The 234,281-nt window shown below is 41.0% G+C and overlaps 4 protein-coding genes and 1 pseudogene across 12 annotated transcripts; 3 read left to right on the forward strand and 2 right to left on the reverse strand.

Moving 5' to 3' along the window:
• Positions 1-14,488: 14,488 nt before the first annotated feature.
• On the reverse strand, positions 14,489-29,230 carry casp8ap2 (caspase 8 associated protein 2). 3 transcript variants are annotated; one of them, XM_030722284.1, is made up of 10 exons: positions 28,924-29,230; positions 27,999-28,072; positions 26,444-26,518; positions 26,241-26,341; positions 24,748-24,822; positions 24,124-24,239; positions 20,191-22,544; positions 16,655-19,379; positions 15,614-15,713; positions 14,489-15,529 (listed from the first exon to the last, which is right to left on the reverse strand). In XM_030722284.1, exons 2-10 carry the CDS (start codon positions 28,030-28,032, stop codon positions 15,476-15,478), a joined length of 5,634 nt encoding a protein of 1,877 aa, XP_030578144.1. In that variant the 5' UTR covers positions 28,033-28,072; positions 28,924-29,230; the 3' UTR covers positions 14,489-15,475. The 3 variants fall into 3 exon arrangements, with proteins under 3 accessions (XP_030578144.1, XP_030578146.1, XP_030578145.1); XM_030722286.1 differs by lacking the exon at positions 28,924-29,230 and adding an exon at positions 28,519-28,541; XM_030722285.1 differs by lacking the exon at positions 28,924-29,230 and adding an exon at positions 28,482-28,519.
• Positions 29,231-29,348: 118 nt separating this feature from the next.
• Positions 29,349-120,243, forward strand: mdn1 (midasin AAA ATPase 1). Its single transcript, XM_030722277.1, has 103 exons — positions 29,349-29,604; positions 29,803-30,029; positions 30,269-30,493; positions 31,814-31,921; positions 33,174-33,366; positions 33,444-33,653; positions 33,827-33,958; positions 34,376-34,479; positions 34,632-34,746; positions 37,570-37,742; positions 40,673-40,754; positions 41,389-41,484; positions 41,622-41,734; positions 43,597-43,745; positions 43,948-44,008; positions 47,815-48,026; positions 48,137-48,240; positions 48,316-48,460; positions 48,615-48,711; positions 49,850-49,963; positions 50,211-50,358; positions 50,590-50,697; positions 51,478-51,629; positions 52,787-52,965; positions 53,649-53,857; positions 55,732-55,878; positions 55,968-56,109; positions 56,198-56,332; positions 57,313-57,451; positions 57,565-57,697; positions 59,451-59,581; positions 60,200-60,338; positions 60,798-60,912; positions 61,086-61,145; positions 61,562-61,822; positions 61,905-62,102; positions 62,539-62,747; positions 62,826-62,948; positions 63,045-63,242; positions 63,913-64,020; positions 69,014-69,202; positions 70,088-70,177; positions 70,299-70,562; positions 70,646-70,910; positions 70,996-71,155; positions 71,325-71,441; positions 71,529-71,737; positions 71,819-71,967; positions 75,021-75,220; positions 75,326-75,549; positions 75,726-75,839; positions 79,093-79,222; positions 79,375-79,481; positions 79,625-79,758; positions 82,164-82,330; positions 82,504-82,624; positions 82,751-82,964; positions 83,496-83,736; positions 83,840-83,963; positions 84,455-84,619; positions 84,710-84,924; positions 85,003-85,390; positions 85,732-85,844; positions 86,296-86,968; positions 87,123-87,284; positions 87,480-87,765; positions 87,846-88,084; positions 88,295-88,390; positions 88,626-88,720; positions 88,866-88,987; positions 89,381-89,533; positions 89,796-89,905; positions 90,016-90,089; positions 91,813-91,996; positions 92,094-92,235; positions 93,847-93,993; positions 94,078-94,204; positions 98,299-98,404; positions 98,534-98,649; positions 99,962-100,369; positions 100,448-100,674; positions 100,775-100,912; positions 103,590-103,780; positions 104,037-104,198; positions 104,294-104,428; positions 104,888-105,023; positions 105,165-105,334; positions 107,089-107,220; positions 108,644-108,785; positions 111,279-111,571; positions 111,656-111,808; positions 112,523-112,624; positions 112,713-112,911; positions 113,026-113,196; positions 113,324-113,481; positions 114,222-114,311; positions 115,333-115,448; positions 115,576-115,750; positions 115,988-116,061; positions 116,228-116,342; positions 117,256-117,322; positions 118,991-119,133; positions 119,219-120,243. Exons 1-103 carry the CDS (start codon positions 29,509-29,511, stop codon positions 119,402-119,404), a joined length of 16,605 nt encoding a protein of 5,534 aa, XP_030578137.1. The 5' UTR covers positions 29,349-29,508; the 3' UTR covers positions 119,405-120,243.
• A 598-nt stretch (positions 120,244-120,841) lies between these two features.
• lyrm2 (LYR motif containing 2) lies at positions 120,842-123,328 on the forward strand. Of its 2 annotated transcripts, XR_004019218.1 has the most exons (4): positions 120,842-120,974; positions 121,530-121,670; positions 121,807-121,967; positions 123,190-123,328. XR_004019218.1 is itself a non-coding variant. In XM_030722363.1 (3 exons), the coding sequence occupies exons 1-3, from the start codon at positions 120,930-120,932 to the stop codon at positions 121,885-121,887; spliced, it is 267 nt and encodes an 88-aa protein (XP_030578223.1). In that variant the 5' UTR covers positions 120,842-120,929; the 3' UTR covers positions 121,888-122,133. The 2 variants fall into 2 exon arrangements, 1 of the variants encoding a protein (XP_030578223.1); XM_030722363.1 differs by lacking the exon at positions 123,190-123,328 and having other exon boundaries at positions 121,807-122,133.
• On the reverse strand, positions 122,129-222,088 carry ankrd6b (ankyrin repeat domain 6b). Of its 6 annotated transcripts, none has more exons than XM_030722302.1 (17): positions 221,930-222,088; positions 187,264-187,312; positions 184,918-185,258; positions 158,455-158,553; positions 156,687-156,785; positions 150,920-151,018; positions 150,498-150,596; positions 149,282-149,380; positions 142,715-142,813; positions 138,798-138,875; positions 138,228-138,332; positions 137,542-137,655; positions 137,285-137,455; positions 135,697-135,849; positions 134,250-134,363; positions 126,462-126,756; positions 122,129-123,794 (listed from the first exon to the last, which is right to left on the reverse strand). In XM_030722302.1, the coding sequence occupies exons 3-17, from the start codon at positions 185,041-185,043 to the stop codon at positions 123,208-123,210; spliced, it is 2,337 nt and encodes a 778-aa protein (XP_030578162.1). In that variant the 5' UTR covers positions 185,044-185,258; positions 187,264-187,312; positions 221,930-222,088; the 3' UTR covers positions 122,129-123,207. The 6 variants fall into 6 exon arrangements, with proteins under 6 accessions (XP_030578162.1, XP_030578161.1, XP_030578160.1 ...); XM_030722301.1 differs by having other exon boundaries at positions 184,918-185,261; XM_030722300.1 differs by lacking the exon at positions 187,264-187,312 and adding an exon at positions 221,614-221,651 and having other exon boundaries at positions 184,918-185,261.
• LOC115774568 (fatty acid-binding protein, adipocyte pseudogene) lies at positions 128,466-131,195 on the forward strand (annotated as a pseudogene).
• Positions 222,089-234,281: the final 12,193 nt, after the last annotated feature.

Here is a 234,281-nt window from a genome sequence, read left to right on the forward strand (position 1 = left end):
TGTGTTTGTTGCTAGGATGTCTCTTTTCTTGTGATGTATGATTGCCAAGCACTTTTTTTTAATATTAGATCATCCCAAAGAACTTTCATAAAGTATAATCTGGTGACCAGACCTCAAGCCTTGGACTCTATTGTTCTCTCTCATTTCACACCCATTTCTAAGTTCCCTTTTCTGTCAAAGGTTTTAGAGAAGGTAGTTTATACCCAACTACAGTTTTAACAGTTTCAGTCTGGTTTTAAGTCACAACATAGCACAGAAACAGTCCTTCTAAGACTATTTTATGACCTGCTTTTAACTCTTGATGCAGGCAATTCAGCTGTCATCTTGGAATTGACTGTGGCTTTTGACACTGTAGAGCATTCTGTCAGTTTGACTCATGCATTGGTACAGTATTAACACTAGAACTCTCAAGGTGGTCATTTTGACCATTTTCAAATTTTGCAGTGCATGTCTTTTTTGCTATTAACCCCGTGTATCTGTAGGACCGTGACTTTTCCTAAATATGTGTATGTTTTATTCTAACATTGTAATTTTTTAAAAATTACAAAACACAAGAGGGTTATGAGTGTTTCTACCTAGAACTCCCATAGGTGGTCATTTTGACCACAATACATTATTTACATAAAATTATGATAAATAAATATGATATGTATAAATATAATTTGTAATCAATAAAAGATCAAAGAATACATGGATCTGTAGTGTTACCAAGCAAATAAAGATGGTCATGGCCATGGTCATAGCTGTCATATTGACCACATGCATATACAGCATAATTTGGTGAAATTGGATGCTTTTTGACTCCTACCACCTGCTGCTAATTTGAAACTTGAAAATAGGTGACTGGACTTTATTTAAACCCTAGTAGGGGGTGTACCCTTTGGTACATTACCACAAAGGGTTTCCTGTGAAACTGCTGTGGCACCTTTGAGACCTGGTCACTTCAGGTGGCCTCAATAGGTAACTTGAAGTAAGGTGTGAGTGGGATTTGAGGCACCTAGAAGGGGTCTCTAGATTGTATTGTAGGAAGCTGACAGCTGGTATCATAAACCACCACCTCTGTTCAATGATGGTCATTCACAGTGGACATAGATGGCCTCTTTCACTTCTCTTTCAAGCCATCTTTGTTCTAGGTCCAAAATATGAACAGTGTCATCCTCAAAAGACATGTGGTTATCCCAACTGGGCCTTCATCAAATCAGTGAAGATGAACAGGAAAGAAAGTCAGACACCAGCTAGAAAGAAAGAGCAAACCTGCAACATTATCTCTAATGTAGCAGGTTTGTCAGCAAAATGCAGGAGAATTTTCTCCAAGCATGACATGCCAGCCACACTCTAGGACAAAAAATGGTCCCAAGGACAAAACTCCCAAACACAACTCCATCCTAATGTACTGCGCAGTGCAGCAAAGAGTGCTCAGACTTCTACGTTGGAAAAACTGAGCAGCCACTCCACTAACATGGAAGGGCCACCTCAGCATGACAAGACTCAGCTGTACTTCTGCACCTAAAGATTGAAGGACACTCTTCCAGCTGTTGACAGTTTGGACTTGGAAGGCGGGATTGTTTGAAAGAGGAGTAAAGGAAGCCATCAATGTCAACTGTAAACGACCATCACTGAGATGGTGGCTTGAAACATCAGCTGTCAGCTACCTACAGTGTAGTCTTGTGATCTTGGGTACCTTAACCCAACTCACACCTTTTTTCCAGGGTTTTTGGGTGTCACACAGTGGTTCCACCCAAAAACCCTGGTGGTAATGACCCATACTTTTTTTTACACCTTAGCTTGTGTGCTACAGCACATGAATAATAGTGGGTCAATGACCACCTCCAAAGGGGACAACTCCATTAAGGTTTAAATACCTTGGGTGCTCCAACTTTTGGTGGAAAAGCCTGAAGAAGCTTCTTGGATAAGAGCAGAACCAACTTCAAAAAAATTTAAAGAAGTCCACTCAACTTTTTTTGAGCTATTGAGAAAGCCATGACCTGGATGACTGAGAATCTACACGCACATATGTTCCGGTTACTGATGTTCCTTACCACAACCATCTTTAGTTGATTGGTAACATTACAGATCCATTTATTATTTGATGTTTTTATTGATTATAAATTATATTTGTACATATGATATTGATTTATTATAAATGTAAGCAAATAATGTATGGTGGTCAAAATGACCACCTATGGGAGTTCTAGTAGCTCTAAAATTCTGGGAGTTCTAGTGTTAAAGGTACAGCCCTCAAATGGTCCTAGTCATATCTGTCGGATAGGAGTTTCTCTGCTCATTTAGTACAGTATTTATCGTCTGTGTCCTCACTTAGTTGTGGGGTACCTCAGGGTTCTTTTTCGGGTCCCATTATCTTTGTACATGCTTCTCTTGGGGTCCATTTTTAAAACACACATCTCCTTTCATTGTTTTACAGATGACCTACAGATGTATTTGTCCCTACAAGCCAAGAACCTACGTGTGCATAATGTGATGTTTAACTGAGTGGGAGGAGGGGAAGGGTCAGGATAAATATGACCGGGAGGCAGAGGACTACCCCCCCGGAGGAAGACAGCCAGCTAGCTACTGGTTCACTAGGCACCCCAGTTCCCTACCCCCCCACCCCCACAGCCCAGGGAAGGCGGGTCCAGGGCCTGAAGTGACTGCACCCCCAGGACACCACCGCGCTCCAGGCCGGCACCCACTGCCCCCGCTGCGAACACGACACAACACACACCCACACGCATACAAAAGACAACAAATACACACAGACACACATACAGTGGTCCTGAGTCAGAACCAACCGGCCCCATGTGGGTAACGGCTGCTACCCCAGAATCCCGGAAGACACAAAGACACCGCGACGCGGCCCAACCCACCCCACACAGCAGTGCACCCAAGGGGGCACAGACCCCTCCAGTGCAGGAAGGGGCCCAACCGGGAAACAGGCAACCCCGGGCACCAGGGCCCCAGACCCCGCACCCCACAGAGGAAGCCGGCCACCCGGACGGGGCCAGCACCCACCACCACGGGACCCCCAGCCCCACACCCCAAGACCATAAGAGCATCCATCCAAGCCCCTACCACCAACAACCAGGGCCTGGACACAGAAACCACAAAATGGTAGCCACCGTCTCCAGGCCAAGAGCCATCAGACACCCGAGTCCCCCCGGCCCACCCCCAGCCACCTACCGGGTACGCCACGAGACAAGACTACAGTCGGTCACCCCCATCATGCAATGGAGCTGATCAGTGGGGACCAGAGGGATTCAAATTTTGCCAGTTGGTTTTTAGAGGTGGCAGACATTCTTTCCAGACTAATGTGGTCTAAAAGTAGATTCTTATAGTGAGTAATGCATAAATCATTTTTTGATTTCCAATTCATGAGGATAGTTTTCTTAGCGATGCATAAGGCAGTAAGAACTATGTGTGATATATTTGTTTCCATGTTTAATTCACTTAAATCACCTAGAATGCATACCTTTGGTGATGCTGGGATATCGCAATTAAAACATGTGGATAAGTGTTCACATATCCTCTGCCAGAACCTCTGAACAGGTGTACAAGACCAAATAGCATGCATATAGTTTTCAGTATGGTTGCCTGAGCAGTGGGTGCATATATTTGTGTCTCTGAGGCCCATTTGAAACATCCTGTGTCCTGTATAGTGTATTCTATGGAGAGTTTTGTATTGTATAAGTTGTAAATTTGGATTTTTAGTCATTTTGAAAGTGTTTAAACATATTTGTGTCCAGAAGTTTTCCTCTGGATTGATGGAAAGATCTCGCTCCCATTTTGTAGTTGGGAGGGAGATTGAATCATTAATTTTTAATAATAACTTATATATTTTTGATAATAATTTAGGGGTATAAAGATTTAGAAATTCTGTTACCAATACAGGGGTTTCTAATTTTAGATTATTTAAATTAAACCTTGCCTGTATGATGGACCTTAACTGCTGGTATTCAAGAAATTTGCTATTGCTAATTTCAGATTTTGAAATAGGTTCTTCAAATGAAATAAAGGTCCCATTATGAATAACATGTTCTAAATTCTTCATTCCTTTCTCTTGCCATGCTGAAAAATTCAGTACTGTCTTTTTCTGACATATATCTGGATTGTTCCAAATGGGTGTCAGTTTACATGGGATAAGTGAAGACTTAGTATCTTTAAAAATTCCCACCAGGCTGTCAGAGAGGTGTTAATGTTAAGACTTTTAAAGCAGTTATGATGTTTAATACTGACGCTAATGAAAGGTAAGTCAGAGAGTTTCACTTTTCCACAGAGTGTTTGTTCTAGATCCAGCCATGGATTGTCTAAAGGGCTTGATTTGATCCACCTTGAAATATACTGTAATCTACTGGCTAAGAAATAGTGATAAAATTTGGAAGTTCTAGACCACCACTGCATTTTAGCTTTTGTAAAGTCTTTAAACTTATTCTTGAGGTTTTATTTTTCCATAAAAATTTTGAATTGTTTGAGTCCAGAGATTTAAACCAGGTAACAGGAGGTTTATTAGGGATCAGTGAAAATAGATAATTGATTTTAGGCAAAATCAACATTTTTATTGTGGCAACTCTCCCCATGATAGATATAGGTAGAGAGTTCCAGCATGTGAGATCATCCTCTATTGTTTTTAATAGAGGAATGTGATTCAACCATACCAGGTCTGACAGCCTGGGGGAAAAATTAACACCTAAATATCTAATGTTGCCAGATTGTAGTGAGGTGGTCGTGGTGTTCTGAAAATTACAATTCAGAGGTAAAACTGTTGATTTACTCCAATTGATGGAGTAGTCTGATATAGATGAGAACTTATCTATAAGTGTGATTGTTTTCAGAAGAGAGGTTTGTGGGTTCCCAAGGAAAAGTAATACATCATCAGTGTAAAGGCTTATGATCTGTGTTTTCTGTTTGAATTCCTTTAATATCTACATTTTGTCGGATTGTTGCTGCTAGTGGCTCAATGAAAATGACAAAGAGTGAAGGAGAAAGTGGGCAGCCCTGTCTGGTGCCTCTCTGCAGACTGAAGCTTTGGGAAATAAGATCATTTGTCCTAACACGTGCATTTGGAGAGCTGTATAGTGTTCGGATCCAGTTTATGAACGATGAACCAAATCCAAATTTGTGTAGAACTGCTAACAGAAATTTCCAGTTTACCCGATCAAATGCCTTCTCTGCATCTAAAGAGACAACTGTGGTTTCTAATTTATTAATAGAACAGTAATCTATTACATTTATTAGTCTGCGTGTATTATTGGCTGAGTGCCGACCCTTGATAAAACCTGTTTGGTCTGGATGTTTAATAGATGAAGTGATTTTTTCTAACCTTCTGGCAAGGACTTTGCAAATTATTTTAAGGTCTACATTAATCAGAGAGATTGGCCTGTAGCTGGATGGGAGTGTGGGGTCTTTGCCTGGTTTAAGAAGTAGACTAATGTTAGCAGAGTTTATGTTTGGAGAGACCGTGTGACTGCTCTGAATTTGAGCCACCATTCTGAGAAAAGAGGGTTTTAGCACAGACCAAAATTCTTTATAAATCTCTGCTGGAAAACCATCTGGGCCTGGGGCTTTATTATTTGGGAGATGCTGTATTGCTTCATAAAATTCAGATGAATCAGGTGAATCAAGAGTCGCAGACTGTTCATTAATTGTTATATACAGACCTGTAGACCGGCCGCGGGATAAGTTTACCTCTTATCTAACCAATTACATGCTTTAGATTAACATGAAGTTGCTCCTAATAAAGCCATGGAGTAACCTCCCGATCCCTGTACAGCTGACCATTAACATAAAGCTTATCTACAGCCACCGTAGCTCTGACGCCCTCAGTGATGTATTTCTTCCTTTTTGGAAATAATACTCGCTTCCAATCGAGAATCTCTTTTGGAAATTGGTCATTAACACTGTAGTGTGTTTCACGCAGTGTGTTGGCTTCCTGCCTCACCTCCTCCTTCACGTCGCTCCACCAGCGCACGAGTCCCTCCAGATCACTGCAGCAGCGGACAAGTCTATCCATGTTGCTGCACCAAGGAAGCTTGCTGCCTCTGAAACCAGACTCTGCAATTGTGGGTTGAAGAACAGCCTGCCATTGCCTCACTCTCTGCTCCCACTTCAAGGAGGAAGCAGAGCTCCCATTGTCAGTGCTCCCTGCCACTTTCAGTGACTGCTTTTCTGCCTGCATCTGCTGATGCCAGGCCACCACCAGTGTGTTTCTCTGCCCGCATTTGCAGACAACAGGTCTCTAGGTCAACTATGCTCACTCTGAGCCAGAATCAAATCAGTCAAAACTTGTTCCCAGTCTTGGGAATCCAAAGACTGTTATGTGTATAAACAGACTGAATCAAAGACTGTGTTTTTGATCCTTGAGTTTTGATTTTGAGGCTGACCAAAATAATATGTTATGTTGTGCTCCTGAGCTGGCCAATACTAAAGAGGTGTATTTTGTTTCTGAGCCAGTAAATAACAAAGAAGCTAAGTTTCATGTCTCTGAAACAGAATCTGGCATCTCTGAGACTGCCAATAATAGATTTCATATTGTTCTGTTTCCAAACCAGCCTCTGTTTCTAAGCTGGGTTCTGATTGTTTTGTTCACCAGCCAAAGACACTTATAATATTGCTGATTTGACTGTCAAGAAAGTTTGTACTACTCAGCTTATTCTGAGACTGTTTGTTGTGCTGCTGAGCAGCCAGAGACTGTTGGTTGATTCAGAGACTACTTACTTAGGCCCATTTAAACGAGAACAAGCCAGAAGATCTATTTTCATTTTCAAATTTTAAAGCATTTTAATTGGAACATTTTAAAAATGATTGCCGGTCGCACAGAACCACAAGAAACACTGGCTTACTTGTGGTTCAGAGGATACTTAAGAGTAGAATGGGAGGCAGAGCCTTCAGCTTTCAGGCCCCTCTTCTGTGGAACCAGCTCCCAATTTGGATTAGGGAGACAGACACCCTCTCTATTTTTAAGATTAGGCTTAAAACTTTTCTTTTTGATCAAGCTCTGTTTATACCCCACTCTGCATTTATTCACTATTGTTATCATTATTATTAATCTCTGGCTGTCTTCCACAGCATGTCTTTCGTCCTGTCTCTCTCCCCTCAACCCCAACCAGTCGCACAGATGACTGCCCCTCCCTGAGCCTGGTTCTGTTGGAGGTTTCTTCCTGTTAAAAGGGAGTTTTTCCTTCCCACTGTCACCAAGTGCTTGCTCATAGAGGGTCATTTTGACTGTTGGGTTTTCTCTGCAATTATTGTAGGGTGACTGTTTGTTGTGATTTGGCACTATATAAATTAAATTAAATTATATTGGGTTTGAATCCGGGCCTTTCTGTGTGGAGTCTGCATGCTCTCCTTGTATCTGTGTGGGTTTTCTCCAGGTACTCCGGTTTCCTTCCACAGTCCAAAGACATGCAGTTAGTGGGGTTAGGTTCATTGGTGACTCTAAATTGCCCATAGGTGTGAATTGTTGTTTGTCTATCTGTGTTAACCCTGCAACAGGCTGGCGACCTGTATATCCTGTGTACCCTGTCTCTCGACCCTATAATGGATGGATGAATTGAATTGTTGCTCCACCCAGAGCCTCACCCGGAGACTGAGTACCCTGCACCTTTCCTTGCTTCTAGGGTGAGGGTGGCCAGGGTTCAGCCAGTTTCTGTTCCCAGGATGAGGACAACCAGGCCCCAGCCCCAGCTTGAGCCTCTGTAATCACCTGTGAGCCCTGCACAGCCCGAGCATCCTGTGAATCCTAAGCCTGAGCTGGAGCTGCAAGAACCCCAGTTATCAGAGAGGACTGCATGCCTTGCTGAGCAGCCCCATGCTCTGTATCCTGAGTTTTCCAGGAATCTTGGGTATCATGTCACCTGGGCCAGAGGCAGTGGGTCCCATGTCTTCAGTGGGTCCTGCCTCCAGGCTCCTGTCAAGCCACTCATCACTGTCGCCAGCTCCCCGCCAGGCTACCAGCATTTTTTTTCACCTTTGGTGCCCTGTCCGGCATCCAGAGGGTCTCCTCTTTTGACACCGCTGCTGGTGTCCATATCAGGCCTCCTGATGGATCCTGTCTTTGCCACTGCTGGCATCCTGTCAGGTATCCTGATAAGCTCCATCTACTCTTCCACGACACCAGCTCCCTGCCAAGCCGCTAGTGGTGTTCCACCACCTCCAACAATGTCAACCTTATTCTGTTTGGCCTCCTCAGAGTCTCCGCGTTTGCTGGATTCCAGAGGACTGTCTCTGTTGTCGGCCTCCAGAGCAGTCCCGCCGCCTCTGCCAACAGTGATCTCCAGAGAGTCTCCTTTGTTGCCGGCCTCCAGCTGAACCACTGGAGATTTTCTGTCACCCTTGCCTTAGGGTTATGGCTAGATTTTGGCAGCTGTGTCTTGAACCCAGGGTTTTTTAATTTTCCGAGTTTGTGATTTTGCATTTGAGTAATGATTTAGTATTAGATATAGAACTAGAACAGTTCTATATATTGTCCTTTGAGTATAACTTTATTTCCTAGTCCTAGTGAGTTTATCTTGGTTCTTTGTTTTATGATGTTAGTTCCGTTCATGTCCTCTCTGTCCTAGTCTCGCTTCTGTATTCTATCCTTTTCATCGCCTGTGTGAAGCCATATTTATTAATAACTGCTGGCATCATGTTACTAAATATTATTTATTAATACTCTTAATAATATATTCAAAGTGTTTTATTGTGAATGCAACACTACATTTAATCAGGGCTACTTGACAGATAGTTGATTAGCTTTGGAACCGTCTTTCTCCTCTGACACACCTTCAGCCTCTAACGGTTAGAGTCTAACCTACAGCAGCTGTGTGTAGAAAGGGCTGTCAAACTAATTTTTAGTTCATTGGTCACCTGCATACCAGTTTGATCTCAGGTGGGCCACACCAATAGAACCATAACCTATGAAAAACACACAAAATATTTCCCTTTAGTGTAAAGAGACACATGTATATACTGTTACGTCCGGCGGGCCTAGGGGACAAGGGAGCAACATACGCTTTAAAAAGAGGAAACCAGAAAAACCAGATTCGTTTATAAAATAAAGTTTATTTAAGCGAAATAAACCGAAAACCGCTACAACACAAAACAATCTCCAAACGAGAGACGCCACAAACTTGTTAGGGGACCAGAAAAAAAACAGGAACGCGTGGAGCACACTGGCCCCTGGCCGCCAAAGCAACCACCCTAACACCTCCAGAATCCCGGAGTACGCCTGCAGTCAGCCCACAGACACACAACTCTACAGCTGCTCAAACCACCAACTCCACAGACTGCTTCGCCACCACACTCCTCTCTCTCTGTGCCGCCTCCTACATCGCCTCCCTTTATCCTGCAGCCCTGATTAGGAGGAGACGCCCCTGCAGGAGAGAGAGAGAGAGAGAGAGGAGGAGAGAGAGAGAGAGAGAGAGGAGAGAGATGAGAGAGAGAGAGAGAGAGGAAGAGAGACGAAGAGAGAAGAGAGAGAGGAGAGAGAAGAGGAAGAGAGAGAGAGAAGAGAGAGAGAAGAGAGAGAGAGAGAGAGAGAGAGAAAGAGGAGAAGAGGAGAGAGGAGAGAGAAGGAGAGAGAGAGAGAGACGAGGAAAGAGAGAGAGAGAGGATAGAGGAGAGAGAGAGAGAGAGAGAGAGAAGAGGAGACGAGAGAAGAGAGAAAGAGAGAGACGAGAGGAGGAGAGAGGAGAGAGAGGGAAGAGAGAGAGAGAGAGAGAGAGATGAGAGAAGAGAGAGAGAGAGAGAGAGAGAAGAGAGCAGAGAGAGAGAAGGAGAGAGAGAGAGAGAAGAGAGAGAGAGGAGAGAAATAGAAGAGGAGAGAGAGAGAGAGAGAGAAGAGAGAGAGAGAGAGAGAGAGAGAAGAGAGAGAAAGAGAGAGAAAGAGAGAGAGAGAGGAGAGTAGAGAGAAGAGAGAGAGAGAGAGAGAAGAGAGAAAAGAGATAGCGAGAGAGAAGAGAGAGAGCGAGAAGGGAGAGAGCGAGGGAGAGAGAGAGAGAGATGAAGAGCGCTGGGACCATGAGCGCGAGCCCCAGAGAGGCTCGAGAGAGCGATGCGCGCTCGAGAATCGCGCGCGCGGGCTCCGCCGAGTGAGAGAGAGGTGATGAGAGAGGAAGATAGAGGATAGAGAGGAGGAGAGAGAGAGAGAGAGAGAGAGAGAGAGAGAGAGACAAACAAAACGGCAGGCAGCCGTAACAATACTGAAAAAAATTTGTAAACCAGCCATCCTGTTGTAGTTATCAGTAGTGATATTAAGACATAAGCCTGAAGTGCAACATTGTCTTTAATTACTATACATGCCATTACATTTGTGAGGACTTGTGTGCTTACAATCCTTGAGTGTTCTGTTTGTTATTTTAAAGTGATGCTTCAGATATATTAAGGAAAAAATTATGGTTATTTTTTGGCCAGAGCGGCTTTTTATTGACAGTGTAGATATGACAGGAAAGTGGGAGAAGAGATGGGGGAAGACATACAGGAAAACGCAACAGACCGGGACTCAAACCTGTGCTGCCTGCTTTCAGCCTCGTGGCAAACATGCCACCCCGGCACCAAATGAGCATGATTTATTGATACAGAAATAAATTAAGTTTGGTGATTAGACTCTGATGGTTCTTATCTGATGCTTTTATTTTCTATTTGAGCACTCATAGTGCTTCATACTTCTACAATCGCACACTTTTTTTCTACATCCAAGTATCTAACATTCACATGCACACTGATGAATGCATCAGGAGTAACTCAGGATTCAGTATCTGGCCCGAGTATATTTTGACTTACAGGCCTGAACAGCCAGGGATCAAACCGCCAAAGTTTAGTAGATGACCTGCTGTACCTCCCGAGCCACAGCCACCCCATGACCCATCACAGCAGAAAGAATGCCAGCAGTGACAGGAATTAGGGCAGTCTAGAGGAAGTGATGTAAAGAATAAACTAGTAGCCAAATAGCCAGACAGCAAGCAGATGAGTTATACAGCTTCTTTGTTGAACTTATGACAAGCTTCATTTTCATTTTCTATCTATAATTTCAGTGTTTGTATTAAAACTGGAATGTCTACAGAAACTTCCCTGGCTGATCAAGAGTAATGAGTCTCTGAGTCCAGAATTGACATAAGCGCATACTACAAATGGGATAAAGACATTGATGTGATATTCATGAAACTTGAACTTAAACCATGTTCTGCTTGAGAACCCCCATGTTAATCATCAGGTGTTCACTGTGGACTGGCATGATCCTTTCTGCAGCCAGAAAACAAACACAAAAGTTAGCTTGATGTATTGCCCAAGTAAGACGCCTACACAGATACACAGTCATGTGAAAACTGTTCAAGTCTAAGGTTTTACATATCAGGACATAATAAAAAAAAATCACCTGGTCCTTTTCAGGCTGTAACGTTATTTAAATCAAAGAGAAAAAAAAAGAAAGAAATATACTTAGTGTTCCATTATATGGATTTGGAGTATGAAATGAAAATTAAAAACAAAAATATCCGTTTTGAAAACGAAAAATGAATGACCAAAAAGTACACAGACCATTACACAATAATATCTTGATTACCACCATATGCTGTTATTGTTATTGTATTGCTGCGATAGTTCTAACTCCGTTAAACAAATCTTTGACATAATCATTTCCTTTAGAACACACACACGCCCTTAATATATAGTATATAGAAGTCTGTCCTTGTGTATATATATTAAGTTTCTTTAATGCAAAGGTCACCAAAGGTCTCCTAGAAAAAGAAGTCTGTATTAAAATTTATTTCCAAAGCCAAAATGCAACTGTTCAGTAAAACTGCAACAAATAATGCTGAAAACTTCAGTAATGTTGACATGTGATGCTGCTCAGCAAGAACACAGAGACTGTTAGAGGAGGTTTTGATGTTCAAAGGGTAGGTAATGACTAACCTTTATGAGTTAGGAGACACATAATTACATAAAATTACTGATGTGAACATTTTTTTATATCTGACAAATACTTAAAACAAAAAAACCCAAAACATTGAAAAACCAACCACCAACAAAAGGAAATCAAAGAAAAACAAATAATGGCCTGTATCTGATAACACTGATTGTGGGTCAGAGTGCTGGACATCCCACATCCCTGTGGGGCTGACAGCATTGCATTCTCCAACTATATGGTGCCAAGGAGAAGGATAAATTAATTTGTTGTGTTAAAAAAATTATATGGATAGGCAGTAGAGAAATCACTGATATAAATGTTTATTTTAAAAATAAAGCAGTAAAAAGAACAGAACACCACCACCACAGCCTGTGGAGCTGTAGTGAAAAAGCTGCACCAGGTGGCAGTAATCCATTGTTCTGAGCTAAGTCTCCATTAAGGAATAAAATATTTATATTCTGGTAGGTGATCGAAAATCTTTCAAATACTGAAAAAGGCCCAAGACAGCTGGACAAAAAGACCTGAAGGACTGACACTGGCAGGAAGTAAATCACAGTAAGATCACAGGGTTCTAGCCTGTGGCTGATCATCCGGCACTGTGCTGGCTTGAGAATTTCTGCTTTTAGCTACTAAAATAAAGTGGCTAACCACTTTAGCCTGCATTAAACTGTACTAAACATGTAACCTTTGACTAACAATCATTATACTTTAGCTCAAAGCCACACTGGTCCAAAAACGCGCTAACCTCTGGGTGAATTGAACCGATGTGAAGCTGCTGATTGGACACTGTTCGTCTCCACATATTTCTCTCTGTCCCATTTTGAGCAAGTTACACTGCAATAAGCAGAATATTTCAAACTATCATTTGAAATAATTGCTGATTAAATTTGTCACTCAGGGAATTGATTAATGCGCTATCTGCTAGAGTTGTAATATATGTTATTAAACAAACATAAACCAAATGTTTCTGTAGAAATTAAGGTATGAGATTTCTGAATGGTCAAAAGTTTTATACCTTAATTTCTACTGCTGTTGACTGGAGAGAATATGGCCCATGATGCAGCCTCAGACAGCAAGGTGACCACATTAAGGTTCTCTATGGACTGAGCTGAAATAATTGTGTAAAATCTTGGTACACAGAGGTTACGAAATGGTCCATTTTACCTGGTAGGGCCAGCCTTGCCAGCATGAGTGTGGAATGTTGGTTTGGGTGGAGATGATATGCCACCAACTGCTCCACCACCAGGGATGAGGCAAGCCCCAAAACTTCACTGTTGGAAACCTCCAGGCCAGCATAACTCTTTGATGGGTACTCTGTGGCGATCCCTCTCCTTCCCACTTGTCATCCTGTGGTGTAGGCCGGGGAATGGACAGCCTGGCTGCTGCACGCTTTCATATCTTATGAAGACTGAGCTCATAGGGAGATGGAAAGGGCTGAGTTTCCCCATCGAGCCAACAACGTCTGTGTGTTTGACTCCCAGACAGGCAATCCAGAGAGGATGGTGGTCTTTCCCCAAGATGGTCAACCCATGAGCAGCTGGCCAAGGGCCGCCATTAGTGATCCCCTGAGAGGATCCAGTGGAAACCATAATCACTAATGCTCCTTTCCAACAGCTAGCAAATACCTACACAAAACACAAACTTACTAGATGGGCTAGCTTGATAATGTGCAGGTCTGTACCAGAAAATTTTACTCTCGTGAGAAAGATATTGCAGCACAATAACAATTAATCCTGAAAATAGAAAAGAACACATTCAGGGACTTCCTCGAGGCAGCAAACACATAAATGGATAACCTTGGTCCAGGACTGCTGAGGCACTCTGGGGTTAAAGTGGGATTGATAGATTGGGGAACTATAAGTTTTGGTGTAGCAGTGAAGCGGGGAAAATGACTTGCTTAGAAATAAGTTGTACCATAATTTCTGTTGGGAGCTTTACACACAATATCCAGTCAGTCCTTAAAGGTTTGAGGTCTATGCCCACAATAAGGTTTTAAATAATTTTCCACTGGAAGTTATATTTCTATCACCTTTGCTGCTACAATATAAGCTTTGTATAAGCGCTTTGAGTGCTCATACTGAGTAGAAAAGCGCTATATAAGAACTAGTCCATTTACCATTTACCATTTACCATTTACAAAACACACGACAGGGATGAGGTGGGAAACAAAAATGTGCAGTGTGGCGGCAAGACCTGGGTTCACATTGATTTCTCCATGGCATCAGCTGGAGTGAACTTGCCTGATAGTATTTTGATGAGTGATTAAACTGGATAATTGAAGGTGCCAGACCACAGTTCTGGCTCACATTAACCCCTGCATGTAATCATCGTACACAAAACCAACAATCTTATTTTTGTAAATATACAAAAATAAACTAGTTAAACGGGGTAGCTATTCTCGTCTGCATATCGAAGCATCCGTGAACAAGATACTAAACCCCGAGTTGTCCCTGATGCATCTTGAGTGTGTATTAAAGACAAAGCACTTAACCATATAAAAAAGGCACCTGTATGAATATGTGTATGAGTAGGTGAATGAAGCTTGCCGTAGAAAGAGAAAGTACTGAGTGCTCAATTAGTGTAGAAGACTGCTATACAAGCAACAGTCCATTAAATAAATAAAACTTTATTTTCAGTAAAGAATTATTTTCAATATGTCATTACATAGTTTTCATTAGGAATAACAAACTACATGCCAAAGGCTCACAGATAAAAGGGTTCATCATATTTTATATCACACACACACACAAACACGCAAACAGGGATCTGTAATGTACTGATGTATTGTCCTGTACTTGGAGCAGACATGTAAACTTATAACCTTCAAAATGTATGAAGACCTTCCTGCACACAAACATCCATTAAAACAATATCCAAAATTTAACACAGACTCCAAGTAAAAAAGCCAAAACTGTGAGCCCTATAACTCCAGGTTTAATGACAAATTGAGTCAAATTGTAACCAAAAAAATCTCACTCGATATACAAAATAAAGTGAGAATACTTGTTTTGGAACCAGAAATTTTCTTAGTTTAAGGTTAGTTTTCCTCAAATCTTTAGAGAAAAACATAAATTCAGGAACAGGCATGAAATTAACATAACTTTTGAGATATGCAATATCTGCAAAAGCCACAACAGGAAGGTAAAAGGAGATGGTGCACCGTGTCCCAATTCATGTCCTTGTGTGGCATCAGCAAATATGCAGAGCTGGTGCCTGTAGCAGTGAACACCAAAACAAGGACCATATTTATATAAACTGGATGTTCCACCCTTCAATCTATCTTTTGAGTTCCTTTTCAAAAGTATGTGCGGGTATAGTTCTGTATATATAACATAATACATTACAGTGGATTTCCAGCCTTATAATAAACTTGAGTTTTAGTCAAGCTTCTAATCAAACGAGTGAGTGCTCAATAGAAGCTTGACTTTTGTCAATACTGCTCATAGTTGATGGTTAATACATGGCTCCAGATCTTGACAGATCTGTATGGTGATAAAACCATCAGCATGTGTTCCTGAATCATATCATCTTAAAAGTACCAGTGCATGTGTGGAAATGCTCCAATACAAGAACCGTTTGCTCACACACTCAGAGACATCAGGCATCCATCTTCTTAAAAAGCTTCATGAGCTGGTAAAACCTGTGAGCAATCTGAGAAGAAACAGTCAGCAGTTAATGGGTGTTTATATTAAACAAAGAGACAAAAGCGAGAGAGACAAAAAGAGATTCATCTACCTGGCCCGATGGCTTGTTCAGTTTCTCTGACAGAGCAGAGAAAGTCTCACGTGACGCACCTTTTGTCTTCATGTCCATGAGAATAGCTCTATCTTCATCTCTGAATGAAGAAGCAGATCAAAGACACTGAGTAGTCTATACAACTGTTTTAACTTCTTACACAGTAATAATCAAAATAATCTCTGGTTGCAGCCTTGTTGCCTGTTTGGACTGAACACACGACTTGTAATGCAGAATGACAGATAAGTTAAAAACTATCCAGGGAGACGATTCTCAATAAATTGCCACATCAGAATCTCCTCTTTGATTTAAAATGTCAGTCTCCAATTAATTTTGAGTTGCTGAAAATGTGGGACTGTATACACATGCTTTTAATTCCTAAAAAAGCTAATGGAACATATCTGATAAAGTCCTTGTATAAAAGACTGTGGTGGTAGACAGAGGCAAAATTACAAAAACTGTGTTAACTGTGTTATTGTCCAGTGACATGAAGACAAATGGTGACTGGACCAGTACTTATATGGAGTTTTTCTAATCTAACGGCACGCTCACAGCACTTTTTTTTAAACATTCTTTACTGCTGCACACCAGATAAACAAACTGATGGCCACTTGCAATTAGCAGCAGCAAAGCTATTACTAAATACTAAAATACCATACTAGCGCTTTAGCCTCAGGGCTGATTAGTCAATTAATTGGTTGATATGCTCATACAAGAATGAATATCAGAATTAGCTTATTTTAATATGTACCATATCATAATTAGTTAATAACAACAGGCCAATGCGGCCATGGCTTAGACACCTTCAGTGTCTGGAGTAACGGTGTTAAGTTCATCAGTGAGCAGGCTGGCAGGTGTATCCTTCAGCTTTGGACATTAACGCTAACACCACAACATTCACACTTAGTACAGATCTATTTCAATTTGACTGCTGAAAGGCTGTGATCTTGTTCAGGCCTCACAATCAATTCTGGGTGTAAGTAACTAGTATTCATTCTTCTATTCAGACATTCTGTGGAGAGAGAGTGATCCACTACTGACCTGGTCCATGCCATCACCACCTCACCCTTCCTCCTAATGACATTCTTGGCAGACAAACTGCTGGGGGACAGACATGCCATGGAAAAAGATTTGGAATCTTCATCAGCTTCCTTGGAAGGACACACAACCTCCTCTGTACTTTCCTTTGTTTCCTTCCTGATCCTCTTAGCTTTTGACTTCTCTTGGTGCTTCTTTCGTTTCCGACCTTTGTTAGAATCCCTCTGCTCTTTTTCTGGTGAGCTGCTTGTGGCCTCTGCTATGGTGAGGCTCTTGTCTGACTCAGAAATGTCCACATCATTGCTCTCTGAGTCTGAAACAAGTGAAAACAGTTCTTGGCTCTTTTGATTTGTGAGAGAGCTTTCTGATGGTCGACTGTTATTTGACAAAGCACATCTAGAGGGAATGATTTTGTTCTGCGACTTGCATAAGAGAGTTTTTGAAGGGATTTCTTGGGTTATGTTTTCTTCTCTGAAATGTGTCTGGCCAGCGCTCTCATTATTTGAGCTGTTATCTGAAGGAGAACTTTCAGGCAGATTTTTCAGACTCTCCTTGGAAAAAGTGTCTTTTGAGGTATTTTGTTGAGTTGACATATTTTCTAACTGATCCTTTAATAGTGTTAAGTTCTTAACTTGAGTGAGACAGTTGCTGGATTCAGTGTCAGCTGAACAGGAAGCAGAGCCTTCAGCGAGGTTAAAGAGACTGCGCTCTGAAGGTACAGCGTTCTGCAACTTGTCTGAAACATCAGCTCCACTATCCTGAGCTGCACTGTCATGTTCTGCGTGCTGCTCATCTATTAGTGTTTCACTTAAACTCTCATCAGCAGTCAGAGTGCTATCTGCTCCTGGGTTTGCCTGCCGGATCTTCACAATGAAATGATCGTTGGACTTTTCCGTCACCAGTGCCTGCATGGTCATATCAGGTTTCAACACAAAAGATGTGGCAGGTGTTTGTGAGGCCGAGCTGCTGCTGGAGCCACAGCTGGAGTTGTCAGTGTCAAGAGCCAAGTGAATGTCGTGCTCCGTGGCATCCTCCCCATCCAGCAGGGCATCCTCGCATATGTGGGCGCTGATGACGTTCTCGGGAGTGGACACGGTGCGCATGCTCGGGCTGGTTGGCTGTAAAAAGCTGAGGTGGCTGTCAGATTTCAGAGGTGAGGGAATGGTGAGGGACACAGCCAAGTCTTCAGCTAAAAGTGAATATGACTTCTGTGAGGCCAAGCTGGTCAGTGCTCTGTTTTCTGATGGAACTTCTAACAGACAATTTTCATCAAGTAAAGCCGGGTTCAGTGTGGCCTGATCTTTCGGGTGGGGGGAGGACATTTTGCGAGGTGAAATGCTAGCCCAGGTAGCAATAAGTTTAGAAGGGGTATCAAATTTGTTTGGGGAAAGCAGCTTAGATGGAGATTTTGATGGTGTGTGGATACTGATGAATCTCTCTCCATCCTTCCTCGGAGTACTGAGGGACCAGGCACTATTTTCTCCAGCGATACCACTGTTTTCTAACAAGTCAGATCCTTGCAGAAGACACTTGAATATTTCTCCCATTTGAGAGTCTCTTACCAGATTGAATGTTAAACTAGAGGCTTGCTGTTCTGTGAGTAGCTCAAAGTCAGTTTTGTCAAAAGAGCCATTCTGAGCAACCACCAAAGAAGACAGGTTATTTTTTTCAGGAGTTGAAGGCGGATTTTTAGGAGGAAGAAACTCATCAATAGGTTGTGTACGTGGGGGGTTCAGTGGATGGGACGCAGCAGTCCTGTCTTTCTCCAAGTGTGTGATTCTGATATCCTTGCCTCTACTTCCAAGGCCTGTTTTATAAGGAACCACAGCACAAGACTTGGTCTGATTCAGGATGGTGGAAGCTGGCTGTACTTGGTCCGACTCACGCGATGGCGTCCTTGCAGGAAGCTGCTGAGATACTTTTTCACCTTCACTGGACCGCTTGTCCTCAGGCTGAGTTCTTGAGGCTTTGCAAAGGCCCTTCAGGGTTGTGTGAATGTCCACAAACAAGTAGTCAACTTGGACGTTCACAAAATCCCACAGCTTTTGCTTCAGATCCACTGCTTGTTGTTCAAAAATTCGCTTTACAATACCGTTATTTGACACTTTGCCAAACACAGACTCAATTAGTTTCTTCAGCTTGGACTTAAGCTCCCCTGGTTGATCACATATCTGACCAAAATGAGCACCATCCACAAACTCTAAAAAAGACCTTTGGAAATTTTCCATCATTCCATAGAAGCTCTTTTTGGGAAAGGTTTTATGAAGCTTCATATACTTTTTTCGGATCTCAGTGCGAACTAGCTGGAATGTCTCCATTATTTCCTCTATGGTGCAAAAAGCAGCTTTGCTTGCTGCAGGACAAACTGTTTTAAAACGACTTTTTGGACTTTGTGTTGTTACACCTGATATGTCATGACTTTCTTTAGAAGCAACCCGCCTTTCTGCAAATTTCTTATTTAAAGCAGACTTAGGACTTGATTTATTTGTGACTGGCTGTACCAGCTTTGCCCTCCTTGTTGCAGCAGCAGGTGAACTTGCAGACACCTCATCACTTTCACTTAAAATTTCTCCTTCCTCTAGATCTGTGTCAGAACGAGCTGAAGGCAGGTCAGACACCTTATCCACCAAGTTAAGTGCATCTCGTTTTGCAGGAGAACCGGGATATTTGTTCTCTTTGTTTACATCCAACTTCTTTGAACTGGCATCAACGGGTGTACTGGAAAAATCTGCATAGCAAAGAAATAACAAATAGTCAGGAAAAGAATTATAACAGTGTCACAGACATATACGACCAAACTGAACATTTAAAATCATTTTGATATTTTTTCTAGGAAGTCCCAGAGCTCATTTAAAACCCGGAACATCAAGATAATCTCCACTGTAGTTGTTACGAACGACCAGAAACACCTTTAATTCATTAAGTATTTGGACAGCTTAACTTACAGTCCACTTCTGAAGACCGTATGTTTGTGCTTGAGATAAAGTAAAGCCGTGATTAAAATAAGAAAAAAAAAGTAGCAACCATAGTCAGCCTATCCTATTCTGCAAAATGGTGTAAATTTCTGTGTGGACTACTGCAAATCAATCCTTTATAATTTGGGCAACACCTGCTGTGTTCGCCCTCCTGCTCTCTGAGGCTACAAACTCCGTGTTTCAGGAAATCCTGCTTGCATACAACAAAAAAGAAACCCACCCAGTAAATATGCCAAAAGCACTATCGCAACAGGTAAAAGCTAAAGAGTCCAAAAATGCGTTTTATCTGTGTGTGACTCCAACGTATAAAGGTGAAAAGAGGTGCTCAATTTCTAAAATACATGCTGCTGAATTTCTGATGCAGATGTGACAGAGGACAGGAAAAGAACATGAAGACAAGAGAAAAGAAAGCCATGAAGACCGAGCAGAAATCAGCAGTACCCTCCCGCACATTTCAAGGTTGAACTAGCACAACGTAAAATCTGCAGTGAAGCTTGCAAGCAGTAGTAGTATACCCCCCAGTTCTGGAAAATAAATTTCAAGCCTTGGAATTAGGACAAGTACCTTTTTGAAGGCACTTTACATGACCAGGTTTGCCATGCACATGGAGAAGACTTCTCTTGATTACCCGTACTGGACTCCTCAAAGGACTGATGGCATCAGGGATTTTCTTCAGACTGCTCAATGTGCGCATCATAGAGTCCTCATCATGTAGTAATGGCACCGAGCTCGAACACTTGAACTTATTTTCCTGTCCCTTTTTAGGACTGAAGTGCTTGTTCGGTGTGACAGTAACGTCAGTGTAACTCTCTGGTTGGGTCTTCTCCTGTGTTGTACTGCTAACTTTGGACACTCCAATACAGCCGGTCGAAGAGCTGGGCTCAGTTGTGCTGGTACTACTGTCTCTGGAGTCTTCATCAGTCTGTGTTAAAACGTAAATAGCCTCTGTTAAACTCAACCCTTCTTGTGGAAGGGATTCCAGGCTGATTGTACTGGAGACAGCATCTGTGTCTTTACGACAGTCCTCCGTTTGACAATTATCCTTCATATGAATGGAATTAGAAGAAGCAGGAGAACCTTGTTGACCAACCTGAGACTTGACAGTGAGGGGGCTGTGATGACTTTCAGGACTGGCTTTGTCAGCCATGGCTTCGGCTTTGGGAGTATTTGTTTTCTTTGGGTGCGATGAATCAGCACCTGTATCTGAATCCTGAGCGATGCTCTGCTGTGCTGTAGTTTCAAGAGTCTCTACACTTGAATCAACCACAGTAGATTTTGTACCAGAAGCACATAAATCAGCATTATTTTCACAGTAAACTTTTTGTAGGTCATAGCTTGCGCTCTGTTCAGAAATGCTTTCAGACTTGTCAATGGGATCTATACCATCTGTGGCTTTCACCATTTGACATTCAGCTGCCTTGCTGTCAGAGATTGGCTCAATATTTTCTTGATGACTTTTTGACATATCTGGTTTTAGGTAATCATTCTCTGGTGATTTTGCTGTGGGATGTGTAGGCGTCTGCTTCTCTGCAGTATCCAAGGGCTGGCTGTGAGCTGAGACAGTCTGGACTGAAATGTCAGCTGTGAGAGTTTCACTACAGCCTTTGTCTTTTTCCTGGATAACTACCACATCTGATGCCTCAAGAGTCTTCTCAAAACTTAAAGCTTTGTGGTTATTCAAAGATTGCTCTGCAATCTCTCTCAACTCCCCTCCTAATTCACTGTTTTCTATGTCATCAATGACACACATGTCTTCAATGTTAGGCTGCAAATTGTCCTCATCTGATCCATTTTCAACATCCCTGTCCATTGGTACAGGGTCTTTCTGGCTCCCATCGGTGGATAACATTGGCTTCTTAATCGGTGAAAGGGTTAAATTCAGTGTTTCCATAAAGCAGAGTTTCCTGTTTGGACTACTTTCCTCAAAAGAGTTTTTCTTGCTCATGTTGTCTTTTTCAAATGATCTTTTAAAGGCCTTGCTAGTCTTTTCCCGTCTGTCCTTGTCACAGATATCTATTTTACCTTTACTTGATTCCTTGGTTCTGAGTTTCTCACGTTCTGTGCGTGTTTGTGACTGACTGTTCTTCGTATCATTTTTGCTGATTTTGCCTTTATGTTGTCTCTCCCCTTTCCATTGATAATCTCTCTGTCTAGCCCCTTCCCTCTCTTTGGAAGAATCTCTACAGTGTACGGCATGTTGACTTACAGAAGACTTTTTCCAGTCCTTTGAATTGTAACTTCTGGAAGATCCACCAGTAATCTTGATTTTCTGAAGTGCTCGACTGTAGTGCCCTTTTGAGTCGAGACATGTACCATGTTTAGGGTCTGAGGCAGTCAGTTTACCTTTATCTTGTCTCCTGCCATCTTTTTTGTTATCAGATGAAGGTGCACTTTGCAAAATCTCTGGTGAGGATTTAGCCCTATCTGATCTGTGGCGCTCCTCACATGGGTAGCTTTTTCTTCTACATGACCTTGAATCATACCGTTGTCCCATGTCTTTGTCTGCTCTATGAGACCTGTTTTGCTCATGAGGATGATAGTCACTATTAGGATCTGAAACACTTTTATGTCTCCTATTCACTGACTCGGATTTGTGACTTTGAGGTTTGTGTTCTCCGCGACTGGATTTTTGTTTATCTGACTCCGTCTGTTTGTCAGTTACTTCAGAGTCTTTTTTTGAATGGCTATGACAAGATGCTTTTGATGCCCTGGGTAAACTATCACTTTCTTTCCTTATGGATTGAGGTCCATCCCTTGGAGGCTGGTTCACTCTGGAAGGTGATTTAGGTAGAGGTGGAAAATGAGGATTGGATGGCGGTGGAGGAGAAGCCACCCTACTTGTAGAGCTGTGACTGGAAGAATTTGGATCCGGCAAATTTTTTATGTGAGATGGATAATGATGGCGCACTCTCTCAGACCTGCAGAAACCAACATTAGGACAACAGATCCATTATTTAACACAGATACCATGAGTAGATGCTTTTTCAGAGGACAGCTCTAGGTTCTAAGCAGGAGCAGGTGATCTGGCCAAAAGGTCTTACAACAATCACTATAGTCACAATCCACTAACTGAATATGATCACATAATTAGGTATATATACACTTTAGGTCCACAATTAACTGTTTAGGAATTCCTCATTATATATTATTCCAATTATTTTTTTATGTATTTCCTTTCATGAAGGTATCTCTTCAGTGTAGCCTTTGACACAGTGATACACTTGCCTCCTTAAAAATGACCTGTTAGATGCTGTGAAGTTGTTTTTCTTAACCATGGAAATAATTCTGTTATCATACACTTTAGGGCCCAGTTTCCCGTACAGGGATTATGTCTAATCCTGGACTAAATACTTTTTCCTATTGTGGTCTTCCTTGACTTTTTCCTTTTAGTTTAGAACCATTCTTAATCCATGACTGGGAAACCGGCTGTAGTTGTTTACTGCGGTCTTTCAGGCCTGTCTGAGTTGCTGAGCTGGTCAGTGCATTCATTTTCAACAATATTCCAGGTTGTTGGTTTGGCTACTTCTAAAGTTTTTGCTGTCTCTCTCTGACAGCCTGAAAAACCCAATTAAACCTAATGATCTTCCTTCACTTGCACTCACATCTCTTTTACCATAATATAAAATTACAGTGAAAAGCTATAAAATACAAATTCAACACTTTGAATCAACTCCAGATATTGTGCTTGCTTCATTATCATGTGATAACAAGGGAGAAGGCCTCACCTGGCCATGAAACTGCTTGTCAGTAATTGGTACATTCATTTTTAACATCTGAAAATGGGGGACTGTGTATAAAAATGGTTGTAATTCTTAAAGCGTTCATGAAATTTATTTTTTTTGCAAAAACCCTTGAATTAAAGCTGAAAATCTGCACTTCAATCACAGTGATTAATTGATTCACTGTCCAGTGTGGTGGTTTACAGAGACAAAACTACATAAATTCTGTCTTTGTCCAACAAATTGTAGCCTGCCAATTCAACTTGAAGCAAAGAGAAAACTCTGATCTAAAATTCTGACAAAATTTGGCTATATGTATTTTTTTTGTTTTTTTTTGACAGTAGCAATGAAGACGGGACAGGACAGGAGAGCAGGGAAAGACAGGGAAAGACCACAAAGGGCCATATTTTTCAGCTGTCTATCCACCACGTCTCATGTTCTAGAGTAATACTTTAGCTTCTCCATTTTGGAGTTTTGATCTATGTAGAAATGGAAGAAATGTAGATACATTTCTTACTTGGAATTACTGGAGTAACTCAATATGAAACATTTTGTTCAGCTAATGTCTAGCATGACCCAAGGCTGAACTGGATTGCCAACAGCAGCTACAAATGCTGCCTCCAAATGACTTCCATGGATGCTAATTAGGAAGTACTGCTTTAAAACTGCCAATGATTAATGTCACCCATTGCAACCTATATTTATATACTGTCTGCATAAATTACATTAACCTTCAGAATAACATAAGACAAGGACAGAAAACAAAGGTCCAACATACCACTGACTCAGCCTCTGAATCTCTGCATCTTTTCGCGTCACTTCCTTTCTAGCTGTTTGTAAAAGCGCAGAGATGTTTTTTTTGAGACAGCTGTTCTCTGTTCTCAAACCTGTATTCTATATTCAAACAGAAAGGACAAAAAAAGTGTTAATACTGAAACACCAGGAAGAATCCCTCATCTGACATTATCTCACATAAACAAACACTGCAGTCCAATAATATGGAGATAACTTTCGATTTTTGAATTTCCTTATGAGCCAAACCATTTTTTTCCATTCCCAGAGAACACAAGTTTCATGAAAACAACAAAAAATGTTTGTGAAGAAAAGACTGTTTCCATACACACTGCTGTTAAAAAGATGAAGTCCAACCTAAACCTCGGCTGCTTATCCCAACAGTAACAGAAGGTTTTAATAATTCGAGTTAAAACATTTAATTCTTCAAATTAACCACATCTTAGCCTCCTTTTCTAAAATATCAACGTGATGGAAGCTAATAATTCTTAAGAGGATGTTTTTCAAACAATATAAAAAGAATAAATAAAAGACGGTCAAGTAAAATATATTCTCAGGGAAGCTTATTAATAATGCAACAACCTCTTAACTACTGAAAAGCAAAACAAACCTGTAACTCCAACTGCTCCAGTCTCCTGTGTAATTCTTTAATGTGGTTTTGGGCTGCTTGGAATCTGGACTTCAACTGCAGACACACAAAAATGAAAGGACTATGAGAGAGTCGGTATGATGATTTCTGGCAAACTTTATTCTCCTTTTACACACAAATGGAATGTATGATGCCAAATAGCACCTTTTTACTCTAATTGAGCACTCAAAGCATTTTATACAACATGTCTTCATTCACACAAACACTTTTTTCACTAAGCAGTCTTTCTATAACATTTGTACATACAGTCACTCCAATGAACACATCAGGACCAACTTGGGTTCAGTATATTGACTGAATCACCAACCTTCTGATTAGTAGACGACCTAGTAGAGTAGCTCCCGAGCCACAACAATCCCCAAAGAGCATGCCGATTTATGAGTCATCTGCTTACTATACCTCTCACTCCGAGCATTAAGCTGTTCTTCAGTTTACTTCACTGTTGCCAACTTTGTTGGATTTAGACAGGTTATAAAATAGAGACATGGCACAAATTGATTCTGAATTAAAAGCCATGAGGATGATGGTAGAGTCTTTTTGTTGTTGTTGTTTTCAAACCTTATTTTGCAGCAACATCACCAAACTTTAAGCATTTTTTCACTGGTAATTCTATATAAACAGGGCTTTTATTTATTTTTTTTTTACAATTGAGTTAATTAAAATAACACTTCAGAATAGCAGCCCTAACAATTTCACTGAGGCATTGTAACGAGGCTGTCGAGCAGTGATAGTCTTCTTGAAAAAAATCTGTGTTCACTGGGTAAGCAAGCATGGAAGCTTCAGAGTAACAGACAGAAAACACAGCTAAGGTGCCTTCTGTTGATTATAACCTTTTCTATGAAGATCATTTTACATGTAGCCACAAAAACAAAACTAACAAACAAAAACACAGCATAACCATTGACTTCGAAGGGACCAGCATGGTTATTGATGGTCGCTCAAAACTTGTGAACAACCATTCTGTGGGCTACTCTTATTAAAGCTTCTGTTGGTCCTTTAGACTGCTGCAGAGAAAACAGAAGTCATAAAACTCTTTGTTAAGCTAATGTTAAAAACTATGAAAACTGTCCATTGCAGCCTCTCACTGTGCTTCTCAGGCTGCGCTTTTGTTTATCTGAGATTTTTGTTTGTTTTTCCCCCCTGAACTCCTCCCCTTCTTGAAGAACTGTTCTTTTCAGAACTGCATTTAATATACGATTACCGTTGAGTGTTTCTTGTTTTTAATACTGGTTTTTTTAGCATTCCTTTTTGGCAACACTTTTGATTACATTTGATTATACTTGATTACATACAATAACTTCCAGCACCTTTGTCTAACTGTAAAAGACTAAACATCGCCACAGAGTCAAGCAAAAAAACAAACAAAAAAACCCCCAAAACAAAATAAAAAAATCGCTGATCAGTCCCTCAAGACTGATTTTCAGTAAGAAAGTGTCATGAGCAAGGGAGCTCACCTCAATGTATGATGACTCTCTGCTCTGCTGTTCCTCTGTCACAATTTCTTCATACAGATCCATCGACTCTTTCAACTGAGAACCAACAGAAGGAGGCTCCTCTATAAAAAGAATAAATCAAAGCTATAAATTCAGCCTCAGCGTACAATTACTTTCCCAGCAGCAGAGTACAGTAGAAAGAGTAGTGATAATATGACATTTACCTGCATTGCTGCTAAAACCAATATCCAGGCCATCGTATATATCCACAGACTCTTCACTGACTTCAGGTACGAAGCCTGTGGATATTAGACATGTATTATATGTAAGTAGTTAGACAGTAATGAAAACAACCCCTTTCCTACACACAAGTCATAAAACACATTTCCATTAGTACCTACTCAGCGTGGCTCAACTTGACTCAGCACGGTTTGTAGGCATTTCCATTAGTACCTGGTACCGGGTATTTTTTCAGTACCCACTCAGCCGGGGTTCCAAGCGACCCGAGGTGATCCGAAAATGTGATGCGGAAGAACAGCATGCCACTGATTGGCCAGGGAGTGTCATCACTAGTTGAGTCGTGAGAGCAACTCCTTCACCAGAATCAACCGCGCCATTTTAAAAACCCGACAGCAAGAAACTGGAGGCACGCAAAGAACAGGGAGGCTCGGTTGAATGCCCAGACTGGCAGTTTGCAGCAGTAGTTTTGCATCAAGAGAGCCATCTGAAATGCGCACACAGCATAAAGATTTTAACCCTATACTGCCGGGCGACTGTCGCTGAAGCACCTGTTACCTGCCCCTACAAGCCGTGAACAGCTGGTTAACACTTTTGAAGTACACTGTGTCGATTACAACATGTTCGGCGGTATAGAGTTAATACTTAACAGTGATAACCTTCATCCATTAAAACATTGTACGATGACGATAGTAAACTGGCCTTAGCTACCGTTAGCTTACCTCTATGTCATCCATTGTTGTGTTGTGTTTTGAGTCACATACAAATTACGTCAAGGGACTACTGCCCGCGCTGCTATATCAACTCCACCCACATTGAGGTGGTCCTCAATTGCAATGGAAACAGAACATGACTGTGGGACTGGAGCCCCTGTGGCGAGTCGTGCTGAGTCGAGTCGACCGCGCTTAGTAGGTACTAATGGAAACGCAGCAATATATGCATAAAACTCTTTTGTGTTGTACAAGTGCTGTACAGCTCTTAGGAAAGCACATAACTTGACATAAAGTAGTAAACATCAATGAACCTAAAAAAAAAAAATCATTTTGTTTTATTGTACATTTAGAAAACACAGAGCATCTGGAGTCTGCCAAGTAATTAAGAAGCCTGGCCATTTAAGGATTTCACAAACTTTAAAATCTAAAATAGTGAAATGATGCTAAAAATGAGTAATGTGGTCACATTTGGTGTTTCCACTAAAAAGGCAAGCTGCAGTGGAAGACACTGAGACTGAGTGAAGACCAGCAGTCCAAACTAGAGTTAAAGCATTAAATAAATAAATAAAAGCATGCATGTTTATAACCCAGATTATTTACTAATAACTTGATGCAGAGCACTGACAGTGTCTAGAAGATCAAATAATAATTTACGATGAAGGAAGTTTAAGGATATGCAGCTTTTTAGGTTTATTAATGATGAAAGGAATCACTCACCTTAAACCATTAATTTTTTTTTTAATGGAGGACTTGGAAAGGCGTGAGCTAACAAGTTCTTATTAAATTTTGCTGTGTGATTCAAAATTTTTGACTGGTAGTGTATACTTACGACCAGATGCATGACTGGTGTCAGTGTTCTCCATCTCGTCAAATATCCCCGTGGCTCAGTTTCTTAAAGAATACCTGATGTCAAAGAGAAATCAGCTGTTACTATCCAACACAAAACAATAAACAGTTTATTAAAAAGCTGATTAAACAATCTTAAAAGGATGCTTTCATTTTCCATAAATTACTGTTACTTGGACCAAAACTGTTCAAGTAACAGGCACTTTTACTCAGTCAGCTAAGCTGATTATTTTGGTCAGTTGGTAAGTTCGAAGCTAAAAACGAGTCAACAATTACCGACAGATAAATTCAACAGCTGCACGCTGGGAACTTTAATTTTGCCGGTTATGTTTACATTCATTAGAGTCTACTGTGACATATACCTTATAGCAATAACGCTACAGACAATTACAAACAGCCTGACAAAAGACAATGTGCAGCTGACACATTTGAACTAATGGCGGTAACAGGACTTTCGGTCTCTTACTGCTCAAAGACACAAAAGAAGCAAAATTGCATGATACTCTCATAGCGTTCGAGGTAAAACACTGTGGAGCTGAATTCATCTTCCTGGGTGGATATCACTTTATTTTCGAGACTTCTGTTCCTAGCCTTTAACTGGCGCCTGGCTAGGGTCATACCAAAGACAGAATGGAGGGCAAACAAATATCCCGTTTCACAACTTTTGTATCATCTCTGACTGTTTTACAACAGAAACGCATCATTAGCAACTTTTTGTCTAAGATTGCTCTTTTAACATCTCTGGCTATTATTTCAAGCAGGCCTGGAACAATTAAGTCACTGAACTGGGTGGTTAACTTCACCGGAGAGGGGAAAAAAGTTCTTCAGGTTAACATCTAACCAAATCAATGACTTTACATTAACCTGCAGAATATTAGAGTAAGTTGTGATCTAGTCACCGTGCTTACTTGCGTATTGCTGTTGTGGCCTCCTGTTGTTTACACCTGTAATGCCGCGCCAAGACTTTATTGCACAGGAAATCACGACATTTTCCCGCGGTCTGCCCCTCTGCCTGTGCTTCTAGGTCTGCATGCACGCCTCTCAGCTCAAACGAGAGCCAAACCCTGAGGTAAAACTTCTTTAGCACATTCTCCCACAGCGGACTGAGGGGGGAAAAACCCCCAAAAGCGTAAAACGGTACCAGAACTTCTGCTATGCTCAAACTAAACTTGTTGTTTCACCCCCGGAAAGAGTGAAAAAACCTCTAGAGCTAGGTCGCTCTCCACCTGCATCATCACCACGCGACGTGACGACAGAAAAGGAAAAGGAAAAGGAGGGAGAGAGAAAGAAAGTCGACCCGGAAGGAGTCTTGCTTCACTCACATGTGGATGGGATTTTAACGCCAGTGACGAGAACGTGCTTGTGTATTGAGATATACATGAGCGTGATGAACGTCTCAGTTTGTTTCAGTAGCAGGGATACATTATTGCTGACACATCACGGAGGCTCGTGTTCGCTGTAGATCGCTCCTCCACGAAGCGACACATGAGAAGATGGAAAATTTAGAACTGAGTCTGTCATCATTGGGCATTATAGCGAGACATGTTGACAAAAGTCACAGCGAGCTGAGCAAGTTCCTAGCAAAGCAGGTAAGAGCTGTTACCTTCCGAGCGTATTAGGATGAAAATAATGTGTCTACTGATGTTTATGCTCATATTGATACTCAACATGCTTTAACCTTCCCTTCACGTGCCAGTAACGACGTCATTGTAGCTAGTGTTCTGACTCGGTAATCTACCCATTTTGGGTTAATATTAAAATGTGTAGCCCATGTGATCTCTCCACAGATATGGGGTAAGCAGGACAGGCAGTGTATTCTGGATTGTTTGGCTCAGCTGCTACTGGAGAAGGATTATACTCTACTGATTGCACGGCATCTGCGTCCTGTGATTCTGGACTTGTTGGAGCGCAATGCTGAGAGGGTGAAAGCTGGAGGCAGGATCAATCACGACCTTCACGAGCGCCTGTGTGTGGCCCTCAGCAAGCTTCTCAGCATCAGTCCAGACGCACAGGCGTAAGTGATCTTGAGGAAAACTACTGGTGCTGACTTTGGGTTTGCTAGATTTAATTGGATTGAAAATGTGTTTGATGCATTGTTGTGATTAAATCCTGTGCTCATCAACCTTGCCTGGCAATCCAGTGCAGACCTGGAGACTCTTGATCCTGCTTTGTCTTGTGGCAATCTGACACAGTAAGATAAACAAGCATTTCTATAGGCTATCTCCTGGCTAATTCTCCATTCCTCTCCACAAGGTTTGGTGCAAGGTACTTTAACAATGCCCCGCCAGTGTTTCAGAGGCTCTTCTTCACCAGTGAAGAGTCATCAGCCGTGCAGTATGGCCCCAGAAGGATGAAGCTGCGTGACCTCATGGGTGCCACCCTACGTTTCCTCCAGAGTGATTGTGCCAAGTTCCGAATGCTCTGGGACTGGAGCCCCTGCATGTCACATCTGCTCACCAGTGATGTCATGGTGCGATGGTATGTACCTGCTTTGTGTTTAGACCTAGACAGTACAGGCATCATTAGATATGGGCATTCTGTGCTATAGCCTTGACTGCTCAATATGGGAAAAGAAACAGACCGGGAGCTGTTTATCTGTACCTCCTGTGATGTAGGAACACCCTTGAGAAAATATGATTACACATGTAGGTTCCTCTCTGTGTGGCAGTTCTTTACAGTTGCACTTCACATTACTTGGCATGGCACTTTTTCTGTGTGAGAGAGAGAGACGGTGCACACAGGGCTTTTCATTGGCAGGATTGTAAGCCGTGAATATAGGAAGCTTTATTTTAATTTTTTTTAAGAAAAGAGAGAAGGAAAAAAGGAGGACATGAAGGAGTCATCTACAAACTCAGGTTGTTGAGGAAGTGCGCTCTTTGCTACAATTAATGCATTAAATCAAAATGAACAAAATCAAGTAGTTTCAAAATTTATGTAAATTTAGAGCTCTGTGAATCATTAAAAAGAGACTTAAATCCAAATCTATTAAAAAAAATTGATAAACAACCTTTTTTATGATTTAAAAATCACTTTAAAAATTGGTTAAGCTGTGTTAGCCTGTGCTGATTGACATGGAAAGAAAAAGAGAGGGACTGAGCTGAGCATAGATGAGACCCCAACCGAGCAGCTGGAGAGGCGAATAAAAAGAGATGTTGTAGGAGCGTGGTTGGGCTTTTTTCCATCTAAATGACTTTTTCCTATTAAAAATATAAAAAGTAATGTAACTATTGGAAATACTTTATAAAAGTGTTTTAACTTATTACATTTGATTACTTTTCTAATATTTTAAACTCAGCAGAAAAGTAGGAAAAAAATCCTTTTGCAGGCTGTAGATGTGTCCTCAGGTTAGACCATAAACTGTGTTTTTCAGGCAGAAAAACATATGGGATCTAACCTAACTGGGGTCAAAATTTGACTGCATAATGCCAAAGCATGGAGCTTGTCTTGAAATAAAGAAAATCTGAACTCTGTATGCCACGCTACCCTTGCTCCAATATTCTGATTGTCATGTCCAGAATTTGTGGACTTAGCCAAAAAACATTTTATCAGTGGTGTGTTTGCATTACTGACATTCAGATCCTTTTCTCAGTTTTCTGGTTTAACTGCTAAAATGTTAGTGATTGCTAGACTGTTATCGACACTTTAACCGGTGGTGTATTGTTTTCATGTACCTGTAATGACAGTGCTAATGCTACTTTTGCGGCCTTTGCTTCTGTTTATTTTTTGTCCAGTGTTTGTGCTTTGTTTTGCACTTTTCCCCTACAAATTAGATTTAATGTATTTTCTCACTCTTAACAGGTACACCGCCCACTGTTTAGCACTGGTCTCTCATATGACTGATAATCAGAAAACGATCTTCCTGAGGAAGGTGCTGACAAGTGATGAGATCCTACATATGAAAATTAAGTATGTACAATTTATGAGCATTTTGTGCTGTTAATAAATCTCAATTCTGCAATGGCTCTAACACACCACATTTTTCAGTATTGGATATACATGCACTATACAAACCGAAGCTTTGGGTGTATAACATCGAGCACCTAACCATGCAGTTAAAGAGATCACTGAATTCAACTCTGATACTTTTGCAACAAGTTAGTTCATGAAATTTCTTTCCATTTCCACAATCAATTGAAAGTTTTATTATTATGAAGCAGAAGCATTTAGGAACCACGGCAACTCGGTCACATATTGGCAGACCACCTGAAGAGCAGACGTGCCGAGTGCTGAGGCAGCTCGTGCATAAAAGTCGCCAATGCTCTGCTGACTCGATAACTGAAGAGTTCCAAACCTTCTCTGGCATTAACACCAGCACAAGAACTATGTGCTGGAATGGGTTTGCATGGCTGAGTAGCTGCTGTAGGTGTAACATGTAATTGGACTTGTACTTTTGTCCATATAGTTTGTATGCACACGAGTTAAATTACTATTTTTCTGCACCTAGCTGTTGATCTTTTCACCACATTTTGCATCCCATTATTAAAAGAAATGTTGTACTTGTGCTTTTCCTGCTATGGCAAGTTTTTAAAAACTGTTTGTAAAATGAAATATGTTTATAAAATGATTTTTAGACTTTGGATTATGGATGTCACAGTTACGGATTTGTGATATTTGGTAAATGGACTGGTTCTCACACACACACTCATACAAGCACTTTTGTTTCTACATCTGAGTGCTTTCTCTCTACCATGCACACACACCTTCACACTCTGATGAATGCCTGGGGAGCAACACTGGGTTCAGTATCTTGCGCAAGGATACTTGGAGCAGCCAGGAATCAAACCATCAACCTTCCAGTTAGTAGATGACCTGCTCTACTTCCTGAGCCACAGCCACCCCGATATTTACAAGTGAAATATCATATATTGCATCAGTAATGCACAACTGCTAATATGGGGTTAAAAAAAAAAGTTTTATTTGCTCTATTTTGAATGCTGTTGTTACAGACATTATCACCTCAATGCACATTTTTATTTTAATTCTTCATTAACAAAAATGGAGGCAGTTGCCTTAAAGTGTTACTGCAGTTTTGTTTGTTTAAAATTTTTATAGGATGTACTATTAATGTAAATTTATTTTATCAGTAATAATCGTGAAGTTTAAATCTGATATTGTGGCTGTCCTGGTTTGTAAACTGCAACCTTTGCTACTACCTTAGGGATCTGGAAGAAACTCAGCAGCTGGAGGTAGAGAAAGCCCTGGTTTTAGCCAATCAGTGCTCTGTGACGTGGTGCCAAGAAAAGGCCAACAAGTTTACCAGAGGCCAGGTGGTATCAGAGGACTTGTCGCAGAATGTAGTGGCAGTCTGTGGTGTTGTGCTACCCAGGATAGTTCCTAGGCAGCCTGAACAGGTATGCAATCTTTGTCACATAAATGGGTCTCTGCTGTTTTTGCTCTCTCTTTTCCTAATGTTGATTTCTGCTTGTAGATTGATCGAAAGGATCTGGTGCTGGTCGATTCAACCTGCCGCAGTCTGAGAAGACTGGCTCTGGCTGTGGCATCCCAGAAACCCATACTGCTCGAGGGCCCTATTGGATGTGGTAAAACGGCCTTGGTAGAGTTTATGGCTGCTGTCACCGGACGTGCCAATGCTACAGAGATCCTCAAGGTGCAGCTTGGGGACCAAACTGACAGCAAGGTGAGAGACCTGCATTACAAACTGTTGGCATTGTAGGATTTAGTAGCTTTGGACCTGTAGGTGCTAAAAGTCCCTGGATACTGTTGATGCAGTTTTCACAATATTTTGTCTCGTATGGTTACATCAACTCTGTGTGAGTTAGTCTGAAGAGTGAACATTGGTTTGTTTCACAGGTGCTCCTGGGAATGTACCGTTGTACTGACATACCAGGGAAGTTTACGTGGCAGCCTGGAACTCTGACACAAGCTGTCTCTTCAGGCCAGTGGATCCTCTTGGAGGACATTGACCATGCTCCTCTGGATGTGGTGAGTTCACACTTCTTTGAGCTCTCTAGAGAATATGACTTTAATGTATCCTGTTCTAAAATCTTTAAAATATTATTAAACTGGAAACAACAAACCGCATCTTACTTACCAAACAACGTGCTTAAGACTACAAGTCACATTTAACCATACATTCATACAGCATTTTATTTCTGTGCACGTTTAAGCAAGTCGTCAACCTCACACCCACAGCCAGTGTAGGATCATCAGTTAACCTAACATGCAAGTGGTTGGACTGTGGGCGGAGGCTGGAGTACTCAGAGAAAACCCACGCAGACACATGGAGAACATGCGAACTCCACAGAAAAGCCCCAATTGGGGGTTTGAACCATGAAATTTGTGCTGTGAGGCAACAGTGCTAACCACTGCACCACTAGTCCTAAAGTGTTATTTTTTCAGGTATCTCTGCTCCTGCCTTTGATGGAGAATAAAAAGCTGGTGATTCCAGGACGAGAGGATTGCATTGATGTTGCTCCTGGATTTCAGTTCTTTGCAACCAGAAGGTCAGACTGTGTTCCTGCAGTTTGTTTTTTTTTTTTACTCTTGTCTGATGTGTGTGTGACTGAATCCTCCCCACAAATGGTTGGACATGTAGTACTAATAAGACAAGTTAAATGTTTAAAGTAGTACATAAGCTGTGTTTGGTGGATTGTAGGATGTATTACAGTGGCGGGAGCTGGCACAAACCACCGAACTCCCATGCAACACTGTTGGACAAGTACTGGAGCAAGCTGCAAATGAGCAACATGACACGAGAAGAGCTGAAAAAGGTATTTGGAAGAGTTTTCGTTTTTAACCTCATTCTGTTTGTAACATTAGATTCCATTGCTTTCCCTATAGAAACATTCTGTAGATGATCTCCTTTCATAAAGTGGACTCAGCACAGGAAATCACAGCAGTGTCATTTGAGCCAGGGCCTATTTTCATTAACTGGCAACTTAAAACTTGAGTGTTAGTTTGGTTTCAACTTGGAAAGTCTCAGACTGGTGGGCAAAAATGGAGACCCACACGTCAGGTGCATGTAGGTGTTCCAAAACCAGAAGTTAGTTTTAGTGTTACAGTGGGAGTTGTTAAACCTTTATTTAACCAATAAATGATCAGTAAGAATGTCTTTTGCAAGTGTCCTGAGCCAAGATCCACACGGTGCAATTAACTTTTTTTAATATGGTAGGAGAGAGCTCCTGGAGAAAACTCTCACAGGGACTGGGACACTATGCTTTCTCTTTGTGCTTGTCCACACCATAGAAAGTACACAGCCCCCACGCCAATCTAGGCTCACCCACTGGTTTTGGACTATGTAATCTGAAGCCTCAGTGTTTTGTGTTTTGTTTCGTGGCATTTTGTTTGGTTTGGTTTTTGAGCCAGAAGTTACCATATTTGGATGAAGGGGTGGGTGCTATCTAATGCTAGCAACATTGATGAGCAAGCTGCGTTCTTAGACAGTACAGCGCCAATGCAGAGGAACAGACACTGACTTATTAGTTCTTAGAAAAACACTAAAAAACACTAGAATTTCACCCCAAATTGAAACACTGTTAGTTCAGTTCGTGTTACCAACAGCGCAAACACAAATTGGTGGAGGTGAGGCCCAGCAGAGACCAACTGGCTCAAGCCAACTGGTCTCTGCTGGGCGATTGTTATTCATAGCAACTATGCCCATATGGATGAGTTATAAATTCAGTTCAGTGGGTTGCCCTTTCTTCGTACTGAGGAGGCTTGACTGAGTTGAATCCAGGACAATCTCTGGATGTAGCAGTGCTAACCACTATCATGCTCTCTCAGTCAAATCTGAACACATAGATATGATGCACATTTTTGTAGATACAGTGTGACTTACATTTGCTCAGGATGTAGTAATAAACTACAAGGGAATACACTTGATTATCAACGTCAACAAGAAGCACTCCAAGAATGCAAACCTCCATCAAGGCAGCTCATTTTCTGGATAGTATTTCCTTTTAAGAGAATAATATTGTATTTGGGTAGATTCATTTTCTTTTTCTTTGTCCTTTCTAAACCTACTTTAAGAAGTTTGTAGTGCAGTAAAAATCAGATAAGGTTAGCATGACAGACGGTTTCTTTGATTACACAAACACTATGTAGGAGTTGGTATAATGGGGATTGGTTTCTAAATAACTGGACATGAATAACTAGAACTTATTATATAATATTATACTACATTATACTTCTAAATAACTAGGCAGCTGGTTTCTCTACAATATTTTCTTTAAAAAAATAACACATTTTGGGGTCAACTTGAAAGAAAGGCAGATGTGAAATGTAAAAGTGAGGTCAGAGGTTAAATGTGACATGATGGTCCCACACATACAGTATCATTTCCTAAATGCTGCCAATACAAAGAAAGGCAGTAGAATTTTAAGCATATGAAAGTTTGACTTTATTTGACCTTAAAGAGGTCGGAGGTCCAAAGTGATGTGATCTTTAGAATCCTCATATAACACTCCCTGTATGCATAAAACATAGTTTTAAATAGCTCGTTATAGCATTATTATCACTTAGACCTTGACCTTGAAGGAGAAGTAAGGGTCAAATGTGACATATTTTAAATCTTTATTCAGTATTTTCTATATGTTGGCAACACACACCACACTTCTGAATCATAGTTTTCGACTAATAAATCATTAAGTTGGCCTTAAAGACCTTGGTGGATGTAAGCCAAGTTTTAATGGCTTGTTAACATGACCCTACTCTACACCTGTAAAAAGTTTGATCAGAACTCATTGAAAACCTTTTGGGCTATGGTGTTTACAGATAGCATTTGCATGCATGACATTCTACACAAGCCTAACCTCCTTGGTGGAGGTAAAAAATGTAACCGCTCTGGCAGAGGTAATGAAACTTCAGGGACAGCAGTCTGACCAGGTAGAGAGCATGAATGCTTGTGAATCCATTTCACCTGTATTGGTGCAAATGAAAGTGACAATAGGTGGACTGAGAGGCAGCTTTTTCCAATGCTTCTTCCACTCTGTCACATGCAGTCAGTGTGAACCTGCTCTCATCTGTGAAGAGAAAAGGCTGTCAATGGTGGACCTGCCTCATGGTAGTGGGAGGGATGGATGGATGGATGGACATTTTTTTTTTTTTTTAAAAATGCTTTGTTTATAAAAAAAAAAAAAAAGATGTTTAGCACCTTACCAAGCGGGAAATCAAAGCAAGTCAGCTGCAGCAGCCTGTCTGCTTATACCTTCACCTTCTCTCACATTCAGATCTTTCTGATTGCTTATGAAGTAGTACGGCATAATTATGACACATGGGTGTCATAATTGTGTTAAAGACTCCAAAATTCTTTCTTTGTGAATGCAGTGTATTTGCATAGATTAAAATATTTAGGAATCTTTCACATTATTTGTTGTGTTGCAGTTGAGGGCATACTTAAATATTTAAACTGGCAATATTCTACCAGTAAGATTTCTGGTCAGTAAGTTGAAAATTAGATTTTCGCTGCATGCTTTTAATCAGTATTGTTGCAATACAAAAATATCACAACAAAAATCTTAACCTTTTTTTTCCTGGATTTTCCATTCCTGCTGTAACCTACCTGTTCCCGACTGACCCTGTCCCCTTATGTGTAGGTGCTTGTCAGTAGGTACCCAAAGCTGTCTGCGGTGTCAGACCGTCTCCTGGATATCTTCTGCCAGCTGACTGGGGAGCAGGACACAAGCAGCCTCCAAATCCCTGACGACAGCGAGCAGCACAGATCTGAGGACAAAAGCACACCGTTGGGGGGGAGATCTCTTTCACTGAGGTGAGCCTCAGCTTGCTGCCCTGTCTTCTGCCTCTTTATCTTCTTTAACATTTAAATTATAATCAACACAGTGAATTGACCTCTGATACTGAAAACTTCATATTCAGCTTAATTAATGATAACTACGGATGTCAACTTAAATGCTGGATATTATTATGTTCTTAAAGTACAATTGTTACTCAACACATTTAAAGGTAGACAATCCAACTCTCTTCCTATAATTCAACCAGGGAGGAACTTTCATTGGGTTTCCCTTGAACAACACACTTGTCCAAATTCTGACATTATAATAAGGTGGAGAGAGCTGGAGAGATTATGTCTCTCGGCTGGCCTGGGAACGCCTTGTGGTCCTTCCGGATGAGCTGGTGGAGGTGGGTGGGGAGAGGGCAGTCTGGGCTTCTCTGCTTAGGCTGCTGCCCCCGCGACCTGGCCCCCGGATAAGCGGAAGGAAATGGATGGATGGATATAATAAGGTCAATACTACCTCTGCTTGTCAGTCTGCAGAAATCCTGATGTGGTCCACCGTCTGTCTGCCTTCCAGTGTACTCGGCTAACATTAGTCGCAGTCATGTGGAGCAGACAAAGCAACTACATTTACTCAGGAACTTTGTCTCTGTATATCTTAGTGTAGCAAGAGTTTAGGTCAACTCCACATTATTCATAACATTGACCTTAGTCTGGTTGTCCTGTAAAGTCTGCTAGATGACAGGAATGTGAACAGTGTGTCCTGTGGGTGGGTGCGGTATTGATGATGTTGTGTGCCCTCTTTATTATCCGGGTATTATAAGTTCCTGCAGTGATGGGAAGGAAAATCCACAGACGAGTTATGCTGCTTTCATAACATGCTGGGGAGCCTTCCTGTCCTGAATAGTGCAGTTCCCATACCACACTGATGAACTTTGTCAGGATGCTCTCCACTGTGCATCTGTAAAAGTTGCTGAGAAGCTTGGAGGGTAATATTTAGATTACCCTCAGCTTCCTTAGGAAGACATGTCTCTGTTGAGCCTTCTGCAGTGAGTTGTAGGTCCAGGTGAGATCTTCACTGATGTAAGTGCCAAGGAATTTGAAGGTCTTCACGCTTTCCACCTGAGTCCCATTGATGGATAATGGGGGGGTGCTGGTCTCTCCTCTTCCTTGGGTCAATAATCATCCCCTTAGTCTTTATTTAAGGAGAGATTATTTTTCTGGCACCACGACACCAGCTGGGCCATCTCTTTTCTGTAAGCTGCTTCCTCTCCCCCGGTAATCAGCCCGATGATGGTGGTGTCATCAGCAAACTTAATGGTTGAGGTGTTGCTCTGGGAGGGGATGCAGTTGTAGGTGAAGAGAGTGTAAAGGAGTGGACTAAGCAAGCAGCCTTGTGGGGTCCCTGTGCTCACTGTCTTTGTGCCTGATGTCCTGGTACCAACTCTGACTACCTGAGGTCCGTCTGGAAGGAAGTCCAACACCCAGTGGCAGAGAGAGGGTGGAGCCCAAGAGTGAAGAGCTTTTCAATCAGTCTGCTTGGGATGACAGTGTTGAATGTTGAACTGTAGTCTATAAACAGCATTCAAACATAAGTGGCTGCAGTAACAGCATTGTCAGTCCAACGGTTCTGACTGTATACAAATTGCAGGGGATCTAATGGGTCCAGAACGGTCCCTTTAAAATGAGACATGTCCATTCTCTGAAAGCACTTCATTACAAGTGAAGTGAGTGTGATGTCATTCAAACAGGTTGTGTTGTCATGTGTTTTCATGTATGCATTTGGGATTTCACTATGGACCTCAATCTTAAGCCACAGAAGCAAACATCAGCTTCTATGTCACGCTGACCCAACATGAAAGCACGGTCAGTTTGAGATAGTTTGTATCAGGTTTTTTCCACAGCATCCCTTAGAATGCTGGATTCATGTCTGAGTAGTTTGTCACGTCCTGTGACATTTCTGTGCACTTTTTGTTCAATGTGTCGCAAGGGAAGGGCTGTTGGGGAGTGCTCTTCCTATAGAAAAGGGGGCGTGGGCAGGGATGGAGCTTTGTCTGCAGCCATGTTGGTGGGTGGTATGTAACAGTACTCCAGATTTCTCAGCAGAACATTGTACTGTAACACAGTGAACAACGTTATATTATTGATTTCACCTGTCAGTGGTTTCAGTGTTGAGGCTGATAGTTGTATATAGGACCATGTGCATTTGATATACATTGATTCTTGAACATCTACCCTATAATCCACATAAGGCAACACTTCATTCTTTCAGTCATTCAGGACAAACACAGAAAGCTAGACCATGGCCTTAAATCTGTCCTCCACGAAGTTAATTGGCTTTCCACGAGCTGCTGCTGTGATCCATAGTTTATTGATTGGACAGTCCACTGGGCAATGAGCAGGAATCACAGATTCACCAGGTCAAATCAGTGCATTTAAGTAGCAGCTGACAGCCTAAAGCGCACTTTGAAATTTCTGTATTCTTTCTTTATTTCACATTCTTTAGTTTGGTGGTGAACATTTGTGATTCACTTTGGTTGAACTATAACTGTACTGTCTTCCAAGAGTACACTTTTCATAGATCATTTTAATGAATGTAATAGCTTTGCCAGCAGGAACCATGCTAGTCTAAGCCTGTAAAATTCATGATATTGTTTACTTTAGGCTGACTGTCATGATTGGTGATGTTACCTTAACCATCTCACTGGCCAGTGTTTATTACTACAAGTCTAGCAAAGCTTTTATTGATACCAAGCCCAGCTTTGGGAATCATTAAATATCAAGTTGATCTGATCGATCTAGTCCCTGTGTGTCTCAGTGGGCTATTCTTTTTTCCTATAGTCTCCAATCATATTCAATTTCATGTTTTCTGATCAATAGATATGCAGTACCTGCACTAAGGTAAGAGCTCTCTGTCTGTCCATATTCATCACTTTTCTTGATGTGTCTTCATTTTGACTCCACAGGGACCTACTGAAGTGGTGTGAGCGCATCAGCATCAACTTTGACTGCACCTCATCCGCTACAGCACAACATGTCTTCCTTGAGGTTAGTGTATTTGTTTTCTGAAAAATAAGCACATACATATATGTCTTTCATACACGCTTTCCAGAAGATATTACTATAGAGTACACAGTATAATACACAGCACAAATTGTAGGATTCACAATAGACAGTTGGACTTGTTCAGCATGAAAGCATAAACAGGAGTACTGCTGGTTTTGTTTGGCAGGCCAAATCTGACACTCTGGGACAGCTGACCACATAGCTAAAGTCACAAGAACACAGCTAACTTAACAGCTAAATACGCAGAAAAAAAATCTGCACAGCTAAAATCACAGGGCTGTTCACTACAAAGTCATACATGCTGGCTAACTACAAAAAAAGTGGCTCGTATAGACCACAAAATTGAAGCGAGCACGGTTGGTTTTTGGCATGTTCTGAACAAAATTGTGCAAATGCAGAAGTTGGAGTTTTAGCCACTGTTTGCCTGTGTGTGTTGGATAAAACAGGATATTTTCCCAGCTTTGCTGCTTTTATCTTTTTAGATTAGTGTGTGTATTTAGTTTACTATTTACTCATATAATATTTAACTGGTGTGAAAACTTCTAAATTTGCCCCAAACCAGTATGTAGCAAAGCTGCAGTGAATTCGGTCATTTTGTGGTCTTTGTCTCCATCAGGCTCTTGACTGCTTCACAGCCGTGCTGTCTAGTCCCGAAAGTCGGCTACGAATGGCTGAGATCATTGGGAGCAAACTTAACATCTCCAGAGAGAAGGTATTTGAGTTAAAAGTTTTTTTTTGTTTGTTTTTTTACATTTTGTATTTATGCAGAGCACCATCTAAAAGGACTGAAATCTAATTTAACTTTAACCTTGGTTTGATTTTGATTTCTGGCCTCTGTTTTGTCTCCAGGCTCAGCACTTCTGCCACATTTATCAGCCTGGCATCGTGCTAACGGAGCTGGAGGCTTCAGTGGGCAGAGTGACTCTGAGTCGGAAGCAGACTGAAGCAGTTCAGCTGAGTGTGTAAGTGGGATATCTCTCACAACCTCTTCCTCACCATTAACACCACATACAGTGCTGTGAAAAAAGATTTGCCCCTTTTCTTATTTATTTATTTATTTTTTGCACATTTGTCACACTTGTTTTAGATAATCAAACAAATTTTAATAATAGTCAAGGAAAACCCAAGTAAATACAAGATGCTGTTTTTAAATAATGATTTTATTTATTAAGGTCAAAAAAAGGTATCCAAACCTATCTGGCTGTATGTGGAAAAAATAATTGCCCCTTACTGCACTGCATTGTTTGCACATTTGTATTTGTATATTGCAGTACTGGACTTTGTTTTGTTATCCTTGTTTTCAGAGCACTAAGCCCCTGTACAGCTTAGTATAGTCTGTATAATTCATACCTCCATTGTTTGTCTTCTATTTATGGTGCGTATTAAGCTGCTGGATGCCCTAATTTCCTCCGGGATCAATAAAGTGTCTGTCTGCCTAATAACTAATAACTGGTTGTGCCACTTATGGCATAAATTTGTGATAAATAGCAGTGAGTCTTTCACATTGCTGTGGAAGAATCTTGGCCGACTCTAGCAGACCGTTTACACAGCAAAAGGTGAAATAGTGATGAAAACGTGTCCATGAATATTATAATATCATACTTCATGTCTGCGGCACGTGTGTTTCCAGATTCTTCAGCGGGGTTGTCACCATGACAACTAAGACAGCCCAACCAAGTTGTTTTAATAATAATTGCTCATATATTAAATATAATACAAACGAAGTGTAAAAATCTGTGACAAGTGTGACTTGAGCTGTGGTCTCTGTGTGATTGGTGAAATGACTCGTTCTGCCACCAACCCCTTTCACCTATTAAAGTATTCATTTTGTGTACATAGACATGAATGAGTACACGAGACCCGATGTCTGAAAAATTGTGTTCGGGGACAATAAAATAAAGGTGTGAAATTTGCATCAAAGAACCAAAAAAAAGAAACCAAAATCAGTAGATTGGTGGTCATGACTATCACCTAAGTGCTGTGAGGCTGCATTGTTAACACATACAGACATGGACAGAATTGCTGGTACCCTTCTGTTAAAGAACCACAACAAAAAAACAAAAATAACTCAAAACTGACAAAAGTAATAATAAAAAAAATACAGAAAATCAACTCGTGAAAATCAGACATTGCTTTTGAATTATGGTTCAACAGAAATATTTTTTAAAAACAAACTAATAAAACTTGCCTGGACAAAAATGATGGTACCAGGGTGTGCATGTACCATACCACTGAAACAACAAATCATTAAACCAGTATTTAAAGGGTTCAAATCCAGAAAATAATTGAGCATTTGATCATTTTGATCATGACTGAAGTTGATTAAGTGATTTATGGGGAAAAAGCAGAAAAAAATATTGCTGTCTGATAATTTAATAGCAGTTTTTTTTTTTTTAGTGCATGTACATTTTTGCCACAAAGGTGTCCATGGGGTGCATAATTTGATGAGGGCACAAGGGTTAAAGTAAACTTTAGAGAGCATACTTTGTGTTTATATCATAAATCATCGTAGCACGCAAAATGTTGGATAACCGTGTCTTTGTGTTCATCTTGAAGGGGATTCAAACAGATTTATCATGATGGGTCATAAAGGTGAGGATAGATGGTGAAGCTCTGACAGACAGGTGAAGAAGTGTTCAGTCCAGGTGGTTTTTTTTAACAGTAGAGGTAGATTCACTTCATGTTTATGTGGGTGGACATTAAACACAATATTGCCAAAAAGTGTTTTGTGTTGTTTTTTTTAAACTAAACGTTGATTTTAAAGATTTCACGCAGACCCTATATCCCACTGTGCAGATATTAACAGTCAGTGTGTTTTAAACAGGTATAACCAGACATTTGCTGCCACACGACCGTCTGCCGTGCTGCTGGAACAGCTGGCAGTGTGTGTGGCCAAAGGAGAGCCAGTTCTTCTGGTGGGAGAGACTGGAACTGGGAAGACCTCTACTGTACAACACCTAGCTAGAATCACAGGTGAGCTCAGCTTTATGGATAGACACAGAGAGATGAGTTGAGCTTGACTATTGATATGTGGTGGTTTGAACCCTGCCTCCCCCTGTCCCCTGTCCCCCGTCCCCCGTGTTCCCCTGTCCTTGAACCCCAGTTTGCTCCATAAACCTCAGATTTATGTTCATCAGCACTCCTATCTGAAATATTTCCTCTTTGTTTAATCCAGGACACAAGCTGCGGGTTGTGAACATGAACCAGCAGAGTGACACTGCAGACCTGCTTGGAGGGTGAGTCACACAGCATTAGTAACAGTAACACTCCATCAGTAACTATACTCTTGCTGTTGGATCATTGTGTGATTAATGGAGCTCTGCCATGTGGCAAAGACCAGCATTGTTCTAAATCACCACAGATGAGAGGATGTGAACAACTAGTTACCATACCAGAAAATAAACCAAGCAGTTCACTGATTTGTAATCTGGGTCTCTAAGATAGGTTGAACAAGTGTTTTATTCGAGTATTTACCTAGCATATTTTTTTCTAGGCTATTCCAGTGAGAGATTACTGATTTGTGAATTTAACATGTAGTGATGAATTGTTTAATTCAGTTGTGTTTTATTTAGTTTGTTTCACAATGGGCCAGGTAGTTCCAGATAGCTTTTCCCCCTTAATAAATAAAATCATCTTTGAAAAAATTGCATTTACTCGGGTTATCTACTATTCCAGTTTGTTTGCACACTTGAAACAAGTGTAACAAATATGCAAAAATAAGAAATTGGGAAGTGGGCAAATACTTTTTTACAGTACTGTATATAGCTCCAGTTCACAGCATCATATCAGGGTCATTAACTACATTTATCCAGGGGTTGGAATTTTTCTCAGCAGACACTGTGAGGGCCAGATGCTCTCGTAAAGTAAAATAAAATTAATATTGTATCCTAAGTAATATATTATCATTTGATATGTCAGTTTTCCTTTCAAATTCATACTATTTTTAATGATGTGATGTGAAGTCTTGCACTTACATGTTCTTCTCTGTTACGTTGACGGTTGTAAGAGAGATACTGCTATTGTGTGCAGTTGTGTTCATTATAGATATGATGATCACAGGAAACGTAAAATGTTACATGTGAGCAATGAGTTTATCTCTGCATAATCTACTTTTCAGAAGTTGTTGTGTTTTTTTTTCTTTAAATGAGTACAGAAACATGAAGAGTCCAGATGTAAAACCTTCTAAATCTGCCTGGACACTTTTCTTTTAAAAGAGCTTTTTTTTGTTTTCTTATCTGGATCTTATGGTAAAGTTCGGTAATTTCATTTCACAGGAAATGGTGAGGTGCCCCCCCCCCCCCCAAATGTAAATATAGTAATTTACCTATTTTTAACAAATAATATTTTGTTTTGAGGCAAAACCAGCAAAATCTTCAGTTCGTCCTCTGCCCAGTGTGAATGAAGGCAAAAGGCCCAAATATCAGTCTATGATAAAAGCAGACTGTGTGAGACCCTCACAGCAAAGAAGACGGGAGCCCCGCGCAGGTCGGGGAGTACGCTCGGCAACCAGTAACGATCCTTCCGCAGGTTTACTGACAGAAATCTTGTTACAACTTTTACTTCCTTTAGTTAGACAAGTTTGACCACCGAACATTTTTTTCGACACATTACGCTAGACTCACCTCCAGCTGTGTTTACAATCTGATCACACCAACAAAAGCCAGCTCCTCGGTGCAGTGCTGAAAATACTTAAAGTCACTTGGTCCGATCTTGCATTCTGATTGGTTCTAGAGACATGGAGGCCTTTACAGGCAATGAGAAGTGGCTTTTAGAGGCTTTTGATAATTCATACTAGTCAGAGACAGGTATTTAACAGGTTATGACGTGATTGATTGGCGTATAGCACCTGTGGCAGTACTATTCAGAGGGCTGGATGGAAAGCTCTGGCAGGCACGCCGCCAGTTCATGTTCCCTGATCTAAATGTTCATCTCAATGTGCTCTATATTGCATGGTTAAGACCCTACAGTATATACTGATCTATGAAGACTTTTGGTGGCCATTTATGAATGATGAAGAGTAATCTGCTCTTAGGCACTTTAAAAGCTGCAGACATTTTCTTGCCCTTTCCCATATCTTTGGCTTGACTCATTCCTTTCACTAAGATCTGCAGACAATGATTCAACCTCATGGCTTGGTTTTCACTCTGACATACGCCTTGTTGTCAGGCTTGTGCTTTTTGTTGACTTTGGCCAGTGAATTTGGTTTGCTTGATGCCAGTGTTTCCAGGAGGCTAGTGGGAAAGTTGCTCCAAGTGTTGAAGATGGCTTCGTGAAGGGCATCCACTGTCTGGAACTGATGTCCATTTTTGTAAACTTCCCTTGCCATCCGTCCCCAAATGTTCTCACTTGGATTTAGATCAGGGGAACATGCAGTGATGTTATTCTCCTGGAAGAAGTCCTTTGTCAGGTGGGCATTGTGAACTGCAGCATTGTCCTGTTGAAAAACAGGACAGGATTACCACACGGACGAGGGCCCTCAGTCATGAGGGATGCCCGCTGCAACATCTCCACGTAGCCAGCTGCTGTTTGACGCCCCAACACAACCTGAAGCTCCATCAAGGTTAAATTTTTTTCTCATCAGAGAAGACAACTTTCTTCCACCTTTCAGTTTCCCATGTTTGGTGCACCTTTGCAAAGTCCAAACGGGCAATTTTGTGGCGTTGATGAAGACGTGGCCTTTGAAGACGTTTTTTGTTTCTGAAGCCCTTCCCTCACAGATGCTGTCTGATGGTTATTGGTTATTAGTCAGCACCAGTAATGGCCTTAATTTGGGTAGAGGATCGTCCCGTGTCTTGACAGACAGCCAATCGGATCCTGGGGCTCAGCGCTGGTGAAATTTTTTTGGATCTACCACTTGACCTTTTTGTTCCATAACCCTCAGGATCATTTAAAAAATGCAAAATGACTGTCTTACTGCATCCGACCTCAGCAGCGATGGCACGTTGTGAGAGGCCTTGCTTATGCAGCTCAACAATCCTACCACGTTCATAGTCGGTGAGCTTTTTTGCTTTTGCCATCAGGAGGTCTTGACAGTGTAAAGACTTGACAGAAAATGACATGGAATCCAAATTTTTGCACAGCTTTTGACTTTTAAAGGCTGTGATCTTAAACTTTTGATCAGCTGAAAAAATCATGTTTGAGTGTAAATGAAGTTTTCAAAAAATTCCCTGCTCAAAAGTTTTTGTCTCTTGCGCTGATTTCTTCTTTTAGTATTGTGAAGCTCTACTAAGAACCTTCTTAAGATCCAATAGTGCAAAATGCAAATTCTTGCAATTTTTTAACTGGTCTTAAGATTTTGATCAGGAGTGTATATGCATTCCTTAAAAGGAATTCCAACACGTGTCAGGCAACTACACTAAAGAATATCTTCCCCTCGAAACTCAGGAGTGAGATGATTCTAAACTCCTTGATGGTACTTGAATCATCCTCCTTAGAAGTCCAGACACCTTCTGCATATCCAGCATTTCCAATCCTCCAGATGGCCTTGATGACCTTCCGTAATCACTCCCAGGGTCTGGGCACCTCGACAACATAGGGCACTCCATTTGGGCCTAGTGCTTAGGTGGTCCTAGCTGCCTTGAAAACAGGTTTGGCCCCTTAAATGCCTCTTTTCCACTAGTACCTACTCAGCGTGGGTCAACTCGACTTGCCACGGTCTTGTTTTGTTTCCATTATAATTGAGTGCCACATCAATGTGGGTGGAGTCAATATAGCAACACAGGCAGTATTCTCTTGACGTAAAATATGCGACTGAAAATACAACACGACAATGGATGAGATAAAGGGAAGCTAAAGGTAGCTAATGCCAGTTTCCTATTGTCAGCATGCAGAAGTCCCTTGTACAATGTTTTAATGGATAAAGGTTATCAATGTTAAGTATCAAAATATGTATGCAGTATGTGCAAATCAGATGGCTCTCTTGTTGCAAAACTACCTAAAAAACTTTGAAAGTTAAGTGGTTTTCTCGGTAGAACGAAAAGTTCTGAAATTGGTGATTTCTTCAGTAAATAGATTTTCAGCTTGAAAGCATTTTTTTTAACAGGTACAAACCAGTGGACATCAAGCAGATCCTGCTCCCTCTCTGTGAGGCCTTTGAGGACCTGTTCTCCCAGACGTATTCAAGAAAGCAGAACCTGACCTTCCTGGGTCATGTGCAGACCTGCTTTAGAGGGAAGCGTTGGCAGGATCTGCTTAAGCTCATGGACCACGTCTGCAAGTCGGCTCTCACTAAGGAGCTGCAAGAGAAATCAAATGGTAGTGCTCCAGAATGAGTAGATGGTGATGGCAGTTAGAATGCTACCTGCTGTATTACAGTGACACACTGACGTTTTCCTGTATGTCTATGTGTGTGTGTGTCCATGCAGCTGCCTTGCTCCAGGAGCAGTGGGAGGCACTGGCTTCAAAACTGAATCAGACACAGCACCAGATTCGAGCCTGTGAAACATCCATGGTCTTCGCCTTTGTGGAGGTAAAGAAGAAATAATAGTATTTGTATTCATGGATCAGAGCATGGGAAGTCTTAGCAGTGTGTTTTGCTTTATAGGGAACATTAGCTCAAGCAGTGAAGAAGGGCCACTGGATCCTGTTGGATGAGATCAACCTGGCAGCAGCAGAGACCCTTGAGTGTCTGAGTGGACTGCTTGAGGGCAGCACCAGATCTCTAGTACTGCTGGATCGTGGCGACACAGGTGAGGACTACTGTTACCTTGCCTGCTCTTGAAATACATCCAAAAATTTGCAACCAAAAGTTACAAAAATAGAGCTTTGTACTTTTTTCTTCTTTTTTCCTCTCACCCCTACTGTTGTTTTTTTTTTTTTTTCTTCATTTTGTTTTTTTATTAGAGCCCCTGGTACGCCACCCAGACTTTCACCTTTTTGCCTGCATGAACCCAGCTACTGATGTTGGGAAGAGGAACCTGCCTCTGGGCCTTAGAAACAGGTGAGGATGTGGAGAGCTGCAGACTAGGCAGGAGGCTTTATATCACAGGCATAATGCTCAACTCACTGCTTGTTGTAGAAGTCTTTGTTTTAGGATTAACACATACAGTTGTAGCTGAAAGTTTACATATATTCATTATGAGCATGTCAAGGAAATATCAGGATGATATTTGAACTGGTATCCTTCTGGAGCTGCAGGAGTTCAATTAAAATGTTTTTCATCCTGGATCAAACCTGACGTTTAAAAAAATTCTCATATATTTTGAATATGATTGAGATCAGGGTTTTGGAAACTATTCCAAAAGCTCGGTGTTTATCATGTTTGATCCATTCCAGAAGCAACATTGTGTGTTTGGGGTCATTGCCCTAATAAAACACCTAAATGTGTCCAAGTTTGAACCAGTGGTTTGAGGTTATGCTGATGAATTCTGATGAGTTCTTTATTAGATCTACTCAGTTCAATGTATTTGTTCCTCTGGCTGCTTGAAAGCTCTAGAGAATGATGCTCTTGCATAATAACTGGCACAGTGATTTTTGCTGTTGAATACCTCACCTGTAATTCTCCAAAGATAGCTCTGGTAATTGTAGCAAAAGCAACAAAAATTCTGTCTTATCTGAAACTTCTCAAAGCATTTTTTATTGTGTGTACCTTCAGTTCCAAACTTTAGCTGGGCTTGAAGGTGTTAATTTTGGAACAGGATTGTTTTCTGACCATCCCAACCAACTTCCTCCTCAGTTGAGATTTTTTTTCTTTCTTCAGAGAACAGTAAAGTCTTTGGAAAAGTGGCTACACATTCCATTAACTTGTTTAATTGTTCAACCAGTGAGCTTGGAATTTGCATTTGTTAAAAAGGTTCCAAGAGATAATCGTGGCTTGTGTAAATTTACAATCATTTTTCTCACATCTGCACTGAGCTCATTGAACTGTGTACCGTGAAATAATCCCTTTATGTTGGCACAACGAAGCTACTACCTCTACTCAATCAACAGTCAAACTTTCAACATCACTGAATTACTAATCAGACTGAGCATATGTATATTTTTGATCCTACGTTCTATATTTCTCCCTTCAGGAGATATACTTTAGATGAATTAAATTCCAAAATGGTAACATGCTTCACTGTTTGCATATCTCTTAGGTTTACTGAGCTGTATGTGGAAGAGCTGGAGAATGAAGGTGACCTGAGGATCCTGATTTCTGATTACCTCAAGTGTTTAAATCCACACCGAAGTGTCATCAGTGGCATTATAAGGTTAGTTTTGACATAACTTTATAGCAGCTTGACCTCATTCAGAAGCTTTTGCACATATACTAAGCCACCCCTGAGTGGGTTACCTGCAACATTATATTGCCAAGCAGGTTGCTGTTGCAGACTAAAACTCAGGAGTCTCAGGGGGAATGTTACTTTGTTATATTTAAAAAAAAAAAAACAATAAAAAGAATTTCAGCTGTAGCCTTACACTGCTGGCTTATTTTCTTAACGATGTATTTCTATGCAGTTTTTACCTGGCAGTACGAAAGGAAGCCAGTTCACACCTGGTGGATGGGAGAGGCCACAGACCCCACTACAGTCTGCGGACTCTGTGCAGGGCCCTGAAGTATGTGGCAGCCAACCCCTGCAGCAATGTGCAGCGCTCACTTTATGAGGTGGGAGGCCAGATAGCTTATTTATAAGTAGTCATATTGAGATGGATAGTTTGGTTTAGTGCCCCACTTTTTCTTTTTTTTTTTTTTTTTTATTGAGGGTTTTAGGTGCCAAAAGGAGTGTGGATTATTCCAGTGTTTTATGGTGTGATGGGGTTTTTGGGTTTGTTTTTTGTCTTGCTGTTGTACCTTGTGATATTGCTTCTATTAGCATCACCTACATCATGTGTGCAGGGATTCTGCTTGAGCTTCCTTACTCAGCTGGATAGAAGCTCCCACCCTGTGGTCCAGAAACTGGTGTGTCAGCACATCCTGATGGGCAACACCAAGTGTCTCAAACAAGTAAGACTTTCTCAGAGGTTTTTCCTGCAAATTTTTTTTTAATGTTCTACCTGCAGTGTTTGTTAAATTTAATGTTAATGTATATTTATACAACACCAGTATAAAAGTAGAGACATACTGCCACTTTGTGGGTTTCATTCAATCTTTTTTTGCAATTTATTTATTCAAGCAAATTTCATACTTTGCAGTTTTGTTATTATTTTATGGGGTTTTTTTTGTTTGTTTGTTTTTTTAAATCCTCCTGCACAAAATAAAGCGGGAGGATATTGTCGTCATATGTGTTCTTAACTTTTCAAAAATGTACAGTGTGTTGTTCATATTCCTGGATGTTTAGTACCAGTTGATCACTTTGGCTGCATTTATCTAAAGTGGAGAGTCAACAACATGCATGATTTCAGGCTGCTAAAGCTATGGTAACATATGCTAATGATATGTAGCTCCTTTCTCATGCCTGATTGGCTTAGTCTAATCATTGTGCTGTATGATTGGCTATACCTACTTGGCCATTATAGTCTGAAATGGGGAAAATGGGGATTCCCTGCAATAAAATAAAAGTTAGCCGCATGGTAATAGTTTGGCTTTGTCTAATATGGATTTTAAAGTCCTTATAAGTCACTTATAAGTGATTACAGTTCATGATTTTGATTAAAAAAATGTAGCTGAAGCAGAGTTTATGGTTTAAAAAAATGTCATCAGTAGCACTTCGATAACAGAGTAAGTAACAGGGTGTATTTAAATATATATCGCTTTCTGCACTGATTTAAAAAATGTTTCCTACAGTCCATCCCAGCACCCTCAGGCCGACCCTGTGTGGAAATAGAAGGCTACTGGGTTTTCCAGGGGGAGATGGAACCAGCTCTGGACCCCAGCTATATCCTCACTCCCTCAGTCAAGCTGAACCTGCGTGACCTTGCCAGAGTGGTATCTGCAGGGTGAGCTATCACCCAGCCCGACCCTCTGTACACTGTTTCACCCTGAATCAATGGCTTCATCTATAAATATCCAGATGTTCATGTTGACAGAGCTAATTCAGGCCCTTTAGTAGAGGATGCACCAAAGTGCATCAGGACAAATCTGTGGGTGGACTGAATTGCCTTGCAGTCAGTGACCTGCCAGACAGGAAGCTTTGATGTGTGTCTGTTTTTTTTGTTTGTTTGTTTGTTTTTTTTAACAGCAGTAGAAAGAAATGGATGTGATTCAGCCATCAGCTTTCCTTTGTTTCTTCTACGGGCTGAATTTTGTGCATTTTTGTGACTTACCGTATTTTCCGGACTATAGAGCGCACCATACTATAAGCCGCACCTACAAATTTTTTGGAAAAAACTGGAAACGTACATATATAAGCCGCACCGGGCTATAAGCCGCTGGTATCTCCGCCGCTCTTGGTTTTCCACAATTACTCGGCACTCAGCAGAGGGGGACAGACAACCCCAAATTTGAGTTATAACAAGTCAATTCACCATTGATTCGTTCACGCCGAGCTTACGTGCAGCGGCTCTATTTCCCTCCTGTAGTGCCAGGTCGATAGCCCTCAACTTAAAAGCGGCATCATAGGAAGTTCTTTTTGTGGTTTCCATGATGAGGGAGTTTGAAAAAAATCTCTTTTGTGCCTGCTGCTAGCACTTGTTGGCGCTTTCTTCTTTGATTTCCAACTTTGACGTCCCATGATTCATATCCTGCTAAAGAGCCCCCTGGTGGTTAAAGAAAAATCCACAGAAACGCCGCACCGGGCTATAAGCCGCATGGTTCAAAACGTGGGAAAAAAGTAGCGGCTTATAGTCCGAAAAATACGGTATATTATTTTTTGGAAATATGGGCCAGCACTCATCCTAAACTATATAGATTTTTGAGCTGAATTTCATACCAGCTTTCCTTTTCGGGATGTGAAAAATATGTGCAGCATGTAGGAAGAGGAAAGGCTGAACCGTTTTGCTCAGCTTAATTATTTTCAGCAGTGGCTGCTGAATGATTCAGTGGTCCCTCTTCAGTAACCCTTTAGGTTCATTTAATAGATTTAGCATAAATGTGTTGATGACAGATCAGTTGTGGGTCTTCTGATCACCCCTCTGCGTCCTCTTTGGTCTTACAGGACTCACCCAGTGCTGATCCAGGGAGAGACGTCTGTGGGAAAGACCAGTCTGATTAGGTGGCTGGCTGCAGCCACTGGGAACCAGTGTGTGAGAATCAACAACCATGAGCACACTGACATCCAGGAGTACATTGGCTGTTACTCATCAGACGACAGGGGCAAGCTGGTATTTAAAGAGGGTATGAGCTGTTCTTAAAATTACTTAATTTTATGTGACTTAAATATTGCCTGAACCTCAGCTGGGGTTTTGAGACATATTAATACTTTTTCAAAAAATACATTGTCATTTTGAATTTAATGGCAGCTACATGTTTAAAAAGCTGAAACAGGGGAACAAAAGACTGGAAAGTTGTGTAATACTTAACATTTGTCAGGTCGGGCTTATTGCAGACCTTCCCTCAGGATCTTCCTTGGAAAAGTTTCTGTATGGCAGAAAATGTTGTTTCAGAACCCAAACATGCCTTCCCAGGTGTTCAAGTTTCTCATCCCATTAGATATTCCACCAGGCATTCTTTTAAAACTACACAACTTTTCCTGGCATTTTTGCTCTTGTCCCAACATTTTTGAAACATATTTCTGGCATAAAATTAAAAATGAGGAGTTGTATTTTTTTCTCAAAGCTCCATCACATTTCACTCTTTTAAGCTTTTGGTATACTGTACCATTGTACTATTCACTATATGATTTTGATTATTATTTACATTTCACACAGCATCCCACCCTTTTGTGGAACAGGGCACCAAATAAAAATGTATATTAATTGCTAATATTTACAGATAATTGCCATAACTGCTTATTTGCTAACTGCTAAAGGAACTCCACCCCAGTCTCTGTGGCTCACTCTTTTTGTGCTTTGTTTAAGGCGTCCTGATTGACGCTATGAGAAAAGGCTACTGGATCATCCTGGATGAGCTGAACCTGGCCCCTACTGATGTTCTGGAGGCTCTCAACAGATTGCTGGATGACAACAGGGAGCTCTTTGTGGCCGAGACTCAGGAAGTCATCGAGGCTCATCCCAGGTTCATGCTGTTTGCTACACAGAATCCTCCTGGTCTCTACGGAGGTAGAAAGGTATAGCATTCAATTAGCCTGAAAAGATAGATAAAGTAGTTATCAATTGAAATATAATTTGGATAACCTCCTGAAAATGTTACATGACCAAAAGGCACAAGCAGGCCTTTTTTTTTTTTTTGGATATTTTCTAAACTTGGCACAAAAAGTATGGAAATTTGTGTTCCATTATTTCTTTGTTGTAATAATGCTTCTTGGCAAAGAATCCTGTACTGCTGGAAAGCCTGTTTATTTCCCCTTAAATGGTCCAACAATTGTATGGAAAATGCATTTGTAGATTGAGCAGCAGAGTTGAGTATGTGGAATTAGCACATGAATATCTTGCCAAATCTTCTCTGTCAATGTCAAATAGCTTATTCTGCTAGTGACTCTTCCTTTGAACTTCTGGTCCCCCAGGTGCCTGATTGGCGCCTGATTATCAGCACATGTGAACATGGACCCTGCTACGGTAGTCAGCTGGGGACTGCTCCGAGCACACCTCATTAGACTGCTCTGGATAGGGCCCATGCCATAGGGCAACTTTAAGCCGCTGTTCTGTAAGAGCAAGCTGCAGCATTTTCTGGAGTGAGCCCTAGTACCATCTTCAAATTGAAGGCAAAGGTCCATATACACATGTTGTATAAGTGCTTTGAGTGCTCAGACAGAGTAGAAAAGCGCTATATAAGAGCTGGTCCATTTACCATAACGGAGGATGTCAGAGACAGGCTGCAAAGTGGGCATCCCAAGAAGACGACACCAAAAGAAGACCGTTTCATCACCCTGTCAGCATTTAGGAACCGCAGACTGTCTTCTACAGATTTAACGGCTGAAGGCTCTCTACCCAGACAATCTGGAACAGACTGCACATGAGTCTCACAGGGCTGCCAGTAGACTTGCCATGACTGTTCTTCACCATCAGGCCCATATGTGCTGGTTTTGACAACATGTGCATGTTCCTGGACATGTGGAGGAACATTATGTTCAGTAATGAGTCCAGATTCTCTCTACAGCAGTTGGATCGTAGGGTCAAAGTATGGCGAAGACACAGAGAATGCTGATTGTTGCACCGACAGGGTAACAGCTGTTTGTGGAGGTAGTGGGATGGTGTGGGCTGGCATCTCTCAAACTGGGAAAACGAGGCTTCTCATCAATAGAGGCAATCTCAATGCAGACAGATATTGAGATATGATTCTGCAATCAGTGGTAATTTCATATCTCCACAGTCTAAGACTGAACTCTATCCTCCAAGATGACAGAGTGATGTTTATCAGAGACTACCTCCAGAATTTGGGAGTGGAGAGGATGGAATGGCCTGCTTGCTGTCCTGATTTCAATCCCATTGAATACTTGTGGGATCAGCTTGGCCATGCTGTTTGTGCCAGTGACCAACACAACCACACTGACTGACTTGTGACAAATGCTGGTTGACAAATGGGATGCCATCCCATAGCAGTGTATGACTAAGCTGGTGACCAGCATGAGGAGGAGGTGCCAGGCTGTTGAGGCTGTGAATGGTTCTTCCACATGCTGCTGTGCAGTCCTGGATGTTTGTTGTGTACCATAGCCCGCCTAAACATTCGTTGTCGAGTGTGAAAAATCACACTTGCACATCACTGTGTACAGTGCACCTTGCAGCAATCTTTATGAATGGGAAAATTACAAGAGTCAATTGCAGAATAAGCTGTTTGGCATTGGCAGTTTTCACATTGCTGATCAACCCACAAATGCATTTTATTTATTGCCAAGAAGCATTGTTTCAAAAAAGAACTAATTGACCAAACGCCAATTTTTAAAAATGTTTGTGCCAAGTTTATATAATTAGCAGAAAGTCACATAGAAATCATTTTCATATACGGCACATTTCTATATTGTACTAAATTCTTTACACCATTTAGGTTCTCTCCAGGGCTTTTAGGAACCGCTTTGTGGAGCTGCACTTTGATGAACTTCCCAATGGAGAGCTGGAGATCATCCTCCATCAGAGGTGCAGCCTTCCCCCGTCTTACTGCATCAAACTAGTCAAAGTCATGCAAGACCTTCAGGTAACTTTTGCACTGTCTCTCACTTCTACTCATCTTTTTGGATTATCTGCCTGTTCATGTTGATCCTCAATGAATAATGTATCCTGCAGTCCTTGCGCAGAGGATCTTCGGTGTTTGCCGGTAAACATGGCTTCATCACCCTTAGAGATCTGTTCCGTTGGGCAGACCGTTATAGGCTGGAAGAGCAGACAGAGGCCTCTCGGGACTGGCTTCAGCACTTGGCAGATGACGGTGAGGCTCATTAAACGACCCGTTAAATCTCCAGTCTCTTCCTGTGTTACACAGAAACCCAAAATCAGAGTGCTTCCCTCTCTATCAGGGTACATGCTGCTGGCAGGACGTGTAAGGAAGCCTGAGGAAGAGACCATCATCCTGTCCATCCTGGAAAAGCACTTCAAGAGGACGGTGAAACCAGAAAATCTGTTCTCTCAGAAGCAGGTTGTCAGCCAGTTCAGTGAGTAGAACATATTTCATTCCATTTTTATCCTCCTACACAAAATACAGAAAGAGGAAATTGTTCTCATACTGTCCGTTCATCCGGTCAGGCCATCTTTCCGTGAGGTTTCACCTTTCCGGTCTATATACTCAAAAACCACAAGGAGTTGAGCCATGAAATTTGGCATATGATTTCTTTACTCTTCAAAGATGTGCAACACAGTATTCATTGTACATCTCATTGTACATCCTGTATAATGACAATAAAGGTATTCTATTCTATTCTATTCTATTCTATTCTATTCTATGTTCCTGGATATTTGGCACTCTTTGTACACTTTGGCTGTATTTATCTGAAGTAGAAAGTCAACAACATGGATGCTAATGCTATAATAATATATGCTGATGGTATGCAGCCTTTTTCTCATGCCTAATTGCCTAATCATGTGATCATATTTTCCGTGTGAGTGGTTATAGTACTTGACCATTATAGCCTCAAGTGGAGACATGGAGATCAAATAAAGAAAACAACCAGGAATTACAAAAATCACACTATAAACTAAGAATCAAACAGAGAACTTGACATTCTGGAAAATGCAGTTGTCTGGATCATGACAGTTATTATAGATTATATAAATAGAAAAGACATTATGTAGTATACGCTTGTACAAGAGTGCAATATGTACTTTCTCTAATTTGTTTACCATGGGAATTTTCTGTGTCAGTTGTAGGATGTGATTACCAAAAAGTATTTGTAAAAACATTAAAGATGATCACAGAATATCAATCTTTTACAGGATACTTGGTGGCCTTCTGTAGGTGCAGTAGTTTGCAGTTTTGAAGTTTTATAAGATTGTGCTGTACTTGTACTTATATTTTGAGTATGAAAGGGAAGTATATTAGAACAGGTCATTTCAAAACTTGTCGACTAAAGAAACTGAATCATTCAGCTTGTGATGGACACAGTATTGTTGTGTTGTTTGATGCTTTGATCAGCAGGTCCCTTCATCGACAGCATTGCTGGAGTACCAGAGGAGTTTCGCCATGTGGTGTGGACACAGAGTATGAGGAGACTGGCTGTGTTGCTAGGTCGGGCGCTGCGATTTGGCGAGTCTGTGCTGCTCATAGGAAACACAGGGTAAAATTCACATGTCCCACACTCTAAGACAAAATGTACAAAAGCATTTTGCAAGAATCATTTGAGATATCTGTTTTGTCATGCTTAGTCATGCATTCCTGTTCGCTCACCAGATGTGGAAAGACCACCATCTGTCAGCTGTTTGCTGCTTTGGCTGGACAGAAGTTCTTCTCAGTCAATTGTCACCTCCACATGGAGACATCTGACTTCCTGGGAGGCTTGCGTCCTGTCAGACACACACATCAGGTAGTTATGGGTCCACACTGGGGCCACTATTGATATTCAAAAGATGGAGCGAAAAATAACCCAGTTTTAGAAAATGGTGGGTGGTCTTCATATTACTGGTCTATCCAGCTATTAATACATTCTCCGCAGCACTGGAAGTTGTTCATCTGAAAATTATGTTACCTGGACCCTACAGACCCTACAGGTAGTCCAACTCCTCCATTGGCAGGTTTTCTGTGTCTCCCAGGACAGTCTCAAGAGTATGGAGGATACTCCAGGAGGCAGTTACAGTTAAGATCCTTAACCCATCAGCAGTACCTGTAACTTTTCCTTTGTGCAAGGTGGAACAGGATGAGTAGTGCCAGAGCTACAAAATGACCTCCAGCAGGTCACTGGTGTGAATGTCTCTGACTAAACAATCAGAAACAGACTTCATGAGGCCTGAGGGCCGGACGTCTTCTAGCGGGCCCTGTGCTCACTGCCCAGCACTGTGGAGCCCGATTGGCATTTGCCATAGAATACCAGACTTGGCAGGCCCCCTGTGCTTTTCACAGACGAGATCAGGTTCATCTGAGCACATGTGACAGATATAAAAGGGTCTGTAGAAGTCGTTGAGAACGTTATGCTGCCTATAACATCATTCAGCATGACCGGTTTGGTGACGGGTCAGTGATGGTCTGGGGAGACATAGCCACGGAGGGGTGCACAGACCTCTTCAGGTTAGGCAACAGCACCCTGACTGCCAGTAGGTATTGGGATGAAATCCATGGACCCACTGTCAGACCCTACACTGGTGTAGTGTGTCCTGGGTTCTTCCTGCTGCCTGGCCTCATGTGGTAAGTGTATGCAGGCAGTTCCCGGAGGTTAAAGAAATTGATGTCATTGACTGTCCCCCGTGCTCGCCTAACCTAAATCCAATAGAACACCTCTGGGGCATTATGTTTCGGTCCATGCAACACCACCAGGTTTGCACCTCAGACTGTTCAGAAGCTCAGTGATGTCATGGTCCAGATCTGGGAGGAGACCCCCCAGGACACAGTCTGTTGTCTCATTAGGAGCATAGCCTGACATTTTCAGGCAGGCATACATACATTTTTTCACTTTGGGTGTCTTTGAATTCAGCCCTCTGTAGATTGACAGTTTTTATTTCCATCAAACAATGTGGCCCCCTTTCATTCAACACATTACCCAGTCCATATCAGTATAGATACCCAGCAGGAACCCCCCCCCCCAATTGAGATCTGTGTTTTCAAAGTGTTATTAATAACTCACACACACGCACATGCACACAAATTACTCCTGATCATCCACCCACACTTAGAGAACCACTACTCCAGTCTAATATGTTGGCAGCTAGCAGATTTCTGCTTGACAACACCTTTATTTTGCCTTATTTTTTTTCACCATATTAACCCTTGTTTAGGCTTTTTGAGGTGACTTAGTGCAGTTTCATGTTTCATTTTCATGCTGCCACCCTGCTTTGATAAACTTACTGAGGGGTTACACGTGTACATGGCTGAGAACCCAGTTTTCTTCCAGGGACAGCTGCAGGAACAAATGATGGAGATGAAGAGGAACCAAATTAAGAAATATACATATGTGATTCATTTCAGAAAATGACCTTAGTGAAAGTGGTCTTCTTCAGGTGTTGTAAATTTTAAAGAAAATTCTGGTTAGTAGTGTATTTCTGGACAAAGTATGAGTTTCTAAATGCTCACATCTCTAAATAATAAAGAATAATTTTGTGTGTGTGTGCGTGTGTGTGTGTGTGTAGTCTGACGGGGGGGACAGCAGACTGTTTGAGTGGCATGATGGACCCTTAGTGCTGGCTATGAAGGAGGGAGGTGTGTTTCTCATGGATGAGATCTCCCTGGCAGACGATTCTGTCCTGGAGAGGCTCAACAGGTACACACAAAAACACACATCTGTGTCATTTCTACACTGATCTGAAAAGACAAATAAAATGAAAGAAAACTGATGAGATGCAGTTTAAAAAACAGAAATGTTGCAGGGTTTACTATACATGTTCTTTCCGGAATAATATTTTAATGACATTATCATAACTGTGTTGGATAGCTGACTTCACTCACCTCATAAGCTACAGCGATAGTACAACTGTATTTTCCATTGTATTCCATAAATGAAGTGTGTTTCAGTTTGTAATTGTGCTATCAGTATTAGCCTTTTAGGATTAGGTCATCACACTGCCACTGAAAAGTTACTATATAAGAGGCTGTTTGTGTTTTACAAGCTAACTTAAACAAAATGCCCTGTTGTGTGCTCCAGAATACATTATGTGTGCATTACAGTGTGGGAAAAACACAACAGAATAAATGCATCTTTTTTACACAGATAGATTAGTGATATGTTGGGATCTTGGGTATTTTCACATAGCATTAATTTCATATCTTAAGTTGCATTTGCTGTTTGGTTTTTATGAGAATTATAGTTTCACAACCCTGTACAAGCTTCTGATTCACACTCTTATGGGAGACCTCTGATTGTGTGTTGTGTTTGCATCAGTGTTCTGGAAACAGAAAAGTCCCTTGTGCTGGCAGAAAAGGGTAGCGGAGACCACGGCGACGTGGAGCTGATAAGAGCAGCTGCAGGTTTCCGCCTGGTTGCCACAATGAACCCTGGAGGAGACTTTGGCAAGAAAGAGGTGATGAAATGACACCATAGTTAAATGTTTAGATTTCCATGCTGCCTATATACAGTCATGTCCATAGTTCTAGTAGAACAACAGTAGTTTTATTGTAGGGTCTTACAATATAAAGCGCCTTGTGGCGACTGTTGTTGTGATTTGGCGCTCTATGAATAAAACTGAATTCAACAAAAAAATAACAGAAACAGGCACCATGAATTTTTGTGAATCAGTCCCAGATTACATACATTAAACATATTACACCTACCACACATTACAAATATTGTGCAGACTTTTTGCACATTTTAAATATTGTACATGAGTCACGATGATGGATTATTTGACAGTCACTTGTCTGGAATTCCTTTAATGCTGAATTTACAATGTCTGGGTTTTGCATTTAATAATGTGTGTCGAAAGTGTCACACAGAACTTTGTGTTATCTGATGTTGCGTGTGCTCGTCTGTTTCTGGACAGCTCTCTCCAGCTTTAAGAAACCGGTTCACAGAGATCTGGTGCCCTCAGAGTAACAACCGCAGTGACCTGATTAAGATCATCCAACACAACCTACGCTCAGGCCTCTCACTTGATGGTAACCCAGCATAGAGATCAAAGATTTCCTGATGATGCCATATGACTGAGTTATTTGCAAGTGATTTTTTTAAATATTAGCAGTCTTTACCATCATCTGTTCAAAGCTTTTTAAAAAAAACTCTTTTTATGTTGTTGTTTAATCACCTTTATTCTTCTGGTTTGTTATCACAGCTCCACTTATCACATTGTTTCCAGCAGCACCACACAGCTGTTTTTACAAAGAAAGCTCCGGTACACACTTTGCTCAGATAACAGATGCAGTTAGAGACTAGAGTCTAGAACATGGTTTAGCAGCTAAGGAGTTGCATGTGCATGTGTTTTTCAGAAGTTCATGGAGAAAAAAGAACAGCTAAAACAGGAGTGAATATTGGGTTGTATAGTAGCTGTAGGATGTCCATACTGTTCTAGACAAAAAGAGACTGAAAACAGCTGATTTCAAGCACATGAGCAAGGCATAGCATATAAGGAGCAGGCAACACTCAGAGTTGCATATCATAAGGTTTGGAGTAATTCCTCACAGAGAAATAGTTACTGTAATGCTGACTTCATCTATTGATTTAGTCCTGTTAATAATAACAATGCAGATCATAATGAACAAACACACACAATGCTCGTGTTATTGAAAAGAGCTTTTGAATTGAACCCAGGTGGGGATGTTGCAGAGCTGATGCTGGACTTCATCGAGTGGCTCACACAGCAGGAATTTGGTCGTCGTTGCATCCTGAGTGTTCGAGACATACTTTCATGGGTCAACTTCCTTAATGCTGTGTGCGAGCGGGATGAGGACGGCTTTATGACAATGGGAACAACGGAAGATGAAGAAAGTGCTGAGTGGGACCTGCGTCTGGACACTGTTACTGCCTTCATCCATGCTGCCTGTCTTGTCTACATAGATGGCATCGGCTCAGGTGAGCTGATGGGTTGTTTTCATTTCCACTGAGAGTTTGTCAGTCACACAGTGTTGGTAAATCTATTCTGACTTCTTCGCAGGGACCACAGCGTTCTGTGCAGACAGTGCACACTCTGCTCGTCGGCTGTGCCTGGGCTTCCTGCAGCAGAGACTGAGCAAGCTGACCAAGCTGGATCAGGATGTAATGGATGCCCTGAGAGTGTATGACAGCAGCCTGCCACGGGAGCCTCAGTGGGGCGAAGACTTCTTTGGCATTGACCCCTTCTACATCGCATTAGGTATAAATTTTTTCCTGACGTGACCGACTTTAAAAGTAGAAAATAGCCCAGAACTATCCGCATCATTTAAAAAAAAATAATAAAAATTAATCAGTAACTGTTAGGGAAAGTATCTAATCAAATCCTACTTGTTTTTAGTGCAATTGCAATGGCATCAGCGTTTTTTATTTTCTCTAGATAAATTATATTCATTTAACTTTTACATCATACAGTGTTTTTGTGGGTGGTGGTCGTCCACAGTGCCTGTGCAGTGGTTCTGTGTCCACCCGCAGTGGGCAGTTTTATTCCATGGTGTAGACCATATCCTGTGTCACTTCTAAAAATACATTCTTTACCTAAAACTACACGTGTTGATATGCAGTACACACACCTTACATGATCACACACCTACAATTGGTTGAGTGCTGTGTACTTCACATAATGTCTGTGTTTCCAGGGCCTCACACCGAGAGCCGTCACCTGTCAAACTACACCATTGCAGCGGGCACTACTGCAGTGAATGCTCAGAGGATTCTGCGGGCACTGAAGCTGCAGAGGCCTGTGCTGCTGGAGGGCTCACCTGGTGTGGGAAAGACCAGCCTGGTGGCCGCGCTAGCAAAAGCTTCTGGAAATCATCTGGTTAGAATCAACCTGTCAGAGCAAACGGTAATTTGACGTATTCTTCATTGTGCTCTGAAATTTACTGTAAAGCCTCTCATACTAGTGACGTGCACTCTCTTGCAGGATGTCACTGATTTGTTTGGAACAGATCTCCCAGTGGAGGGTGGGAAGGGAGGAGAGTTTGCGTGGCGCGATGGTCCCCTTCTGGCGGCTTTGAAGGCAGGCCACTGGGTGGTACTGGATGAGGTAGGAATCTCTTTTGATTTTGTGGATATGAGCAATGTTTTGTCAAAATAATCTGATTAGACTGATTATTTGTGTGATTGATGTTTTCCATGTTAGCTGAACCTGGCCTCTCAGTCAGTGCTGGAAGGCCTAAATGCCTGCTTTGATCACCGAGCAGAGATCTACATTCCAGAGCTGGGCATGAGCTTCCACGTCCAGCATGAGAAGACAAAGATCTTTGGATGCCAGAACCCTTTCACTCAAGGTGGTGGGCGTAAGGGCCTGCCCAAATCCTTCCTGAACAGATTCACCCAGGTGAGGAGCAATCTAGGTGACTTCTAGGTACTTTCTTTTTACTTGTGCTTTTTTAATTGTGCTTCTTTTTTAAAAAAATTTTTTATGCAATGATAAACTTAAATATTTCATTTAATTGACTAGATCAACCTAAAAGTTAATAGATTAAGATTTTCATGAATCTTTTTATATTTGCTGCTTGTTACAGGGGATGAAAAAATCAATCATGGTGACTAAACGCCCCAAATAATTCATTACTTGAGTATTCAAACGCCAGTACATTATCAGGTGCCAGCTATTTATTTTTTTTTTATGTCATCTGTTTTTGTGCGCGCTGCTCCATCCAGAAAATTACACGAAACCCCACAAGCGGCCCCCCCAAAATTGTAGTAATAATAAAACCTTGCTCTTGTTAAAATTAATTTTAATGACTGTGGTTGTTGATCACACCATAAACCTGTAAAAAAACCAAAAAAACACAGCAGTTACATCTGTGTTCAGAAAAGTTCTGTAGTCATACACAAATGTTATGTAGACATTGTTTTTGTTTGTTTGTTTTAAATGCAAACTCATTAAATTAACCTCTGATTTCTGATGGCTCGTTATCATGAACCGGATGAATTACTACGTCACTGACATTCTGGTTTTGTTTATGTTTTTCATGAGCTCTTACATGGCCCTGTCTTCCCAGGTTTTTGTGGACCAGCTCACCAGCAAGGACATGGAGTTCATAGGAGACTTGATTTTCCCCAGTATTGATAAGGAAATTGTAATCAAAATGGTGGCGTTCAGTAACAGGGTATGCTTTTCTTCTTCTTTTTTTTTTTCAGTTTTGAGATCCTATAAAGTTTTCCATACATTTATTACAGTGCCTTGCAAAAGTATTCGGCCCCCTTGAACTTTTCAACCTTTTGCCACATTTCAGGCTTCAAACATAAAGATATAAAATTTAAATTTTTTGTGAAGAATCAACAAGTGGGACACAATCGTGAAGTGGAATGAATTTATTGGATGTGTCAAACTTTAACAAATAAAAAACTGAAAAGTGGGGGGTGCAATATTATTCAGCCCCCTTGCATTAATACTTTGTAGCGCCACCTTTTGCTGCAATTACAGCTGCAAGTCACTTGGGGTCTGTCTCTATCAGTTTTGCACATCGAGAGACTGAAATTCTTGCCCATTCTTTCTTGCAAAACAGCTCGAGCTCAGTGAGGTTGGATGGAGAGCGTTTGTGAACAGCAGTCTTCAGCTCTTTCCACCGATTCTCGGTTGGATTCAGGTCTGGACTTTGACTTGGCCGTTCCAACACCTGGATACGTTTATTTGTGAACCGTTCCATGGTAGATTTGGCTTTATGTTTTGGATCATTGTCTTGTTGGAAGATAAATCTCCGTCCCAGTCTCAGGTCTCTTGCAGACTCCAACAGGTTTTCTTCCAGAATGGTCCTGTATTTGGCCCCATCCATCTTCCCATCAATTTTGACCATCTTCCCTGTCCCTGCTGACGAAAAGCAGGCCCAAACCATGATGCTGCCACCACCATGTTTGACAGTGGGGATGGTGTGTTCAGGGTGATGAGCTGTGTTGCGTTTACGCCAAACATATCGTTTTGCATTGTGGCCAAACAGTTCGATTTTGGTTTCATCTGACCAGAGCACCTTCTCCCACATGTTTGGTGTGTCTCCCAGGTGGCTTGTGGCAAACTTTAAACAAGACTTTTTATGGATATCTTTGAGAAATGGCTTTCTTCTTGCCACTCTTCCATAAAGGCCAGATTTGTGCAGTGTACGACTGATTGTTGTCCTATGGACAGACTCTCCCACCTCAGCTGTAGATCTCTGCAGTTCATCCAGAGTGATCATGGGCCTCTTGGCTGCATCTCTGATCAGTCTTCTCCTTGTTGGAGATGAAAGTTTAGAGGGACGGCCAGGTCTTGGTAGATTTGCAGTGGTCTGATACTCCTTCCATTTCAATATGATTGCTTGCACAGTGCTCCTTGAGCTGTTTAAAGCTTGGGAAATCTTTTTGTATCCAAATCTGGCTTTGAACGTTTCCACAACAGTATCTCGGACCTGCCTGGTGTGTTCCTTGGTCTTCATGATGCTCTCTGCGCTTTGAACAGAACCCTGAGACTATCACAGAGCAGGTGCATTTATACAGAGACTTGATTACACACAGGTGGATTCTGTTTTGGGACAACATTGGATCATTCAGAGATCCTCACTGAACTTCTGGAGTGAGTTTGCTGCACTGAAAGTAAAGGGGCCCAATAATATTGCACGCCCCACTTTTCAGTTTTTTATTTGTTAAAAAAGTTTGACACATCCAATAAATTTCATTCGACTTCACGATTGTGTCCCACTAGTTGTTGATTCCTCACAAAAAATTAAAATTTTATATCTATATGTTTGAAGCCTGAAATGTGGCAAAAGGTTGAAAAGTTCAAGGGGGCCGAATACTTTCTCAAGGCACTGTATATATATATACTCACCACCCACTTCATTAGTTATACTTAGCTGGTATAGGGTTGGAGCATTTTTTTGCCTTCAGAACTGCCTTAAATTTTCATGGCTAGCATCACCCAGTTGGTTGTGATTTGGCAACATGGATGTGCAACTGAAAGGCACTCTACTGGATAGACTGTGCAGCCCATTGAAGTATAGCAAAATCCCAGTAGATCAGCACATTCTGAAATACTCACACCTGCCAGCCTGGCACCAACAACCATGCCATACCACAAGTCACTTAAATCACCTTTCTTCCCCATTCTAATGTTCAGTTTGAACATTAGGTTGTCTTGACCATGTGATTGGTTAATGAGATATTTGCATTAACAAGCAGGTGAATAGGTGTACCTAATGAAGTGGCTGATGAACACAATTTAAACCTTTTGACACTTAATTAATCATATGGTTTCTTTTGATTGTCCTCAACATGACACTGAAATAATCCTCCTGTGCCTACTTGAATTTACTGAACATCGTTAGGACACGGGCTACAAACATGGCCATTTAAATTGAGGTGTCGCAGTTGGTGGTGAGTGTCAGAATGGAAAACCAAAAACATGAGCTTAAATAGATTATCTGTAGACAGGATCGGGTCAAGACACAGATATGCAGACGGATACAACATCTCAGCTGAAAGTGAATGAAGTTTAGAACCACCAGCAGTCTTAAATCTGGCCACACAGGCAAACTGATGGTCAAAAGGTCATATCAGATAGCTAAATAAAAACCAATGGTCACTATGAATAAGATCCAGATGTTCTTTGTGGAAATAGGAGATCCATCAGTGCGGTACTTCAGGCCTTAAGGGAAAAGCGGTCAAATTGGAAGCCATTCCTTACTAAAATACACGACAGCCTAATGAGATTTGCCCAGAAGAACCTGAAAGACTATCAAAATTGTGTGGTCTGGTTAAACCAGAATTGAACTATCTGGCAGCAATTTGTAGTGGTTTATTTGGAGGAAACCAGACATTAAGCGTCACATTAATACCTTCCCTCCAGTCTTTTTCCCAGAGTGCTCAGGACTTCAGGCTTGAGTGAAGCTTTATATTTCAGCAAAGCAAGTGTCATGAAAACCCAGACTGACTGTCTGGTCTGCTGAATACTTCTCTGAATTGGGTATTTAAATCCAGTTTTAATAAATTATCACTCCAAAACCATTTTTGTCTCTGTGAAATATTGCATTTATACAAGTAAGCCTTATATATCCCTTCATGTTAGAGGTCTTTAACATAGCCCTCTAACATGAAAGGATATACACTAAAGACAGAAAATCACAAAGTGCTTCATACATGTGACGCAAGCGGCAGAAGGGCGTGACTCTGCCATCTCACCACAAAGTTTTCTACCTCCATTTCACTGCGTGGTGTTCGTTACACAAGAAAAGCGATGTGATTTTCATGGCCGTGAATTAGGTTGGACCCTAAGGCTGAACTTGCTGCTTTGTATCAGTTCATAACAGATAAAAGGACGCAAAGTACGTACTTGTCGTCCTGCTTGTAATCACTGTGTCGCTCACAGATGCTGCCGTAGTTTAGTTTGGATGCTCAGTGGTCCACATACCCCACCAGCAGCCAAGCAGCTGGACCTCAAGAAGTAGAAGACTTAGAATCCTCAAGGGAACATCAGAGCTGACCCACTCTGGGTTGCAGGCGCATTCCAGAGCTCAGCACTTGGGATACAAGTTAGAGCAAGCAAAGAGATTTTTTTTTTTTTGGATTAGATTCAATTTATTGTCATTGCATATGTCACAAGTACAGTGCATCAAAATGCATCGACAACACGATGAGATACTGTTTGGCTGACTCAAGTGTGTCAGTCTTGCACGCATGCACAATTTATTCACTTAGGAAAAAAATCCAAAAATATGTTAAAAAAAAAAAACATAATGCCCTTACACCTTCAGACCCCCCGGGGGTCAAGGGTTAAGGCTTAAGGGTTTCATATGTTATAGCTATAACAGCTTCAACTCTTCTGGGAAGGCTTTCCACAAGGTTTAGGAGTGTTTATGGGAATTTTTGACCATTCTTCCAGAAGCACATTTGTGAGGTCAGACACTGATGTTGAAGGAGAAGGCGTGTTTCACAGTCTCCGCTCTAATTCATCCCAAAGGTGTTCTCTCAGATTGAGGTCAGGACTCTGTGTAGGCCAGTCAAGTTCTTCCACACCAAACTCACTCATCCATGTCTTTATGGACTTTGCTTTGTGCGCTGGTGTGCAGTCATGTTGGAACAGGAAAGGGCCATCCTCAAATTATTCCCACGCATGAAATTGTCCAAAATGTCTTGGTATGCTGAAGCAGTAAGAGTTCCTTTCACTGGAACTAAGGAGCTGCTCCACCAAACTTTACACTTGGCACAGTGCAGTCAGACAAATACCGTTCTCCTGGCAACCGTCAAACCCAGACTTATCCATTGGATTTCCAGACGGAGAAGTGTGATTTATCACTCCAGAGAGCACGTCTCCTCTGCTCTAGACACGCTGTTCTTGAGCTGATATGAAGGCCACCTGAAGTTTGGAGGTCTGTAGCAACTGACTCTGCAGAAAGTTGTCAACCTCTGCACACTATGCACCTCAGCATCTGCTGACCCCACTCTGTGATTTACACGGCCTACTACTTTGGGGCTGAGTTGCTGTCATTCCCAAACGCTTCCACTTTGTTTTAATACCACTAACAGTTAACTGTAGAATATTTAGTAGTGAGAAGTAGTAGGTGCTTGTTTTTTTTTTATACCTGTGGCCATTTAGTGATTGGAACACCTGAATTCAATCATTTGGATGGGTGAGTACTTTTGGCAATATATCATATGAGGGAATTTCAGCAATGGGTTGGATCTCTGAAACTGTGGACAAATTCTGTTTTAAAGACAGTGTTGTTGCTGGCTCTTGCATCAGTGAAACACATAAGCAATATTCACACACTGACAGTGTGTGAACAGAGCACGTAATTCACACAGGGTAATTTCAGGGTCACACTCAGGTCAAATCCATCCTTTGTACCCAAATATTCTTCTCTCTAAAGCACTCCTTTGGAGTTAGACGTGTTTTATCCCCCTCCTTTCTCCTCTGCTGAGCATGAGCACCTGCATGCCTGCAGGTTTTGGCTCACAGGGATTACTTGTACATAACCTAACCTCATTATTTAGATCTTTGCCATGTGAATATAAATATGCACCAGTATAACAGTGAATGTACAGTATATAATAGAAAATAAAGGAAAGCATAACTGGTCACTTTTAAAGCTGTTGGCAAGTGTTTGTGAGAGCTAAAATGTGTCTTCTCCACAGCTTGTCCAAGAGGTGTGTATGGAGAGATGTTGGGGTCAGAAAGGAAGCCCCTGGGAGTTCAACCTACGTGACATGTTCCGTTGGTGTCAGCTGATGCAGGCTGACCAAGCACCAGGATTTTTCAACCCAGGCCAGCATGTAGCGTTGGTGTATGCTGACAGAATGAGAACAGAGTCCGACAAAGCTCAGGTACATTTGTTTCACCATCTTTGTCATGACCTGTTGAGTGAATCAATGGAAATAAAATTGGCATCCAAGAATGGGCTTAACATTTATATCATGCTTTTCTAACTTTACTGACTATTCAAAGCATTTAACCATACATTCATATAGTGCTTTTATTCTATACAGTTTATGCATTTTATGCGTGTCACATCTATGACCGGTTTAGAATAACCATTAACATAACATTCATGTCTTTGGATTGTGGGAGGAGGACCATTCAAATTCCATTTAGAAAGACCTCAGCTGAGAGTTGAACTAAGAGACTTCTTGCTGTGAGGCGACAGTGCTAATCACCACACCACCATGCTGTCCAAGCTTATGACATCTGGTATTCCCATGTAGTTGCCCATCCAAGTATTAATCAGGCCCATCCCGGCTTAGTGCATCTGATCAGACAAGATCAGACATTCTCAAGTTTTTAGTAGTCTGCCTGTTAATTGTAGTGTTCTACAAGAGTGTTTGGCCCACAAGAAGTTTGAATTTCTTCCCCCTGAAAATATCTTATATATGCTGCTGACTACAGGATTTTTGACCTCACATAACAATGAGAGAAGGGAACATTAAATCACAGAACCTTTGGACAGTGAATAGCAACACAGGCTCATGTGAGGAGGGGCTAGGACTCTTCCTAAATGGCAGGTCTTTCATAGCAAAAACCTCTTCTCTCGTCTGACAGGTATTGGATGCTTTGTTCCCACAGAGTCAGTTATACAGTAGCTCATTAGCTATTGTAGGGTCTTTACCTTACAATATAAAGCACCTTGAGGCAACTGTTTGTTGTGATTTGGCGCTATATAAATAAAATTGCCGCTATATAAATAAAATTGAACCTCCTGCTGTGCCACATAGGTGCTGTCTGTGTTCAGGAAGGTGTTTGGGGGGGACTTTGAGCCTTACTGCGGCTCCAGAGAGTTTCACATCACTCCGCTCAACCTACAGGTTTGTCAAAACAAAAAAGCCTTATCCCATTTTTTTTTAATTATCTTTTTTAGTTATTTTATTTTTTATGTTTATTATGTGGATATAGTTTGGTCCATAGTCCAATGATTTACTGTTGCAGGTGGGCTACTCTGTGCTGCATCGCAGTGGCGGAGCCAGTGTGGCCCTGGACACACCACTGTCCATTACACATCAGTGCTTGCGGCCTCTGGAGTCCATGATGAAGTGTGTGGAGATGGGCTGGATGACCATACTGGTTGGCCCCACTGCGAGTGGAAAGACCAGCCTGGTGAGACTGCTTGCTTTACTGACGGGACACCGCCTCAAAGTCATGGCCATGAACAGCGCCATGGACACCACAGAGCTACTGGGAGGCTTCGAGCAGGTGACACCAAGAGATTCTAGCTTCCATTTATTGGCCGACAAGAGCAGACCACATCAATCTTTCTCTTTTTTTCCTCATTCCAGGTGGATATCATACGCCCATGGCAGCAAGTTCTAGAGAGTGTAGATTATATAGTCGCCATGGTAATAAGGCGTGGATTGATGTCACTGGATGTTGGCATCCAGGACACAGAGTTCTTGCTGCAGACATGGGGCCTGTTTTGCCAATGGCTGAAGGAGGAGGGACTGCAAAGAACTGGAGGAACAGTCACCTCTGAGGCACTAAACAAGCTGGAGGTTATCATCCTCCTCCTGCAGAAACTCAACACCAAGCTCAAAGTGTTCACTGGTAACAGCCGGTTACTGTTTTTGTATAGTACAGTAAGTATAGGAATGCATTTCCAGTGCTGTAACATTATGTGTGTTGTGCTCAGACATGTCCAAGCTTCAGATGGACTTTACGCTGCTGAAGGAGCGTCTGGCTCAGCTGGAGGATGGCTGGACAAATGGAGGTTTTGAGTGGTTGGATGGTATGCTGGTCCAGGCCCTTCAGTCTGGTGACTGGTTGCTTATGGATAACGTCAACTTCTGCAAGTGAGAAGTGTTATCGTTTCTGTAAATGTGTGCTTCTTCATCTTGAACATTTTAAATTTGGGATCTCTTGTACAAGATTTGAAAGCATTTTTACTGGAATTTTAAAACGAGAAGCTGTAGTCCTGACAAAAACACTATAGTTGCACTGATCATGCATTTATGTGATTAGCGCCTCAGTCCTGGATCGTCTCAATGCTCTGCTGGAGCCTGGTGGATCACTCATCATTAACGAACGTGGTGTCATAGATGGGAACACCCCCAAAATCACTCCACATCCTAACTTCAGGTAGTATGCCAAAGTAAAACTTGTTTACTGGTTGTTGAAGTCCTTGAAGAAGTCCATGCGCAGCTTTTTTTTTTTTTTCTTTCTCAGGTTGTTCCTGACCATGGATCCTGTGCATGGGGAACTCTCCAGAGCCATGAGGAACAGAGGGGTGGAGATTTACATTCCAGGTGAACATGAAGGTGTCTGCTGGGACATGCTGGACCTAAAGACTTTGCTTCACACCGCTGGGGTGACTGGAGACTGTGTTTGTGATCTTCTGATTGAAATACATAAGGGAATTAAATCTGCTATCTGGGGTAAGTGCTGCCAACATAGCAATAATTAAACAGTGTGTCAGACTGTAGCATTTATCAAAAACTCTGGCTTCTGCCTGTCAGATTCTCCAGCCTCATCAGTGGCCTCTCTCCTCCATGCTGCCACCCTGCTGTCCTGCCAGTTGCAGAGAGGTGTGGATTTGCCCAGCGCCCTGCAGCACGCCTGTGGAGAGGCCTATGTTTTCTGCCAGCGCACCTCTGCCAACCAGAAGGTATCTATACCTTCTTATCAAATCTTTAATATTTCTCCTGTTTTGCTATCATCTGTCATTGCAGTGCTCTCTGTGTATTTGGGAAGAACTTTTTTTTTCTATTTATTTTTTCTAAGTAGATAATGCTACATTATTTCAACTGTAGGATGTGGAAAAACTAGATTTTCAATCCCACAAACACATGCAAACATTATTGTTTCATGGCAGTTAACAGGGTACAATTTGCAGTGCCAGAAAATCGTTGTAGCCCTATTTTACAGAGAATACATTTATGCTGATGACACACTGCTATATATTGCTTTAAGATGGGGTGGAAGAAGCTCTCTGTGAGATCTGTGATTATTTTCCATGTGGAGATTGTATATTCTCTTTGTAGATACTCTGGCTTTCTCCCAGAGACATGCTAGTTAGGTGATTTGGCCTTAGGTGTGAATGTGAGAATGATTGAATGTCTTTCTGTGGTAGTCATGTGATAAACTGGTGACCTGTCTAGGGTGCACCTCACCTCTTGCCCTGTGGCAGATGGGATAGGCTCCAGCCACCCCAAAAATTCCCTTTTAACAGGAAGAAACCTCTAGCAGAACCAGGCTGAGAGAGACAGAACAAAAGACAAAGTGTAGGAGATCCAGAGTTTAAGAATTGCTAATGATTAAATGCAGCAGTGGTGTATAAACACAGAGTCAAAAGAGATGAGTGAAGAAGTATTCAATGCATCATGGGAAGCTCCCCGGCAGCCTAAGCCTAGTGCAGCATAACTAAGTGTCACCTGATTGAGCCCCAACTTACAAGTATTGTCTCCCACCCTGCGAGCTGGTTTCATTGTAGAGGGGCTTGATAGCTGAAGGCTCTGCTTCCCATTTTATTTTGAAAATGAGGAACTACAAGCCTTCAGTGCGACACTCACGTGTTCTGTTAGGATAATATTTTGATTTCAATTTTCACTTTAACAGGGAGCCAATGAAGAGACGCTAATACTGAAGAAATATGATCTCTTTTCAGTCCCAAGTACTGAAAAGAGTACTTTAGTACTCTAGTACTCTGGCTCCAGTGTTCTGGATCAACTGAAGACCTTTCAAGGAGCTTTTAGTACAACCTGCATGAATGGTTTCTAATTTTAGAAATATTGCACAAATGAATGAAGGCAGCCCTAAATCTTTGTTTAATGTGCATGGTGAAAGACACATCGTGACCCAAAATGGCTCCAGGATTCCTCACAGTATTACTGGAGGCCAAGGTAATGGCATCCAGAGTTATCTGGCTAGACTCCAGGTTTCTAAGATTTTTACGACAGAGAACAATAACTTCAAATTTGCCTGAATTTAGAAGCAGAAAATGACAGGTCATCCAGGCCTTTATATCTTGAAGATATGCCTGTAGTTTAACTAGTTGTATCATCTGGCTTCATTGTTAAGTAAAACAGGGAATTATCTGCATAGCAGTGAACATATATGTGATGTTTCCTAATAATATTACCCAAGGGAAGCATGTTTACTGCTTGGTATTGGTCCCAGCACAGAACGCTGTGGTACTCTGATTAACCTTTGTGTGTGAAGACGACGCCCCATTTACAAATCTGTTAGACTTGATTCATACCCCAGAACACATTGTTGCTTTTAACAGCAACAACGTGTTCTGATCTCTAGTGAAATATTGTGGTCAGTGGTATTGAATGCTGGACTAAGGGCTAGTAGGACACTGTTAGAAGCCATAAGATCATTTTCAACCTTCACTAGCAATGTTTCTGTGCTATGATGCATTCTAAAATCCTTACTGAGACACTTTAAATAAACCAAATGATTAATTAACTGTTTGACAACTACTATTTCAAGAATTTTTTAAATAAAAGGAAGGCTAGAAATTGTCTATAATTAGCTAATACACCTAGATCAAAGAAAGGCTTTTTAAGTAATGGTTTAATTACCACCACCTTAAAGCCTGTAGTTTGTAGCTCTGTTGAACTCATTTCTATTTAAAATATAAACATGAATTAATGGTGAAAATTCTTTGAGCAGTCTAGTAGCGAATGGCGTCTAATAGACACACTGATGGCTTTGGAGGAAGTTAACTCAAAGCTTGATCGGAGAGAAGCTGTTATCAATGTTATGAGCTGTTATCAATGTTGCTCATCTGTGGGACGGCTATGATAGTTAACTAATAGTTAAAATTTTATTTTTTGTGAGGAAATTTAAAAAGTCATATTTAAAGTTAAAGGAATACTCGGCTCAGCAGAGCTCTGACTCTTTGTCAGCCTGGCTGCAGTGCTGAAAACAAGCCTGGGGTTCCTGTTTTCTTTTTTTTTAACTAGAGTAACAAATTATTTTTCCAGCATCTTCTAAATGAGTGCAACACCATAATCTCCCCACCTTGCGTGTCGTTTGCCTTAAGGTGCACATTTGTGAGTTATACCATGGAGTCAAGCAGCTCTGATTTTCTGCAGCAACAATATCCAGGATCACACATAGCGAAGATGCAACACTATTAACAAGATAACTAACCTCTGTGGGAGTAACGTTTAGTTAGCTGCTTCGCAGTGTGTTAGCACATGGCATCTAAGCAGACAGCAGTGGAGATAGAACGTCCTTAAGGTTAGTTACAGCACTTTCAGAAAGACTTCTACTGTAGTGAAATTTATTGTCTAATGCTGTGCAATTCATGATTGTGAAGTTAAATGTTCAAAAAAAAAACTGGTCAGACAAGAGAGTTTTCAGGAAATACTGTTAAATGTTCAGTTTCTGATCCAGAGTGTGATTAAAACAATGAGCGGGATCATTTGAATTTCAGAGAAGACATTTTCTCACTTCTTATATTTGAAAACATGAAGTGTCATAAGGTCAAAAATTTGATTCAAGCACTACTTTGGTTTGTAATTAAGTTGTGCCAAAACCTTCCAGCAGATTTGCCACGAAATTTACCTGATATATGCCAGAAATGTGGATACCACCGCTCCTCCAAAACCCCGAAGCCCTCTGAGAATCAGGAACAAACCTGGGTACTCTTTCAAAATGGTCATCGCTCACAGAGTATGAATGAACATGAGTGCATTTTCTTCCTAGGAAGCTCAGCAGGTGATTGAGCAGCGCTTGAGCATCCTGGACACAGAGGAATGGGGCAGTGGGTTGCTGTGTGCTGGAGTCTGGCCTGACAGCTTCCCCTCCGCCCTCCTCTCTACTGAGGATTCCTGCTTCTCCACCGTCCTCAGAGATGGGCAGGTCCTCTTATTTTGTCTGAACACTCTCAGCCTCCAAAGCAAACGGTACGAATGTTAAACACATACACATGAGCTGAATAGTAAATTTCTGTCCGTTACTGTCATACTTTGATTCTGAAAGAAGTAAATAAGTCAGTTTTCTTTCTGCAGGAGCCAGCCTCTAAGTCTGAGTGACCTTCAGAGGGCACTGCAGAGCAGTGGTGTCCATGAAAGCCTGGTGTTCTCTGGAGGAGTGGGGGATCTGGAGGATGGACATGCCCTGAAGCTGATCTCCACAGCAGTGAGACTGCTCACAGAGAGAGCCTGTCATGGAGACTGGGTCATGCGCAGCAGCTGGCTGTCACACTTGGGAAAGAGCTACAAATATGCTCCTGGTTTGTTACTGTGCAAATGCACTACACTGCACATAGTAACCCAAACACTTAGATTACAACAGAGGTTGTTTATTATTCCAGACAAGACTGATGTCAAGAATTCAAGTTAAATCACTTTGCAAATAGGGATGTCAGGGCTTTAGATCCCAAAATAATCTGATTGTTAACTCTTGCAGATGCAGCACTGGTCCAGGTGGAAGCAGGAAACAGGGCTCTAAAGGCTGTGTTTGCTAGCAAACTTGCTACCAAAGGCAAGTCACTAGCAGAGTTGCTCCAGCCCCACAGCATAGGTAAATGCTCTCTCATTCTTTTCTATCAGTGCTTTCTTGTTCTTATGTTAAAGAACAAGTGAAATCTGTCAAAGTGATGGTTCAGATTATAATTCTGAGCTATAGCTCATTAATACAGATGAATATATGAAAACATTCTGAGATTTAAATTCAGTTTTAGTGCACAGTTCTTAGTTAGGAGTGTTTTTACGCACATTTTCTTCCTCAGATAGTTTGCCAGCATTAATTTCTACTAAATGTGTTTAGGAAAACAGAGCTGACACAATAGCCTTAAATGTGTGTAGTTTATTATTACCAAAAAATTATAGTTTTTAAAAGACATAAGGGAAAAACATACATAGTTACAAGAAAGGAAAAAATGTGAAAACTGCTAAAAGTTTGCAAACGATTTTGTAATTTTGGATAGGTCCATCAAGTTTTTAAATGCTTTTACGCCTTTATGTCTTCATTAGCTGCAATTTAATGTGAACAAACAGGGCGTGACACTGAAATACCAACACAAAGTTTGTAGTTGGATACGGTAATGATACAATTCAAATAACTGAAGCCAGATGTACATAGAGTGAATTGCTTGGAAGGGATTAATTCAGTTCAATTTCATTTATATAACGCCAAATCACAACAGTCGCCTCAAGGCAGATTAGTGTCCTTTTTAATACAGGATTCATGCTCCCACGTCTGTGTCTGTTTGCAGAGTGAAGCATTAGGGACAGACAGGCATGTGCACAAAAACCGACATCACGTCTGGAATAATGTTGTGCGTGGGTCAAACACTGACTAGTTAAAAACCTAAACAGGACTGAAAAGGAAAGGGGGGTGACAGTGAAGTTCAGCACAAACAGAAGGAAGTGAAAAAAAGTATAAAACATCGGCAGCATGAAAACCTTACAGAGTGGCTGCAGTGCACAAAGTTTTTAGCACTTGATTTTACTTCAGCACTTTGTATGCTGAAGCTGGTGTTTTCCACAGCTGGCTGAAGGACCAGCAACAGTACAGCAAGATTAGCCCACAGACTGGTTGTTCCCAGTACATTTGACACTGCTTCCTAGTGATGGTAAACAGCTCTAATATGTAGATGGCCTGCAAAGATGTGCATGGGCTCCGAACAGGGCCAACACATGACAGTAATGGTACATTGAGTGTATGAATTTACAGTAAATTCCCTGAGATGAGAACAGATGATATGTGAGCACTCAAGGACTTAAAATTTGATATTTAAGTGTATGTGTGAAATTAACTCAACTATAGGAAATAAAAAGCTTACATACTAAAAACAGCCATGTAGTCAGTGCACACACTGTAATCAATCATTTAAAGACCGTTGGAGCCAGGTCTACTTGGTTTGCACCACTACCACAAGACCGTCCTTTGGTACTAATAGTTTAAAGTTGGGATATACAGAAGAGGTCCAGTGGCAGGTTAGCACCTGAAAAGCTTGGAGATATTTCTTTTTGCAGCTGGATTTACTGCATGTATCAGTTTTGGGAGTTGACCTTTCAGAGTGCAACATTTAAGGCAGAGAATATTTAAATGAATCATGTGAATGTGATTTACTAAGGTTTGCAGCAAGCAATTTTACTACATTTACTACAAATGTATTATGATTTGCAACATTAATTAAAGCCAAAAGTCTTAAAGTAATAAATAAATTAAATAATTAATAAAATAAAGTCTTATTTTGTGGGCTCAATGGTAATGGTAGAAGACATCCTCTCATAGTTATTGTCCATAATATTTGTAACTTCATTGTGACAGGGCAAAACCTGACAAGGAAACTTGGAGCAATAATAGTTGCCCAAAGGCAGCAAAGTTCCTTTTTTAACCCCTCAGCCTGAAAACCTGATGCGGTGTTGTCGTCACCCCACCGGGCGAGTGGTGTGAACGCGGTGCCTCGAACAAGTCAAGGTTGGATTTTCAAATTGATGCCATAGGTACATTGCCTGAAAATCTCAGATGAGTTGGCATCTCAGGGACCTTGACCTCAAGGTCAGAGGTCAAGTTTTCTGAAAATCTTGTGAACTTGAGAGAGATGACATCCAGGATTTTCAAAGTGATGCCATAGGTTTATCTCTGCTAAAAGTCTTGCTTGAGTTTGACTCTCAGCAACCTTAATCTCAAGGTCAAGGTCAGAGGTCAAGTTTTCTGAAACTCTTGTGAATGTGATAACTCAATGAAGTCACCTACTGTAGGATTGTCAGATTGGTACAATAGGTGTATATACTGAAAATCTCTTTCAAGTTTGAATTTGAGCATTTCTTATTCCTTGTTCTTACTTTGAATTGATATGATGAATAAAGTCACTGATGCACATATGCATTAAGATCTAAGATCTATTAAGATCCCATTAAGGTCTACTGAGACCTGCTGGAACTTGTACTTCCAGAGGATTTGTACCACCTACTGCCGCCAGTATTTTTACAAGCAGTTTCTAATCACGTTTCTCCAGAAATGCAGACACACACACACACACACACACACACACACACACACACACACACACACACACACACACACACACACACACACACACACACACACACAGTGAGAGAGAGAGAGCTCAGCCACATCACAAAACTTAAGCTGTTAATGTGATTTTTGGCAGATCAATTAATGTTTGAGACTTAGAACAATACCATTCAGGAGTCACTGAATGTAATTTCCTGTTTCATGTAATCTGTGTGTCAGATTCTTTCCTTTGATGTATATAATTAATGAATTCCACAGTATGTAAAAAAATATAGGCAGTTGTGTACAGCTGCAAAGAGTTCATTAACTTGTCAGTAGGTCAGGATCTCTTGTAAATAAATGATTTAGCTTTTTATTTTAAAATCAGCTAATTTGCAGCAAAACGAGCCTTTCATGGATGTGACGTGTTAATTTATTCTGCTTTCATTAGATTGTTTTGATCATGATTAAAACCAGCTGCATCTGTATTCATGTAATTTGTTAGCAGTTCACCAACAGACCTTTACACCGTGAGCACTTCATTTGATATTGTGGCCTTACTTGAATTTACCCTGGCTTGTAAATCTGGCCCTTGGAGTATGAATACATCAACACTTCATAATTAGATTTTAAAAGTATTTGATATGGAAACATGCAAAAGTGCAAGCAATGAATTCAGTTCTTCAGGAGATGTGGAAATGTTTGGTATTGCTGTTATCCATCTTTGCTTTAATTAAATGCCAGAATTTACCAACACTTCATATTTCTATCACAAATAACTACATCTAAATAAATGGTGTGTTGCCAGATGAATATAGGATTCTGGTGGATATGCGCTGGAATAAACAATACCTGGACATTTTAGCCAACAAGTGCAACTTTGAGGATGAGGAAAGATACGTGGAGTTCCTGGAGGCACTAAATGCAGTCGCCAACAGGTAGGACTAATTGCTCTCTGCCTTTTCCACTCTTCAGATAATAATGAGCCATTCTTTTTATTGTAAGCGGTCTCGTATTAAATTTCTGAATTGTAAAGTCATCTAGATCTACTCTGCTAACATGAATTGCTAATGAGTGCTTTGTGGTGTAGGATTGTTCTGATGATGCACAGAGAGGAGAGGTCTGTTATATGCACTTGTGCCATCAACCCTTCAGCTCCAAACTCTGTCCTGCGAATAGCCACAGCCTTTAGTAAAGGTATGCACAGCACACTTTGGGTATTTGTTAACTTTTAAAAGCATTACTTTTATCCAAAAACATGATTTGATTTGATTTGATTTTTTTTTTACAATACTTGAGTTAGATTTGCAGCCCTAAATAAAAACATCCCCTCTTCACAGGGACTGTGGATATCGGTCACCTGCCCCACCCTGTGCTGATGCACCTGCAAACCTTCTTTGAGCTGTGGGACTCCTTCACCCTGCAGGCAATCCAGAGTGGACAACCCTACATTTCAGACCACATCATGTTTGAGGTCAGAACGCTGGCTAATCTACAGCTGCATATGCTTCAAGTACCGCTTGCTCCTAATGATACTAGTACTACTACTTTTAATATTTTTCCTGCAATTGTTACCACTTTAGCTGCTGCCATCACTGCTACCACTACTGAAACAACAATGACGTTTATCTTGCTGTCTTTAGTACGACTACCCAAAGGTTCCATTCCCTGGAATAAATGTTCCTTCAACTATAAAACTGGACACTAAAATTACCAGCATGATTTTAGTCAGTGGGAAGGCTATAAAGATAAAATAAATACATAAATATATACATATAAACATAATGTACAGTGGGTAATTATTGCACATTGGTGAATGAATATTGTACAGTGTAGGGATGTTATTGCTCCATACATAAGTAAAGTATGAATAGTAAATATTGCAGAGGATATGGGCACTGCTCCACTTTGAAAGGAGTTGAGATGATTCAGGCTGACCAGTATGCCTGTTTGGCGCCTCCTAGGTGAGGTGTTCCGGTCATGTCCTACCAGGAGGAGGCCCGGGGCAGACCCAGGACACACTGGAGAGTTTATATCTCTCGGCTGGCCTAGCAACGCCTTGGGGTCCCCTCCCTGCTGAGCTGAAGGAGGTGGCTGGGGAGAGGGAGGTCTGGGCTTCTCTCCTTATGCTGCTGCCCCCATGACCCGGCCCCGGATAAGCGGACGAAAATGGATGGATGGATACAAGTATTGCGCAGTTTTGAGTATTGTACAGTTAGATTGGGATCAGTGTGTGTGTGTGTGTGTGAGTTCAGAGTTATTGCTTTGGCAAAGAAACTCTTGAGTCTGTTCTCACTTTCATGCACCTATAGCACCTGCCAGTGGGCAGTAGGTCAAACAGTTCAAAGCCAGGGTGTGAGCTGTCCTTGATGATGCTGTTAGCTCTGCTGAGGAAATGGGAGGTGCAGATGTCCATTGGGGAGGGGAGAGGGCAGCCAACAATCCTTTGTGCTCTCTTGAATACCCTCTGAAGTCCTCTGCCTCAGTGCAGCTGCCATACCAGCTGTGATACAGTACGTCAGCAGGCTCTCAATGGACGAGGGGTAGAAGGTCAGCAGCAGGTTAAAGTCAAAGTTCCTGAGGACCCTCAAGAAATGTAGTGGGTGCCAGGGTGGCTCTGTGGATGAGCAGGTGACCATGTATGCCACATTCCTGTGGAGCAGGCGGCCCAGGCTTGTGTCCGACCTGTGGCCCTTTCCTGCATAAAGCGCTCTCCCCCACTTTCCTGTCTGTCTTCACTGTGCACTATCTAATAAAGGTTTAAAAAAAAAAATCGAATTGTTGTCCCTGCTGAGCCTTCTTGATGACAGCTTTGATGTTATCTGTCCAAGAGAGCTCAGCAGAGATGAGGAGACCCAGACTGCATTGTAGGTATAGAGGCAGTACAGGAGGGGGCTCAACACACAGCCAATGTGTGCAGTTGGAGAAGAGATGGGGGCCAAGTCTCACAGTCTGGGGCTAGCTGGTTAGAAAGTCCTTTATCCAGGCACATGTGAGAAGGGGGAAGCCCAGCCCAGTGAGAATGTCTGTAATGAGTATATTAAAAGCTGGGCTGTTATCCACAAAGAGCATCCCGGCATAGTTCTGCTGCTGCTCCAAGTGGCTCAGCACATCATGCACCTCTATAGTGAGTGGGGTGGTGCTAGAACCTGGTGGGGACAGAGCTGGAGCAGATGAGTGTTCCTGTAATGCAGTTGCGTTAATCTGTCAACGTCACACAACTCTCCTGTAGTCACATCACAGCCTCTGTAGTTTGTGATGGTCCCTATGCTCTGCCACACCTCCTGTGTGTTGTTGCTGGACAGGTGGGACTCTGTTCTCCTCTTATAGTCTGCCTTGGCTTTTTAAATTCCTCTTTTCAGGTTGACTCAAGCAGCTCTGGATAGAGCTTTGTCTGGCCTCTGTTACGAGGCCATGCAGAAAAAAGTTACCCTGTTTTGTGTGTTACATTTTATGAGTAGTTTTTACCCCTCAGCCTAAAAAGGCTGATGGGGTATTATCATAACCCTGCCAGGTGGGCAGCCAACCTTTCAACTTTGTGAATGCGATAAACTTGAGAGCATCGACTAAAAACTTGGACAAGTTTGAATCTTGGCGACCTTGACCTTGAGGTCAAGATCAGAGGTTAAATTCTGTTCAAATTCCTATCATAGATGCATCTACTAAAAGTCTCGTACACTTACTTCTTACCATAACAATGTCAGTCACAGACAGTGGCAGTATTTTTAGTGGTTTATATTTATTATGATTTTTAACATTTCTTATTCCTGTATTGGAATTGTAACTTATTTCAGTATTGAAAAGTAAGAAGCAGCACCCAGAGGATTCCACCTTCAAAGACTGGGCTTCATACTTCTACACTTGTCATTGTGTGTTTAGATCCTGCAGCTGCTACAGTGGCTCGACCGTTTCTGGGATGCATGCAGCACACTGCTGCCCGACTCTCAGGGCATCTCTGTGCTGTCTCTGCACTGGCAGTGGGTGCAGAAACACCTCATCCTCCGACTGCCACAGCTTCTGCTGGGAGATGTCTATGCCACATTTGAGTAAATCATATTCTCCACACTTCACAACTCTTACAATATTTGTATATTTAGTTGTTTCAGTTATTTTTAAAATTTTGTAATTTATTTCTAGTTAGCTGACTGTATGAATGTATGGTTAATCTATGGCTTGTACTCTAAAGTGCTTTCTCCTGAAATGACTTTGCTAAAAATAGGGGTCATCAGGAGCTGCAGGCGGTCTCAGCAGCCATCCAGACTGTTCTGTCCACCCCAGTGTCTGCGGCTACGGCTCTGAAAGGCATTCAGAAAACCCTGGGGAAAACTCTTCCTTTTAAGGTCTGGATCTACTTCATCAGCTCTACTTGTCTTTTATTTTTTTAATTGTTTTAATATGACAAAAAGGAAAAAGTACCACCTGTCACTCACTATGTGAGATGAAATTATATCTAACTTTCTCTTCAGTTGGAGTCAGTGGCTGAATGTGCATCTCGGCTCCGGCTCCTCAGTAAAGCCCTGGATGTGAGCGATTTGAGACTAGACAGCAGCACGATTCTTAGGAGGCAAGAGCTGGTCCGACTCCAGGGTGCTGGACTAGGGCTGGACATCAAAGAGAGTCTCCTAGAAGCCTGGGGCCTTGTTCTGCTCGCAAACAACCAGTTGGACCCACAAAACTCTGGTGAGTTTGTGTCGCAGAAAGGCTTTTTTCATAAAATGCAATTGGCTCAGTGATTGTTGGTGATTTATTGACAGATTCTCCTTCGGAAAAGCTTTGTTCTGCTTAAGTATATCATTTGGTTCCCACGTATATTTAGCGACTCAGTTTGCTACGTGCCAGTCCTGTTGTTCTTACTTTGAAAGTTTGCTTACTGTTGGTTCCGTGTTCTGGACTGGAGATTTGCTGCTAGAGTCACACCATACAGTATACAGTATACATACATACAATACATACAATATAAATCTGTTGGAATAGAATGGAATGCCTTTATTGTCATTATACAGAGATTGGAGGGCCACTCCTGTTCAGTGCCATGTAGTAGAAAGTCACACTTTCTAAAATATAAAATAGAACTTCTAAAAATATACAGAAAATAAAACAGAATGTTTAAAAATATATAATACTTACTACTATACTACTTAATATTAAAATGAATTTCTGCAGGAGCAATATGTGAAGTATTACATAATGGCATACTTTACCTTCTCAAAGGGGTGCTGGAGAGGTTGGTTTCAAGTGTGGAGCAGCAGCAGTGTTGCATGACCTCCAGAGGCCTCTTGGATGTCTCTTCCATGTCAGAGGGGGAGGAGCCCACAGATGGAGTCCCCCTTGCCAGAGAGGAGCTGCAGCAGCTTAGACACAGGGCCCAGCTCTGGCCCCTGATGGAGAAACTGGCTGTCCTAAACCAGCTACGACTTAGCACAGACCTACTGCACCTGGCTCTTTCTCCTGGGTAAAACTCACCTTTTTCATGTATTCACACACACACAAAAAAAAACAGCTGTTCTGGATGTTGTTAATGGACTATGTACTGAAGTCTTCATGCTGACCTACAGTGACCAGGAGGCTGAGGACTGCTTACGTCGGGATCTCTCCAGACATCTTCGTTACTGCCTCCAATCCACCCCAATCAATGTCAGCCAGCTGCAGCCACTGTGGTTCCTGCTCAGTAGTGACAGGGTCAGTAGGATGAGGCTCGGGCTTCTTTTTTGACCAAATGTAATATGTTGAAAGGTTTCAGTGTATTCATCTGAAGTAGGATTTTGCCACATCAAGACTATTTTGTTAACCAATCATTGTAAACTTAAACCAGTGTGATGTTGGTTCCTGAAGCCTTTAAGTCACAATCCCTGAGAACAGTCTCGGGGAATCCTTTTTTTTTTTTTTTGGCTCTTTATTGGGGGAAAAAAACCCAATCTGCCTTTGGATAGAAATCCTACTAAGTATTATAATATTGATACTCTGCTGTAAACACCAGTTCTGAAAGACTTTTGAGGAAAAAATGCCTCAGAAATCTCACATTTGGATATTGAATACATAATTGAAGCCCAAACAGTCCCTCAGAAGGGAAAAAAAGAGTCAGAAGAGGAAACAAAGAAATAATGAAGAAAAAAGAAACAACAATTCCAAACTAAAAACATGAATGTTGGTTGTATTTGTCTGCCTTTCAGCCTGCTGAGGAGCTCCCTTTTGTATGGTGTGAGCTGCTGTCGGAGGCTCTGGCTTCCCTGTGGACTTGCAGCATGACCTCAAACCCAGAACGCTGGCTCAAGTGGGACCCTCTAAGTCCTGAGACCCAAACAGAACCAGAGCTTCACCAAGGAGCAGATATCATGGTATCATCTATCAATATCTGCAAGGCCATTGTTCAGTAAACCGTACCATATTTCTGCAAGTTTAAAAAATATATGCAATGTCGTTTTCAGGGTCCAGCTTTGCTAAGTAAAGCAGTATGGTCCCGTTGCATGCTGGAACTGCTCAGCAGCAGAGAGACATGTGGTCGATGGGAACCTTCAGGAGAAACCTTTCTCTCCCTCTCCCATGTCAGACTTGGGGATTGGAAGGGGAGGATTCAGCAGCTGCAGGATGTTTCTGCTGTGCTCTGGGAAAACATGGCAATCCATGCACTGGCTGATTTCAGGTACACTAAAACATTAAATTTTCTTTGCCAGGAATTGTTATTTTAGGCTTTGCTGATGATTATCTTGTGTCTCCTCAGGGGAACAGACTTAAGGCTCCAAGGTGCAGTTCTGCGTCGGCAGCTTCAAAGCATGGCTGATGTGCTGCCTCCCGCCCTGCAGGAGGGCTACATGGAGAGTTGCGAGAGCCTGGTGGTGGACCCCGACCCTCTCATTGCTGCCCAGGAGATCGAGACGGTCTTCAGAGACTTCCTACCTCCTAACCTGCTCCCTGATGGCCTCGTGGAAGCCTGCCTTACCTGCCTGCAGCAATACGTCCAAAGCAAAGTCCAAGGCTCCAACCCACTGACTCGCTCCGGAGTATTCTGGGTCAACATGGGCTTGCTGCAGATTAAAGTGTGGACACCACAGACCATCTTTGACCCAGCTGTAAAGAGGGCCTATAAACTCAGCTACGCTCAGCAGGAGGTCAGTAGTACTTTTCTGACAAAGGGAGTAAAATCTCACGTGTGTAACTGAATATGTATCTATAGGGAAAATACATGCAGTATAAAGCATAAAACAAGAATTTATTTAATTCTTTTAATTACTGTTGTGTGAACGGAACAGTAGTGCAACCTCTTATTTTCAGCCGCCTTTAGAAGATACAGACATGAGTTCTTCTGGCTTAAATTGAAGAATTCACTGAGATCATCAAGTTCAAACCTGTTATTTTGAAATGTTTCTGTAATGTTGCTTCCTAGGATTGGACAAAGGGTAACTACTACAGCAAAACACTCAAACGCTCTCTCCCTCTTTATCTGTCACAGTTGGCTCTGCTGCAGGAAGAGTGGAAAGGGCGGAGCCTGTGGTCTCAGCTGATGACTGGAGCAGAACTGGAGGAGAGCAGCACCACTGATGGCTTCCAGCATCCTCGAATCAGGTAAGAGTCAGATGATGAACTCTATCAAAGTCACAGTGCAACTCAGAAATGGCTCTCTGAAGAGCTTACTGTAGGAATTTACTTATTTTAATTTGTCCATCTGCATTCATAATTTTATTTTGTTTGGGAGCAGTGACAGGCAGAGTAAACCACATTTTATAAGTAAAACATTCAGAGATGCTAGTAACTCTGTAGGATTGGTTGATATTTTTTAATAACCAAATTTAGGGATTCCTGATCTGAATTGTCAGTGTGTTCAGATCAAACAAGTATCTGCTGCTATATTTCTATCAAATTGTCATGAGAGTGCTCATATTAAGAGGATTACTTTCAATGAAACAGAAAAAGGGCTCTCATGTTGAAAAAGAGTCATAACATTAGCAACACTCAATGCGTTGCTTCTCACAAACCTTTTAGATGTTATGTTGTATTGCCTGATGTTTGCTTACAGGTATCTGTGGATCCGCATCCGGCAGGTGAGGGAGCAGATAGCTGAGCTCTCCAGGAAGCAGGCCTATCGTCCTCGTGAGCCCCAGTACAGTCGGCTTTTCCAGGAGCTTCAGCACTACATCTGCAGCATTGGCCAGATGTCAGCTGTGGAGAACCTGCTAGCCCAGCTGCTGAACACCCTGCAAGACTCCCCATCCTCAAAATCCAGGTCAGCAGTCCAGGCCCTCCTGAAGGAAGAGGTGGTTTGGCAGAACTCCCAGCAACATTTCTGCCAGAGGCTGCAGGAGGAGTACCCCCTTTATCCTGATGTTATTGGGCCGGTGAGGACAGGTATCCTTCAGCTACGGTACGGCATGAGGCTGGTAGCCTCCCAGGTGGCTGCCTCTCTAACTCCTATACCCGGGTTGCCAAAGCTGTTGTCCTGCCTACTCGCCTTCCCCTTCCTGTCGCCCAGCCAGCCATCCTACCTGGTCCGGGCAGACTTTCTGTGTTCCAGGATTTGTATGGAGACGCTGCACAGCCTAGAGAAGCTTCTGCCCCAGCAGGACGTTGCACGTGTGATCCCCCAGTCCTCCACTCTGCTACTCAATGCTCTGCTCTATGTCCAGTGCCACATCCTGTCCACGGGAGAGTTCAGTCACGAGGCACGCAGCATCTTCAGACACATCTGTCAGGTCAGGACTTTGATGAGATTCTATCTCGCAATGAAGCTATAGTAAAACATAATATTTTATTGTTTTTATAAAATATAAATGGGTTTCTGTTCAGAAGTATTAAAAACTGCAAAGAATGATCTTTCTATACTGATTCTGGTGTCATCCTCCACAGGCTTTGGTGAATCAGTGGGATGAGCAAGAGAGACAAAAGAAGGAGCACAAACAAATGGAGGCCAGTCTGTACCGAAGCTGTAGCCAATTGCATGGCTCAGGACGGACTGAGGACGAGCAGGAGGAGCATGACTTCAGACAGCAGTTTCCTCAGTTCAAGAAGGTACTCTAGTACAGATGTTGTACACACTGTGTCCCCTAATGATAACCATTATATCTCAGCAGAATCAGTCTTATGATTTAAAGCTAAAGGATTTAATTTAGCATTAAATGATAAAACTCATTATATTGCTCTTATTTGCTTGTGGACAGCATGAATATCCGTATTTAGCTCACTTTATGTCCATATTGAATGTAGGACTTTGCAGACATCATGTCTCAGCCAAGTTTAGACGGACCAGCTAACACACATCTGGAAGAGGAGGAAGACAAAACCCAGGACGACTCCTTTGAGCTGAGCTCTCTCTCTCCTGCTACCATGAATACGGTGGTCCAGGTGCATCAGTGCTTGTGTCTGGGATACACCCAATCACTTTGGTATAAGAGTAAAGCACCAGCCATTCACAGTAAAGAACACATCAAAGCCCTGCTCTCCTCCTATCAGATTGCTTCTCCAGTGATGTCACGCTTCTATCACCTGATTGGTTAGTAACTTTGCCTGTATGCTTCCTTTTCTTGTAACAACGTAGAAGCGTACTTGAATTATAGCTGTTTTCCCCTTCAGATTCTGACCTGGACCAGCAGCTGACAGGCAGTGAACTGCTGCTTTCTGCCCTCCTCCAAAACACTGTGCAGGGCTCTGGTGGTGTTGATGGTTTGATCATCACCTCTGATGGACCGTATGACTTCTACCAGCAGCCCAACATGAGTGAGGCTTGCCTTTGTCTCCCAGTGTTAGAACAGCTGATTGCAGCAGTGAAGCAGAGACTAGAGGACTGGCCTGGGCACCCTGCCCTCATACAGGTCAGTTAACCCTACTGTGGTTTGCCATAAGTTATTTTGATCAAACAGTTTTGCATAACTGTGATAAAATAAATTAGCATTCATTACTGTACCTTTCAAAACAGTGTAACAAAATCTTACCTTGAAAATACCTTCTAGAATTTCAACAGCTGTACTTGGTACTGTTTTTCTAAAGAATATTCCTATATATATTATGTGTGCTCTTTTTAGCTGACTGTGGTGATGGAAAGAATCATGGCTTTCAGTCTGGCCAGCCCATTGGCCAAGTTCCTGAATGGTCTGGAGATCCTGCTCAGCAAAGCACAAGTGAGTTCTGTCAGGAAGATGACTTTTGTTTCAGGCAAGCTTAGAGTAGCAAGCAGTGTTGACTCATGTTACTATAAAAGAAATGACAATGAGCCTCATTCACAAACAGCATAATATAATAATAATAATAATATTATAGCAATGATATTTCTACACTTGTTTGTGAATGAGGTGCATTGTTATTAGAAGACATCTGGGTCATCTTTGTTTTCTGTTTATGTCTGTTGCTCATCAGGACTGGGAGAATAATGCCAGCCGCTCAGTGTCTCTACGAAAGGAACTGGAACCCGTCACACAGCTCATTATTCAGTGGCGCAAGCTAGAGCTTAAGTAAGACAAAGATGAATTAAATTCAGCTGGGATCTTGTTACTTTTTTGGATGTAAACCGACCACTAACTAGCTCATAAGTTAAGATCTGCGTTTTGGCTGTGATAAGGATATGTAAGCTTTTTAAATGTCATTCTTGTGTGGTAGTTGTTGGTCGAGCAGTCTGGACAACGCAATGAAGCGGCACACCGAGAAGTCCACCAAGCACTGGTTCTCTGTCTACCAGCTGCTGGAGAGATATCTAGAGGAACAAAGGGCGGAGACCTCAGGTACAAGCTCATAAATCAGTGTTTGCGAAGTCAATTCAATTTTATTGATATAGCACCAAATCACAACAAATAGTCGCTTCAAGACACTTTATATTGTAAGGTAAAGACCCTACAATAATTACAGAAAAAACCCAACAGTCAGAACGGACCCCCTATGAGCAAGATGAAAGTGGGAAGGAAAAACTCCCTTGTAACAGGAAGAAACCTCCAGCAGGCTCAGGGAGGGGCAGTCACCTGCTGCGACCGGTTGGGGCTGAGGGGAGAGACAAAAAGATTAATTTGATCAGATATACAGATATGAAAGATGACATAAATAAAACTTAATTGAATGACTGCTATGAAAATAAAGGATGCTAAAAGACATTTATTCTTGTTTTCCTTGTTCCTCTCCAGGTGAAGAAGTAGAACTCCTTTCCCTGTCCTCAGTGTCCTCCACCCTTCAGGCCTTTATGGAGGGCTCCACCCTGGGCGAGTTCCACGCTCGTCTGGACATGGTGCTCAGTTTCCACTGCCACGTCCTGTTAGTCCCCAGCCAGCCTGGACGAGGTCAGCCATCACTCCTTTGTCCCATACAATGCTCATATTCAGTCCTAATTACTGGGCCACCATTGAAGCAAACCTTTGGTAAAATGTAAATTATACAGTTAAACTGCACATCATAAACTTCCATGCCTCAGTGGAGTCTTGTCTCAGATGTCACTGAGGTAACAGATGTCAGATGTCATTTGAAATAAACTTCAGTTTATTTTAGTCTGTAAAAGTCTGGACCGCTGATGCAGGACAACCTGTTAACTGCTTTCTATTCCAGAGCCTTTGTCCAGTCTTCTATGGAACCTGTACAAATACTACAATCAGTTCTCTGAATGTGTTCAAACCAAAATCACTCAACACAGGCAGACGATTGAGAAGGAGCTCAAGGTATATACACTCATACATCATACTAAACTCTTAACCTTATTCATACGTGCCATTGATTGAACATGCACCTTTACAAAGTCCACTGTCCTGTCACAAATTCTTGTTCTTAGGACTTTGTCGAGATCTGCAAATGGAATGATGTCAGTTTCTGGTCCATCAAACAGTCAGTGGAGAAGACACATCGGTATGTGGCCTGCGACGAATCTGATTGTTTTTTTCTATTTTTATTTTATCTTAAATTTTTGTTTTCTGTTTACTTTTTTATCCTCCCATGTAAAATAAAGTGAGGATAGTGTCATCATACTGGGTGTAGGTTCAGGCATCCAGACGTGAGGTTTTACCTTTCTGGTCTATAGACTCCAAAACCATAAGGAGTTGAGCCATGAAATTTGGCATATGTGTTCTTTACTCTTCAAACATATTATTTATATTTCTGGATTTTTAGTACGATTTGTACACTTTGGCTGTATTTATCTGATATTTAGAATAAACAACAAGCTACTAATGCTATGATAATATATGCTAATGATATGCAGATTCTTTCTCATGTCTGATTGGCTTAGCCTAATCATCTGATCATATTGGGCTGCGTGATTCGCTAAAAGTCACTGAACAGTCACTGAACAGTTGGCAGTACTTTGTAGGTAAAGAGCCAGTCTTTTAATAGTAACATCAGTTCTAGACTGCAGCCTTATTGATTAGCCTGTGATGCCGACTTCTGATTGGCTGAGCATCGTCTAACATTTCATCCCAAACATAAGTCAGGGATGACTCATGGTCATAATAGTACAGACTGTGACACATCAGTGAGCAATATTAAAACCATACCTGCTGTTCAGCACTATTGCTCAAATGTAAACAACATGGTTGCATTATGTTTTTTACAAGGTTGCCTTATGATTATGGCAATGTTATACATAATGCTTTGAGATCAGCAGATTATGTAGTATGGGTGCTTTATGCATTCATATTCCTGTGCACACACAGTATAATATGTGAATACCTTGTAAGTAAGTATTATGTTATAGATTATATAAATATAAAAAAGACATTATGTAGCATACACCCTTTAGAAGAGTGCAGTAGGTACTTTCTCTAATTTCTTTACCATGGACATTTTTTGTGTGTTCTTTGTAGAAATGTTATCGATAGTTATAGATATCAGTCTCTTACAGGATGCTTACAATTGTTTTGATTTAATGAGTGTTGTTAAGATTGCAAATACATTTTGCTGGAATATGTATTAAATCTTTACTAACTAAAAGTATTTGGAGAAAAATTTAGGGTGAGGCCTCCAAATTAAGCACAACAGTTTTGTAGAGGGTAATAAGACGTCTGCTATTATGAACGTGGCTGTAATGTTATCCTGACTTCTACGATTATTTTATATATTTATCGTGGGAGGATATCCCCTTCAGTGATGGGAATTGTTTGTTTTGTTGTATTATTGTAATAATAATAATAATTTGTAATAATGTTTAGTTTAAGTTCAGATTTGATTCATTTCTGTTTTTTTTTTTTAATATAATTATAATGGAAGCAGCAAATTGGGGCAAGTTTTGAGTTTTCAGAATATGTATACACAACACTGTGGATTGACCCATACTTGCGGACGTCCTGACTCAATATGCACTCGAGTCCCCCCACCTGCCTGTTGTGTTCACAGAATTGGCTAGATTGATGAGACTAAAACTAAAGACATTTACTGTATGTTGTTACTCAATCTTAGAAATTTTTGTGTGAAATATTGTTTTATTTAGTGGTTTGATTATTTTTTTTGGTCCAGTTTTTATCTTTTAGTTAACAAAAATGTTTTTCACACCAGGTAACATCTTTAAGCTGAGCATCTGCCTGGTGTAACAATATATAGATGGCTTTGTTAACTCTAATCATCTTATGGCTTTCAGCACTCTCTTCAAGTTTATCAAGAAGTTTGAAGAGGCTTTGAACAGTCCAAGTGTTCCTGCTCTGGTGGAGCAGGGAAGCAGTGCAAATTTGGACAGTGTGGACTCTAACCCAGAGGAAACACCCACCCATCGAGTTCATCGGGTGCTGAAGAGCACCCTGCTTGGAAAGGGCAGGGATCTGCCGGTATGAATCTCACTGAATATAGTCTTTTTCATGTTTAACCTGATTTCAATCAGGGATAGCTATTTTCTTTTCTTACTGAGCTATCTGTGTATTTCAGACTGAGAGCAAAGAAGGGTTTGAAGCTTCTTCCCTACAAGGACAGCTGCCTGTTCTGTTCAGGAAGATGAAGAAGATGTGCATCCAGCTGCTGAAGAAAAACCCAGCTCCCGAGCTGGCTGAAGACCTGGACTTCTTTACTGGTGAGAAAGCCACTGCTGGACAGTTAAAATCATGGTTGAATGGGCAGGTTGAAATAATGTTTACTCAGCACTTTCATATTGCCAAAAAGATAAACTGTAGTCAGCAATTCTGTGATTGTAAAAGTTTTTTCCTATTTGGGCTCTCTACTGCCAATCTTGTGAATACAGTAACTTGAGAAAGGTGCCCTGTAGGATTTTCAAATTGATGCCATAGATGTATCTACTTAAAGTCTTGGATGAGTTAGTTCTTAATATATTAATGCCAATCACAACCTATAGTATTCTTAGTGGTTTATATTTAATTCAGTTCAGTTTTATTTATGGCTGGGGAGAGGGAGGTCTGAGCTTCTCTGCTCCGGATAAGTGGAAGAAAATGGATGGATGGAAAAAAACAAACAACTGAAAGCCTGGAAAAGCATCACAAAAGACGAATGCAAATATTTGTTAATGTCAGTGGGTCACAAGCTTCAATCAGTTATTGCAAGCAAAGTTTTTCTAGATAAATATTAAGTCTTATTCAAAGTCAAAAGTCAAAGTTTGATTATTGTCAATACCACATATGTTTATGACATACAGAGGATTGAAATGGCTTTACTCTCAGACCTGGGGTGGAATGGTGTAAACATACAGTGCAGTATAAATAAGTGCAAAAGAGTAAAGAAAGTACTAAAATTTAAGAAATAAGTTTAAATAAATATAAAAATACTAATTACAAAAAATGTCAGAAACATGAGGCACTTAACATATAAAGTCTTTGAAGTGGTGGTGCAAAGATATGATGTGCAAACAGAAGTAGCTTATATACTGGGAACCTCAGTAATTTGGTGATATTGGTGAGGGTGGGTGGTGGTCAGGATCAGGGGGCAGCAGTTTCAAGTTTATCTGTTCCAATACTTTTGCTCATAAGAAAAATGGGTGGATTCAGACAAAAGGTGCTATCTTCTGAACTGTGTATCAGATTCAGATGTAAATAAAAGGTGTGATGTTGATCTTCATATTGTGTTTTTTGTTTTGTTTTTTTAATGTTAACCCCAAATGTTTTCAGTCTACAGAAAAAATAAAGGGATCGGCCTTACTATTCCAATACTTATGGAGGGGAGTGTGTCTCCCATCCAGACGATGTGTTTTTCAGGCATATTCCAACAAACAATGCTAATCCTCATACTGCAGCTATTACAGCAGTATGGCATCATAGTAGTGCAGCACTGAACTGACTGCAGTCCAGACCTTTCACCAGTTGACATTTGGTACATCATGAAACCACAAATACTACAAAGAAGACCCAGGACTGTTGAATGGGACAACATTCCTCTCCCAAAGGTTCTCAGTTCCCTAATGTTTTTGGACTGTTGAAGAGGGGATGCTACACAGTGGTAAACATGGCCCTGTCCCAACTTGTTGCTGCCATCAAATTCTAAATTGTCTTATTTTTTCCTTAAAATGGTACATTTTTTTTTGTTTGTTTGTTTAAGCATTTGTTATGTTTTTCATGTTGTGAAGAAGTATGGGATAGATGGAATGGGTTTTTTGTATAGGTTTATGAGATTTGTGTGTGTATGTTGCTAAGTTGTAATGTAAAGTAACAATTCACTATCTTTTTCTTAATTTCAGGCGAGGTCATCAGCAACTTGCACGCCCTGCAGAGTCTCACCATCGACACATCAGCAGATAAAGAGAAGCAGAAGGCTGAGGTAAAGCACATCCTTCAGCAGAAGCAGAGAGCTCTGTCTGACCTGTTCAAGATGCTCACAGAAATGGGTGAGTTCCTCACACTGACTTATGTTTTCTATTTATTTATATACTTTTTTATAAAATTGTTTTTTCTATCATTGCCCTTTTAAGGTCTTTCGTACCGCAAAGGACTGATGTGGAACAGGACAGCCAACCCAGAGAAGACTCTGTGCATGCAGCCACTGGAGATGACCATCGCTCTCTCTGCTGTCAAGAATCAGGAGCAGGCAGACAGCATGTAAATAGAACTTGTTCACAGAGGCACAGCTGACTGACTCGTTGAGTGTTGATGGATCAACACTGTTCCAAATCCAAGCAGCTCATGCACTGGATGAGGCTCTTGTCTCACGTGCTTTCTTTTTTCTTTTTGTTTAGTTTTTTTCCCCTGAAAAGACATTAGGTCAGGTTGTCATTCTTCAGCAGAGAAAGAAGCACATCAAATTAAAAAAAAAAAAATCCCCCGCTATAAAATAATAGTGAGATTCAATACAATTTAATTTGTTATATAGTGTCAAATCATGCCTCAAGGTGCTTTATATATAAGATAAAGATCCCACAATAATACAGAGAAAAACCCAACAATCAAATGACCCCCTATGAGTGCTTGGCATCAGTGGGAAGGAAAAGCTCCCTTTTAACAGGAAGACATCTCTGGCAGAACCAGGCTTGGGGAGGGGCAGCCATGTGCCACGATCAGTTGGGGTTGAAGGGAGGGAGACAAGACAGAAGACATGCTGTGGAAGAGAGCCAGAGATTATTAATAACTAATGATTAAATGCAGAGTGATGTATAACCACAAAGTGAAAAGAGGTGAGTGAAGAAGAAACACTCAGTACATCATGGGAACCCCCCAGCAGCTTTGGCCTATTGCAGTGTGTCTGTCTCCTAAATCCGAGCTTTTTCCATAGAAGAGGGGCCTAAAAGCTGAATGGCTCCAGCAGATATGTAGAGCATTCTCCCAGTTTGGGGGGTCAGGCCCTGAGTGCTCTGATGACCACAGGACCACTGTTACCTTCACCTTCCACATCGTGTTCTTTCTTCTTGATGTTGCCATTGCTTAGGATTGCAATGTCTGTCACTTTGAAGAGTTTCAGTCAGGTTTCAGAATTGCTCACAGTAGAGAAACAGCATTAGTGAAGGTTACCAATGATCTTCTCAGGGTCTCTGACAGTGGACTCATCTCTGTGCTTGTCCTGTTGGACCTCAGTGCACCATTTGATACTGTTGACCATAACATTTTATTACAGAGATTAGAGCATGCCATAGGTATTAAAGGTACTGCGCTGCAGTGGTTTGAATCATATTTATCTAATAGGCTCCAATTTGTTCATGTAAATGGGGAGATTTCTTCACACACTAAGGTTATTAATAGTTCTACAGCTGACCCTGAACCATCCCTTAGTTATGCTGCAATAGGCCTATGCTGCTGGGGGGTTCCTATGATCCACGGAGTGTTTCTTTACATTCACCTCTTTTACTCTGTTTATACCCCACTCTGCATTTAATCATTAGTTATTATTAATCTCTATCTCTCTTTCACAGTGTGTCTTTTGTTCTGTCTCTCTCCCCTCAGCCCAAACTGGTTGTGGCAGATGACCCCCCCTCCCTGAGGCTGGATCTGATGGAGGTTTCTTCCTGTTAAAAGGGAGTTTTTCCTTCCCTCTGTCGCCAAGTGCTTTCTCACAGGGGGTTATTTTGACTGTTGGGTTTTCTCTAATTATTGCAGGGTCTTTACCTTAAAATATAAAGTACCTTGAGGTAACTGTTTGTGATTTGGTGCTATACAAATTAAATTGAATTGAATCACTATGGTTTTTTTCCTCTTTGTCCACCACTACTATGTCCGGTTGGTTAGACCATCACAAGTTTGTCTGTATTTGGAAGTCCCACAGGATTTTATTATTTATTATTCTCAGCCATCATTGGGGGCGTAGCCCATTTTGACCTCAGTACTTTCAGGACATACTTGGCACAGATGTTCCTGTATACGATGCCAGCCACTTGGTTATTGCGTTCCATGTATGCCCTGCCTGCTAGCATCTTGCACCCTGCTATTATTAGGGACATCTCTGCACAGCCTGCACCTGGGGTCTTGCCTGGTGTGGTAGACCCCAGTCTCAATTGATCTTGTGCGCAGAGCTTGTTCCTGTGCTGCCATGATTAGTGCCTCTGTGCTGTGTGTCAGTCCAGCTTTGTTCAGCCATTGGTAGGATTTATCTGCCGGTGGTACATGCCATGCAGAGGCCTGTCCTTCCATGATGGTTCCTGTTCTTCGTCCTCTTCTTTCTTGGGTTTCTTCTACCTAAAGTACTCACTAAGCACCTGATCCTTTGTGGCCATCTTCCTGATGTATTCATGGATCTTTTTTGTGTTATCTATGGTAGTGGTTCTGGACATTGACTAGTCTTCGGCCTCCTTCTTTCTGCTTAGCGTACAGTCTCAGGGTGCTGAATTTGGAGTGAAACCCTCCATGCATGGTAAGGAGCTTTCTTGTTTTGACATCAGTGGCTTCTATTTCCTCCCTTGGCCAGCTTATTATCCCAGCAGGGTATCTGACAACTGGCAGGGCATGGTTGTTGATAGCCCGGATCTTCTTCTTCTCATTCAGCTGACTCTTAAGGACTTGCCTTACTCTCTGTAGGTACTTGGAGGTTGTAGCTTTCCTAGCTGGCTCTTCATGGTTCCTATTTGCCTGTGGGATTCCAAGGTACTTGTAGCTGTCTTCAATGTCTGCAATGTTGCCTTTTAGCAGTGCAATCCTCTCAGTTCTGACTACCTTCCCTCTGTTAACCATCTGACTACACTTCTCCAGTCCGAATGCCATTCCAATGTCATACTGTAGATCCTAGTGATGTGGATCAATGAATCAATGTCTCCTTTACTCCTGGCATACAGCTTGATCTCATCCATGTACAGGAGGTGGCTGATGGTTGCGCCATTCCGTAGTCTGTATCCATAGCCAGTTGATGATCTGACTAAGGGGATTCAGGCCTTCAGGCCGTTGTAGAACAGTAGTCGGGTCAGAGCATCTCTTTGGTAACTTGATAACTTGTGCAGTTGGTTTGAAATTGGTAGATTATTGGCCAGTAGTTGGATGGAACTGGTCCCTTCTGGGGATCTTTGGGGATCAGGACTGTCTGACCTTCAGTCAGCCATTCTGGATATGTCTTAGCCTCTAAGCTGGTTCATTTGTGCTGCCAAGTGCTCATGGAGTGCAGTTAGCTTCTTTAGCCAGTAGGTGTGACTCATATGGTGCTGTCCAGCACTTCATATGGGAGACACTTTCCTGGATGTCTGCCACTGTGATAGTTACTGGATCCTGTTCAGGCAGGTTGCTGTGGTAAACTCTTAGATCCACTAGCCACTGAGCATTGGTGTTGTGTGTTGTATCCTTCTCTCATATGCTCTTCCAGTATTGCTCCATCTCCAGCCTTGGTGAGGGTGCTGTTCTCATATTGTTCCCTTCCACTGAGAGCACACCTTGGATGGTTCAGTGGAGTACTTGTTTATTCTCCTGACTTCTATCTCTCTGGTACAGTATGCCTCTTCAAGTGTTTAGCTAAGGCTGTGAGTCTTTGCTTGGCAGTCTCTAAGGCCTCAGGTATGGACAGCCTGTTGTACTTCCTGTTGTACCTTTCTGCAACTCTGAATACATAAATATAAAGCAGTCCAGGAACTAAATATACTGGGAACTCAGACTAAGATTAGGGGAAACACAGCGAGGGGAGCTGATGGTGCAACAAGGGAAAATTCAGACAAAATATACAAGGTAATGAGAGAAGTGGAAACAGCTGGGAAAGGACAGGAAAACACAGGAAGCAAATGTAAACACAATGCACACAGAACAGGAGACTAGGAAAATAAAATGGGAAAAGACTGAACATGCCAAACACAGACTTGACACACAGGGAAGGCAAGGTACACAGAAAACGAAATACTCAAAACTGAAACAGTGAGGAAAATAGAAAACTGCAAAAGCTACAAAAGCTCAAAACACTAGGCAAAAGGCCCAGAAACATCACACTTAAATGTTCGTTTCAGTCAAGTAAAGGCTTGGCCAAGCTTGATAGGGGATGATGTGCATCCAACTGTAAAAATAATTCATAGATTTCAAATTGTTAGTTTGTCCAATTACTTGGCTAATGGGGTAAAAATGTGTCCAAATAATTGAGCTGTTTCTGACAACTATATGGTAACTGCAGTGTCCACACTATTCGCATTGAGGCGCCTGTTGTGATTTGGCGTTATATAAATAAAATAAAATTGAATTATTCCTGCGCAGATACCCTGGTCTTGCATTGAAACACTTTTTTCTATTCATTCTTAATGCAGGTTGTTTGTAGAGTTGTTGACAGCATGGGATGGTTGTCAGAAGTACTTTTACCGCTCATGGGCCAGGAACACGACCATGCAGGTTGCTCTGCAGCATGCTGCCAAGGTGAGACATGCACATTGTTTCCATGGTGTTCAGTGCTAACATCACAATGAAGAACTTAATGTTTTAGCATGCGTTATCTTCACTGTGTCATTTATATTGTGATGCTTGTGTGTCACTGTTTGGCTGTAGGAGCTGGGTCTGGCAAACATAGAGCGCTGCAGAGGTTTCTCCTCTCACCTCTTCAAGCTGCTCCTCAAACAGAGGCGACGGCTGGCCAAGATCACTGACCAATGGATCTCTCTCAGGTCTGTGAGCTAGCATGACATAGCATGTCAAAGAGAAACTAAAAGTGTAGGTTTGTCAGAATTGAAATCAAGTTTGCTGTGGCACAGGGGTGTCATAGCCTCTTCAACCAGAGTATTATTACTGTTCATTACTACATTTATGTGTTATAGCAATTAAAAATAAGATCTTAGCATAACAAATAATTATTGTCCAGGTTCTCCAAATATAGAATTGAACATGACATGTAAATCCTTATTTTATTGATGCATGTTTACTTTCTATGTGAGACCTTTTACCCCTAATGACAATTACTCTTCATCTTTTAATATAATATTCTAATCTTTTGATAGACATTATCTAAAAGATGTACTTGAATTCTAAGAAATTAAGCCAGGGTGGAAGTGTCTTTGACATGCATTGTGTCTAACTGCCAGCCAATGTGACTTCTGGTTTTAAAAAGAAGTCTGATTGTATAGAAGTATATGAGAAAACAGCCCTTGGAAACTAGTTACGGAGACCATCATCTGTGACCTCAGTGAACGCTCTTCTGATGAGTTCATGGTCTCATAATTAGTTTCAAGACCCGTTGGAAACAATATTATGTTAATTGGTAAATTATGGTCCTATTATAGTCAAAAAGAAGGGAAAAGGGTATGTTTTACAACGATTCTTGGTTTCTAAGTGGCCCCACTCATTCATCAAGCTTGGTTTCAAGACACCAATGCTGTGATGATAGAATAGAATCAGTGCATTTGTTTCTAGATAAAATAAGAAGATGAGGCAGCATCTGTGGATATTTTCAGCAAATATCCTCATTGCAGCTTTAAAGCAGAGAAAATCATGTGAATTGGATTTTATTTATATATATATATATATATATATATACATATAATATATAATTTTTTTTTATTTATTTATTTATTTTTTTTAAAGGTGCTGTGCTTTGTTGTTTTGTAATTAGTTTTCCTTAACACTGAAGTAACACGATGCAAGTCAAATTTGTTTTTAATGCTAAAACCGAATTTTTTTTTTCTACAAAAAAAGTAATAATCATTACCAAACACAAGGGCTCAGCATTATGAAATGCATTTAATTTGCATGTTGGGATTTTCTTTTCTTTTTTTTTTTTTTTTAGGATTCTGGTTATAATTAATACTTAAGAGAAAAAGATTTCAGTTTTGGAACTATTACTCTAAACAATATGCTGTATTGGAGAAGACTTGAAAGTACTGATTGAGACTAAAAAATGCAGTTTTCCCTCAGACACACAGATTATTTTGGAATTTCCTCAATATGTGCTTCAGCATGTCTTATTGTCATCACCTCACCCAGGAGGCTAATTGACAGTGTGCAGGATATTGAGGCATACCTCCAAAGCCAGAGTGAGGAGCCAGGCTGCGTCCTCCCACCCCAGGCCTCTCTCCAGGACTGGGTGAGCAGAGGCCAGGCGCTCATAGCCCAGTGCAACACCCTTTTGCAGCAGCTGGTCTGGTTGCTGCAGTGCTGCCCTGAGAACCTCCAGCAGAAGGACGAGGTGAGCAGCTGCAAGCAACACACCCTGAGGTGTCCGTCCCCACTGGCAGTCCAGCGGCAACCCCCGGGCTGCTTGATGAGGAGGGGTGACAGTGCATGGGGCCAGCTACATCAGCATGTCACTAAAATGCTGAAGCAGATCCAGAGCCTGAAGGTGGAGCTTGACTCTGTAGCACAGCAAACATCTGACAGAGTTCTTCTCACATGGTAAAAAAAGTTTCTTACTTTTGTCTGGTGCTGCAGTAACAAACAGTACAGTTCAAACAACACTGCTGTTTTCCACAGGAACTACTTTATTGCATGCTGTTCAGCCTTTGACCATCTGGGAGCTGTTGAGGCTCAGATGCCCATTGTGGAGCAAGTCTTCACCCCAGATGTGTGTGTCGGCACTACAGACAGCCAACCAGCTATGATCCAGAGCATGCAATATGTCAGAGGACAGGTGGAGGCCAGCGTCATAGAATTCACCACATGGAAGACCCAGATGCTCTCCCTGGGATACCAGCACACAGGTCGAAGCACTGAGCAGTCATACTAATACCCAATAGTCATCCTGCTGCTACACAAGTGTGAACCATAGGGCAACATTTCGTTTCTTTATTTCTCTAACAGATCATCAGCATACCTTCTGTACTGAGTTCTCTGCTGAGCTGGAGGCAAACATCAACACATTGCTGTGTACTGTCCAGACACTCGTGAAGAGAAGGGAGAGGGTGCAACAACGAGAGCAGCATGGAGACATGAAGAGTGGTAAGACGGTTACAGCCAAACCAGCAGTTTGATTGCTGAGAGGGCCCGTGGATAGACTATTATCCCATACCCTATTAAAATGTTGGGTTATTCTTTACATGCACAAAATTTCAAATTTTTCTGTAGATCTTACTGTACTCCAGAGAATGTTCCCCAACTGTTACAATCTTTGTTGTAAATGTTTGACGTATAGAGGTACTTTTTTCATCTATTCTGGTCATGTGATCATATACAGGGTTTTGGAAAGATATTCATTCTGTAACTCAAGATATTTTGGGTGCACACTTTATATTGACCACTCTGTTTTACCTTTTAAATGTTACCCCTACTCTTTGGATGTATACTCTAAATCTTTGTTCACAGTTCTTCAATTTCTTGCTAAGAAGTATATTCTGTTACGATGGACTTCCCCACATGTCCCTACAGTGAATATTACTCAGATATCTGCCATCTTTCCTTTGGAAAAGCTGACTTACGACCTCAACCACAGATCAGATAGATTTTTGAAACTCTGAGAACCACTTCAGTCTTTCCTACTTAACTACTTAAGATTTTTTCTTTTTTGCCTGCTTTGAATTTAGTGGTTGTGAGGTGACTTGGACTGGAGGAGGAAACTAATTGCACCTTTACTCTTATTCATGTGTAATTTTTTTTTCTTGTTTTTGAGCGCGCGTGTGTGTGCGTGCGTGTGTGTGTGTGTGTGTGTGTGTGTGTGTGTGTGTGTGTGTGTGTGTGTGTGTGTGTGTGTGTGTGTGTGTGAGAGAGAGAGAGAGTGTGAGGCAGCACTGGGCTGGTTAGGGATGGTTTTTCCCCCCTCTTTTTTGCTTTTGTGTGTTTGTAACTGATTTAAAGTCAACAAAAAAAATGTTGGATTATTAGTCTGAAAACATACGTGCTGTTGATTATTTGAGATTATTTATCCGGTATTAGTCTAATGTTTGAACCTAAAAGTAATGTGGTGTTAAACCAGATACTTACTCTAGATGTCATTATCTTGCCCTCCAGCAGTTCTGTGAGGAACCGGATATGCCCTTTAATTCAAATAATCTCAAATAAAGCAAAAATACTGGGTATTGTTGACATAGACTATTATTAAATATAATTTTTTTTTTTTAGATTATTTTATTGTAACTATTAAGTGTTCTACTGTGTTCGAATATGAGGATGTCCACAAGTGCACGTGGCACCAGAACACCCTAGATGGCAGGTCGATGATCGATTTTGTAATCGTATCATCAGATTTGTGGCTGTATATTCTGCACACTCTGGTGCAGAGAGGAGCTGAGCTGTCACTGATCACCACCTGATGGTGAGCTGGATCAGGTGGCGGGGGAGGATGCTGGCCAGACCTGGCGCACCTAAACGTATTGTGAGGGTACGCTGGGAACCCCTCGCAAAGGCTCCATCTTACACTCCCACCTCGGCAGAACTTCACCAGCATTCCGAGGTAGTCTGAGCCCAAATGGACCATGTTCTGCACCTCCACAGATCTGCAGTTGAAAGGTGGTTGATGCCTGTCATGGTGGTAATCCCCAAACCAGATGGTGGTCACCATAGGTGACCGTTCACCTACGGTGACCACCAGCCATCAAGCTGAAGGAGTCATATCAGGCTTGGTTGGCCTGTGGGACTCTGGAAGCAGCTGATGGTTACCGGCAGGTCAAGCGGAACGTGGCTTGGGCAGTGGCCGAAGCAAAAAGCGGGTGTGGGAGGAGTTCAGTGAGGCCCTGGAAAAAAACTTTCCAATGGCCTCGAAGCGATTCTGGCAAACCATCAGTCGACTCAGGAGGGCAAAGCGTTGCTCCACCCACACTGTTTATAATGCGTGTGGGGCGCTGTTGACTTCAACTGAGGCTATAGTCGGCCAGTGGAAGGAATACTTCAAAGACCACCTTGATCCCACTGACATGCCTTCTGTAGTGGAAGCAGGTCAGGACAGAATTTTGAGGCCTAGTCAAGTAGCAGAAGTCTTCCACCTTGGTGGCCTCAGAGCCCCATCCCTGCTTTTTTGTGGATGATGTGGTCCTGTTGACTTCTTCAGGTGGTGGCCTTCAGCTTCCAGTGCAATGGTTCGTAGCTGGGTGTGAAGCATCTGGCATGAGAATTAACACCTCTAAGTCTGAGGCCATGGTCCTCAGCCAGAAAAGAGTTGAGTGCCCTCTCCGGCTCAGGGATGAGTTGCTGCTACAGGTGGAGGGGTTTAAGTATCTTGGGGTCTTTTTCCACAAGTGATGGGAGAAGGGAGTGGGAAATTGACGGATTGGGGGGTCCATCTACAGTGATACCGATGCTGCACTGGTCCCTCATGGGAAAAGAGGGAGCTAAGTGTGAGAGCGAAGCTGATGATTTAACAGTCAATCTGCATCCCTACCCTCACCTGTGGTCACAAGCTTTGGGTAGCTCCAGATAAGCTGAAGAAGATGGATGGATGGATGGATGGATGTATTTTATTGTTGAGGCAAATGCACTCAAGTCTTGCATGGCTCTGTTTCAAATTTGTACACCAACTGTTTTTAATTTATCCTGAAAATTAAAAATTTTTTTTTCCTGACTGTATGATCGTATTATTCTCGGGTGATGTAGGTCTTAGCACCCATGCCACTGGCATATGGCTGCTGCCAGCCAAAGTATATACACAGTAATAATGCAATAATGATTATTACTTGTAATATTTCAGAGGGTGCCAAAGAGGAAAAGGAGGAACCTGTGGAGGACCTGCTGAAGCCTGGTCACCTGACTCGCCTTTTAGAGGAGGAGCTGGAGGCTGATGTGGAGGCTCTGCGTGTGGGAGATGTGAATGCCGGGCTGGAGAGGCTGCTGTGCCACCTAAAGACATACAGAGACTCCTGTCAGCCACCACAATTCCAGGTACCAAGAACATCTGAATTTCTTTACTGTCCAGATCAAATTAGAGGTGTACGTTGACGGGTCCTTATAGTATAAATTAATTATATACTAACCATTGTTTGAACAAGTCAGTTGTCTAGATTATAGTCTTGTCTATAGAATTAGGTGACATAATATGACATTTTTACTTGAGACCAAAGGGCTTTTATTTCCTGATCTTCATGGATCAGAATCCCTTTCATTGCACTGTCCTTAATATGTTTCTGCTGGCTTCCAGGAGGTAAACAGGGCATGCAGGATGCTGGTTCGTTTGGAGCCTCTGCTAGGAATTTACTCTGACCTAGTACGTTACTACCTGGCTGTGTCACTGGGAGCACACAGAAGCACAGGCAAACTTCTGTCTGTACTGGCCAGCATCTTCACTGAGCTCGCTCAGAAGGTACTGACATTACAAAAGTTACTTGGTCTTATTTAAGAAATAATAATGCAATCGGTATCATTTGAACTAAACAACTGATGTGGTGTCCCCCTCAGGGTTTCTGTCTGCCTCAGGAGCTTATGACTGGAGATGGAGAAGGAGCGGCAGAGTTTCATGATTACGAGGGTGGTGGTATAGGAGAGGGCAAGGGCAACAAAGATGTCAGTGACAAGATTGAAAATGAAGATCAGGTGATGAAAATATTGACATTTGTGTTATTGCTATTGTTAGTACAGTCTTTGTGTGCAGATAAACAACCCATTTGGAGCCTAAGTCTCAAAACTATTAGCTACTGTATGAATTATTATTAAGTTATTATTAGATTAAAAATGTATCTGCATTCATAAACAGTGACCAACACAGAAGTTATGGCCTCCACACTTAGTAATGGAAAAAAAAAGATTAAAAATTCATCTCATAATCATCATTTAAATATAATACTGTTGAAAGCTGTCTGTGTGCACCTTTGTAATGCTAGAGGGAAAATGTCAAACTATATTTAATCCATAAGAATAAGGAAAACAAATGACAGTTTTCTCCTGAAGAACTCTTTATAAGCTCCCTGGTTTAGTAGGGTGATCTGCATGACTACATCAGGGTTACAACAACTTGACCAACTTTGAAGTCTTCCTACCCTTTGCCCCCTTCAGTTGGAGGACACCTTCAAAGACGGTGAGGAAAAGGAGGAACAACAGGACAAAGGGAACATTAAGTCAGAAAACAACGCTATTGAGATGTCAGAGGACTTTGATGGCCAGATGTACGATGGTGATGAGAATGAACCAGGTCAGTTGAACTTGAAGGCATCCTATAGGCTAGGGAAGGTAGCACTTTGAGAATCAAAGCACAAGCTGATTCTTTGTTGTATGTGGTTTGTTAAGGATATTAATATCATACTTTCATGTCTTTTCTTTCCACACTTTGAAGGTGAAGATGAGGGGTCAGATAAAGAGGATGAGGAAGAGCTGGACAAAAAGATTGGTGACCTGGGTGAAGGCCAGACAGACACGCTTGATGAGAAAATGTGGGGAGATGATGAAGATAGTGATGAAGACCAAAGTGACAAGGAGGAGGAGTCTGGTCAGGGCATGGACCAGGTACCTCCATAGCATTAGTACAAACTAAAGAATGTAAAGCAGAGCAGTTTACATACCACTGTATGTAAACTGCTCTGCTTTATATAAACTGTCCCTTAAAGGTACAGTGTGTAAAATCTCACCACTAGATGTCAGTAGATTGCAGATTGTGGTCAGCTGAATTCTGTTTAAATTCACAATTTAACACATAATTATAGCTAAGGAGACTGACAAGCAACTCTGGCTACCATTCATAAAGCTCACTTCTGTCTATTAACAGCAAAACCTGAGGTGAGTTGTTGAGGATATCCTCAACGACTCAGTGTTTGGCTCAAACATTGTTTTACTCAGACAATAAACAAATAAGATGTCCTACAATGATTTATCATTATTCATTCATTTATTTTTAAAACTCCGCTGTCTACGAGCTTCATGAGGATTTCCAGGACTTTTTTGTCAGTAAGCGCTGCGATTTTAGTGAGCGCTTCTGTTTTGGCCACTGTTAGCTACTGTTACTGAAACTTTCTTTGAGGTGGATCTAATGTTGTCAACGGCCCAGACACTGGGGGAATAAACTCTCCTACAAAATGAGAATGTAATCAAACTGTTTATCAGAGGGAAAGTAATTTCTTTTTAGGACAATAGCCTAAACTTAGCAGGTATACTGTTAGCTTATAACCAGTTGTTGTTACAGTAATTGGCCGGCTCTTGTCAACTGTCTGGAGATGGGAGGGTCTCATGTCTGATCTGCTGAAAATCAGTTATTGCAACAATATTGGAAATAAATGCTTATTGTTATACAGGTTTTCATGTGTTAGAGCCCTGACTTCAGTTCAGGAGATAAGGTTTGAGGTGAGGAGAGAGCAGGTGGTGGAGGAGGCAGATGAAAAAGAGGAGGGGATAGAAATAGATGTTGAAATGTACAAATTTACAAATCTTAAATGGTCATATATTATTTAAAAGAGCTACTTGTGATCTTTCAAATAAAACTACATTATAATTGACACTTTACAGCATTTTTTTTTTGCTATATTTAGGTGTGTTCATCAGATTTCCCTTTCTTTCAGATTTCTCAGGAATCTGGAGCATTTTAATAGAATTCTATTGGGGTGTAGAGGGTTAATCCCTACTCCTGCCTTATTCCTAGGCTAACCGTTTTGAAACTTGGTATGAGCATTCAGTTTGCAAGACTCTATAAATTTCTTCAGATAATATATTTTATTTTGTATGGATTTTTTTAAAATTTTGAAGATAAACAGTACATTCATTTTTTAACTTTAATAACTATTTATCCCTTATTTATTGGCTGAATCTTTTGACACTTCCTGCAAGTATTCATTGAGCAAATCTATGCAAAACACTGCAGATGAAATACTTTAGTTTTGTCAAGAATTACTATAATTACTGTAATTATAAAAAGTCGGAATGGCAATGTACATCTTGGCCACTGTATTCAAGATGCCAAAGCAACATGGTGGCTTCCACAAACCGGTGCTTACTGCTATGTATTTATATAATATGTAACAATTCTAAGTTTATGAGAATGCATCATTTTATTGGAAGACAAATTGATGCATTACACACTAATCAATGTATATTTATAAAAACAACATTCTTTCTTTCTTTTTTTTAATGGAATAACCTAAAAAACATTATTTACTGTACTTTTAAATGTTTCTTTTGGCCACTTTAAGTAGAAAACTTTTAATTGGGCATATTTTACAGTCAGCTTTCACTATATGACATAATTTACTATTAACACTGGATTTTCTCAGGGTGATTCAGAGTTGGTTGCCAAAGATGACAACTTGGATGCAGCAGACCCCAAAAAAGATCACAAGAACCAGGACAAAGACCAACAGATAGACAAAGAGGAGAAAGAGAAGATCCATGAACAAGGAGACGAGGTAAAAAGGACTGAAGACCTGAAAGTTATGGACATTGTCTTTAACACATTACTCGAGGGCTGTTTTTTGTAATTTCCATTTTTAAACAGCAAAACACATAACATTACACATAACGTTACATAGTAACAGTATGGTTAACAAACAATCAGAGCTTTGAACTGCAAAAAGCCTGTATGAGTGAAAAACATTATACAAGTTGGTGCCTTATAAAAAGATGCAGGTAAGTGCACTTTATTTAAAGCTTTTTGGCTCTATGCAATTATTGCTTGAATTAGCTTTGAATTTGTTCAAACTCTAATGGGAGAAGGAGCACAGGATTCCCCACCCGCCCTGTGGGCAGGCTTTTCTTTGTTGTCCTCCAAGCTTGGGTGCTCTACCAGAGACCTGGAAGTTTGAGGGTGCTAGGCCTGGGCAGCATCTTATCCGTTCTTAGGACTGTACTCTTCTGCACAGAGTTCTTGAATGTTATTCCTGGAATCTGCTGGAGCCATTCTCCCAGTTTGGGAGTCACTGCCCCAAGTGTTCAGATTACCACAGGGACCACTGTTACCTTTGCTTTTCACATCCTCTGTAGCTCTTCTTTCAGCCCTTGGGATTTATCAAGCTTCTTGTGTTCTTTCTTCTTGATGTTGCTGTCAATTGTTACAAAATGTGTGTCCAGTTTTTGTAACTTGGTTTTTCCTTGCTCTCGTTTTTCCTTTTCTTTTCACTTTGCCGCTCCACTTTTATGCTTATATGAAGTGCCACTCATGTTAGCTTAGTCCGTAAAAATGCTCCACTTAGTACTGGTCCCTTTTGGTGGCCCTTGGGGATCCGGCCTTCAGTCAGCCATTCCAGGTGTGTCTCATCCATTAGTAGCTGGTTCATTTGTGCTGCCATATTCTCTTCCAGTATTGTTCTATCACCAGCCTGGTCTGTTTTCTGGAATTTCTCTCTCTGATCTTGGGACTGTACTGGGAGACACTTTACTGGATGGCACATATTGATGTGCCATCCTGGAGGAGTCGGACTATCTGTGCAACCTCTGTAGGGTCCAGGTATCACCTCATGCTATCAGTAGTGACACTGACCCTAGCCAAGTTCAAAACTAGTGAAAAAACAGTCAAAGATGAGGAGGAAAAAAATGTCAGTGGCTGCTTTAGTCTCATTGCTGCCCCTCTACCTGTTTTTAATTTCATTAACACCAAACTAGCTGAAATTGATTAACCAACCCCCTCTGCTTCTCAACTGACCAGATCAATATCCCAGAAGTATAATTGACTTGATAAAATACTCTGATTATAAAGTGTTCCTTTACATTGACATTTCATGGGGTATCAATTAACTGCTGAGATAACTGCTGCCAAATGGTTGCTGAGTGGTTGCTTGAAGGGGTGGGTTTGTCATGCATAGTCATCTGTTATTTGTCTTTGCCACTTCCCAGAGGGAGTTTGATGAAAATGAAGTAGACCCCTTCCACGGTCAGCAGGACAAGAGACCTGAACCCGAGGCCATGGATCTGCCTGAGGATCTCAATCTAGACCAGGGCGACACGGTTGGAGATGATGAAGAGGATGAGGGTGAAGGTGAAACCTACTGCTTAAATTACAGCTTTAACAACACAATAGTATGTTTACAAATGAAGTTTCCAATTTCAATTTTAGGCCTTGTTTTATTTTTTATTAATAACATAGGAAACAATATGGCTACAGCTAAAGTTCACCTTTATGCAGATGATGCCATACTTTACTCAGTAGACTGTACTCTGAGTCAGGCTGTTGAGGCACTTCAAACTACCTTCCACTAACTGCAGGCGTCGTTGTATAGTCTAAAGTTGGTTCTTAATGCTAACGAAACCAAATCCATGTTGTTTCCCAGAAATCACTCCTAGATCGCAGATAATGTTGGTATTCATACCCTAGGATGAGTTCTTTGAAAGAGTATCATCATGCAAATATTTAAGTATCTAGTTGGACAAAAGACTTTCCTTTAGTATGCGTATTGTGCACTTAGTGAAAAAAATGAAAAGTTAGACTAGGTTTTTATAATAAAAATAAGAAACACAAGCATTTTTCTAACTAATAAATTAAGACGGCCATTTTAATTTATTAAAACATTCTCAAATGTTCTTGATTATCGTGACATTATTTACATGCGTGCTGCCGCCAACTGTGTATCAAAGTTCTTCACATTCCTTCACGTTCTCCTTTTTTCAGGAATTTTTTCTTAACTTGGTAGATCAGCATTTTCTTATTTTGCACCTTGGTTGTGGAATAAGCTTCAGAACACACTAAAGCTGAATGCTTTTGTCACACTGGGAGAATTCAGAGTAACTGAAGAATATAATTGTGATTCATAAGCTGGATTTTGTATTCTGTGTTATGTTACCTGTCATCTGTGACTTGCTTTACCTTTTCTCATGTGTATCCATGTTATATTTGATTTTATAATTTGTTTGTAATTTTCTTGGCCAGGCCTCCCTTTTAAAATAAACTTCATCTCATGAGACTTATTTTTAAATCAAGGTCAAATAATTAAATAAAAATGATAAGATAAGCACTGTTGTTGACTACAGTGCATCAGAAATGAAAATCCAAATAAAGATTTACTTAGAGATGAGGAACAGTACATTATCATTTTTCACTCTTATTTGAACCTAAATCAAAGTTGGCAGTGAACTGTAGCCCTAAATTATAGCCTTAACATTAAAACACCCCCCTGATACTTTTTGAGGTTTTTCTCATGCTGCGAAAACTGCTCAGGTCATCTTGGGGTGTCCTGCAGTGTCCTGTGGTATCTGGCATCAAGTCCTTTGAAAATTCAAAATGGACTGGTATTATTAAAGTGCTTTACACTATTTATAGTGTAAAACACTTTAATATCAATATTTAATGTTTTAACACCTTTAACTCGGAGGAGACTTTTAAAGTTGCGTCAGGAGGTGCATCCAAATCTGCCAAATCAAATGTGCAATGCTACCTGTTGTGACAGCCCCTTGTGAATAAGGGAACAACCCAAAAGACGCTGCTGCATCTTCTGCTTCTTCTTTTAGAGTAAAAAAAACATGAACTGAAAAACTAGTTCATGCTTTTATTACTTCTAGGTTAAATTGTTGTAATTCATTATCAGGCTATCCTAAAAGCTCACTGATGGGTTTTTTTGGTTTGTTTGTTTTTTAATCAAAAATGCTGCAGCTAGAGTACTGACAGGGACTAGAAAGAGACCATATTTCTCCCATATTAGCTTCTCATCATCATATTAGTCCTAAGGTAGGTAAGTAGAATAGGAGGCAGAGCCTTCAGGCCCCTCTTCTCTGGAACCAGCTCCCAGTTTGGATTTGAGAGACAGACACCCTCTCTATTTTTAATATTGGACTTAAAACTTTCCTTTTTGATAAAGCTTATAGTTAGGACTCTGTGTTTATGCATCACTCTGCATTTAATCATTAGTTATTATTAATCTCTGGCTCTCTTCCGCAACATGTCTTTTGTCCTGTTTTCCTCCCCTCATCCCCAGTTGGTCGAGGGAGATGACCCCCCCTCCCTGAGCCTGGTTCTGCTGGAGGTTTCTTCCTGTTAAAAGGGAGTTTTTCCTTCCCACTGTTGCCAAGTGCTGCTCATAGGCATCTTTTTGATTGTTGGGGTTTCTCCCTAATATTGTAGGGTCTTTATTTTACAATATAAATCTCCTTGAGGTGACTAATGTTGCAATTTACGCTACATAAATACAATTGAATTGAAAGTCTTACATAAGGAAATATTTTTTTTTCTTTTCATTCACTTTGTTGTTAGAGCTTCACTTTTTTAATGTACTTAGTTTTCACCTACATCTGCTGTCTGTGCTTACTTTAAATTTCTATATTTACACAGGTGTGATGTAGAAACTTCTGCAGGTCATATAAGCTTAGAAGGGTTTGATTGTGATCACTGAGACATTTTGTATTCATTACATTTACATACTGATGCATTATACATCATGAACTTCTAATGAAAGATGTGAAAACCAGTAATTGTCCTTTTACTGTGAAATACAGTTGCTCTCAACTCATTGGAGTCTTATGTAAGTTTCTCCTTTTTCAGAGGAAAATCCATTTAACATTGATGACAGAGGGATGGAACCGGATAAGGAGGAGGATGCAGAGAAAGATGGAGTGGAAGATAAGCAAGGAGCAGAGGAGATGGAGGAAGACCAACCTGGTGAGGAAAAGGACCAAACTGAAGAGGCAGAGGAGAAAGAAGAAGGAGAAGGAGCAGAAAAGGATAAGTCTGCTGATGGAGATGGAGAGGAAGAAGAGGAAAACAAGGAAAAAGGACCGGAGTCGGGAAGAGATGAGGATAACAGTGTACCAAACCACAAAGGACAAGAACCAAAGGTGTGCATGTAACAAATTGGTATATCAGTGCATTGCATGAGAAACATTGTTCATTCATGGAATATTTTTTTTAAATGCATATAGGAGGAGGAAGAGGAGGAAGCTGGTGGGGAGCTACCCGAGTCTGCTGAGAGGAAAGGACACGACACAGAGGGTCAGACAGGAGAGCATAACATCCAAAGTGACACAGCTGTGGAGCTGGCAGGAGAAGCGTCAGAGAGAGACGAGGCCAAAGAGGTAACCATATGTTATAATATGAACAGTAGGCGGAGGAGAACCGGTCGCGGCAGATGGCTGCCCCTCTGAGTCTAGTTCTGAAAAAAGCCTTTCATTTACTTCTGGAAGAGCTAGAGAAGGAATAAAAGAATAAGAGACAGAGATGAAGAGCTCATCAAGACATAGCACTTCTAGAAGAGCTTTGTCTTCAAGTGATTCTAGAGACTGGCCAATGAGCGATTGTGGCGTAGGCTGCAGTCATTACTTGTGAAAGAAGAAGAGTTTAGGTTTTTTCATGCCAAGAAATTCTGGCTGTGATGAACTTCCTTTTGTAGTTTACCTCTCAGCTTCTGTAGTTTGGAATACAGATGTTTCCTGTTCTTTCTTGAAATGTGTGTTATTGTTGTAGGTCTAAAATTTGTTTAGCAAATTTTTATTACTTTTATAGAGTTTTACGTGTGACAAACAGCCAGTAGATTTCAGAAGTGTTCCTGAATGTGTGCAGTGATTGAATCTTTTAATATTATGTATGTCGTATCATCTATAGATAATGAAATTCAGAAAATGACTTTGCTACACCACCTTTCACAGAGTGGTGAACCCCTCCACGTCTTTTCTTTTTGAAGGAGTTGCCCTCTCTGCGTAAATAGAAGAGAATTTAATGTAGAATTTAATGACACTTTAGTGGCAAGATGGGCAGATGTACTGCATGTTTATGTTATTGTGGTTTTATAGGAGCATGGCAGTGGAGCAGCAGATGCCAACCAATCTGAGGGCCATCAGTCACAGCTGACAGCAAAACTGACTTCACAGAGACAGACTCAGAGCAAGACTCAAGTACGATAAAATTCTCTTATCACTGCCTGCTCAGTCTCCCTTCATTCCTCCAAGGATCTGTTTTATCCCTGTTTTCTTTACTTTCCAGAGCTTCAAGAGAAAACCTGGTCAAGCAGACAATGAGCGCTCTATAGGTGACTACAACAAGCAAATCAACAAGCGCCTGCGCACAGTGGAAAGAAGTGAGGATTTCACTGAGGACGACAGGCAGAGTGGCACCCAGCGGGAGTCAGATCTGTATGAGCACATTAAGCATGGAGAGACAGCCTACGACACTCAGACATACGGTCAGTGATCACCACAGGACTGGAAGTCCAGTCACTGTCCTTCTGCAGTGGTTTTGCTGGAGCTTAGATAAAGCTGTGATTGAATGTGGTGTTTGCTGGTTTGACTGCTTCCAGATGTTGCCAGTGCAGAGCAGCAGAAAGCAGCAGGGCCTCAGGACAAGGATGAAGATCACAAAGATGAGGATGTATCCATGGAAACAGAGGACCAGGAGGAACATCTCAAAGTGGCTGAGGCCCAGGAGCTGAAGCCTGAACAGCTGGATGCCTCCAAGGCCTCCCAGAGAGGTGTCAATTTCTCTTCTTCTCTTGCTCATTTGATTTCCTTTTTTTTAAAACTAATTTTAAAATCCCACTTAGATCACACACTCCTTAATTAGTGAGACATCTCCTGACTGGTGTTGCTGTTGTACAGGTGCAGACATTGGGGAGATGGAGGTGCAGAGGCAGGGAGTGGAGCAGGAGGAAGAGGGGTGGAAAGAAAAACAACAACCCAAAGAAGAAGAGCGAGCAGCGAGAAGAACGGACTCCACAATTCACACTGTTCCTGAGCTGCTTCTGGACTCTATGCAGGTAGACAACGTGCATCTGTCTCAGAAATGACTGTAAAGATCTGTATGAGGAGACAATAAAAGCATGGATTTTTGTTGATTTGTGGTTTAATAATTGGTTTAGGTATTAAAAGATCAATCAATTTAGCAATAAATTAAAAACTTTTTAAATATGAATCAAACATTCTCATTTAACAGTGTAGTCCCTCACATCTGAATTCTTTATTATACAGTGGTCCATAGAAGTTATTAAAAATGTAATTGTCTCATTTTTGCTTTCAGTATCAGTGTATAATAAATGCTAGTTAAATGTGTGTTGCTACTATAACCAGGTATAGGTTTAAGTGGCAGAAAGAATTGCTTAAACATATTAAAAATGTTGTAATCAAATCCAGTTTAAGTTTAAGTTTCGGAAAAGTCTTAAAATTATGTTGATCTTCCCTGTACCATGTACATATTCATACATGGTTCTAGCCAGCGGTTGATCGCATTGCGCCAGGCTGAGGCAACGTCACACCGGGCTGAGAATTTTAATGGTTTGCTATCAAAACTGTTTGCTAAAAATTTCACTGACTGCCAAGACCATGAAAGAGTTAATTACATTTTGTGTTGTACCGAAAAAGGTCTTAAAGTCTTCAGTTCCATGTTAAGTCTGTAGCTACAATGTAACACATGTGAAGTTAAGTGTGTGTGTGTGTGTGTGTGTGTGTGTGTGTGTGTGTGTGTGTGTGTGTGTGTGTGTGTGTGTGTGTGTGTGTGTAGAAAGCACAGAGAGACCCAGAAGAAATGAGGAGGGAGATGGAGCTGCAGCTGGAGACCTGGCACAGACTGGGCCCAGGGACTCAGGAGGAGGTGAGGTTGTCATGTATGTCATAATAGTGCAGGTCTCCTGCAGAAAGATCACATACATCACAAAGACGAAAAGTATGTTTAAATACTGCAAATCTGACTGCAAATGTTGCACTTGTCAAAAATTCTTGAGAGTAGTTGTAAAACAGCTAAGTGATCATCTGCAGAGGAACGGTTTATTTGAAGAGTTTCAGTCAGGTTTCAGAATTCATCACAGTACAGAAACAGCATTAGTGAAGGTTACAAATGATCTTACAGCCTCTGACAGTGGACTCATCTCTGTTCTTGTCCTGTTGGACCTCAGTGCAGCTTTGATACTGTTGACCATAACATTTTATTACAGAGATTAGAGCTTGCTATAGGTATTAAAGGTACTGCACTGCAGTGCTTGGAATCATATTTATCTAATAGACTCCAATTTGTTCATGTAAATGGGGAGTCTTCTTCACACACTGTTTAATTGTGGAGTTCCACAGGGTTCTGTACTAGGACAATTCTATTTATACTATACATGCTAGAAAGCATTGCATATATTTTCATTATTATGTAGATGATACCTAGCTTTATCTGTCCATGAAGCCAGATGACACACACCAATTACTTCCTGCTTCTAAATTCAGATAAAAAAGATAAAAACATTAAATATAACTAAATACTTGGTTAGATGCCATTACCTTGGCCTCCAGGTAATGAGGCCAAGGTAATGGTGGGGGGGTGGGGGTTCCCATGATGCACTGAGGCCTTTACAAACTTTACAAACCTCAAGTGTTTGTTTTTTAAAAATAAAAATATTATTATTGCTGCTCTTTTCTCTTTCCTGACCATCTGTACCAGTCATATTAGTTGGCTCCGAGTGTAACTGTGAGTTTCAGACAAGTCATGCACAATTTTAAAATGATTGTCTCTTATAGATTATATCATTCTCAAGAACCTCAGGCTGCTGGTTTACAGAAAAATATGTATCTCTGTGACTCGTGTGGAGTCAAGGTGAAGCTTATGCTGTGCTCTGGTTTATGTGTTCCAGGAGAATGCAGCTGCTTCCAGATGGCATCAGTACCAAAATCTGACCTCAGCTCTGTCCCAGCAGCTGTGTGAGCAGCTCCGCCTCATCCTGGAGCCCACACAGGCCATCAAACTCAAGTCAGTAAAAACACTCCTGAGTCTGTCTGCTGTGATGAAACTGGCCCACTATTAATCTGAGCTGATGGCTGTGGTAAACAAAAACAGAAATGCATTTGTGTGTGTGTCTGTCTGTGTGTGTCCTCAGAGGTGATTACCGGACAGGGAAGCGTCTGAACATGAGGAAGGTGATCCCCTATATCGCCAGTCAGTTCCGCAAAGACAAGATCTGGCTAAGGAGGACCAAACCCAGCAAGAGAGAGTACCAGATCTGCCTGGCTGTGGATGACTCATCCAGCATGGTGGACAACCATTCTAAACAGGTCAGAGAGCCCGCAGCTACAATCAGATGGCGGGTGATAAATGCAAGAAAGAGTCAGTAATAGTAATCGTTTATTTAGAGCTGACTGTATTATTAAGGTGGCATTCTTTAACTTTTTTTACCCAACATTTGCTTTCACTATCTGCACACTAAATTTTTTTTAAATTAAAAATAGCATGTGTGTGTTTATTTGTGATTGTGCGTGTGTGTGTGTGTGTGTGTGTGTGTGTGTGTGCAGCTGGCATTTGAATCCCTGTCAGTGATTATCAATGCCCTCACTCTGCTGGAGGTGGGACAGGTGTCTGTTTGCAGGTAAGAACTTTAACTAGATTTATGTGTGTTGTAAATTTTTTTAAATGGTCATCTACACCACCTCAAAAAAAAATAAATAACAGAAGTACTGTGACTAGTGACTATGGTGTAAAACAGTGTACAGCTGTGATGTCAGAGGTAAATGAATGTGTGCTCATGTGTGCAGCTTTGGGGAGCAGGTGCAGCTGCTGCATCCGTTCCAGCAGCAGTTTAATGATGAGTCCGGGGCTCGCATCCTCAGACTCTGTCAGTTCCAGCAGACGAAGACCAGAATAGCACAGGTGGGAATCCTCCATCCGCCACACTTCACCTAAACCTGCTCTGCCAGCTGTTATCATTACACAAAAGAACAAATAATGATAACTATATTATAAAAATCTTTTCACAAACTTTATGAAGTCCTTTTATATAAGGAAAGTCAGACAAAATATGATACCAGAAACGTGCTGCTAAAGGTACAATTTTGTGAATGCCAAAACTCAAAGTATGTGACCTCGGATGTTCAAATTCACACCATAGATGCAACTACTAACAATCTCTGACAACTTAGTTCTTACCATAATAATCACAAAAGGTGACAGTGGTTAATATTTATTATGATTTTAGCATTTCTTATTCTTGTTTTTACTCAGCCATTTGCTTTTGAATTGATATGGTAAATAAAGTCACTGAGGCTCATATGCACACCATTAAGATCTGCTGAGACCTGGTAATTGTGTGTTCTAGGACTTGTACTTCCAGGGGATTCATGCCACCTAAAGGTTCTACTGCCAGGAGGCTACGGTGTAGCACTGGTTGTGGTTTAGTTTTTATCACTTTGATTTTAATTATCAGAAATGGAGGGTATCAGGGCAAAATTTAGGAACATCACAAAATCTGGGCTCCTCCCACAGTCCAAACACATGTCATCCCACATCAGTGTGTGGCCAAGCTGGTGAGCAGCATGAGGAGGAGTTTCCATGAATAAATGAATAAATTGTTACATTTACATACATAGCAGTTAACACAATATCAACAAGGGAATGTAACACTCACCTTTAGTGAAATGTATGTGTGATCAGTGCCACACCCCCGAGGGCCAAGCCAGTCTGATGTTGATGATCTCCTCTTACTGCAGCTTGTGGTCAAACCTGATGAGACGTGATCATGTTAGTGTGCTGCTGCATTCACTCTCTCTCTGTCTTTCCTCTGCAGTTTTTGGAGACCACCACTAAAATGTTTCTGGCAGCACGTCAGCAGAGTCCAGGATTTACGAACTCAGGTGAACCTCACTCTGGCTCTTGGGCTATTGGACCTCACACCAGATAAAAACCTGAGAAAGCAGTTTGGATTTTTGTTAGTGTTCGAGCAGACAGTAGGTAGACTTTAATATGCGGAGGGTAAAATAATTCAAATAAATACCTTCAGTGTGACAGTGTAACTTTTAACACATGAATAGGAGCTATCATGGGATTGTGTCAAATGGTAATTAACACATGAAATGGAAGTTTCCATTCAATGTTTATACTTAAGGAATATGGAAATAACCGAACTTTTCAAATGTTTTGTGCTTTAATTTTTCAACCACTACTACCAATGCATTTTGTGTGGTTACTCAAAAAGTGTTGATGATCAATATCCAGGCCCAATCCACCAATAATCCTTGTTGTGACAAACATTTGTAGTTACAATGAGTGCTTGAAAACAAGTTTCCTACTGTCCTGTGTCCTGCCCAGTGAGATTCAAACCCCTGGCAGCATTACAAAGGAGCTTAGTCACTTAGTTCAGTGTTCAGAGGCTCTGTTGCTGGCTAACAATCTGCAGGACTGTGGAACGCCATGGAGAACAAATGCTCTATACAGTTCACCCATTCATACAAGCACCTGAGTGTTTCCTAACATTCACACTCCAACGACCACATCAGAGCAACTTGGGGTTTAGTATCTTGCCCAAGAATACTTTGGCATGCAGACTGGAGCAGCTGGGGATTGAACCACCAACCTGCTTGACCTACAGACACTCAGTGATAAAATGCTTATTGTAGTCCTGGATCAGCAGCACCACTTACTGTACAGTTCTTACAGAAACATTCTTGTTGTTTCCTTTTGGAGCCTCTGATTACACTAATTTATATAACATGTGATTACGATCATCTTTTTTTATGTGTCTGGTGAAAGAATGGTGGGCGGGCATCCATTGAAGTGTTTGGCCTCCACTTAACAGAGTTCATGGAGAGAGAGCTTATGGCCAAAGCAAGGTTGGGGTTGTATATGATGTCATTGGGGTCAAGATCAAAGGTCACTGTTACTAAAAATAGAAAAACGCTATCCACTCAATAACCCGAGAACCGTTAGGCCTACACTTACCAAACTTAATGGGTAGACAGCTTATGACAAAAGCAAGGTGAGATTGTATATAGGGTCAAAGGTCAAGGTCATGTGGTTAAATTTTTAAGCTTTTTCATGTCCACGTCATATCTAAGAAATGTTTTGAAGGATTTTGATGCAACCTTACGTGATTATTCTCCATATCACGACATTATGCAATGATTAACTCCTGGTAGTTGAGGTCAAAAGTCAAGGTCACATAATTATTAAATCTTTGTTTTTCGTGTGACAACAAACAGGGATAATACAGTGTGATGAGCATGTGTTTGCAGTGCTCTTCTTTAAAGCTGAAATATTGAAAATGTTTATATTTACCAGTGAAACCCTGCAAAGAATAACAGTTCCTCTGAGCCTTTTAGCTTCTTTATGAGGGTAGTTCAGCTTCTCTGAATGATTCTGTGTTTGTGCATTGCTCACAGACTAGATACTGCTCGTTCTTTTTAGACAAACCCGCTACAGTCTGTCACATAAAGAGAAACCAAACCATCAATGCTTTCTGCCAGATGTTCAGACTTCTAGATGTTGTCCACTGCTTCCATCTGACCTGTGATATCTCACCATAGAGGCAGCCCAACTGCTGGTGATTGTGTCTGATGGCCGGGGGCTCTTCCTGGAGGGAAAGGAGCGGGTAATGGCAGCTGTGCGTGCAGCACGCAGTGCCAATATCTTTATTATCTTTATGGTGTTGGACAACCCTAACTCCCGGGTAAGAGAAGCAGAATGTGATAGTTTTGTATTTTCCAAACCTCAAGTCTCAACGCGTAACTAAACCACCCGGTGCTGTGCTGCAGGATTCCATCCTGGACATCAAGGTGCCCATCTTTAAAGGGCCAGGAGAGCTGCCAGAGATCCGCTCCTACATGGATGAGTTTCCCTTCCCCTTCTACGTGATCCTGCGAGACGTTAACGCCTTGCCAGAGACGCTCAGTGATGCGCTTCGGCAGTGGTTTGAACTTGTCACAGTGGCTGAGCAATGAGGCTAATGAGAAGCCATCTTTCACAGGAGGAGAGAAGTGGGCAGCAGCCACATGCACAATGCCACTCTGCTGCTACCCTCTCAGACACAAAAGACTGAGCTGTATATGTGCCTTTATTTTCTTATTATTACTGTAGGTTTTAGTCACGTTTGATAGCAAGTGTTGCTTTTTTGTCTGCATCAGGAAAATTTGGTTTCTTTTTATGATGTAACAAAGATTACTTTAACTTGCACGTCTGAAATGAAATAACAGGAACAAAAAATGTGATTTCCCTGTGTGTGTGAACCAAGTGTCAGTAATTACCTCTGCAACCACCACCGCCATGTGATGGCCCTGTTTTACATTTGTTTGGATGTTTCAGTCAGTGCTATGAAGATCAGCGACTCATTCATTCAAACTGAACACAACAGCAGGACTGAACTTTGTGTAACAATTAGTCTTTTTAATGTCTCGACTGAACAGTAGCATGTTGTAGCTGATATTTGAAAGAACTCAAACGTGCCTTGGAGGGAACAGCACTGCGTCTCACTTCACATCTCAAGCAGCTGTCATGGTGACAGATCACAGGTTAGGATTTTTACTAATTAATTTCAGTCATGTACTGTGAAGCACAGCAACTGCAGAGTTCACGTTTCTATACGCGCTCCTGGGAGAACCTGTCTTGGTGCTTTATAAACTCGTCAGCTGTGTTCACCTTCCCTGATACAGTGTGACACAGCTCACGACTGTGTCTGTTACAACATGTTTATAATATGCATTGAAATGTGTGTTCTGTAATGTGGACATACATGTAGGCATATTTAAGAGATTCACTGCACCTATTAAATCATGACATGAATATCCTGACAAACAATTTACAATGTTCTACTGTTTGTGACTCTGCTCATTATATTCTCTCAAGTTTAACTTTTTAATATTGAGAAGGTAAATGATCTCATCAAAAGATCTCAAAGATGATGGCAGACTGTTTGGGACTTTATTGTACATGTATACAGTGTGTAAAGGTTCCTGCAGAGTGGTTACCTTGCTGTTCCATACTGAAAAACGTGAAACAGCTGAGGATTCAGTGGTATCACAGTCATTTACATGTAAATATCTGGATTCCGTTTAATATTTTGGAGCAACATATTCTAACATTCAGAGGACATCTTTTTTAAGAGGCTCATGTTTAAGAAAATTCAAACCAGATTCTGCATGATTACAGCGACATAGCCCTACAGTCGTGCCATGTCTCTGGCAAAGCTGTGAGAACCTGTTAGAGGAGAGGCGGTGCAACAAAGCGGAAAACAGTCTAAAAATCTAAACATTTTTCAGTATTGAGCAATAATTTCTCTAATCTGTTCAGTGAAAAGTATCTGAAAGAAATTGCTTACAGGCAAGGGTGCAATTTAAAAAAAAAAAATCATGAATAATGAAAAACTTCCGTTAAATGTCACTAAAATGCGACGTAACAGGAAGTCGGACCGCTCCAGCAGGGGGAAGGAAACAATCACAACATCAACGTGTGAGGCCGTTTGGGTAAAACATGACCGGTTCAAGGTTACCGTCTGCTGCGCTTTCTTTAAAACAGGTAAATGCACATACAGCAGTCTTACATATAACATGTGAAACCCCGGAGCAGGTGACAGCTTAGCTTCGTAAAGTCTCTGTACAGTATTACTGGTTTATGCCCGACATCTCCGAGCAGACAGGGTTGAAACCCCGACGTCATCTCTGAGAAAAACTGGTGCGGATACAACGGCAGAAACGGCTGTTTGGTTGGGTTGGGTCTTTTACAAAGTAACAATCAGATTATTGCAAAGAAGGAATTAAATGCATGTCTTTTTTTTTAAACGACAGCTAATACAGTTAGCACACAGCGTCCACAGAAAGTCTTCACGTCGTGCACAGACTATTTCCGGGGCTCTTTTTTATGTGTATTTTTTTTTTTTTTTAAGAATAACACCTTTAAGCTATTTACAGTTTGTAAATCTAAATTATATTTCATTTGTAGTATGGTGAATGTAACGCATCGGGCTCTTTAAACGTCTTCAGAGCAAACGACTTTCAAACGGTGCCTAAACCAGATTCATCCTAGCACAAATTTAGCTGCATAAACTAACCTCTGTGCTTACTTTCTGCGCAGTTTCTACAGAGGCAGAAGGTTCTGGGGATCTACAGAAACATGCTGAGGACCATACGACAGGTGCCAGATGAGGCGGATAGGAAGTACTTAAGAAACTGGGCCAGAGAGGAATTCCAGACGAACAAAAACGCCACAGATGAGGTACACAGTTTGGATGCGTTCATCTTTGCTTTGCCAGGGCCATCAGAACTCAGCAACGTCATCAGATCAGAAGCAAGATTTAATATAGATGTTAAACCTGCATATGTTTAATGCTGGTGCTGTCTGGTCACTTCAGGATGCCATCCGCATGATGATCACACAGGCTACCAACCACCTGGAGGTTCTGCAGAAGTCTCTGGCACTGGCCAGAAGTTGATGACCGTGAACACAGAGGTCCTGCTGTGGATTCTCTTGGACTGGTTCTCAGTTCTGTCTGTACCTCAGCTATTGGTTGAGGTAGAGACTGGTGAACTTTACTGTTGCGATTGCTCTCTGGTGAGCTGCATCCTGTACAGTAATGTGGGGATGGAGACCACCTGTGAGTCTCACTGAAACCACATGTGCGTATGTTGGTACTGTATATACTGTTCATGTGTTAAATAAAGAATAACTTATGAAACCACTTACAAACATGTTTAATACAAAATATTCTGGCATTAACAAACAATAACAGCAACTACACTGATATAGCAGTAATACTGCAAACATGTCAGAGCCTTCTTCATGCAACGTGTTCTGACAGGGACACTTGGGAGTGGGTTGGGGCCAGCGGATCTTTATCCTAGTGGTGTGGAAAAAAACAACACATGCATGCTTTCACTGCTAAGATCCAGGATCTGTACTGTACTCACTATACACAGGAACCTGGCAATGACATTTATGTTTATGCATTAAATAAAAAACTAACTAAACAAGATTTTAATGTTTCAAAGATGTAAACATGTGACCTCTGTCTAGACCAGAATAGGTTCCCTTATGTGGAGGTTAACAAATTCAGATTTCTCACTTGACCCTCTAACAGGACACAGATTTACATGGACTAATTAAAGGAAAAACTGCTTTTCGGTTGTGGTAGAGAAAGCTATCACATTGGTCCAAAATGTCCAACGTCTGGATGGACACCTGGTTGAGCAGGTGACCCTATGCCATAAATAAAAACTAAAATACCAGAAAGAATGTTTAATCTCTATGAAACTATACATCTCTATATTACTGTGGGAAGAGCCTAGCCTCAGTACACATGCACTATGTTTTCCAAATACATTCTTTAGCAGGATTTAATACCCTCTCATAGTAAGAGTCATACATTAATTCTAGCATGCAGACATCAACACAGCTTATTCCACTGTCATTCCCTCAATCACACAGTTGCCACTGTGACCCATAGTGCATTTTGTTTCTAAAGATTTAGCTCATAGTGCTTATAATCACTTTATACAGATGTGCACAGTGTCCATGGTTTATAGCATGATCCATGAATTTCTGACTAATACCTTTAAATTCACAGGTTGATTTACAATACAGAAAGCTGCCCAAAATTATATGTACACGTCAACAAGCCAGACCTGTGCTACTAAAATCATTCATGAGATAACTGCAGTTGTGTAATCATGTCTTCGAGAAGAATCATTTATATATTTGGTGATCTAATCCCATGTTGGTCTTTTTTTTCCTGCAGTAACACATGATCTGTGTGTTAGCAGTCCTCCTGCTGGTGCATTCTCAGCATACGTAGCTCATCCTCCAGATAGGCGATCTTCTCAATCAGAGCAGCCTTCTCTGCTTGAGCCCTGTGATCGGCCTGCCAGCGAGCCTCCTGCACCTTCCTCTCATACCAGTGCTCCATCTGAGTTGACACTGCCTCAAAGAAGTACTGGGTCACCTCGAGGGCATGCATGTTGCCCCTCTCCTGAGCAAACATGGGCTTGCTGGGCTGCTCTTCAAAGACTTCCAGAGTCCTGACCTCTGTGCCCCCTCTTGACTTAGTCCTACCATGAAAATGTTTCCTCTGGTGCTTCACTCTGTCAGAGCGTCGTTCCCTTTCTCTGAGCCCTGCGTCAGTCCTGCTGCTGCAGTGGCGCTCTGTGGCTGGAGACAGACTACTGGATCGTTGGCTCCTGCCCCCACTCCTCACCATGTCCACATCATGCAACTCCTGGTCCTTCCTCTTGGTGTCAACACAGGTCACAGAGCGCTCCTTTGGTCGAACCACCTGGACGCATGATGGGAGGCTCCCTTCTGCTGCAGGAGAGTGAGCCTCTGTATTCTGAGCCTTATCAGCATCTGTACAGTTCACAAGAGGTTCAGCCAATGTTAAAGTGCACAGTACCCACTAGCCAGCTTACTAATTTGCATGCAGTTTCTAATCATTTATGCAGTTTGACAATGAGAAGAGGCGGGATTAATTTCAAAATGGATATCAATTACATAATTATATATTGCTCATTTTATTTTGTATATTGAGGAAACTCGCTGTTTTCTCACTGTTGCACATACTGGCCACTTTGTTTAGTATATCTGTCCAACTTCTTTTTAATACAACTACAGAATCAACCAATCACATGTAGCAACCCATTGCATTTAGGTATTTAGACATCTTCAAGACAACCTGCTGAAGTTCAAACAGAACATCAGAATGGAGAAGAATGGTGATTTAAAGGGACTTTAAATGTGGCATAGTTGCCAGAAAGGCAACATCTGAGTATTTCAGAAGCAGTAGATCTACTGGGATTTTGCCCCACCGCCATCTTTAGGGTTTATAGAAAATGGTGAGGAAAAAGAGAGAGTATCCTGTAAATGAAAGCTCTCTGGGCTCGCTGTTCTCAAACTGTGGTATGTGTGAAGTCTCCATAAAGTTTTTTTTTCTTAATTAAATAATTCAGAAAGTGTGTGTGTGTGTATATATATATATATATATATGTATATATTAGGGGTGGGACTTTAATGCGTTAATTTCGATTAATTAATTATGGGGAAATTAACGCGTTAAAAATTTTAACGCATTTTAATCGCACTTTGCACCGTGGAACGTTTCTCAGTGCACGAGTTCCCGGCATACAGATTATATCGATACACAATGTCCAAATTAGGGGCCGCATCCTGCGAAGGACTCGGCCCACGTCTTTCGCAGCCCACGAACACCACAAAGGCCGGAAGTGAGCGGCTAGCCTTCATATCAGCTGCCTTTTTCTCCTTTTTGTGGTTTAATTTTAACTATTTAATTCAAAATAAGCTGTTAAAACAAGCATGACACATTTCAACATCAAGGAATACAGCTGAGTGAATGATTAATTTCCAACCATAACAAGTGAGACATTAATGTTGAATAAAACTATCCAGTTATGATGCTTAACTTTAATTTCAGGTGTTTGCTTATCACAGGAGCACTTCCACTTGTATAAGCGCTTTGAGTGCTCATATCTGAGTAGAAAAGCGCTATATAAGAACTAGTCCATTTACCATTCGTTGGTCTGTGTAGTAGACTGGTGGGAAAATAAACAAAATTTTGAAGTTTAAGCTTATGTATATCGATTCATTCATCAACTAAACTTAAATTAATATTTCTCATGTCAAATATTGAAATGCGATTAATTTCGATTAATTAATTACAAAGCTTGTAATTAATTCGATTAATTTTTTTAATCGAGTCCCACCCCTAGTATATATATATATATATATATATATATATATATATATATATATATATATATATATATATATGTATATATATATATGTATATATATATATGTATATATATATATGTATATATATATATATATATATATATATATATATATATGTATATATGTATATATGTATATATATATATATATATATATATATATATATATGTATATATGTATATGTATATGTATATATAAAATTTAAAAAAAAAATCCTGAACAACAAGATCACTGAATTTTTTTGGGGGGGGGGCTCAAAGGAGTGAATTTGATGTCAGTGACAGTTTTTAAGTTTTTACCCCCCTGATATATAAAGAATATACAAAAGTCACTTTGCCAAAATGTGATTGCAGCTTCTACCTGGTGACAGAAATGTTTCTTGCTCAAAACGATATATAATGATACATAAGTCATGAGAGATATTTTTGACACGTTTCACAGATTATAGTTCAACAAGTCATTTACAACTGTTTAAATACAGGCACTTTTGGGGCAACACCTGTCATAAAGGTGGTATTTGAATACCCAAATATATATTCTGAGGTAGTACTCACTGTGAAAAGTTTGAGAACCACTGCTCTGGGTGAAAATGTCTTGTTGAGAATGGCCAAACTCCTTTGAGCTTATTGGAAACAGTAACTCAAATAGCCAGTCATTACAACTGACATGTGGGACCTTGAAACAAGTGGACTACAGCAGCAGAAGACCTCACTGGGCGCCATTATTATCACCTAAGATGGAGTCATTCCTACCTGTGACCATCAAACTCTATAACTCCTCCCTTAATAGGTGACACTATGGTTTATCAGTGCAATTTGTTATGTGTCCACTGCCTTGTATTCCTAAGCATTTCTGTGTATATACTACAAATTTATTTTTTTGATTTTCACATTATTAGTGTTTTTGGTTTTAAATTATTTAAATTATTAGAGTGTTTATTCTTTCTATAATAACCGATTGCAGCTGTAGCAACTGAAATTTCCCTCTGGCATCAATAAAAGTATTTCTGATTTTTAGTGCAGTGGTTAGCACTGCTGCCTCACAGTGAATGTGAGTGTAAATAGTTGTCTTCTCTCTGTGTTAGCCCTGCGACAAGCTGGCGACCTGTACAGGTGTACCCTGCCTCTCGCCTTATGATAGCTGGGATAGGCTCCAGCCCCCCTGCAACCCTGAACAGGATAAGAGGATGGATGGATGGATAATTCTGACTTTACAAGGTTACTGTTCTAAATTTGATTTGAAGCTTTATTTATGCTGACTTGTTACCTGGAGAGCTCTCCACATGAACCACAAAGTAGTGGCTGGCTGCGCCACCCTCTGCCACGTTGGATTCTCCTTGTGTGAACTCCAGGAGTGAAGGGTCATTCTGGAGCTTGAGGTACTGGGAGCTGCTCCCCTGCCCAGTGGACACCACAGTGAAGGCAGCTCCATCAGCTTTGGTGAGTCCCTCACCCTCTGAGGAGCACTGTAAGTTAGTGCTGCTGGCCTCTTTTGTGAAGCGGACCTCCATGTTCTGCAGTTTGGACAGACACCAGCTCTTCAGTTCACTGACCAGAGACGCCTGTTTAAAGGACGCACAGAGCCACACAGAATAGGTCTGTTATTGACAAATATATGCTCATTAGACGAGCTCCCATTTGTTTAGTGTATACACTGTGGGTCTGGTCCTGAAAGAAAATTTTATGTGCTACTGACTTATGATGATGCAATCTTTAATGAAGCTTATCTTTTCATCATCAAGTTCACCTGTATGGACAGGAATGTATATAATACCTCTAGTGGTCTTGGTCTTGAGTTGAGTATTGAACCCTGTGCTATTCCTGTAGCACAGCTTTTATTGGCCACACCTGACAATGCAATTCAGTTTTATTTATATAGCACCAAATTACAACAAAACGCTACAATAATAGAGAGAAAACCTCAACAATCAGATGGTCCCCTATGTGCATACACCAAGCAACTAATATGGGAGAAATATGCTCTCTTTCTCTAGCCCCCGTCAGTCCACTGCAGCATTCTGGATCAACTTGGTAGTGTTTTTTTCTGCAGCCACACAGAAACTTTTAGAACAACCTGATGATAATAATAAATAGTACAGCCTAGAAGTAATAAATGCATGAACTAGTTTTTAGCATCACTCTGAGAAAGTGTTTCTAATTTTAGAGATATTGGTAAATGGACTGGTTCTTATATAGCACTCTTCTACTCTACTTTGAGCACTCACAGTGCTTTATACAACATGCCTCATTAACCCATTCACACACATTTATACAAGCACTTCTTTCTACACTTTAGTGCTTTCTATCTAACATTCACATGCCAACGGCTTGTGTCGGAGAGCAACTTCGGGTTCAGTATCTTGCCCAAGGATACTCTGGCATGCAGCCCGGAGCAGCCAGGAATCAAACCGCCAACCTTCTGATTAGTAGGTGATCTGCTCTACCTCCTGAGCCACAGTAAATAATGAGAGTGAATGGCTCAATAATGCTTCAAATTCTGCATTTATCAGCAGTGATGATCCAAAGGTGAAAAAGGAGGCTACAGTGAATATAGTAGCCATTAAAGAAGCACAGAATGCAACAGACCAGCTGATGACCTATTTCTCTTCATGGAAAAGGCTTAAGATGGTGTCAGTTTGCTTTCTACAGGTAGGAAAGCTTCTCCAGTTGTTGAGTCAGAAGAGAAGCGACATAAAGGCTTCTGTCTCCAGTAGTGGACTGGATTCAACAAAAGAATGAAGTCGAAAAGATGAAAACTTTAGGGCCACACTGGGTGGTCAGTGTTTATCTATCAATTCTGAAAATATAGAGAATGCCATTATTAAGTACTGCCAAAATGAAAGGTTTGGTGATGAAATATTTACTTTGAAACAAGGAACACAAGAAACGAAAGGTAGTCATCTTTGTAAACTTGATCCTGTAATGGAAAATGGACTTTTAAGAGTTGGAGGAAGGCTTAATAAAGTGGCCATGCTTGATGATATGAAATGTCCAGTGATTCTTCAGAAAGATCAGCATGTCTCCACTCTGATTCTACATCACATGAGCGATTAAGACACTACGGCAGAAATCACTTGCTGTCTCGACTACGCCAGTGTTATTGGATTATTAGTGCAAATGCTGCCCCCAGAAAAACCATCTCCTCTTGTGTTATCTGTAGACGGCATAGGGGAAAGCTTGGTGAACAAAAGATGGCAGATTTGTCGTTTTGAGAGACTTCAACCAGACCTCCCACCATTTATAAATGTGGGTGTTGATTTCTTTGGCCCATATGAGGTAAATGTGGGTTGCAGTCATGTTAAATGCTATGGAGTTAATTTCACTTGCATATTTAGCAGGGCAGTGCATTTGGGGTGGCTGTAGCTCAGTAGGTAGAGCAGGTCACCTACTGATCGGAAGGTCAGCGGTTCAAATCCTGGCTACTCCAGGCTACATGCCAATGTATCCTTGGGCAAGATACTTAACCCCAAGTTGCTCTCCGACCGTTCTGTCGGAGTATGTATGCGTGTGAATGTTAGTTAATTAAAAAGCACTTAGCTTTGTAAAAATGGAAGTGCTTGTATGAATGGGAGTGCATGGGTGAATGCAAAACAGGTTGTATAAGCGCTTTGAGTGCTCATACTGAGTAGAAAAGCGCTAAATAAGAGCTAGTTCATTTACCATTTGGAAATGGCATACTCACTGGATACCAGTTCTTGTATTCATGCACTGTGAAGTTTTATTGCTAAGAGGCCAAGTGTCCCACATTAGATTGAATAATGGAACAAATTTGTTGTGAGTTACGTGAAGCTCTATCAGCCTTGAACCACAAAAGGATTCCAAGTGCTTTACTTCAGTACCCCTGCTGCAGCACATCATTGTTGTATCTGGGAAAGGCTTATTCGTATGGTCAAGAAGGTGCTGAGCTCTGTACTTCATCAGCAAAGAGTGGATAAGCGCTTTGAGTGCTCAGACAGAGTAGAAAAGCGCTATATAAGAACTAGTCCATTTACCATTTACCATGATGAAGGATTACCTGTCTGTGTGAGGTGGAAGCCATTTTGAATTATTGTCCTATTACAAAAATCTCAGATGATCCTAATGATCTAGAGTCCATCCATCCATCCATCCATTCGCTTCCGCACATCCTGTTAAGGGTCGCGGGGGGGCTGGAGCCTATCCCAGCTGTCATAGGGCGAGAGGCAGGGTACACCCTGAACAGGTCGCCAGCCTGTTGCAGGGCCAACACGGAGTGACAGACAACCTTTCACACTCACATTCACGCACTCAGTCACACCTATGGGCAATTTAGATTAGCCAATTAACCTAACCCCAGTAAGTGCATGTCTTTGGAATGTGGGAGGAAACCGGAGTACCCGGAGGAAACCCACGCAAGCACAGGGAGAACATGCAAACTCCACACAGAGAGAGGGAGAGGCCTGGGCCAAGGTGGAATCGAACCCAGGCCTTCCAGATGGTATTCTAACTGTGAGGCAGCAGTGCTAACCACCGCACCACCGTGCTAACCACTGCACCCTCTTCGCGCTCCACCAGCAGAGATTTCAAATATTCTGTGTCTGCAGCCAGGGCGTCATTTTCACCATCATGGCTGAGGACTCTTGTTAACAGCGAGAAGTTTGATGACTACATGAAGGCAGTCGGCGTGAATTTCGCCACTCGGCAAATAGGAAACCTTGCAAAGCCCAATGTGGAGTTCAGCATGGGTGACGATGGCTTTATTACACTAAAGTCTGTGACTACGTTCAAGACCACAGAGTTCAAGTTCAAGCTGAATGAGGAAAGCGATGAGGAGACCCCCGATGGCAGAACCACCAAGACCACTGTCACACTCGAGGATGGCAGACTTGTGCAGAAACAGGCTTGGGATGGAAAGACCACAAGAATAGAGCGAGAAATTGAAGATGATCTAGAGTCCTTGACACCAAATCACATTCTCTTGCTAATATGCAAGCCGGCTTTACCACCTGGACTTTTTGAAAAAGGTGATTTGTACATCAAACAATGTTGGAGGCAAGTTAAATTCATTGCAGGTCTTTTCTGGTGCAGCTTGATTAAAGAATATATACCACTGTTACAGGAAAGACAACGGTAGTCAAAGAAAGAGAAATTTTGCTGTAGGAGATATTGTCATTGTAGCTGATTCCACTGGCCTTCGAGGATCTTGGTTGCAGACCTTCCCAGACGCACAAGGACTGGTGTGGTCTGTTAAAATTCAGACCAAATGTAACATACTGGAGCGACGGGTCACACAGATCTATCTTCTGCTGGAAACTGGATGAATAAAGACTAATTTGAACTCAGATTTCTATTTGAGTTACTGAATATATGGACATTATAGAATGAACTTGTTATAGGGTGGGTTTTAGATTGGTTGGTTACCCTATTTAAGGAAGGCTTTAGGGGCACAGGTGTGGTGAATTAGAGCCAGGAGGAAGCCACAGTTTTTCCACTGTGTGCAGTTGTTTTTTCTGAAGGTTATGCCATGTTTTTAATCCTTTTTTGCACTGTCCTTTGGAGCTTATTTTTATCTCTTGATCACGCACTCAAGTTTTTGAAGATTTTAAGTTTTATATGATCAATAATGTGTTAAAAGTATTGGACATTGCAGACCTTTTTTCATTACAATGCATTGGAAATGGCTTCAGATTCCCTCAAGTGGCATTTTGGTGGTTGGATTGCCACTGCAGTCCCATTGTAACTCCTGAGTACAGCACTATAAATGATGCATAAATTATATGGGTTTGCCTTTATTATCACTTTTTATGCAATAATGCAATGCAGTTGATGGATACACAATGGGATGGTGTTTTGTGTTCTTGTCCTTCCATTTAGTCTCAGATTAAATGATGTTTGAAGGCACGCAGAAATAAAAACTTCCACAGATATGTTAAAGCTAAAGTAACAAGTTTTGAAAATGTAAAGTCCAGCTGTGTGTTCCTTAATCTTGGGTCCAGACCTGAGAGTCGCTGCCGTTGCTAAGACTGCACTCTTCTGGGCATAGACCTCTGATGTTGTGCCTGGAATCTGCTTTAGCTACTTCTCCAGCAGTGTGGAGGAGTAATGCTCCTATCAGCACTGGGACCACTCCAGACTTTTCCTTCTGCATCTGCTCCATTTGTTCCTTAAGTCCCTGGTAATTCTGTTTTCTCATGCTCCTTTTTCCTGATGTTGCTATCTACTGGGATTGTCACATCTATCATAACTATGGTCTTCTGCTACAACTATCTCTGGTTGGGCAGCTTGTCTGTTTGGAACTCCAAGTCCAACAGGCCCTGTTGTTTGCAACCACTTTTAGTGTTTTTAGTTTTGGTTTTAATGGTTTTAGTCCCATCGAGACTTGGGGACTTCTGGTCCATATGCACCTAACCCTGTACACTATGCCAGCCACCTGTTGTGCATTCCAGTCTATGCATTCCCGGCTTGCATCTGCGGCATCCAGTAGTTACAGATACAAGTAGCATCCTGCTATGATGCATTAGATGGTCTCCAGAGCACCTTGGACCGTCAGCTTGGTTCCTGCCACCTGTGATGGACTCCTGTCCATATGGATCTGGTGCTTAGGGCCTGTTCTTGTGCTGCCCAGATCAGAGCCTCTGTGCTGTCCCTTAGGCTGGCCACTAGTAGGATTTCTTGATGCCTGCCACTGCCTTTATCTATTGATGGTAGATCTCATGCAGTGGCTTAGTCGTCCATGATAGATCCTCTTATTGTTCATGACCTCGGCTGCCTGAGGCGTTCTTGGAGCAGCTCATCTTGGCAGTGAGGGGGTGGGGGACTTCAGGTGTAGAGCTCCGTGCATTGTGAATTTTGGTGTGTTGACATCAGTGGCATCTATCTCCTCCTGTGGCCAGCTTATTATCCCAGCAGGGTATCTGTTGTCCGGTGTACGTATTGATGGCTTGGATCTTATTCCTACCATTCAGCTGGCTTCTCAGCACCTGTCTTACCTTCTGGAGCTGTGGCTATATAGGTAGGTGTAGGTGTGTGTGTGTGTGTGTGTGTGTGTGTGTGTGTGTGTGTGTGTGTGTGTGTGTGTGTGTGTGTGTGTGTGTGTGTGTGTCAGTCAATTGGTCAACTGCTAGACAAAAATATCTAGTCAACCAATCACATGATAGCAACTTAATGCATTTAGGCATTTAGACAGTCAAGATGACCTGATGCTGAAATTCAAACTGAGCATCAGGTTGGACAAGAAAAGTCACTTTGAACATGGATGTTGGTGCCAGACAGGCTGTTCTGAATATTTTAGAAACTAGTGAACTAGGGCGAATCATCCGAATAAGAAAAAATATCCATTAAGCAGCAGTTCTCTGGATCTCAGTGGTCAGAGGAGGATGCCCCTTATTGCTTCAAGCTGATAAGAAGACAACATTAACTCAAAGAGCTACTTGTTATTACCAAAGTATGCAGAATTTGTTGTTGTGCATCCCTGAATGCACAACACATCAAACTTTGAAATAGCTGGGTTACAGCAGCAGCAGAAGCAGACGCCTGAAATGGAGTCTACAATTCACAATTCAACTCAATATTAATTATTATTATTATAAAGAATATTATTATATATTAGAATATGTTATGTAGGCAACAAAAAAGACCTGAAGTTCTAATGTTTTTACAAAGTTGTGATCATGCTTTAGTTTTAAATGCTTAGCAGATTAAAACCACATTCATTAAAAAGGCTTTTATGCATTATATGAAAATATTGTGTAGAAATTGCTACCCCTATATAACCAACACACAAATTTGTTGTCATTTTCTGTGTCATTTAAAAACAAGGAAGAAAACTAGTATGAATAATACCATCTTTTTTTCATCACAGGACTGTGGAAAAAAAATTCAATCACCTTTGATTGTAACCTTCTTAAATACCGTATTTTCCGGAGTATAAGTCGCACTTTTTTTCATAGTTTGGCTGGGGGTGCGACCTATACTCCGGAGCGACGTATATGTGACATTTATAACACATGAACCAAAATACTCCAGCCACTTGACATCTCCGTGAACTGCAGCTTTAAGGCAGTCTTGCGTAACCTGTGGGCGCAGTGGATGATGGATGGAGAGCACAGCTTAACGGCAACTGGGAGAATGCGCCACCCAACTTTCCTGGAAGTCATTGGATGGATCAAGAAAACATGGGCTTCAGTGACAAACCATCCTGTTGGGATTCAGAAAGGCTGGAATAATTGGAACTGCAGCTGACGACGAGTCTGACTAACGCGACACAGAAGAGGAAGCGGCGCTTCGTCTACGGAGTGTACGGAATTGTTTAGAAGTGACACCGAGGATGAAGAATTCAATGGATTGATGGTTTGGTTAACTTGTTAGTATGTTCTTTATGCTATGGTTATCTGAATAACTTAATGTTACGTTAACATACCGAACACGTGTTCGTTGTGCGTCATGTAGCTGAATGTGCTACGTTAACATAACGTAGGTGTAACCGTGTTCGTCCTGTTCTTTAATCCATTATTATTTTAAATTGCCGTTCAAGATGGAATTTCTGCTCTGGGTCTCGGATTCTATCACCCCCCCCCCCCAAAAAAAGTGTGACTTATAGTCCAGTCCACCTATATAGTCCAGTCCACCTATATATGTTTTTTTCTTCTTTATTATGCATTTTTTGGCTGGTGCGACCTATACTCCGGAGCGACGTATAGTCCGAAAAATACGGTAACCAGTTGTTTAATGAATGCACTATCTCTGAAACAGAGTGGTAAATGCCTGACATTCCCAAAGGCCCAAGTTAACATTTTCTGTTTTCTGTTTTTTGTCTGGAGTTTACTGTCAAAAACTCAAATATGTTAAATTTACTTCCAAAGAAATCCAGTGAATTTTGGAGAATTCTGTTTAGGAACCATCTGAACAATAAATGAATTATCACAGGGGTCAGTTGCCAGGATCATGCCCCAAGTTGTACTATAGGACAAAGATTTGGCCATGTTTTTTTATTTCCCTCCAGGAACAAACATTATTCACACTCTGCGATGGCTTCATGCACAGAGCACAGAGCAGTTGGAGTTCCACAGTCAGAAGTGCAGAATGTTGATGGTGTTACCTGTCTTTTCTCTGATTCCAGTCGCTCCTGCAGGGCCCGCTGCTCAATTCTCTGCAGACAGTCGCTCCTCTCTGCTGACACTCTCTCCACCATCATCTTATCAAGAGTCCAGATCTGATCACAGAGATGTTAACACCATTAAAGGATCAAAGTTATTTATTGTGTCTCCTGTAGATTTGCTGCATTTCTGCATTCAAACCCTAGGCCCAGTAATCAGATAGGATGGTAAATGGACTAGTTCTTATATAGCGCTTTTCTACTCAGTATGAGCACTCAAAGCGCTTATACAACATGTTTACATTCACCCATGCATACAAGCACTTCCATGTTTACTAAGCTAAGTGCTTTTAATTAGCTAACACTCACACACATTCATACTCCGACGGGACGGTCGGAGAGCAACTTGGGGTTAAGTATCTTGCCCAAGGATACATTGGCATGTAGCCTGGAGTAGCCAGGAATCGAACCGCTGACCTTCCGATCAGTAGGTGACCTGCTCTACCTACTGAGCTACAGCCACCCTGGAGGATTAATCCAGTTGGATAGGATCAAATCCTGAAATCTGATTGTTCAAAGGGAAAACAGGATTACCTTATCGGATCAGATCTTTTATATCAAACTTTATATAGTTAATTAAGGATCTTTATTTTGTGTGAATTTTGACATCCCCTGCATCCCAATCTGTATTTGGTCATCCTTAAAACTCTGTATCCAGTTCCTTTTTTGAACAACCCGGACAAATGTGAGCTGGACTACATGATATTAAATGCATTCAAATAGAGGCTTCACTAAAAAGCCAAAAGTAAGTAGACAACCATGTGGTATAGATTGTGTGTGTTGTGTGTTGGATCCTTCCATGGGTCAAATAGTCAGTCTATCAGCTTGCCATTCAGTGGCAACCCCACCAGCTGACTAGTCATCACAGAGCCAATTAACTTTCATGATGAACCTCAACAGTTATGAAAGAACCAGATAAAGAAACATGACAGATTATTCTGGTAAACGACCTACAAGAAAGTTGGCATGGACCTGGCAGATGCCTCTAGTGTCTTGTGCTCTCTGCATACATTGCAACAGACCTGATGATTATTCTGAAATGTAATTCTGTAATGTTAAGACTTCATTTTGCTAATAATGTTAACCAAGCCACTAAGGCACTATGTACTGAGTACAAACACACGACTCTGCATACTGTTCCAATACTTAAATGAGTGGTGAGGAAAAACTACTATGTGACTGTTTCACAAGTATACAGAAAAATATAGATTAGAATTATGACTATTCTTACTCAAAGAACAGGGAGTCAGTGACTCTTTAATCCTACATCTTCAATAACTTTAAAAAAAAAATTGGATGGATAAGTTTGAAAACACCCCCAATAATATTTGGTTAAAAGTTACTTAATTTCTTCAGGGGACCAGCTGCAATAAGCAGCTGTGCATGCTACCTGGTATTTGTTCTTGCGGTCTAGCTGGCCCATCTTGCTGTTCATTAAGTCTTGAACAATGTGGATCTCAGTCTTCATCTCCTCCTTGGTGGCTTCCAGCTGGTTTTCCAGTTTATTGATAAGAGGTTCACAGCGGCAGCCATTCAGAGGAGCCTGTAACACAAAGCAGAAATCCATATTTGCTTGTTGTTTCCTTACAATGGCGTTTGCCTCAACAGGATTACAAATGTGTATGATATGCTCAACAAGCGTAAATTAATATTTAAAAATATATATAGTAATTTCTAACTTCGGAGGACTCACAAATGTGTGCTCTAATCCACACACAAATACAAAGCAATTTGACCACGTGTTTGACCACATTTGACCACATACGTGTGTGTGTGTGTGTGTGTGTGTGTGTGTGTGTGTGTGTGTGTGTGTGTGTGTGTGTGTGTGTGTGTGTGTGTGTGTGTGTATTTTTCTTTTATATTATTGTAACTTTATATTTATTCTTCTTTAAGGCCAACACCGGGACCTCAGGACAGAAATTTCGTTCCACTGCGTGTAAATGTGATGCGAATGACAATAAAGAATCCTTGAATACAAGCAGCGGAAATAAGCTTCCTCCAAAGATAGGGCGAGGAGTGCAGTTATTCAAGAGGGGCTCAGAATAGAGCTGTTATGTATGGATGGACTGTTCTGTTCCAACATTTGTGACCAGCTATATTCATTTGGCTTTAACTGTGGTGGTTAAACTATGTAACCATATCAAGTAAGTTTAGCAAACAAGCCAACAGAGAAATACATGTCTTTAAATCAGATGTTGAAAATCTTTTGCAGTAGCTTGATTTTCATCTACAGAGTACATTAGCAAGTAGTATCATTACTAAAGACTTAGCCCTTTTCAGATTGTTAATGCTACTTTGTGTGACTTTTGACTTCCTAACCAATTAATTGTATTCGGAACTAAATGTTTTTAAATATTTTAATTTTTTTTTAAAACAAATCAAAAAAACAAGCCCACCATTTGTCAGCAAAAAATAATTTAAGCATAACAATTGAAATAGAAAAAAATAATATAGCATCCTCAACTGCACCAAAGAGTAAAACAGTTAAATGTGGATTATTAAACATTAGGTCTCTCTTCCAAGTTCCTTTTAGTAAATGATTTAATTATTGATCAACATATTGATTTATTCTTACAGAAACCTGGTTACATTAGTACATTAGTTTAAAACAGGGGTCTCAAACTCCCGGCCCACGGGCCACCATCCCCCCACACCCCCCACTTCCAGCCCACGAAATGATGTCAAAAGTATAAAACAATTTGGCCGTTTAAGTACATTTTTTAAAATTTTGCTTTCACCTCCAATTAAGACAACCATTTTTCGTGTACTTTAAATCGCAGATCCCCGGGTACTGGCCCATAGGTCATTTGGTACCAGGCCACTCTGAGTATTTCTTTAACTTTAATTATTTGCTTTTCTTATATTTATAAAAACATATATATTATATATTTTTTTAAAGTAGCACTTCACTCAAACTGTCAGCTCACTGGCACCCTCAGTGTTACAGAAAGTGTGGTGATGAGAGTTTGTTCACTCACCTGCATGATCTTGCCATCTTTTCCTCGGTACAACGTGTACAGCTGATAGGCTTTGAAGTTATGTGGAGGGATAGATGTGTAAGGGGAGGTTCCACGCAGTTTACCTTTCCTCTTATGAATGGTTTCACTGTGTCTGGTCTCTCTGCGGCGCAGATGGTTGGACAAAGATGGCTGCAACAGCATTTTCTCCTGAGGTTAGCATGCATTACTGGTCACTGGTTTTTGTACAGGTTTAATCCTTAAATCCGTGGTCTTACCTTTTTTTTCTGCTTCTTGTTCTTCCCCCTCCTGGCATTTGACTCAGTTACCTCAGTGTGTTTCCAGGCACCTTGGTCACTGCTCTGGCTGCCACTGGGAACAGATGCACTATCCTGCAGAAAGAGTGGAAGGTTTAGCAAAGCAGTTTCCTGGATTTTAAAGAGGTTATTATGGGTTACTATGGATTTTTGTCTTTTCCCCTTCCTTTATTGTGTTAACAGACTTTTTCATTCATGTTAAAAGTCTGCATAGTCCCAACATCTATACTAAGCAGTGTTGCTCACATGCCTGAAACGCTTCATCTGTACCAGGCTTTTTTCCTCTTACTTATCTACATGTAGGTTAACAGATAATAATATAATATAATATAATATAATATAATATAATATAATATAATATAATATAATATAATATAATATAATATAATATAATATATTGCCTGTTTATTTATTGGCTAGAGCCACTCTATCCAAAAGGTGTGATGATGGCAATGTGCCTGCAAAAAATATAAAAGTGTGAGCTAGTGTTAGTGTTACTGTTAAAGCCAGAGTTAGGTGAAAACAACGCTGATTAAACTCTACTCGTAATACTTGTTTGTGTTAATGTGATTTCTCCCATTTTTCTTATTTGTGCTAAATTCTGCATTCAGTAAGCTAAAGCTGCACTCACACTGTAATATATTTACCTTACATAGTAGCATCTCATCTCTGGGCACCGACTGAGCTCGACCTTCTGCCTTTAGCTTGTCTCTCCTCTTCCTCACACTCCTACCACGCACAAAACTTTGCACCTGAAGGGACAAAATTCATCATCAATCATGATAAGTGAATTAAATAAAGTATTGATTCTTAAAGTCATATACAATAATGGACACAACAGAGAAAACACAGTTAAGAAATAGTTAACTGCCCAGTTTTTACTGGCTTTCAAAAAAACTCCTATTTGGATATGTTACATATAGGGTTTAAATATTTTTTCTTGCATTTTATAAACTGTCCATATATATCCAGAAATATGTCTGACAAATAAAACAAAGCATTTAGTCATTTTATCTAAATCACTCAATTTGAGAAGAGATTAAAATATCAGGCAATGGAAGTTGGTAAAATATGAACTGTAGTTACTCAACATGACAAATAAAACCAAGAAAAGACAATGACACACTATACATTCCACTTTTCATATTACATGAAAAACACTCTCTCACAATACATTTTGATCATCACTGCCTGTACTGATCGGAGTGGGAATTTACCTGGGGTGCTTTAGTCAGTAGAAGAGCTACTTCTGGGTTATTGTGTTCTCTGGCCTGGTCCAAAGCTGTTAGACCTGCCTGCAGAAACACAGATATACACAATCAACAGAAAACATGACTCACAGTGAGTCCCTATTTAGCTGCTTCACTGCTTAACTAAGGGATGGTTCAGGGTCACCTGGTCGAGCCCTAACTATAAGCTTGATTAAAAAGGTAAATTTTACGCTTAATCTTAAAAATAGAGAGGGTGTCTGTCTCCTGATTCCAAATTGGGAGCTGGTTACACAGAAGAGGGGCCTGAAAGCTGAAGGCTCTACCTTGTGATGTGAGTACATCTCACCCCTCATTGGCAGATATGCCTGTTACTTTATGGGTGTCCCATAAGTTTTGGCCTGATCAAAAATTGTGACACAGTTGACTATAGGCTATTCCAACAGCAATATTCTCTAAAGCGGTCTTTAACTCACTGTTAAAGAATGCTTTAGGTGTAATTAACCCCTGTGACAGTACTCCTGTTTATTTCCTGTGAAGTTTAAAGGGCCTGGAGAATCAACTGAATGGAGATTTGTGTGGGATTTGTGGAGTGTGAATGCTGCGGTGCAACCAGGAGCGCCACACGTGGCAATTCTCTACACAATTCTCTTTTAGGTCACTGAAGATTGAAAGTATTTTCTGTGGTCGACCTTTCAAATGTTTTTTTTTCATGTTCCTTTGCACAAAGATGTTTAGTTTTGGTTTGTGTTCAGTTTTTGATGGCAGTAGTTAATTTTCACCAGGCTTCCACAAAGCTTCCTTGTGGTCTCTGAGCTGTGACTACTGTGGAGAAAATTGTTTTTGCATCACTTAACATTGTTGTTCTGATCTCCCTCTTCTTGTCCCACACGCTGTCTCTCTCTTTCTTCTTGAGCAGAAAACATCTCATCTCTCTATAGTGGGTTATTCCACTGTGCTTCTGGATATGCCAAACATCACTGTTACAAACACTATACTGGTTTCAATATAGACATTCTCCTCCCAACTCCTATTGATGGAAAGCTTCATGATTGTGTCCTGGAGACTCAACAGGTGTGTACTCCTTGAGTGGACCTGAAAGAAACACCACTGCCTAATTCAGATCTTGTTCTTTTTGTTGATAGCTCTGCAATCTGTGATCCCAGTACAGGTAAAAACGGTATTGGTTATTGTGTGTTTGGGCTACACCGTTCTTGCCTCAGTCTCTCCCCCATCTCATTTCTCAGCCCAGGCAGCTGAGGTTGTGGCTTTGACTGAAACCTGCAAGCTTGCAAAGGATCAGTCTGTTACAATCTACACTGATTCTGGATATGCTTTTGGAGTAGAGCATGATTTTGGGGGCCATGTGTTGGAAAGGGTGGATGCTAGCTATGCTCACCCATCATTTCTTGTATGATTTGTGCTAACAACCGAGGTAAACCAACTTTGCAACCACCTGCTGCACATCCACTTCCTTGAAAACCTTTTGATCATATCATGATGGATTTTATTGAACTCAGCCCTACTGAAGGTAAATGTTGAAAAGAGACAGTTCTACACTGGACCAAAGGCCTGCTACTGGTCCTGACCTACATGCACATGAGGAAAAGAGGGTGAAATTTTATGTGGCAGGCCTCTTGCACTGCACGTGGGCCCACCACCTAAATTTCTCCCATCAACTGACTGAGCATGTGAGCATGCTATGTTAACCTAATATAAGACTTTGTCCTCTGATCTTTCATAGGTTTCTCAGCAGGTCAAAGATGCTCTCCCCACACCTGCCTCTTTCACTCTGCATGATCTGAAACCTGGGGATTGAGTGGTTGTTCGGGAGCTCAAGAGTAAACACTGGAGATCTAAACGCTGGCAGGGACCATTTCAAGTGATGCTCATCATGCACACTGTGGTCATAATAGCTGAGAGAGCCATTTGGATTCATGCCAGTCACTGGAGGAGGATTCCAGAACTGCACACCAATTTTTACCTTCCTGAACAGCAACACCTTAAGTCTTGACAGGCCCACAATAATGGCCTTTTGCTTCACAGCATATTGAGTGTATGCTGATGTTCACACACTGACATATCACATATACACATTCTTGAGCCATGAGCCACATCCACTCAGTAGTGGTGTGACTGACGGTGGATCAACAAGGGAATGCAGATGTCGTCCTCAAAGACAGGCTTACCTAACTTTGGCTTTTGATGTGTTTTGTTATTGTTGTCATTTTTACATCTGCTGGGGTTTGACTAGTCTTCTGTTATACATCCTCACCTTCCCAAGGGCTGGTAGTAGTGTGACTTGTTCTTTTGACACCACCGTTAGGGGCCCCATTGCTCAGGCTAGGATAGTGTCGGATTTCAGCTAGTCAATTATATAGCTTGCATTGTGTGTCTTCCACATTTTCATATCAGGTTTTGCAAAGGTCTTCCTGATTCGGGTAATCTGCTCACTGATGGTACATCTGTATGGGGTGATGTCACTTCCAACATCACTCACTGTTGAAGTGGACTCATGAAGGGGTTCACCATGGTTGAAGTGGTGCAGCTACTAATCCAGGGCTGGAGGTGATGGAGGGCTGAAGGATGAAAAAAGTCCTTAATCCATTCAAGGAAGGCACGCATATATTGAAGCCAGGAGCGAGCCAGGTACATATCTTCTACCAATACCCATACCTTTTTGCCTGAGGGAGATACCAAAAACCCACTGTTGCCAGGAAATGTGGAGCTGACTCTCAAACTCCTTAAAGCTCAGAAAACCTGCATCCCCTGGGTCCATACGTGTTGAAGTCTACTGTCACGGTGCGTGTGAGCTCACCGCGTGGCATGTGAGGAGGTGAGGGCCCAAGAGCAGGACTCAGGAGTAGGCAGTTGTTAATTAACAAAAGGTAAGCCTTTATTATGGCCAATAATACAACTAATAAAACTACAGAAAATCTAAACTTAGGAAAAACTAGGGAATTTGAGGAGCACAGAGAACAAAGAAACAAGAACACTGTCACAATAACAAGACTGACAAATGACAAGGGGAAGACTGAGATACTGTATGGGAGGTCACATGATAAGAGTGGAAACATCCGGGAGAACAGGTGAACAGTATTACACTAATGAGACAAAGGAAGCAAAACTAAACACAAACCACACAGGACATGGGACTGTCAAAATAAAACAGGAGGAGAGAAGGCAGGAAAACAGAAATGCAAACATTACACTACACAGGGAGACAGACACACTGAGGAAAACAGACACAAGACTTCACACAAAAAGGGAGGGACACAGGGAAAACAGAAGGAAAGCTAAGGTCTATAGCAACTGCGAACTTAACTAAAAATACACAAGGGAACACATGAAACGACAGAGCAAAAAGAAACAGTGATCATGAAGGCAAATAAACTAACTACAAACGTCCATGAAAACTAAGAAACAAAGAATCACAGCACCCGTACCATGACCTCTAGAAAAGATTAGATACACTATTAAAGGAGTCATTTAACTCCACCTGGCAGCCATTTATTTTGTTTGTAGACCATATAATGCCCAACAAATTAACAATTTTATGCATAAATATTCTAAATTTAGCCAACTGAACTATTGTATGACGATTGCTTTAACTGTCATATTCTCTCTGTCTTCTTTTTCTTTCCCCTCCCTAAGTACTCAGTGGATAAATAAGAACTATTTGGCTACATGCAATTTTGGGGGAGAAATGTGTTTATTTAATCATTTTGCCTTATTTTATGTTACATGAAGAAATTTTGGTGGCATATGGGGGGTGGAGGAGACTTTGTTCAATGGGTTAATGTTTTATTTTACTTTGCTAAATCAATAAAAAGACCTTGATTTAAAAAAAAGAAAAAGAAAAGTAAAGAAAGAACACAAATCTTCTACCGAGCATAACAGTGAAGAAAGAGCCCCTAGGCACTCACAGTGTTGCTGATGCAACTGTCTGCTCCAGCCTCCAGCAGCAGGCGTACTGTCTTCTTATGATTCAGAGCAGCTGCCACATGTAGCGGAGTGTCTCCAGCCTGAAGACACACATGCACACACATACACACAAAATAAAAAAAAAATGTCTTTTTCAAAACTTAAAAACGCCAATATTGATGCTTCCAGGATTCAAACCGTTTCTGTTTGAGACACTCTTTGAAAGGGGTAAAGGTTAACTCATCAAAGAACTCCAAGATACTGTCTTCTCAAATAAATGCATGGTGCCACGCCATGAGAATAAATGCAATTTGAAAGGAGCGTGTCTTGGAGTTCTTTTGGGTGACTGTGGCTCAGGAGGTAGATCAGGTCATCTTTTAATCAGAAGGTTGGCGGTTTGATCCCTGGGTGCTCCAGTCATCATGCCAAAGCCTCCTTGGACAAGATACTAAACTCTGGGTTTCTCCTGATGCGTTCATCAGAGTGTGAGTGTGTGTGTAATTGTTAGATAGAAAGCCCTTAGACGTAGAAAGTATGAATATGAATGTGTGTGTGTGAATGAGATATATGGTGGCTGTTTTGTGGAAGACAAGGCCGTGCGCATCTCCCTCCATGGGAGGGACGTAGGAGAATCACTGCCGATGAGTGCTTATGGGGGAGGGGACATGTAATTAGCACCTGCCTGCAACTGCCAAAAGACTCCCTACCAAGGTTTCTCCTTACTGCTAAAGTTTCTTCTCAGTCTGTTTCCCAGCCTATTCAAGCACTAGTGCAGGGGTGTCAAAACTTGCGGCCCTGCCTGCTTCTGGTCTGCGAATTGATGTCAAAAATAACATACAATTTGGCCCTTTAAGTTACTTTTTTGACATTTCGCTTAACCCTCTTAATTGTCAAGAAAGTAACTTAAAGGGCCAAATTGTATGTTATTTTTGACATCAATTCACAGACCGGAAGTAGGGGGTGGGGCCTGAAGCGGCCCGCGGGCTGAGTTTGGGCACCCCTGCACTAGTGGATTCAGGCACTGAACAGAGGTTTCTGGATCGTGACTCGGCTATGGATTTGAACATTCCTCAGAAACAACAGTGCTGGATGGAACAACAACTCCCTGACATCGCCCACCGCACCCAGCCAATAGCACTCTTTTTCAGAACAGATTCAACTTTATTTGTCTGATTTATTTATTGATTGATTTATTTGTTTATTTGAGGTATTCTGTAAGGACTTAGCTTTTTCTCTTCTGCCTCAACATCCTTAAGATTGTAAGTAATTAAGTGAGTAAGTAAGTAAAGCTTATTTATATAGCGCTTTACAAGAGCAGAATTCACAAAGTGCTTTACAATACAGAATAAAATGCAACAATTAAAATGGTCTAAATAAGCAAGCCTGCACAAATGAGTCTTCAGTTTCTTTTTAAAGGTATCAACAGTGTCCAGGAGCAATGAGTTCCACAATTTGGGGGCCACAACTTCAAAAGCACAGTCACCTGCTTTTGAGGTACAGCCATCAAGCACTGATCAGCAGATCTCAGAGATCTAGATGCTATGTATGGCTGTAGTAGCTCACTGATATATGGAGGCATTTGATCATGGAGGGTCTGAAAGTGATCACCAAAACCTAGACTTACGGAGAACCAGTGTAAGGAAGTCAGAATTGGTGTCACATGGGACCTGGTGAGAAGCTTCGCAGCAGCATTCTGGACCATTTGTAAGTGATCCTGAGAAGATTTGCTCAGGCAGAGGAATAATGAAAGTGAGGTGAATCGAGGTGAAGTGAAATAAAGGCATGTATAACCATTTCCATTTCACTTTGAGGCACAATATATTTAAGATGGGCAATGCTCCACAGATGATAAAATCAAGTTTGTACAAGATGGCTAACATGCTTTTCCAAACTGAATGTCTGATCAAAAGTAACCCCCAGATTTCTCACGGTGGGAAAAACTGAAGATGAAAGGGGTCCAAGATTTTCAATTACTGTGTTGTAAGGGTCACAGATCAGAACTGGAGCCTATCCCAGCTGACATAGGGCAAGAGGCAGGATACACCCTGTCCACACACACGCTCTCATTCACACCTATGGGCAATTTAGAGTTTCCAATTAACCTAACCCCAGTAAGTGCATGTCTTTGGACTGTGGGAGGAAACCCACGCAGACACGGGGAGAACATGCAAACTCCACACAGAGAGAGGGGGAGGGGCCAAGGTGGAATCGAACCCAGGCCTTCCAGATGGTATTCTAACTGTGAGGCAGTAGTGCTAACCACCGCACCACCATGCTGCTCACAACTGAATATCATCTGCATAAAACTGTCATGAGATGACTTCAAAGTTATTCAGGATGTGTCCAAGTGAGAGCATATATATATAGAACAAACGGGATAGTTCCGAGGGCTAATTCTTGGGGCACACCACAACATAGGATACCAGAGGAAGTCACAAAATTATCAGAAGCAATTCCTATCTCGCTCATGTGAGAGAGATAGGAAGAAAACCAGTCAAGAGCTGACCCAGAGATGTCCACCCAAGTTTTAAGTCTCTCAATCAGAATACCATATTCAATTGTGTCAAAGGCAGCTGAGAGATCCAGAAGTACAGCGATTCACCTGCATCTCTACGTATTAAAATATAATTTGAAACTTTGAGTTGAATGTTTCAGTAGAGTGCATCTGGCAAAACCCAGACTGAAATTTATCTAAAATGTTATGAGCAGTTAAAATGTGTTAGCTGGTTGACCACCACTTTTTCTAAAGTTTTGGAGATAAAAAGGAAGTTTTGAAATTGGCCTACTCATTTGAGTGAATAGTTAGAGCAGGAGAAACAGGTGTGACAATATTTCTGATTGTGTCAAATAAAACTTTAGAATTACCTCGGCTGTTATGGATTAAATTTGAAAGATATGTAGCCCTCACATCTTTCACCATATTATTAAAAGAATCAAAAAACTCTCTTAAAAAACAAAGATGAACCTGGATTTCCACAAATATTCCACTTTCTGACAGCTATCCTTGAATCAGCAAATACTATCATTCATCAAAGGTAAAGATTTAAATGGTTTTAAAAGGAGCAAATTTGTCTAAAACAGAAAAACAAAAGAAAGCACTATGAAATTCACATCTTTGTGCCATTGATTTGCTTCCCGGTGCACTTCTCCACAACATACAGCCTTTTGAAACCTGAGCAAGATGCAGTGCAAAAGTACATCCCTGGCTGCCTAAATAATCCAGGAGCAGGTTTCTTCTTCTTTGTAGAAAAGACAAGATGCTTGTCTTTGGAAAATTGATGCATAGATGGTGCATCGATTTCCGAAGTTTGAATGATATCACAATCAAACACCAATATCCATTACCCCTGTTAATCCTTATCCTTTGAACTTCTGCAGGGAGCTACCATCTTCAACAAATTGGATTTACGCAATGCCTATCACCTGGTACAGATTAAGGAAGAAGACAAGTGGAAGACTTTGCGCCTTGAGGCGGCTGTTGAGACTTGGCGGTAATAAATAAAATTGAATTGAACACCACCTTCAATAATTACCTTGGCCATTTCGAGTACCTCATCATGCCATTTGACCTCACTAATGTTCTTGCAATTTTTGAGGCACTGGTCAGTGACGTCCTCCGAGATTACGTCAACTGTTTTGTCTTCATCTACTTAGATGATATTCTGATCTTTTCCAGGAATCTCCCTGAGCACAAATCTCATGTCTATTAAGTCCTGTAGTACCTGCTAGAAAACAGTCTCTTGTTAAAGATGAGAAATATGCTTTTCATGTTGACATGGTTTCTTTTCTCAGCTACATTATACAGAAAGGACAGATAAAAGCAACCCAGCAAAGGTTCAAGCAGTGGTGGACTGTCTAATTCCTACAATCCGGAAACTCACCCATACTCCCACAGAGTGTCAAACCAGACACTCTATCCCGTCAATTCTCTTCTTCTGGCGTGGCCTCTGAACAAACCACCACCCTTCCAGCTACACAAGCATAAATGCGACACGAGGTTGGACACTTCCGTAGGTTGTGTACAGAGGCCGCAAAGACCCTGCAAGTCTAATTAGTGACCATCTAACTAAGCTAGCTCTCTGAACATCTCCAAAACAAAAGCAGCTTCATGGAGTGGAGAGCTGGATTTGAGCTTTGATTCCTTCAAAGAGTTCAGTTTGTTTTTGTCAAACATTTGTTGTGTTCTGATGTTATACACAACGTGTACTGCACCGACGCTGAAGTTTGTTGTAGAGTTTGAGTTCTGGAGTTCTTGTTTTTATTTATGTTTCTCCCTGTTGATGTTCATGTGTGTCCTTAATATTACACACACATTAAGCGTGTAGTGCTGCTATTTTGTGAACAGTTGGTTGTTGAATGCAATACACAATAGTCACTCTTCACAAAGTATGAAAAACTAAAACTAATGACAACTAAACTAAAACTAAGCATGAAACCAAAAACCAAAAATAACCAAAAATATAAACTAATAAATATGAGCAAAAACACTCTGAAAACTAACTAAAACTAAACTATAATGTAAAATCCCAAACTATTATTTCTATCTATCTATCTGTCTATCTATCTATCTATCTATCTATCTATCTATCTATCTATCTATCTATCTATCTATCCATCCATCCATCCATCCGGACCTTGGCCTCATGAAATTTTGTCTGACTGGACCTCTTTAAATATTATTTGAATACCCCTGCTTTAGACTCATGCTTCTAAGTTCACCTGTCATCCTGTTAAGAGTCACACAATTACATTTCTACTTCACATGTTTTGGTGGCCAACTCTTGTCAGAGAGGGGAATCTACATTTAAAAAATGGTGAGTTTTGGACAAGGGGGCGTGGCCCTTATGCCTCCGTGAATTCTGATCATTCGCCATGAAAATTTGATTGGCTGTCATTCATACCTACATAATCCAATCTGGATCAAAATTTCTCAGTAGGATGAGCATCTGCCCCTGTACACATACACATGGCAATATTTTATGAAAATCGCAGCGCCACCTAGTGGGAGCAAGAAATTACATGTTTTACACTTTCAGGTCCAGCTCTATGGTGGTTGAGCAGAACCATCTCAAATTTCCCCTGGAAAGTCTTAAGGAGTTGGGCTTACACTGTTTTCAAAACTGTGAGTTTTTGCCAAAGGGCGTGACCCTGGTGGGATGGCAAAGTTTGATGCTTCACCATGAAGACAAAAAGGGCTGTAACTCAAAGCCACATTGCCCGATCTGCCTCAAACTTCAGTGGTTTGATTAGCCTCCTGCCCTGAACACACTGATATGCATAAAGTCCATAAACATTACAGCGCCACTTAGTGGCAGCTCGAAATATCATAAAATAGCATGTTTTTTGGGTAGCCCCAGAGCTACATTTTATCTACAGCTCTGAACTTTTGCAGACTCATGTAAGATCCTAAAACGAACAAAAAAGTCTCTTGGACCCATACCCGAAACCCTACAGGAAGTCGGCCATCTTCAATTGAAGGTGACAATTTTTGCCATTTCCACACCTGCTATTTGAACAAACTCCTCCTAGGACATTTGACCCAGTGAGACCAAATTGGCTCCAGATCATCTAGACAAGGAGCCCATCAAATATTGTGGAAAGTTTTATACAAAATATTAAACGGCCTTGTCACACCAGGCCATTGAAGTTGGCCTTTGTTTTTCTCCCTCGCCACCAAAATTGCTTGTGCACTTGTTCACACACTCTTTGTCCGATCAGCCTGAAAATGTAATCACTCATGTACACACCCAGGCTGAATCCATAACTACAGATTCAAGGCTGTAGGTGCAATAGCGCCCCCTACAGAAGAAAATGAAAATTTGTATAGTGTCCACAAAATTAGTTTCTCTGAAATGTATGAAGATTTGTTTCAACAATCTTCACATCATCCTGATCAAAAAAGTCAATCAGACCCATGCCCTATTTTGCACGCTGGAGCCGTGAGCACCCCCCAAAAATTCCATTGGATCTATGTGGAGATCAAAAGCTATATTTTCCCATAAACGAATGAAACTTCCTACAGACCTTCTGTACACCATCACAATCAAAAAAACTCAGAGAGCGCCCCAGGTGGACATGCACCCCGGGTGGATGTGTGCCACGGGTGGACGTGCGCCACGGGTGCGAGGGCCCGATCATCACCGCTTGCGGTTTTAATTTCATTTGTTTTAGTTTATTTTAATATGAATTTTATTTTTTATGAAGGAACAATGTATATCAACACATTTTGTGTCAAATGGGGAGGAAACTCAGCTTGTTCTTCCTCTCATCACACTGGCAGTTTAAGTTCATTAAGTTCAATTTATTATTTATACAGCACCCGATAAAAACTGTGAACTCAAAGCACTATATACTGTATGGTAAAGACCCTACAATATTACAGAAAGAACCACAACTATCTGACAAACAAGCAGCTGATGACAGTGGATAGAAAGAGCTACCTTTTAACAGAGAGGATTTTACAATACAAACATAATTTTTGTATTACTAACAAAAAGGTTAAAGGATAATTAATGTTTCGTATCAGAGTAACTTGTACCAGAAAAAGCCCCAGTTGGTCAGTGACTCACCAAGTTCTTCTCTGACACAGAGCAAAATGCTCCCAGCAAGATGTGAATCACAGCCACATGGTTGTAGCGGGCTGCCACATGTAGACAAGTATCACCTGCCTGCAAAAAAGAATCAATAGCATATCAATAACCCTGTAGCGTTCAAATTCTACAGGTCACTCTCACCATGTGCCCAGGTCTGGCACATGGTGAGGATGAAGGTAGTAGATATGGTCAATATGGACTGTTGTTCTTAATGATCTACATCCTAACTGTACTTAACAAATGCACTGTCTGACAAAGATCAGGCCACACATTCCCATGCCTTTATAATACCAAGAGAGGTAAGAGACCCTATGTCTCTTTCCAACTCATTAACTCTTCAACAATCTGTAACGGGATTATACCACAGTTGTGTACATCTGATGGGCTGTTTCTTACATAAACAAAGTGAGAGTTCAGTGCATTTGTGCACACGGTACAGCAGAAGCAATCTCATTAAATCATTCACAAGCATCAATGATTTATTTCTCCCGAAAGAGAGACGGTCAGCCAGTGTGGCTTTGTACAACTGAGAAAGATGAGATGTCACCCAGAGGCAAAATTTTATTCAGATTTGTTTGTAAAAGTCACAGATGTTTTTCTTGATAAGTTTGTGTTTTCTGTGTTTCATCTCTTAAATTCAAAATTCAAATAATCATCAGTATTATTATTATGTATATGGATGTTTACCACAAAGAGTTTGACCTCTAATTTTTAGCATTTTAAATTGGTACTATTTTTTTTTTTTTTTGCGTTTTTGGCCACAGCGGCTTTTATAGACAGTGGAGAGCGCAAGAAATGGAGGAAAGATACAGGGGAAGACACGCGGGCAAACTGACGACGGGCCGGGACGCGAACCCGCGCCGCAACGCGGCATGTGTATGTGGTCGCCGGCTTCACCACTAAGCCACCCAGGCGCCAAAATTGGTACTATTTATTGGCAGGAAAGGAAAGGAGCGTATCCCAGCTGCCATAGGGCGAGGGGCAGGGTACAGGTCGCCAGTCTGTCAGGGCTAAAACAGAGAGACAACAACCATTTGCACTCAAATCTATGGGTAATTTAGAATCACTAATTACACCAAAACTCTCAATGAGTCTTTTTCCTTCTGCTGCACTGCCACAGTGACTATTAGGGTTCCCCAAACTGCCAAATTCCACTTTAAACACTGAACAGGAACAACCACCAGAGCCTTACATGGTTTTTGCTGTCAGGCCTGGATCCACCAAGTAGCAGAACCTTGGAGCTCTGAGCATGACCATTTTGACATGCAAGGTGGAGAGCTGTATTTCCTGCCTGCACACAGGAAGAGATTGTTCACTGGAGATACTTTTGTTGTATTGTTGCCACACATACACATACATATTGCCTGCACACAGGAAGACCATCTTAATGGTCTTTAAATCTTTTGATCTTTAGTCTGACAACATTTGCCAGGAGTAAGATTTCAGAAGTTCCAAACAGGTATTACTGTTTAAACACTTTGTGAAGGCAGTTTTCACACTTTAAGCTTTCTGGTTTTTTTTTTTTCTTAACAATAACAATTTTGAATATAACTTTTGGCTAACACATGCATTCAGTGCTGTGGTCCCAAGTAGGTAGGGTAAGTATAGGTTCACCTTGTTTTTGATATGAATATTGGCTCCAGCCTTTACCAGCAGTTTGACAGACTGACTGAAGCCATGCCAGGATACTTCATGTAGAGCAGTGTTGCCATCCTGACAGAACACAAAAAAAAAACAAAAACACATTAACAACAACCAGTCTGATGCATGCAACTGTGTCAACTCAAATCTAAGAGAAGCTTCATTTTATCAAGATTCAGAAGAAACCCATGAACTCATGTTGGTTACAAGGGAATTAGAAAAGCAGGACTAATGCCAGTACAGAACTACAGATTCAGTCTCACATGACATCATACACTCTGCAACCACAATGTTGTGGATCCCAGTGATTTTTTTGTACTGAGTGTTTGTGTTTTATACTGTGTGCTGTCTAGTGATTAAATTTTTTATAGTTCAGCTTAAAGGTATTACACTTGCATCTAGAAAAGCAATAAAAAATCATATTCGATATTTTAAACATTAAATTAACCTTTAATATCAGTTAAAAATCCCTTTTGATTGACAGACTAATTAGTTGTGGCTGTTGTAGCTCCCAGCAGTCACGCACTGCTATCACCATGCCCATACTTCATCAAAGTTTCACATTTTACCCAGACTTTCTATCGCCAAAATGATGTGAGATTCATGTTGCTCGGCCCTGAGTACAGAAGAGCCTTTTGTAGAATGGAAAGGTTTACAAACTTTTAAGCTAATATTTTACAGTTTAATAGGCAAAGTACTCCTATTTTGTTTTAAAGACACTTTTCTTTTTGTAGTTTTGTCTTTATATACCACCACAGTGAATTTTAAATTAAATAACCAATGTGTGAGTTTTAATTCAAAGGGTAAAGAGGCTAGTGAAGAGACTAGTGAGCTGTGTGTAAAATCTTACGTTGATTAAACTGTTACATACAGGGGTTGGACAATGAAACTGAAACACCTGGTTTTAGACCACAATAATTTATTAGTATGGGTGTAGGGCCTCCTTTTGCGGCCAATACAGTGTCAGTTCGCCTTGGGAATGACATATACAAGTCCTGCAGAGTGGTCAGAGGGATTTTAAGCCATTCTTCTTGCAGGATAGTGGCCAGGTCACGACGTGATGCTGGTGGAGGAAAACGTTTCCTGACTCGCTCCTCCAAAACACCCCAAAGTGGTTGGAGACTGTGCAGGCCATGGGAGATGTTCAACTTCACTTTCATGTTCATCAAACCAATCTTTCACCAGTCTTGCTGTGTGTATTGGTGCATTGTCATCCTGATTCACAGAACCGCCTTCAGGATACAATGTTTGAACCATTGGATGCACATGGTCCTCCAGAATGGTTCGGTAGTCCTTGGCAGTGACGCGCCCAAGGGAATGCCATGATATGACAGCCCAAACCATCACTGATCCACCCCCATGCTTCAATCTGGGCATGCAACAGTCTGGGTGGTACGCTTCTTTGGGGCTTCTCCACACCGTAACTCTCCTGGATGTGGGGAAAACAGTAAAGGTGGACTCATCAGAGAACAATACATGTTTCACATTGTCCACAGCCCAAGATTTGCGCTCCTTGGACCATTGAAACCGACGTTTGGCATTGGCACAAGTGACCAAAGATTTGGCTATAGCAGCCCGGCCGTGTATATTGACCCTGTGGAGCTCCCGGCAGACAGTTTTGGTGAAAACAGGAGAGTTGAGGTGCACTTTTAATTCTGCCGTGATTTGGGCAGCCGTGGTTTTATGTTTTTTGGATACAATCCGGGTTAGCACCCGAACATCCCTTTCAGACAGCTTCCTCTTGCGTCCACAGTTAATCTTGTTGGATGTGGTTCGTCCTTCTTGGTGGTATGCTGACATTACCCTGGATACCGTGGCTCTTGATACATCATAAAGACTTGCTGTCTTGGTCACAGATGCGCCACCAAGACGTGCACCAACAATTTGTCCTCTTTTGAACTCTGGTATGTCACCCATAATTTTGTGTGCATTGCAATATTTTGAGCAAAACTGTGCTCTTACCCTGCTAATTGGACCTTTGCACCAGTAAGAGCAGAGTGTGATGTGCAATTAATGAAGATTGGCCACCAGGCTAGTCCAATTTAGCAATGAAACCTCCCACACCAGTGTTTCATTGTCCAACCCCTGTATGTGTAAGGCTATTTGAATACATTTGTAAGCAAGTTTGCTACATATCCACTTAGTTTCACAAGTATTACTCACAAAGCTGCTAGCAAAGTAAAGTGAAGCCAATCAAGTAAGGCTTTGTAATGATATATAACTAATTACATTTATCCTATGGGCGGAATTAGAAATAAAGGCCTGCACTCAAAGTAGAATTGCCGTACTTCTTGTAAATGATTTGAAAGTCCATTCAGAAAAATTTTCACCAAGACTGAGAGTTTCTTTCTCATTGGGGCAAGGTTCAACTGTTTGATATATTTTGTCTGGGTAAGTTTCACACCTGTACTTTAAGATTTTAAAAACCTTCAATTTATCTTTTTAATAGGCTATGTGCAAAGGTGTCTCTAACTAAATTATTACTCAAAAAGCCTTTATTTGATCCAGGTGTCTTAGCTAATATAGACCTTCCTTTTATTTTAAAAAAATTATCTAAATAGATATAAATTATTTTCAGAGATTTGCTTATTTGTAGTTTCTTTTTTTAGCCACAGCAGCTTTTTATTATAGTGGAGAGAGACAGGAAATGGGGGAAAGATACAGGGGAAGACACGCAGGCAAATTGGTGACGGGCTGGGACGCGAACCCTCGCCGCCCGCACCGCAACGCGGCGTATGTATGTGGTTGCCGGCTTCACCACTAAGCCACCCAGGCGCCCCGCTTATTTGTAGTTTGTCAGGATTTTGAGTTCTTTATAGTTCACAAACAACATTTAATCAGGGACTTGAAATTATAGAGGGGTATTTTGATAATTCAAGCACTTTCAATTCAAGCATTTTTGTGATTAAAAATTTCTAAAAAGATTTATCTGTGAAATGTTAGTTACAATTAAGTATCAAATTAGCTTCTTGTCTTTTATTTGCTGCACTGTTACAGATTTCTCTTACATTGCACACAAGTAAGTCATGGAATTTAGTGCAGTTAAGGATGCTATGTTGTTCTTTCTTTGTGAATTGTTATGCTTAAATTGTTTGTTGCTGAATTTTGATTGGTTTTTCGGTGATCGGGGAGAAGACACAGTCTCTATGGGGATGAGGGATGAAAAAAAGAGTTCTTCCTTGCTTGTGGGGGATTGTCTGATTGGTGGAGTTTTCTCTCTAACATTGTAACAGCTTTACATTACATTACATTACTAGAAAACACCTTGAGGTAGTGTTGGTGTGACTTGGCACTACATAAATAAACTGCACTGAACTAAATTAATTTTGTATCAGACCAACTGCAAAGTTGGGAACAAACAAAATAATTTAGCAGTAAGTACTTTTTAATGTACTGCTTACAACTTGGGTATATTAAAATACTACTGAACTAACCTCATGACTACAAAGAGTAAATCAATGAATTTTCCCAAACATCTATGCACAGTACAATGCCAGTGCATATTCCTACATTCAGTCTCCAAATATACTTATGTAGAATTTTGGGCATTCATGATTTGGTGTGCTCTCAAGATCAAGATTTTTTACTGTCATTATGCAAGCTTATTGAAATTTTGGCAATATTCACTCATATGGTCCATATATTTAAATAACAGATAAATATACTAATATAAATTTAAATACAAAATGCTGACATGTATACCGCCACTTAACCGTTGGGAATCCCCCCTCGTTCTCCTGGGGCATTTCCATTTTCAACTATAAGCATGCCCCTTTCATTCAATTGCACAGTGTTACGAAGAGATGGTGCTTTTTCACAAAAACATGGACTTTCAAATTGTTTTGATAGCTTTTACGCTTCACCTTCTGAAATATAAAAACTTAATCAAAGTTAAGTTTTGAAAATGTAAAATAGATAAAATTTTACAGTCAGTCCAGTCCTTGTACCTGAAGTGGAATGCTTTTTGTTTGTTGAACCCCTAACAAGGAACAACGAATCATTCGTCAATCATTCATTTTGACTGTTAGGTTTTCTGTGTAATTATTGCAGAGTCTTTACCTTGCAATGTTCTGTAAATACCTTCTGTTAAGGAATCCCCCAAAGAGAACCATGTACTGTGTTAAAATCACACAGGGAACAGAGAGTGATATTTGGGCTGTGGCGGCGGGAGAGCTGTATGTTGTGTGACAATGTGTGTCTAATATGTGACAAAAGAATCTGCTGTAATCCTAATGATAGTCTGGGCTCTCTTACCTGTCTGCAAAGGTAGTGTTTGCCCTTAAAATTACTGTAGTGACTTACCAGAGATTAATTATGGTATTAATTTATTTATCCAAAAGTGTTGACACTTTTTTGGAGAGCAGCTTTCAGAGCATGCTTTTGGAGGAGAGATTTAAAAAGACAACACAAAGTGGTTTACTGCATTTTAAAATTGTGCAGTCCATACACTATTAGTAAAACTAGTATTATGACAGTGATGTAATACCTTTTATAAATCATGTGAAATGTTTAGATCAGAGCACCACATATTTCTGGTATATTTCTTTAGAGCAGAAGACACACACACACACACACACACATTATTGTTGTGCAATACCATTCACCCTTTTTTATGGTGAATGGTATATGTACTGGTTCTTACATAATGGGCTGTAGCTCAGTAGGTAGAGCAGGTCACCTACTGATCGGAAGGTCAGTGGTTCAATTCCTGGCTACTGCTGGCTGCATGTCAATGTATCCTTGGGCAAGATACTTAACCCCAAGTTGCTCTCCGACCGTTCCGTCGGAGTATGAATGTGAGTGAATGTTAGATGATTAAAGCACTTAGCTTAATTAATCATGGAAGTGCTTGTATGAATGCGTGTGCATGGGGTAAATGTGAACGTGTTGTATAAGCGCTTTGAGTGCTCATATCTGAGTAGAAAAGCGCTATATAAGAACTAGTCCATTTACCATAATGCTTTACTACTTGAGCCCTCAAAATACTACATGCTACATACTTGAGTACTACATGCCTCATTCACACAAGCACTTTTTTGTAGACCTAAATGATTTCCTAACATTCACACACATTCACATTGGAACGAACATATTGGAGAGCAACTTGGGGTTCAGTATCTTGCCCAAGGATACTTTGGCATGCAGACTGGTGCAGTCAGGAATTGAACTACTGACCACCTGATTAGTAGATGACACACACTAACTCCTGAACTACAGCCACCAAATATAGCACACACCTAAAATGAACCCTTCTCTGACAGGACCCAGTGATCATCAGTTGCATCATGTTTAAATTAAAATTTAACTTTTTGCATGAAAACATTTGCAGTTCATTTAAATAACTGTTTTATTCTTTCATGTTCAGACACATTAATCACCAATAACCACAGAGTGCAAGCATCACCTTCTGTCTTCTGTTTTAGTTGCTTGGTGTGGACAACGTCTACTTTATTTGCTGCAAGTTTTGACATTCCATATATACCCTGCCTACTAACATCTTTCACCCTGCTGTTATGTGCTGAATTGTTTCGGGGGCAATGCTGCACAACCTGCACCATGGGTCTTGCCTGGTGTGGCAGACCTCAGCCTCTATCAATTTTGTGCTTAGAGCTTGTTCCTGTGCTGCAATAATTAATGCCTCTGGATTGTGGTTGAAAGTAATCTTTTGTAACAGACCAGCTGTAATGAAGTTCAAGGGAAGGACTTTATTAAATCAGTCATAAATCTGAAATCCCTGTACCTTGTCCTGTCTGTCCAGTGCGCAGCTTTCCTGGATCAGAGCATTGATAACATCGCTGTTTCCCACCACAGCTGCTCTGTGTAATGCGGTCTGTTCCCCCTACCAACAGAAATATAAACACACAGTACTTAGTAATGATGCATGATAAAATACACTGAGAAACAGGCCAACAACACTGTAGATCCACTGCAACGTCTGTGAACATCTTGCAATCCTAATTTCACATTCTTGCAATGACTCACACAACTCATGTAAATCTTTTGTTTGATTTGGCAATGCAATACAAGATTTTCATCACAGCTGAAGGAACTGCGTAAATGTAACAACTGACATGCAACTCGCAGGCACATAAGTGGAAGAGGATGAATGGATGGATGGATGGATGGAGACAAAGCACAACACATTTATGCTATGAAAACCATGCAACTGGATTGGAACACATCCCCAGTTCCACACTTTTAAAATGAGCAGTTTACTGAAACATTTACTGGCTGCTCATATTAAACATGGCCAAAGTTTCAGATAAGGAGTCAGCGTAAATACAAATAATCCCTGGAAACCAAAAGCTTAGGTAGCTCTAATCAATTGGTTTTGGACATTTTTTCTACTCTAAAATGAGATAATATGGCCATCTCAGGCATACAGGTCTGGCTGTGAGCCACATGTACCTGCTGCTGCTGTTTGTGAGAGGAATCCAATCAGAAGAAAACATTGCTGCCAACTTAGCAACTTTGTTGCTAGATTTAGCAACTTTTCAGACCACCCTAGCAACTTTTTTCCCCCTAAAAAGCGACTAGCGTCAAATTCTAGGGACTTTTTCTGTTGACTTCGGCAACTTTTGGAGACAGCCAGAAAGCCAAAATCCTCCACCGTTGTCGTGTTTTGTGTACATAAATATCCCGTACCCCATCCCTTCACACACTAACTAACTAAAGCAGTAAAAACTGAAACAGTAATGATGCACTTAGACCAACCACAGCTAATCCAGTTTAATCACAGTTTGTCCATTGTGGTTCATATAATGAAATGAAAGGAGTCAAGTCCCAGGAAAAAGGTTCACATAGTTAAGATCAGCCGTAAATGGAATGCTGGCGCACAGCAGATTAGCGGTGAGTGACACCTGAGTAGTAGTAATAATACTAGTAGTAGTAGTAGTCTGACATGAGAGCACAGGAAGAAAGCAAATGAGTAATGGAGGGGTGAAGAGAAGATCATTCCAAGCTAGAAAAGAAAACAAGCTGAGCACAGCAGCAGTGGTTGAGTAGTGTCAGTGTTCAGGGAAGGATGGGGGACAGATTTCTACTGCCTCAGTAGGAGCAAGTTTGGCTAACCTCCTTCACTCTCTCTGATCCTCCAGGCTCTTTCTTAGCATTTCTCCACTGTCTTCTCCCTTCCTTCTCATCCTCCTCTTCTTTCTGCCTCAGTCTGCATCTCCTGCTCCCCCCAGTGTTGGAGGCTGTACTGCAACCTGCTGCAGAGCTCATTGACCACAGAGAGTGAATTTGGCAGTGCCAGAGATCTGGGTTATCACTGTCTGTGGGGAAGAGGGACTTGCATGCTGAAGGAAGACCCACCAGTGGGCAGTCCAGAGAGTCCCATTCAAGGGAACTGGGGGCCATCAAACTACAGTTATGTTAAAATGTTAAAATAACTTGAAGTTAAAAAAAGTTATTCTGAAGCAAAAAAAGAAGCACCTACTGGTGACTATATGTCAGGACTGCAGTGAGAGCTGGAAGAGGATGAAAAGATGACCTTTGAATCTACTCACATCATCTTGGATGTCTAGGTTGCAGCCAGCTTTGAGCAGGATATGGACAACCTCAATATGGCCTTTGTAAGCAGCAAGGTGCAGGGGGCTTCTGCCGTACTGTAGACATAAAATGCACAACAGTGAGAAAACACCACAGTGCACATACCACTGGTGAGCAACTGTAACTCACCTGTCCTGTCCCATGTACACAGTCACAGTCCACAGCCCCCCACCCCCCCACCCCCATAAGAATAATTAGGTTACATTTTTATTTTACATTTATATTTGAATTCACATTTCACACACCAAAGACAAGACTCAAACACAAATAACAAACTTATCAAAATTGGAAAATGTACAGTTAGAAGATGACCAAATTTTAAAATCTGTTAAGTGTAGAATAACAGCCAAATAGAAACAAATGGTGCCAAATGTGCAAAAGGTACAAGTGGAATATAAAACAATAAATTATAGAGTCATAAATATATTTAAAAAAAGCTGTTGCTTTTTTTAAGTGCACAAAATCAGCCACACAATACCAATGCATTTAAGTACTTATTTACTGGAACATTTAACTTATCATTTACTTAAATCACTGACTGCAGTGAAGTCAGTGACCCAGTTCAGCTGAATTACGTCAGTCCACGGTATTTCTGGTGAGTCCGTCATTCACCTGGTTTAGCTGAATCACCTGAGTCAGCAGTGTTTCTGGTGAGTTTGCTACTCCGCTGTCCACTCTCACTCAGTTGCCTTCACCAACTTAGCAGTAGCAGCAATTTAGAGGACTCATATGATCTGGTTTAATGAAGACCTTGGATTCATGATTCATAATTTACCAGAAACATTCAACTCCTCCTAGTTATTAATTTTCTCTGTCAGCTTATTTATAGACAACTTTAAAGGCTGTAAAATTTATATTAACTATATCTTCACTAACTGAAGCACAGTGGAGGACGATGACGAAGACCTTGACAGCCACGGTAAACCAGACAAGATGCTGACTCCTTCTGGCAACAAAGGAGCTCCGTCCACCAAGAGGAGCTGCCCTGAAGTTTCCCCAGACATGGCTTCTCCACATACCAGTGACATGGACATTTTGGAATCCATAAACAAGAAACTGTCCAGTTTCAACGCATGCCTTTCCATCCTGGAAATCCTCCACAAGGAGTTTCAGGCTCCCTGTGAGTCTGTAGAGTTTAGCCAGCAGCAGGTAGAAGCACTAGCTGCGGAAAATGCCATCCTCAGACAGTTGGTGAAATCTCTCACCAAGGGAATGACCTGGCTCTCAGAAGAAAGGATAACCTTGTGTTTTCGGGAACACCAGAGAAGGCAGAAGAAGACCCGGAAACAACAGTGAAGGAATATATTCAGACCCACCTGAAGCTCCTAGAGGACACAGTGAAGAACATCACCTTTAATTGTGTTCACCGCCTGGGAACAAAGCGAGCCAGAGGACACAGACCCAGACTAATCATGGCCAAAATTGAACAAAAAGAGCTGGTGAAGAGCCACAGCCGGGAGCTGAGAGGATCAGACTTTAGTGTAAACTAAAGGATCTCTTTCCCAAAGAGATCCTGGAGTAATGCAAGGTCCTGTTCCCGATTCGGAAAATGTACATCCAAGGAGGCTCCCGAGAGGTCACTGCGGTGGACAGAGTGCTTTACTACAACCAGAATACCACGCCATGGCTGTACTGATCTATCAGGTGATCTGTATACACAACAACTGATTCTTTATTACTCCCTTTTTCTACAGGTTCATTAGACATATCTGTATACAACAATTAATGCTGGTTTAATCAGCATAGTGCATTTTTTTTTATCTTGTTATGCTGTTATTTTACATCACTTTGGAATGGTTCTTTGGTGTTTGCACTGTTTCACTTCTTTTGTCACTTTACACACACTTTCTCTTTTCTTTCTGCACTCAGCAACATATTTGCTGAGTGCACACACTCCTCTCCACAGTTCTCTCACATGTACTCAGCCTGCTACAACTCCAAACAAAGAGGTGTAGCCATACAGATTAATAAAAAGATAAACTTCACCACAATAGATCCAGAAGATAGATTTATAATAATTAACTTATCTATTAAGAAAACAGTTGTCTGTATTGGTAGTATATATGGACCAAATGTTAATGACCCCTCCTTTTTTCATGCCTTCTTCACTTTCTGATTACTCTGACACTACACTTATATTAGGAGGAGACTTCAACCTGGTATCCAGATACTGACAGGCTCAGTACAGCAGTGAGTCAAAGGAACTGGCAGTCTGCAGACATTCTTAAACAGTACATGAAGGATTTTGGTCTTTACTCTCGCTCTTACACATTCTTTTCACCAGTACACCATTCACATTTCCCATTTTGACTACTTTTTATTTAGCAGCTCCATGATGATGGATATCACAGACACTCAGGTTCATCTTATCACTATCAGGGATCATGCACCGGTGTCTCTCTCTCTCTGACTCACAAGAGTCATACCATCAATTAGCCTGGAGTGATGGCCTAGGGGAGAAGAAGAGGGTTCGTCACTGAGAGGACCCTGGTTCAAATCCTCGGGCTGGCATCACTGTGGGTCCCTGAGCAAGCCCACCCCCCCAGGTTGCTCCCCGGGCGCCCTTTGGCTGCCCCCTGCTCCATGCTGTGCTGTGTGTACTACATACTCCATGTGTGTGATGGGTTAAATGCAGAGAATGAATTTCACTGCATGTAAATGTATGTGACAAATAAAGCTCTTTCTTCTTCTTAGGAACTGGAGATTTAATACATCATTACTTAAAGAACAAGATTTCATTACTTATTTCAAGAAGGAGTGGGCAACATATTTAGAAAATAATGATCTACCAGGAATATCACCATGTGTTCTTTGGGAAGCAGGAAAGACAGTAATGCAGGGCAAAATAATATCTTACTACTCACATAAGAAAAATAAAGAAAAAAACACATGTTAGAATTACAACTAAAAAATAAAGCTTTAGAAGCTGCCTATGCTGGTTCACCACAAGAATTAGCAACCTGAAAAAACTAAAATTGGAATTAAATGAAATAATAATAATTTCTGGTACAGATTCTGTGTTTGGAAAACTTTAACATGGAAATAAATCTGGAAAATTCCTTGCTAACCAGTTAAAACTAAATAAAGAAAAAAAACAGCTATTCCTTCTATTAACTGGAAGCATTACTCATGACCCACAACAAATAAATAACTCCTTTAAAGACTTTTATGCAGCTTTGTACTCATCACAGATTAATCCATCTGATGCTACCATTGAAGAATTTCTTAATAATATAAATCTACCAAAACTACCATAAACGAGGAACAGGTTGCAACTCTTGATGTGCCTCTTTCAATATCTGAATTTCGTGAAGCAATACAGCCCCAGGTTCAGATGGTTTTATAAAGAATTTTGGTCTGTGCTAGCACCTATTTTCAGAATGTTGACTCAGATTCAGAACAATCACACATCTCCAAACATGAGCTCTGCTAACATTAGTCTACTTCTTAAACCAGGCAAAGACCGTACACTCTCATCCAGCAACCACCCAATCACTTTGCAAATTATTTTAAGGTCTACATTAATCAAAGTCCTTGCCAGAAGATTGAAAAAAATCACTCCATCTATTATACATCCAGACCAAACAGGTTTTATCAAGGATCGACACTCAGCTAATACACGCCGACTAATAAATGTAATAGATTACTGGTCCGTTAACAAATTAGAAACCGTAGTTGTGTCTTTAGATGCAGAAAAGGCATTTGACTGGTTAAATTGGAAATTTCTTTTAGCAGTTCTACACAAATTTGGATCTGGTTTATCCTTCATAAACTGGATCTAAACACTATACAGCTCTCCAAATGCACATATTAGGACAAACGATCTTACTTCCCAAAGCTTCAGTCAGCAGAGGGGCACCAGGCAGGGCTGCCTGCTTTCGCCATCACTTTTTGTCATTTTCACTGAGCCATTAGCAGCAGCAATCCGACAAAATGTAGAGGAATTCAAACTGAAAATAAGGAAAAATAAAATAAAGACAATAAGATAAGCCTTCATGCTGATGATGTATTACTTTTCTTTGGGCACTCACAAACTGCTCTTCTGAAGACAATCACACTTATAAGATAAGTTCTCATCTATATCAGATTACTCCATCAACATGAGTAAATCAATAGTTTTGCCTCTGAATTGTAACCCCACGACAGTCAGGGAATATTAGGTACTTGGGTATAAATTTTTCTGCCAGGCTGCCAGGCTTGGTATGGTTGAATCATATTCCTCTACTAAAAACAATAGAGGATGAGCTCACACATTGGAATTCTCTACCTATATCTCTCATGGGGAGAGTTAAAATAATGATTCTGCCTAAAATCAATTATCTTTTCTCACTGATCCCTAACAAACCCTCTGTTGCTTGGTTGAGGTCCCTAGACTCAAACATTTCAAAATTTTTATAGAAAAATAAAACATCAAGAGTAAGTTTAAAGACTCCACAAAAGCCAAAACACAATGGTGGCCTAGAAATTCCAAACTTTTATCACTATTTCTTAGCCAATAGATTGCAGTATGTCTCAATATGGATCAAATCAAGCTTTTTAGACAGCCCATGGCTGGATCTAGAACAAGCACTCTGTGGAAAAGTAAAAATCTCTGACATTTCATTAGCTCCAGTATTAAACATCATAACTGCTTTAAATGCCTTAATATAAACACCTCTCTGACAGCCTGGTGGGAATTTTTAAAAATAACCAAGTCTTCACTTATTCCATGGAAACTGACACCCATTTAGAACAATCCAAATATATGTCAGAAAAAGAAAGTACTACATTTTTCAGCATGGCAAGAGAAAAGAATCTAGAACATGTTATTCAAGCTATAACCTTTATTTCATTTCAAGAACTTATTTCAAAATATGGAATCAGCAACAATAGATGTCTTGAATATCAGCAATTGAGGTCCATCATACAGGCAAGATTTAATTTAAATCATCTGAACTTAGAAATGCCTGTAGGGGTAACAGGATTTCTAAATCTCTGTACCCCTAAATTGTTATCAAAAATATATGTTATTGTTAAAAATTAATTATTTGATTTCCTGCCCAACTGCAAAATGGGAACAAGATCTCTCCATCAACCCAAAAGAAAATTTCTGGACACAGATATGTTCAAACCACTTCAAAATACTAAAACTCCTAACTTACAACTTATATAATACAAAACCCTCCAAAGAAAACACTATACAAGACAAAGAATGTTCCAAATGGGCCTCAGACACTCAAACACATGTACCCACTGTTCAGGCAACCATGCTGCAAACTACAGGGGTTGGACAATGAAACTGAAACACCTGTCATTTTAGTATGGGAGGTTTCATTGCTAAATTGGACCAGCCTGGTGGCCAGTCTTCATTAATTGCACATTGCACCAGTAAGAGCAGAGTGTGAAGGTTCAATTAGCAGGGTAAGAGCACAGTTTTGTTTAAAATATTGCAATGCACACAACATTATGGGTGACATACCAGAGTTCAAAAGAGGACAAATTGTTGGTGCATGTCTTGCTGGCGCATTTGTGACCAAGACAGCAAGTCTTTGTGATGTATCAAGAGCCACGGTATCCAGGGTAATGTCAGCATACCACCAAGAAGGACAAACCACATCCAACAAGATTAACTGTGGACGCAAGAGGAAGCTGTCTGAAAGGGATGTTTGGGTGCTAACCCGGATTGTATCCAAAAAACATAAAACCACGGCTGCCTAAATCACGGCAGAATTAAATGTGGACCTCAACTCTCCTGTTTCCACCAAAACTGTCCGTCGGGAGCGCCACAGGGTCAATATACACGGCCGGGCTGCTGTAGCCAAATCTTTGGTCACTTGTGCCAATGCCAAACGTCAGTTTCAATGGTCCAAGGAGCGCAAATCTTGGGCTGTGGACAATGTGAAACATGTACTGTTCTCTGATGAGTCCACCTTTACTGTTCTCCCCACATCCAGGAGAGTTACGGTGTGGAGAAGCCCCAAAGAAGCGTACCACCCAGACTGTTGCATGCCCAGAGTGAAGCATGGGGGTGGATCAGTGATGGTTTGGGCTGTCATATCATGGCATTCCCTTGGGCGCGTCACTGCCAAGGACTACCGAACCATTCTGGAGGACCATGTGCATCCAGTGGTTCAAACATTGTATCCTGAAGGTGGTATCAGGATGACAATGCACCAATACCCACAGCAAGACTGGTTTGATGAACATGAAAGTGAAGTTGAACATCTCCCATGGCCTGCACAGTCACCAGATCTAAATATTATTGAGCCATTTTGATGTGTTTTGGAGGCGAGTCAGGAAACGTTTTCCTCCACCAGCATCACGTCGTGACCTGGCCACTATCCTGACCACTGTGCAGGACTTGTATATGTCATTCCCAAGATGAATTGACGCTGTATTGGCCGCAAAAGGAGACCCTACACCATACTAATAAATTATTGTGGTCTAAAACCAGGTGTTTCAGTTTCATTGTCCAACCCCTGTATATGCACACTATATGGTCTTACACACCTGTTCAGAGGTTCTTGCAGAGGATATGTGAAGACTTATCCATGTGGTTTAATTGTGGTATCTCAGCCTCACTCAAACTGTGCATTTTAGGTGATGTAAGTGATTTAGATATGGAAGCAAATATGTCACACATAGTTCTTACTGCCTTATGCATTGCTGAGAAAATTATCCTCATGAATTGGAGATCAAAAGATGATTTGTGTATTACTCGCTATAGAAATGTACTTTTAGACCACATTAGTCTGGAGAGAATGTCTGCCACTTCTTAAAACCAATTGGATGAATTTGAATCTCTCTGGTCCCCACTGATCAATTCTATCACTTATTGGGGGTAGATCAGCTGTAGTCTCTTCTCACCGTGTGCCTGGCAGGTGGCTGGGGGTGAGCCAGGGGAATACGAGTGTCTGATGGTGCACTGGCACCCGAGATTGCCTGTTTCCTGGTTGGGTCCCAGTGGGTTGGCCCATGTTTGAATATCTGGTTGGCATTTTGGGCTGTGGGTGTCATGTTTGCTGTTGTCTTTTGTGCATGTGTGTGTGTGTATGTTGTTGTTTTCTTTTTTGTGTGTCTGCGTTTGCTTCTTCCTTTTTTTCCTGCCTTGCGGTCAGGTGTAGGGACCTGGGGCGCTTAACCCTTTAACAGTGGCGATTGGCGCTGATGGACCTGTTACCTGCCCTTACTTGCCGTGAACAGCTGATTAACACCGAGCGTATCACCACTGAAACGTCTGATCAAACGCACTTTGAATTATCGGAATTATGTGACCATTTGTCCTATTGGAAAAATTCAAATGCTTTCTGAAAGCTGAGAAATTGCACTTGGTAAAAGTCTGCAAATGGCAGCACCTTTGAAGTTAACAGGTCTGCCAGTGGGCCTGTGGTAAATAAAGGGTTATTGAGCCAGTAGTTAGCTGGCTCTCTCCCTCTGGGGGTAGTCTTCTACCTCCTGGTCATATGGATCAAACAACCCATCACTCAAGGTCTCAGGGGTGGAGGGACTGCAATGAGTAGGGCCACTCGATTGGCTCTGCTCACTGTGCTGCATGATGTCCTGCCCCTCCCTTTTAATTATATCATAGTTATTACAGCTTACAGTACACATAGGGCCTTGGGGGGGCAGGTGAGTCACACAGTGGTTAGTGGGTGGAGCTGCTGAGGTGGCCCTACTTGTCTCTTCACTGCTGCCTGCTCCTCAATTTTATTTACATCTTAGACATTAAGATTGAGGGCCTTTGGGGAGGGGGGGGGTCAACGATTGTTGACGATTGTTTCATACACATTCTTCCCACTATATAGACTTATATACACCAGCACATACACCCAACACATCGCCCCAACCATGTTGAGTGAGAGGAGGGGGGTGGGCGGGTCTTCCCACACCCTGGTTTCCTGCACTGTGCTGGCAGGGCACAAGTAGTTTCCCAGAAAAAATAACATGCAAACAAAATAATGAGGGAGAACGTGCATAAGTGTCTCTCTATGTTGACCAGCAGACCTTGCACAGACTGGAGAGGGGAGGGCAAGTGCCAGTACTGCCACCATGAAGCCAGCAGGAGGAGGAGAGGAGATGAGGGTGATGTTGGGATAAAACTCTATATTCCAGCTAATGATGGTTCAGTCTAAGCCCGTACACAAACCAAACACAGAAAGACATTTGTCCTTTGCCTGTGACCAGTGGTTTCTGACAAACTTTCAGTCACCATTCCCGCAGAATGCAACGGGAAAAGGAGGAAGATGAGGTACAAAACTTCCTTATAAAGGAGAGTTGTTCCAGAAAAATAAAGGCAGGGGAAGGCAATAACAAAAAAAAAATTCCGCAGACCAACCAGAGTTACCCAAAATGCCAGGTAAAACTAAATGAACAAATACATTTTGTGGAATTCTACATAAATAAACATGAAAATAGCAGGTGGAGACAAAACATAATTACAAACAATATTAACAAAGAATTGGTGTTATTACACTAGGACCTTCTTGCTGCAAGGCAACAGTACATACCCTTCAAACTTCAAAAACTGAACCCAGGTGATCTTTGATAATCTATTATTATACTGGTAGAGACTATTTAATTACAGATGTGTGTATATTCCCATACAACACAAGCTGCATTACACAGCAGGTATTATCCTACCCTTTGGAGGGTCATACTTTGTTTGGGTGTGGCTCACCTCTGCATTCATGTGGTCCACAGATAGGGTTACACTGGGCCTGGCTGAAAGGAAGCCACTAGCAGAGCACGGGTAAATAACACAAGCCTGTAACAAGCCTCATCCCAGCACAGAGTCGCTGCAGCCTCCCAGTCAAGTCAAGTCAATTTATTTATAAGCACATTTAAAAACAACAAGCACTGACCAAAGTGCTGTACAACTATAAGAAAACGAAAAACAAAAACAGTAAAAGAAATGTAAGCAATAAGCAGTAAGAACGAAACAATACAGATAGGTTCAGGATACAGATAAATGATTAGATTTCTGATTTAAATATGAAAGAATAAAAATGAGATTTTAAGCAAGGTGTGTGTGTTAGTGAGGTTTTACTGTGAAGGGGCAGATAGGTCAGAGCTCAGGGGCAATTAAAGCAAAGGCCTGATCTCCTCTGTAATTTAATCTGCTTCTTGATACAACTAAGAGCGTCTGATCAGCTGACCTCACTGAGTGTGCAGAGCTAGAAAATCAAGATAAGAAGGCACTAACCCATTTAAATACTTAAAAAGAAACAAAAAACCCTTAAAATAAATTCTAAAATACACTGGGAGCCAGTCCAAAGAAGCCAAAACAAGCAAATATGGTCTCATTTGCATGTAGCTGTTAGGGGTCAAACTGCAGAATTTTGGGCAAGCTGTAGATGAGAAAACAGAGACTAGCACAGATAAAGACTTTTACAATAATTCAATTCAATTTTATTAATATAGCACCAAATCACAACAAACAGTTGCCTCAAGGCACTTTATATTGTAAGGTAAAGACCCTGCAATAATTACAGCGAAACCCCCCCTATAAGTAAGCATTTGCCGACAGCGGGAAGGAAAAAGGATGAGATAGGATGTTTCTAACTTTAGAAATATTGCGCAAATGCAAAAAACAGGCCATCAAGCCTGGAATATTTTTCTTAAAGTCAGTGAAGGAGAGAAAGGACTTAATCTCTGCAAGGGTCCTCAGCTGAAAGAAACTAGTTCTAGCATTTTTTTATTTTATATCAAATGTGAAGGTGCTGTCAAGATTTTTTTTTTTGTAAATGGTGCTTTAAAAGTTTGCAAAGGGTCAAGTTCTCTGAAAAGGTAAGAATGAATGCCAGGTTGTCCAAAAAGTACCACTTCTGTTTTTTGGCTCATCAAGGCAGTCCAGCCAGGTCTTCAGAGGGGTTGTGGTTTTCATTTTGCGGGTCAAAGAATATTCAGTATCATAGCAGATTTTTTTTGTTTTTTTTTGAGAACTGAATGGTAATATATAAAGTGGGGAAAAAAGAGGCCCAAAAATGGTCCCCTGGGGAAACACACATGTGAGGGGAGCCGATATGATAAAAAAAACCCACCTAACCTGACAGAAAAGCTTTTGCTTCTTTCAAAGTGCTGATTCTGTGTTATGATCTGCTTTAAAACCTATCCCTGCCATTTTCTACCATTCATCTGGGACCAGGTTGTAGGAGGCAGCAGCCTTTGCAAAGAAGTCCAGACCCCACTCTCCCCAGCAACTTACTCCAGCTCATCCAGGGAAGCACTGAGACATTCCCAGGCCAGCCAATCTCTCAAGCATATCCTGAACCTATACCCCGGGCCCTCCTTCCAGTAGGACATGCCTGGAACACGTCACTCAGGAGGAGCCCAGGAGGCATCCTAATCAGAGGCTTTAACCACCTAAGCTGGCTCCTTTCAATGTGGAGTAGCTGCTCCCTTTGGATAAAGCTTATTTCTGCCACTTGTCCCCATGATCTCATTCTTTCAGTCATTATCCAAACCTCGCAACCATACATGAGAGTAGAGACGTAGATGAACTGGTAAATTGACACCTTTGCTTTTATGCTCGTCCCTGACATGGAATGGTCACTCCATTCTTTTCCTGCTGAGACATGTCAGCCATGGACTTGGAAGTGCTAATTCTCATTCCGGCCATTTCGCATTCAGCTGCAAACCACTTGAGTTCAACATGGAGGCCACCACCTGATGAAGCCAACAGAGTCATGTCATCCTGAGGCCACCAAGGTGGAAGCCTTATGCCACTTTGGTGGGAATTGGAATATGGAAATTCTGTTCATAATTTTATGGTGACAAAAGGCAGCCTTGGTGAAGACCAGAACCCACCAGGAATGAATCTGACTTATTGCCAGCAATGTGGATCAAGCTCTCCCTATAGTTTTACAAGAACTGAATGGCTCATAACAATGGGCCAGATACCCCATGCTCTTAAAGCACCTCTCCCAGGATCCTCTGAAGGACATGGTTGAATGCTTTTCTCCAAGCCCACGAAGCATATGTAGACTTGTTGGGCAAATTCCCATGCACATTTGATTATCCTTGAGGGGATTAAAAACTTGGTCCAGCTTTCCATGACCGGGATGAAAACTGCATCCTGGTCATGAATCCAAGGTTTGACTACTGGACAGACTCTCTGCTCCAGTACCCTGGCATAGACCTTCATAGAGAGGATGATAAGTATGATCCCCCTATAGCTGGAGAACACCCTCTGGTCCCCCTTCTTAAAAATGGCAACCACCACCCCAGGCCACCAATCCAGAGGCACCTCTGCAGACCTCTATTACCACGTTTCCACCGCCGAGGTGTCGGTGCTTGTGCCAGTGCTGGTTCCAATGAACCAGTGAAATGCTTAAGAACGGGCCCGCGTTTCCACTGCGCTTTGCTAACTGATCCTCTATGTACGAGTGTGGGTGGGTCTTCGCCTGGACACAGAAGCCAAAGGGCACAAATGTGAGAGAACATGCTTTTGTGCTGTGAACATATTTTACGGTCCAAACAAAACTACTGCAGCATCTGTGTGCAACACAGAGGTAAACACAGACAGCGATAACTAGCAAGACGACAAGTATGCACTTTGCATCCTTTTATCTGTGATATGAACTGATAAAAAGCAGCAAATTCAGCCTTAGGACCCAACCTATTTCACAGCTGTGAAAATCACATCACTTTTCTCGTGTAATACACACCATGCAGTGAAATAGCGAAAACTTTATGTTGAGATGGCAGAGTCACACCCTACTGCTACTTTCATCACACACTCTTGGTTCCAGACGCGCAAGCTTGAAGTGCCAGAGTTGAACCCTTTTTTTGGCCGTGCACACTGAACGAACACTGGCACTGGCACCAGGTCAATGGAAAAAGGGCCTATGAGACACTGCAGGAGTACATCAACCAAGATGTCTGTAGTAATGCCACAGATGCAGTTGAGGAAACACATTTGGAGGCAGGAATTCTCACCCAATGTCCAATTTATTCACAAGTGCTATTTACAAGAAGGGTCAGGATTAGTGATGAGAGTTCGAAACCGAAGCTTCGATATGTGCTTCGAACACTGGCCTTACAACTCCAGAGAACCACTGATTCGAAGCTTGCTTCAGGATGGAAAAAAATCACATGACATATGACGTCCGAAGCAGCAACTGCTTCGTTCTCCCTGCATTTAGTCCTCACCTGACTGGTTCAGGTGATTTGCTGGTTACGAGTGAAGGAGCGAGAGCGAGACAGTCAGCCTGGTTCATACTTGCACAGTTTTAGCGTTGTTATGGCTTACAGTTACTGCTGAGTTATGAATTAAGACAACCTTTGCTGGCTCTTCCTTTCAACATGATGACGGATGCTGTCATATCAAGATTAACGCAAAAGCGGTAGTTACACAAGCACAGCCAGTTAATGCCATGTTTTCCTAGCAATCTGCTCAATAACACAACACACACATTCATCCTTCTTTATTTGTAAACAGAACCTGATATCATCATGTTTGGTCATAAAGTGTGCGCCTCAAACAATGCAAAGATGCTTCAGATCATTGAGGTGTGTGAGCATGTGCATGCAGGTGTGTAATTGAAAACATTGCACTTTTTCAGGACAGGGCGCTATAATTGAAGCTTCGAGTAATGAACCTATTTTCAAAACAACTGGTCCAAGTGGTTCAGTGCTTCACAAACGCTTCATTTTCTCATCACTAATGCCACCCTCTCTACCTCTCAGGAGCATTAACTCTGGCTTATAAAGCCTAAGCCCCTCCCCAGAATAAACCACACAAGAAGTCACCAATTAAGTCTCCCAATTTCTCCTAAAACGATTTGGAACCTTCCACATCCTGTTTGGCAATCTGGATCTCCAAGATGGTGGCAGCATGGAGCAGAGCATTCAACAAACATTTTGGTAATATTGACATGACATGATTTGGTGCTAACAAATGGTTTTGAATATGTGGGCCCATTGTATTTTATTATTCTATTAATGAGGTTGTTAATGCTAAGAAATAAATACCAAAAATCTGCATCCTATTGAATCTAACTGAAATTAAAGTAAGCCAATGAAGGACTGGACCAAAGTAGCGTTGGCCTCACATTTACTACTGAAACAACCTCTTTTTTGCCGGCAAGATTTTATACTAATAGAAGTCACTGCAGTCTGTTATTGGCCATTAACACATTTAGTCCTATAGGGCACGGGTTACCCCGTGACAACGTCCCTACAACATCCAGAGCCTTCAGGACAGGGATCCTCAATTCCAGGCCTCGAGGTCCGGTGTCCTGCAGGTTTTAGATGTGTCCCTGATCCAACAAACCTGAATCAAATGGCTGAATTACCTCCTCAGTATGCAGTCAAATTCTCCAGAGTCCTGCTAATGACTTCTATATTTGACTCAGGTGTGTTGAAGCAGAGACACATCTAAAACCTGCAGGACACCGAACCTTGAAGCCTGGATTTGAGGATCCCTGCTTTAGGAACTCAAGGCAAATCTCATCCACTTCAACCAAGTTGATTAACTGCCTCAGTGACCTCACCCCCAACTAAAACTCTTGCTCCATGATCTCATAAAACTCCACCCGCACCTGAGTTTTTACTTCAGCTACTGTCAAAGCTGCACTCTGCTTGGCCTGCCAGTGCCTGTCAGCTCCGTCTAGATTCCCACAAGCTAACCAAGCCCAACAGGACTCCCTCTTCAATTTGACAGCTTCCTTCACCTCTGGTGTCCCCCATCTGGTTTGGGGATTACCAACATGACAGGCACCAACCACCTTGCAGCTGGGGCTCTGGACAGCCACCTCAACAATGGAGATGCAGAACATGGTTTATTCAGACTCAATGTCCCCAGCCTCCCCTGGAGTGCTGTTGAAGGTCTGCTGGAGATGGGGATTAAAGATCTCACAGACCGGGGCCTCTGGTAGACGCTCCCAGCGCACCCTGACTATGCATTTGGGCACACCAGGCCAGCATCTTCCCCTGCCACCTGATCCAACTAACGACTACATGGGACCTCCTTCCAGTAGGCCCCATAACTTTAGTTATGGTCCTGGGTCTACATTTACATTGACTCTACATTTAAGGTTTTTGGGCTTTTTAGTTGTTAGTTTTGTTTATTTAAATATCTACAGGTTGGCTTGTTTTTGGTCCTAGCACATGGACTTATTGCTGACATAGCTTTGCTTTCAGTCTCCAACCCCAGTCATTTCTACGGCAGTCACATGCCCAAGCCTCACCACCATCAGCCACAGCAGCAACCCAGTGTACAAGCCTCACCTCTGCAACTGCGCAGTTCTGCAGCTGCCAGTTCTTTGTTCAAGCCTCCAGGGATGAGAAGAGTTTGGCTCTCTCACCAGCCACCCACTCTCCAGTTCTGTGGCCAGTAATTTCCTCACTGTAGCTGATCCCCAGCCTAATTAACATTTCTTTGGATGACCTTGATCCTACCTGCGCCAGATTCTCTTCCACCTTGACCATGCTGCTCAGCTCTCTCGCCTCGATGCAGCTGTTCTGCCCAACCTGTCCCGCTGCCCAGCCTCATTTATGGCTGAGATGTGGGCTGAAAATGAAGAGCTTTCCACCACTGTGCCCCTATTCCCTCTTCCAAGTGGAAGCGGGGCTCCTGCTGTCATCGATTCTCTCCTCGCCCACAAACTGTTTTTCTATCAGTTGACACAGGTTTCCCTGGTATTCCTACATAAGTAAAGTTCATCTTATCTAGCATGTTTACTCTGAGCAACTCAGATCTTAAGACCGTGTCAGTTAAAGCAGAGCCACTGCAGTTGGAGCCTGCAGATTCAAAGGCTGAGCCTACTATTTTGGGAAAATCCTCATTAAAGACTGTAATTTTGTGTTGCTCAAGCTTGTGTACCTTATTCAAAAACTATTTATGTTCCTCATTTAGAAACTATTTGTATTCCTCACTCATTCCGAACTCTAGCCAGCTCAAAGATTGTTTACTATATACCTGAGCTGAACTCCTTGGAAACTGGTTACTGTGCCCCTCAACTATCTCTTTCAGAGACTAATATTTGTTACCAGCCCAGAGACAAATTGTGTTTTCCAGCCAAATCCGTCAGAGACTTTTTACTGTGCAATTGAGTCGGTTTATTAAGAAACCATTGTGCTTTACCCGGTGCCACAGTCATCAAAAGAGACTGAGCCCTGCTGAGCAGTCCCAGTCATCAGTGAATCCCGAGGCACCGTCATCCCCAGAGTGTCCAGTGCCGCTCCAGCAATGAGTCCAGAGCCCGAGACAGAGAGTCTCCACCTGTTCATAAGCCATAGCCTGAGTCCAGGGGCCTGGTTCTGCCTGACTAAGAGGGTCTTCTTCACTGAAGTTAGCCTCCCAAGCCTCTTGAGGCATTGTGCCACTGTCCATCTCTGTTCCATCTCCTACATTGCTGGTCCCCAGAGGGTCTCCCACACCAGGATCTAGAGACTCTCCTTTGTTGGCTTTGGCCTCCAGCCAGACTACTGGAGATATCCCATCACCTCTGTCTGGGTGGCCCCCAGAAGTACTGTATGTCCCCTGTCTAGCCCAATGGCCTGGGCAGTGCCCTGAACTGCTATTTCTTCCCTGTCCTGACTGCCCCTCCCTGAGCCTGGTTCTGCTGGAGGTTTCTTCAATCAATAATCAATCAATCAATCTTTATTTCGAACATGCACGTTAATACACATAAAAAAAAAAAAAATCAGGTCCACATGCAATCAGTGTTTTTTTTTTTTTTGTTCGAAAAGGAGTAGGAGGAAGCAAATGCTTATTAATTCCTACCACTAACTTGCTCTACACACACGTGTGTGTGTGTGTGTGTGTGTGTGTGTGTGTGTGTGTATATATATATATATATATATATATATATATATATATATATATCCATCCATCCATCCATCCATTCGCTTCCGCTTATCCTGGTCAGGGTCGCGGGGGGGCCGGAGCCTATCCCAGCTGTCATAGGGCGAGAGGCAGGGTACACCCTGAACAGGTCGCCAGCCTGTCACAGGGCCAACACAGAGAGACGAACAACCTTTCACACTCACATTCACACCTACGGGCAATTTAGAATAGCCAATTAACCTAACCCCAGTAAGTGCATGTCTTTGGAATGTGGGAGGAAACCGGAGTACCCGGAGGAAACCCACGCAAGCACGGGGAGAACCTCTCTCTGTGTGGAGTTATATATTATATATATATATATATATATATATATATATATATATATATATATATATATGTATATATATGTATATATATATATGTATATATATATATGTATATATATTCAATTCAATTCAATTTTATTTATATAGCGCCAAATCACAACAAACTGTCGCCTCAAGACGCTTTGTATTGCAGGTAAAGACCCTACAATAATACAGAGAAAACCCAACAGTCAAAACGACCCCCTATGAGCAGCACTTGGCGACAGTGGAAAGGAAAAACTCCCTTTTAACAGGAAGAAACCTCCAGCAGAACCAGGCTCAGGGAGGGGGGGTCATCTGCCGCGACCGGTTGGGCTGAGGGGAGAGAAAGACATGCTGTGGAAGAGAGCCAGAGATTAATATCAATTAATGATTAAATGCAGAGTGGAGTATAAACAAAGTAAATAAGGTGAATGAGAAACAGTGCATTATGTGAACCCCCCAGCAGACTAGGCCTATAGCAGCATAACTAAGGGATGGTTCAGGGTCACCTGATCCAGCCCTAACTATAAGCTTTATCATAAAGGAAAGTTTTAAGCCTAATCTTAAAAATAGAGAGGGTGTCTGTCTCCCGAATCCAAGCAGGAAGCTGGTTCCACAGAAGAGGCGCCTGAAAGCTGAAGGCTCTGCCTCCCATCCTACTCTTAAGTATCCTAGGAACCACAAGTAAGCCAGCAGTCTGAGAGCGAAGTGCTCTGTTGGGGTGATATGGTACTATGAGGTCTTTGAGATAAGATGGTGCCTGATTATTCAAGACCTTGTATGTGAGGAGAAGAATTTTAAATTCTATTCTAGATTTAACAGGGAGCCAATGAAGAGAAGCCAATATGGGAGAAATCTGCTCTCTCTTTCTAGTCCCTGTCAGTACTCTAGCTGCAGCATTTTGGATCAGCTGAAGGCTTTTCAGAAAGCTTTTAGGACAGCCTGATAATAATGAATTACAAGAGTCCATCCTAGAAGTAATAAATGCATGAATGAGCTTTTCAGCATCACTCTGAGAAAGGATGTTTCTAATTTTAGAAATATTGCGCAAATGCAAAAAAGCGGTCCTACATATTTGTTTAATATGTGCATTGAAGGACAAATCCTGGTCAAAAATGACTCCAAGATTTCTCACAGTGTTACTGGAGGCCAAAGTAATGCCATCCAGAGTAAGTATCTGCTTTGACACCATGTTTCTAAGATTTGTGGGGCCGAGAACAAGAATTTCAGTTTTATCTGAATTTAGAAGCAGGAAATTAGAGGTCATCCAGGCCTTAATATCTTTAAGACATTCCTGCAGTTTGACTAATTGATGTGTGTCATCTGGCTTCATTGATAGGTAAAGCTGAGTATCATCTGCATAACAATGAAAATTGATGCAATGCTTTCTAATAATACTGCCTAAGGGAAGCATGTATAATGTAAATAAAATTGGTCCTAGCACAGAACCCTGTGGAACTCCATAATTAACCTTACTGTCTGAAGAAGACTCCCCATTTACATGAACAAATTGGAGTCTATGAGATAAATATGATTCAAACCACTGCAGTGCAGTACCTTTAATACCTATAGCAAGCTCTAATCTCTGTAATAAAATGTTATGGTCAACAGTATCAAAAGCTGCACTGAGGTCCAACAGGACAAGAACAGAGATGAGTCCACTGTCAGAGGCTCTAAGAAGATCATTTGTAACCTTCACTAATGCTGTTTCTGTACTGTGATGAATTCTGAAACCTGACTGAAACTCTTCAAATAAACCGTTCCTCTGCAGATGATCAGTTAGCTGTTTTACAACTACTCTTTCAAGAATCTTTGAGAGAAAAGGAAGGTTGGAGATTGGCCTATAATTAGCTAAGACAGCTGGGTCAAGTGATGGCTTTTTAAGTAGAGGTTTAATTACAGCCACCTTGAAGGTCTGTGGTACATAGCCAACTAATAAAGACTGATTGATCATTTTTAAGATTGAAGCATCAATAATTGGAAAGACTTCTTTGAACAGTCTAGTAGGAATGGGATCTAACAAACATGTTGCTGGTTTGGAGGAAGTAACTATTGAAGTTAACTCTGAAAGATCAACTGGAGCAAAAGAGTCTAAACAAATACCAGCAGTGCTGAAAGCAGCCGAACATGAAGAATAATCTTTGAGATGGTTATGAATAATTTTTTCTCGAATGTCTAAAATTTTATTTGTAAAGAAATCCATGAAGTCACTACTAGTTAACGTGAAAGGAATACTCGGCTATATATATATATATATATGTCTTGGAAACATGTTGGTGCCAAAATACAATTTTATGCCAGTCATTTGGCTTTTTTTTTTAAGAGACTCAATTATACAAATGGAAACAAATTATTTGCTTTCTGACAGGCAAAGTACACTAAGATACAATTTAAAATTGGGTCTTTCATAAATTGTCAATAACAAAAGCTTTTCACTTATTTTTTACTGCAAGTGTGTTGAAAAAGAACAAATAAAACAAAATTAATATATACAAAATACTGTACATTATTGTAGGGTTCTTACCTACAATACAAAGTGCTATACCCTAAGTGAGCTGTCTTGGTGGAGTGTGCACTCTCTGAGTACTTCTAGTATTATGTTTGCTTTTTGGAAATTTAGTATGCAATTCTTCCAATTTGCTGTAAATTATTCGTCTGACTAAGGTTTCCAGTGGAAACGGTGTAGTTTTGATGCGTTTCGGCCTCCCATTTACACGAGAACAGAGTGAAAATGATACTTTTTCGAAACGGCCTCCAGAGTATTGCATTTCTTAAATGCTCTGGCCTCCATCTCCGTGTAAACGGACGATACGATGCTTTTTGGAAACGGGGGCACATGCACACTATGGTTGACGGAGGCACTCACACTATGGTTGCAACAATAGTGCAAGTGCCCCCGTTTCCACAAAGCATCGTAGGCCGAAACGCATCAAAACGACACCGTTTCCACTGGAAACATTGTTGTGTAAACGGGCAACATTATTTCTGTTAGCTCTCATATGAAACATGAGACAACACTGCTGGAATTATTTTCATTCAAATGATTCCTTCACAGTGACTGATGTGATAAATTTGTAGTGAAAGGAAATCAAGTTTGAAAGGAGTCATGAGAAAGTCTGATTGGTGACTATGCTGATCATACAAAAACTACTTTCAAACAAAAGACTGGCCCTGCTGTTTTCACAACCATGACTCTCACTGCTCAGTGACACAATGAAAGTAAAGTGACACCTAAAAGAAGCAGACACGATAATACAGACCACAGGCAAAATAAAGTTACTGTGTTAAACTGGGCCAACCAGTTGGCTCTGACCCTGCTTTTGTAGTGAGAAACATGATCAGCAACACAAACACTTAGTGACCAGAGGTCAGCTCTACCTGTGACCCAGGATAATCAGGTGGTGTGTGAGAAGCCTGTTAGACACGAACGTTTGGAAAGAGTTAAGCTTTCAGTAGCTCACGTCAGTTGTTACAGACCACTTTAGTACACAAGATAAATAACATGCCTTTTAATTCTGCTCCCATGTGTGTTCACACTGACTTATTATAACCATAGATCAATGTAGCTGGATGCTAATATCACTTCTACATTTAAGTGAGTATTCATGGCTGGATAAATGGAAAAAATCTGCACCAAATCTATCATTATGGTTATTAATTATGTGGCATAAACATATAGTAAAGCTGGGTGCTAATATTTAACTACTTTCAGTAGGCCTGTCCAGAATAAGATTTTTTTGATAGATAGATAGATAGATAGATAGATAGATAGATAGATAGATAGATAGATAGATAGATAGATAGATAGATAGATAGATAGATAGATAGATAGATAGATAGATAGATAGATTTCTTTATTGTCATTGTTACAAGAACAACGCAATTAAAAGTGCCATCAGTCGGTGCCTAAAAATAAATAAATAAAATAATAGCCATAATAATAAAATAGTAGCTTCTGTCATGGTCCTCTATTCCTCCTGGGCTGATCCACCCTTTCTTTCTTTTCTCTCCTCTCAGCTCTCTCTCCCCTCCCTATTATGTGTTTTTTTTAACTCACCTTGTGTTTCAGGGGCGGGCCTAACCTGCGTTCCGCCTTTCTAGTTTATCCACTTGGTGGCCATCAGCTAATCATGGGAGCACTATTTATATAAACTTTTACCTGCTCCTGTGGTAGCTTTCCCTAATCATCTGTTCTCTTCTGTTCAGGAAAACTTGGGAGAGCCGTGGAGACTGCAGTGAGAAACTGGATTTAATTTTGGAGTGTGGCCCAACTGGCACCTGAGCTTCAACTGGCCGAACTGGACTTGTTTTTGGCGTTCTGCTTACCATGGTGTAAACAAACTTGTTAACTTTCCCTCAGTCTGCGCCTGAGTCTCCACACCACTAATCATGGCAGTTTCAGTAGTACTCAACAGTAAATAATTAAAGCTGTGTGGGTTGGGAGGGACAACAATGGCTCAACAAAGTCACCAAACACCAAAGATATGAGTTAAAGATAATAGCTGTGCTGTGACTTTAGCTACACTACTCAAAATAATTAAGGGACCAGTTTATTGGTAATCATTGTATGGTCTTTACCTTATAATATAAAGCACCTTGAGGTGACTGTTTATTGTTGGTGCTATATAAAATTGAATTAAATTAATTGTGGTATTTTAAAAATGTAGCTACATTTCAGAAATATCAATCCATCCAGTTAGGAAGCATGAATCATTGTGAATCCATTTCACCTCTTTGATGCAAATGAAACTGACAACAGGTACATGGAGAGACAGCAACAAGACAACCCCCTAAACAGAATAGTTTAGCAGATGTGATCATAATCCATTGCTCTTTCCTTATTCCTATCAACTGATTTTTCTCTAATTTTGTCTTTTATTAGTTTCCTTGTCACTACTGATAACATAAGACTGCACCTTCAGCCCATTCTAGTTGCACAGGTAGTCCAGTTTATGGATGTGCCATTTATGGCATTCACAAATGCTGATACGAGAAGGTTTGGAGGACATACCAGGAGAACTGAGTAGGGCCATATAAGGGTATCACTGCAGCAGCAGGGCAAGTATCTCTTCTTTTGTGTGATGCAAATACTGCCAGAGGCCTACAATGACCTCCAGTGGGTTTCTTATGTGCACGTTTCACGGTCAGAAACAGGCCCCATAAGGCTTGAGAGCCAGCTCTCATCTTCACAGATGAGAGCTGGTTCCTACGCAGAACAGGCATGAACGTGTCTGTGGATGCCATGGTGGATGTTCATTATCATTAAACACAACCAGATAGATACCAAAACTGATACTGCCCCCACTGCAGTTTGAATGTATGTGTGATAGATAAAAAGTGTTTAGAAGCATAGAATAAAAATTGCTTTATGAAGATATGTGTGAATGGGTGAATGTGGCATGTAGTTTTAAAGTGCTTGATTGACTATTATTATTTGACTGTCAAATAATGCCTACAGCAATATTACCAACACGGTATAGACTGAGAAGGGGTCTTGTTGGCAGATCACAATCTTGTTCAGCCTAAATGAACTAAATCATATATTGTATATACAAACCAGGGAACATCTGAACTGAGCATCCCAACTGTTCCATCAGTTGAGCACAGATGGGTAAACAGAAAATCCAACACCCAGATTCTATTCAACACTGCACCACTTCCTATTCCTGTAAATATTGATATTGATTTATTCATCCATCAATCCACCCATTCTCTTCCGCTTATCCTATTCAGGGTCGTTGGGGGGCTGGAGCCTATCCCAGGTGACATAAGGCAAGAGGCAGAGTACAGGGTTGTCTGATTTATTCAATATGGCAGAAAAACCCTCAATATGTCAAATGCAGTGTGCCAAAAATACAAGACACCCTACTGCATTAGGTTTCGATACAAGCCACAGTTACTGGCCTGTCTGATCTATAAATCATCTGCACCAAATAAATGTACAGTAAGTAAGTCAAAACTCAACACATAATGTTATCAAGTGTCCCAACTGTATGCATACTATATGCTCTTACAGACTACACATAAGCAGTCTGTAAAAGCAGCTGTGGAATAAGCAGAAAATAAGAAAACCTTTGTGATTATGAACACAGGGAAATTTGTGCTTCAAACTAGCACTGGAATAAGTAGTCATAATAAATCAATCAGTCAGTCAATTTAATAACGTGTAATTTGCTTTAAGCAGTCTACAACTATATCAAGAGCTCTGTGAGGCAATACTTTATAAACAGTGGTGCTTGCACTAGCAAGTATGATGTCCTCATTATTCCTTTTCTTAGTCAGTTAACACCAAAGCTGAAGTACGCCTGACCTGAGAGAAATGTTTGTTTTGAGAGACTAGAGGAAACTGCTATTTGGAAAGATGATGGCTTGATCCCTGGCTCTTCACATCTGCATGTCAAAGTGTCCTTGGATAAGATGCTAAGTGTCAAATTGCCCCTAATGTATCCATTAGAGTATGAATATGTGTGTGTGACAGAAAGTGCTTAAAGGCTTGTAGTAAGCACTTTGAGTGGTCAGAGTAAAATAGCAAAATAGTAAAATTAATTCAATTCAATTCAATTCAATTTTATTTATATAGCACCAAATCACAACAAACTGTCGCCTCAAGGCGCTTTGTATTGTGGGTAAAGACCCTACAATAATACAGAGAAAACCCAACAGTCAAAACGACCCCCTATGAGCAGCACTTGGCGACAGTGGAAAGGAAAAACTCCCTTTTAACAGGAAGAAACCTCCAGCAGAACCAGGCTCAGGGAGGGGCAGTCATCTGCCGTGACTGGTTGGGGTGAGGAGAGAGAAAAGACATGCTGTGGAAGAGAGCCAGAGATTAATATCAATTAATGATTAAATGCAAAGCGGAGTATAAACAAAGTAAATAAGGTGAATGAGAAGAAACAGTGCATTATGTGAACCCCCCAGCAGACTAGGCCTATAGCAGCATAACTAAGGGATGGTTCAGGGTCACCTGATCCAGCCCTAACTATAAGCTTTATCATAAAGGAAAGTTTTAAGCCTAATCTTAAAAATAGAGAGGGTGTCTGTCTCCCGAATCCAAGCTGGAAGCTGGTTCCACAGAAGAGGCGCCTGAAAGCTGAAGGCTCTGCCTCCCATTCTACTCTTAAGTATCCTAGGAACCACAAGTAAGCCAGCAGTCTGAGAGCGAAGTGTTCTATTGGGGTGATATGGTACTATGAGGTCTTTGAGATAAGATGGTGCCTGATTATTCAAGACCTTGTAGGTGAGGAGAAGAATTTTAAATTCTATTCTAGATTTAACAGGGAGCCAATGAAGAGAAGCCAATATGGGAGAAATCTGCTCTCTCTTTCTAGTCCCTGTCAGTACTCTAGCTGCAGCATTTTGGATCAGCTGAAGGCTTTTCAGGGAGCTTTTAGGACAGCCTGATAATAATGAATTACAAGAGTCCATCCTAGAAGTAATAAATGCATGAATTAGCTTTTCAGCATCACTCTGAGAAAGGATGTTTCTAATTTTAGAAATATTGTGCAAATGCAAAAAAGCGGTCCTACATATTTCTTTAGTATGTGCATTGAAGGACAAATCCTGGTCAAAAATGACTCCAAGATTTCTCACAGTGTTACTGGAGGCCAAAGTAATGCCATCCAGAGTAAGTATCTGGTTAGACACCATGTTTCTAAGATTTGTGGGGCCGAGAACAAGAATTTCAGTTTTATCTGAATTTAGAAGCAGGAAATAAGAGGTCATCCAGGCCTTAATATCTTTAAGACATTCCTGCAGTTTAACTAATTGATGTGTGTCATCTGGCTTCATTGATAGGTAAAGCTGAGTATCATCTGCATAACAATGACAATTGATGCAGTGCTTTCTAATAATACTGCCTAAGGGAAGCATGTATAATGTAAATAAAATTGGTCCTAGCACAGAACCCTGTGGAACTCCATAATTAACCTTAGTGTGTGAAGAAGACTCCCCATTTACATGAACAAAATGGAGTCTATGAGATAAATATGATTCAAACCACTGCAGTGCAGTACCTTTAATACCTATAGCAAGCTCTAATCTCTGTAATAAAATGTTATGGTCAACAGTATCAAAAGCTGCACTGAGGTCCAACAGGACAAGAACAGAGATGAGTCCACTGTCAGAGGCTGTAAGAAGATCATTGGTAACCTTCACTAATGCTGTTTCTGTACTGTGATGAATTCTGAAACCTGACTGAAACTCTTCAAATAAACCGTTCCTCTGCAGATGATCAGTTAGCTGTTTTACAACTACTCTTTCAAGAATCTTTGAGAGAAAAGGAAGGTTGGAGATTGGCCTATAATTAGCTAAGACAGCTGGGTCAAGTGATGGCTTTTTAAGTAGAGGTTTAATTATAGCCACCTTGAAGGTCTGTGGTACATAGCCAACTAATAAAGACTGATTGATCATTTTTAAGATTGAAGCATCAATAATTGGAAAGACTTCTTTGAACAGTCTAGTAGGAATGGGATCTAACAAACATGTTTCTGGTTTGGAGGAAGTAACTATTGAAGTTAACTCTGAAAGATCAACTGGAGCAAAAGAGTCTAAACAAAAACCAGCAGTGCTGAAAGCAGCCGAACATGAAGAATAATCTTTGAGATGGTTATGAATAATTTTTTCTCTAATGTCTAAAATTTTATTTGTAAAGAAATCCATGAAGTCACTACTAGTTAAAGTGAAAGGAATACTCAGCTCTACAGAGCTCTGACTCTTTGTCAGCCTGGCTACAGTGCTGAAAACAAACCTGGGGTTGTTCTTATTTTCTTCAATTAATGATGAATAGTAAGATGTCCTAGCTTTACGGAGGGCTTTTTTATAGAGCAACAAACTCTTTTTCCAGGCTAAATGAGCATCTTCTAATTTAGTGAGACGCCATTCCCTCTCCAGCTTTCGGGTTATCTGCTTTAAGCTGTGCGTTTGTGAATTATACCACGGAGTCAGGCAGTTCTGATTTGAAGCTTTCCTTTTCAGAGGAGCCACAGTATCCAAAGTTATACGCAGTGAGGATGTAAAACTATTGACGAGATAATCGACCTCACTGGGAGCATAGTTTAGGTAGCTGCTCTGTACTGTGTTGGCACTGAAGAGCATAACAATGAAGGAATTAGATCCTTAAACTTAGTTACAGCACTTTCAGAAAGACTTCTACTGTAATAAAACTTATTCCCCACTGCTGTGTAATCCATTAAAGTAAATGTAAATGTTACTAAGAAATGATCAGACAGGAGGGGGCTTTCAGGGAATACTGTTAAGTCTTCAGTTTCAATGCCATATGTTAGGACAAGATCCAGAGTATGATTAAAGTGGTGGGTGGGCTCCTTTACATTTTGAGAGAAGCCAATTGAATCTAACAATAGATTAAATGCAGTGTTGAGGCTGTCATTCTCAGCATCTACATGGATGTTAAAATCACCCACTATAATTATTTTATCTGAACTGAGCACTAAATCAGATAAAAAGTCTGAGAAATCAGACAGAAACTCTGAGTAAGGACCAGGTGGACGATAGATAATAACAAATAAAACAGGTTTTTGATTTTCCCAATTAGGATGGACAAGACTAAGAGTCAGGCTTTCAAAAGAAAACTTTTCAAAATGAAAACTTTGTCTGGGTCTGTGATTAATTAATAAGCTGGAATTGAAGATTGCAGCTACTCCTCCTCCTTGACCTGTGCTTCGAGCATTCTGACAGTTACTGTGACTCAGGGGTGTTGATTCATTTAAACTAACATATTCATCCTGCTGTAACCAGGTTTCTGTAAGACAGAATAAATCAATACGTTGATCAATTATTAAATCATTTACTAATAGGGACTTGGAAGAGAAAGACCTAATGTTTAACAATCCACATTTAATTGTTTTATTTTTTGGTGCAGTTGATGAAGCTGTATTATTTATTGTTTTTGAATTTTTATGCTTAAATAGCTTTTTGCTGATTTTAGCTTTGTTTTTTGGTGGTCTGGGAGCAGGCACCGACTCTATGGGGATGGGGTTTTGGGGGGATGGCAGGAGGAGAGAAGCTGCAGAGAGGCGTGTAAGACTGCAACTCTGCTTCCTGGTCTCAACCCTGGGTAGTCAGGTTTTAGGAGGGTTAATAAATATGGCCATATTTCTAGAAACGAGAGCTGCTCCATCCAAAGTGGGATGGATGCCGTCTCTCCTAACAAGACCAGGTTTTCGTCAGAAACTTTGCCAATTATCTATGAAGCCCACGACGTTTTTTGGACACCACTCAGACAGCCAGCGATTCAAGGAGAACATGTACATTTGTTCAAGTAACTGTCTTACTGTATCACTTACCTTGGTAACTGCTACTTTTGCACCTTTGTTGATAAGCTGAACTACACTGTCAGCTTGTCCCTTGTGTGAAGCTATGAGGAGGCGCTCGGAGAGTGCGAGGGCCTCCTCTGCATCCTGTTGGTTCATGAAGCAGGGTGCTGTCTCCAGCTGCTGTTGTCTCTAGACACAATGTTGCAAATGGTGGGAAAGGCAGCTATGGCAATGGTTTATGGCATGCTCATAGTGAGCTCCACTGCAGACAGAAGTGTCAAAGAGTTGCCCGAGAGGATACCAGTGCTGCTTATTCTTCTGTTCCTACCAACTTCCCACACTACCAGAGTTCTTCCTCTCCATCCTCTCAGCTGCTGGGAAGAGAACCAGAAACACAATGTGTAAAAACAAGCCATAGCAGGTTGGCAAACAGGAAAAAGGGAGGGGTACAGGCAGTGTGGACTGACATCACTACTCTCCAGGTTTCTGGCCCATATACAGCCCTAGCAGAATCATGTGAGCTGGACAGAAATAATCCAGTGAGAGAATGAAAGCCAAAAAGAGGGGTCAGATTTGGTCACAGAGTGCTTGGCTTGCTGACCACATGAGGAGCAAGCCATTCATACACACTGGACACACACACCTGTGGCTTTATGAGTTCTTCTGTGGCACACTTGTGAGGTTTTAATCTATTGGCAGGGTATAGTCATCATTAAAATAAACTGACTGCCAGAAAAAAAGCTGTCATACAGTAACTCTGGTTCTACAAACTCACAAGGATGCATTCAACTAAATGAATTATTTCAGCATGTTCATAACTAGTTCATTAGTGAATTTGTTAATGAAATTATCCATTAAAGTTAATTGTTGAATTTGAACTGTAGAATTTGAAAACTTTGCCCTAGTGAAATGCCTCCATCAACTTATCTAGGAACCTTTTAAAAACTGCCTAAATGAACTTTAATTTCATAGGTCACTGGGAAATAAAAAACTGATAATTAAAACATCAAATTTGATTAAAAAAATTAATAAGGATACACTGGTCCATCGTTTTCCATTTCAGATCCAATACCTTGGCTGTGGGTATTTGTCAATACCAAGTACAGATCCAATATTAGTGCTAAATTAATAATCTGTAATCCTTACTGTGAGTAAGTGATTAGGAATCATTGTTTATGTGTAAGACAAGATCGGGCTCCACTTAAACAGCTTTCAGAACTCTGCAAAATATAACAAATAAATACATCCAAGAAAATAAATTTACTGAACTGTTGGTATTTACTAGTGAAATAGTAAATGATAACGTGTGGTCTCATAATTTTTTGGATTAGTGTTATTTTGCTTCAAAGTGTGAGTTATTAGACTGTGGAGTTGATAAGAGAAAGCTGAAGTGGAAAAAAAAAAAAAAAACCCTGAATTGATGACAACACGTTATGTTATTGTAGGAATAATAAAAGCTTCCCTACAAGTGTTTGACTGAACAACATCCCTCTAGCTTCTATGTTATATACCGTATTTTCCAGAGTATAAGTCGCACTTTTTTTCATAGTTTGGCTGGGGGTGCGACCTATACTCCGAAACGACGTATTTGTGACATTTATAACACATGAACCAAAATACTCCAGCCACTTGACATCTCCGTGAACCGGAGCTTTAAGGCAGTCTGGCGTAACCTGTGGGCGCAGTGGATGATGGATGGAGAGCACAGCTTAACGGCAACTGGGAGAATGCGCCACCCAACTTTCCTGGAAGTCATTGGATGGATCAAGAAAACATGGGCTTCAGTGACAACCAAACCATCCTGTTGGGATTCAGAAAGGCTGGAATAATTGGAACTGCAGCTGACGACGAGTCTGACTAACGCGACACAGAAGAGGAAGCGGCGCTTCGTCTACAGAGTGTACGGAATTGTTTAGAAGTGACACCGAGGATGAAGAATTCAATGGATTGATGGTTTGGTTAACTTGTTAGTATGTTCTTTATGCTATGGTTATCGGAATAACTTAATGTTACGTTAACATACCGAACACGTGTTCGTTGTGCGTCATGTAGCTGAATGTGTTACGTTAGCATAACGTAGGCGTAACCGTGTTCGTCCTGTTCTTTAATCCATTATTATTTTAAATTGCCGTTCAAGATGGAATTTCTGCTCTGGGTCTCGGATTCTATCAACCCCCCCCCCCCAAAAAAGTGCGACTTATAGTCCAGTGCAACCTATATATGTTTTTTTCTTCTTTATTATGCATTTTTTGGCTGGTGCGACCTATACACCGGAGCGACGTATAGTCCGAAAAATACGGTAATGTTTCTGTAACCAAACATAACAAGAAAGGAAGTAAATGAACAAATGAAAGAGAGAAGCCAGAGCAATGTTACCTGAGGTTTTTAGATGTCTCATTTCACTATGACCACAGTTTGCAGTTACCTAAAAAAATGAGCAAACACAGAAATAGAAGATGCTGGGGGAAATCCCTCCAAACTGGCTCTTTGCTGTTAGCGGTCTTCAAATCAAGTCTAAAGAAGGGCAGCTGTAGCCTGAAACATTACTCCTGTCTGCGGGACTATGTAATGCTTCTGAATGTAAAGTTATGTATCAGAGATTGACTATTGGGACGATTGTGTTTTTTAGTCGATGTGTGCATGTAGTGTTTACATTTGCTCTAACTTTTTTTTAGATATACCATTTATTTATTTTGGGTGTGTGAGAAAATAGACTGGGTACAGCCAGTTAACAGATTAAGGTCTTTGCATTAATTTTTTCATCCAGGAGCCCCATGTTGGTGTGCGGATTTCTTTTTCTTTTTTTCTGCTCATTTTTGTTCCAGCATCCAATTTGATCTTTTTGGATTGTGAGTGACTTCACTTTGTAGAAGCTGTCTACAAATCACATTAGTTCTACCAGTAGCTGTGGCAGATGCAGTAAACAGAAAGAAAGTCTCTGGAGCTTGAAAAAGGCGACTGGACTTCTTTTTGTTTCTTGAAGACGTTTCACCTCTCATCCGAAAGGCTTCTTCAGTTCTCAACCAAATGGTGGAGAGACCCAGGTATTTAAACCCCTGTGGGCGTAGTCCCCTGGAGGTGGTTATGACCCTCTATTGATCATGTGCTTGAACACATGTGCCCAGGTGTGAAGGGGGCGTGGGTCATATTTAATCAGTGGTTTCAGTTGAAACCAACTTAGGACTCCGCTCCATTGTTTCCTGTGGCCTATTGAGGTCACTGGAACAAAGGTGTGAATGGGGGTTGAGACGTCTGGGAAGGGAGCTCAGGACAGCACTGTAAGCGGGGGAAAGTTGGTGACGTAATCCACCTCCTCTGTTCAATGATGGTCGTTCACAGTGGACATAGATGGCTTCTTTCACTCCTCTTTCAAACCATCTGTTTTCCCTGTCCAAAATGTGGACATTGGCATCCTCAAAAGAGTGCCCTTTTTCCTTCAGATGCAGATGTACTGCTGAATCTTGTCCTGTCGAAGTGGCTCTTCTATGTTGTGCCATTCGTTTGTGAAGAGGCTGTTTGGTTTCACCAATGTAGGGGTCCGAGCACTCTTCACTGCACTGAACAGCATACACTACATCGCTGATCTTGTGTTTGGCGGGTTTGTCCTTGGGATGAACCAGTTTTTGTCTTAGGGTGTGACTTGGTTTGAAGTATACTGAGATGTCATGCTTGGAGAAAATTCTTCTGAGTTTCTCTGACAAGCCTGACACATATGGGATGACAATGTTGTTCCTCTTGTCCTTCCCATTCTCTGTAGTTTGTGTTTGGCCTTCATTCCTGTGCATCTTAGCTGATTTGATGAAGGCCCAGTTGGGGTAACCGCATGTTTTGCGGGCTTTCTTAATGTGTGTGTGTTCCTTATGCTTCCCTTCTGCCTTAGAGGGAACACTTTTAAGGCAGAAGGGAAGCATAAGGAACACACACACATTAAGAAAGCCCTCAAAACATGCGGTTACCCCAACTGGGCCTTCATCAAATCAGCTAAGATGCACAGGAATGAAGGCCAAACACAAACTACAGAGAATGGGAAGGACAAGAGGAACAACATTGTCATCCCATATGTGTCAGGCTTGTCAGAGAAACTCAGAAGAATTTTCTCCAAGCATGACATCTCAGTATACTTCAAACCAAGTCACACCCTAAGACAAAAACTGGTTCATCCCAAGGACAAACCCGCCAAACACAAGATCAGCGATGTAGTGTATGCTGTTCAGTGCAGTGAAGAGTGCTCGGACCCCTACATTGGTGAAACCAAACAGCCTCTTCACAAACGAATGGCACAACATAGAAGAGCCACTTCGACAGGACAAGATTCAGCAGTACATCTGCATCTGAAGGAAAAAGGGCACTCTTTTGAGGATGCCAATGTCCACATTTTGGACAGGGAAAACAGATGGTTTGAAAGAGGAGTGAAAGAAGCCATCTATGTCCACTGTGAACGACCATCATTGAACAGAGGAGGTGGATTACGTCACCAACTTTCCCCCGCTTACAGTGCTGTCCTGAGCTCCCTTCCCAGACGTCTCAACCCCCATTCACACCTTTGTTCCAGTGACCTCAATAGGCCACAGGAAACAATGGAGCGGAGTCCTAAGTTGGTTTCAACTGAAACCACTGATTAAATATGACCCACGCCCCCTTCACACCTGGGCACATGTGTTCAAGCACATGATCAATAGAGGGTCATAACCACCTCCAGGGGACTACGCCCACAGGGGTTTAAATACCTGGGTCTCTCCACCATTTGATTGAGAACTGAAGAAGCCTTTCGGATGAGAGGTGAAACGTCTTCAAGAAACAAAAAGAAGTCCAGTCGCCTTTTTCAAGCTCCAGAGACTACTATGATAACTGATAACTGAGAATCTACACAGACAAACAGAAAGAAAGTTTCAGTCAGGTTTCAGAATTCATCACAGTACAGAAACAGCATTAGTGAAGGTTACAAATGATCTTCTTAGAGCCTCTGACAGTGGACTCATCTCTGTTCTTGTCCTGTTGGACCTCAGTGCAGCTTTTGATACTGTTGACCATAACATTTTATTACAGAGATTAGAGCTTGCTATAGGTATTAAAGGTACTGCACTGCAGTGGTTTGAATCATATTTATCTCATAGACTCCAATTTGTTCATGTAAATGGGGAGTCTTCTTCACACACTAAGGTTAATTATGGAGTTCCACAGGGTTCTGTGCTAGGACCAATTTTATTTACATTATACATGCTTCCCTTAGGCAGTATTATTAGAAAGCACTGCATCAATTGTCATTGTTATGCAGATGATACTCAGCTTTACCTATCAATGAAGCCAGATGACACACATCAATTAGTTAAACTGCAGGAATGTCTTAAAGTCATTAAGGCCTGGATGACCTCTAATTTCCTGCTTCTAAATTCAGATAAAACTGAAATTCTTGTTCTCGGCCCCACAAATCTTAGAAACATGGTGTCTAACCAGATACTTACTCTGGATGGCATTACTTTGGCCTCCAGTAACACTGTGAGAAATCTTGGAGTCATTTTTGAGCAGGATATGTCCTTCAATGCACATATTAAACAAATATGTAGGACCGCTTTTTTGCATTTGCGCAATATTTCTAAAATTAGAAACATCCTTTCTCAGAGTGATGCTGAAAAGCTAATTCATGCATTTATTACTTCTAGGCTGGATTATTGTAATTCATTATTATCAGGCTGTCCTAAAAGCTCCCTGAAAAGCCTTCAGCTGATCCAAAATGCAGCAGCTAGAGTACTGACAGGGACTAGAAAGAGAGAGCATATTTCTCCCATATTGGCTTCTCTTCATTGGCTCCCTGTTAAATCTAGAATAGAATTTAAAATTCTTCTCCTCACCTACAAGGTCTTTAATAATCAGGCACCATCTTATCTCAAAGACCTCATAGTACCATATCACCCCAACAGAGCACTTCGCTCTCAGACTGCTGGCTTACTTGTGGTTCCTAGGATACTTAAGAGTAGAATGGGAGGCAGAGCCTTCAGCTTTCAGGCGCCTCTTCTGTGGAACCAGCTTCCAGCTTGGATTCGGGAGACAGACACCCTCTCTGTTTTTAAGATTAGGCTTAAAACTTTCCTTTATGATAAAGCTTATAGTTAGGGCTGGATCAGGTGACCCTGAACCATCCCTTAGTTATGCTGCTATAGGCCTAGTCTGCTGGGGGGTTCACATAATGCACTGTTTCTCATTCACCTTATTTACTTAGTTTATACTCCACTCTGCATTTAATCATTAATTGATATTAATCTCTGGCTCTCTTCCACAGCATGTCTTTCTCTCCCCTCAGCCCAACCGGTCGCGGCAGATGACCCCCCCTCCCTGAGCCTGGTTCTGCTGGAGGTTTCTTCCTGTTAAAGGGAGTTTTTCCTTCCCACTGTCGCCAAGTGCTGCTCATAGGGGGTCGTTTTGACTGTTGGGTTTTCTCTGTATTATTGTAGGGTCTTTACCCACAATACAAAGCACCTTGAGGTGACAGTTTGTTGTGATTTGGCGATATAAATAGAATTGAATTGAATTGAAAGCAACATAGAACTGAATGGAATGGTTCGGACCACAGACTGGCTCAGTGATTTCAGCTCAAGTTTTTTAGGTCAGGTATGGATCGATTCCCCTGGACTGCAATTTTGGATTCATTGAGTGGGATATAAAAATATATAAATTATTGTTAAAAATTAATGATTCAATTTCACTCCAAACTGCAAAATGGGAGTGAGATCTCTCCATCAACCCAGATGAAAACTTCTGAACACAAACCACTTCAAAATGACTAAAAGTCCCAACTTACAACTTATACAATACAAAACCCTTCATAGAATATACTATGCATACTAATGCATACTAATATTCCAAATGGGCCTCAGACACTCAAACATATGTACCCACTGTTCAGGCAATCATGTTGAGAACTATATGCACGTTATATGGTCTTGCATGCCTGTTCAGAGGTTCTGGCAGAAGATTTGTGAAGACTTATCCACGTGGTTTAATTGTGGTATCCCAACATCACCCAAACTGTGCATTTTAGGTGATGTAAGTGAATTAGATATAGAAGGAAACATGTCACACATAGTTTTTACTGCCTTACGCATCGCTAAGAAAACTATCCTAATAATCAAAAAATTTGTGTATTACTCACTATAGGAATTTACTTTTAGACCACATTAGTCTGGAGAGAAAGTCTGCCACCTCTAAAAAATTGAATGACGATTTTGAATCTCTCTGGTCCCCACCGATCAATTCCATCACTTAGTGAAGGTGATCAGCTGTGGCCTTGTCTTGCCGTGTGCCTGGTAGGTGGCTTGGGGTGGGCCACAGGGAAACGGGTGATTGATGGCTCTTTGACTGGGGGACTGTGGGTGCCATTTTGTGGGGTCTGTGTGTGGGCCCTGGTTGTTGGTGGTGGGGGCTTGGGTGGATGGGGTGTGGGGACTGGGGTGCCCATGGTGGTGGGTGCTGGCACTGGGCCAGGTGGCTGGCCTCCTCTGTGGGGGTCTGGGCACAGGATAATGTGTGTGTGTGTGTGTGTGTGTGTGTGTAGGTAGGTGTGTATACCTACCTACACACAGTAGTCCATACTAGTTCTTTCAACTCTAGCTGAGCACTTAAAGTGCTTTATACAACGTGTTTGCATTTACCCATTCACAAACACATTCAAACAAGCCCTGTTTTTCTACTTCAAAATGCTTTCTATCTAATATTCACACACATATGGTTGCATCGGAGAGCAACTTGGGGTTCAATATCATGCCCAAGGATCCAAGGATAATTGGCATGCAGACTGGAGCAGCCATGAATCAAACCACCAACATTCCAATTAGGACATGACCTGCTCTACCTCCTGAGCCACAGCCACCCCCTATACGTACAGTTGTGTTCAAAATAATAGCAGTGCATTTAAAAGCACGAGTAAAGCTCTGAATCCTTAAACTGTTTTTATTTCCAGGCATTGGGAACACTGCACTTTATATTATAAATCAACACATGAAGAAAAATGTATAATTTTTCCAATTACTTAACAGGAAATGAAGAAAAATTAATGCTGGGTTGTTCAAAACAATAGCAGTGTCTGCATTTTTCTTTATAAACTCAAATATTCACTTTATGAACTGAAAAATCTTTAGGAATTAGCATTCCTGTGAATCACTAAACTAATATTTGGTTGTATAAACACTGTTTTTGAGAACTGCTTCACATCTGTGTTGCATGGAGTCGACCAACTTCTGGCACATTGTGAACAGGTATTCCAGCCCAGGATGATGTGACAACTTTCCACAATTACTCTGCATTTCTTGGTTTTGCCTCAATAACAGCATTTTTGATGTCACCCCAGAAGTTTTCTATTGGATTAAGGTCTGGGGATTGGGCTGACCACTCCATAACTTTAATTTTGTTGGTCTGGAACCAAGATGCTGCTTCCTTACTGGTGTGGTTGAGGTCTTTGTCTTGTTGAAACACCCATTTCAAGGGCATTTCCTCTTCAGCATAAGGCAACATGACCTCTTCAAGTATTTTGATATATGCAAACTGATCCCTGATCCCTGGTATGCGATAAATGGGCCCGACACCATAGTAAGAGAAACATCCCCATATCATGATGCTTGCACTAACATGCTTCACTGTGTTCTGTGGCTTTAATTCAGTGTTTAGGGGTCATCTGACAAACTGTCTGGGACCCTTGGACCCAAAAAGAACAATCTTAATTTCATCAGTCCACAAAATGTGGACTGACATTTCTCTACAGGTCAGTCAATGTGTTCTTTGGCAAATTGCCACCTCTTCAGAACATGCCTTTTTTTTAACAGTGGGACTTTATGGGGGCTTCTTGCTGACAGATTAGCTTCACACAGGTGTCTTCCAATTGTCTCAGTACTCACAGGTAACATCAGACTGTCTCTGATCACCCTGGAGCTGATCATTGACTGAGTCTTTGCCATCCTGGGTATTCTTCAATCCATTTGAATGTAATCTTCCCTTTTCGTTCGTTTCTCTCTGGCTTTGCTTTCCATTTTAGAGCACTGGAGATCATTTTAGCCAACCAGCCTATCGTTTTCTGCACTTCTTTATATGTTTTCTCCTTTTTAATTCAACATTTTAAAGAACACTTTTCTTCTGAACAATGTCTGGAACGGCCCATTTTTCTCAGGTTTTCAGTGAGAAATGCATGTATAACATGCGTTGGCTTTATCCTTAAATAAGGGCCACCTGATTGACACCTATTTTTTCACAGAATGAATGACCTCGCTGATTGGACTCTACACTGCTGTTATTTTGAACACACCCCTTTCAATTAATTATTCAATTACACAGACTCAGGAGTATGCATATCAGGAATGTTGGGTCTGTTGGTTTTCTATGACTCTGCTACACCTACTGGTAAATTGTTTGCCATGTAGTAATATGATTTCTACCAAAAATATTGATTGATCTGGTTACTCATGTTGGACTGCTATTATTTTGAACACAACTGTATATGCATATATACATGTATGTATGTGTGTGTGTCTGCGTATATATATATATATGTATATGTGGAAAGATAACAAAATGTTTTTTTCTGTAACCTTTCCCTTAAAAACTGAAAAATGTATTCCTTATAAAGAGCATGACTACTAAAATCATTGTACTTTGCAATCATTCCTCTTGCACGGAAAGCCATACACAGGCTGGTAACCTGAGTTAAAGACAGGAAATGAGATGGTAGAAAAACAGCATTTCCACTCAGCACTGAGTGTACAGCTCCATTCCAGAGAGGAAGAGGCATGTTCCATCTGATCCCTGGAGTCTATGATGACAGTCTTTCTATTAAGTGTGTTCTGCATTACAGGAAACAGCAGAGAATGAGATAACATGGTACAGAAGAGATTAACAGCACTGATTCACAGTGCTACATGGCTAAATCCAGTGAGAGAAATTGATTTTTTTAAGATTCTGGCTCTTTATAAAACATGGTTTTAATATCACACCTTTCTCACACTAAACATCTGCTGAATTTTGTGTAACTGGACCCTGTAGCTACCTTGTTAAAACTGAATGACGGTATAACCATTCTTAGGATTTATACAATTTAACAATTAGGATCATTAAATTGGAGACTTTTCTCTAGCGTTCTGATTTAAACTGAGAGAGAAACAGTCTGAAAGAATTCCTCTGAGTTATTTAATGAGTAAGACACATATTTAAAACATCTACAAACTAAGACCCTGGTATCATCAGAGAAGTAAATAGCAAATATTTCAGTGAAAATAAAGTACTTAAAAAAACTGTGCTCATGTTTACCCCCCCCCCCCCCCCAACCAAAGAAAACCAAACCAAACCAAAAGTCAACTGTGCCAGTTATTCCTGTTTTAACTATGACAGCTAAAATAATAATAATAATAATAATAAAACAAAAACCCACCAATCACACAAAAGAAATAGAATTCAAATGACCTGGGGACTAAAGTGAATAAGCTATCTTAAACGGATGAGTTTTGAGTTGTGATTTGAAGACAGGGAGAGAATCGATATTACAGGTGGCAGGTGGGAGAGAGTTCCACAGTCGGGGGGCAGAGCAAGAAAAAGCTCTGTTCCCCATGGTGCTGAGGTGGGCAGAGGGTACAGTAAGACAGATGGAAGAAGATGAAAGAAGGAAGTGGAAGGAGGAGGTGATGAGAAGACGATGAGATAGATAGGGAGGGACCAAGTTGTGGATGGCTTTGAATGTATTTAGAAGAATTTTTAATTGAATTCAGAATTGAACTGGGAGCCAGTGGAGCTGCTGTAGGACTGAGGTGATATGGTGAAATTAGGGGGGGTTTAGTGATAATGTGAGCGGCTGAATTTTGAACCATTTGAAGCTTTTGGAGGGATTTGAGAGGGAGGCCAAATAAAAGTGAATTACAATAATCGATACAGCAGGTAAAAAGACTAATCAATCAAAATACCTTATTATCCCAGAGGGCAATTTGTTTGCAGCCAACAGCAAGAATAAATATGGAAAAGGATGGCGGTAGTATGTGGGAAGAGGGAGGGGCGGAGACGATTAATGTTTTGGAGATGAAAGTGTGCGGTCCGAGTAATATTATTGACATGGACTGATAAAATGGACTGACACAAAAATTGATACATACATCAATCAATTCATTTCAAGTCACTACTCTTGCTCTCTGTGTTTGTGTGTGTGCATCCAGGTCATTCAGACAGACATGTTCCATCTTCTTCTCCTAAGAGTAGCTTAAATTTTGACATGTTATTTAACAAAAGAAGCACTGAGCAAGGCAAGGAAACCAAGGAATACCGGTATCACAAAACAGAGTACGTACCAAAGGCTGTACGCTGGAATTTGGAACATTACAACACACAAGCTGCCAGAACTCTGTCCAAGGACTCATCATCTTAATGTATTTAACACAAATCTTTGTGAATTTATGATGAGAATTAGACTATGGGTACTGAATCTCTTCAAGATACAGTCAAGAATCTATGGATGTTCCTGGTGACTAATTTCTTAGTTGACTAAACAAGAGGGAAAAAATTAGACTAACCAACTAGTCTAAAATTAAGAAACACTCAGATATCAAATTAAATTTTATGCCTGTTTAATGGACAGGCAAAAAACTGTCTAAGCAAATGCATTTAAAACCATTAATCACATTTTTCTATAATGAATCTCACTTTAAATGCTTGTTAACTGTGCAGCACCACATATTATGAACACTACACATTAGACAAACAACGAATCTTCAAACAATGAAGAATAAAAACATAAAATAGTAAATGCACTAGTTCTTATATAACACTTTTCTACTCTAATTGAGCACTCAAAGTACTTATACAACACATTTGCACTCACCCATTCATACAAGCACTTCCATATGAATCTAATACTTTTATTGTCTAACATTCACATACATTCATACTCCAACGCTCATGTCAGAGAGCAACTTGGGGTTCAGTATCTTGCCCAAGGATACTTTGGCACACAGCCCGGAGCAGCCAGGAATCGAACCGCCAACCTGCCGATTGATAGGTGACCTGCTCTACCTCCTGAGCCACAGCCACCCCAAAATCAACTGATACAAATATATGAAAATGTGTTACTGCAAATGGAGTACACACATCACTGAAGATGAAAGTAACATCCGAAAAATGAATAAATTGCAACTGGAAAGTGTGGTGCATTGTGCTGCGCATTATGAACGATGCTTGTTCTACAATTCATGACACAAATCAAAACAATACAAACATGCATCCATTTTCTTCCTCTTATCTAGAGAGGCATCTTGAGCAGTGGAGCACAGACCTCCCTCTCCCCCAGCCTCCTCCTCCAGCTTACCGACACCTGGCCGATGTTGTTGCAATGAAGAGAAGCCAATATGGGAGAAATCTGCTCTCTCTTTCTAGTCCCTGTCAGTACTCTAGTTGCAACATTTTGAATCAGCTGAAGGTTTTTCGGGTAGCGTTTATGACAGCCTGATAATAATGAATTACGATAGTCCAGCCTAGAAGTAATAAATGCATGAATTAGCTTTTCAGCATCACTCTGAGAAAGGATGTTTCTAATTTTAGAAATATTGTGCAAATGCAAAAAAGTGGTCCTACATATTTGTTTAATATGTGCATTGAAGGACATATCCTGGTCAAAAATGACTCCAAGATTTCTCACAGTGTTACTGCAGGCCAAAGTAATGCCACCCAGAGTAAGTATCTGGTTTGACACCATGTTTCTAAGATTTGTGGGGTCGAGTACAAGAATTTCAGTTTTATCTGAATTTAGAAGCAGGAAAATAGAGGTCATCCAGGCCTTAATGTCTTTAAGACATTCCTGCAGTTTAACTCATTGATGTGTGTCATCTGGCTTCATTGATAGGTAAAGCTGAGTATCATCTGCATAACAATGAAAATTTACGCAGTGCTTTCTAATAATACTGCCTAAGGGAAGCATGTATAATGTAAATAGAATTGGTCCTAGCACAGAACCCTGTGGAACTCCATAATTAACCTTAGTGTGTGAAGAAGACTCCCCATTTACATGAACAAAATGGAGTCTATTAGATAAATATGATTCAAACCACTGCAGTGCAGTACCTTTAATACCTATAGCAAGCTCTAATCTCTGTAATAAAATGTTATGGTCAACACAGTATCAAAAGCTGCACTGAGGTCCAACAGAGCAAGAACAGAGATGAGTCCACTGTCAGAGGCTCTAAGAAGATCATTTGTAACCTTCACTAATGTTGTTTCTGTACTGTGATGAATTCTGAAACCTGACGAAACACTTAAATAAATAAACCATTCCTCTGCAGATGATCAGTTAGATTTTTTAAAACTAGTCTTTCAAGGATTTTTGAGAGAAAAGGAAGGTTTGAGATTGGCCTATAATTAGCTAAGACAGCTGGGTCAAGTGATGGCTTTTTAAGTAGCGGTTTAATTACAGCCACCTTGAAGGTCTGTGGTACATAGCCAACTAATAAAGACTGATTGATCATTTTTAAGATTGCAACATCAATAATTGGAAGGACTTCTTTGCACAGCCTAGTAGGAATGGGATCTAATAAACATATTGCGGATTTGAAGGAAGTAAGTTACAGCTTAGTTACAGCACTTGTGGAAAGACTTCTACTGTAATAAAACGTATTTCCCACTGCTGTGCAATCCATTAAAGTAAATGTAAATGTTACTAGGAAATCATCAGACAAGAGCGGGCTTTCAGGGAATACTGTTAATTCTTCAGTTTCTATGCCATATGTCAGGACAAGATCCAGAGTGGTGGGTGGGCTCCTTTAAATTTTGAGAGAAGCCAACTGAATCTAATAATAGCTTAAATGCAGTGTTGAGGCTGTCATTTTCAGCATCTACATGGATGTTAAAATCACCTACTATAATTATTTTATCTGAACTGAGAACTAAATCAGATAAAAAGTCTGAGAAATCAGACAGAAACTCTGAGTAAGGACCAGGTGGACGATAGATAATAACAAATAAAACAGGTTTTTGAATTTCCCAATTAGGGTGGACAAGACTAAGACTCAAGCTTTCATGAGAATTAAAACTTTGTCTGGGTCTTTTATTAATTAATAAGCTTGAATTGAAGATTGCAGCTATTCAAAAGATTTCCACACTAATGTCCTTTTGGAATGTGTTGCAGGCCTCAAATTCAAAATGAGTGAATATTGCAAAAAAGAACAAAAAACAATAAAGTTTATCTGTTTGAACATTGAATTTTTTTGTTTTTGTAGTGTATACAATTGAATACAAGTTTAAAAGGATTTGCAAATCATTGTATTCTGTTTTTATCTATGTTTTACACAACGACCGAATTTCATTGGAATTAGGGTTGTATTGTAGAAATCATGCTGTCTGCTACAAGACAAAGAAGTTTGAAAGTTTCCTTGAAACTTACCAAAAAATGTAAAATAAGATCATATTTTGTGGCATATTAAAGAATATTAAAGTAATATTTTAATGACTCCCTGCTGTCTGGTAAAAATTGAATAAAGGGGGGGGATTCTCTCCCAGACTGCATTCAAGTTCATTCTGCTGAAGATCGTGTTCAGTCAGAGGCCGAGCTTTGGCAGTCACAGTGAAACTCCTCACTTGCAGCTAGGCAACAGAGCTTTTGTGCAAACTTTTAGGAACTCAGAGTTCAAAAACAAGAAATTCCAAGCCCTCACTTTTCTCAGGGATCAGAGGCCCTGCAGAATATTTATTAACTTGTTCACTCCAGAAAAACATCCTTCTCATGCACAATGCATACCACTTCATTTGAGCAGAATTTCTAAAGTTGAAAAAGAAGAGATGTAAACCCCATTTTATGATGAGTTAGAAACTTATGATAATTACAATGGATGTGAAAATACAGGAGCACTACTTTGCTTTATTATTGTTTATACTGTCAATAGATTAAAAAAAAAATTACCAATGGTGTATGAAAAGTTGCTAACTATAGCTAGAAAGGTGTTAAAGGTAGCAACAATGAAGCAATCTAAGATTGTCACCCGTGAGTTGAGATGTCAGGCAAAATGAGAGGGTATACATTTACGATTTAAAAAAAAAAGAAGTAACAAACACAAAATTAGTTGGTTAGCAAAATTGCCTGAAATGATTCTGAGTGTGTTCTTCAAGTGAACATTTGATTCTGATTTTCAGTTTGGTGCTTGAAAATGAGATCTTGAAAAAAGATCACATCCCCTGCACCATTTTATGAATAAAATAAGCAATCTCATCCATTAAATATCACAAAAACTTTTATCTGTGATAAGTGCTATATAAACACATTTTACTTACGTACAAGTAGGGCTGCATAAATCGATTATTTTAGCAATCAAGTATTCTATCGATTATTCCATCGAATAATCGAGTAATCGGATAAGAAATACTTTTTTATTAACAGTTTATCTGCATATTTTAACTTCCGTACTGCAGTTTTTCGCTGTGTGAACAAACAGATGGATGGAGCAGCTACAAAGTTCTCTTTTCTTCACCTTAACACTTGCTGATCAGGTGGTTGATGAAGGACCTCCAGCTGTTTCCCAGTAAAGATTTTAATGGTGGTTACTAAAAGAAAAAGCTGCTGTTTTGGACGCTGGAAAAACATTTCCTTTTGCATTACTTGAGCTCACCGTCTCTATAACAGCTTCGCCTTTTTGCGCTTGTGCAGTTAAAACCGCTGCCTGCTATGAGTGTTTTTGAAAAACTAGTGGCTGCGGGAGCCATGGCGCATGTGTGAGTAATGTTGTAATGCTTTGTATTCACAAGCATTCTTGAAAATACGTTTCTACTGCAGGTCTATATTTAGTCACTAATAAGGGATTAAAGTATAAAGAAATATTTTGACGGAGTCCCTCGATCCTGGGGGGGGCCTTCCGGTACCAAACCATCGCTAGTGCTAATGGCCCGCGCTCGCTAGCAAACCAGTTCTAGTAGCTACAGCTGAAGTAAAGACAAAAATAACAGCTGAAATTCTCAGCGAGCACAACACACACAGACACACAAAGAGCAGTGGAGGCGTGGAAATGCATGTCAGCGATAGTTGCCACCCGTCCCGTAAAGTATGGAACCCCGCATGTTACGGAGCCGTATTCCACGGAGTCCCGTAACATACGGGGTTCTGTATTTTACGACACAGGTGGCAACTCTAGCGATGATCCACTCTGTGTTAAAGGAAATCCATCGCAGCGATGGAGAGCTTTTTAGAATCTGTGTGTGTGTGTGTGTGTATGTGTGTGTGTGTGCACGTGCCTGATTCACACTCCAGTCCAGTAGGTGGCGGTAATGCAGTTCTATGTTGGTTTGCCAGCCACCAATAAACCTACAAAAAGACGACAGAGCACTATAATGCTGCTAATACTAGTGAGGAGCGCTGCTTACACGGAGACAACTGAGCGCTGCAGAGTTTAAATGAAGCATCAACACAGTAATTTTGTGTCGATAATTTTTTAGAATCAAATTCATCGAGTTAATCAATGAATCGTTGCAGCCCTACTTACAAGTTCATCTCTGAATGCTTGGAGAGCATTCCCACTTTAAGCTTAAGAACTGAAATCTGGAGCTCAGATGTGTGTCACTTGCTAAGTCTGACAGTACAGTGGATAGACTCAAGTTTTAATTTACAAAAAGCAGTGTTGCAGACTAAACAGTTTTGAGGTTCACACTCAGGAGAGTCCAAATTATCCAATTTCACCTAATATGCCATGAGTGTCTGTGCTCTAATAGTGACTGGGAGCATAATCATGTAATACTCTTCCATATCACTAGACTAGATAGCAGCAGGTAGAGAATTCTATTGTACATAGAGACAAGAGAATTAAGCCGCTTTTCCATACGGAACAACCCGCAGCAATTTGACGGCATTTCCATTACAATCAGGTACACTTTGCCGGTCCTTTTTCCGTACTGTCACGGCCCCTCCTCTGACCTGCAGGGGCGGTGCTTCCCGCAGGCAGAGGTGGGCCTTGAGTAATTGGAGCCACCTGGGCTCACTAATATAAGCAGGGCTCCACTAACTATTCTCCCCTCTCTGCTCCTCCAGGTAATCCTGGTTTGTCTTTGGTTCTGGTTTGGTTTGGTTTTGGGTTGCAGTATTCATTCAGGTTTCCACATACATGTCCACGCACTCATACATTGCATACACTGAACATAATGACATACTCACATCTCATATTTATCTTTCCTTTTGTTTTGCTTAAGTTTCAATAAAACTAATTTATTGGCCTACACCTTTGCCTCCCCTCATTCTTTGTTACGGGCCATGAGCCAGCCTGTGACAGTACTCATTCACCCGAGGTTCTAAAGCCGCGTTTCAATACGGGACGACTCGCCGCAGTTTGACGGCGTTTCCATTAGTAACTGGTACAAGTTTGCAGGTACTTTTTCGTACCCACTCACCCGAGGTTCTGAGCGATCCGAGGCGATACAAAAATGTGACATGGAGGACAGCATGCCACTGATTGGCCAGAGAGTGTCGTCACTAGCAGAGTCATGAGAGCGACTCCTTCACCAGAATCAAGCGTGCCATTTTTAAAACCCCACAGCAAGAAACTGGAGGCACGCAAATGACAAAAAAGGTTGAAAAACACTGGTTTAAGTGATGCAGTGTCAGTTGGCAGAAACATAGTGGAGCACTTCAAGCACTCACCACAGGTATATTCACTTTTGGAGGACATTTAAATGGAGCTGAATATGCCACTCAAGCCTCTGGTACAAGATGTGCAAACAAGCTGGAATAGCACATATTATATGATCAAGACCCTGAATAAACAGAAATGAGCCTTGTGTGCATATTCTGCAGAGTATGACCTGCCAGCCACACTCAGTGCACAGAGGTGGGGTTTACTGGAAAAGGCTGTGGCAGCTCTAGCCACCTTTGAGGAGTTAAAAAGGGAGGTAAGCTCCTCATTCTCATCTGCATCTGATGTCATCCCAATTGTCTGTGTCCTCAAGCTCACTCTCTCGCTCAAGAAAATGAGGCAGATGAAAAATAAAGAAGATGAAATGCACCCTTCTTGAGGCAGTTAACAGATGCTTCAGAGATGTGGAATCTGAGTCACTGTACAGAGTTTCAATGCTTCTGGATCCAAGATATAAAGACAGGTATGTGAGTCTTCACTGATGTTATTTTACCAGCTCAAAGTTAACTGTGTGTGTGTCTGAGAGAAAAGGAGTGAGAAAATGGTGAGGACATTTTACTTCATCATAGTTTAGTCAGCTTACAGGATGATACTGATGACTTAAGATTACAGTTTGGCTATTTTTATCATTCCAGATACTTCACAAGTGAAGGAACCTCAAAACAAGCTAAAGCTGCTTTGATGGTAGAGTGAGTGAACAATCCATCGCTGGGTGAATTCTGCTTCACAATGATAGGAACAGCCCACATATAAGGATCAAAAAGCGACGTCACTATGAACACTTATGTTATGGCCTGTGGTAACTGTTTTGACTCCTGCTTTAAACCCAAATAGTGAGAAGGATTGTGAGGCCCCGCTTTCACGGTCTGTATTCATACTGAAAATCAAGATCAAGTGAGCTTTTGCCCTTCTGCTCCATGGGAGGTTTCTGTCTTCCCTGAGCTCGCCTTATAAATCTGCAAGCCACAGCAGACTTGAAAGAATTTTTCACGATATCCTGAAGGAGAACACTGTAGAACCTGTTCCTCAGTTAGCCGCCACCAAATGCATGCAATGAAGTGCAAACCTACCTCGGCGAGCCAACTATTCAGCACTCGGACAATCCACTGCTATACTGGCAAGTCAACCAACCTAGATTATCCACTCTTGGTTTCTAAAGCAGCTAAATTTCTATGTGCGCTTATGACAAGTGCGGAGAGTGAGACACTCTTCAGTACAGCCTCCATCATTAATGATAAAAGGAGAAGCAGGCTGAAAGCTGAGAAAGCTGAAATGCTGATCTTTCTAAATAAGAACCTGACTCTCATGTTAAAGTGAACAAACTGTTACAAAGGGGTTTTTAAAAGTGACTGTTTTTCAATTTTAAGCAGCTACTGCCCTGTCTCATCATAGGGGAGACCTTTGTCCAAATACTTAAGTTTATAGTGTGTGTGTGTTTTTTTTTTAATACTGGAAATGTTTTAATACTAGTGTTAAGTTTTATATAGACATTTCACAGAGTTGGAGTGAGCGAGCAATGGAGTAGGTTGCAAGTTTGGTAAGCTCTGCACAAAATTGTACTATTTCCTTTTTAATCGGCATCTTGTGCAACTGTATGACTCAATTGGACTGACCAAGACAGTGTTACTTCTTTCCGGGACATATTTCCTCACCCTCGACAGATGTAAATGGCGAATAATTTGCGCCAGTATAAGTATACGGGCAAGGCTAATGCTAGCAAGATAAGCGCCGATACATCTAGCATTGTAGCTAGTTGAGCTAAGGGCTGACTTCACAGACATGAGGGCTGAACTACTGTCATCTATAAAAACAGAGATAACCACACTTTTTCAAATGGAGTTCAAGTCTATCATGGCCGAAGAGTTTGTTGGAGTTAAGTCGGAGCTGCAGGCAGTCAGACAGGAGATGGCTAATAATACACTGGCGCTGAGGTCTGACCTGGATTTAATTAAAACAACTGTGTTGGAAGTTGAATGAGGACTCTCAGGATGTTCGGACGAGGTTATGGGACTGCAAAAAAACATACGCAGGCTGGAGGGAGATGTTGAAAACCTACAGGAGAAATGCTTGGACATGAAAGGAAAGATGCGGAGGTCAAATATCCACATACTAATTGTGGCGAAGACAGACGGTTCTAGCACCCCCGCCTGTGTTTCAAAGTTGCTTAAAGAAATACTGAAAATTGACAAAGAGGTGCTGATTGATAGATCCCACTGCACCCCACTGGCGAAAGAGGCGGACGGCAAACCAAGAGCGATCATAGCAAAACTTCACTGCTATGGCGACTGTGTCGCTATGGTCCGCTATATCCAGCATGGCTGCGGATTTCGCACAACGGAGATGGCAAGCAGTTTCAAGATGCAATGGAAGCCATGGCTTCTGGTCAGAAAAACATCCTATAAGGCGGTTTTTGGGGTTATTTATTTATTTTGGTTGGTGAGTATACGGACATAACCATTAAAAGCTAGGAGACCAAAATTTACGTGAAGAATATGGGGCGGCAGTAAAACTTAAATACTTTTCTTTTTTTTTTAAACATGTTATTGTTACACTTATTGCTGTCTTCTACACTTTATTGCCCCAAATAATCGATAAGCGCTAATCTCAGTTGTCTTGTTTCACCACTTCTACTAGTTTATCTTTATTTTGAATTTGAAAGTTTGGGTTATCTTAAATATTTTTTTCTAATATATGTGCAGAGCACACCATTAAAGCTAGAGCTCCTTTAGAAGCACGTAATGTGTGGAATCTTTTGCGAGGGGTTAATTTCTCACCATGTTTCAGTTAGTGAGAGGGGGGAGAGTTATTGTTGCACTGAACTTGTTGCTCCCATCTTCTGTTTTGTTGACTGAGTCAGAGAGGGATCGTCTTCTATTTGTGTCATACAGACTTTACCCATGTTTATACTCGGTTCAAATAAATGAACGCACACACTGACTTGCTAGATTCTTGCCAGAGAAACTTTGTTAGCTGGAACGTTAAGTCCCTAAATCATCCAGTAAAATGCCAAAAAGTACTCTCACACCTTAGACAGTTAAATGCAGATATTGCTTTCCTACAAGAAACTCATTTGAACACATTTGATCACTTTAGACTTAGGGGACAATGGATTGGACAATTTTTTCACTCAAAATCTAGAGGAACAGCTATTCTAATCAGAAAGACCATCCTGTTTGTAATGTCAAATGTGGAAGCTGACTCAGCTGGTCGCTATATTATAATAACAGGTAGACTAAAAAACACTCCAGTAATTTTAGCAAATATATATGCACCAAACTGGGATGACAGTGCATTCTTTACTAACGTCTTCTCCAAAATACCCAACATAGACACACACCATCTAATACTGGGTGGAGATATTAATTGTGTACTGTCACCCTCTTTGGATTGAAGTTCATCCAAACCCATGCAACTAACCCGCTCAGCAACAGTGCTTAGTCATCTTCTTAAAACCTATGGAATGAGGTATACTTGGCGCTTTCAGAACCCAGGCCGTAGATGCTACTCCTTTTATTCACCAGTTCATAAAACATATTCTCGAATCGATTACTTTTTCGTAGATAGCTACCTGCTTCCATTAGTTAGCAAATGTGCATATCAGGCGATAGTAATGTCAGACCATGCTTCTCTATTATTAACACTAAACCTGCCTACTAAAAACAGTAGATACAGGCCGTGGCGACTTAACACATTACTTCTCTCTGATGTAGAGTTTTTTTAAATTTATATCAAAGGAAACTGATGACTTCTTAGAGTTTAATGAGACCCCAGGAATGTCATACTGTCTAATCTGGGAATCGTTGAAAGCCTATCTCAGAGGCCAAATCATATCGTATAGTGCCAATGCAAAAAAAAAGTCAAGACAACATTGCCTTGTTTTTTCAGAATTACTTTATTGATTTTATTGCTTTGAAGGTAATCTGGTGCTCTTATAATTACGTGATTCCCCGCCATCAACACCTTCGGAAAAAACAAGGTAACTGATAATGTCGATGTAGCTGACTTCAGGCCATAATTTCATGTCATTTACACAAGTGATGGGTGAGGCACTGTTACCTCGCTGCTTTTTAAAACATCCTTGCAATGTATCCACCTCCGATGTAGTACCATTTAGGCCATGGAACCAGATAGGGCTGCCCTTTATCGGTGTTGTTATTTGCGCTTATGATTGAACCCCTGGCAGTTGCAATTCGTTCTGATGATACCATAAAAGGCATATGGAAGGGGAATTCTGAACACAAGATATCCCTCTACGCAGATGATGCCCTTTTGTATGTGTCTGATCCTTCTGAAACTTTATCTCAAGTACTATCTCTACTTGGCAATTTTGGAGTAATATCAGGATTCAAAATAAATATGCAAAAAAGTGAACTTATGCCAATCAATACTGCAACCAAACATTGCATTTAACGCCATGCCATTTAAACTGAGTAAAGACAAATTGAAATACTTAGGTGTACGGGTTATTAACGATTACAAGCATCTATACAAAACAAATTTTATCCCATTAATACCTTCCATAAAACAAGATTTTCGGGCGCCCGGGTGGCTTAGTGGTGAAGCCAGCCCGGCCCGTCGCCAATTTGCCTGTGTGTCTTCCCCTGTATCTTTCCCCCATTTCCTGTCTCTCTCCACTGTCACAAAAAGCTGCTGTGGCAAAAAACAAACAAACAAGATTTTCAACGGTGAAGAACACTATCATTGTCATTAGGAGGCAGAATAAACACTGTCAAGATGAATATTCTGCCCAGATTTTTATACTTGTTTCAGTGTATCCCAATATTCCTGACTAAATCCTTCTTCTTGCAATTAGACAGTCTGATATCAGCCTTTATATGGAATGGGAAAAATGCACGCATCCCTAAAAGTATACTGCAGCGACACCGTGAACATGGAGGACTATCGCTGCCCAATTTTCAGTATTACTACTGGGCGATCTATGTTCTATGTTATTCTGGTCCAAATCGCACATCTCTGGTCCTAAATGGCTGTCTCTGGAGAATCTGTCATGTCAACCCGCCTCTCTACATGTATTGCTTTGCTCAATATTCCCACCACCCTACCCAGTAGGTAAATACTTTCTAAATCCTGTGGTTAAGCACTCATTCAAAATATGGGGACAATTTAGAAAATGTTTTTTATTAAAAAATATATCAATCTATGCTCCCATAGCAAGAAACCATATGTTTACCCCATCCATAGTAGATGATTCATTTACTGTTCAGTCTGCAAAAGGCCTTAGGGTATTAAAAGACACGTACATTGAAGATAAGTTTGCAGCCTTTGAGCAAATTAAGATCAAATTCCAAATTCCAGACTCATTTTTTCAGGTATCTTCAACTTCGTAGCTTTGTGTGTTCCTCTGTTGGCCACTTCCCATCTATACTACCCGGGTCGCTTCTTGAAGCTATTTTGAAATTGAATCCATATGATAAAGGAGCCATTGGTAAAATCTATCGGGTAATTAATTCTCATGTCAAAAAACAATGGCTCATGTCAAAAAACAATGGGAAGAGGATTTAACTATTGTACTTTCTGAACACATATATTGCAATCTACACTGAAAAATATTAATTCTTCTTTGATTTGTCTGAGACACAAGGTGATTCAGTTTAAGGTAGTTCACAAATTGCATTGGTCTAAGGTAAAACTGACTAAATTTAGAACAGACATACAGCCCTATTATGATAGATGCGAAGGGGAACCAGCTACTCTGTCTCATATGTTTTGGGTGATCCCCCGGAAGTTGGAGCACACCCTCCGGTCTCCCTTCTTAAAGATGGGGACCACCACCCTGGTCTGCTAATCCAATGGCACTGCCCCAGATCTCCATGCGATGTTGCAGAGGCATGTCGACCAAGACAGCCCTACAACATCCAGAGCCTTCAGGAACTCAGGGCGAATCTCGCCCACCCCAGGGGCCCTGCCACCAAGGACTTGTTTAACCACCTCAGTGACCTCACCCCCGGTGATGGGCAAGTCATCTCCCTCGTTCCCAGACTCTGCTTCCACTATAGAAGGCGTGTCAGTGGGATTCAGGAGGTCCTCGAAGTATTCCTTCCACCGTCCGACTATAGCCTCAGTTGAAGTCAGCAGCACCCCACCCGCACTATAAACCGTGTGAGTGGAGCACCGCTTTCCCCTCCTGAGTCGCCTGACAGTTTGCCAGAATCACTTCAATGCCGTCCGAAAATCTTTTTGCATAGTTTCACTGAACTCTTCCGACACCCGAGTTTTTGCTTCGGGCACTGCCCAAGCTGCGTTTCACTTGGCCTGCCGATACCGGTTAACACCACGACATGCACCAACCACCTTGCAGCCACAGCTCTGAGCAACAGCCTCAACAATGGAGGTGCAGAACATGGTCCATTCGGACTCAATGTCCTCAGCCTCCCTCGGAATGCTGTTGCAGTTCTGCCGGAGGTGGGAGTTGAAGCTCTCGTGGACTGAGGCTTCTGCCAAGCGTTCCCAGCGCACCCTCACAATACGCTTAGGTGTGCCAGGTCTGTCCAGCATCTTCCCCCGTTCTTATATAACACTTTTCTACTCTGAGCACTGAAAGCACTTATACAACAACTTTTCCATTACATTCACACAAGCACTTCCATGTGTATCTAAGCGCTCACTGTCTAATATTCACACACATTCATACTCCAATTCTTGCGTCAGAGAGCAACTTGGGGTTCAGTATCTTGCCCAAGGATACTTTGGCATGCAGCTCGGAGCAGCCAGGAATCGAACTGCTAATCTTCCGATTAGCAGGTGACCTGCTCTACCTCCTGAGCCACAGCCACAATAATGTCACATTCCATCTTCCCATTTCATCTTACACTAATCCTCTTCTCCTCCTTTAGTACACATGATGTAATATGAGGACTCATACAGAAACACAGACTGTATAGGGAGATGACACCTAAGCAGTTTTCTGCAGCAGCCAAATCAAGCTGCCACAACAGCGTGATGGGCCTGATTTACAAATTTCAAATCCTCTGTTCCTCTGATGAGAAATATAGAATCAATAACGTTATGTTACCTTCAACATTGTCACAGTGCAGTGCTAACAATATTGTCTCCATATAGTTGTCAACACCATCACCAAGAGAGAACAGTGCATATTTTACAAATCTGGACAGCAGCTGATACCCCAGGAAGTATGCCAGACATGCAATTGCTCAGCCCACCTTTGTCTTTCTACCAACTACCTGTAGTTAGCAAAATCAAGTTACTAGTTTAAAATAAAAATTCAGTAAAGTCACTGCATTTTAAGTCACAAAGCCCTCATTTTCTAATAAATGAAAAGGATGGACAATTATACTATGCAGAATAGCATTCATGGAGAATAAGGGTTAAATTAGGCATTTAGACTTGTAACTACTCTTTCTTCCAGAGACAAGCCTGAGCCTCCCACATTACATAATGTTTTTCATAGATCATGAAAAATGAAGCCCAAAGAACACTTCAAACAGCAGCATTGAATTGTGCAGTTCATGTTTAGAAAAATGCTTTTCTTGAGGTCGTCGTTAAATAATGCCATACTCCCAGCAACACAAAATTCCAAAAACAGATCACAGCTTGCACATCTAGCTTCTTAAACAGAAACTATACGGTGGGACTCTGTCTGAAAATGAAAATATAAAAAACTCAAACTGTATTACTTTTGTGCAATGAGGCAGAGCATGAACACACTAAAATTAATTGTGCTCTGAGCCATTGCCTGCTGCCCATTCACCATTTCTGTATGTAGGTCATGTGTTAGGCTCCTCTGAGCTCTCATAACCCTGTAAAGTACAACTGTGCAGTTCCCTGGTGCTCTACATGAGCTTTCAATACACACGTACTATACATTGTAAAAAAAAAAAAAAAAATCTGTAATTGAACACAATTTTTCCTATAAATGTTAGAGAATTTTCCTGTTATTTTCAAATACAAAAAATAGACTGTCAATTAACATAAAGAAAACCTGTAGCTGTGAATAAACAATTTTATTTTTTTAACATGTTTTCTCTGCACAAAAAGATTGTAAAAAATACAGTCAAAAGTTTAACATAATTTCACAAATGTGTAATAGCATATTTCCTGGTATCTCTACCACACTCTTGAGACTGTGCTTGGAGACAACAAACCTTGCAACTGAAGTCATGGACATGCCACCCTGGTTGAGCTGTACTACCTGTGCAACCTGAATGGCTTTGGCTTGTACCGTCTCATGCTACCAGTATTGACAAGGACACTAGCAAAATACAAAACTAGAAAAAAGAAATCAATCAAGGACAGATAAGAACACACTAGCCACCTTTCTGCGAGGATGGGCAACTGTTTCATTGTGTTTCACAGCGAACCTGGACTCTACCTGTTGTCAGTTACAACTGGATTGAAACATACACTATAATCAATAAGGCTGCACCGTAGAAATGATGTTACTATAAATAGACTCTCCTTACCTAGAAATTTGGGATTCCCTAGTTTCTCATCTAGCTACTGCCAGCTGTTCAGTGACCTAGGTCAGTTGCTAGATATAGGGAATCCCCTCTTTCTCCATTTCAATCAATAATGGTCAAGTAAGTAAACAGCGGGCATGCTGACATGTTCCTGCCCAGATTTTTGCACACTGAAGTTAAAGTGTTCCTTTTCAGCAGTGTGATCAGTTTTTTAGCACTTGGCCACACATTGTGCTTTATATAAGACGGATAGTGCTAATGAATACACCTATGCAGCATGGGTTGTCAGTCTTGGGATGTCACAGTGGGACAACTGGATGATTGATAGACTGTCCCTGTCATGAAACATCAGCCTATTGGTCAATCAACAATTGCAGATGAACATGCTACTTTTTGAAAATGGCAAAACAACACTGTTTCCACTCATGTAAATATGGCCCAAGAAGGCCAGGTAGCACAACCTAGCGCTCAGTGCAGAAAGAACAGTCTCTTTAATTGACCTGCAACCACAGGGAAGCAATCCACTTGTCCACCAGGGAAAACTCCAACCTGTGGAATTATATGTCTGACATGTTACATGTTACATGTCTGCACCTCACCTTATTGGGATTGTAATTTCTTAAAATGATCCCATACTTTGGGTTTCCTGTTTAACATTATGTACTATGTAAGTATTATGTAAATTATAATCACGGTCTCTAATTGACTGACTACTAAATGTCACCACTTCCTTTTTAGTCTGAGTTTTTTTTCCTCTATGACCAATCAAAACTTGGTTGAGTAAGACTCTTCTTATTGACTAAGATTTGATCAACTGCAAGGGAGAAGCCACAGTCCAGAGCAGAAGAACTTCTCCCATCAGTCACAGATTTCATTCAGCCATCTGTCTTTCCTGCATTAGTCAGGGACACAGAGCCGAAACCAGATTATAACAATACTATGATCCACTCATTAATCCCTGGATCTGTTCCAGGGCTAGCCAGCTCACAGCAGCAGTGAGACAGAGAGAATTTGTGCTGCCTGAAGATTAATGACAGGCAAAATGCAACTTAAGTATCCCAGAGAATGCATGACAAACATTTATAGTCGTATCATCAGCTTAGTCACTGCTGAGAATTTGTCTTTTTTTTTTTTTTTGCTGACATGCGAGGCTGACACACTGCTGGCATCATAGTTTCTGGTGAAATCAGTCATGTATATTTTAACTTGTGCGCCCTATATTCAGTGCAGGCACCATGCAGAGTCTGATGTCAGAAGTGTAAGAATCCAAACGTGTCAACAAAGAATCTCAAATACTGTCCTTCAGTGTACATCCAGTTTAGTTAAAAGATCATGCTCCTTAATGACTCTGCACTGCAGCAGGATTAAACGATGCAGATGTTCAACATAGAAAAAGCCTTTAAATTTGAGGATCCTCAGTCTGGTAGCCACATTCACCTTCTGGTTCACTTCTCATTGACCAGGAGCCATAAGCAGTAAAGGCCCCTTGTGTTTCTCAGATGACTCTACACTTTTTGTTGTGCCTGACAAAGACTGCTCAATGAAGTCCTACCAATTAATTAATGTTTGGATCTTAAATCAAATATGATGTATTGAATCCAAGCAAGAAAAGCAAATGGAAAAGAAACACCATGTGAAACATGGTCAGTCTGGAAAATGCTTTACCACAAGACCACCTCCACTTAACTTGCATGCAGTTTTAACAAACCTCCAAGAACAGGCCACACACCATCTGCATAGGCTATCTGATCATTTTGATGGCTACACCACCCATCTTTACTAAACTTGAAATATATATTAATATGTATATCTGATCATTTTGGTGACATCACCCATCTGTAGTAACCTTGAAATATAGGTTTTAAGATGTATCTCTAAGATGCGCTGGGATGCATCTTCAGTGATGTTCTGGGGGTTCATCTGCGGGTTCAGGTCTTTCAACTGGGGTGATCAAGTCCCAGCTTGCCTCCCAGCAGCAAGAAGCCAAAGGTCTCCCCTTTTAATACAAAGCCACCTTGTGGCTTTCTCTGCAGCATCAGTGATGGAACATATGGCTCCCCTTTTTGCTGCTCTCATCACATCCAACAATGTCAGGGCTTTGCAGAGTAAACTACCCACGAAACCCTGAGAGCCCACCTTAACAATCTGGCAGCATGTTTGCCGACCACAGTTCCTGCACTCCTCAACAAGCTAATGCTAATTAGCCCCCACTCCCCAACAGACACACACACGTGCTAGACTGAAATTTTTTTATGGCTAGAACCCTGACACTGTGTCTAGTTTCCAGAGATTGTAATAAGCCCTCCTTTTGCCCTGTAGCCTATTAGAGTATATTCCCAATTCCTACAAGACTGCTCAATGAAATCCTACCATTATAAATGTTTTGATCTTAAATATGGTCAGTCTGTGGTGGCAGTAGGCCATCATGTGACCCACCTGTCTTAGATGTAATGGTTCTGGGTCTATAACACAGTGTTTTCAGGTTGTTATTCTTTGTCCTTCTGAGTTTTTCTCATTTATGATTTCCTGTGTTCTGTAATTATGTTTTGGATTATGTGCAAGAGTTGCTAGGTTCTTCATTATCATTCAGTCCTTGAGTTTCAGTTAAAGTAGTTTTACTTTATTCATATTGTGTTTAGGTTTATAAGGTTTTGTCCTGTTATTTTCCTTTGCTTTCCCTTCTGTGTCAAATTTGTATGTTAGTCTGTGTTCCCATGTTTAGTTACATCCTGTTTTATTTTGCTAGTCTCTTGCACGTTGTCTTTAGTTTTGCGTCACCATGTCTCGTTAGTTAGATTCTGTTCACCGGTGTCCTGTTTTCCCCAGATGTGTCCTCTTGCTTTAATTACTTCATATGTATTCAGGCTAGAGATGGCACGATACCACTTTTTTATGTCCGATACCGATATTTTACATTTGGATATCGGCCGATACCGATATAAATCTGATATTTAAAATTGATCCAGGTATTTAAAAACATAAAAAAAAAAAAAAAAAAAAGTCAACAGTCTCACACAACAAAATAAAGTCTTTTAGTTGTCCCACATACAAGACTAAGGACCAGGGCGGGAAGAGCTTTTTAGGCAGTGGCACCAAAGCTCTGGAACTGTTTACCACTCCAGCTCCATTTAGCTGACTCTGTGGCATCATTTAAAAAATAGTTGAAAACTTTTCTGTTTAACCAGGCTTTCTGGTTTCTGACTTCATTTTTATTCTTTTTCTTTTAATATGGTAATGTTATTATATTTTTAACATAGTGTTTTCTGGGGGTGGGGGGGTGATATTGTGTTTTAATTATTGTACAGCGCTTTTCTGTCTGTGAAAAACACTATATAAATAAACTTTACTTACTCAATAACTATCACCTGAATCCTGTTGCTTCTGTGCGAGAAGGTGATGCTTATGGCATGTTGCAAATTTTATTAGGGCTGCAACTATCGATTATTTTAGCAATTGTGTATTCTATTTATATTGATTACCCAAGTAACTGGATAAGAAATACTTTTTTTCATATTAACAGTTCATCTGCATATTTTAACTTCCGTACTGCAGTTTTTCCCTGTGTGAAACAAACAGGGTGGATGGAGCAGCTACAAAGTTCTCTTTTCTTCACTTACTGATCAGGTGGTTGATGAAGGACCTCCAGCTGTTTCCCAGTAAAGGTTTAATGGAGGTTACAGGGACGAAAAGGCTTCTTTTGGACACTAGAAAAACATTTCCTTCTGCTCCATCTGAGCGCGCCGGCTCCGCCTCTTTCCGCTTGTGCAGACAGACTGCATGTAAATCAGCTGATTGCTGCTGTTGCGTCATCAGTGTTCACGTGAAAAACTAGGGGCTGCGTGAGCGCAATCTTGTAATGCTTTATATTTACAAGCATTGTCCTAAATACGTTTCTACTGCAGGTCTATATTTAGTCACAAATCAGGGATTAAAGTACAAAAATATTTTGACGGGGAAGGGGTTGTTCCGGTACCGGACGGTCACTAGTGCTAATAGCTGTGCTCGCTAGCTGTATGTCCGAGAGCTGAAGTAGAGCTGATTCTCAGCACAGCGAGCACAACACACAAACAAGGCAGAGAGCGGTGGAGGCGGAAAAACATGTCAGCGATGATCGCTCAGTGTCCAAGGGAATCCGTCGCAGCGACGGAGGATCTGAGGGGGGTTGTTTTCTAACTCCTGATCCCCCACTCCATTCCAGTAGGTGGCGGTAATGCAGCTCTAAGCTGGTTTGGTCAACCGCAAACCCACAAGAAGAAGACGACGACTGAGCCCTGTAATGCAGCTAATGTGAGCGAAACGTTATTTAATGTATCGGATTACATTTTTTTATTTCTTTCCGATATCCGATCCAGTAATTTAGGCCAGTATCGGACCGATACCGATACTGAATATCGGATCGGCGCATCCCTAATTCAGGCCCTCAATTTTCCTCAGTTTACAAGTATCTCAGTGAACTGCTGTTGAATATATTTCTTTATGGTATCTTTTGTTGAGTTTTTATTACACAATAGTCACTTTTGTGCATTGAATCTTGCACCTGACAAAGTATGAAAATACTAAAACTAATACTGAAACTAACGAAACTAAACTAAAACTAAGCAATAAACCTAAAATAAAAACTAATAAAAACGAGCAAAACAACTCTGAAAACTAATTAAAACTGAATTAGAGAAAAAAAGTAAAAACTAACTAAAACTAAACGATAATGTAAAATCCAAAACTATTATAACCCTGGTTCATACAAATACACACATACTCAAAATTATTTCACATTTTTTAATCACATTAAAAAGATTATAATATGCAATAGGTCACTTGACAGAAAACAATAACTACTGATAGTTAATTTTGGAAACTTTATTCTCCAGATTGTGAGCAAATCTGGTTTAAAACAGCTCTTATGTTGCTGCCAAGGTGTAACTCGGTCTAAGCAGTAACCTGAACTATCCATCAGAGTAACCACATTAGACTCCATAGGCTCCGCCTAGTTGGTCAAAAGTCAGTTTCTTCAAGGGCGTAGAATTCAGCTCTGCTCACATAAAGTTTCCCCACGAGAGTGTGAACCGCACAGACACTCGTGTACACGATGTTTCTTTGTGCACGCGGCTGCAGAGTTCTACGCACATGAGTTGCTGAATTTACTCACAAGAAATGATACCTGCTCTCACAGAATTACATTATTGCACAGATTGTTTTTTTCTTGTGTGACTTTTGACCTAAATATAATTCCGTACTAGTCTTATCCATAATTTGAATTTGCAGTTTTCCAGCCAACACTCATTAAAACAGTGACTCTCTGTCTTCTGGGTAGGGGCGGGGTCACAAACAGACTGATTTCTGACTCTCTTTCTCCATCTCACAAGTATATATTACATATATATAAATATTATATATAAATAACTATTTAATCCAATAGTTTTTCTTATTTAAATTTTTTTAAAAAGGTTACAATTTCAAGCAGTTTCAAGAACTGTATCAAAAAATTCAAGCACTTTTCAAACCTTGAAAATACAATATTAAAATCCAAGCATTTTCAAGGTTTCTCAGCACCCGTACAAACCCTGAAGCTTATACTTAGGGCTGGATCAGGTGACACTGAACCCTCCCTTAGTTATGATGTCATGTACTGCTGTGGCAGGCAGGATGAGGACATTAAAGCAGGATGGACACCCGAGGTGAAAAGCTTAACTTCAACTCAGCTTTATTTACCGGAGTACAAACAGTTTTTTCATGCCCCTCTGTGTGATAAGGCTCGTCACCCAATTTAGAAGGTATTTCCTCTAAGAAAACCGAAACTGACGGTGATTTAAACCTTTGCCTCTTGTAAAATTCGCTGTTTGTGTAATGGTGCTTATGACGCGTTCTGTCTTCAGGACTTTTCTGTGCATCATTGCCTGGTGTGTAATGCAATGATGCACTGTGAGCTCACCTGTGAAGGTCTCCCTCTGCATCTTCTCCCGCATTTCACTGCCCAGGCTAAATGTCACTATAGAAAGTGCTGACTGACGTTTTTATCCGCTGACAACTGATCAATATGTCATTGACAACTTGGGGAAAACAGGTTGTGCACAGGTCTTGATCTCTGTGGCAGCTGTTGGAGTACATAGTGGGATTTGTAGTATAAGTGGTGGGAGCACTATTTACTGGTGGGCAATCATAGCCATATTAAATTATCTTGTGGGCCTTGAGTTTGACACTTGTTGTATACGCAAAACACAGTGTTGGTGGAGGATTTCGGCTTTCTGGGCTATCTCCAAAAGTCGCCAAAGTTGAAAACGCTGAGCTCCTGAGAATTTATGTGTAATAGGAAGCTCAAAATTGTCATTTGTGTTTCCTTTACCAGTTTGTTCCCTCGCTTTAATGCCGGTTGCCATTTTTCTTTCTCTAGCCATGTGAAATCAGATGTAAACAGGGCTGCCACGTGCACATTGTGAACAAAAGTGGCCATCCCCAGGGGTAGATTGCAAATTGTGATGAAATAATACTATAGTGCAGCGATCTAGCAAGAATAAACAAATCAGTCTGAAAATTAGCAATGGGGTGGAGGGCACTGGGTGGGTGCCCACTTGCTAATTGCAGTGATAGAGTTCCAACAGCAAACCGGTGAAATTCTCACCCCGGCACAAGATGACCTCAGCCAGCAACCCTGGCAATCAACTGCCTGGCTAGAACCCTGTATTTCACAATATTGTTACAGTAGTGGGTTATGCTTTCTTGAAAAGGGTAGGCTGAAATGAACACTGCTTATATAGTTAGTAACCTCAATAACCACCTGTCTGAATTTATTCTGGGTTCAAATTCATTTTTTGCAGTAAAATTCCACGACTTTTCCATGACCTCAAGGCAAATTTTCTGTGTACACATGCCAGTTTCTACTTAAGTAAAACAAAAAATTTAGAATTGCTCTTTGTCTGGCCCCTCACCCATGACCAATTTGCAATGGGAGACCCTACCAGGGGGACAAGCCCCCAGACAACATAGCTCCGGAGATCACTGGGACACACAAATCCCTCCACCACAATAACATGGCAATTCACGGAGGAGACAAAGAGCGATTCCAAAGACCCCTATGGATGAGTCACCAAGGGAACTGTTTACCCTGCATGGGATAGGGTTACCAGGGCTCCACCCTGGAGCAAGGCCTGGGGAGGGAGCTTGAAGGAAAACGTCTGGTTTACCCAGTGGTGCCCGGCCAGGCACAGCCCAAAAAGAAGCCCACCCTCCTGTAAGCCCACCACCTGCAGGAGGCGTTGCAGATGTCAGATGCAATGTGTGTTGGGCAGTGGCCAAGGGCGGAGGGCCTGGTGCACTAATCCCTGGCAATCAAGACTGGCTATTGGGCCATGGAATTGTGATGGTTTTCAGTTGCCTAGGGGTGCCAGCCAGGTATCTCTCCTGACATGTTAGATTTTTTCTTTAACCCTCACAAAGGATGGAAGCACAGCGACTTAACACCCTCTAACATTGAATAATACAAAACCCCTTTGCAAGAGCTTATGCACACAATGAATATATTCAGCACAGGAAAAAAACACACAAAATAATCATTTGACACAGGTAACGCAATTCAGGTAATCAGGTCAGCATTGCTCTTTAGCTCATTCAAAGGAAACAGCTTATTCAAAAGAAACAAAACAACACATATATATATTTCAGTTCCACAGTGACTTTCAGTCCATTTCAACAGAGAGCCAAACAAAACAAATCCAGTCCGGGTTTTATCTCTTAGTTCAGTTCAGTTCCAACCGGGTACTCGTTTAGTTCATTTTAGTTCATTTACAAGACAACAGAAAGTTAAAACCTCCAAAAGAACTCCACACCGGCTTTTTACTCAGTCTAGTTCAAAAGCAAAAAGTTCCACTCCAGGTTTTTCGAACGATATACACAACAAAACAAGGAAGTACACTCCCGACTTCCTACAGACAGCGTATTCCAGCTGCCACTGTCAACAGTTCAAAAACAAAAGAAATCCGGTGCGTTTGACCAGCTGGAGACTTACGACACCGAGGCCCGTAGGAGAATGTCCAGTCCTGGGTCGTTCCCGTCAATTGATCCTGGCTGTTCCTTGCCGATAAGGTCCAGTCGCGAGGCTAAGCTACTCACGGTCCCACTTAGCGAAGGCTAACTTTGCCGTGTGTTTGGCCGAGGTCGCGGATAACTCACATCCGTCTTCCATGCTCTCCCCCCATCTACACTGAGCCCTGGCCCATAAGTAAAGTAGTATGGGCGGCGTTGGACGCTACAGCGCCAAATCTGTGTAATCCCATTGGTCAGCATCCAGAGGGTGTGTGGGTGAGTAAAAAAAACAAACAACACAGGTGACCATAATTTAAGGGACAGCCATTTGGCTGTTACAGAATGTCACCTCTCTGGTAGGGAATGCGCCTGAGCTAGTACGTGAGGTTGAAAGATACCAGCTAGATATAGTCAGGCTCACCTCAATGCATGTCCTTGGCTCTGGAAACAGTCTCCTGGAGAGGGGTTGGACTCTGTTCCAGTCTAGAGTTGCCCTCGGTAAGAGGTGGCAAGTTGGGGTGGGTATTCTTGTATCCCCTCGGCTTCATGCCTGTATGTTGGAGTTTTCACTGGTGGACAAGAGGACTGCTTCCCTGCACCTTTGGGCTGCCCTTTGTCACAGATTCTGTTCATAATTTTTATGGGCAGAATTTCTAGGCGTGGCGGAAGGCTTTTGCCTTGGTAGCCTCAGAATCTCATCTCTGCTCTTTGCAGATGATGTGGTCCTGTTTGCTTCATCAGGTGGTGGCCTCCAGCTCGCAGTTGAATGGTTCACAGCTGAGTGTGAAGCGGCTGGCATGAGAATTAGCACCTCTAAGTCTGAGGCCATGATCCTCAGCCGGAAAAGTGTGGAGTGCCCATTCCGGCTCAGGGACGAGTTGCTGCAGGCACGAGTGGAGAAGTTTAAGAATCTTGGATTCTTGTTCACAAGTGACGGGAAAAGGGAACAGGAGATTGACAGACGGATTGTTGCTGTGTCTGCAGTTATGTGGACACTGCACTGGTCTGTCCTGGTGAAGAGGGAGTGTGAAAGCAAAGCTGTCAATTCACTGGTCAATCTACATCTCTACCCTCACATATGGTCATGAGCTTTGGGTAGTGACTGAAAGAATAAGGTTGCGAATACAAACAGCAGAAATGAGCTTCCTCCGAAGGGTGGCTGGCCTTTCCCTTAGATGGGGTGAGGAGTCAGCCATTTGGGAGGAGCTTAAAGTAGAGCCACTACTCCTCCACATTGAAAGGCGCCAGTTGGGCACTTTTTGGGTGCGGTGTTCTGGGCATGTACTACCAGGAGGAGGCCCCGGGGCAGACCGAGGACATGCCGGAGGGATTATATCTCTCGGCTGGCCTGGGAACGCCTTGGGGTCCCCCTAGATGAGCTGGTGGAGGTGGCCGAGGAAAGGGAGTTCTGGGCTGCTCTGACCCGGACAAGATAAGATAAGCGGAAGAAAATGGCAGGATGGATGGATGGATGAAACTAAAAATACAACTATAAATATATTTACAAGCATGTGTAGAAATAGAAATTTGTACAGAAATTAACCCAAACAGCCTCTTTTATTTGGTGACCTGGTTAGTCAAACTGCAGCTTCTCTCCATCAAACACATGTAGCACCAGCTAAGGAGACGTCACTACTACATTGCTGCAAATCTGACAGACTGTTGAAAACATTCCTCTATAACATAAAACTTACCAAAACCTTTACAGGTGATCTTTCAACTAAAACTGGGTTTGGATTAGATTTAAAATAGAAAGGCTGCATCACAAACTTGGTGTGTGGAGTTTAAAAGACGTGAGCATTCACCATTGTGCAAATCAGGTTACTTTACAGCAATATAGAAGTAATTAACTTTTGATAGCTGTTATTGAATTGCTTAATTTGTTTAATTTGCATAATTAAATAAATTATTTACGAAACTAAACCGATAAATGCTATTTCTAAAATTACTGTCGAGAAAATGTGCTGTGACCCTATCTGCATACCCATATAGCTTAGTGCAAAATTTCAGCTATTGTTAACGCTCCACCATTTTCCAAAATTGAGTTTGCACAATTTATATATTTTTCATAGGTTCAACTAGTCAGTGTAAGAAGTTACCAAAACAGAAAACAAATAAAAAATTAAAAAACAAAAAAACCAAGCCTTATAACAAATGGCAATCTAATTCATTAACGCTGGTGCACAATATTTACTTATTATGCCTTCTGGGTGCAGGTTTCTGTATTGTACAAAGATAATTTTAACACATTTCCTATTTAGCTCATATTCCTGTATTAAATTCTGTTCTTGTTGACTTTACGTCAGCCTAGTGTAATTCATAACTGCTCTCTCAGCAGCTGTATAACTTGGAAAAGCAGAGAATTGCACTCAAACTGCTGCAGTTAAACGCTTTACATTCACACATTAAAAAAAATACCCTTATTTTGTGAACACTGAGTGAGCATACTGAAGGAATATCTTGGCGAGTTTATTGAACAGTGATCCGCATAGTTTATAGCTGTAGTCCATGCTGAGGGGTATAGCTAAATACTAGATGTAAAATTAGACCAAAAAGAACATGTCGGACAAACACTATCTTTCAGTCATTTGTAACTATAAGGAGAGGTCAATCCTGATATACTTTTAAGTAAAACAAAATCACTATAAACTTACTATTGTTGTATCTCAAGCGAAATCAGGCGACTTTCCGTCTGAGAAGTTTAAAAAATACGTGTTAAGTTAAATTCAGCTGTTTAACCATAAACCGCTGAATTTACTGTGCATAATACAAAAGTCACTGCGAAGGAAATAACTACAATTTATCTACTAGCAGCTGTTTGTTTCAAATTCAAAGGAAAACACTGCTGCCGTAATTCAAGTCAGCAGAGTTCCTGCGCAGGGTTCTTCATCGCCAATGTCCGCAGTGCTTAAACCGCGTGAAAGCCAGAGAAAAACTCCCAAAATAAAGAGAACAAACGAAGAAACTGACCTGAAAGAGAAACGGCCCCACGGCCCGTCGATACAGATTGAGTTTCGCTGTTTGCTAGTTTAACAATCTCGCCGAGTACAAATGGTCTGTCGTTCTCTACTATCGTCACTTCACGCTGCTATTGCCACCGCCTCCCTCTCTGTCTCCAGATTGCATGTCAACAGACCGAGTGCTGCTAAACCACAAACACAGTCAGATTGAGGGAATATAACCAGTGAGCATTGAAATACGCGTTGAATTAATAGCCCCCCCCCCCCAAAAAAAGAAAAAAAATCAGAATGGAGTCCTAAATGTTCAGTGAACTACTAGGCTATTATATAAAGAGAGAGAGAGATAGATATATAGATAGAGATATAGAGATAGATGTCTCATCTCTTCATTCAAAACTGATTTGATTACTTGTGTTTTTAAGTAGATGTTTTCCAGTTCTGACATCTTCATGCCATCATGACAGTTTAAATGAACAAATGAACTAAGTAATTAATTTAGTAAATTTGATATTAAGGACATTTTCCAGTAATACATGTGCATTTTTGTCAAATTTGGATCTTGGGTTCTTTCTAAATTTATGTTTATAAATTAAGAACATGACTAAAGTATCCATGTAATGGTAATAATTACCATGTAATGGTACCATGTAATGTTAATTATTAGGTTTCTAGTTGTTTCTAGTATGACACACACACCCAAAGAAACCTCATACAGTATGAGCTATCGCAGTGCTGCAACTTAATCCATTCATGAATTGTTTCCAATTGTGTGTGTAAACATACTTGGCCAAAATAAACCTGATTCTGATTCTGATTCTGATTGTCACAGTCAGTAGAGAACAAAAGGAAAACAACAGGGACCATGAGACACTGTTACAGTTTTGGAATAAGCTTGCTCAGGAACACAAGCAGTTTAAGAAAGAGAAAGCTTGGGAACATTATAAAAACTGGCTGTGGAGCACAAAACTCAGTTTCTGATTCTCAAGGTCTTTTTCACAGCTGAGGGGAGTGGCGAGTGGGAGATTGACAGATAGATTTGGGCCGCAACTGCAGTGATGTTGATGCTATGCCAGTCTGTTGTGGTGAAGAGAGAGCTGAGCATAAAAGCAAAGCTTTCGATTTACTGCTTGATTTTCATCCCTACCTTCACCTGTAGTCACAAGCTTTGGGGAGTGACCGAAAGAATGAGATCGTAGGTAAAAGCAGTGGAAATGAGAATCCTGAAAAGGGTGGTTAACCTCTTTTAGAGATATGGTGAAGAGTGCGGTCATTTGACAGGGGCTCAGAGAATAGTTGCTACTCCTCCACATTAGAAGCAGCCAGTTGAGGTGGTTTGGGCATCTGACTAGGATGGGCACCTCTTGGGTGAGGTGTTCTGGACATGTCCTAGTGGAAGGAGGCCCCAGGGTAGACCCAAGACATGCTGGAGAGGTCACATGTCTCCGCTGGCAGCTTTCAGTGGTCCCCAGGTAAGTTGGAGGAGGTGTGGCTGAGGAGATGGATGTCTGGGTTTCTCTGCATAGACTGTTTCCCCATGACCCAGCCCCAGATAAGTGGAAGAAAATGGACAGAGGACCATGAACAGGAATAAATACACTAAGGAGGAAAAATACATGAAATGATATAAACATTAAGAATCACACAGAATATTTACATAAACAAAATTTGAAAGTCCAAGGTTATAACACTATTACATTAACAAGATAATCAATCTCTTTGGGAGTTTAGGTAGCTGCTCTGCACTGTGATGACACATGGCACTGAAAAAGATAATAATGGAGGAGAATTACAGCACTGTCAGAAAGACATCTCTGGAGAAAACCCACACAAACATGGGGAGAATATGCAAACTCCACACAGAAAAAATTCAAAGCCAGACTTTCTCACAGTGAAGTAACAGTGCTAACCACTGCACTACCGTGCTGCCCTGTGTAAGCCATAAAATAAATATCCATATGTAAATATGTTTACCGTATTTAACTCCTGGCTGTCTCCTCACTGGACATCTTGATTGGAAATGAAAGTGAAGAGAGCTTTTAGCACAACAAATCAAAACAATTAAATTTCAATTGAATTCACTTTTATTTATATAGTGCCAAATCATAGCAAACAGTTGCCTCAAGGCGCTTTGAAACAATGAAAGGTCTGTAGAAATGCAGAAAACTGGAGAGGCTAATAGCTACTGTATCTTTAGTGGTGTCACTACAGGGAACACCTTACACAAACGGAGTGTCAAATGTTTTATCATAAACATAAATTAGTTCCACTTTTACAAAAATAATTTTTATTCTGAAAAAAGAATGTAAACAGTTTTTGATGTGTGTTGGTTGGAATTGTTATTTTTTTGTCTCCTGATTGCTCTTTTCAAAAGCCAAAAATCACATATTCTGAAGGGTTAACGATTAGCTGTTAGGATTATTTGACAGGATACAGTATTTGTCATCACTGATTATGATGTAGATTACATGAAGAATTGGTTAATAAAAGAAATCCAGAAGTGCTTATTCAGCAAGTACTGACCTGTCAAAACATTTGGTGCTTAATGAAAAAAACATGAAAACTGTTGCAGTTGAAATCCTATATCAATCTTCTGGCTAGAAATTCTTATTTTCAGCATTTGATTTGTTTTCTATGTTAGTATAGTGTGTGGTGGTTAGCACTGTTACCTCACAGCAAGAAGGTCCTGAGCTCAAATCCACTCTCTGACTGGGGCCTGTTCTTCCTTTTGGGGCTTTTTATTTTTATCAGAAGGGTCGTGCAACAGCAAAGAGTAGACAGAAAAGTAGGAGAAGACAGGGGAAGACACGTAGCAACAACTCAAACCCAGGCTGCTGACTTTTAGCCTTAAGGCATGGGGTTGTCTGCTTACACTGTGAGTGAATCTGGCACCCCAGGATAAGGCTTTTTTCTGTGAGGAAATGCCATTTCACAAATTTAGAAGAGCTTGTCTCAAATCAGAAGTGCTTGACTCTCTGGTATAACTCAAGAATTTGCAGTTTAAACCAGATAACCCATAAGCTAATGAGGAAATGGCTTCTCACTAATTAAGGAGATTCTCATTTAGCCTGGAAGAAGAGTTGCTCTATTAAAAAGCTAGTACATCTTCTTTCTTCATCGCTGATTGAAGAAAATAAGAACAAGCTCAGGTTTATTTTCAGCACTGACGGAGTCAGAGCTATGAGCCGAATATTCCTATAACTTTAACTGGAGCCTATTCCAGCTGACATTAGGTGAGAGGCAGGTCAGGTACAGGTCACCAGCCTGTTGTAGGGCCAACACAGAAAGACAGATAACCATTCACACTCACATTTACACCTGTGGGCAATTTAGAATCACCAATTAACCTGACCCCAGTAAGTGCATGTCTTTGGAATGTTGGAGGAAACCAGAGTAACTGGCGGAAATCCATGCAGACACAAGGAGAACTTGCAAACTCCACACAGAAAAACCCCAGCAAAGGTGGAATTGAACTTAGGATCTTCACCACGCCACCATATTGCCGTCATGAATTGCTTCATTTGCACTCATTTACAGCCTGCTTACACTGTATATTTAAATTTGCTCAGGGGTTCTTTAATTCTAACAGAATCATAAGGTCGAACCTTTCTGTAAAACAGCCGTGTAGATATTTGCTTACAGCTACTAAAGTAGAGGCTGTGCACTTGATGGTTATTGCTGACTAATGAACATGAAAGCATATAATGATTATCTGACTGCACTGCTAATGCTTTAAAACAAAAAGTAAATTCAAAATTTAAATGGGATTGATTATTGCTGGGTTCTGTCAGTCAATGGCTCATTTGATGTGATATGACAGAGAGCATTGGGATTGTGCATTAATGCTGTTTGTGTATGTGTACTCTGCTCTAAAGAAATATGGTAGAAATATGTGGACTTCTATTCAAAATATTTAGAGTGAAGACTCAGCGGAAAGCTATTTTAGAGGAGGGATCCAAAGATTTTGCCCTTTCAATAACGGGACTAAGCCCTTGCCGCCGATGGCTTTCCAAATAAATTAACAGTCACAGTGGTGACGATCACAGTTATGCATTTTTCAATGATCTAACCCCATTTGCGTTTCTGAATGCTCTGGCTAATGGGTGTCTGGTTGGTTCTCTCACATAAGGCAGCATTGGAGATCTTTTCAGGTTGCTTGATGCCAAGAATATGTCACAGACATCTGTTGGTAAATGTCTGCTATTTCCTGGTGATGCTGGTAGTCACGCTTCATGTCTCTGAGCCATACTGCTTTCACATTGGTGTTGTAAATGTGGATCTTGTTACTTGGGGACAGTGCCTTGGAGATCCATATAGATCTCAGGGCATTGAATGTTAGTCTTATTTTTTACTGGTGCAGCTTCTGGCATCTTCTTCTGCACCACTGTGTTTGCTGACCACACTCCCAAGATATGTGAAGCTTTCCGTCTCAATGATATTCTCTCCCCACAGCTGGAATGGGGTTTCTTGCTTGTTGTTTAGAGCAGATTGTCAGTGAGAGCATACAACCATGTCTCACTTTGGTTCTTACTGTGTGTTCTCAGCTATTGATGAACAACTTTGGTGAACTTTTTGCATCAATTTCCAGATGGTCTCTTTGTCCACGGAGTCAAATTTTATTAGTGGTGTAGGTCCGGACAAGTTAAGTTCAAATTCAAGTTCACTTTATTTGTCATTCCAGCCATATTAAAATACACCACAACCAAATTATGTTTCTCACAGCCTGAGTAAGTATAAAATTGCAAAATTGGAAACTACTCAAAACAAGACAGAACCATACAATAAAGAGACAGTGCAAGGTCAGAAAGTGCAACCAGCACCTGAGTTAAAGCATGATAAAACAGTCAAAGCCATAAAATAATAAACACTATAATAAACAGTATAGATAGATGAAATTAAATGACAAAAAACACAACCAATTCCTCAGTTTAAAATATTAAGGTAATCAAAACATTAAACACCACGGTTAGGTAGCTTGCATTGAACATGTTGAAGGAAGATTAGCATTCTCATTACCTGTGGAAAGACACTATTGCACATTCTCATTGTTCTTATTTTATGATTTTATATCTTTGAAATGATCTCCAAGGAGAGGAGTGAGACTCCAATGACTCTTTTAGCCGTCCTCAAAATGGCTGAAAGCTGAAAACTTGTCGGGATATTCTCAGTAGTAGGTAGTGAGGATGGGTGGGGGGATTTTCGCTCTCTTCAGCATCCTAAGGCAGTGCATCCTGTGCCAAGCCTACTGAGCCTACTGAGTGTGTGGTGTTGAGAGTTCAGGAGAGATCCTCAGTGATGTAGACCCCCAAATTTTGTGCTGCTGACTCTCTCCAAAGGGAAGCCATTAATGTACAGCGGGTGATGCTCTGCCTTTGTTTTGAAGTCCACAATCAACTCATTCATCTTGTTGACATTAAGGGCCACATTGTTGTTTCTATAGCAGCACACACTGGTTACAGGAGTTTTCGTAGGCATAGAAAGTCTTAAAAGCCATAGAAGTGGCAGTCTTAAACTGTGCTCAGTCTGCTGAAGCGATATGTTAAAGATGTCTGTAAAAGCACCTGCTAGCTCAGCGACAAGTTTCTGAATACTCAACCATTTTGCATATTTTACCCATAGATTCTGTTTGTACTTTACAAGAAGTGTTTGTATGGTATAGAGCGAAGTGTTATTTTTTATATTTAAGCTGGTTTGAAGACGCACACCTACTTCTGCTACCTACTGATCCAGTGGCTGAACCCACCATCCTCTACTGACTCAACCAACTAGCAGCCCTAATAGTTAATTGTAATCAACAGTCACGTCTGGTAATGGCAGCCTTCTTCTAATGATCTGGTAAAAATCACATTGTAAAATCACCTGAACTTATGCTAATCTAACTAATCTACTCTATGCTAAGCCTGATTTCTGATACTGATCTTGAGATGAATTGAGAAAGTGAAGAGGGAGATACCTTGACCAAAAATATAATCCTCTTCAGGTTGTGCCTGAAAAAGTTCAAATGGGGTAACAGTGACTCTATACAAAGTTCTCCGAGTCCTTTGACATTTTAATCCAACACACCAAAAATTGGTAGAGAAAAAGCCAAAAAATTATAACTCCATAATGTTTGGGTAATGGTGAATCCTCTGCTGCTTTTTCACTGCAATTTATAACTGTGAACACCAAAATCCTTCTTCAGATGTTGTTCTCTACTCCACCCACATGAAGCAAAAGGAAGCCAAATGCCAACCTCCCCAAATGGCTCCCTTTTTTTCATGCTCCTTTTGTCCAACTCCATTTCCCCCTTTAATTTTACATCACACATCTTTTCACACACATGCTCACACATATGCACACACTCATATTTGCCATCCTATTACAACACCCAGTACTTTTTACTGCACCTCCTCTTTTCATCTCAACAGACAAATCGGCACATCTCACATTCTTAACATTATACTTTTTCATTTATTATATTGATTAATACATTTATACTTGATTACAATTATATTTGATTAGAATTATGTATGATTAACTAGTTTAAAAAAAAACACATATGAGTATACTTTTTTTTAAATAGCACTATTACTCTAACCACAAAAAGGCTGGAGTCCTTCGCGCCACTCTTGGAATCTTTTGACAAGGTATAGATTTTAGCACAAGTCACATTTGAAGATGTTCATCCTAAATTTTAGCACACTAAGAATTTTCCCTCATGGTCTTTGGTTGCAAGACTATTGACTACCCAACTTTGAACCTCTGACTGTGTTGGAACCATGACCAGATATATTATTCTTTCACATTGGTCATTGTTTGTCTATGACAGCCCAAAGTCCAAAGTCAAACAGTGTATGCATGTGAGTGGTACAGGGTAGGGATCTAAGCATTCCCTTTAACATCAAACTGGACTATAGGTGGAAACCAACAAGTGCTACTTGACCTTCTCCAAATATGTTTGATGTATTCTGATCATAAATGACATGCTTGTGAGTCTACTGGGCATTGTGTATGTTTGTGTATGTTTCAATGATTTACTAATGGCTATATTTTGTTTTTTCTTTTTAAACTGTGAGTGGCAACAATGTGCTACACTTAACTTTAATCTGCTAATAGAACTGGCAGTTTTGGCACATTAATTGCCAGTCGTGGCATGCTAGTGTCCAGCCATGTCAGTAGCTTATGCAGTGGATCCACATTTCTCACCACTGATGTTTTGTTATCAGTGCCAACTTCTCCTTGGTCAGATCAGTAGATGGCTTTGGCAAGGACTCCACTGACTTCTCAGTAGTATAATTTCTGCTCACAGGCATGCTAGTGTCCACCCTATCGCTGTACTCATACCTCTGTTCCTAGTAACCTGCTCAGTAATTTGCTTGCTGTCACTGCTCATCTTCTCTCTTTATGCTCTTCCCTCACTCCAGTCACAGCAGATGTTGAATTGCATCTGAAGTCTTAAATCAGCACTTCTGTCTCCCTCTTGTGGCAGTGACAGTATTTACAAAAACACTGTTGATGCTTGGTAATGGACTGGCATTTATATTGCTTTTTTGTGGTCAATGAAACTTAAAAAATGCTAAAAAAAAAAAAAAAAGCACAACTTTTTTTTTTTTAGCATTCATACAGCATTTTTTGAATCACACATATTCATTAGAGACAGTTTGAGGAGTTTCTGGCTCAAGGACACTTTCCATTAGGATGGATGAAAACCATACCCACTCTACCTCCTGAGACAGCCACCACAGCTACATATATGACATGTGTCCATAGGACTGTGATCCTCCATGAATGAGGAGAATCATATCTAGGATCATGGCCCTACTCTGCTTGCTACAGTTGTTTCGGTATTCAATTGTAGCAATCCAAATGCAGTAGGACTGCATTCTACTTGTTGAAGTAAAATGCAGTCCTACTGCTGCCCAGTGTGGGAATGACACCAGATTTTAAACTCTGGTATACTATGCAATACAGAACACATTACCTGGCACTGGGAACTCAGAAGAGTCGGTTTAAAAAAGAAAAAAATTACAAGGCAGTTGGTCAAGACAAAGACGCAGATGCTTAACTTCTCATTCTAAATCATAGGTCCTGCTCTGGTCTAAGACAGGTTTCATATTTTGTCTTTGTCACTTTTTTGTCTGAGTTTCCTGTCTTGGGAATTATCTAACCTATCCCATTGTTTTTCTATTATGTTCACTTGTCCTTCCTTCTGTTTATTTACAGGATTTCTGAACTGCTAACCCACATTTCCTGAGTCCACCACCCATTTCCCCAAACACAAATCCAAAAACTCAAGCTAATTCCCCAAAATCCCAGACTTTCCCATCAAAATCAAACAATCACTGCAAAGGGCAGTGCAAAACCAAACACTGTGATTGGATCACACACACACATCAAGTATCTATTCACAAGGACCATCTGTCACACACTACATCAAATAATTTAAGACACAGCATCCAGGACATGTAGTCAATAGTAAATGTATATTTCAAGTGTGAACACAAAACACTGCATAGTCAGATTGACATGACAGTGCTGAATGTAGATAAACTAAAGTAAATTTAAAAAAGTAAAAAAAATAAAATAAAATAACATACAACAGAAAGCACATCACTGTACAACAGATTCAGTCTGCACCATCATGTCTGTGTGTGTGCACATCCAATGGGATAATGAGGGAAAAAAACCTGTTGCGTGCTGAATCCAGTCCTGCAACTTTTAGATGTGTCTCTGCTTCAACACACCTGAGTCAAAAATAGAAGTCATTAGAAGGAGTCTGGAGAACTTGACTGCATACTAAGGAGGTAATTCAGCTATTTGATTCAGGTGTGTTGGATCAGGGACACATCTAAAAGCTGCAGGACACCGGGCCTTGAGGCCTGGATTTGAGGATGCCTGCTCTACAGTAACATCATCACATGTGTGTTCCATTGCCTCCAAAATATTCTCCCTGGTGTAGGGCTGGCAGTCAAACATCTCCACGCAGAGAAAAACCCCTCTATTGGATTGAGGAAGGGGCTATAAGGTGGATGGAACACGTTCATGCTGGTTGTTTGTGAACCACTTGCGTATCTGGACAGCACGGTGAGAGTTCACATTGTCCCAAACTATGACGTATACAGGAGGCACTGTGTGCTCATCCAGCTGTTCAAATGCAGCCATGCGATCACTCTCTTTTGCTGTTGCGTAAAAGAGTGATGGAGTTGCATCGGACGTGGCTGAGTGCCTGAACTGTGTTTGCGGTTTGGCCAGAAGAGTGTGAGATTCGAGAAGTTCGTTTAGGCTTCTGTGGATTTGATTTAGGGAATGGAGTTTAGTGTTTTAGCCATTGTGATATACTGTAATTGGGTGTTAACCCTGTCCACATCTGAGTAATGTAAATTTCATCTTTGAAGGGTGAATGCAATATTTCTCCAATCTGTTTTGACCATATTGATTTGTCTGGGTAGACACTGACCACACTATGCACTATACATGGGCACCAGCTGTGCATACATCCCCCAAACAGAATAGAAGTATAATAAAAGCTAGAAAATGTATTAAGAAATTCTTAAGTGCCAGTGCATCTCATGACATTTAATAGTTTTTTTGTTTTTTTTTTACATATCAGAAGATAATAGGAGGTAAATAGAACTATCAAGATGTATCAGCTGCTAAAAGCAACAATCAGAAGGTAACAAGGTGTAATCAAGGCTAAAAGTAGGTACCTGCTGCCAATAGGAGCTATTTGGTGCTATATGGAGGGAACATCTGACTCCAATTAGTGCCTCTGATCTTGCTTAGAGTCTTATTTTAAAGTAGAAACAAAGTCTAGGGACAATATTTCAGTCATATCTGTGTGTGTGAAACAGCAGTTGAAGCATCTTCTAGGCATGCATGTGACTGCATTTTAATAACAAAGGTAGCACATTTCAGTTCCATGTAGGCTCATTTGGATTTGGAGTTTTTGTTTTCATACCATGGCACAGTTCCTGTAACTAAGTGGTGAGTTGTATTTGACTGCTAGGCAATTAATTTGCTGCTCATATCACAAATAACGACTGTGCTGACTATATTTAAAACCACTGTTTAAATGGCTCTGATAACAGCATACAGTGACAGACATTTGTTACACCCTGTAAAGGGGATAAATCAGTAAAAATGCTTGGGCACCATGCTTCCCTTTCAGCAGCTTCATTGACAATGAATATGTTAATTAGTACTTACACAGGTACAGATTTTTTTTTTCATTTGAACAACAATGAATACTCTATCCTTCATCAGTAATGTTGTTCAGTTGGTGCCTTGATGACCCATCTTATCATACAACACCATCAGAGCAGTGGTTTTATACTTTCCATGTGATATAAACTGTGTTTTATTTGTTGTCTTTCTGTGAAGAATGCCATCACACTTTCTTTACATATGGATATGTTAAGTCCTGATGACTTTCTATCCTCACTTTGCACTGCAATACCAGGCCCATGTTTTCATCATCTTGTTGTGCTTGTCAAATTTATGTAAATGAGAATGGTTTGTGTGCCTCTTCACTCATTGCTGTACACTGGTAAATGAACTAGTTCTTATATAGTGCTTTTCTACTCTAACTTAACTCTTAAGGACATAATTGTTATCTAAAAAGGCTTTCAATTGGCTGTAAACAATTTTCTCCAAAATTTTTGAAAGAAAGGGGACCTTAGAAACAGGCCTAAAGTTAGAGAACACCATGGGGTCCAAGACAGGTTTTTTTGTCAGTGGTTGAACTGTTGCATGCTTAAAATATTTAGGAACTACACCTGAGGACAAGTTGCTGTTAATAAGAGCAAGAACAGATGTCCCTAAAACAGAAATAACCTCTTTAAGGAATTGAGGTGGGATAACATCAGTGAGGGAACCTGAGTCTCATATATAAATATTCTGTATGTCATATTTGCCTGATAGACTTCAATTTGTTCATGTAAATGGGGAGTGTTCTTTGCCCACTAAGGTTAGTTATGGCATTCCACAGGGTTCTGTGCAAGGAACTATTCTATTTACAGTATACATACACTAAACATTGCATACATTTTCATTGTTAAGCAGATGATACCCAGTTTTATCTATCCATAAAATGAGATGACTGTTACATGCTGTAGAGCTGCATGTGACTTGTTCCCTTTCTCCTCCTCTCTTGCATTCTCATTTACCCTCTCTCTCTCTCTCTCTCTCTCTCTCTCTGAGACTCAGGTGTCCCTTGGTTGCCCTGGTCTGCACCTTGGCTCACTTAGCAATCAGGCCCAGACACTATAAATGCCAGTGAGTTTAGGGTAACCTACAGGGTACCTGTTGGGTACATTGTGTTGTTGTGCAGCTGGGTGTCTTGCATATTTAGGCTGCTGTGGTGTCTGTACTGCTATGTTAAACTCTATCTATGTATGGTTTCTTCCTTAAGGCCTGTATTGATTTTTTCCAAAAAGGGTAACTTGGGATGAACATAAAGGTTTGTCATCAGCACAAAGGGCCCCCTTTTGGGCTCTCTTGCTTTCCAAATAAGAAACTGACCATACATCCATTATTGTAGGGTCTCTACCTTACAATATAAAGCACCTTGAGGTGACTGTTTGTTGTGATTTGGCACTATATATATATATATATATATATATATATATATTGAATTGAATATTTTACAAACTATCCTAGTTGATTTCCACCCCTACACTGACAGTTCGCTGTTTATACTGTCTTTATACTGACAGTATACAGCTGGTACCATTTACATGGTGACATAAACCTTCAAGAAATGAACAGGGTAAAAGCAAAATCTAAAACACTATTTAATTAGCAAGAGGTTTTCAAAACCCTGCACAAAAGTCCCTTTTCTAAATCGGGACTTGCAGAAATATTTAAAGGATGTCAAGCTTCTATATGTATGTAAGTCAAATGTGACTTGTGTTTCACTTGAAATCCCACAAAAAAGCATTTTATATGCCCCTGAGCTTTTAAAATGTTGGGTTTCTGCTGTTGCAGTTATGGAATGATTAGGGACATTAGACATGTCTCACACACTAGATTTGCTAACACATTCTTGGTGGTATCAGACCATGCAGATACTTTTAGTGACATGTCATTTGACACATCACTAGACTCCAAAACAGCAATGATGTAAGCCATGATGCAATTGACCCGAATTTCCCTCTCGATGAGGGCTCAGGGCATCAAATAGGGATTGTTAAATCTGTAAAGCAGACATTAGTAATGTCTACTGAGCAATGTTTTATAAAAAGAGAAAAACATGTAGGTCATGCTCAGTTCAAATCAGATCTTTTCCTGTTCAAATCTGACTAAACTACCCAAAGCCAGCCAGCACATGTAGGGATTTGTAAAACTATTTATAGCATGTTCTCTCTCTCTCTCTTTCTCTCTCTCTC

The sequence above is a fragment of the Archocentrus centrarchus genome, chromosome 24 (assembly GCF_007364275.1).
Source record: "Archocentrus centrarchus isolate MPI-CPG fArcCen1 chromosome 24, fArcCen1, whole genome shotgun sequence".
Classification (NCBI taxonomy): domain Eukaryota; kingdom Metazoa; phylum Chordata; class Actinopteri; order Cichliformes; family Cichlidae; genus Archocentrus; species Archocentrus centrarchus.

Excerpts from the sequence above, each read along its gene's own strand:
- ankrd6b (XM_030722297.1), bottom strand. The coding sequence starts at position 158,305 with ATGGCCCCCAGTTCCCTTGAATGGGACTCTCTGGACTGCCCACTGGTG. Across the intron at positions 156,786-158,017 it reads GATCAGAGAGAGTGAAGGAG|GGGGAACAGACCGCATTACA; the intron begins GTTAGCCAAACT and ends TTCTGTTGGTAG. Across the intron at positions 123,795-126,461 it reads TCATGTGGAGAGCTCTCCAG|ATGCTGATAAGGCTCAGAAT; the intron begins GTAACAAGTCAG and ends TGAACTGTACAG.
- lyrm2 (XM_030722363.1), top strand. The coding sequence starts at position 120,930 with ATGACCGGTTCAAGGTTACCGTCTGCTGCGCTTTCTTTAAAACAG. Across the intron at positions 120,975-121,529 it reads CTGCGCTTTCTTTAAAACAG|TTTCTACAGAGGCAGAAGGT; the intron begins GTAAATGCACAT and ends CTTTCTGCGCAG. Across the intron at positions 121,671-121,806 it reads ACAAAAACGCCACAGATGAG|GATGCCATCCGCATGATGAT; the intron begins GTACACAGTTTG and ends TGGTCACTTCAG.
- mdn1 (XM_030722277.1), top strand. The coding sequence starts at position 29,509 with ATGGAAAATTTAGAACTGAGTCTGTCATCATTGGGCATTATAGCGAGA. Across the intron at positions 40,755-41,388 it reads CACAACATGTCTTCCTTGAG|GCTCTTGACTGCTTCACAGC; the intron begins GTTAGTGTATTT and ends TGTCTCCATCAG. Across the intron at positions 88,721-88,865 it reads TGGCGCAAGCTAGAGCTTAA|TTGTTGGTCGAGCAGTCTGG; the intron begins GTAAGACAAAGA and ends CTTGTGTGGTAG.
- casp8ap2 (XM_030722284.1), bottom strand. The coding sequence starts at position 28,032 with ATGGAGAACACTGACACCAGTCATGCATCTGGTC. Across the intron at positions 22,545-24,123 it reads ATTCAGAGGCTGAGTCAGTG|GTCTGAGAGAGTGCGCCATC; the intron begins GTATGTTGGACC and ends TGGTTTCTGCAG. Across the intron at positions 15,530-15,613 it reads TGAACAAGCCATCGGGCCAG|ATTGCTCACAGGTTTTACCA; the intron begins GTAGATGAATCT and ends GTTTCTTCTCAG.